Here is a 288,358-nt window from a genome sequence, read left to right on the forward strand (position 1 = left end):
GTTGAAACAGAACAATCTCAATCGTTGCTTACACGATCTTGCAAAGAATAATGTAATAATATAAGAGTGCTACACTGTTCAATCATTTCCCAACGCCGATCACCACATACAAGACACACACATTCTTAAACAAGGTAACACTACATACACTATCCGCTGAAAACACTAATATAACGATGATATTTGGTTTCATTTTGCGTACCGCAACTTCTCATTCGCTTGCCCGAAAATTTGAGTCAGAATCCCCCCGTAATACGTGAGACGTTGGACCCAGAAGAAGATAAAATGTTAGTATTTTTCATCGTAGAGTTTCAGCGTAACTTTTCCCAGAAAAGAAAAAAACTTTATTGGACGAAAGAGTGTTCAGAAACGAAGGAAGTGCTTTTTTATTATTTATCTGAGTTACATTTTTACTAAACCGCTGTTCTGGGCAATACGTGATCCTTCACTGTATAGAATGCTTTGCTTAACAGGCAATTTTAAATTAGTTTGTTTTGTGATTCCTTGAATGCATTTTCTTGCAGTATTTTATTTATGGCTGAAAATACTGGCTTGGAGTTTTTATTTAATGTTTCTTCGTAAATGTAATTTCAGTCTGGATCTTGTTACCTGGTTATCGAAAGATCGGTTGGAGTAGTAATTATCGTGGTTTTTTATATTTCTAACTGATTGCTATTTCTGGTTGTTGTTCTTACGGCCCTTTCCCGTAGTTTCAAAAATATATCGACATTTTGTGCATTTGTTCCTCTGGAATGATTTCCGTACCTAAGGACTGAGTGTATGTATGAATAGTGTGTAACTGAAAGGTATATGCCGTTAATCGCTGATTACACCGCTATAAGGGTACAACATGCTGATGACATACTTTGTGCAAGTATTTCTGCGTATACACATCACTTCATTTACAATCAGTATTCATTAGTATAAATTTTGTGTTTGTTACACTGTCTCTAGAGACATTATCTACATTTTGTTTAACGGTCTTATTTTCCCTCTTTAAACTGAAATGCATTCCATTTGTTTTCCTAGTGTTCATTGTAACTTCAATGCATGTTTACGATATCCGAGGGTTTAATCTGCTTTTTATGCATAGAGCTCTGTCACTTTGTTCAGTGACAGTAATACTGTTATCAGAAAAATAAATCCACATTTCAAACATAACTGGGAAAGTTATATTGGTCCAAAGCGTCCCTGAGGAACTCATACACTAATTCATTTCGTGGGTATGATCGGAACCATTGTAGGATGCGACGGTCTTCAACCAGTGCGAGATATCCAGTGACCACTGGCTAGGGGTACGCAAAATAAAACATGACACTAAGCTAGAAAGAATTAAAACCTCTAAACACGAATAAAGTTTCAGTGTTCCAAAACACATTTATAAAATGGGTTAATTCCAATTAACATTGACGAACAGGTTTAAGTGTGTAGACAACTAACAAACTGATGTCTTACATATGGATGCTTTAACAAAGATTATAATGGAAACGACTAGAGCTGTTGCTGGAGCGAAAAGAAAAAAAAAAAAAAATTTCATCCAGCGTGCTCAAGTCAACTGATGACGAAGTGAAAGAAAAGTAAACGACAAAAGAAATCAGATAGAATTAAATGAATTAAACAAAATTATTCAGAAGAATTCACGAAAAGACTCCGGAAAGCACAATGACAACGTTATAAGAGAAACGATCGAGAGCAACCGGAGTTAGAATAAACGAAACAGGAGCTTATTATGTATCAGTCAGAATGGCAATAGGCACTGTTACTACCAAATAGGAGATTATATTAAGATGTCTGAAGATGTTTTGAAAAATATAAAAAAATATAGTGGAAGCAAAACTTGCACATTAATTCACGGAGTATTTGCATAGGAGGGCGATACCAGATAGTACTAACTGTAAGCGCTAGGTTACTCTTAAGAAATTCATTTGACCACGGCGTAATAGCCAAGAATGTTTCAACAAGCGCGAGTGCTGTAACTGTGGTAATCCACAAGGAAGGGAGTTGGGATGAAGTCGAGAACTACATACACAATAGTGCTTTGTCAATGGTATACCAGATTTTTACAAAAATCCTTACCGATCGCCTAGAAAAAGCTGTAGACTATAACTAGAGAAACGAGTAAGCTGACCTTAGAAGTGGGTGTAGAACGAAGGGTATCGACGAAGTTATAGAAAGAAGCCACGAGTAACAGTTACCATTTTTTATGGTGTTATAAACAATGAGCAAAATTCGCGTCTGTCAAATAAAATCTGTGTTGGAAGAGTCTGAGATCAAAGTTGTTGAATAATATAGAGGCAATCAAAGGAAACAAGACAGTAATCGCCATAACTGTTAACACATTTATCCCACTGTCCTTCATGGAAAACTGTTTACGTTTGCCTGTGGAACCATGATTGTACGCAGGCGTGCATCTCTTTGTCCGAAACAAATCGACGACTATGAACCTCTTTGTTCAGTGCTCCAGTCGCATGGGATGTGATCGAAACTGTATGGAGGATGTATAAGGGCTTCACACCGAAACTTCTGCAGTGTACGACCGCCCATGTGTTTCGAGTACGGTGCAAAAGTTTCGCTGTACCGAAACAGGAACCCTGATACCGAGAAAGCATTTGATGGGACACTCAGAGTAGGGAAAGCATCAATTATAGGGTCATTACAGATTAAAAAAACCTTACTTCAGTGAAAGAGAAGGACAGTTGCGGAAAAGAGGAATTTATTTGTGAAACTTTACACTTGGAAATCGAAAAGGATTTCGGGAAATAATACGCATCATAAGAAGCAATGCTGATTACTAATATGCATTGGGTATCTATACATTAGTTTTGAATAAGAAACTGCTAGGGAATAAGCACCTGACAACATGTAAGTAATTACGTAGTCCCAAAATTTAAATATGACAAGCGTGTATGACTTTACTTAAAGCTCTAAAGTTAGCTGCTACTGAACTTTAACATGCCAGGTGTTAGAAGAAGCCATAATATGTGTTTGTTATTGAAAGAAACACCGAGTATTTTGACACGAGTGACACAGAAAACTAATATTATTAGAGTTAACTGGAAAACCCAGGATCCACAATCCCGGTCATAATCATCAAATCACATCAAGCCACTATCAGTACTGCTCCTCACCAAAGGATTCTGCAATATTCAGTCTTTGAGGTCGTCACTATATTACTCCATTGTCCTTTCATCAGTAGTCAACGACAAAGGAAAAAAGAGATTAGGTGGTTTTTAATAACCACAATTAGTCTTTGCCGGACATTTTAAAATGGTCAAAAGGGCAAATGAGGTCCAGTTGCCGTCACGTTGCCACTTTCTATGTAAATGTTATCGAAATTCGTACATCAGATAAAAAATGGCTCTAAGCACTGTGGGGCTTAACATCTGAGGTCATTAGTCCCCTAGACTTAGAACTACTTAAACCTAACTAACCTAAGGACAGCACACATCCATGCCCGAGGCGTGATTCGAACCTGCGACCGTAGCAGCAGCGCGGTTCCAGACTGAAGCGCCTAGAACCTCTCGGCCACAACGGCCGGCGTACATCAGATAAAAGTTGGTCATTTATACAAAGGGCTTTCGTTATTCAAAGCACTTAAAATTGTACGGCTCTTTAATTTGTTCGCTTCCTCCGTTTCATGTTATTTAACATTGACGTAACAGTTTAGTCGAAATCAGACTTTTTATCACACATTAATTCTGCTGTTTCTCGAATATGAAACTGATCTTTCGAAGTTAGCAACCATCTTCCAAATACATATAATCTGTTACTTGTTATAACGACAGTTTAATATACGCGGTGTACACGTGTTTACAGCGTAACACAGTGCGGCGTACCGGGAAAACGAGACGAACAATTTGATATGTGACGCTTACTAGTTATCAAGCCGGGATTCAACCTCAAATTTACCTACAAAAGCCACATAATCTACCGTGCATATGCCCGGCTCTAGATTTTCAATATTCTCTCGCTCTCTTGCGCCATTGGCTTAATCTGCTATTTCGTTAACCGTTATAATTAAAACTTTCACATGAGGGCAATGAAAGAAAAAAAGACTTTCGTAACGTTATTCACAAGCTAATCACGTCTACAATTCGATCTAAATTTAACAGTTACAAGTACAGTAGTTTAGTAGTGCGAAAGCAACACAAATAAAACGACGTAATTTTTAGTTTTATGCAATTAAAACTGGCCGGCCGCGGTGGACGAGCGGTTCTAGGCGCTACAGTCTGGAACCGAGCGACCGCTGCGGTCGCAGGTTCGAATCCTGCCTCGGGCATGCATGTGCGTGATGTCCTTAGGTTAGTTAGGTTTAAGTAGTTCGAAGTTCTAGGGGACTGATGACCTGAGCAGTTAAGTCCCATAGTGCTCAGAGCCATTTGAACCATTTGCAATTAAAACTCACAATATTTTGAGGTAAATTCACACAAACGTCGATTTTACGTTTTTAAATTGCAAGTACAAGTGGATTTTAATATTCAACAAAGATTTTAGACAAAATTTCGAGCGGCGCGTATGCTCTGTGGGTTAATCGGCTTTTGCAGGCTAACCTTAGACTGTTCTCGGCTTGAGAGACCTCAAATGTCCGTTGTCTATTTGCTCGTCTCGACTTTCCATACATACTATGGTAAGTTGTAAATAGTCATCATTTACACCCTGTATATTGAGCAGTTCCATGGTGTTCATTCGAACTTTCAGAAATGAAGGAGAAGGGCAAATGTGTCAGTTTGGGGAACGATTGGATCGAAAGATACGAAGTCAAATGTGGTGCGATACAGCTCTGGCAGTGAAGTAGCGGAACCTAAGAATGGTTACTTGTACTATGTAATAAGCGTATTTATTACGTAAGTAGTTGCCAATATTGTAGGGCAGCCAATTATATTTAACAAGCAGTACCTACTTCCTCTGAGCTTAAATATATCAGTGTACACTGTGTTTGTGATAGACATGTTTCTCATTTGGAAGAAATCCTCCTTGATCTTTGTGCACTTCTATGGTACCATCGTGATGGAGCAGTTGATCACTTTGCACACATTGTTCGTGAGTACTTGCGTTAGACGTTTCCTGAAATGTGGAGGAAGAGGTTGTTTCATAGCCATCTCGTTCACTTGATCGGGTCTTCATTTTATTTCTTCTTCTGCGGTCTCTGAAGTTTCTTCTTCTGCGGTCTCTGAAGAGGATCTGCTGACAAGAATTATCGCTGTCTGTAACGTTATTCAGTCATCATCGGGGTTGCTCAAACGGGAGCTCTGTGAGACATTATCGTCTTCAGCAGATCAACGGTAAAAATGAAATTTTCTAATATTCGTGTATCAGTCGTTTCCTTCAATTCATAAATTTTTCTCCATTATCCCTAAAAGTCTGTATCGCCTCTACGAAAACAGCCTGAATAGTTATCACACTTAACATCGAAGCCTTCTGGTATAGTTTTATCTGCTTGACGATAAGGAAGCTCTGTGAAGTGTTGTGCTTCGGAGAAATAAGGAAAAAGGTGCATCGAGCATATTCTACCAATGGTAGTTCCAAAACTCACCGTTACACATCAAAGGCAAACACGCCGATCAATCGGATGGGGCGTTCAGGCATTTACACAAGGTATGTATTTGATTCCACCGCAGATTGCTCCAAAATGCACACTTACGCTTCTAGGCATCTATCGACCGGGTGGCACGTTGAGACATTTATACGAGGTATTTGGTTACACCTGCTCATTTATCCAGCAAGCAAAGGCTACCGCGATATAGACCTATATCTCTAACGTCGATCAGTTGTAGAATTTTGGAACAAGTATTATGTTCGAGTATAATGACTTTTCTGGAGACTAGAAATCTACTCTGTAGGAATCAGCAAGGGTTTCGAAAAAGACGATCGTGTGAAACCCAGCTCGCGCTATTCGTCCACGAGACTCAGAGGGCCATAGGCACGGGTTCCCAGGTAGATGCCGTGTTTCTTGACTTCCGCAAGGCGTTGGATACAGTTCCCCACAGTCGTTTAATGAACAAAGTAAGAGCATATGGACTATCAGACCAATTGTGTGAATGGATTGAAGAGTTCCTGGATAAAAGAACACAGCATGTCATTCTCAATGGAGAGAAGTCTTCCGAAGTAAGAGTGATTTCAGGTGTACCGCAGGGGAGTGTCGTAGGACCGTTGCTATTCACAATATACATAAATGACCTTGTGTATAACATCGGAAGTTCACTGAGACTTTTTACGGATGATGCCGTAGTATGTCGAGAGTTTGTAACAATGGAAAATTGTACTGAAATGCAGGAGGATCTGCAACGAATTGACGCATGGTGCAGGGAATGGCAATTGAATCTCAATGTAGACAAGTGTAATCTGCTGCGAATACATAGAAAGAAAGATCCTTTACCATTTAACTACAATATAGCAGGTCAGCAACTGGAAGCAGTTACTTCCATAAATTATCTGGGAGTAGGCAATAGGAGTAATCTAAAATGGAATGACCGTATAAAATTAATCGTCGGTAAAGCAGGTGCCAGACTGAGATTCATTGGAAGAACCCTAAAGAAATGCAGTCCGAAAACGAAGGAAGTACGTTACACCACATTTGTTCGCCCACTGCTTGAATACTGCTCACCGGTGTGGGATCCGTACCAGATAGAGTTGATAGAAGAGATAGAGAAGATCCAACGGAGAGCAGCGCGCTTCGTTACAGGATCATTTAGTAATCGCGATAGCGTTACGGAGATGATAGATAGACTCCAATGGAAGACTCTGCAAGAGAGACGCTGAGTAGCTCGGTACGGGCTTTTGTCGAAGTTTCGAGAACATACCTTCACCGAGTAGTCGAGCAGTATATTGCTCCCTCCTACGTATATCTCGCGAAGAGACCATGAGGATAAAATCAGAGAGATTAGAGCCCACGCAGAGGCATACCGACAATCCTTCTTTCCACGAACAATACGAGACTGGAATAGAAGGGAGAACCGATAGAGGTACTCAAGGTACCCTCCTACATACACCGTCAGGTGGCTTGCGGAGTATAGATGTAGATGTAGATATTAAATCCAACGAAGCACAAAAATTTTACATCTTACTGTACTGAGGGGAAGTCTAAGACGAAAACGCAACGCCGAGTTGCAAAGACATACTGTTACTGTAGTAAAGTTTCGCACTAGAAGGTGTGTCGAACGTGGCCTGTTCGCACCCTCTGGAACTGAGTCGGCGGAGACTCGCGCCGTAAACGTCCGGACGCGGTTACGGCCCGCTATAATTCGTTTACAATTGTGTATGACGGCGAGGCTATATGAGCAGGCGCGTTATGGCGCCGCAGAACCTGTTCCTTCCGCCCGTTGTGACGCAGCGCGGGCCCAATTTACGCCGTGGCTGCGCCGTATTTCAGTCGCCAGAACGGGGAGCGACGCGTGGGCAGGCGGCATTCTCGCGGCGCTGCAGGCGAGGCCGCCCGCCCGAACACACCGCGGCACGGCGCCGAGTCACGGAACCACGCGACCGGCGTTTCTCACGATTTTCGCTGATCTAATATCAGCCCGCAGACGTTGAGTATGGCCTAGACGGCACTGACCCGGAGCCAGCACGGCAACTCGCTTGAGGTAGAAACGGGTGCCATCCATTGACGGCTGCATCATCTACACGAACCAAACGGATAAAGCGGTGCACTATCCCAGCTGCAAATTGCCTATCTATCCTGGAAGCCACCAAGGGCAAGTGTCTCATAGAGTTACTGACCAAATTTAAAATTTAAAGTTCCGTCATGATCCACTCATTAAGAGATATAATCTTACGTCGAAGTTGTAGTACAATAAATATTAATATTAGAAACTGTATACATGTGTTGAGGTAACGTAACTGACGGCACGCAAAACCCAGACAAATATACAGACTATATTAATCCAGTATTTCAGAATCCGAGAACTTAACGACTTTCAACAAACTTTAAATGTAATTTTAAACGCTTTCGAAACTTTTTGCCGCTGACACTCGCACCACCACATACACAAAACAACTTATAGAAAAAGGTTTATCATTCAAGACATTTTCGTTCTGCACGTAATAAAACTTTAGCATCAGGCATGGCGTTTTAATTTATTACTTCTTTAGTACTAACTCTGTTCGCAACACATTTTATAGATAGTATCCACATATAGCACCGAATGTACCAGAAAAATTATATTAATGTGCGAAACGTCGCTCAGGAGATACGGCATTGTATATACAGTGAATAACATTAAGATTCGGACACTGAGAGATTTTTACTTTGCTGCTTCATAACTGTATTCTGAATAAAAGAAAAATATAATATATCCACATATTACATGAAGGTGGATGTCTAGTAAATAATAGTATGAATGATGTTTACACAACGTATGCCACTTGTCAAATAATACGATTCGAGGGTCGCGTTACTTTAATATCCGGACAGATGGCAGTGCCGCACTTGTTTTCACCGTTCACACCGGGGTAAATACATTGAGTCAGAAAGAAAGTGTGTATTTGCAAGCGCGGTTGACTGTCCAGACGGTACGATGCCACGCAAAGCTAATATTAGTTTTGAGATACTACAGCTTGTGATTTTTCACAACGCGAAAGGTAAATCATATAGATCAACTGCTGCCACGCTCAACATAAGTAAGAGTACTGTGACTGAAATCATCAGGCGATTCAAAAATATGAAACCGCATCGACTCTATACCGCAAAAGGGCCATCCACCGAAGCTGGATGCACGTGGCAAGAGGCAGCTAATACGGAAAATATAAGAAGGATCCTACGCTCAGTGCACCCAGATTAGCACGTGAGCTGCTAAACGAGACTGGCAAGAAGGTACATCCTCAAACGATTCGCAGAGCATTGAATGAAAGTGGCTACAATGGAACAGTGGCCAGGAAGAAACCGTATGTGAATGAACAGAATCGAAAGGAGAGATTGTACTTTGCCAGACCGTTTATTACGAAGGATGAAATATGGTGGAAGGACGTCGCCGGCCGCTGTGACTGAGCGGTTCTAGGCGCTTCAGTCCGGAACCGTGCTGCTGCTACGGTGGCAGGTTCGAATCCTGCCTCGGGCATGGATGTGTGTGATGTCCTTAGGTTAGTTAGGTTTAAGTAGTTCTAAGTCTAGGGGACTGATGACCTCCGATGTTATGTCCCATAGTGCTCAGAGCCATTTCTGGAACGACGTCATTTTTGCCGACAAAAGTAAATTTAACGTTTTTGGGTCGGATGGACGAAGCATGGTGTGGTTGGAAGACGAACGAATAATTTACAGTCACAAATATTGACCGACTGTAAAGCATGGAGGGGGCAGCGTTCTTGTCTGAGGCTGTACGTCGATATTTGGACCGGGCGAACTGGTGTTCATCGACAGTATTATGGATAAATGTCTATTTGAACATATTACAGAACAATTTACGGAAAAGTGCTGAAACCATGGGGATATCAAACACGTTGAGATTTTACCAGGAGAATGACCAGAAACGTAAGGCTCGCATTGTGCAGGAATATTTGTTGTACAATTGCCCCCAAGTCTTACAACCACCACCTCAATCACCAGATGTCAACCTTATTGAGAATGTGTGGGGTGAACTGGAGCGACGTATCAGAAAAACGCCAGTATCGTCCAAGGAAACTCTGAAGCGTCGATTAGAAGACTAATGGGACAGTCTACATGCGGACTATTTAAAAAAGATCATTTGCAGTATACCGCAGCGCTTGAAAGAAGTGACAAAACAGAATGACTATCGGACAAGATATTGAAACATTTAATGTTCCACAAAATCTGGTCTTGAAATGATTAGTTCTGCAAAGTGTCCGAATATTAAAGTAACTTGAATATAGGCCCGAACTGTATTTAAATAGTATTATAAAAAGAAGTTATGTAAGTTATCTTAATAAAGTTTATGTTATTATTTACAAGACATCACGGAATATAATACTTGGTTGTATGTTTTGTTTGTTTGGTACGAGTAAAGTTATGATGCTACAAGGTTAACATATCATAGTGTCCGAATATTAAAATGATTTATTGTATGGTAGATCGATTATTTAAAGACTCAGAGGTGTGGGCTTCAGTGGATCTGAAATTTTCATTACTGCGAATCGAATTGATTTACATGATCAAATGTTATTAAAGTTGAGATGAAACTGGTCAGTTTCAATAGGGCTCCGGGACGAGTCTAATGATCACGGTATTTTTTTCGAGTTCGATAACAACACACAACAAAAAAGATAGGGGATAAAGTTAGAGCAGTTCTGAGTTCTCACGACAGAAATGTGTGTATGTTGTGATGCACATAGGAGTGAAGTGATCTGAACTGCGGGTAATTCGTTTCGCGTGTAACATGCATGACTCCATACACTGCTATAAGAAGTGTGATGTGATTCAACTGCAATGAAAGTTCGAATGAAAGGAAAGTATACCACTACGACAAGACGAGATCTGTCTGGAAGCAGTCCACTAAGCTATTCGACGGTAGATATCTTACAGTATGTCACTACACCTAAGCCATCTACTTGGACACCAGAAATGTCGATTTTTGGAGAATGAGTACGCTATGCACAAAAATACGGCAGAACATATGCTCAAAAGCCGGGTAGAGCATATGCACAAAAATGCCGTTAGAAGATAGTGTGCCGAAGGTCGAAAGCATGTAGAAGTTAAACATGGAAGTTTCCAGTATCAAAGAGTTTTGAGCGAATTCGTTTGGTGGACGAACGAAGTTAGCGCCAAGAAGGACTTGTACAATTTGCGAGGTTGTAGCGCCAGGCAAAATAAGTAAAACATAACACAAAAAAAGAACAGGAGATGTGCTTACGTAGCTCGGTATCACCGAATTAGAGACGCCTATGCAGTAGCAAGCAGTGTGACTATTCGTCCTGACTACTGTGGCGGTGAGAGTCATTGAAAGAATTCCAGGAGACACAGAGTACGTTGGGGAGCTATCTTTATTCCTGATTTGTCCGTGATGTACAATCGCCACTTACAACCCTACGAAAGTAGTCAGAACTGGTTTAGGGGCTCACACATCTCTCTCGATGTCGCCCAGATGTGACCTATAAAACTGACGTGGCATGTTTCTCAAACAACTCCGACACATTTCGGGAGCGACGAGCTGGTGAACTAACCAGCTCTCCCAAGTGGGGCGTAGGCGCACAACATTGGATTGTAGGTTCCTGTATAGTTTTCCAGGGAGAGACAATGACAGATGATGTATCATGTCCGCCATTTCATTCCATGTAAATATTCTCCACTCAAGGATATCTACACCTCTTTGCCGAATGGTATCTTGTTGGCAAGAGGGGTGCATAGCTAGTTTGGTTTTCGACGCATACTTACCCAGCCACCAGCATGTACCAACATGTAAAGTGACTCAGCAGTCCAGGAGACCCTTTTTCATGCTTCTAATCCTCAGTGGTTGTGTCCCTTTGGCCAAGCTAATTATTGTGGCCTGTGAGGTGCGCTGAGCAGAGGCAGACATGTGGACCGGTGGCTTCTGTACTCCACAGCGAGGAGATGATTCTCGATGGTATGGATACTCAAACGTTATTGCTATGCAGACAAGATAAAAGATATTAGTGCTGGTATGGAGCATTACAGATAGTGGTTGTTTCCGTGCTCTATTTGCGAGTGGAACAGGAAAGACTACGGTCGCAGGTTCGAATCCTGCCTCGGGCATGAGTGTGTGTGATGTCCTTAGGTTAGTTAGGTTTAAGTAGTTCTAAGTTCTACGGGACTGATGACCTCAGAAGTTAAGTCCCATAGTGCTCAGAGCCATTTGAACCATTTTTTTGAACAGGAAAGAGAATGGCTAGTAGTGGTAAAAGATGTTCTCCGCCATGCACAGTATGGAGATTTGCAGAGTGTGAATGTGCTCTGCTGCTCCTCTATCTGCTGTTAAAGTCTGCGGTAGTGTGTGACTACTCTTAACTTGCTCGGGGCATCTCACGCAGGCGTCGGCGATTTCCCGTGACTATATTCGCAGATTGATATGTGAAGACCCCAGTGCTTCACGATTTTGGATATGCAGTGTTCCAAGCGTCAAACATCCATGATGTGACCACAGATTTGTTGATACATCTTCTCTGATGACCGTATTAGGTGAAGCTCCTGTTGCATTTCGAGTTTAAAATGTTTGTTTTCAATGTACCAAAAGCATACACTGGAGCAACCCCTTACCAAGCTTGAACTGACAACAGTATACCATTAATCATCTCGTAATGAACTTTGATCAGAGAAAAATACAGCTGTTTACAACGGGACACATGCTGTCAACGATGAGTTCGGAGCACTCGTATTATTCTCTGGGAATAATAAGCGTGTTCTTTTCTCTTGGACAAGAGTCTTATAGGAGCATACACATCCTAATTACAATTTGGAAAATGTGCTACGTCGGTACCTTTCATGTAGTCGTGTAAGCCGAGGAAATACTAAACTGGAACTCCTTATGATCTGCCATATGTTGAAGAAAGTGACACATCTGTTGATTTCCACAGTTTTTGCTGTGTTGTGTGACAGGTTCCAGTTCTCTCCTTCAGTAAATTCAGTTCAACGTAGAAGACTGACTGTCTTACGAAACATGTCGAAAAAGTTGAAAACTAGAGTTCGTGACACACAAAGATTCCTGACGTAACTCTTTAATAATTCTGGTAGTCGGAAGTTTGTGCTTTTAATTTCCGCCATAAGCATGCACCAAGGCTCTCCAGGTTACTTGGGGAGAAATTCTCTTTGAACACCGTTACTACCTCAAGTACTTCCGTAGTACCCTGGACAGGGCTTTGACATATAAGCAGCAGTGCGCCTACACTAAACGGAATTCAGCGGCAGAAAATAACACTCTCTGAAACATTGTGGATTCAATTTGGGGTGTTAAAATACGTGGGGTAAAAACAAGACTACTGGGACGTTTCTCACAACCGGTTTTTAATCAAATTACGTGCCTATGGAGTATTATCTCAATTGTGTGACTGAATTCTCGATTATCTGTCAGAAAGGTCACTGTTCGTAGCAATTGACCCGAAGCCATATCTGGAGTTCTCCACGGAAGCGTTAATGATTTCGGAGATGTCGTGAGCAGCCCTCTTGGATTGTTTCTCGATGGTTCTACCGTTCACCGCCCAGTTACGTCATCTGAAGATAAAAAAGAATTGCAAAATAGTATAGACAGCGTATCTGTAGGTCGTAACTAAGTAGTGGTTGATTCGTTGATCCTAAAAAATAAAAAGTATAAGGTCGTGAGTACATGAGTACTCAAAAGGATCCGTCAGATATCGATTACCCGATGAATAACACAAATTTAATGGTCCGAGATCCAAATAAATATCTATGATTTACAGTTGAAAACAATTTAACCTGAAAACATAATACAGAAAATGTTGTAGGAAACCAAAGATTTCGTTTTATTGGCAGAACACATAGAAGATGCAGCAGTCTGTTCAAAAATGTTCAAATGTGTGTAAAATCTTATGGGACTTAACTGCTAAGGTCATCAGTCCCTAAACTTACACACTACTTAACCTAAATTATCCTAAGGACAAACACGCACACCCATGCCCGAGGGAGGACTAGAACCTCCCCCGGGACCAGCCGCACAGTCCATGACTGCAGCGCCCGAGACCGCTCGGCTAATCCCGCGCGGCGCAGCAGTCTGTAAAAGATACTCCCTACACTACGCTAGTTCACCCTCTTCTTGAGTACTGCTTATGGGTGTGACATTCTCACGGGATAGAATTGACAGAGGATACCGAAAAAGTTCAGAGAAGAACAGCTCGTTTTGTATTATCACGAAATACGGGAGAGCGGGTACGACAAGCGAAGCGGAATGGAAAGCATTAAAACAAAGACGTTTATCGTTGCAACGAGATCTTTTTACGAAATTTAAATCACCAAATTTCTCCTCCGAAAGAAAAAATATTTTGTTAATACGCAGCTGTGTAGAGAAACAGACCACGGTCATAAAATAAGACATATCAGAGCCGGCACGAAAAGATTTAAGTGTTCATTTTTTTCTACGTACGATGGGTCGGCCGAGAAGATGTAGAAATTTTTTCTAAGAGCTCTCTGTCAAACACTTAAGTGTGAACTGCAGCATAATCTTGTAAATTTACTTTGATTTATGTTATTACGCTACAAAATTTTTAGTATATTTTAAACCCTCAGTGAGTTTTCAAGGGGAACCAAAATGTTTTTAATGAATAAGTACTAGTTGGCTAAAATTGGACCGCTATTCATTCACATTGCTAAAGAGCAGTAGTACAGTAAATTTATTGTTTCCTGGTAACGTGATGCAGCCTTGTTAAACGTGAAGGATACAGCTCGCATTCTACTTCTCAGGAATTCATTGGTTTTTCGATGAAAATATGAGACACACAGCTGCTATAAAGCCCTATTACGTAACGAAATTTGACAGCACGTTGTCCAAAAACTTGTAGGAAAGTAGTTCCCTGGCTTTTACTGGTTCAGGCGTGGCTCGTTCTCTTTGCAGAGGACGGAGTAGGAAGGAAGGCAGTGTTAACACGGAAGGGTGGGCGGGGCTGTTGACCCGGGCCCTCCGCTGCGCCAGGAATGCGCCAGCGCACGCCGGGCTGTCCCGGCGACCTTGGTGCACCGCGGCCTCCGGGCCGTGACCACGGCAGATGGCGCCGCTGCGCTGCGCTGCTCGCAGCTGCCGTCCACAAAGCAGCCAACACACTCGGGGTTTGCGAAAGGAACTGAAGGATAAGGACAAAGAAGGAGGTAAATCGACTTCCGCCGTAATTGAATAAAAAGCATTTTTAACTTCGTGTCGTTGCACGGTAAATAACATAAAGCTGTACTGAGAGAAGATAAACAGTAAATTAACGTTATTATATGATTACAGCTAACAACACGTAAAGAGGAACTTTTTGTTCAGCGGTACCAAATAATACCAGAAATACGTCCCAGGCTCCCACTTTTCTTCAATAAAACCAGATATGTCACTTAAAAGGAATTATTTTGAGGCATCAAATTTCTGTGTTTGCTTCGTTTATCTATTGGCGCACTGCCATTACACTTCATGCCCGTTTGTATGGATTCATGACTTTTTTTATAATGCCACATGTAAAGCATAATGCTTTCCCAAAGACACCCATGTCACATTCTTTTGCATCGTCTCTAAAAACGCATTTCACTTTTTAGATTTTGGTACTATCACCAACTCAAAACTTATGTGCACAATTTTTATCACAGAGTTCGGCTTCTTCTTAACGTCGTCGTCTCTGAAAATGAAGTAGCGTAATAAATTCTGTCATATATTGGCTCTGCTCATCTTGTGTTTCAATGTTATTTTCATTACGTAGCATTTCGTATTTTTCTGATTTAGTTGTCACAAAGGTACAATTTAAATACTCGTAGATCAGACATCCGGCCACTCATGCGCCAGTTCCTCCCGTTCCTTCGTCGATGGCTGTCACCTATTCTGAACTCGTTCAGCTCGCTAAGACAGTCGCGACGCGTTACATAGGGGAACAAGATGTTAATACATTCCAAGGGACTGTTGTTAAATAACTGACTCCGCGATCTCACAACAGCAAACAATTACACATCTTTAGAATCATACGTAAGCTGCCATCTATCATAGACTGGATGACTTATCTGCTTCTTTTAATCTTCTGCTCGACTTTCGTTATTTTTGTACTATAGCAAAACTTTTGCCACGAACAGCTACTGACCTAATTGTTTATTTGTCCTTTTCGACAAATCAATGGACGCCAATAAATCGATTCTGACCAAAAACTGGTCGATCAGCTTTTTTGTCCTTACGACTCAAACTACTAATACTAGTTTAATAAGTCTTGCTATTGGAGGCTTCAGAGAACAACATAAAAATCGAACTTACTCATGAAGTAAAAAAATGTTAGCTCTATAAAAGTGCGTGCAATAGACACAAAAGCATTCGAGAAGTGAAATGGTGTTCTGAGAAAAGTGTGGAAACAATCACTGCAAGGGAACAGAAGCATAAAGATAACATAAGGTTTCTTTAACAATGTTGCTCATTCTTCATACACAATATATTTGCGTTATGTGCTCACCTTTATTTTCAGGCGATTATCGATACTAAGAACTCAATACGCGTTGCACAATCACGTATATTTTATTTCATCAAGATAATCAACGTGGGTTTGCGTTATCCGATTTCGATCTTCATACCGACAATTTAAGATTATCATCGTGCCTTCGTAGGTTTTCACCGAGGTAACATCAACCAGCAGTTTCACTTTTCCTTCAAGATATTCTCGGTGAAATGTTTACAGGAAATGTTGACAGGAAACCGTTATCATCGATGGAGGTTTCAAACTGCTCCCACAAAAGCGGCCAGCTTTCAACGTAATCTCAAAAGGTCAACAGTTTCAGCGGTCGTGGTTGTACAGGAGTCTTGCATGCTGTTGCAAACGTATGCGTGTGCTGTGGAAGAGACGTAGAAATTTTACTCAGTTCCCTTCGGCGTCTTCTGAAAAGCAAATTTAAATTTGTCCATACGTATATACTTCTCAAGTGACAGTTTCGCTGTCATAACTGTCCGAGAAGTAGCCATGGCCGGTTCTAGGCGCTACAATTTGGAACCGCGCGACCGCTACAGTCGCAGGTTCGAATCCTGCCTGGGGCATGGATGTGTGTGACGTCCTTTGGTTAGGTAGGTTTAAGTAGTTCTAAGTTCTAGGGGACTGATGACCTCAGAAGCTAAGTCCCATAGTACTCAGAGCCTAAAGTAGCCATGCACACTGTCATCTTGTCGCAACAGATGCAGTAACTTCTCTTACAAGCGGCTGTTACACTATTCTCTTTTTTCGAGCGGCATGTCAAAATAAAACTCATCATCCACAGCTGTAAAACGTGTGAAATCCGGCCTCTTCCTCCCTCCCTCTCTTTAAGAATGTCCAGCGTTGTTTTCGCCTGATTTGTTTTTGTCGTTCGTAGCACTTACTACCAAATACTACTGGAGAAAACAATGATCTCTATAAAGACACAGATCGTCGGAAATATACGTCGCAGTACGTGAAGGAACTCAACTACTTGATGATATTTCACCAACTTTACATACACGCGGCGGTAGCATTATAGAGTAGCAACAATGTAGCACATCTTGGAGCTGCTACAATCGATTTTAGTGCATCAAATCTTTTCACAAAGTTTCAAAATTGTACGAGTAGTCTATACGAAAGCGATTACGAGTCAGTCCACCCGAGTAACGGCGTAGTTGCGTTGGCGGACTTACCGTATCCGGCGTGCTTCCACCACAGCCACGGGCAGAAACCGTGACTGCTCACCAGCCGCGAAGATGTGCTTTCTTTAAAACTCTGGAGCCCAGATTTCAGCACCAGAATGTGAGAAATAACGTAGATTAGAACGTAACATGCACCGCTTTCTCCACTAACAACTTTACCGACAAAGAGCCTGCATATTGAATGTACGTCATGGAATAAAAACTCGGATCAAAGATAACATTAACGCGAAACCTCAGAGTAGGTACATCTATGGAATCAGTCTTTTTTGCCCTCTTCGTACACATTCATTTATTAGTAATGGCAATGGTAAAGAAGTGTTGCTGCTACGGATGCAAACAGAAACAAGCCAAAGAAGAAAAAAGTGGCATTTCATAGGGAAAGTGCCACGATTGTCTAATTATGATTATCATACTAGTTAGAGATACGTTGCGTATTGAAAAATATCGATACACGTTGTAACAAAGACTTAATGTAGGACCATCTTATGTGACTGTACGGCCAGATGTGTATGGGAGAAGTGCTAGATAAGTTCACTAGTGTTGGAGTAAGTTGCTAGTCAACCCGTTGAATGTATGCGCTATGTGCTAGGAACTGCATTACGCAATACACAGCTGTAACGGTACATTTTATTAGGATAGATTCTGGTCTACGATCAGATCATCATCGGGGGCCAAAAATCATATACGCTATACATTTGCGTAATTGGAATAACAAACAGTTATCAGGTGCACATTGCTCCATCATTGATATTAACTGTAAATATGTCCATTTCATCTATTTGTCACAAATTCGTCTTAAGGTTAAATGGACATAATGTTACGTATTTACAGTTAATATCAATGATGGAACAATGCACATCTGGTAACTGTTATTCCAATTACACAAATACACAACTCAGATGGTTTTTGGACCCGATGATGGTCTGGTCCTAGACTGAAATGGATCGTCTGTAATAAAATATACCTTTACAGCTGTGTATCGCATAATGCTGTTCTTAACATTCATTAAAGCTGTACCACAACATCTCCATAAAGTATACAGTATTCACATTTTCACCAATTTTCATGTGCAAATAAGATTTATAAAGTGTGCAAGAAAAAGTTATGGCGAGAGATTCAGGAAACATTCCTCACTCGTAGGGGGGGGGGGGGGGTTGGGAAACACACAGGAAAAGAACGTATCAGCACAGTACGAAACATTTTCCTACATGAAATGCTCAAAATGCCCTCCGTTAGCAAGGATACACGCATCAAACTGCCATCGCATTGACTCTCTGATGCGCTAGTAAAAATTTGTGGTAAGTTCTTATGGAACCAAACTGCTGAGGTCATCGGTCCCTAAGCTTTCACACTACTTAATTTAATTTAATATAACTTACGCTAAGGACAACACACACACCCATGCCCGAGGGAGGACTCGAACCTCCGACGGGGGGAGCCGTGTGATGCGCTAGTATCCCTGGAAATTGTGCATTGTTTCACAGCCTTCCACAAAACGGGCATGAAGAATTTGCGTATCACATAACGGCGTTCAGTACACAAGAGATTTCAAAAGCTCCCACAAGTAAAAAGTCTAGTGGGATTAGGTGTGTAGAGCTCCGAGGTCACGGAATCTGTTATTTATAAATCCACGAACGTTAACTCTGGAAAGAGGAGGAGCTCCATGTTCTGTAACACTCCTGAAATAACATGTTCTAGCAGAACAGATAGATTGTTCTCTAAAGAAGCATGGTAAGTTTCTCCGTCGAGTCTGAGTGGAAGAAATATGAGGCCGTAACAGTCATCAACAATGACGGCCCAAACGTTGACAGAAAATCTTTGTTGATGACATGACTGCAGAATTTCGTGAAGATTCTCTACAGCCCTTACTTGCTGACTGTGAAAAGTCGCAATCTGATCACGTTGAAACGAATCCATTTGTCAACCTAATTTGCACTACTGAGGGTTGAAACGCTGTTAAATGAACCACTCGCGAGAGTGTATCCGTTCAGGAAAACTAGATGCTGTAGTGCCTGCACACGCTGTAGATGATACTGATACAGGACGTTCTCATGTAGTATCCAATAGATAATCATCTGATCAACAGTACTTGTTGCTGGTAATTGTCTTACGTTGGCACGAGGGTTGTCTTCAACTGCACGAAGAAATTCCTCCTCCAGTTGAGGTGTACTCGTCCTTTGGGCCTCACCCACTCACGAGCAGTAGGCTTATAGGTCCCATGGCCCCTCGGTCTGCCCAGGAGGACTGGAGTACACTAAACGAGATCCGGACTGACCATGGGAGATACAGTGACCTACTATATAGGTGGGGAAAGCCAACCACGGTGAGGTGCACCTGTGGCTTTACAAGACAGACTGTCAAACATATTTTTGAAGAGTGCTCTCAAAATTCGTACCCTCGATGCTTCTCGGACCTCTTGGTCACTACAGCAGATGTGAAATATTATTAAGCACGTAAATTTGTTAGTTATGTGCATATTTTATCTCTATTTCTAATGTGATGCGTAGCTGCCATACGATTAATAATGCCGGCCGTTGTCGCGAGCGGTTCTAGGCGCTTCAGTCCGGAACCGCGCTGCTGCTACGGTCGCAGGATCGAATCCTCCCTCGGGCATGGATGTGTGTGATGTCCTTAGGTTAGTTAGGTTTAAGTAGTTCTAAGTCTAGGGGACTGATGACCTCCTCAGATGTTAAGTCCCACAGTGCTCAGTGCCATTTGAACCATTTTTTCGATTAATGATAATAATAATAAAAATAATATCCCTAAGTCGACGATCAATTGCTCTAAACATCCTCCAGTCGGGGCACCGTCCTTCTGGAAATTTCTCCCGATACAATCTTTGAGCGCCACGACCACTATCATCTGCGAATCAGTAGAGCGAATGGGCATCTGCCATCTCCGAATTTGTGTATACTTCCGTTGCACTGTACCGGAAATCAAGTCCGTGATGAACACTAAACAATTGATGCTACGAGTACATAGTTGCACAGTCCACGATGAACACCAAACAGTTGATGGTAGTAGAGCAATAATGTTAATCGCACGTCAATAAAGTAAGCCACATGTCAACATCATCTTCGTTGCATTGGAACACACAACTTCTAACCAGACGCAACCAAGAGGGTATTTTGAATATTTCATGTAAGAAAACTTTTCATGTACTGCTGGTACGCTCTGTTTTTGTGTGTTTTCCATTACTAATGTGACTATGAAGAGAAACAGAAAATGAGCTCTAACATGGAACTAAAACGTTTCCGGAGCGGTGTTCGTTTATCACATTTTATACCCTTATTAGTGAGAAATACTTCCGGAAAGTTTGGTCATAGCTCCTGGTTACATCCTGTATATGGTAGCCTGGATTATACAAACCTCCAAACCTCTGCCTTATTTTAAAGTATTCACAACAGAAAGCTGCACTCTTAGTACCTATAACGGGAGAGAAAGAGTGTGTTCGATTATTATTTTTGTTTTCCATCAGAAAGTAAAAATTGAAGAAATCCATCCCTAAAGATATTTCAGTGTGTCATAAATTAGTAACCTGCTGCATGTCATAGCTCAAAAATCGACATTTCTCGGGATACTTTCAGTCTGGCGTACTAGGAAACCATTTTGGAATGCCTCCAGCGTATAACTTATCGAAACACGGACCTGAAGGTATGATCAAATGCAATACAAAACCTAAAAAAACTGCAGTATCTATCCTTTCTTTTCCTACGACAAAAATAAATAAATAAATAGCTCTATACGAGCTATGACATTTATCGTAAAAACAAGAAATGCCCTGTTATTTACACTTCAGTGTTTTAAGACCAGTTCAGTCCCACATATCGAATGCAAGATATTAAATCCACAGTATTTTTCAGCGGGAGCTGTCTGTACTAGCGACAGAATGACATTTAGAATCTGGAGAGCGCTTAATGTACAAACCATAACGTCATACCGTAGTCACGCGCAGAGCTACGATGCTCGCGTTCGAACGAGTTCGAGATTTCCCGATACACCGCAGTACTCGATGCAATATCCGAGAGTAAGCAATCGTGATAAAATGGAAAGCTACCTGAATATGAAGCTATAGCTGGGCTCGAAATGCGACTATTTCGTGAAATGCAGGTGGAAACGGTAATAAATCCTACCACCGTAGAAACTCCTGGTCTAATTGAACTAACTTACAGTAGGAGTTCTCATACAGTATTTTTGGATTTCGTACAAAAACATTAATGTGATTTTTAAAAAGTAAAGCTAACACTCGAAAGCGAAAATATTGTGATACAAAAATGTTACTCGACTTTGAATCCAATATAATGTTTTATTTGATAATTGGAGATTATAATAGTTTGCCAAGTGAATTGCAATTTAACATTTATAATCCTATTTACATATCAGAATAGCGTGTAAAAAAGGTTCTAGTTATCAATCAGCTTTAAAACAAGATGAAACAAGGAAGAAAATTAACTGGAAATTGAATGCCTAACCAACGAAATAAACCGTATTGAATGAACTGTAACTCCGATGGCGCGAATAAATAACAGTGGCAAAGCCATTTGTGCAGATAGCAGACTACCTGCGTCATAGGTCGCAGGACGAGTTAAGGCTCGAGAAGAGACTGAAGCGCGCTTGCGATCATTTATTTATTTATTTATTAATGGCTGTGTTCACATATGATCTAGAGTCTATAAGGTACTACAGTACGTGTTATTTTTATGAATAACGTCCGTAGTATATTAATAGCGCTATGACACGTCTTGCAGAAAGTACCAATAGTAGTTATTAAATCGCTTGGCGGTCGAAAGCTCGAGTAGAGCTCGAGATTGTTGCTCTTAACTACTCTGCAATATTGGATGGCTTGTCTCATACTTCCAGGCTCTGATGTGTGTGTGTGTTTTTTTTTTTTTTTTTATCGGACGTCGAAAGTCCTACTGGCTTGTTCTGTCGCTTGACCCTTTGGAATAATTAGACTTCAAGACTAAGCTTTTATGCAAATATGCGATATTTTGAAGCAGGACCTTATTATTAGCTGTTCAACAAGTCGATAGCAAACAAATACGAGGCAGATAGGTGAAACACGAACAGGCACTGAAAAACAAGCTTGTTAACTAACGTCAGAGACTCTCCTCGCTGCTTAAGACCGCAGAGGGTGCCGCAAAGGCGTGGCGAGGCCGCCGGCGGCAGCTGCCAGCGCAGCGCCTCTGCTCTCCCGTGATAAGGCCGGGCCATTAGCGCCCTCGTTACGGAGTCATTAAGGCGCGCAAGAAAGGAGCTAGGCGGGAAGGATGTGTCGTCTCCACAGCCTGACCTTGCGGACGATCTATCGCAGGCAGACAGCGCTCGTCTTCATCTTAAGCTTCGTTTACAGTTTCAGAGGAAAGCAGCCACTCAGGCTGAGGGTTTCGTACTCAATAAAACAGCATATAGGAAGTATATATGAACAGTTCAACGGGGATTTTCCACGATTCCGGAAACTAGTGCAGACGAAAATCAGATGAGCAGAAAAAAGAAAGAAACCACGCTGATTTCCCCATTAATAGATACTGAGTCAGAGCAGTGTTGCTTTCACACAAATGTCAGAAAAATTAATATCAGTCAGATGTCTGTGACAGCCACCCACAGGCTTCTTTGCATGGCTCTCTACGCTGAAGCGCTAAAGAAACTGGTATAGAAATGCACATTCAAATAAAGAGATACGTAAACGGGAAGAATACGGATCTGCGGTCGGCAACGTCTATACAGACAACAACCGTCTGGTGCAGTTGTTAAATCGGTTACTGCTGCTAAAGTGGAAGGTTATCAGTATTTACGTTAATTTGAACGTGATGTTATAGTCGGCGCACGAGCGATGGGACACAGCTTCTCCGACGTAGTGACGAAATGGCGATTTTCGTACCACCATTTCACTAGTGCACCGTGAATCCCGTAAAACATCAAATCTCCGACCTCGCGCGGCCGGAAAAAGATCCTGCAAGAACGGGACCAACGACGACTGAACAGAATCGTTCAACGTGAAAGAAGTGCAGATTTCAATGCTGGGCCACAAGTGTCAACGTGCGAACCATTCAACGAAACATCATCGATATTTGCTTTCGTAGTCGAAGACCCACTCGTGTACCATAGATGACTGCACGACACAAAGCTTTACGCCTCACCTGGGCCCGTCAACGCCGACATTGGACTGTTGATGACTGGAACCATGTTTCCTGGTCGGACGGGTCTAGTTTCAAATTGTATCGAGCGGATGGACGTGTATGGGTATGGAGACAACCTCATGAATCCGTCAACCCTGCATGTCAGCAGGGGACTGTTCAAGCTACTGGAGGCTCTGTTAGCCGAGCGGTCTAAGGAGCTGCAGTCACGCACTGTGCGGCTGGTCCCGGCGGAGGTTCGAGTACTGCCTCGGGCATGGGTGTGTTTGTTTGTCCTTAGGATAATTTAGGTTAAGTAGTGTGTAAGCTTAGGGATTGATGACCTTAGCAGTTAAGTCCCATAAGATTTCACACACATTTGAACAGTTTGGAGGCTCTGTAATGGCGTGGAACCTGTGCCGTCGGAGTGATATGGGACCCCTGATACTTCTAGATACGACTCTGACAGGTGACACGTACGTAAGCATCCTGTCTCGTCACATGCATCAATTCATGTCCATTATGCATTCCGAAGGACTTGGGCAATTCCAACAAGACAATGCGACTCCCCAGACACCGAGAATTGCTACAGAATGGCTCAGGAACACTCTTCTGATTTTAAACACTTCCGCTGGCTACCAAACTCCCCAGAAATGACATTATTGAGTATAGCTGTTATGCCTTACAACGTGCTGTTCAGAAGAGATATCCACCCCGTCGTACTCTTACGGATTTATGGACAGACCTGCAAGTTTCATGGCGTCAGTTGCCTCCAGCACTACTTCAGACATTAATCGGGTCCACGCCACGTCGTGTTGTGGCACTTCTGCGTGGGCGCGGAGGCCCTACGCGATGTTAGGTAGGTGTATCAGTTTCTTTGGCTCCTCAGTGTATATGACTATTGTACGCCAGTAATACTTCCGTATTTCACAGATAAGCATTTATTAAAATCTTGTGCGGAGCAGACTGTGGGAGTCAGAGGTTCAATGTCAAATGTCTACGAACTCCAGCACAGGAGCAGAACAGAAACAGAACTACACCGACTTAAATCCACGTGGGGATGTTTTTCCTCCCGGGGGGAGAGGGGGCGGGGGAAGCGGTGAAGATGAGGGTGTCTCGAATAGATTGTTTAATAAATAAGGAACGATTGGATAAAACCTGCGGTGCACTCAGGGCCAAAACAAGAATCCGTCCATTAGAGACTTTTTCATTTTCGCTCAGAGTAATGTTCACAGTCAAAACTTGAAATAAACTGATCGGCAATTAGTGAGTCATATCAACGTAGCACTTTTGCGCGTAATCGACTTGTATCGTGTTAAACTGCCCTTGTCTGGTATGAGGCTGTCACGTACAGACGCCGTTTTGTGCAGATAGCATCAAGCGTCCGTTCTTGTCAGTTTTATAAATAGTATCTTGTTGCCGATCCCCGAGTGAACATTTTTCCATGTGGATGTTTTCAGCTGTGGTTTACAGACACCGAACTACATGCAAGAGCGCAATGGATTTCTCCGGGGGAGCGCAGGTAAACTGCACGATACAGGACTGAAAAAATCCTACGACCGATCGAGAACTGATATGCAACTTTTTTACATTTGTACTCCGACACATACGCACTTATCCTTACTTAGTTATCAGTGGTAGTATTACCGTTCATTGTTATTTGGATTAAGCGTCTCGCTGGCAGTCGTGACAAGTACTTAAATGTGGATTAGCCTTACTAAGTAACACGCAGTTAAATGCCGTGGAGCTACATTATTAATTCTCCTCAGACGTCTGAGTTTTTATATTTTATGATATAGAATGTTCGTATATGGAAAACAGAATCGTTGACTATCTCAGTATTTGTCACATTAAATGAGAAAGTGATGGGAATTTTTACATAAACAAGGCGTTTTCGTACTACTTACTTTAGTTACACGCGTAGAAAGAATTAATTACAACTGAAATCTGTGCAAATGCGCTGCTCACATAAACCCTACGAACAGTCAGAATATATCACAAGCATTTTCATCGAAGTATTAAAAACTGTTCTCACTGTCTGGACAGTTTTGGGTCGTACTCTTTCACTCCAATGGGCTGCAAAATGTGCAACCACATAGTGCGTATATATGGAATACGTGTGCCCAAACAGTAATCCTGTGTAGAATTACAGCAAAATGCGTCCTTCATTGTGAGGCATTGTCAGTTTTGAAACGACCCTATGTGTCGTCTTACTACGATATTAAATTATAGGATACCTTTTCTCGGCCACTGTCCATCAATCCCGTCCGCTAGCAGCTGATCGGACAGCATGTTCGACTACCATGTGGAGTCCTCTGGTTCGGGTCCTGGTACTGCCAGAGGTTTATTTTCTTGATAGTAGAACCGGGGCGGTATGCACACAGCGTCGTGACGGCAACGGCGGAGGATCTACTTGAATGAAGGGTAACAGCTCGAAGGTTTGTTCGGAAAGTTGACACCATACTCCTTCATACAGCATCCCAAAGACGCCACAGGCAGAGGAGATCACACGATTTCCATCGCGTGGTCCTCTGAGCCTAGTTGGAGAGATACCGTAGTTATTTAGTTCATGGGTCCGTCTGGAAACATAAGCTAACACCGAACTAACGACTGCCAGATTTTGCTGGCAATGAATGTTGGTTGTCCGACACTGAAAGAAATTGTCCGACATTGAAAGAAGGTATGAGTTTAATTCATTTCGGATGAATTCCACGTACAAACGTGTAAATTAATGATATATGAGAAAATTTATGAAGCACATAACAGGATTATTTACTAGAAATTGATGACACGTTACGAACATGAATGGTGAACAGTGCTGAGCGACAATAGAACTCCCCGACCCTTGAAGTACGGCATGCCTGAAATTAAATATGAAACCTGTGGGTGTGTCAGCCTTGGCTGTTTTATAGAGCGCGACCGCACTCGCTCAGCCTGTTTCGGGCAGGGCAGGCTCGGGCGGGCCCCCTGTGGAACGTCAGCGCGGCGCCGACGTGTGTATCTCGACGCCGCTCAAGAGGCCGGCTGCTGACACGACGCAGGCCGGGCTGGGGGATTCCCCTAACCTAGCCGACCGCTCAGAGGCGAGTAGAGGGTGCCCGCCGATTTCCAGCGCGACGCGGTCGTGTTCGTCAGCCGCGGGGTCGGTTATTATCTCATGTTTACTCGAGAGCCATTCGACGCAAATCTACGACACTTGATGTGGTTGTGACTCAGTGCTCTTCTAAATTCGGCCGTTGTGAGTTGAGTTGGTGCACTTGTTCCTGCTGTTTCGCACAGCTGCCCTCCGGAGTTTACCCGACGCACCCCTGCTATTAGCTCCCCTCGGTGTATACGCGCATCTGCTGCGTGCGCTCTGTATACCGGTGGGCGGTTTTGCAGCTGGACCAAGATGATCGTATGTGCTGTACCGTAGCAACAAGAATATGTGCTACGTTATTACAGCATACCAAAAGACTGTATTACCTGTGAAGCTGTAAATGCCAAGTAATAACATTCACGTACTAAGAGAAGTGGCGCTCTGATAAAATGTTGTCTGTCTGTGAATTTTCACTTTGGCATCTCATATTAATTTCTACGCGTTTGCTTTAACACGGTTTGTTGAATGTTAAGGTATTTTTTTCAACAACACTGACACCTCAGTTATAGTGAATTACGCCTGAGATAACACCTGATATAATGATTACATTACTGTACCCTGAAATGTGATCAACCAATCAGGAGTTCCGTTGTTCAGCGATTCCTCAGTGCACTGGCAGAAGCAGAGACGGAAACAAACAAGCTCACAAATTATAATCACAAATGAAAATCAGTCTTAAGTGTTAAGTATCAGAAGTAATATTCTGGTGACAGAAGTCGTGGTCATTTCGGGCTTCTCTAATACTTTCACAGGGAAAGAGTGCAAAAATAGTGACTAATAGCGTTAAAATTACTAACAAACTTTAAAGAATCGGTAGAAACGGGTCCTGAGCACCAGTAATAACGGAATCGTGTGGATAGCGCTAGATTAATTCATTTACACCAACATTTTAGGCCTATTCGTGAGTGGAAGATGTTGAACACTTACCAGAGTGGCTATGATACGGATAAAGATCCCATCGACAGCCGGTTGTATTACCGGTAGACTTTCTCAACTGCTCAACTTTATTTCTCTGGACACTGGAACGTTGGGATTCAGTAAGTACGCACCACCGCTCACAGTTTACGCAGAAGTGCAATACGGATCACGATCAACGTAAAGTGAAAGATTCGGTAACGTATGCTGGCATGTTCTCATGATGGTAATGGAGCGAAGTCAGAAGAGCAGACATGGAACAGCAAACCTGAGTGCACTTAAACGGAAAATTAATGCCCACACTGTAATAAGTAGATTCGAATGAAGACCACAACACAAAGAGGAAAACACTGGTGGTGGTGGTGGTGGTGGTGGTTAGTGTTTAACGTCCCGTCGACAACGAGGTCATTAGAGACGGAGCGCAAGCTCGGGTTAGGGAAGGATTGGGAAGGAAATCGGCTGTGCCCTTTTAAAGGAACCATCCCGGCATTTGCCTGAAACGATTTAGGGAAATCACGGAAAACCTAAATCAGGATGGCCGGAGACGGGATTGAACCGTCGTCCTCCCGAATGCGAGTCCAGTGTGCTAACCACTGCGCCACCTCGCTCGGTAGGAAAACACTGTACCAGCTTCTGTGCATGCATCTTCTACATTGCCTTGTGTTCTATTGTCGCAGTAAATAAGTGCTCATTGTTTTGCGACGCCCCTACGCTTCTAAGGTATCCGGGTTACGTTGTGATAACGGTTCCCCGTCCTGGTTATACCGTACGCTTCCAGTGACAGCCTGAAGGGTCGCCAGGTGTCGTATTCCTGACACAACACTGCCCCTCCCCTCACCAATACTCTGTCGTTACCGCTCTCTCGACACGCATGCGCGTAAAAAAGAAACGGCGCTGAGAGGAGGGTAGCTTATGTTGTAGGCGTGGCGTACATGTTCTGTTCTGTAAGGTGAGTCTCCGTTTACCGTCCGAACGATTTACATTTTAATAAGGTACACAGTCATTCATACACGGCCCGAGAGGGCCTGCTCCCTGTCCCCGCGGAAAACACTGTTTTCTCTGGGGCAGAACTAATGTGCGTATTGTTTATCCGAAATATGAAAATGCAGTCTGTAAAATCTAGTAGACATACATAATTATTCAGAGAGAGGTAATAATTACGAATATACACATTATACAAGTTACTGAACAGGTGAACGTTCAGCTACTCAAGTAAATCTAGATGTTACAGTCTATGGCTCAACAGGTGATTTGTTACAAAACGCGAGGCTGCCGAAAATGAACTCTGAAAAATGACTCCAATGTTCGAATGCAATACGAATTTTGCTGTCTGTTGGAGGCAGCTGTCTCTTCATTTGCAAACAGAAAATTGTTGGTCTTCCTAGCAGAATGCCAAATGGAACTGATGCGACCAACGTACTGCTCCGTTGGCAACCTAGGACAAAACATTACTGCACAAATACTGTTCCAAAAATAAAGATTTATTCTAGAGTTTTTCGTTCTGCCGAACAAACTGTGACCGAATTTTGATTTCCAGACAAATTAAAGCTGTTAATTATCTTCAGCATTCAGCTACGTTAATTTTCTTGTGATGTGAAGTCTTACTTCTTACTACTTGGGGGCCTAGTATCACCTGACAAGCAACATATCGGGAGTATTTTTCAGTGACAATGACTTGCTGTACCTTAAGTTACAGTACCATTTGCAGTTTTTTAAGCCGGCCGCGGTGACCGATCGGTGCTAGGCGCTTCAGTCTGGAACCGCGCGACTGCTACGGTCGCAGGTTCGAATCCTGCCTCGGGCTGATGTGTGTGATGTCCTTAGGTTGGTTAGGTTTAATTAGTTCTAAGTTACAGGGGACTGATGACCTCAGATGTAAAGTCCCATAGTGCTCAGAGCCATTTGAACAGTTTTTTACTTCTACGTTTCAGTTGCTGATCATCGAATGTTGAGACCACAAAATCACTAACGATCGGTCACTGCATACTCGAGTGATTCGAAAAAGATTGTCGATGTGAGGTAAGCATGTTGAATAGTCTGCGCTGTGAATGTCGCTGATCGTAACGCATATGCCTCTTACACTATATGTGAAACTGGATTTTTGTTGCAGATGAATCGTGTTTATCTACATTTGGGTGGGCGAAGGTAGACGTCATATTTGTATTTAATTTTTATGATTCACTTTTTCCATGATGATTTTAGATCATTAAAGCTGACATTCCACTTGTCGTTGCGTTGACGGTACCGTATACTGTTCTGTTGCAGCTAGTTTATTAAGTGCGTCCTTTATTGTCGAGATACCCTGCACACTTAATTCGCCGGTTTCTTAGTCACGGTACCTCTCCTCACATGCCAAATACCTGTCATCATTCCACATCTGCAGTAAGAGATCAGGTACGTCTAGCATCTTGGCTGTATCTTAACACAACTTCTCCATTTCTACCATCTGGCTATGGAAAAAATTATCCTGTAAGCTGCGACTTATCCAAAACCACTCTGTATTCAAGAGGAGATAAAGGTTTTAACTTTTATCAATGGCGTTGCTTCTCTCTCTATATGCCTTCTTCATCAGTTTGTATTTATGTTTGTTTTTTTTCTCATCTCGTCTGCTAAACTTACCCAATTATTTCTTAGTCTTCCTCTGACTCGTCAGCTTTTTCGACACATTGATAGCTTCTGAACTGTTGTCACGCGTTTGTGGTAGATGTGACTTTTCACATTCAGCAAGAAAGTAACGAGAAAATTTCGCAGTGTTACAATGTGACATTCTTTACATTTCAAGTATTCACTGCTGTGCATATTATTACAGACCGAGTCACTTTATTGTACCACCGCCTATGTTCGACGTCAGCGTGCAATAACTACTCACAAACGGAAGGTGACAGCCCCAGCAGTGGAGGGTACATAAAACGTGTTCAGGAAACGCGGAAAACAGTGCATTAGTTGTCGTAATGCGGAAACGGAACTTATCTGACGTCCAAAAGGGCATGATCATTGGCTTTTCAGGTCAAGGGTGGAAGCATTTCCGAAACGGCTAAGTCTGTGAACTGTTCACGTGCCGCCATTGTTAAAGTACATCCTGCATGGCAAAATGGCGCTATCCAAAACCGGCTCCAAGGCAACTGTGGTACACCACTGGAATGGATGACAAGGGTGAACGACGGCTGTGGAGATGTGTGCGGGCGAATAGACGTGCAACTGTTGAGCAACTGGCGACCGTGTCTCATCACCGACCGTTCAGCGAACGTTGCTACGCGTAGGCCTCCGCGGCAGGCGCCTGGTGCATGCGCTCATCATGACTGCTGTTCACCACTGACGAAGGTTGGAGTTTGTACGCTACTACTGCAATTGGATGTCCACTGACTGGCGGTAGGTGGTTTTACCAAATGAATCACGTTTTATACTCCCTCGGACACATCGTCATTGGCGTGTACGGCATGAAACTTCTGAAAAAGCTAGGGAGCGCTATGGTCTCGGGAATGTTCTCGTGGGATTCTCTGGACAATGTTGTCATTCAGGAAGGCACAATGAATCAATCCAAGTATGCATCTGTCATTAGGGCGCATTCCCACCCCTACATGCACTTAGTTTTTCCTCGTCACGATGGCATTTACCAGCAGAACAATGTGTAACACCTCCGTTTTTATCCTGACCTGATCTGATCGAACAGCAGCCCAACATTTATTATTGACATGACCGTGAACCTAATGGGGCTGGTAATCGGAATTGACTGGTACGGAAGTTGTTACTTTCCAGTTCGTCCTGTTCAATACTATAATACTGAATGTATGGTAATAAGGAACACCAACACAGTTTTACTAATTATGAACTTATATCCTTCTCAAAACACAAAAAGGAGACAGCCACTGCCTTCGTCATACATATCTAATTACGGCTAATCTCAGCACAGGCTTTCTTCATTTTGCCATTATCGTCACACGCTAATCCATCACTGCATCCAACACTGCAATCCAAGGTTAGGCCGGCGCGGTAGACGCGAAACTAAATATCGGCACTAGTAACGTCACTGATCACTTTTACAAAGATACTTCATGACTTTCCCGGTATTCATTTATTATTTAGGGGTCTAACCACGGCGATGGTGACACCCTTCTCGGTTAAAAACCCTGTATTCCAATAATGGCCTCCACACACACACCATTCCCGCCAACACTCTGGCGCATCTCAACACTCGCTCTCGCAACACGTCACAATCGATTGTTCGTCCTATCGACCTGTGCCGAGTGCAAAGTTATAGTAAGGGCCTATGGACCCCTTACAAATGGAACGTGTCACATAGCTCGCAGTGTACGTGTGTGGTCCGAAGGGCACCAGGATGATATTACCGTACTCCCCTGGACACCAAATTTACGAGATTTAAACACCATTGAGAGTCCATGGGACCACCTCGATCGGGCTGTTCCCGCCATGGATCCTCAATTAAGAAACTGAGCAAATTTGGCCGCGGCACTGAAGCCAACATGGCTCCATATCCCGTCGCTGCCTTCCAGAACATCACAGACTCGCTTTCTGCAAGTCCCGCAGCGGCCCGCACTGCAAAAGGTGGTTATTCGGGCTTTTGATAGGTGGTCACATTAATGTGACTACACAGTAGATTACTATTATTATTATTAAACAAAGTGTAATGTTTACTCACTGAGGAAGTCTGGTTAGATATAAGAGAGGGCCTGAAGGCCTAATGTTGCCACGTGAAAAAAATGCATTAGTAAATACGCTAGGCCGGCGACACGAGGTTCGGTATTAAAGCACGCTTTAAGCAAGCACAGCTCTGCCTATGGCGCGCTCCCGACACAGCTTTTCGCAAAGCAATGTGCGCGCTGCAGCGGACGCGCTGCAGGCTGTGCTGGCCGGGTCTGCCGCGCGCAGCGCTCGCTTTTCTCACTGCCCAGCAGGCAGATGCGAGCCGACGGCCGCGTGCCCACACCGCCGCACTGCCGCCACTGACTGAAGGCTCAATTTGCATCTTAATTGCAATTAACCTGCGGCCACTACATTGTTCAATTAAGCGCTCGTAATCAAGCGATACACGGTCGTCAGTAATTGCCGGACCCAGCGGTCCAAGCAGTAAATCTTCACACAGCGCGGGGCGGTCATTTCCGGTACGTGGGGCGAGCCTTCAACAGCTATTAATCATTTGCCGACTTCCCTCCGCTATTTTGTTAACGGACGGGTGTAAAGGATAGGACAGCAGTCGTCCGTCGGCTGTACATCGATGTTAACACTACACGATGATCCCCTACGAACTTCCCATTTGGAATTGAAAACGAAAATAATGAACTTCTGATCTAATTTCTTTGGATATAAAGATTAAAACAGTTCATCCATTGCGGAAATCGAGAATTTCGACCATTCTTGCCTGTTATCGACATTGGCACTGGCAAGATATTAGTCCCAGGGATTCCAACATTTTCGAGACTGTTTTAATTTCAATAATATTAATGTGACAAAGTCATGAGGAGGCTTGCGGCCATTATTACACGAGGGGCGTTTGAAAAATCCTTGCAAAAATAAAAACTACTTACTTGTTTGGGGTATACCTTTTTATTTTTCGACTTTTATTTTTTATTTTTTTTATTTTTAGTCATTTATTTTTTTTTATTTTTAGTCATTTATTTAGTCATTTATTTTTTTATTTTTAGACTTACACACTTCGTCCAACGCTGTTCTAATTTGTTGATCCCTTCCGAATAATAGGAATTGTCAAAGTCTGCAAAATAGCTGTTAGTTGCTGCATTCACCTCCTCGTTTGAATAAAATCTTTTTACCGCCAGCCATTTCTTCAGATTGGGGAACAAATAGTAGTCCGAGGGTGCCAAGCCTGGAGAATAGGGGGTTTTTGAAACGAGTTGGAATCCTATTTCCATTAATTTTGCGACTACAACTGCTGAGGTGTGTGTTGGTGCATTGTCATGATGGAAAAGGATTTTTTTGCCGTCCAATCGCCGGCGTTTCTCTTGCAGCTCGGCTTTCAAACGGTCCAATAACGATGAATAATATGCACCTGTAATAGTTTAAGTCTTTCCACATAGTCGATGAAGATTACCCCTTGCGAATCCCAAAAGACAGTCGCCATAACCTTTCTGGCCGAAGGACTGATCTTCGCCGTTTTTGGTGCAGATTCTCCCTTGGTAACCCATTGTTTAGATTGTTGTTTGGTCTCTGAAGTATAGTAATGCATCCATGTTTCATCCACAGTCACGAAACGACGCTTAAAGTCCTGTGGATTCTTCCTGAACAGCTACAAACCATCCTTGCAACACTTCACACGATTCCGTTTTTGGTCAAGCGTGAGGAATCGCGGAACCCATATTGCGGATAGCTTTCTCATGTCCAAATTTTTATGCAAAAAATTATGTACCCGTTCATTCGAGATGCCCACAGCACTAGCAACCTCACGCATCTTAACTCTTCTGTCATCCATCACCATATCATGGATTTTATCAATGATTTCTGGTGTCGTAACCTCCACAGGGCGTCCAGAATGTTCAGCATCACTTGTGCCCATATGGCCACTCCGAAAATTTTGAAACCACTTATAAACTGTTGTAATCGAAGGTGCAGAGTCACCGTAATGTTTATCAAGCTTCTGTTTAGTCTCCTGAGGCGTTTTGTTTTTCATAAAGTAATGTTTAATCACCACACGAAATTATTTTTCGTCCATTCTTTGACAATCACTCGACTTCCTTGATTCACACGAATGGCAAACACAAAGAAACAGACCAATATGGCTGAAACTTGGTGTGGGTTCTTTCCAAAGATGCTACTAACTAAACGTGACCTCGATACGCGCCCGCGGTGCCACTTCTCGGACTTTGCACGGACTTTTCAAACGCTCCTCATAGTAGTCAGTTGTTCTGCATTCACGTTGACTGGGTCGCATTGGTAAAAGTAAAAAACCAGGCAAGGAATGACTTTAGTGCTCATATAATGCGTTTCGGATTTTATCCACCATCAGGTATACATTATTACTGCACGTAGAGATGGCAGTCACCGAATGTTTGTTCGACAAACAGCTTGAAAAGCTATATCTACGCGCTGTAATCATTACTGGATACCTGGTGATGGATCATTTCCGAAACGCGCTATATGAGCAATAAACTTATTCCTTGCCTGATGTTTAACTTTTAAAATTGCGACCCAGTCAGACTCAATGCAGTACTACTGATCGTTTTAATTGCAAGTTTGACGTCGGATAACAAACGACAAAAGAAATATTTTTTCATGTGATATTATTACAAATTTACAGTTTTCGGATTTTTTCCTTTGGTTTTAATGTGAAACATTGCTTCCTGACAAATTTCATGACGCTAGTACAACGAAAAGTACCCTATAAGTTTTGATGAGTGGGTCTGCGAGTGTTAACGTATGTGTGATGAATGTTCGTATCTTTTGATTGCTTTGACTTAGAAGCTTCAACGTTTTACACCACCAACGGACCGTAGATGTTAATATGTGACATAAATTTCAGCTTGATAGTCTACCCGCCCACGAGAAAAAGGGTTTTATACAGCTGCACAGACAGACTGGCAGGGGACAACAAAGTCATCCTATAAGAGTTCCGTTTTTACCGATTGAGGTTGGAACCCCAAAAACTGTGGAGGCTGATGAATAGATTGTAATAAGGCAACAGCAAACCAGTATCTCTTCGGACGCAAGTCTCATAGTGATCAAATTACCTCTCCAACGCTACGGTCGCAGGTTCGAATCCTGCCTCGGGCATGGATGTGTGTGATGTCCTTAGGTTAGTTAGGTTTAAGTAGTTCTACGTTCTAGGGGACTGATGACCTCAGATGTTAAGTCCCACAGTGCTCAGAGCCATTTGAACCATTTGAACCTCCCCAAGGGGTGACTTTTTAATAACAGATGTGTGAGGCAAACTAGAACGAAAATTTGTCTCACTGCTTCTCTCTTTTATTCAGTTTTTTGTTAAGAACTATTTTCTGCATCTGCTTGACGAGATTCAAAACTGAAATACACACTTTTATATTATTAGAACTAATATTCCACCAGAAGCTACAAAAACCTATCGCATTGATTCGAAATGAAGAGAATTCCAACATTTAAGTGCAAGACATTTCACTATTGATTTGCGTCCTCGTAGCTGATCCAATATTTGAAGGTAGCCACCTGTCTTAATTACTTTCAGTGTGGATTCTCACAGTAATCAGCTGCCCCTTCTCAATTATTTTCCCTTGAGACTGTCCCATTATCGATCAAAACGTAGTTTCTGTTTTGTCTAGTTACTGTTTAACGTGAAGAATGCTGTTTGTAGTTATAACGATGTCGACGAGAAGCGCAAACAGTAGCTCAAATGTTCCCTCCATTTATCGGGCAATTATGGTAACAGAATACGCGTAAAGTCTTTTCCTGCCTCTAGATTTCGTGCAAAAGTTTGATGTTTTGCCCGATCAGGGAAATTCTAGGAGAGACTTACCTTGTGAGCTATGATGGCTGTTTCCAATGTATGGTAGAGACCAGACAGTAACATTTTCTTTCTTAACGTGTTCTCTTCTAGGTGCTCGAAAGAAAGATCCTCACACGAAGTTTCTAAAGTCATCCTGGCTTTGGATTATCTGATATAAGTTATTCCCGACCACAGAAGTTTTTTCTTTTTCTTCATCATCCATATCTACAACTACATGACTACTCTGCAAATCACACTTAAGTCCCTACAGAGGGTTCATCGAACCACCTTCACGCTAGTTTTCTATTATTCCAATCTCTAACAGCGCGCAGAAAAAACTAACACCGTAATGTGTCCAATCGGTCAAATTCAGTTTTTCTAATTTATAAATTAATAAGAAATGATGGAAGTACGAAAGGGTAGAATTCAACATGCCGTCGCTGGCTTAGTAGCATTAAATGTTTCCGAATCCTCCAGAAATTATTCAGACACCCAACGAAAACTAAAAGCAATACTGTCACCAGCCGTTTGTACCCCACAACTCCCGAAGCAGAATCCAACGGCTCAGACACTGAGCTTCATGTTTAGATTGGGTGTGAAATGGAGTAAAGTAGGGGAGGGGGCAGAGGGGGATGAGAGTCTTATGTAACATTTCTTTGTATCTTAAAATTTTTGAATAAAGCTTTGTGTCACTACGAATGTTACTGTTTCAGGCTACTGAACGCTGTCAGCTATTCAACTACGTGGATCCTGCAGTTTAGCACAGAATCCGAAGACCCTCCCCTTGTGTTCTATCCCAAAATAGAGTTTCTAAAGCAGGTGATTTGCATGTGTTGCTCGACCTCAAAAATGATTCATCTTCTGCGTTTCTTTGTTATTTCTACTCATAAAGTTGCTAATCAACATTTAGAAGGTTGAATCCAGCTGAGAGAATGAATTTAGTACTAGTCGTCAATCTTTTTGGCCACCGAGTTTCTTCATCCTAACCCAAATTCTTGCTTCAGAAAGACTGAAATGATCAAGAGAGTTCAACACAATAAAGACTAATTCATTACGTTGTTTATTTTTTACTTTTCTCAGTCGCTCGATTACTCTTTCAGTTAATGGGAGAAATACAGCACAAACTCCTCGAAAATAGTACTGGGCAATTAATGACAGGTTTTTACCGTTAAAGAGTGACGTGAAGATTAAATAGTCAGTCGTTGCCAAGATCAGAATGCAGATGTAAATTACTCACATACACTCATCGGCGACGATTTCAAAAATGGCTCTGAGCACTATGGGGCTTAACATCTGTGGTCATCAGTCCCCTAGGACTTAGAACTACTTAAACTTAACTAACCTAAGGACATCACACACATCCATGCCCGAGGTAGGATTCGAACCTGCGACCGTAGCGGTCGCGCGGTTCCGGACTGAAGCGCCTAGAACCGCACGGCCACACCGGAGCGACGATTTCTATGTTTTTTATTTATGCATAAATAATATTTTTTTATTTAAGGGTAAAAAACACAAATTGCGATTCTTCTCCTACTATGTATTTTGTTAGGAGTCGGTTGGGTTTTTCCTTCTTGAAGTATCGGAGGGTAACAAGGGATGGTGCGAACTGACACGGCAGGACTATATCTACCGATTATGTTTTGATGTGTTACCTAATAAAATATCACAAACAAACATGGTGTCATATTGATAGTCCAGTCGGGATACAGTTTCTTGAAATTATTGGTGTACCAGTACAGCGTTTCTGATGTAAGATACAAAAAACAACTGCCCTCTCATAAACAGCGTATTTCCCTAGTTAGGCACCCAAATCACATACTACGCCTCGCTCTCTCTGTTCCTCCTCAGTGAATGAGGACATCCGCTGTCGCCGGCCTACATTTGCTTGTCTATTCAGCTGGCGGTTCCCTTTGATCATGCGCCGTAACCTAACAGCTCTTGTTCCAGCCCTCGTGTCCGTTAAGTGATAGAGGTACATTATTCAGGCGGCCACTTGAGTCGTTGAACTCATCCTGCTATTTTATTTACGCGTCCTTTGATGAGTATCGCAGTCTCGAAGTATACCCGGACCAGTGAACTGCGTGTGTGTGTGTGTGTGTGTGTGTGTGTGTGTGTGTGTGTGTGTGTGTGTGTGAACGCGCGCGGGCGCGGGCGCGTGCGCTTGTTTCATGCAGTTAAAAAGGCTTTCGACATTTAACTTTTGGAATGTCGTTGAGACCGCTGTTTCAATATATTTAAATAAACTGTACAACAATTTTGTGAACAGTATTCCACTCCTTGCATTGGCTGCCACGTAGGCCAATATATAATCAGTAGCCCTATATGATTGATAAATGCGAGAGTGCACGTAAATTGTAATATATGTTCGTTGCTGCTGATGGTGAAATTAGGGTGGTTGCACGACAACCTGGTGTTTTGTGTGCATCGAAACACACACACACATTATATATATATATATATATATATATATATATATATATATATATATATGGAGAGAGAGAGAGAGAGAGAGAGAGAGAGCGAGAGAGAGAGAGAGAGAGAGAGAGAGAGAGAGAGATAAGCGTAATGAAACGAGTAAAATAACTTTCCTTAAGAAAGTGTGCTAATGCTACATCGGTCAGACTCATATAATAAAGTAAAACTTGAATAATCACTGTATAGCATCAGAGTGGAGCGAGGTGGCGCAGTCGTTAAGGCACTAGAGTCGCATACGAAAGAGAGCGGTTCCCGTATGGGAAACTGATCTACTTTTTTTGCGTGGCTTACCTAAATGTCAGGATACAGGCGATTTATTTCGGAACCCTTGCTCATTCCGAGCTTATGCTGCACGTCTACTGAGCACAGCTTCGACGTTCTTTAAACACCAATCTTTCTCCTTATCAAGACGACCATCTACAAGTGATTGTATGAAACGTTTGTTTCCATAGAAACAATACACTTCATTCAAAACTATCTATTTCGTTTTGTCCATAATAAGATTCTCCATGAAGGTATTAGTTCCAGAATGTAACACGGGGCTACCGCTGAAAAGTCACTCACGCTTAAGGCTGAAGTGTAATGAAATCCCACCCCTTCCATAGAGGCCGCCCGCGAGGGAAAAAGTAATAGAATTTTCACGCAGACATCAGGTACTTCAAACAGATGGATCACTGAACTCTTCTTAAAAATAACGAAACTACTGAGAACATTCGCCTTTGTTCTGCGTCCCGCTGAACGTCATAATTTGCCCTCTCAACTTCTTGAAGTTCCAAGTCTGAAGTTTTCATCAAGCAGTGTTACGACTGCAGTTAACTGACTCTTGTCTCAGTAACGGGTGTTCCTTTTACTCCTCTACCAAATGCTTCAATACGATAATGCTACAGTGACATAATACCGAATTTGCAGGAGCAGCTGCCCAAGTATTGTTAAGTACATAATAGATAACAACATGGCAACCTGATTGCTTTGTTAGGTTAAGATAACATTAGATTTACTGCATAAATATATTTTATGACAAATTTATGTATAATGTGGTATCAGATGATGGACAAAAATCCGAAGAGTTTCGTGGAGTGCGTTTATAACAAACTGAAGTATAACAAAATATTGCCGAATACATTCCAGACGCAACCATTTCTCTTTGCTGACGACATTGTAGTGTTTGGTTCGACTGCAGATAAACAACAAACGAGAAGAAAGTGTACTACGGGAAGCTTGATAGCTTGCCAAAAAATCTATAGTCAACTTCTCGGAAAGAAAGTATAACAAATTAATGTAGCACAAATTGAATCAATTTACGATTTATCAATTTCCGCTGAAAACAATGACAGAAGGGATAACTGAAGGCACCAACCAAATATTAAAAATAAACTAAGTATGAGTTTTCACAATGGAAGGTCCAGTTGGGTGATGCGGAAAAACTACAATCCCTCGTTTACATTGTTTCATGAGGTGGTTTGTGAAACGGAAGAGACCAGTGTTTTTCGAGAAGATGGATAGGAAGGTGTAGTGAAAGTTAGCGTGTTCATGATCAGAGGCAGAAACTAAAAGCAGCAACGTTTGCGATAGTAATATCGTCCACCATTATCCCCTCAGATAGACTTAAGGCTGCTTAATTTGAACGCTGTAATTCACTGAAGTTACAAGGTGAGTGAGAAAGGTAATGTGACTGACTTTTTATTCAGCAAAGCTTAATTTTTTCCAAACAACAACATTGTCCCCTTCAAAGTAGTTCCCTTTGGCAGCTATTCATCGACGGAGTCGTTGCTCCCAGCCTTGGTAGCAGCGTTGAAAGGCTTCAACTGGTAGGGCCTTTAACATGTCGGTCACATTCATCTGATGTTCCCCAGAGTCTCAAACGGAGTCCTTCTAAAACATTTTTCAATTTTGGGAAAAGAAAAAAAGTTGCAAGGACTTAGGGGAATAGGGGAGCTGTAGAACAACAATAATGATTTTCGAGGTCGAAAATTATGTGATGTAAGTGTCCATGTAACATGGGGCTTCGTCATGACGCAGCATTCACTTGTGCACACTGTGCAAAAAAATTGATAGGCGGTGAAGTGTTACAAAAATCAAATGGCTCTGAGCACTATGGGACTTAACTGCTGAGGTCATCAGTCCCCTAGAACTTAGAACTACTTAAACCTAACGAACCTAAAGACATCACACACATCCATGCCCGAGGCAGGATTCGAACCTGCGACCGTTGCGGTCGCACGGTTCCAGACTGTAATGCCTAGAACCGCTCGGCCACCCCGGCCGGCGAATGTGTTCAACAGGCCATTATCATCCTTACTGTTAAACGTCCATCTGATCTCACAAGAGCACGCACACGATTAGCGTTTCCGTCGGATTTTGAAATTGGAAGATCTTCCGGAGCGAGGTTCATCTTCAACGTGTTCTCGACTTTCCAAAAACTATTTGTGCCGGCGAAAGAGTTCTGCTCTTGCTAAGGAATGCTCTCCATAGGCCTGTTCCAACTTCTCAGTGGTCACACTCGCAGACTGCCTGCGCAAGTTTAACACAAAAATGGATAGCATAACGTTGCTCTAAATTGCGCTGGTTCATTTTCGTAACACGCAAGAAAAACACAACTTCACTGGCAGCGCTCTCAAAAATCACGTGACAGCCGCACGGAGCTGGAATTCGGACTGGGCATTTGGAAGGGTGGAACACTCCGGTCTACACAAGTAGAACTGACTACACAGCGTGGCCAGATCGCTCGCAGTGTTGTCAGTCTCGTTACTTTCCTCAGACACCTCGTATGTTGATGGCTGCCTTGCTGTTACGGGTGATAAAAGAGACAAACACTTACAAGGGGAGGCTACGACGTTTGGAACGCGGATTTACTTCAAACTTCGTACACTCTTAGAACTCCATTAGGACAACAAAATGTGTAAGCAGTAGCGCGTACTTCTCAAGCGTTATTAAGAAAATCGCAAGATAATTTCGGTCGTCAAATATGTACCTGTGCGCGGCCGTTTTTACCATGAAGCGGCGGCAGCCGACTATCCGGCACGATAGCTCAGCGTGTTCGGTCAGAGAGCTGGTTGGCGTCTGTAATAAAAAACTGACTGAAAGGATCAACAAACGAACTTTAACGGATGTCATGTGACGTCCGCAACGACCAAACACACACACAAAAAAGTGGGTAGCGTTCAAGTCCCGTAATCGCTGGGTCGCTGGATCGAATCCCGCTCGTCAGTTTTTTTTATTTCTAACACAGTCATTTTCTTTACTATTTATATTACAGTTGATATAATGGTAAAAATACGTATAATGGGATGAACTTTTATTAAATTTACAATGTTATTTGACAGTCTACAAATTTTTATTGTTGTTGTTGTTGTTGTTGTTGTTGTGGTCTTCAGTCCTGAGACTGGTTTGATGCAGCTCTCCATGCTACTCTATCCTGTGCAAGCTTTTTCATCTCCCAGTACCTACTGCAACCTACATCCTTCTGAATCTGCTTAGTGTATTCATCTCTTGGTCTCCCTCTACGATTTTTACCCTCCACGCTCCCCTCCAATACTAAATTGGTGATCCCTTGATGCCTCAGAACATGTCCTACCAACCGATCCCTTCTTCTGGTCAAGTTGCGCCACAAACTTCTCTTCTCCCCAATCCTATTCAATACTTCCTCATTAGTTATGTGCTCTACCCATCTAATCTTCAGCATTCTTCTGTGGCACCACATTTCGAAAGCTTCTATTCTCTTCTTGTCCAAACTATTTATCGTCCATGTTTCACTTCCATACATGGCTACACTCCATACGAATACTTTCAGAAACGACTTCCTGACACTTAAATCTATACTCGATGTTAACAAATTTCTCTTCTTCAGAAACGCTTTCCTTGCCATTGCCAGCCTACATTTTATATCCTCTCTACTTCGACCATCATCAGTTATTTTGCTCCCCAAATAGCAAAACTCCTTTACTACTTTAAGTGCCTCATTTCCTAATCTAATTCCCTCAGCATCACCCGACTTAATTAGACTACATTCCATTATCCTTGTTTTGCTTTTGTTGATGTTCATCTTATATCCTCCTTTCAAGACACTGTCCATTCCATTCAACTGCTCTTCCAAGTCCTTTGCTGTCTCTGACAGAATTACAATGTCATCGGCGAACCTCAAAGTTTTTATTTCTTCTCCATGAATTTTAATACCTACTCCGAATTTTTCTTTTGTTTCCTTTACTGCTTGCTCAATATACAGATTGAACAACATCGGGGAGAGGCTACAACCCTGTCTTACTCCCTTCCCAACCACTGCTTCCCTTTCATGTCCCTCGACTCTTATAACTGCCATCTGGTTTCTGTACAAATTGTAAATAGCCTTTCGCTCCCTGTATTTTACCCCTGCCACCTTCAGAATTTGAAAGAAAGTATTCCAGTCAACATTGTCAAAAGCTTTCTCTAAGTCTACAAATGCTAGAAACGTAGGTTTGCCTTTCCTTAATCTTTCTTCTAAGATAAGTCGTAAGGTCAGTATTGCCTCACGTGTTCCAGTGTTTTTTATTATTACAAATAATATAATATTCATAACTATCGACTAGTAATCGACCAAACACATAAAGTGATACCGAAAATGTATGATTGTCTGTGTCTTCAAAATTTTTTGTATTAATTCGAAAAAGAACGAGAAATTGCTTCTCGTGAAGACGCTATTAAAATACACTCGATACTGCATGATCAATTATCAGCGCCGATATTTGAGGAAATGCTGCGTTATGCTTGGTCTGCTTCCAAATTATCGGCTGAAAGAGAGGTTTTTGAAAATGTTAACGACGTTTGTTTTTCCACGGAAAATCTCAAAAGACCTTGCGTATGCGGAAACAGCATTTATTCAATGCAGCTGGTACCGTTTAACTTTATGTTTTCTATGTTTTTACGAAAAATACCATCCTGACATTGTACTGGTTATGTCGACAGCGACGATTAATTGTACATCTTTCGAAAGCCGTCTGTGTCGGTCAAAACCTGGAGGTAACAAGTTGTTTCGGGCTCCTTTCAGGTATAAGGGATTTCTCAAATCACGGACATGCACACATTTTCAGTATCACTTTATGCGTTCGGCCGTTTACTAGTCGATAGTTATGAATATTATATTATTTGTGATAATAAAAATTTGGAGACTGCCAAATAACATTGTAAATTTAATAAAAGTTAATCCAATTACACGTATTTTTCCAATTATATGAATTGTAATATAAATAGTAAAGAAAATGACTGTGTTAAAAATAAAAAAAACTGAGGAACGGGATTTGATCCACCGATCCAGCGGTTACGGGGGCTTGAACGCTACCCACTCGGCTGCCGCCGCTTCCTGGTAAAAACGGCCACGCACAGGTATATATTTGACGACCGAAATTATCTTGCGATTTTCTCAATAACGCTTGAGAAGTACGCACTACTGCTTACACATTTTGTTGCCCTAATGGAGTACTACGAGTGTACGAAGTTTGAAATAAATCCGCGTTCCAAACGTCGGGCCTCCCCTTGTTAAGGCTACACACAAAATACGGCCTCTGTCATTACTTCTGCAAGTACTTTTCAAAAAATGATGACAAGCGAAAACGGCATCCCCATATGTAGCGTGACCCAGTGCTGCCGGATCCTAGGAGAGAGCAGATGAAGCATGCGATGTGGGACTAAGAGAGCAAGAAAGATACGAGGCAGACGGTATCAACAATGTATCCTCTCCCCTTTCTTCCCCCCCTTCTCTCTCTCTCTCTCTCTCTCTCTCTCTCTCTCTCTCTCTCTCTCTCTCGACGCAAAAAGCAATATTCATTCGCCTTAATATGTGCACACCACCACAGGTTCTTTGTCACACATGTCAGGATTTCTCTTGTGCTGCAAATACTTAGCTATAAATGTAAGCACTGATTATGTCTTTCTTGCAGAGAATGTTTCCGGAAATGAATAAGACGCGACGTAGCTGTAGCCGCCGCATTCACACGTGGGGCACAACGGAGAAAGCAAAGAACTCTTCGGCCAGCACTCGGGGCCAGACGCCGCACGCCACTTGCTGGCATACTTCCCGCTGCAGCCGCCTAAATAGTGATGCGGCCCTAAAGCAGAGTAGGCCGCGGCGGCGGGGGCGGCAGCGGCAGTGATTCATCGGCGCAGTCGATACGGCCGCCTGACGCCTGCCGCCGAGCCGCCCACCGCGCGTCAATGGCTAATGCGCGCCCGGAATAGACGAGCAGCCGCGGGCGCGGCGCGGGCACGGCCGCAGCCGGCCTGGCCTGCCCCGCGCAGGTCATCTGCCGGCCGCCTCCCCCTCCCCTCCCCTCCCTCTCCAACTTCTGTAACCTCAGGGGGCATCGGAACTAACACCGCGCCGCACACGCTTGAACCCACGGATTATGCGCAGCGGTAACCGCGTGGATCGACGATCGATTCAGTACTGCTCCGACATCTTCTGACGAAAATATACGGGCTGACTCCTTGACAGGCGCAAGGTAGCACGCTATCCTGGATGAACACACAGGTGTAATAGGAGGTGCGCCTCAGGATAGTGTGTTAATATCACCCGCATTGAGATAACATTTCTTTCAAACTCCGATCGGTCGTGAAATGGAAATAACAGCGAAAACAAAAAATAAATAGTATGTTACATTTCCAACTCTCTTTCAAATTCTGAAGGAGGCAGGAGAAAAATACAGGGAGCGAAAGGCTATTTACAATTTGTACAGAAACAGAGGTAGTTATAAGAGTCGAGGGACATGAAAGGGATGCAGTGGTTGGGAAGGGAGTGAGACAGGGTTTTAGCCTCTCCCCGATGTTATTCAATCTGTATATTGAGCAAGCAGTAAAGGAAACAAAAGAAAAATTCGGAGTAGGTATTAAGATCCATGGAGAAGAAATAAAAACTTTGAGGTTCGCCGATGACATTATAATTCTGTCAGAGACAGCAAAGGACTTGGAAAAGCAGTTGAAAGGAATGGACAATGTCTTGAAAGGAGGATATAAAATGAACATCAACAAAAGCAAAACGAGAATAATGGAATGTAGTCAAATTAAGTCGGGTGATGCTGAGGGAATTAGATTAGGAAATGAGACACTTACAGCAGTAAAGGAGTTTTGCTATTTGGGGAGCAAAATAACTAATGATGGTCGAAGTAGAGAGGATATAAAATGTAGACTGGCAATGGCAAGGAAAGCATTTCCGAAGAAGAGAAACTTGTTAACATCGAGTATAGATTTAAGTGTCATGATGTCGTTTCTGAAAGTATTTGTATGGAGTGTAGCCTTGTATGGAAGTGAAACATGGACGATAAATAGTTTGGACAAGAAGAGAATAGAAGCTTTCGAAATGTGGTGCTACAGAAGAATGCTGAAGATTAGATGGGTAGAGCACATAATTAATGAGGAGGTATTGAATACGATTGGGGAGAAGAGGAGTTTGTGGCACAACTTGACTAGAAGAAGGCATCGATTGGTAGGACATGTTCTGAGGCATCAAGGGATCACCAATTTAGAATTGGAGGGCAGCGCGGAGGGTAAAAACTGTAGAGGGAGACCAAGAAATGAATACACTAAGCATACTCAGAATGATGTAGGTTGCACTACGTGCGGGGAGATGAAGCAGCTTGCACAGGATAGAGTAGCATGGAGAGCTGCATCAAACCAGTCCCAGGACTGAAGGCCACAACAACGACAACATTTCCAACATTCTCCAACACCTTCCAGCTACTTCTCTACATAATAGATGCTCCGGCTTAGACATTTGTCATAGCTTTCGTTACCCTCGTCATAGGAGTTTCCTGTGACTTCCGCCAGTACATAACACTGGTTTGCAGCTCGCTGTCTGTGCCAAAGTGCTGTCCTTGTAGCCAGCGGCTTGTGTCAGCGAAGAGATGAAAATGAGAGGGAGCCAAGTATGGGCTGTAAGATGGGTGATGAAACACGTCCCACCGAAAACGCCGTAGGAGCGTCTTCGTTGCACCTGTAGTGTGCAGAGGAGGATGGTCATCAACACAACTCATGATAGCTACGTTATGCGGACCGCATGCAATCAGGCGAAACCCCTCAGCAGGCACTTCACACTTGGCGGGAGACAGTCCTAATCATCTTTACATGCTCTCTCTGTGCTCAGAACTGCAAGTGCAACATGAAGCGATAGATGTGCATTATAGAGAGAAGGCGCAACACATCTGCGCAAAGCGTCACCACATTGTCATTGTCGTTTTACCTTCGCGACCGATCGGAGGCTCGCATAAAAATAGCCCTTGTATTAATTTACAACTCTTATCTGATATACGCTGCGGTAATATGCACTCAGATTTTGCCAAATTAACTAGTACCTAGAAACGGAGGAGCAGGTAGAGAATGAGTGACTGAAATCCAATTGAAACTTCCTGGCACATAAAAACTGTGTGCTTGACGGAGACTCGAACTCGGGACCTTTGCCTTTCGCCTTACTGGCAGGAGTAAGGCTGTGAGGACGGGGTGTGAGTCGTGCTTGGGTAGCTCAGATGGTAGAGCGCTTGCCCGCGAAAGGCAAAGGTCCCGAGTTCGAGTCTCGGTCCGGCATACAGTTTTGATCTGCCAGGAACTTTCATATCAGCGCACACTCCGCTGCAGAGTGAAAATCTCATTCTGAAATCCAATTGAATATTTGCTGAAGCTCAACACACAATTGTACCAAACAGAAGAGTTACATTCCGTGACACATCACATGACAGACAATTAACATTAGGAAGCTCCTTAAGACTGCAATGTACGCAATAGATACATAGCTCACGGGTGAGATTGCGATACTAACTTGATTGAAACAGGAGCCACGAACAATGAACCGTATGAATTTACCCTCATCGTATTTTTGAATGATTACGCTCTATCGCCTAGTGAACAAAAGAAACCGAATATCGGAGCAGCGTTGTGATTTGATTGAAGACTTTCTTGCAACGAAACTTAGCACATCGTTCAAACGAGGGAAATCGACAAAACTCCAACCTAGTGTTACAGGGCAATACTCTTCACAATACAAACAAATTATCTAATGGATGGCGCTGGAAGCTCCAGTAGGCTTCTCATAAAATGATACTGTCACCACGTTAGAGGGTTGTAGCCAGGTGCAGAAATACCTACAGACGATTGGCGCATACTAAGAGAGTGGCAATTTTTTCTCAACCTAAACAAATTAAGTATATTACTCGAATACAATCGCAAAAGACCCAGTATTACATGAGTGGAAAAAATCGCAAGATTTAAACATACAGGACATTATGCCTAGAATAATATAAAGTGGAGCGAGTGCTTAAGACTAGGGACATTAAATACATATCCATTGGAAGAATCCTAAAAAAACACAACGTAGGAAGGAAGTACTTTGCGCGTTTCGACACGTCTTTGTTTAGTAAGCATGAGAACGTCAGGAAGATGCTCATTCATCTCGAGCGAAAGACGCTACAAAGAAGGTCAAAGCCTTCTAGGATTTTTAGGAGATTTTTTGCTAGGCTATGACTGAGGATATTAATATAACCTTCACGACTAATCGTTCTTACAGATGTACCATTTCCTACTACGTTTTCTGTATCTGTTTCCCACTTTCTGATCTGTACCATGACAGAATTCTCTCTATTTTCACTATATTATTATAATTTTATCATCTCGCCTTTTATGACTTTACTTGGCACGTATTTATCTAGGTAAGATTTTATGATGTCTTTAAGCTTTAACTATAGCTCTAATGCATTTGTCAGATTTCAACTAAAAGTTTTCCGTTAATTTTTCGACGATCAGTTCTACCATACACAAAGAAATCCCTAGTTTTATTTATTTATTTTCGTTTTATGATCGTTGACTCTGAAATAGCATCGTGGGAAGGTTACACGATAAAAATCCTAACAGAATTCTATTATAGCTTGACAAAATACCAGCATGCTCGTACATTTTGATGAGCTGAAATGTGGAACTATACACTTAGCGAAAAGTAACGATGTGGAAGTGTTTGACGAGATGACTAGCGTGTTACAATAACAGCACGTAATGCCCCATAAACACCTAAGAATAACATTGTTTCCGGATTAGAAATGAAATTAAAACAAACCGTTATATATTACTGAAGAAAGAAATCGTCTGGTAGGAAACTGAAAGATTCGACGACGAAGAGATTCCACACTGAACACAGTATTATTCAAGAATGTGAGCCCCATATCAGGTAAGGCTAACATGGTAGATCAGCGCAAAGAAAGCGCAGTGTGAATCGTCACAGCACGCTTTGTTTCCTGTGTGTCTTTAAAATATAAAAATAGAGAAGTATCTAATTCCGCTCGAAAAATTATTTAGGAAAATTCACGAAACGGTTTTTTAGGGCAGATAAAAATTCTCTATCGTTGTATAATACTCCCGTCGAGATAGTGGAGAAAAACTTAGACTTATATCAACTTGGTCATAGAAATATATAATGCATGTTTGACCATCAGATGCTTTGGATCCTGTCTTCAGTATTGCTCTGTGTACACTTGTTATTAGTATGTTTGCTTCTAAATGCCCTGTTTCGTAAATTGATACTCATGACATGCTCTACACGTTGTTTATGTAATGACAAATGTAATCTTCTGGCTTACTCCGTTTTAACCCTTATCCGTGAAGATGGCCCACGACTGAAACTGGTCGATATTTCGGTTTTAAAATAGAAGCGGCTGACGAACAAACATGTATTTTATACTTATACATTACTGTGACGGCTACTGATAGTCACCTTCCAAAACTGTTCGGAAATATATAAGTAGTCTTCCTTCTCACACTTTATTCGCGAACGGAACGGGACGAAAATTAACACAAATTTCACAATAAATAAATTTCCTGTTGCAACGATTTGGCAGACCATAGGCGAATTAAAATGCGGACCATCGATTTTCTTGAAGTAAGGTACTCCCCTGCAACATATATTTCTCGTAAGATACCTATCATTACATACACAAATATGAACCTGAACCTAATAATAGATTTTTGTTGTTTTTCCACATAAATGGAAATGTCGTGTGGCTAGGGCCTCCCGTCGGGTAGACCGTTCGCGACGAGTGGTAAGACACGTGAAACGCAAATGATCACAGTTTTACGCTTGTCTCGAATTAATTCTCCTCATAATTTTCCGGTACAGTGAAACAATTCTGTGCTAGTTTTGTTATGCTGGCGGTAAAAATTATTCTTCTTGAAATGGTAATTCGTTTTGCAAACGAGTTTTCACTTTCTCTGTCCGTATAGATTAGGTTTTGCAGTGAACCGTCTAGAAATTAAATCAGATGCTATGAGATCCGGGTAGTACTGCAATGCTGTTTCATAAGGAATTCACATTATTGTGCAGCAATGCAAAGCTATAACCGAATAATAATATTCGCACTTATAACGTGCGTTTTTCTAGGCGGTTGGTTTGATATCTTCGAATTTCCTACCATCGTATTGGTCATTACAGTAAATTGGTCTTCAAAAATGTATAAATGCCATCCTAAGAAATCTGAAGGAACATTTTTTCAGCCAATATTTCAAAATTTTTTCGACAGGATACTCTCATTCTACACGACTTTTTCCATTGAACCTTAACAATGGCTTAATTTTTGGTCATTTTTCATTCCTAATTGCTACTTGTAAAATCGAGCTAATAGCGTTATGTTTTACAATATTTTAGTAACAAATAACGAACTACATTATTTTAAGAAAAATCGTTCTCCATTCATAACTCACCCGTCTTTGCGACTAAGTTTGCCTGCGTAGCATTCGAGTGGCGAATTTAAACCACCAAATAGTTACTGGGTGTCAAGATATAAGGTACGCTTTATCGGCTTATGAATGGATCAACTTATTCTCTAATTCTCGTCCCCCCCTGGGACCCCACGAGCCCCCGCAACACACACACACACACACACACACACACACACACACACACACACACACATATATATATATATATATATATATATATATATATATATATATATATATGCCATGGAGAAAGGGGAGGGGAGAATGAGAAAGAGACTGAGAGCGAGAGAGAGAAAGAGAAAGAGAGAGAAAGAGAAAGAGACCCAGCGGGAATCAGACTACACTGCTACCTCCTCCTGAGAAGCTGGGAGACTTGACCATTGAACGCACATCTTACTAAACTTAAGCTTTTTAACGTGGTTAAAATGTGATAAAACTCTTATACGCTGGAACATTGGTCAGCCAGCCGTAAGAATTTCCGCCTCCTAGAATTCTGTCATAATATTTTACACTTTCTGCGTTTTGCTATTCTAAAAAACAGTGTTATGTTTTATTTATGGCGAACATTCGCTTTTATTTACTTATTTTTTATTCCTCACTAGCGTAGTATCACAGTACAAGCCATAACGTTCTCGAACTATCTAAAATAATGATAAAAATTTCGACACAATGACACTATAAAATGCTTGTAAGTGGCAGGAGACATACAGCACATGATCTTCCTTCAAGTTTCAATAAGTATTAATGGATAAGAAAAATGGACGGTCTCGGCCATACCTTAAGAGTGGCCACCATCGTTGACAAAGAAATGACAACAGTCAGAGCGTGGTTAATCATATCTAATTTATTTAGTTCAATCGCAGTACTTTGTAATGCGGAGTGGGTCAGAACACTATGGCTTGTTAGTGTGCCAGACGACGATGTCTTCCCAGATCACTGTCTACAATATTTTGCAGTAGAGCCGTCCATAATTTCTCAGACGTACAGTATCTGAACGAAAGTGTCCGTGCACCTAGTCGTGTTAGTGGTCATTTAACATCAGGTGTGTCCTTGAACTCTGCTGGGGACACTCGCAACGAGGTGTCTGAATGTCTGTTGAGGAATGGCAGCCCATTCCTTCTCAAGAGCCGAAACGAGAGAAGATAGTGATGTTGGACGCTGGGGTCTGTAGCGAACTCTGCGTTTTAATTCATGCCCAAGGAGCTCCATTTGGTTTAGATCAGGACTCTGGACATGTCAATCCATTTCAGGAATGTTTTTTCTCTACAAACCATTGCATCACAGATGCTATTTGATGACAAATCATTCTCGTCTCCGAACTGTTCCTCTACTGTACGCAATGAACGACGCTATAAAACGTGTTCAGAGCCTTCCGCATTTACCGTTTTCTTAAGCGTACGAAGGGAACGACACCGTGATACCGTAACTCCACCTCCTCCGCACTTCACTATTGGCACTGCGCATGACGGCAGATAACGTTCTCCAGGCATCGCCAAATCTGGATAGACAGAGGACATGCCGCGATTCATTACTCCAAATCGCTCGTTTCCAGTCAACTACTGTCCAGTGACGTCGCTCTTCACATCACCTAACTATAGAAATGTGTTCAAAAAATGGCTCTGAGCACTATGGGACTTAACATCTGAGGTCATCAGTCCCCTAGAACTTAGAACTACTTAAACCTAACTAACCTAAGGACATCACATACATCCATGCTCGAGGCAGGATTCGAACCTGCGACCGTAGCGATCGCGCGGTTCCAGACTGAAGCGCCCAGAACCGCACGGCCACACAGGCCGGCTAGAAATGTGTGGCTTGTGAGGTTACAATCAACCACTGTACTCTATTCTTTTTAATTCCCTACACACATAGTGTTAGCTGGACTGCTGGTAGCACTCTGGAAGTCACGAGTGATTCCTCCCGCTGATTTCGTGCGATTCTCCAAAATGCTTCACTGTTCCTGACAGTCACTACAAGAGGTCCGCCTAGTCTTAATTTAGCTATGATTGTTCTAGAGCGTTTCTACTTCACAGTCACATCGCCAACAGCCGACTTGGGCAGCTTTAGAAACGTTGAAATGTCCCTGATGAATTGTTTTACCCAAGTGATATCCAATGACTCGACCGCTTTCGAAGTCACTGAACTCTCTGACTCATTTTGCTTCTCTGCGACAACATATTATTTCCCACCTCCTTTTATACTGGCGGGTCAGCCTTCGTGACATCTAGTGGTCTATTCTAGTGGTCTATTCCGCATTACGTCGGAGTGCCCCCTCACTTTTGATCAAATTATATCACTCAGCAACCACCATCTTAAGACACACGAACGATGCTTTATGTCGCAGACTGGCCAGGTAAAGGTCTCTGTATTTGCGCCTCAGTAGGCGATATCTTCATGTGAGCTGCTCCAATGATGATGATCTGCAGATGGCTCCACGCTGCGAGCGATACTGGTATCATCTCCACCCGCTAAGTTGTGATGAACAGATAGCAGTCAGAAGCAGACCTGAGCGGTGGATCTATCCGTTTACAACCGGCTGTTATGATTAAATATTGGACGCCTGAATAGTCTGTTCCCGTCAGTTAGTCTCGGACCTCATTGGACACGGACTGCCACAGAGAACAGAGCTTCCTGCCATTTTACAATTCTACTAAATAGAGCAATGAAATTCATAAGCAAACACTATGATTTTATCATGCTTAAGCTATAATTGTACTCCCTCAAAAATGATTCTAATGGTTCTGAGCACTATGGGACTTAACTGCTGTGGTCATCAGTCCCCTAGAACTTAAAACTACTTAAACCTAACTGAGGACATCACACACATCCATGCCCGAGGCAGAATTCGAACCTGCGACCGTAGCGGCCGCGCGGTTCCAAACTGTAGCGCATAGAACCGCTTGGCCACTCCGGCCAGCAATTGTAGTCCCTGAGTAGTCTCCTCAAAGCGCCGTTAACCGCTCAATCTGTCCACCGGTATTATAGCATCCTGACTTACGGCCTTTACCTTTTTTACTCAACTTAATCGCTGTTCAGTAATTTCGTTCTTTACTAACTTCCGTATGATGCGGCCCCGAAGTTGCCACCTTCGTGATTCAAATTGCTTCCTCAGGGTCGATTACGTGATTCCCAAAATGTTGCACCTTTTTATATGAATATCTTTAACTGTAAAAATAAAAATCAGAAGCCACAGATATTGTTAGTGCCCACACTCAAAGCCAACATATTTCGCAAGTAAAATGTAGTTTCTGTGTTAACTCCGCCCCGATTCGCAGTCGCTATAGAGCCCATCCTCTCGGCCTCTTCCCTTTACCCCGAAATGTCGTCGGGAATGTGCCTGCCCACCATCTCCAGCGGCTCCTAATTCAGTTTCCGAGAGCTTTCGTCTTTCATGGCAGTGAACAATGGGGAAAGAGCCACCCTCCCTACCCGCGCTCCCAGCAGCGAGGCTGATGCTCTGCGCAAACCGTGCCGGTCTAACGACTCCCCGGCACATCTCTCCCTGCCTTTTCGCGGCGAATCTTGGTAATACAACTTTAGAGCTGAATAAATGATTGAAAAGAAGCAAAATTCTGCAGAGTTACTGCGCGTCATCATCCACGTTTCATACTGCCACAAAGTTGACTTTTTCAAAATTTTTTAAAATTCTTTCGCGGTAACGTCGTGGAACTGCACTTCCTTCGCTGGGAAGACATAGACGAGATATTTTATACTCCTTTAATAAAATAAGTCATCAAATGAATTGCCCGCGATGCAGATGGTCGTCAACAACCTCAGTGTCGCAACACGGAACACATTCATAATGCTTACAGACGTCTTCCTGAAGATATTCCTGCTATTGCTGTAATTCTATTTTTTTTTTTTTCAGTGGATACAGAATTAATCTTTTTTTGTTGTTGCTATAAACCGCACATTTCCAAGCAGTGTTAAAATTTTCGCTCCAAGTCTGTATCACTTTGTGAAGATGAATACTTGCACGTGTGTAGCCATAAACTGAAGTGAAAATGTAGCCTGACGTCAGAAAAATATTTTGCAAATAAGTTGTTTTTTCGTCTCGTATTCTGTTTTGCCCACTGGAACATCAGCTTAAACTTAAATATAACCTCTTTTCTACATGCACGCCACAAATAATGATTGATATTTGTCGTCACGTTTCTTAGTATGGCCACAGGAAATGTCGTATAAATGTTTTCGTATGCCGCCTTGCTACTAGCAGAAATGCGACAAGTCAAAAGTTGGAGAATATATGTTATGAAAACCAATTTAAAGCCATACCAACAAAGCTAAAAAAAAAAACAGTCTCTTATCACTCTCTTCGTTTCCATATTGTCCTTCACAGGTCTAGTACCCAATTCTCCATTTATGGTACTGTATTTGCCGGTAGCTTCATTTGAAGCCACGTAGAATGTGTGGAAATGGAAAAGGTTACCATTATTCTCACGCGTGTCCATAGCTTACATTTCAGCAAACTAGTGCCCGCCCGCACACGACTAGAGTTTCTACTACTTGTCTTCGTGCATGCCGAACCCTACCTTTTGCAAGCAAGGTGACTGGATCCTTAGAGCATTATGGGCAGGGGCCTCCAACCAGCTCGGGATAAAGACGATTTAATGCGCCAGTTGGACAGAATTCGACACGATATCTCTCAAGAGGACATCCAACAACTCCATCAATCAATGCAGAGCCAAATAACTGCTGCTCATGTGACAGGAATGATATCACGACATTATGGGCACAGTAGTGGATTTGTGTACCGTTTAGTATTATTCTTAATAGCTACGGTCAGTTCTCCAGTCGTGCTTAACACCTTCCGGTTTTTGTAGTGCTTCGTTGGACGTCTATTGTCCGTTTATGCCCGCTGCCCTAACAGTTTGGCAGGCCGGGGTGGCAGAGCGGTTCTAGGCACTTCAGTCTGGAACCGCGCGACCACTACGGTCGCAGGTTCGAATCCTGCCTCGGGCATGGATGTGTGTGATGTCCTTAGGTTAGTTAGGTTTAAGTAGTTCTAAGTTCCAGGGGACTGATGACCTCAGAAGTTAGGTCCCGTAGAGCTCAGAACCGTTTGAACCTAACAGTTTGTTTAGTCGAGAAAGTTATGCATTGACGGTGCATACGCAGCTGAAAGCAGAAGTGATTTTGAGTTGTTCTGTCTGCTCCCACATTATTTGTTCACTTATTTTTTATGTAGAGGTACTGTGTGGCCTTGGTTAGCTTCTTCCAGCATCAGATTACAGTTGTTGCCTATGGCTGGCAACTCACATGCAATCATCGGTGTGGTTTGGTAGGAAGCGTACAAGGATTACGTGTTCTTGGTCTATTTTGTGTAGTGCGTACGGGAATGGAGTATAGCTGTTTGGGCAGCGGTTCCGCTGTGACTTGCGAGCGGAGAATAATTACACTTGTCAGGTATGCTTTGATAGTCCAACAGATTCATCCTGTGATCGGCACTCACAAGCTGTTGGCAGAGCCAGTTTTCAGTGTTATTGGCTTCTAGGTGCTCGTTTGATGAGATCGCATGTTCGGGAATAGGTTATAGCTCTACTACGAGTGGTCCCACAGTTATGTGTGATCCGTGGAGAGGCACACACGTGTCATGTGTGTTTCCTAGTTCAGCCAAGACAGTACCGTATAATTTGGCTGTCTATTGTACAGTATAAGCTTAAGACCTTGTTCCTACAGTTTAAAGTTTGGTTGATTCAGTCTCTTACTGATAGGACACGAGTAGTGTTTACTGACGACAAAACAATTTGCACGTTCCCTGGAGGATGGCCGGAAAGTATCGCATATGTGCACCAAGCGCAATACCAGTCACTAAATTGAGACTGGAGGTACCATTGTTCGTTATATGTTCAAAAAGCGTCGTGACCTCGGAATATGTTGTTTGCGAGAACTGTGGCTGACACAGTATTACATTTATTTGGTTGGACTGTTGTTTGCTAGGATCTCGTTGTTCCTACATACAGTTACAGTGGCGTGATCAAGGGTGTCGCCGTTGTGTTTCCTTGTATTGGTTTTGTGTGTTCCGGTTGTATGAACATGTTTTATGCTTGCCCATGTCGTTTGTTATGGGCGTCTCCACAGTGTTGACTAAGTAACGACGGACGTGTGTTGGTTGTCGCCATCGTCCTCGTCTCTCACAAGGGAACTATCTTGACTCGCACAGGAATTTGATGTTCCTATTACATTTAGAAGCTTTACGTATGATTGTGATTAGGATGGTGAGTTCATTCGATTGCGTTATTCCTACTTGGCCCACTATCAGAATTTAATAATGTACATGGTGTTCCCCAACAAAATGCTTCGATCAATATGCAGAATCACAATAGGCACCTTTGGCGAAATCAGTGTCTGTACAGTTCTCAGAATCATATTCTTGAGATGCAAATTCAGACATTCAGCAATATGTGCGGGAGTATTGTAATCAGCGCTTGCCAGTAATATTGAAGCGTAGGCTGATACACTGGAGTAGACTAGATAGTTATGATTAATAGAATGCATTTTCATTATGTAAATTCTATTTCGTAATTTAGTGTTGAAATCAAAGCAGAGAGTCCTTATAGAATCTGTTGTCCTTCTTGCATTGGTTTTATATTGCTGGAAGAAACTGAAGGGAGCTGCCATGTCGATTTTCCAGAAGCTCTGCTCACAAATGTGAATGAAGTTGTGAATTTGATAAACGTACTCAACATCCGTAGTATAGATATAACTATATTCTTTGTAAGTGTGTTTCTGAGACCACAGATCTTAGTCAGAGAGGTTAATCTTACACTGTCAGAGTAGCAGTCAGTGTGTGTTGGACAATCTGGCTATGCACTTGCTTTGAGAAGGATAGAAGCTGGTCTGCCGTGTAGTGAAGGCATCATTATTTGAAATGATTTTGTATTAATTTATTCAGAGGAAAAATTTTTTGGGACTGAGATGATATGCATGCAAGAAGTCAGAAGGGGAGTTTTCTAAGGTAATCTAATTTTTTTATGTATATTCGGAATTGTGTAGTTTCTCATTGTTAGAACATTGTGTATGTTTAAAGTTAACTGTAAGAAGTTTCATAGTGAAGCACGTGGGTTTGTGTTATTATTGAAATAAGTGTCAAGGAAAGTAATTGTACACAGGAAAATTATTAAGAAAGATTTTTGCTGATTTTAGTTGTGAGAACTTTATGAAAGGGTGAATTGTTGTTAATGAAGCATAGTTTAACATCGAGTTAAACCATATCATTTCAGAGGTTTCAAATCAATAAGATTTCAGAAAGGGCTGTCTCGTAAGTTTTCAACCAGTTTGTCATAAAGTCAGATGTGTTAATTTATACGTTCATTTTCTGTGTAATCACAATAACAAATCCGGTGCAGTGATTGTTTACAAGATTAAGATAAAGATTAATAAAATTCAGGGCCAACATATTAATCTGAGTCATTTGTTTTTCAGTCAAACAGCATATGGAAATTTCATTGAAAACTAATTTCTTCTCACAGGCGAATTGTTTGATGAACTGGCTAGCCTGGACTTCACAGACTTTCGTTCAAGATTTAATTTTAACGGAGTTCTGTTGCCCTACATTGAGATTTGCGTATTTCAGTATCAGAATAAGTCTTATACATTCATCAGTTACCAACCAGATGCAAACACAAGTCTAAATAGAAATGTTACAGATAACGTTTCACAATATACGCCCAAAAGCTGTACATATTTTGTTATTTTTGGCGAAATGGTCATGTATTCAATATCTTTAGCCGAATCATGTATTATTGTTGTGTCACTTTGTGCACTACGAAAATCACAAAGTAGGGTTCACTTACTATTATTTGCGACATAGTCATCAACAACATTCACGAAAAGGGATTGTAAATGGTCTTTTGAGATTTTCCGACTTGTGTTAGCCTGCAAATTTATGTTTGGTGACAGATTGTCTTCAGTACCCTTTTTAACTTTCGGGGCTGTAAGTTTTCTCCTGAAGAGAAATATAAAGTTTTTTTTGTTAGGTGTCCACTCACTACAAGTCTAACATCTATTGTATAACTGTGAGTTGTATTGTGTGCAGACTGAACGAAGTCAGCAGTTGATTTTTCTCCTTTTTAGAAAGTGTGGCACCAGAAGTTATTTCATAATCAAATTCAGTTTGATCAGTGTTCCAAAAGCAGTGTGATTGTATCTCGAAACTTACAGTTTCCTGGTTTACTTCTACAAAACGGGCCCCGACTGGCAAATATCTCGGACTTCCTGTACGTATCTGGCTGTCATGATAGCAGTGATGTGTCTATGGCACATTCTGTAATCTTTCATGAGACGTTCTATGAAGGACGTAGAATATTTATAAATTTGTCTGCCCAACTTCTCTTGCTTTTTGCGTTGTCCAAAATTTCAAATGCCAGTAATAGACACATTTTCCTTCATTCCTTGCTATGATAAACATGAACAAAATGTGTTTTTATGTCCAGTTCCTTAATTGCTTTGTTCCCTTGAAATGGATGTTCATTACGTCATTCTTTCTCCACATAAGCAAATATTACTTTTATCTTCGATGTGATTTTTATAGGCGGCCGGTGTGACCGTGCGGTTCTAGGCGCTTCAGTCTGGAACCGCGTGACCGCTGCGTTCGCAGGTTGGAATCCTTCCTCGGGCATGGATGTGTGTGATGTCCTTAGGTTAGTTAGGTTTAATTAGTTCTAAGTTCTAGGCGACTGATGACCTCAAGTGAAGTCGCATAGTGCTCAGAGCCATTTGATTTTTATAGACCGATCTCTCTTCAGTAACAAGCTGTAGTCGCATCATAAAAACGTTAAAATAGTAACAGTATTGGATTTGTTTACTGTTAAAGGTTCAAAGTCACTAGAACTATTAGCTTCTCTTTACGGAGTACTGTTCCGACCACTGCCACTAGCACTACTGTCCTTGACACTATTGATGGTGTAATCGTCTACAATGTCGTTTTCTTCGTCCACTATCCTATCCATTGTAAGTTCAGCTGAGTAGTCGAATGAATATTCATATTTCTGAATAATCAGATCCACCAAAAACATTGCGGAAGTGTCGTCATCCTGTCCTGCACCATCTGCCGTTGGATAATCCATTCCTAACTTGAATGCAACAATACTTAAAACGTTCGAAACATTATGATTTCGTTCATTTTTGTTGTATTTGTATGACAATACTGACACGCGTATACTAAACAACAAGTCAACCATTTGCTGTGGTACCTGACTGACTGGCGTGTTCCCCCCCCCCCCCCCCCCCCCCCCCCCCTCCCTATCCTCCTCCTCCAACACAGCAAGCGCTGTTGTGTACAAACCAAGAGAAACACAATCACATGCCGTCGCTAGCATGGTTAGAAACGTGAGATGAGTATGTGTACAAATGTTTAAATACAAGTTTCTGCTCGAGCCGAGAGTCGTCCCTTGTGAGTGACGGCCCTCATATTTCTTTTCTGAAGTGTTACACCAGGAAGTATAGTCACTTGGTAGTGCTTTAATAGCCTAGGGTGCACCTTATTATTATAGTGCATTTGATTTTAAGTTATGGCTAGTGCCTGTGTAAAGGGGCTAGATCACCGCGTTGAACTGAAGCCTGATTTTGAGCTATGGCTACTGTCTGTAATAGCAGACGTAGTTTGTTATACCGGTTTATTGACTTAGTGCCAACCTAATTGAGGTACTAATTGTGAGTTCACTAGTTGGAGTAAGCTTGGGTGTGGCTTTGAGCGGCCGCTGTTGTTTGTTACGTATACTACTTTGAATTACTACCTGGGCATGTAAAGAAACGTTAGCTATATTAGTGTTTGGCGGTGTATGCTCGTTTCCGTCAATTCTTTCCGTTTTTATTTTCGTTTCTTATTTTTTTAAGTTCAAAATTTAATGTGACCTGATTTTCATTAATGTGTTCCCGGTTTACTTTATTGCCATTGCCGGCCGGCGTGGCCGAGCGGTTCTCGGCGCTTCAGTCAGGAACCGCGCGACCGCTACGGTCGCAGCTTCGAATCCTGCCTCGGGCATGGATGTGTGTGATGTCCTTAGGTTAGTTAGGTTTAAGTAGTTCTAAGTTATAGGGGACTGATGTCCCATAGTGCTCAGAGCCATTTGAACCATTTTATTGGCATTGCGTAACACAACGCTCAATAAGAAATATTAAGTCAGTACTTATTTAGGTTTTACGACTAAATTTTATGGCAATGCTTACTCAATGTTTTGCTCTCTTTTCTTTCTTTCTTTAATGTCTTCGAACAATGGTACTGTGCCTTGCAGTGTGGCATAGTCACTTCTTCGGCACCTGATGGGGTGCGTGCCATTGTTGCCAACGATGCAATATCAGTGCTGGCAGTACGGGTCCTTGCTTCCAGTACCTGTGTAAATGAGGGAACATTGGGCGTCTGCATGCCTGCTGCAGCCAGCCAGCCGTTTATGCGCTTAAGTAAAAATAGGAAGGAATAAAAGAAGCAAAATATTTTACAATAACAATAAAAATTTGTGTTAGCCTAGAATATCCTCAGTCGTAAACACCCGGCTCGCCACTCCCCATTTTACCAGGCTCTCTGCGCGTTTCACCTCTTACTTGGGGCAGAACAGTACGATATCCAGATCTGTGGGACATCCGAATGTGATAGTGGCACGATGGTGGACTGATTGTGAATGTGAGGACATGCGTACTGTCGTCAAGTTTCCGGTCAAGCACGTCTGACCACAAGAAAGAGAGGATCGGAGTATTGTGCACCAAGCACACCTTGATCTCTTCACACATGCGCCTGGCAGCTGGAACCAACTAATGGACTCCCATGCCGCACCGTTGGCAGGAAACCACCAGCAGCCGGACTAAGGAATTACCGTCCCGCGCCTTGGCTACCGTTAACATCAGAAAAAAAAACGACTGCGTTTGGAATGGCATGGAGTGCTAATGATGGCGACACACCGTGCTCAACAGTGAATCGCGGCTCTGCACTAACCCGGATGGTCATCTTCGGCGAGAATGGCGGGCACCTGGGACAGGTCCCTTTCTTCCAATGATTTCGAGAGATTCAACGGGGTTACCTCTGGCGTCATGGTATAGGGAGTCTTCTTTCATGGCTTCAAGTCATGGCTGGTAGTGATTGAGGACGCTCTGTCACCGTAAAAAACACTTAGGTTTGTGGCTGTCAAGAGATAATTCGTTACTGTAAAAAAATATGTTTTCTAAGGGCTTCCATAACTTGAGAATTTTGAAAATAGTAAGACAGAGAGGTACACAACGTCTAACTGGGTTCACGGTTTCTAGCGACACTCGAATTACGCTTCATCTTCTTTCTCAAGTATTTTTTCTATATTATTCTTCCTTATGGCGATCTGCCATTTAAATGCGCCTTGTAACTGTCCGCCCCCGGTAGCTGAGTGGTCAGCGCGACAGCATGTCAATCCTAAGGGCCCGGGTTCGATTCCGGGCTGGGTCGGAGATTTTCTCCGCTCAGGGACTGGGTGTTGTCTCGTCCTAATCATCATCATTTCATCCCCATCGACGCGCAAGTCGCCGAAGTGGCCTCAAATCGAAAGACTTGCACCCGGCGAACGAGCAAACCTTGTAACTCCATGCCCTCTTCACTCGCTTCCCTACGTTCAGACGGCAGAAAGGTTGCCAGGTTTTATGTATTTGACACATTCCTTAACGTTGCCACTATCTGACAACAGCGAAGCCATATAAACTGTTTAATTCAACGAAACAATGTAGTCCTTCACCAGTGAAACATATATTTGGTATATTTATTAACGATGATGCTTCTTTATAAAATAGCTCCTCATATACATAGCCATGTTCTTAGATGTTACTCTGATACAATCAGTCAACCCACCGAAAACTATCTTGTCTAAGCCTCCGAATCGCCTCTGGCAATATCAACATGCATACAGTTTTGATAGCGCTCATCGCGTAACTGTAGAAGGAGCGAGAAGGTACCGGTTGGCTAATGTGTTCGTTCACTTTGGTTTGCAAAAAACGTGATATCGTTCAAGTGAAGAACTTACATCGTTTACGACACAGTACTGACTATCAGATAATATGACATAGAGTTTCTGAACATCTTGCTAATTCATTTAAAAAACGCTGCTACAATATGTTCCGACAGTCTGTCAATCAAAAGCATCCTTCAATTCCTTCAGCGTCTACTGTCATACCCACTTCAAAAGGTCTCCAAATACTGAAACAGTGCTCTAGAATTAGTCACAATAATGTCTTATACACGATTCATTTCTCCTCCGAATCTCTGTACAAAAAAATTTAAAAAAAATTAAATGTTTTCTTTTCGCCTTCACTTTTACTGATTTTACGTGTTCATACCATTTCATGTCGTGTTATAATATAGCTCTAGACATTTAAATAATGTTACCTGACCCAGAAGTTTATAAAAGCTTTTGCGGTCGCATATTGTCGAGTTGTTCAGTCAAGCCATTTGCAATGAATAGGTGTAATCCGTCCTTGTCTAACTAGTCTAGTGCGCTGTCTCTCCTGCGGTGTTGAAGTATGTGATCCAACCCCCGCCCCCACCCCAGTCATCATCCCACATACGCCCCTTATGAAAAGAAATGTAGCTGAAAAGCCAACTATCACTGGTATTGCGAACAGATCTCTGTGTAATCAAGTTTTTTGTTGAGTTACTTTCCAAGGTTTAAAAATGAACAGGACCATAGCAGAGAAATCGTTGCGAGGGAGATAGCTGCAGCCGACATCGCGTAGGGACCACTTGGACGGCACTCCTGTACGTATAAGGAAGGCAAGGCTAACAGCATACGGGCACCCACAAGCAGCAAGGCTTCCAAATGAGGCCACGGGAAATTTCGTAAATAAATAACACTGTACTCAGATGCGACGTCCACCACAAATCAAACGAAATGAGACCAAACAAGGAACTCGGAAGATGAGGGGCGTCATGATCACCTTGAAGATAACAGCGATCCCGTGTTTGACAATACTGGAAACAATAGCAGTGTATGGTCGCAAATATTTGTTTTATCTATTATTGAACTTAGTTCCAGCTTTGCGCACCAGGTTCAAATTTGGGGACGTACACTATTCATGTGACGGTATTATATACGCGCTGTTATTTGACACGCCGTAACGTGGGTGAACACTATGGCTAAGGAAGAGAGATCGTGCGCTGTTAAGTGAAACAGTTTTACGTGACTGACAGCAATTACAACTCTGCATTGAGGGAGTATCGCTGGCTGAAAAGTCTGAGCAGAGGTCCGAAGTAACTCAATAGTTTAAAAAAGATAATGACATTCGTGAACATTGACAAGCTTGGTGTGACATCTGGAAGAGGAAGGCGTCCTCTCCGGGTGGCGGTTATTGACCAGGTTGCTGTTGCTGTAACTGACCATGCAGTAGGTCCCCTAGGTAGTACTCGTATTAGTGGTCGTGCAGTGTCGCGAAGACTGCCCATCTCATGGTCAACAGCGTGGGAAGTTTTGCGGAGAAGCAGGTGAAACTTTAGGATCCGCAGCAACATTCCGAATTTCTTGTCAGTTTCTGACACGGATCGAAATATATGGCGCCCGGCTGGCAATATTCTACAGCGCAGTGAATAAGCACAGCTCTCAATTTGGGATACTGTTAAAATCGTGTTGTGCACGAAGAACCATTGCACTCGCCTTATGTGACGGTGTCGTATGGAATCACGAACACCTTTATTCTAGGTGCGTTCTTCTTTGACGAGGATACACCCAGGTGCCCTATCAGATGTACCGTGACGTCTGCGTGTTATCGAGACCTCCTCCTACAGCATGTGATTCCTGCTTTAGATGAACGCAACAGGGTGGAAACCACTGTTATCAAGCAAGATGCGGCAACACCTCATGTCTCACGCTCAGTGAAATATCTTACTTAATGCAACCTTCCACGAGTGTGTTACCTCCAGAAGTTTTCCGATGCATGGCCTGCAAAAGCACCCGACCTGAATCCATGCGACTTTTGGCTCTGGGGATATCTAACTGAACGCGTTTACCAAGGACATCTAGGTGCGCAGTCCGGAACCGCGCGGCTGCTACGATCGCAGGTTCGAATCCTGCCTCGGGCATGGATGTGTGTGATGTCCTAGGTTTAAGTAGTTCTAAGTTCTAGGGGGCTGATGACCACAGCTGTTAAGTCCCATAGTGCTCAGAGCCATTTGATTTTACCAAGGACACATTCGGTCTCTACCTGATCTGAAAACAGTGTACAGGATCACATTACTCAGACTCGACCGGAATTTTGCGAGCAACTGTTGATCACGTCGACATCTTCGGTGGTCACACTGAACAAATTGTGTAAGCGGCGATTAATAATAAAATCAACATTATATCTTTCTAACTTCTTTGACTTTTTCTCTCCACGTCCCGTTCCTAATTCACTACACATGTAAAAAGTAATCAGTGCAAACCGTGATATCAAGATTCTGATAATGGTAATATATTGTTCGTTTTTATTTGTTTAATGACATATTGTCTCATGATAGGCACATTGCGGGATAATAAGCAGAGTCAATTTAAAAAGCGACAAATGAACTTTGTCATTGGAAACTATTGGCAAGAAACTTTTAAAAAAATCTTCGTCGACACTGAGCGATAGACGTTCATTTAGGAAGCAAATCTTATATGCTGTCGCGCTTTCCACATCCGACATCTTAAGTCGTTACTGTGCAGCCTAGCTATGATAAAATTTTCAGAATATGTATCTTGTACAAAAATTACAGTGGTGAGTCTGGCGAGGAGTTAATTATCACGTTGGCCGACCCGACTTATTTAGCTTGAAGTCTACTGTCGAGTGTCAGAGCTGATGATATTGCTCTCGCCGTCCTTATGAATGCAAGCTATTCACCGGTCGAATATCAGATAGCTGGTCCGACACATTTTTCATCTACGGAAGGAGCGCCGTTAGCTCGTACCACGTTTTGGGTTACACGGAGAGCGCGTTTGACTGGTGCAGGAGTAAGCGTGCACTAAAAACACGCTGAGCCGCACTGCCGCGGCAAGCGGCATCGCCAGCTCATTAGCTCAGTGCCCTGAGGCACGCGTTATGCGTGATTGAACCGAGACATTTACGTGTGTTGTTATGTTGCGGCGGTACTCAGATCTCAGCATGCCCATAAACAACCCGCAAGGCTTGAATACACTTTTGATCTCTAATGGAAGAAACACTATGGTAAGACCTGAGGGTTCGGTGTTGTCGGTGCCGGACACTGTCAGGCGGAAGTCTCACGTGGTTTGCCGTCTACATGTCATCATGTTGCAGCTTTGAAAGCTTCCTGGAAGAGCGCTTTAATTGTTCAAATGGTTCAAATGGCTCTGAGCACTATGGGGCTTAACCTCTGAGGTCATCAGTCCCCTAGAACTTAGAACTACTTAAACCTAACTAACCTAAGGACATCACACACACCCATGCCCGAGGCAGGATTCGAACCTGCGCCCGCAGCAGCCACGTGGTTCCAGTATGAAGCACCCAGAAGCGTTCGGCCACCGCGGTTGGCTTTAATTGTTCGTTTTTTCTCGAGTGTCACAAGTGAAATTTAATGACTCTGCTTACATATTTCCGCAATACACCTTCTAATTGGAATTTAATGTAATACACTCTAAAAACAAAAAAAAAAAAAGGCACACCAGGAAGGAATTATCCAAATGGGACGGAAATCGGGAAATGTGATGTGCGTGAACAAACAAACAAATGACAACTATTTCAGAAAGAACAGGATGATTTATTCATGAGAAAGTTCTACACAAATTGAGCAAGTCAGTAATGCATTGGTCCGCAGACACTAAGACAATTCTGCACCAGCAGTTAGACAGGTCAGTTCAATGTCTGCAGTAAGCTCAGTGAGTATACTGAAGACTACCTACCATCCGCCTCAGCAGTCACTGTTTGCAGGGAACTTGGATCATTAACAGAGTGTCTGCTCAATTACATTCAGTCCGTTATCATATATTGCCAAGAGAGAGAGAGAGCTTATTGATATATAACTGTATTAGATTTAGGATATCAAGTGCCATGCATCAAATTGTAGCAAAGTTAGCCGGCCGGGGTGGCCGAGCGGTTCTAGGCGCTAAAGTCTGGAACCGCGCGACCGCTACGGTCGCAGGTTCGAATCCTGCCTCGGGCATGGATGTGTGTGGTGTTCTTAGGTTAGTTACCTTTAAATAGTTCTAAGTTCTAGGGGACTGATGACCTCAAAAGTTAAGTCCCATAGTGCTCAGAGCCATTTTGTAGCAAAGTTAAGTCCATTTGCAACATACTCTTATTAATGTTACTTGTTGTTTCTTTTTTTCACTTTATTTAACAGGTCCGTCTTGATCACACAGACTTTTACGCTTCACTATTACCGATTTCGGCTACTGCCATCTTCAGATCTGTTACAGACAAAAACAGTGTGTAATCAACTAAGTTCAGTTTAACAGAATCTTCCGTCGGTTCTTGGTAGAACAACATTATAATAATAAATGAAAAGCATCAGTTTGCTTTTGTTCTACAGTATTATTTTTATTGCTAACCGGTTTTCGGCTTACAAGGCCATCTTCAGACATTTACTGAGTATTATCACCAAAGAAGTTAAATGTTAGCAGACAACATTGGAAGAGAAGTAACACATCTAGAGTGAAGTAGAAACATTTTATTAGTTTTGTTTATTAATAGAAACTGTTATGTAGGCATGCTATTCCTATTTTGTGCTAAAGGTTTTCCTGTCAACTACATTGTTATTTATGTACTGTTCAGTTTTTACTATTTCATTGCAAAGATGTTACTCACTGTATGTTTCTACTTCACTCTAGATGTGTTACTTCTCTTCCAATGTTGTCTGCTAACGTTTAACTTCTTTGGTGATAATACTCAGTAAATGTCTGAAGATGGCCTTGTAAGCCGAAAACCGGTTAGCAATAAAAATAATATTGTAGAACAAAAGCAAACTGGTGCTTTTCATTTATTATTAAGTTCAGTTTGCTGACGCTAAATCTATAAAAGTCCTTGGTGCTATATAAGAAAGATAAAACATGTTTACATGATTAACAGCCATGATACTAGCCATACATACATACATAAAATATTGTGAGGTAGTATCAATGTCGAACTAAACATGTAGGTACATAGTAAGTGCTGGTGATGATAAGAATGCGTCTGGTATTTATACAAGGAAACTGAGGCCAGCAGAGGGCACTATAGTTGGGGTACATGATTAACCAGCATCGCAAATGTAATGGTTAAAATGCGGTATGCGTAGTCGTTAGTTAAAATTACTTCACATAGCAAAACCAGCGTCTGACAATAAAACGTGTACTGACATACTATACGTGGAATTGGATCCATACATAAAATACAAATAAAAAGTGGAAATATTAATAATGAGAAGCTCCTAGCTTGGCAAGGTAAAACATACGATTGTATAAAAGCCAGTATAAAAAGTATGAGATTAAAAACATCTATGAAATAAAATCTTCCAGCCTGACGCATCAGTTACCGTAAACGTAGTTGTAAGGTAATTAACGAAGCCGTGATTATTAAATAAAAGTTAAAAAATCGAAAGTCGATAATACATCTGGAGTGTGGTTTCAATGGCGGCACCTCTTGACTTCTCTGTATGACGTTCTTGTTCTCCTGCGGCGGAACTTGAGGAGGAAGGCCGGCGATGAGGAGCCATGTACCTACATGTTTAGTTTGATGTGGATACTATATCAGAATTTTTTATGATATGTGAGGCTGGTATACATGGTTGTTAATCATGTAAACACTTTTTATCGTTCTTATGTAGCACCAAGACTTTTATAGATTTAGTGTCAGCAAAGACGGACCTGTTACATAAAGTGCCAAGAATATGATCACAGACTCATTTTCAGACTTTATGTCTTCAATTGATAAATTTCTTATTGTGTTGCCACGTTACTGTTATAGGTGACACTCTGTTTAATAATTACGATGTGCAATGGCTGCCTGTAAGGAACTATTGCGGGGAAACATTTTTCTGTTACTGTGGATATTGGGGCTGAACTAATAATAGCAATCAGCGACTACATTCACAAATGCACGATTCAAGCAAACGGCCAAATGGAGCACCCCGACGCCGATAACGCACTTTTCGTATCTTCCACAGCGCTCGCTCAACATCTCCCTGCCAGGCCTGGGATCAACACCAAATACAAACAGCACTAATTCACTCTGGTGGTCGTTCTGCTTGTCACAGAGAACTGCACGTCTAATCAGTTACGTTCCCGCACGTAGTACTGTATGTGCATTTACGAAGTGACAATGACATCTGACCATGTCTTCCAGATGCTTAGCTTTTTTCTGTGACAGTATATATCAGAATTTCAAGGCCGTGGGAAACTGGAAAATCATTGGGACACCACAACACACGCATACGAACATGTGCACCGTACACCAATGGGCACTGATTAGGTAATGGAAGTCCCGCTGGGAAAGGTCAACCCCTCCTCCACAACAGCGGTACTGGTTCAGATTTTCCTTGCTTTCCTTCTATCATTGGGGATCTGGCTAAGTCTCTTCCCATAATCTTTATTTAACTGGGCCTCTACACGGCCACTTAGATGTAAAACGAGCGCTCTGAGAGAGGCCGAAGTGGATAGTATAGACATACGACATGTACGATTGCGCATGCATATTATACGATGTTGGCTGCTAAGAATGAATGTAACCCTATTTAGAACCAAGGGTAATGAGGCGGAGTGGGGGATGAGCTTGTAGAGCGCTAAACCGAAGATTAAAGCATTTGTTAGGGCAGAGTGTGGTTTCCTCCGTGCAACAGACGCGGAGACCAATTACTGCAATGCGCTGCTCTCGCGCTACCGAGGGTCAGAAATATGCGCAGCGACGCAGTCTGCCGCCCGCCGCTATATCTGGGACAGATAGCGCCACAGCGTTTTTAGCGGCGGACGCGCATTGTCGACCTGCGAGCAAAAAGGGAAATACGAGCTCAATTCGGGCGTTCCCGAGGAAGGCGGCGCGGATGGACGCTCCGGACAATGGGGTAAATGGATTGAAGCGCCCGCTCCGGCAGAGAGGCTTTTAAAAACAGGACGCGTCGAATGGAATCGCCGGCCCGTGGCGCGCAGCCGTTCACAATCCATCACTGTAAACAAATATGTGGCTGCCACACTGGCAAAGAACTAAACCGGTAAACTGCCAAAGTCCAAGTCGAAGGCACAATGTGATAAATTTACGATTTCCTCATATATCTCGCCGACAAAAGGAAATTCCAACCACTTTGACTGACGCGTGGAAGATCATCAACTGTGCAGTCCCATGACATTACGACTCTATAGCTTTTTGATCCTCGCTAAACCACAATACCTGAAGTCAAAGAGGAGGCTTAAGGAAGGCATCTGAACGTGAAACACGAAATTCAACAGGAGAGAGAGGCATGAGAAGAAACTGATCATTATGCGCGGAAAAATAGTCTTTTTCCAGTAATTTGTAACAGTGAGATGTCTTATCAGATGACAGTGGCAATAGGTGAACTTTTCTCAAAAGTTTTTAGTGCGAAAAGGAATATTTTGAACGGAACCTACCACTACAAACAATCTAGAACGGAAGATTCCTCTGAAGTTGTCCTTTAAATTGTTTCATGTGGTGGTTTGTGAAATGGAAGAGATCAGAGTTTTTCGATAAAAGATTGATAGAAAGATCTAATGAAACGTAGCGCATTCATGACAAGCGGCAAAAACTAAACGCAGCAACGTTTGCTATAGTAATATCGTCCACCATTATCACCTCAGATAGACTTCAGGCGATTTACTTCGAACGCTTCAGTTCACTGAAGATACGAGATCAGTGAGAAAAGTAATGTGACTGATTTTTCGTCTACCAAAGTTCTTTTTCCAAACAACAATTTTGTCCCCTTCAAAGTACTTCCCTTCGGTGGCTATACACCGGCGGAGCCGTTGTTCTGTCTTGGCAGCAATGCTGAAAGGCTTCAACTGATAGGGCCTTTAAGATGTCGGTCACATTCTCTTGCTTCTTCTCCAGGGTCCCAAAATGACGTCCTTGTAAGACATTTTTTAATTTCGGGAAAAGAAAAAGGTCAAAAGGACTTAGATTATGCGAACAGGGGGGGGGAGGGGGAGGGGGGGGGGGAACAACAGGAATGACTTTTAAGGTCAAAAATTCCATGATGGTAGTGGCCGTGTGACATGGGGCGTTGTCATAATGAAGCATCCACTTGTCTGCAATCTCTGGTCTCACTCGATTGACTTTTTTCCTGTGCCTTTCAGGGACATCTTTGTAAAGCGCTGGATTGAGTTTGTCCTGGAGGAACAAATTCTTTAACCATAATACTCTTACTATCAAAACAGCAAATCAGTATAGTTTTCATCTTTGATTTTATAATTAGAGCTCCTTTCAGTCGAAGAGATGTGTCAGTGTGCCACTCCTCAGCTGCCACATTGTCTCAGGATCGTACACAACAATCCATAATTCATCACCTGTGATCGCACGACGTTCACCATTCGTAGTCACTGGCAATCCTCTCAATCAATACACATGTTTCTTCGATTGTCCTTCTGCTCAGTTGTGAGGGTTTTCGCCACTATTTTGGCACAAATCTTTCGTGTGTGCAAATATTCGGCCGTAATTTAATGTACGGTAAAAGTGTTTAACAGATCACCTATCGTTCTTGTTGTTGAAGGTTCGTCAGTTTTTGAAGCTGAAGGTCCCTCTGCGAAATTCAACTTCAACGTGTTCTCGGCCTTTCAAAAACTATTTGTGCCTGCGAAAGGTTCAAAATGGTTCAAATGGCTCTGAGCACTATGGGACTTAACATCTCTGAGGTCATCTGTCCCCTCGAAATTAGAACTACTTAAACCTAACTAACCTAAGGACACCACACACATTATTGCCCGAGGCAGAATTCGAACCTGCGATCGTAGCGGTCGCGCGGTTCCAGACTGAAGCGCCTTGAACGGCTTGGTCACAGCGGCCGGCTCCTGGGAAAGGCTTTATTCTTTTAAGTAATGTTTCCCCCAGGCCTATTTTAACTTTTCACAGGTCACGCTCGCAGATTCCATAAGTTTAACACAAAACTTGACTGCATAACGTTTCTCTAAATTCCGCTATTCCATTGTCGTAACACACAGCAAAAACACAACTTCACTGATGGTGCTCTCAAAAATCATGTGATGGCCGTACGGAGCTGAAACTTGGACTGAGCGCTGGAAGGGATGAACACACCGGTCTACTCAAACAGAAAACAACAGTCGCCAGATCGCTTTCAGTGTTGCAGTATCATCGTTTTTCTCACATACATCGTACACTGAGGTGACAAAAGTCATGGGATGACTCCTAATATCGTGTCGAACCTCCTTTTGCCCGGCGTAGTCCAGTAAGTCGACATGGCATGTAATCAACAAGTCGTTGAAAGCCTCCTGCACAAACACTAAGCTGTCCAAAAATTCGGAACTGTTGCTGGTGCCGGACTTTGTGCAGGAACTGACCTCTAGATTGTGTCTCATAAATGTTCGATGGGATCCATGTCGGGCGATCTGGATGGCCAATTCATTCGGCCGAATTGTCCAGAATGTTCTTCATACCAGTCGCAAACAATTATGGCTCTGTGAGATGGCGCACTGTCATGCTAATATGAAGTCCATGAATGGCTGGTCTCCAAGAAGCCTAACATAATCATTTCCCGTCAATGATCGGGTCAGCTGGACCACAGGACCCAGCCTATTACAGTTTATACCATTATGCACCCAGCTTGCGCAGTGCCTCTTTGACAACTTGGCCCACTGCTTCGTGGGGTCTGCGCCACACTCGAACCCCACCGTCAGCTCTTACCAACTCAAATACTGACTCATCTGACCAGGTCACTGTTTTCCAGTCGAGGGTCCAACCAATATGGTTACGAGTCCAGGAGATGCGCCGCAGGCGATGTCGTGCTGTTAGCAAAGGCACTCGTGTTGGCCGTCTGCTGCCATCGCCCATTAACACCAAACTTCGCCGCACTGTCCGAACGGATACGTTCATCGTACGGCCCACGTAGATTTCTGTAGTTATTTGACGCAGGAGCGTCAGTCAGCACTGGTAACTTTAAGCGAACGCTGCTGCCCTCGGTCGTTAAGGTCGTTAAGTGAAGGCCGTCAGTCACTGCGGTGTCCGTGATGAGAGGTAATGCCTGAAATTTGGTATTCTCGGTACACTCTTGGCACTGTGAATCGCGGAATGTTGAATTCCCTAACAATTTCCGAAATGAAAATTCCTTTGACATCAGCTGTATTAGATATGGTAATTTACCCGTTGGTAACATACGAAAATTTGTGCCTGACCGAGTTTCGAATGCATTTCCAGCTTATCACTAGCGGTAGTCTTAATAATCTCGTCTATCCATGACGCTTCCCGGACCGATCCAGACCTCCATGTGCCACACTATCCACTCCATTGCTCGCAACAGTACTTGGAGTCTCACAACAGAGGTGATGAGACAAACGTTCTCATCCTTAGTATTATTATCATCGTCTTTCCCCTATAGGCTTGTAATGTTTACTTTACAATGTCTACATGCATATCTGAAGGAACAGATACTGTAAAATTCCTAAACGGTATCATCATCGTCATATGTGATGTTAATTTACTCTTGGGTGTCTCTGTTTAACGTCCTGTAAAATGTTACACTGACATAGTGTCACCTTTGTTCTTTCAAGACACTTACTGTCCCCAATATGTAACTGTTTGAAACGAAAATCAGAAACTGAATGTTTTCAAACCAAAGTAGTTGGCTTATCTCTTGAACTCCTTGTGCTACCTTGAATCCATTTAAATCTAATTGTTGTCATTGTAATTTCCTTACTGAACGACATTTAGGAAATATTGTAACTATAAAGGCCTGACGCAGTCTTCATGATTTCGACAGCTCGTGATAGTGCGAAAACATTACAACTAAATACAATTGATAATTCTGGACGACTGTCTATGGTCGTCGCCTTATCTGTTCCGTATCCATTATGATTAACTGCACATTATTACCTCACACAGACGCTTTCTTATTGTTATTATTAGTTTGTTGTTGTTATGGTCTTCAGTCTAGAGACTGGTTTGATGCATCTCTCCATGCTTCCTTATCCTGTGCAAGGTTCTTCATCTCTGAGTAACTACTGCAAACTACGTCCTTGTGAATCTGCTTGGTGTATTCATCCCTTGGTCTCCCTCAACGAATTTTGCCCTCAACTCTTCCCTCCAATACTAAATTGGTGATCCCTTGATGCCTCAGAACGTGTCTTACCAACCGACCCCTTCTTCTAGTCACGTTGTGCCACAAATTCCTCTTCTCCCCAATTCTATTCAGTACTTCCTCATTAGTTACGTGATCTACCCACCTAAGCTTCAGCATTCTTCTGTAGCACCACATTTCGAAAGCTTCTATTCTCTTCTTGTCTAAACTGTTTATCGTCCATGTTTCACTTCCATACATGGCCACACTCCATACAAATACTTTCAAAAAGACTTCCTGACACTTAAATCTAGACTCGATGTTAACAAATTTCTCTTCTTCAGAAACGCTTTCCTTACCATTGCTAGTTTACATTTTATATCCTCTCTACTTCAACCATCACCAGTTATTTTGCTCCCAGTTTCACTTCCTAATCTAATTCCCTCGGCACTACCTGATTTAATTCGGCTATATTACACTACCCTCGTTTTGCTTTTGTTGATGTTCATCTTATATCCTCCTTTCAAGACACTGTCCATTCCGTTCAACTGCTCTTCCAGGTCCTTCGCTGTCTCTGTGAGACTTACAATGTCATCGGCAAACCTCAAAGTTTTTTATTTCTTCTCCGTGGATTTTATTTCCTACTCCGAATTTTTCTTTGGTTTCCTTCAGTGCTCGCTCAATATACAGATTGAATAACGCCGGGGAAAGGCTATAACCCCCTTCTCAATCACTGCTTCCCTTTCATGACCCTCGACTCTTATAACTGCCATATGGTTTCTGTACAAATCGTAAACAGCTTTTCGCTCCCTGTATTTCACCCCAGCCACCTTCAGAATTTGAACGAGAGTATTCCAGTCAACAATGTCAAAAGCTTTCTCTAAGTCTACAAATGCCTTTCCTTAATTTATCGTCGTAGGGTCAGTATTGCATCGCGTGTTCCAAGATTTCGACGGAATCCAAACTGATCTTCCCCGAGGTTAGCTTCTACCAGGTTTTCCATTCGTCTGTACAGAATTCGTGTCAGTATTTTGCAGCCGTGACTAATTAAACTGATAGTTCGGTAATTTTCACACCTGTCAACACCTGCTGTCTTTGGGGTTCGAATTATTATATTTTTCTTGAAGTCTGAGGGTATTTCACCTGTCTCATACATCTTGCTCACCAGTTGGTAGAGTTGTGTCATGGTTGGCTCTCCCAAGGCTATCAGTAGTTGTAATGGAATGTTGTCTACTCCCGGGGCCTTGTTTCGACTTAGATCTTTCAGTGCTCTGTCAAATTCTTCAAGCAGTATCATATCTCCCATGTCGTCTTCATCTATGTCCTCTTCCATTTCCATAATATGAACCTCAGGAACATCGCCCTTGTATAGAACCTCTATATACTCCTTCCACCTTTCTGCTTTCTCTTCTTTGCTTAGAACTGGGTTTCCATCTGAGCTCTTGATATTCATACAAATAGTTCTCTTTTGTCCAAAGGTCTCTAATTCTCCTGTAGGCTGTATCTATCTTACCCCTAGTGATATATGCCTCTACATTCTTACACTTGTCCTCCAGCCATCCCTGCTTAGCCATTGTGCACTTCTTGTCCATCTCATTTTTGAGGCGTTTGTATTCCTTTGCGCCTGCTTCATTTACTGCATTTTTATATTTTCTCCTTTTATCAGTTAAATTCAATATCTCTTCTGTTACCCAAGGATTTCTACTAGCCCTCGTCTTTTTACCTACATGATCCTCTGCTGCCTTCACTATTTCATCTCTCAAAGCTACCCATTCTTCTTCTAGTGTATTTGCTTCCTCCGTTCTTGTCAATCGTTCCCTATCATTCTCTCTTAAATTCTCTACAACATTAGGTTCTTTCAGATTATCCACGGCTCATCTCCTTAAAATGCCACCTTTTTGCAGTTTCCTAAGTTTTAATCTATAGTTCATAACCAATAAATAGTGGTCAGATTTCACATCTGCCCCTGGATATGTCTTATAATTTAAAACTTGGTTCCTAAATCTCTGTCTAACCATTATATATCTATCTGAAATATTCCATTGTCTCCAGATCTCTTCCAAGTATACAACCTTCTTTCACGATTCTTAAACCAAGTGTTAGCTATGATTAAGTTATGCTCTGTGCGCAATTCTACCAGGCGGCTTCCTCTTTCATTCCTTAACCCCATTCCATATTCTCCTACTACCTTTCCTTCTCTTCATTTTCCTACTATCGAATTCCAGTCGCCCATGACTATTAAATTTTCGTCCCCCCACACTATCTGAATAATTTCTTTTATAGCATCATAGATTTCTTCAATTTCTTCATCATCTGCGGAGCTAGTTGCCATATAAACTTGCACTGCTGTGGTAGGCGTGGCTTTTCGTATCTATCTTGTCGACAGTAATGCGTTCACAATGCTGTTCGTAGTAGCTTACCCGCGCTCCTATTTTTTTCATTCATTATTAAACCTATTCCTGCATTACCCCTAACCGAGTTTGTATTTATAACCCTGTATTTACCTGACCAGAAGTCTTGTTCCTGCTGCTACTGAACTTCACTTATTCCCACTATATCTAACTTTAACATATCCATTTCCCTTTTTAAATTTTTCAACCTACCTGCCCGATTAAGGGATCTGACAATCCACGCTCTGATCCGTAGAACGCCAGTTTTCTTTCTCCTGATAACGACGTCCTCCACTTGTCCCCGGGGGACTATTTTACCTCCGGAATATTTTACCCAAGAAGATGCCATCATCATTTAACCATACAGTAATGCTGCATGCCCTCGGGAAAAATTACAGCTGTAGTTTCCCCTTGCTTTCAGCTGTTCGCAGTACCAGCACAGCAAGGCAATTTTGGTCAATGTTACAAGGCCAGATCGGTCAATCATCCCGACTGTTGCCCCTGAAACAACTGACAGGCTACAGCCTCTTTTCATCAACCACAAGTTTGTCTGGCCACTCAAGAGATATCCCTCCATTGTGATTGAACCTATGGTACGGTTATATGTATCGCTGAGGCACGCAAGCCTCCCCGCCAACGACATGGTTCACGGTTATTATTAGTACGTAATAAATTACTGAACTGTTAAGCATTTAACCTTTTCGGTGTATTTGTCCACTATAGTGGACGAGTTTATTTTCAGTCCATATACATGTACTACAATATTGTAGGCGTTCGGGAAAGTATACTTTGCTGTGGACATTTTCTTCTACATGTCTGCATTACAGTGTCATCTTTTGACAGGTGTTGGAACTTCCAAGGCATGCACAAAGTGTCTGCCAGGCTAAGATTGTGGCTGAGTGTGACCATTTAGTCAAAGAGCTTCTAATAGTAGCTACAATATACACTAACCAGTGCAACCATAACCAACAAACTTCAAAAATTAAAATTTTAGAGATTAAAAGAGCAGAATGAAAAATTCCGAAAACTTGTACCGTAACGTCACAGTGGCCTCTGTAGTGGACGATCTATAACTTGTTATTGGTTAGTCTAACTTTGATATGTGCTACATAAAAAAGGTCTAAAAATAAGTTCTGGTTAAAATTACAAAATTTTCATCCCAGAAAAGAAAAACAGTGACTGAAAGAGTAAGTTCATGTTCCGAGATTGTGCGTCGATGTTCGTGTGGTCTTTTTGAGTAAAAAGTAAAATAAATAACTCGCCAATTGTAGCGGTACGCACGTGGCCGGCAGATAAAGATTCAGTAGGAAAAAAATGACGTGGCTGAGCTATTGCTCCACAGCTTCGCAGAAACGAGCTGTTCTTGTTTAAGTGCCGTGTCGCGTCGTGTCGACGCTGCCTGTCGCGGTCAGGTGTGCAGTGGCGGAAGTGCGGTACTGCGGTGCGTGTGGGAGGGGCCGCACCGGGCGCACGCACGTGCGTAGCTGCATTAACAGCGAGTCACACACCCCTCACAGCTGTGTAGCGCCGCGGCTGAGCGTTTGCGCGCGGAACCGCTGCTTTCGATTGGTGCGGCGGCCCCTGTGTAGCAGTCGAACGGTAAGCACGCGCGACTGTGGCGACCATGTACTACTGGGACGTTCTGCGGCGGAATGCTGCCTCGCAGTAAAGCGGCTGTGCTCCGTGTGTGGGCCTAATGGCTACTGCTGCTGCTGCTGCTCGCCTCGTGTTCCGCATGCTGCTTGACCCCACACCACTCGCAACTGTTAATACGAAAGTGGAACTGAATATTTTGAACTACAGACATATGACCGCTGGTTATACGCTAGAATACTTGGTGTCACGAATGATGGCTGTCAGTTTTATGCTTGTTCTGCGCACCTACGTGATTCATTCTGCGACAGCCAATGAGAGTTCAGTAGTGCTCTGAGCTCTCTGCTGTCAATGTCGTACCCAATGCGAGCATTAAGCGTGATCGTAGCGAGTTATTTAGTGAATTTTTATTCTGCTTGTTGCGAGTTGTCGTGGTTGATAGTGGCGATAAGCGAGAAACTCTACACAAGCAAGTGAGAGAGATAATTTGCGGGAAACACGATTATATCAAGTGCGAAGCACGCGTGTGCGAGTACCGCAACTGTCGCAAAATGCCATCTACATCTACATCCATACTCTGCAAGCCACCTGACGGTGTGTGGCGGAGGGTACCTTGAGTACCTCTATCGGTTCTCCCTTCTATTCCAGTCTCGTATTGTTCGTGGGAAGAAGGATTGTCGGTAAGCCTCTGTGTGCGCTCTAATCTCTCTGATTTTATCCTCATGGTCTCTTCGCGAGATATACGTAGGAGGGAGCAATATACTGCTTGACTCCTCGGTGAAGGTATGAGCTTGAAACTTCAACAAAAGCCCGTACCGAGCTACTGAGCGTCTCTCCTGCAGAGTCTTCCACTGGAGTTTATCTATCATCTCCGTAACGCTTTCGCGATTACTAAATGATCCTGTAACGAAGCGTGCTGCTCTCCGTTGGATCTTCTCTATCTCTTCTATCAATGCTATCTGGTACGGATCCCACACTGCTGAGCAGTATTCAAGCAGTGGGCGAACAAGCGTACTGTAACCTACTTCCTTTGTTTTCGGATTGCATTTCCTTAGGATTCTTCCAATGAATCTCAGTCTGGCATCTGCTTTACGGACGATCAACTTTATATGATCATTCCATTTTAAATCACTCCTAATGCGTACTCCCAGATAATTTATGGAATTAACTGCTTCCAGTTGCTGACTTGCTATATTGTAGCTAAATGATAAGGGATCGTTCGTGGATCGGACTATAGCCATAAAAAATGTAACACCAGGAAGGAAATCAAATACGGAAATTTTTGTTTATTGTCGTTATACACTACAGCAGGAAGAATGTATGATTGCATTTGTAGGTGATTTGGGGTATACAGCAAGTGAATAAGCCTCTGACAGCGACATCAGCTCTAATCAGCAGAGCATCAAGTAAAAATGAACAGGAATAACAGATACTCAACCGCCATTTTATGCCACTTCAGCTTGTTGCCGGAGTTAATCAGTTGTGATCAATGGTAAGTGGTGGCACGCCAGTCTCTCGGCAACCCATGATCAAATGTTTTCAGTGGGTGAGACAACCGCAGGATATGCTGGTCAGGACAATAGTCGAGCACCCTCTGTATCGAGGTAGGACAGTACAGCTGGGTTATCATTTCACTGTGATCTTGGAGATAACACTTTGTAACCAGCCTTAAAATGTCAAAAATTTAATACCTGCTGTCCAAAATACCGCTATGAGATCCAGAGTTGATGGTGTTGTGTAACCAGTGTCTGGCAGTGTTAGATCTCCTCAGAACTCTGCACACAGTGATACGTCCATCGTGATGCTGTACGAAAATCGCAATTCATTTGAAAAGAAGGCCTGGTGCCACTCGTGTGTCCAGTGTTGTAGCTGGGAGCAGTAGTAGGATAAAGTTCCTTCTGACCCACTTTGTGTGGATTGCATACTTTCAGGGCAACCATACACTCAGAGGCAAACTTGATTGATTCATGGTTCCTCCCCCACCCCTTAACCTATTGCTATGCTGATTGATTTATTACATTCTGGGAGTTGATTTACGACCTCCTGGGGATAATCCATCCTTCTGAGTAACCCAACTCCCCCACCCTTCTCACTCCTCCTCCTACACCCTCTGGGAAATCCCCAACCCTTTCCTCTTCCCATAGCCAACATATATTAATTGACTAGATAATTAAAGCGATTAATTAAGTACCCCATCCCCTCCTGGGATATCCCCAGCCCCCTCCTTTACTCCCCTTTCCCACTTAGAAACAAATTGGTGGGAAAATACCTCAGCCTGTGCAGAACTGTTGGTATATAAGGAACAATTACTACCCAATCCAGCAATTACATGTCCTAACTATGTAATTACATTGCTGCAGACTGGAAGTGTTGTCTTGTTGGAAAATTTTCACATGTGTGCTCGCCTTGCTATGCAGAGATTGACTCAGCTAGTGCACAACGCCACCATGAGAGGATGTTCCACATCCTCACTCCCACTCCCTCCTTCCCCACATCTCACAGCAAAAATTGGTGGGAAACAGACGCAATCTGTGCTGGAGAGGAAGAATCTCAAGACACAACAAATCAATGTCAGTAATATACTGATGCACATTCTTTTTCTAATCAGTTTGCAAGAGACAGGGTTTCTCCTCTTGGGTAGAGCTCGTGTCAGCTTCCCACACTACTGCTTCCCATTACATAATAAGTGTACACACTGGGGAATGAGGGATGGAATGAAGTGCAGTATATTAGCCGCCATTTGGGATCTCCCAAATGTGCGTCTATTGTCTGGGGTCAAAAACCGCCCAATGTCCTTATTACAGATCACCACAGCAAATACCACTGACCAATGACTGGATTTTGGCCTCCTTTGATCTCGCAGTCACAAACCAACCATTAACTTGCCATATTCTGTTGATCATGAAATTCCAGAATCGCTTACTGTCGCTGCCTCTTTCAAGAGGCTACTTCCCGTTTGTGTCTATGAACCAATCTCTCCAAACACTCAGATGGAGATTTTCATTTCTCCTCGGAACACTGTGGGTCTATTGGCTAAACCTAGGGACAAAGGGAGAGCTGATGCACTTTCGATATCAAAAGTAGAGTCAAATTGTCCATTTGCACTACCCTATCAGATTAATCGTTTAACAATTTACAGATGTCAATTAGATCACTTAAAACTCTCACCACCATCTTACAATATTACTTCTTCATATTAAAAACGTATTTTCAACATTTGAGAATCACACAAAAATATTTTGCAAATCAAGTAATTAAAATAGATTGTAGTGCTAAATATATCCTATGTCTTGTATGTACCGACGTTTGACAACACAAGCACCTCTTCCACCACAATGTTTCCACTATACACATCTGGTGAAAAAATCCTACCCATCACACACACTCATGAACGCACCATCCGCCAACTGCAGAGTGTCCGAGCCATGCTCCCGGCACAGGTCTGGAGAGACCCAAACACACGCATCAGCAACTGCACACCCATCCCCTCGCATCCATACACCAGCCCTATCTACCGCTCAGAGGTTGGAGACTGTCACCAAGCAGTCAATCGATCAATTTACATGGGAGAAATAATGGTCCAGTGAAAACACTCATCATACTGAGTCATACAACACACATGTCCACTTCTGTTGCTGCTCACCCAGCATACTGTCACTTCAGTAGCCAGACATCAAGAGAGCGCTGGAGTGGGGACTTGTCCCAGCAGCTGTAGGCAAGAGCTGACAGGTCAGAGCATTCTTTGTCACTAACCACCCGACACTAGCTAAACCTTGACTTCTGGTCGACTGAAGCCTCAGGCCCTCTCGTACTGCAGGCCGCAGCGCACTGCAAGACAACCAGGCAAGGCTTTGACTTATAGTTTTAATTGAAATCCCACCCAAACGTAGACTCTCCCCACTTTCAAAATCCTACATAACCCAATCCGAGTCAGGCATGTTGTTGACCATACGCCTCGAATTTCTCATGCAAAATGTAGACTTATCCCTTTTGCACGAGTTATTTTCGAAGACAAAAGAAATCGGTGCATTCATCGATAAAGTATCATTACTTGTTGTGAGAATCCTGTAACAGTATGGCATAGGCTTTCAGTAGTCTCTCACAAAAAAAACTGTTCTGCTCAGCTTAATATCTGTTACATCCTGTGTCACAGGACTAGAATATTAAACACATTTTTGTCTCATGACAAACTGCTAAGATCTACCTCTGTCACAGGATGCTTCCTCACTCTTGAAGTAATAAAATGTTTCATCACATATGAAGTCTCTTAAGGTAACAGTACAGAGAAGTTGTAAATATTCCAGCGGCCTAGTGGCATGTCGTTGATATCAAATTGATAAACTAATTAATTATCTTGATCGTGAAGGTCACTTTGCATGACGAGCAATTTTTTTCCAGCAGTCGAATTACATTCGCCAGGTAGCTGAAATGGTAAACATTGGAGGGAAGAAGATGTTCTTTTAGAAGAACGCTATTGAGAACAGACATTTGAAGCTGATCACAGAAGTATTCACCACCACCAACATACATTTCCCATAAGAACCACAGAGATAAGGTCAGAGAAATTAGCACTCATAAGAAAGCATATAGGTAGTCTTTTTCCATCGCTCTAATTGCGAGTGGAATAGGAATGTAGTGGTACAGAGCACCCTCCTCTAAACTCCATACAATGCCTTGTGAAGTCAGCATATAGATGTAAATGTAAATTTACGAGTAGTCCACCTATTAAGATGTCACTCCATCTATTTATAGCCGCACAAAACTCACAGAAGAATGTTGGGAAGAACATTGTCTCTTATTTATTGAGAAAACAAAGATGGAATTTCTGCTGCTGATTGTCTGTCGGTAAAAATCTTCATAATAGTTCCTATTTTTCTCATAACCAGGAAACTACACACGCCACCCGAGGTGGCCGAGAGGTTCTAGGCGCTACAGTCTGGAACCGCGCGACCACTACGGTCGCAGGTTCGAATTCTGCCTCGGCATGGATGTGTGTGATGTCCTTAGGTTAGTTAGGTTTAAGTTGTTCTAAGTTCTAGGGGACTCATGACCTCAGAAGTTAAGTCCCATAGCGCTCAGAGCCATTTGAACCAAACTACGCACAGGAACTAAACATAATCAAACAAATTGCTGTTGAAAACGACTACAAAGCAGACATAAACAAACTCAACAACAAGGTAAAACGGAAACATGCAGCACACACAGACAACACAGCAGACCACAAAACTTCAGAAAAAAGAGACAGGTGGTACACACTAACATACAATAACAAAATATCACATAGAATAGGAAACATCTTAAAAAAGCAAGGGATCCCAATAACATTCAGAACAAACAATACAGTTCAGGAAAGACTAAGACCAGTCAGAAAAACCCCAGACAAATTCAGCAACGCTGGAATATATCAACTCACTTGCAACTCTTGTCAGGCCCACTACATTGGACAAACAAGCAGAAATTTCCGAACGAGGTACACAGAGCACATGAGAGCTCCAAGAAGCGACAGCACACATTCAATTTTTGCAGAACATCTAATGAACAAAAACCATAACCCCACTAATATCGAAAACGATCTACGCTAGGGTGTCCATTTCATTTTAATTGAAAAAGGGGACATTTAAAATAAATTAGAGAGAAACCTGGGACAATGAAGAAAAAAAAAACGGGACATAAATATTGTATTGACTAAATTTAATACACATGCAAGTTTACCTTTACAACGTGCACTCAGATGATCCCAAATCACTTTTTACAATTATTCTGCCACACTATCACCGTACTTTTCACTTTTATGTAATTTATTAACAAGTGCATTTTCGTTTGAAATTGTATCATAAAAGTCAGTACACGATACACCATTAAAGTGTGTCTTGACAATGAGCAAGGCCCTCACTGTTTCAACTGTCATTCTGTTTTTTTCATCTGTCACTAACGAAAACATACGTTCCACAAGCAGCATTTGACCCAGGAATTGCCAGACAAAACTCCACTAAATGAATCACGTTTTTCATGTTAATGTTTTTACTTTTGAAATAAGCAAGTATTTTACACCACGTTTCACTAGCACTTTCTTTGTCTCCTTCTTCACTTTTTATGAAGTTCTGTGCACATGACAATTCATCGAACAGTTCGTCTTCATCATCAGGAAAATTTGGTACAGTACTTTTAACAAAAACACAACAGTCCTGAATATCCTTCCACTGTAGCTGCTTGTTTTCAGTATTAACCCAGTCAAATGCTTTAAAAGGTGTGAGAAATGGTAAACACCATTCTTTAATATACTCAGTGCAAGAGTCATAGAAGATGTCAGCATAAATATGAAATTGTTCTACAGTAATTTCACCCTCTTCTTCCAGCTTTCTTAGAGTCCCATGTACAAAGAATGTGAGAAATCTTTCAGATTTTCTACATTGTAATTTGCCCAATAATTTGTTTATTTCTTGATAGACTTACGCTATTGTGATTTCTCGTTTCTCAATACATTTAATTGTTGTGGAGAAAGGTTTTAGCTGGCTAACAAGAAAATGTAGAAGAACAATAGACACAGGGTTATCAAAGAATTGTTTATGGATAACAGGACACTTATCAAGGGAAATGAAATGTGATTTCAAAGCAGGAAATATCTCTATAATTCTTTCCAATGCTAGTAGCAGAGATAGCCACCTTGTCTTGCTGTGCCCAGGTATAGTTTTGTATTCAGTTTCAGCAAACTTACAGAATGACTTCAGAGATTCAACCCTTACTGTATATATGTGGAAATGCTGGTATATTTTGTTTACAATTAATTGGCAGTCGATGGGTAGGCAATCTGAGCCAGTTTTTAAGGAATTGTGCACCACATTTGCTGGACAGCCAACACCTACTATATTATACACTGTGTTCTGTTGCAGTTTACAGAACAAATCGTTTTTTTCCTTTCCTCTGCTTACCACCAAAATTGGCGTTAGTGTTGTCTGCAGAAACTGCAATCACCTTTCCCTCAAGATCATATTTCTTTAAAACCTCCAGCACATAATTCTGAAGTAAATCTGAAGTTTCTCCAGCTAAATTAACCAATTCGAGCACTTTCACCGTGATGCCATTGTCAGGGTGAAAATACCTGCCTGATAAGGAGAGGAACCAACTTGAAATCCAGATGATTCGATGTATCAATCATTACAGAAATGAATCGAGCACTCTTCAGTTCATTTAATATCTGCTGAGCTGCATACGGTGCAATAACATTTGAAATGAATGCATTACATTTTGTGTGTCCACATGTGAATTTAGGATTGAAAAGTTTTTTAACAACTGCTGTAGTACAGTCCATTGACTTAAAGCTATGGTTATGCATTGGACTGTGGTATGCAAATGTAGCTTCTTGTGCTGCCAACTGTCTATCCATTTCTGTTACTGATTTTAGGTTTACATAGTAGTCACTCACGCATTTATTTGCTCTTTTCGTTTGATCACTCATGCGATGTTTCTTCGTCTTAATGTGATTCACAATGTCAGACCTTCCACCATGACCAATAGCAAATTTTGATTTGCACAACGTACATTCTACAGTTTCTCCACTACCAGTGACAAAAGGAAACTCGCTATTTATATTGCTGTTAAAATTACACTCTCGTTTTAGCATAATGAAACAGTGATTGCACAGTGCAAAACATTAACAGTGTGGTGACGAAAGCCAGAGAGTGTAGAGTATCTCTGGACCGAAAGGACGGATTCAGTGCATCGATTTAGAAGAGAAGAATCTTCGTTGTTATTCGTAGCCTATAGTGCGTTTAAAATTACTTGCGATTTTTGACAGTTCGGTACATGTCAAGGGTATGCTGAAAGTCATCACACGCTTCCTAGCGTAAATATTTGCGCAGTTAATAGCAAGTCAAACAACCCGTAGTGTAAAATACTCTAGCCAAGCGGAATCATAAAAAAACGGGACATTCGAGCGTCCCCAAAAAAACTTTCGGGACAGTGGGACATTTTGGTAAAAAAACGGGACTGTCCCGCGAAAAACGGGACGAATGGACACCCTAATCTACGCATTCTGAGAAACAGCAACAGTCTATATCGACAACTAACAATAGAAGAAAATTACCACATACAAAAGGCTATAGTCAAAGGGAAAAATGTAATAAATGAAAACACAACACTCTGCAACAACACACTCTTTACCGCTCTGAGAGAACTGACCAAGGACACAGAACACAAAGCACACACACGCAGAAGAACCACTTCGCCATCACACACAGTGACATAAATAATGAACAGAAGTCGTCGTAATTCGCGCTACAGTTTTTCATAGCCTTTCTCGCCACGTGCGATACGCCTCTCGCGACACACGCGAACAGCAAGCTGGCGTAATATTCTGGATCAGAAACAAAGTGCAAAAGTTTTGTTTTTCTGTGTAAAAATCAGCCACACACCATCTAACGAACGTGAGTACACGAATAGCTAAGCAACAGCTAAATACACACCAAAATAACTGGTTTCCACAACACTACCACAACCCCAAGTACATACTGCTGACATACGAACTTCAACTTTGAGTATTTGTTTACTAACAGCCGCTCACATGGTTGCAGATGACATGATGTTCACTAAGTAAAAAGACGGTAACAGAAAAAAAGAACACAGAAAATATGTCACGAACAGCGCCAATAATTGCTTAAAACATGCTGTAGCATACAATAAATAAGGTAGTATGAAAGTATCAATATAAAACTATATTTCAAAAGACTATCTGTAAAAATATAATAATGTTTTACTGTGTTTGTACAACAATACCATTTTCTGCATGTTTTAGATTAAAAAATCCCACTGATGATGGTGATATTTGTCGCTGAAACTAGTTTGGGATAATAAAGAAATAAACGAATAACAAGGTGTTTTGCGTCAAGGCGGACACAATTTCTGACATTAGTGTTTTTCTATGCAAACACGGACCAAATGGAAGAGTTCCAAGATAATATTATTGTTCGAGGTCCTTATGTGAAATGAATATTGGTGGCCTTAGAATCCTTCTGTGGTCTGCTTGAAATGTTGGTTCTCAATAATGTTCCATGAAAAGCACACTGTCTTCCCTCCAGGCATTTCAGTTTCAGCTGCCTTACGAGTGTAATATGACTGCTCAAAGAAAAACTGCTCGGCATGCAAAATGACTCTCATAATTAATTTAAGGTATCATCCTATCAATCTGATATCAATGACATGCCGCCAGGCGGGTGGAAGTATGGCTAGAGTACCAGGGATATGATTCAGGAGTTTTAATGGTGATCAGCCGTTTTTTAGTTGCGACGGTATCTTTTAACTAAATTTCAATCGCCCACCTACACAGCAAGAGATGTCCATTGTCATTAAATCAGATTTATCACCGAATTTATAAAGTGATACATAATACAAACATGATATTTGCAACTTCTCTGTAATGTTACCTTAAGAGACTCCTTACGTGATGAAGCATTTTGTTACTTTAAGAGAGTTCAAAAGTGAGGAAGCATCCTGTGACAGAGGAATATCTCAACAAACCGTCATGAACCAAAAAAAAGTTTAATCATATACCCCTGTGACACTGGATGTAACGGATATTAAGCTGAGTTGAACAGATTTTTTACCTGATGTAAGAATGCTGAGAAGAAATATAGCATATGCCATACTGTTACAGGATTTTCACAAGTAACAATACTTCAGCGATGTGAAAATGCAGGTGTACCCTGATTTCTTGTCTTCGAAAATACCTTGTATAAAATGGTGAAATTACATTTTGCATAAGAAATTCGAGGTGTATAGTCCCTGTCTTGGATTGGGTTAAGTGGATGGGGAAAGTCTATGTCAGGGCGGATCTACAATTAGAATTTTTCTTCCAAGCTGCACCTGCCTGTATTGCAGTGAACCCCACCCTGTGGCATGAATGGGCATGAGGCTTCGATCGACCATGTCACGGATTATACTACTTATATGTTTTCCATTTGTAAGTTAAGCAAATCGCTATTCTCCTTTCTGCTACTCTTCGTCACCTTTATCTTTGCTCTGGTTATTCTTAGGCCACATTCTGTACTGAGAAGGCTGGCCAATCCTTTTAGCAGGTCTTCTCAATATTTATAATTGCTAACAACATTAATTCATATACTTCGAGTTACGATGATAAAGTTCTGACAGCTACGTCATCTTCGAATCTTTGATTGATATTCAGCTTTGTAGACCGGTGTGGCCTAGCGGTTCTAGGCGCTTCAGTCTGGAACTGCGCGCCTGCTACGGTCGCAGGTTCGAATCCTGCCTCTGGCATGGATGCGTGTGATGTCCTTAGGTTAGTTAGGTTTAAGTAGTTGTAAGCTATAGGGGACTGATGACCTGAGATGTTAAGTCCCATAGTACTCCTTTCAGGTACAAGTTGAACAACAATGGTGATAGGTTGTACCCTGCCATACACCCTTTTTAACATCAATTTGTCTTTGGTGACCTCCCACTTTCATTTGCGCATACCATGCCGTGTAGAGCAGAGAGATCCTACGTCATTACTTTTGTAGTTACCAGGAACATCCACGAAAATCGACTACGACACGCATGCTCGAGCTGAAGAGTGTACTGATAATTAGCTCGCCTGCTGCGGTAGGTGTGTGGCCTGGCGGAATGCGAGGGAGCCGTGGGAAAGCTGGCGAGGAATGCGGCGGTGCCGCTCTGGCGCCCCTTGACTGAGGCCTCCGATAAGCATCATCTCCAGTCCGCAGGCAGAGCCGGCGCCCTGACGAGCCGGGGTGACAGCCCATTTGGTCGCGCCTGGGGGACACCCGTCACCTTTGTTAACAGTTTATCTCTTCTGGCGTTTCGGCCCCTATCTCAGAGTTTCCTTGAGGCCGCCCCTCCTTCAGAATACAGCTCATAAATGAGGTTCTTGTCCTCCATTGTGGGACTTAGATCGCCGGACGTGACCTGGAGACCCTGTGGAGAAAACTGGTTTAGCCTTACTGCTGACCTCCCCCACAGACCCTCCGCAGCTCACCTGGTCACTCTGGGCAGCAGCTCCAGCTTTCGTCAGCTATGTTTCCACACACTGCTGGTCTAAAAGAAAGGCACTTTCTCTGGTACTTAAAAGTTCACATACTGGGATCACATGATTGGCTTCGTTTCTTCCACTATTTTCCCGCCGTCTCCTATAGCATTTTACTGAAGGTACGACTTCATAATGAGTTAACTGTCCGCAGCTCGTGGTCTTGCGGTAGCGTTCTCGCTTCCCGCGCACGGGGTCCCGGGTTCGATTCCCGGCGGGGCCAGGGGTTTTCTCTGCCTCGTAATGACTGGGTGTTGCGTGTCTTTCATCATCATTTCATCCCCATCGACACGCAAGTCGCCGACTCGAAAGACTTGCACCAGGCGAACGGTCTACCCGACGGGAGGCCCTAGCCACACGGCATTTACATTTATTTACTGAGTTAACTGCCTTTTTCTCTGGCACGAATTCAGTCCCATACTTACACGTCGAACAACTTCTTTGTTACCAACGAAGGTTCTGCTCTGCTGTTTGAAGTCTGCTTATTAAACAGAGATTAGTAGCATCAACTTTCAGGAATGTGAAGGAGATATCACTGGTTATTGCATAGTTTCGTCTGTGACAGTGAAGACTAAATCTCGGACAATACAAATTCATTTGCTTCGCATTTGATAACGAAAAAAGATGCTTCACTGGAATGTGGCAACGTTCAGTTACTGCTAGAATCAGTGACGGCCTAGGACGCTGTTGATAATGACTCGTCAGTCACGACAGCTTGCACTTCATCTCCAAATAGTCATTTTCAAATGGCTCAGGACTTATCCATAATTCTTAATCTGATTAGTTGAGTGGTCAGCGCGTAGGACTACTGCGCAGAGAATCCGGAATCAATTCCTGGATGACATGTAGCGGCTGTAAGATATGGAAAGCCGACAAAGGCTAGGAGAGTGATCTACATTTATTCTGGATCCGTTCATTCATTATTCGTCCTGACCGCCATGCAGAAATCCTGGGCTGATCTTCGTAACTGTGTGTCACTCTTCGTCCTACGTGAAATCACCACTGCAGTCGCGGAACAAAGACGTAATGTTAGGTGCACTTTCATGCGAGAGATCGCTTTGTAATGAGCCTGTTCTTTTTTTATACGGTACGTCATTGTTGACATTAGCTATTTACCGCAATGTGGACATACCATACGTGATAAGATGGAATGTATTTGCAATTGCGAATATAGACAGCCATCAGCTGTATATTGGAATGACGACAATGAAAACTTGTGCCGGGACTCGAACCCAGATTTCCCACGAGCGGTCGCCTTACCATTAGGCTATCCGAGTACGCTTTACGGCCAGACCAGAACTTCCATATGTCGTCAATCATTTGTCTACAACGTGCACTCGTACATCCATAATGTATACTCGCGAGTAAGGCAGAAATTTTATTTGAAATTCGCTTGCCCCGTGTCGGTAGATAAATACGATATTGCGGTGCCTGTGTTGTTCTGAAGTACGATGCAATATTCCTTCGAACATGCATGTACTTCTGAACAACACACGGACTGCAGTATCATCATAACTCACGTGGCCGAAAGTCCCCTACTATCTCACTGAAAAGGTCTGTGTTAAGTCAAGCTACGAGGCATACGAGAATATACGAGTACATATGTGTCAGTTTCATGAACGTGTGTTCTTTGAAATTGTTTCAACAAACAAAATTTGGTGAGTGTGAATAGGGTCTTTTTCCAGCGTCTACAAATTATAGAAATTGCACAGATGAACCATGTGCTCCTGCCCATCTTCCAGATGTTATAGAGGAAACATCAGAAAAGCAAGACACACACCGAGCGCACTGGCAAAATTAAAAAGAAAAAAGTGACAGGGAATAGGAGCCGCAGAACGCTGAAGTGTACCTATCAAACCAGTTATTGTCTTATTTCAACTACCGATATGACTCTCGTTATAGGTGAAGCACAAATGTCAGTGACAGAACTATCTGTCAAGAGATGCTATGATTCTTTTACCGTGTTCGCGCTGTTGACTGAAATGTTCTGCTCACGACAAAGATTTCATGAAATCATGGAGTGGTACAATCACCGCCTTGACTGGTTTGTGAAGCAGTGCAAGAATGTATTGTGAAGAGAGTGGCACTCAGTTGGGTGTGAGTTGAATGAGAAGCGCTCGCATTCACCAAATGTGTTGAGCCGACAGTGAAACGAGAGATGGTTTAAAGAGATAGAGACTTTTTCCTGCCTCAGACATTTACGACTAATTTTGACCGATGGCAAAAAGAACGTAGTAACTGTTTCTAGTGAACTTCAGGCCACGTCGTATTTCCACACAATATGTACTGTTTTCAATCGGAGTTTTCCTATGGCATCGTAATATTCACCCTATCCACTAAGGGGAGAAGTAAATTAGATCTGTTGGATTGGCCTGCTTGAAACGTCGATTTGATCTCTGTCGGACTTCAATGGGGAAAAAAAATCAAGTGTTCGTCACACGAGAGATTATTTCTGTCAGGTAACCAGAAAAAGTGTTTCACCGTATAGCACAAAAAGGTAGGGGAAAGGGTCTCTCGCAGATAAAACTCTCTAATATATATTTAAGGAGGAACACCTCGCGCTGTTAGTTAGAATGCTGATGCTTGGAACGAACAGCAATAAGTGTCCAGAAACCTTTAGTCACGAAGTCTTCTACGCATTTAATACTTTTCGATGGAAAGTTGTTCTACTCTTGTGCAGGTAAATTTATAATACATCGTCGTAATTACTGTCGTCATTCAACTTTTCATCATAAGAGAAGTTAACTTGCTGCACCAAGACAATGACTGCGTACGTTCATATGCAACAATCACCCAAGATAGAATTTTATACAGATTTTAACCAATAGTCATTTTTAATTTTTTGCAAACCGATCATATGCCTCCGTTTTTCTGTTGAAACGGCTCCTTTTAATCTGAATATATTCGGAACTGTGTTCTGCAGAGGCCGCTGACAGCAACACCAGCGCATACGTAATGACGATTCTCCGAATTCATGGAAAGAAAAGTCGCGTACTGTTGTTAGCTGATAGATACGATACAGATGACTGGAGATCGATTTGCGACGCGGACTGTGTACACTGGACTGCTTGCGAAGACTGTAGAGGACTACTCGGGAAGATAGAGCTGTGTAAATGTAGCTCCCCGGGACGGCAAGTGGATTGTCTTGCGCGGGCACCGCACTGAGGTATCTTCAAAGGCGTCGCCGCGCCTGGGGCGGGCTGCGGCCGGCCCCTGGCGGCTCACCTGCAGACAACCCGTGGCCCGTGGCTCGCCCTAATTAATCCCCGTAATGGCTGCCCGCAGCAGGCAGCAGATGGGAGGGCGGCAAAGTGCGCCTAGAAGCCGGCGCCCCCTGCCGTGCGCCAGCCGTTCCTCTCAGTCGTGTAAACACACAAGCTGCGCTGCGCCAAGTCACTGTCATTACCACCAGCCATTCTCATAAACACTGCCATCAGCCAATAATGAGTATCCAGTCGTGCAATCGTCACCACATGTTACGATCTTCAGCTTCATAAATATAAATATTTCCTTGCGTCTTCGGCATGCCCTCTACTAAGTTGATGTCAAAGTATTTTCATATCACGAAGCGTCCAGCAAAGAAGTACGTACATGATCTCCCTAGAGCTCTACACATAATATGCCTCGTCCATCTCTATTTCAGTTTCATAGCATCGTTAAAATTCTCAACTATCGACCTTCCTCTTACTCTCTCAAGCTTCCTCTGGACCTTCCATTTCCTCAGTTTTCGGATGGTGCTTCTTTCATTGCCCTACTTTGAAATACGCAGCAAAAATCAATTGCATACAGAAGCAATATCCTTTACAGCCTTTACTATGCACGTTTCTGCAGGGTGGTTTGAGCAGAAAAACACTGTCATTTATTTCGTAAATGGAAGTCCAGCAATGCCAATACTGCGTGGGCCAACAGCATGAGGAGGCAACGGTTAAAACGTTAGAATGACGGGCCTTGACACACTGACACACTGTCTGATTCACGTGCAGGGAACTGTCTAGCACGGAATCTCAACCGGCAGCTACACTACTATCAGCATGGCTTTCAGCGTCGAGCAAACACGTAAGTCACTCCACGAGCACTATGGGCAGTACTACGTTTAGGTCATATTCCTTGCAGAGAAGACTCCAAGCACGAACCCAATATTTGTTTAAATGTGATTCTTGATTTTGTAATTGCCTTTTCCCCTATAGTACTTTATTTCCTCCTTGTAGGGACTATATTTTTAAAACTGCAGAGAGAAACATGCGATACTCTTCTTTTGTGGTCTTCAGTCTGAAGACTAGTTTAATGCAGCTCTCCAAGCTACCCTGTGCAAGCCTCTTCAACTCCAAATAACTGCTGCAACCTATATCCATTTGATCCTGCTAAGTGTATACACCTTTTGGTCTCCCTCTACAATTTTTACCCCTACATTTTCCGCCAGTACTAAATTGGTGACCCCTTGATGTCGCAGAATGCTACCCATCAACGGATCCTTTCTTCTAGTCAAGCTATGCCACAAATTTATTTTCTTCCCAATTCTGTTCAGTACCTCCTCATTGGGTAAATGATCTATCCATTTCATAGTCAGCAATCTTCTGTACCACATTTCAAAAGCTTCTCTTCTTGTGTCAAATGCTTATCGTCCATATCTCTCTTCGATACAAGGCTACATTTCAGAAGAATACTTTCACAAAAAGAGTAGTAACTCTTAAATTTATATTCGATTTCAACAAATTTCTCTTCTTCAAATACATGATTTTCTGCCATTGCCTGTCTACATTTTATATCCTTCCTGTTTCGGCCATCATCTGTTATTTTACTGTTCAAATAGCAAAATTCATCTACTATTTTTAGTCTCTCCTTTCCTAATCTGGTTCCCAGATTTCAGTTGACTGCATTCCATTACCTTTGTCTTACTTTTTTTGATCTTTCTCTTATATCCTCCTTCCAAGACGCTACTCTTATTCTTCAAATGGTTCAAATGGCTCTGAGCACTAAGGGACTTAACATCTATGGTCATCAGTTCCCTAGAACTTAGAACTACTTAAACCTAACTAACCTAAGGACATCACACAACACCCAGTCATCACGAGGCAGAGAAAATCCGTGACCCCGCCGGGAATCGAACCCGGGAACCCGGGCGCGGGAAGCGAGAACGCTACCGCACGACCACGAGCTGCGGACTCTTATTCTTCCACGTCCTTTGCTGTCTCTGGCAGAATAACAGTTTCATTGGGAAACCTCAGAGTTCTTTTCCTTCTTCCTGAACTTTAATTCCTACTCTAGATTTTTCTTTAGTTTCCTTTATTATTTCCCCAATGTCCAGACTGAATATAACTGCCGTCTGGTTTCTGTAGAAAATGTAAAATGCTTTTCGCTCCCTATATTTTACCCCTGCTATCTTTAGAATTTCAAAGAGTGTATTCCAGTCAAGATTGCTTTTTTTAAGTCTACAAATGCTATAAACATAGATTTGCTTTTCCTTAATCTGCCTTCTGAGAGACGTCGTAGGGTCAGTACTGCATCGAGTGTTCCTACATTTCTCCGGAACACAAAACGATATTCCCCGCGCTCGTCTTCTACCAGTCTTTCCATTCTTTTTTAAAGAATTCGTATTAGTATTTTTCAACATGACTTATTAAACTGATTGTTTAATATATTCACATCTGTTCGCATCTATTTTCTTTGGAATTGGACTTATTATATTCCTCTTGAAGTGTGAGGGTATTTTCCTTCTCTCATACACAGGGCGGTTCAGGAGGAATGTCACATAATTTGTGATATGATTCCACATGTGAAAACAAACCGAAAAAGTCCTGTGAACATGTGTCCGATTTTCAGTCGTTATGGAACTGGAGCTGGATGAAGATTACACACGTCCATGAATGACTGTGAAGACAATTGTGATTATTACTTACCGAAATGCTATTTAGGCACTGTGGTGATAGAATAATGGTGAAACAGATGACTGATCCACGCTTCAGGAGATGTTCAAAAAGTCCCCAACCCATCGCAGTGCAACTGACAACGCGTTGGAAGTTGTGTTGTGTTGCACATCGAACATCATCTCAGAGGAATTAGTACGGGTAACAGTGTCGGTGATGCAAGCGACAAGTTCTTCATGTATATCCATCTTCGTAGCGTACACATCTCCCTTTAACCAGCTCCATAAACAGAAGTCTAATGGGATTAAGTCGGGTGATCTGGCAGGCCAATTAATGGGTCCACTACGGTCACTACACCATTGAGTAAATGTGTTATTCAGATACTGGGATACTTGTCTGATACAGTGAATCGGTGATCCATCATGTTGCAGGTACATCTGCTATCGTTCCCCTAATGTCACGTCTTCCCAAAGTGAAGGTAGGTCTCCTATCAGGAAATGTGAGTATGCTTGGCTGTCAAGCGATTTGGCAGGAACAGAGGCCCAATCACCAGGTCATCAACCATAACACAACAGATTTTCACTGAGAACCTAACTCGGAATCTTGTTAACCTAATATCATGTGGGTTCTCCACTGCCCATGTATGAGAATTGCGGGTGTTCACGATACCATTGCGTATAAATGTAGTTTCATTTGTAAATAAAGTGTATTGTACGACGTCTATGGTTACAGCCAACCAGCCACAAAATTGTTGTCTGCTTACTGGATGCAGAAGTACCACGGGCTGCACATGGAATGGGTAAAAGCCCTCGGAATGTAACGTACATCACACTCGCATTCGTAGAATATCGAGCTGACGGCTAATGTGTTGTGTACTGGTGGTGGGACTCCGTTGTACCACCGAGCGAGGTGGCGCAGTGGTTAGCACACTGGACTCGCATTCGGGAGGGCGACGGTTCAATCCCGTCTCCGGCCATCCTGATTTAGGTTTTCCGTGATTTCCCTAAATCGCTTCAGGCAAATGCCGGGATGGTTCCTTTGAAAGGGCACAGCCGATTTCCTTCCCCATCCTTCCCTCACCCGAGCTTGCGCTCCGTCTCTAATGACCTCGTTGTCGACGGGACGTTAAACACTAATCTCCTCCTCCTCCTCCTCCGTTGTACCATCGCAATAATGTCTTCCCTTTCCTCAGCAGACAGGACAGCCTCAAGTTCTGATGTTCGTGTGCACTGACCAGTGTTCCGGATTCGTATAATGTTTGAAAAACACTCCAGGGGCCTTTTTTCGAGTCAGGTCTTTCAGCGCTCCGTAAAATTCTTCTCGCAGTATCATATCTCCCATCTCACCTTCATATCTGTCGTCTTTCCTTTCTATAATATTGCCTTCAAGTTCATTTACCATGTATAGTCCCCCTGTATAACCCATACGACTATCAGCTTTGGCTTCTTTGCTTCTGTTTTTACCACGTGAGTTTTCGATAGACAGCTGCTTGTCTTTTCTGCAAAGACCAGTTTAATTTTCCTATAGGCGGTACCTATCCTTCCTCTTGTGATGTATACTTTTATGTCCTTTTATATCCTTACATTTGTCCTCTAGCCATTCCTGCTTAGCCATTTTGCACTTTCCGTCAATTTCATTTTTTAGACGTATGTATTCCCTTTTGTCTGCTTCATTTGCTGCAATTTTATATATTCTCCTTTCAACGCTTTATTTTAATATGTCCTGCGATATCCAAGGATTTCTCAAAGGTCGTGCCCTTTACCTATTCGATCCTCTGCTGCCTTCACTACTTCATCTCCCGAAGCTACAAATTCATTTTCTGTGTATTCGTTTCTCCTGTTCCAATCTAACTCTCAACAACCCCTGGTTCCTTAAACTTACCGATGTCTTATCTGGTTAATTTCGCATCTTATTTTACAATTTCTTCAGTTTTTCTCTATAGTTCAAACCAATACATTGTGGTCAGATACCACATGTCCCTCTGGAAATGTCTTAAAACGTCGTTGTATATGAATTACAAAAAAGAAAAGGAAATCACTTGACGCCCAAATTTTTGTGACTGCGAAACCTTTAGCCCTTTCAACCTTCGACATCTATGTAAATGCGAATACAGTGGAATAACTAAACATTTTAGACTGTTGACGCCGAATAAAACACTTTGCGAGGAACCTATACAGTCGTTGTACTTCGGAAGAAAGAAACGTTACAGACTCAGGTCTGCGTGAAACAACCGTGTCGCACGATCATCTGGGTTACGTCAAAAACCGATAAAGAGATGAGAAATAAAGTGAGTGGACCCTGAAATGCCCACAAAAACTTGCCATGATGAAAATGCTGTTTTTTTTATGGATACTGGTACATGAAAATACTGTTATAACGCAATCTGAATTCATGAATAATCTAACATAAACAAACTTACTTAGCGGAACGGTTCAGTTTGGCATCTGTACTGATAATCTCTCGGAAATAACTAAATCTGGTATCAAGAAACTAACACCTGATCCGACAAGATTTATATATTCCACTTAACAGAGAAAACATGTGCCATGAACATGCTTGGCTCACAAAAAAATTGAATATTAGTGGAAGATTGCATGGAACAACGCATAGTAAGCGCTGGTCCGAATCCCGAAGAGAACTTACCTTCAGGAACTTGGAAGAAATTTACTAATAATGTAGCAAGGGATCTCACGCTGACGAGAACTCTGTGCTACGTGTAAAGTATTTCTGATTGAAGTGATTATCGTGCTGAAGGCACAAGATTGCAGTCAGTTAACATTACTGGCAATGAACCTCTTTAGTGCTAGGTCGCAAGTTCAATCTTTAGTAAGGCTCATTTGAAAGTGTTGTGTTAACAGTTATGACAGGAGAAACAGTAGCTGCTAATGACTCACCAAATGAATCAGGAGGCCGACAGAAAACGAGTGTCCGGGAAGTGCAGATATCATCGTTCTATGGGATGTATACATATATTGCTCTTCCCACAGAGGACATTGTCGGCATTCAAGAAATCTTGACCACACATTCCACTGACTCATTTGCAGAAACGCTGACATTCCATCTGCCACTCCTTTCTCGATCTGCGAAATTCCTTCGGTTCCTTTCTGGCGAAATGTCAACTTCGGCAATTGTTGTTGCAGATATAATGCAAAGTGTGCATTGTCTATCATTGCCATTGCTCTGCTTTGTACCAACATCACTTGCACTGTAGCACTGTTGTAGGTTACTCGCCGACTAAGCATTTCAGTTGCTCTCCGTAGCCTTATGCTGTGCTTACCACTGGACACCTCCATCCTGCGCCCTGTCGACATTAGTAGCCAACATTGTGGCTGCTTGCTAGACAATATGTGGGACACCGAATGCCGTAAACAGCATTGGCCTTTTGCGATATCGCACTCAGGGGGTTCCTTCTGAGCAATGTGTAAGTGCATAGCCTCATAGCTCGTCAAAGAGACGCGTTATAGTGTTACAAGAACTACGTGGTGCTCATATGAGAGCAAGACGAACATTTCATTTACAATTTATTCTGGAAACCATCGAAAATGCCATAAACTGCAAAGTAAATGAGAACGTCTTTACTCAGCTCGGCTTCGAATCAAATATATCGTATAGAGGACACAAGAACTGTATCACACGAATCGGAACTGCAAGTCTCACCTTGTTACACATAGTGATTCCATTCAGACAAGAACACCTTATTACAATATGACGCGGCAAGCGCGTTGCAACAGATATTTTCTTGTGTACCTCCGTTCGTCCACAGAGAAAATAGTGTTTGCAATTCTCGTAATATTATCACAGCGACAAACCTGGCTCAAGCCACAGATCACTGTGCTTCCTTCTCCATATATTTCTGAACAGCCACTTTTTCTTACCACACCACATCGCACACAAGAACTGAACACCACCAGTGCCAGAAAAAGAGTACGAGTCTTTGTTTTTCTTCTAAACTTCTGACCATGTCGTCTATATAGCCGCTTCGATTTCTCAATGGCTGAGCCACTGCTCGCCTCAATGACCTTAGTTAAGACAGACCATCCACACAGCGTCAGTAGTAACCACAGAATATCGACGAGTGAGCAAAGATATCATAGCACAGAGTGCTTGACAGAGGACGACACTTAGAACGCGATAACTATGAAAATGACAATAATAACAGCCAACTTTCACCCGTACAGCACTTTTTCACATAAAAAAAGAAAACTGTTCCTTACTGGCGATTCAGTTCCACATCTCATGCAATAGCCACAGATTTTGACACTGGCGAGGGGCTCACGATTTATTCATCAAAAGTAGTACGTTTAGCGTCCACAGATAAATTTGCTTCTTCTAAATATGAATAATCAATAATGATTCTAATAATCCCTTTTTTGTGATGTTTAACCAATCTCAGCTCCTATACGATATGCTGTTATCCGCTTATGGACGAATCCATCAACGTGAATTGAGTTGTATTGGGACTGCACGCCCCCAGTCTGTCGGTGACTCACGAAAGCAAAAATTTAGTTTGAGTTTCTTATGTGTTCCTGCGTACTGCTATAGTTCAACTGCATCTTCATGTAATATGTGTCTTGAAATTCTTCTTTCCAAGCATGTTCTCAGAATTCCTGTGTAAGCTCTTGTTGGATCTAAGACGCATTTCTGTGATAAACTACACCACCACATGATTCTGAGCCAATCAACAATTTCCAAATTAAACATCTGCTCCGTTAAAGATGTGTTCGGCTCCGACCTGGAGGTTTAACCCTGATCTATGCAAATACTGAGATCTTTCCTCCGTGGAAGTATTGTTCAAATGTGTGTGAAATCTTATGGGACTTAACTGCTAAGGTCATCAGTCCCTAAGCTTACACACTACTTAATCTAAATTATCCTAAGGACAAACACAAACATCCATGCCCGAGGGAGGACTCTAACCTCCGCCGGGACCAGCCGCACAGTCCATGACTCGGCTAATCCCGCGCGGCGAGGAAGTATTGTCTTGCGAAGTTTCAAAAATGTCTTTACCAACTGAAATTCGGAAGGTGATTTGGAAGACAACACACGTTTTACGCACGATCACCTAGTGTAACTTATGTTGACCAAAAACTAACTCGTTCTCAATCAGCGTGCTTGAAAGCAGCATTTGACTCAAGTATTGCAAAAAACATAGCAAATGCTAGACAATGTGAAATAGATTATACTCTTCTAATGATCAGATACATGACAACCTGTACCAAAATGTGCGTAAATCGCTTAGTAATTTATAAGGGCCGGCCGGTGTGGTCGTGCGGTTAAAGGCGCTTCAGTCTGGAACCGCGTGACCGCTAGGTCGTAGGTTCGAATCCTGCCTCGGGCATGGATGTGTGTGATGTCCTTAGGTTAGTTAGGTTTAAGTAGTTCTAAGTTCTAGGGGACTGATGACCACAGCAGTTAAGTCCCATAGTGCTCAGAGCCATTTGAACCATTTTTTTAATTTATAAGGAGGTCTCATACAATTCTGTATATGTAATTAAGGTAGCTCAGTTACGTCCCGTTGTAACGGCCCATCACTGTCGCTGTGAGAAAGCCACTAAACCGCCTGCCGGCGATCGTAAAAGGTGCAGCGTTGGGCATAGGTACAGTAAATTGGGTCGTGTAACTAAGCTAGGGCGACAGACGGCTACCTGTGGTAAACGCGCGCGTGTTCAGAGCGCTTTGGCCAGCAGAGGACTGCCAGCAGCGCTAAGCCTCGCCGGCGGCCACGTGCCACAAGGCGGGGCGTGGGCCGGCGCTCCATTCACAAACGCGCCGCCCGCGTGGGAGGCGCCGCCCCACGCGCCGGCCGCTCATTCACGAGGCCAGGCCAGGCCAGGCCGGGGCACGCCAGCCTGCCTGAATATTCATTGCGCACCTCGCCTCACCTCATTCTGGCCGCTCCGCTCCGTGACCCGGTTGTCCGCACGCCTTCTACCGCATCGAACCTTCCTCTCCTCTGTCCAAGATACTTTACTTGATCCCTGTCAGCACCACCTAGGAAACGCCACGGTTAGACACCTATTTAAAACAGTGTAATCAGGAGTACCCTGCAATAAATCAGACCTCAATTCAAATCTGAAAATACCAACAGCCCGATTACGAAATTTCTAGACCAGTCACAGAGAATAAATACAGTGTGTTCGGAAACTCCCGTTACAAACTTCTAGGACTTGTAGAGGTTCAGTGAGTACATCGTATTTTGAATTGGAACCGATCTCCGAAAACGTACCATTTCCTTCCAATTACGTATTGAATTCAGATGAGTAACTCTTCCATTTTTGCTCGAGAAATTGAATTAGGCGTGACGCAGTAGAATTATTAGGTAACAATTCGATAGGAAACATCGATTTATCACTGAAGCACATTTTTCTGCATGAGCACTTAAACATTTCGTGTTTGCATTATTCCAAAACAAAAAAGAACTCACCATGCGGTACGTACAGAACAGTACTGATGCATTACACCAGTGCCCGCATCTCGTGGTCGTGCGGTAGCGTTCTCGCTTCCCACGCCCGGGTTCCCGGGTTCGATTCCCGGCGGGGTCAGGGATTTTCTCTACCTCGTGATGGCTGGGTGTTGTGTGCTGTCCTTAGGTTAGTTAGGTTTCAGTAGTTCTAAGTTCTAGGGGACTTATGACCACAGCAGTTGAGTCCCATAGTGCTCAGAGCCATTTGAACCATTTGAACCATTACACCAGCGGCTCGATATGGCGACCAACAACGTTGCTACAGACATTGTACCTAGGAAGCACGTTCTGGTACACACTCTCCTTCCCAACTGGCTCGTCCTCAATTTCTAATGCAGCGGCCAGAGCTCGTGCCAACAGATCTTCCTCTGCGTCTTCAGGAGTTTCGTAAATTAGACCCTGCAAGACAGACGTTAAATGACACCTGGTGACTTACTGACTCAGTACACCTCATCCTGCCTGCCCTACTGCGTACCAGGACACGCAACGCTGAGACTCTTCCCTTCCTTCAGCAGACGCGGAGGCGTTACACGTTTGCACTGAAACCGCCGTAGAACGGAAACGGTACCTTTCCCGACGTGGGTTCCTATTCAAACTATTATGTACTCATTCCCCTCTACAAGTCCTAGAAGTTTGTAACTGGAATTTTCGAACACCCTGTATAAATATCTGTAACATTGCCGACTTTCGATTTGTGGATTACGGCTCCGAAACATGTACAGATCTCTACTCCGATAGAATGGGTTTTAAACATCATCGAAAAGATAGGGACGAGGAGGTTCCTTGGACCTTCTACAAACGTAGGAAAGTGGGAACAAGCTACAAAAATGGAAGAAAGTTATACGGGCCAACATCAGCAAAAGAAACATCGTGCAGAGCAAGCAGGTGTTGTGCGCAAGTCATTTCGCACAGATGCTGAAACGGCAGTATATAGAAATATAATGAGGGGAAAAACCTCAAAAAGTCTACCCGTTTGCATAATAAGACTGTCTCAGTCGACCGAGACTTATAACGTGTGGTTTTGAGACTAGAAGTAGTTATTAGATCGAGGAAGATGGAGAAAGTTTGTTAAGGCAGCGCTCGGTCTTTCAGAGTCTGAACCCTGGGAGATAATGATCACGTTAGCTACTACGTGGTAGATCGACTGAGGCGCAAGAGCTCCTAGAACTTGGTTTAGAGCGTCACCACCATTACCGGAGCCAGTTAATAACAGTCTTGGCAGTGCTGCAGCTGTCTCGCTCCCTTCAGAGAAAGAGAGGGCACACGGGACCAGCAGGAATTGAGTTCAGGGGCAGCGCACTTGACATTCCACGGGAACTTTTTTGATTACGTGAACGACCTCACTTTGCGCAGTTTTTAGTCTGAGCGAGAGCCGTATTCTCTTTAAAAGCCATTTGTAAGGTATAACTTACAGAATAAAAACGCCATTCTAAGATCTTGAAGAATGATCCTTTCCAAAAACAGTAGATAGCCAGTTTATCTGAACGCGTATTTAATAATTCAAACACCAGTTTAAATGGTGAAATCATGGCCAGATAGCACTACGTAGTGACATGAAAGATCTGCTGTATTTTGCAGTGCTTTTTTATATGGACTGAATATCCTTCATAATATTGTATTCGTTCTTGGCTTTTCTTATTGCTTACAAAGTTCCTCAACTGGTCAGACATGAAATTAATACTTTTAGAAAGTTAGATGCGATCATCTCAACACATTTACAATTCTATGTATTGCATTTTTCTTCAGGGAAACCTGAACTACCGTACTTGTCTTAGACTTCTGTTGATGTTTTATTTTTGAAATGGTTCAAATGGCTCTGAGCACTATGGGACTTAACTACTGTGGTCATCAGTCCCCTAGAACTTAGAACTACTTAAACCTAACTAACCTAAGGACATCACACACATCCATGCCCGAGGCAGGATTCGAACCTGCGATCGTAGCAGTCGCGCGGTTCCGGACTGCGCGCCTTGAACCGCTAGACCACCGCGGTCGGCTATTTTTGAAATAATCCGTGAACTAAAATGTAATAGCTACATCCGTAAATATAATGGAACAACTGTCATAAACTTGAATAACAGGTACAAAGAACCAATAACAATATTGAGGAGTGAGTGTTTCCATTCCATACTCGTACATAGAACTTTTAATACAAGGAAACCACCACCACATTGAAACAAAACACACATATTTAAGAAAAATAATAATAAACTTACAAGTAAAAAAAGAAATAGTGTTTCTGATTTATGAAATGTCCCTCGTAGTTTCCCTAAAGAACACCAGACTAACACCAGCAATGTTTCTTCTTGAAGTCAACAATAAATTTCTCCCATAACCATTTTTTCCCTTCAAAACGAACATTTTCCGTCTCTACTAAGCTTGAAGCCGATGAGACAACATTCTCTATATAAATGAGACGTAATGAACTCAGTAAAACTAAACCGTATTTTTCTGGGACTGTTCGGAAGTTGGCATATACTAAGCGCTGCATCTGCGTGTGTTGTTACATCATCGTGAGTGTAGAAGAGTCTGAAGAGAACACTTGGTGTAACCTTGGTTTAACTGGTGGCATCAACTACGGTTCGGTAGTTTCGATACACTACATAAATGATGTGGCAAGTGGAATAATTACCAGTTGTGCAGGTAGAATTGGTAGGAAAATAAACAGAAATGAATGAGTAAGAGAGAAAATGAGAGCCGACGGTTTCTCTTTGCGTTTTTTGTTTATTTGGTTGTTTGTTTTGCACACAATTATAGCCGCACATCATTCAGTGTTAGCCCATTGTGTTTTTTATATCCTTACAGAATATGAATTGTATTTTTTAAGTAATAAAAATTAATTTATTACTTAACTTCTATGCTTTTGTGTAGCCAAAGCAATTACTTCTGACGGAAATACAGTTTACATGCACAAACATAAAAAATAGATATAATTCTTGTTGTTATCTTGTACTCAGTAGAAAGTTCTTGGTCAAGATCAAAGACAAGAGTTTCCTGATATTATCGATAAACGCGAAAGCTGTTTACGAATGACAGAAGCGTGTTTTAGATAAATTCGATGAAGAATTGGAGCAATGTTTGATATATCTGTGTTTTGTGGTTGTAGCTTTTGTTGAGGAAATTGCGTGTTCTAAATATTCAAATGTATGTGAATTCCTAAGGGATCAAACTGCTGACGTTGTCGGTCCCTAGACTTACACACTGCTTAAACTAACTTATGCTAAGAACAACAGACACACCCATGCCCGACGGAGGACTGGAACCTCCGGCGGGAGGGGCCGCGCAGTCCGTGACATGGCGTCTTAACCTGCGCAGCCACTCAGCACGGCTGTATTTTCTAGCACTGTATGATAAATCTACATTGTTTTCTTTATTTTTACTACACCTTAAAAATCAACAATTTTCGAATAAAACCTAAATTAAACATTGTCAGTTTCAGTTTTGCTATATATACTGTTTATTCTTAAGTAATATTGTTTATTCTTAAGTCACAGACACTAGGCTAACTACGCAGAACAAAAATGTTCCAAGTTTCCCGGCCGTCTATATATCCTCACACAGTTTCTAGGCGGTTCGCCGTTTCCGGCTTTTAGGGGAATCTAGCTTACTTATGGTAATTTTGCGACTCTAGTGGCACCGTGTAAAAACATTCGCAATTTCCTATAGAGAATTCGCTGTTTCATATAGAGCAACGAATGACAAACGAAAAGAATGGAGACCTGCTCCACACTCCTATTAATAAAATAAAGACTGTAAATCATCTAATGTGATCACAATACTACTTACTATGAAGCCTTCTCAGTCACAGAGAAACTACCAGTCAGAATGCTTGGTTTTGTCCCCTGGCTGATACTACTAAAGCCCGTTAATACCTTAGTTCTTGTACTGTTGAGTCAACGCCACATGTAGCAAGAGCGTCTGCAACAGGAAGAAGGAAGGTTAGCGCGTAACGTCATGTTGATGACGTAGGCATTACAAATGGAATACAAGCTCGGGTTGAAGAGGGGCAGGGAAGGAAATGGGCCACGTCCTTTCCAGCGATCGCTTCCCGACAGTTGCCTTAAGCGATTTAGGGGAACTATGGAAAATGTCAATCTAGATATGTGAGTTGGGGTTTGAACCATCGTCCTCGTGAATGCGGGTCCTGCGTCTTCACATATCGCTGCGCGGGCGTATGTGACCGGAATTCGTACGTTTTTGGCGTTGTGCGTATCGGAAATTGTCTGCTACACTTCTTCCATATTCGTGGCGTTTGACATAGCTTTTGCCCAACTGCCTAATTTCCGAGCCAAGGTAATGTTTGGAATATAAGTTGAATTTTAGATTCTCCCGTTCCTCTGTTAGTCCGTAATTTGTCGGATGCATTACTTCTCATACAGGGGACGTGGAAACCTAGCTTCGGGGTGTTGAAGCCATCCTTCGGTTGATGACTGTTTTCGTAAATCAAGAAGGATTGATCCCTTACATATTTTGAGCTACGAAACTAGCTTTAAGAGCCGAGTGGAAGAGAGTAAATGAGATAATAAAGTAAATAAATAGAGGAACTATTCGGTTAGCTGTCCGCAGCTCATGGTCTAGTACCTAGCGTTGCTACCTCTCGAAGACGAGGTCCCGAGTTCGATTACCAGTCGGGTTGGGGATTTTCTCTGCCTGAGGACTGGGTGTTTGTGTTGTCCTCATAATTTCATCGTCATCCTCATCATTCGTGACAGAGGCTAGACTGGACTGTGCAAATATTGGACTGTGAGAAAATTTGGACTTTGTACGGGCGCTGATGACCGCGCAGTTAAGCGCCCCACAAACCAAACATCATCTTTCGGTTAGCAGTGTGACTTGATATTTAGGAGAGAGTACACGAACTTAATCCTTGCCGGCCGAAGTGGCCGTGCGGTTAAAGGCGCTGCAGTCTGGAACCGCAAGACCGCTACGGTCGCAGGTTCGAATCCTGCCTCGGGCATGGATGTTTGTGGTGTCCTTAGGTTAGTTAGGTTTAACTAGTTCTAAGTTCTAGGGGACTAATGACCTCAGAAGTTGAGTCCCATAGTGCTCAGAGCCATTTGAACCATTTGAACTTAATCCTTAGGAAAAAATTGCAATTAGCAAATCGATTCACATACAAGTTCCATTACAGCTGTTTACCATTCATTGGTTTGTTCGACAAGGGGTATTCAAACGCTGTGCCATGGCATCAGCAGTGCCGCTGTGAGCAAACACTCCAACTGTCCTCGCCTGTGGAGGGCGACTCTGACACGCCCGTCGCTTGTTACAGAACGATGATTGACACATTTTTCACGGTTCAACTCGAAAACATTTTTTGCGCGCTTTCACACGCTCTCGCACCGGCGAGTAATCTTCTATTTGATGCGAGCGCTATCGCGCCAGAAAAAAGTGCGAAACCGTGACGCCTGTTTCGATTCCTTTCACCGATGATGGAATAGGCGCACACGTTCCGCGACGTCAATAACACATCAAAGAGGGCTGGGGACGGATTTTTTTATAGAGACCGATGAGCCGTCGCAGTTTATTAAATTGACAGAGAGCACTTGGTGGCTCGCAGGGCGGGGTGCGGCAGATGGAGCCTCTGTACAGTCTGGACTCTGGAGCGTCACAGCACTACTGCTGCGGCACAGCGCTTGAAGGCAGCCGAGAGCCGTCGCGCCATCCGAGGCGGCCGCGAAGCCAAGCCAGTCTAGTGCGGAGGCAAAGAGCGAAAATGAGCGTAAGGAGAGCGATGAGAGAAGCATTCAATGACATTAAAAGTGAAGTTTTGTCAACCGTTATGAGTAAAAACCCTAATAGGTTTTTGTGTCACGTAAATCATGTGTTCATTCACTCAGAGAACATACTGTATCGAAACGGAAGACAAGAGAGATAAGGTCCAAATACAGTTTTGGTTTTCCGCAACTGTTTCATCGCAGAAGATCGTAACACAGTCTCTCCTTCCAATCGTTGTACGAACATCGAGAAGGCAGATAATGAGATATCCGATCGCGGAATAGGAAAGCAACTACAGAATCACTTAGTAGTGGAAAGGCATTATATGAAGAAATTTGCTCCCCTTCTAGCAGCAGTTTATTGTAGATTGCTTGAGCAACGAAAGGTATCTATCGACTGGAAAAAAAGTGCAGGTCATTCCCGTTTCCAAGTGCGGTTAAAGGCGCTTCAGTCTGGAACCGCGTGACCGCTGCGGTCGCAGGTTCGAATCCTGCCTCGGGCATGGATGTGTGTGATGTCCTTAGGTTAGTTAGGTTTAATTAGTTCTAAGTTCTAGGCGACTGATGACCTCAGAAGTTAAGTCGCATAGTGCTCAGAGTCATTTGAACCATTTGAACCCGTTTCCAAAAAAAAGTTCAAATGGCTCTGAACGCTATGGGACTTAACATCTGAGGTCATCAGTTCCCTAGAACTTAGAACTACTTAGACCTAACTGACCTAAGTACATCACACACATCCATACCCGAAGCAGGATTCGAACCTGCCACCGTAGCGGGCGTGCGGTTCCAGACTGAAACGCTTAGAACCACTCGGTCACATCGGCCGGCTTCCCGTTTTCAAGCAGGACAGCTAGACTGACGCACTCGTTTATATACCTATACTGTTGATAATTTGTTGTAGATTTCTGGAACATGTTTAACGCTAAAATCTTATGACGCTATTGTTAGACGAAAACCTCCTCTATAAAAATCAAGATAGATTCCGCAAATAGAGATCTTCCGAAACTCAGCTCACTCTGTTCCTCCATAAGACCACAGCGCTGTAAACACCGGCGTTCAGGTTGAAGGCGTGTTCCTTGACTTCACGAAGGTATTTGACGCCCTTCTCCAGTACTGTTTAGTGAGAAAAATACGGGTTTATCGAGTATCGGACCAGATTTACGAGTGGATTCAAAACTTCCATGCAAACAGAACTCAAAACGTCGCTCGTAACGGACAAAATCGACAGATGAGATGATAATTTCCGGAGTACTCCAAGGCAGAGTGGTAGGACTGTTATTGTTTACAATGTATATAAATGATTCAGTAAAATGTGTCGGAGACACTTTAGAAGTGTTCGAAGATGAAGCGGTTGTCTATAACAAAGAAGGAATCCCAGACGACAGCATAGAGGATTGACCAATGGTGCAGGCTCTGACAGCTGACCACTAAATAAATGTAAAATACCGCGTTAACATAGGAAGAGAAAGCCACTACTAGGCAACTACGCTATTGATGAGAAACTACTGGAAACATTATCTACCGTAAAATATCTAGGAGTAACTATCCACACCGACCTTAAGTCAAATGACCACGTAAAACAAATAGTAGCAAAAGTATATGCCAGGCTGAGATTCGTTGGAAGAATCTTAAGGAAATGTAACTCAGCTACGAAAGAAGATGCTTATAAGGCGCTTGTTCGAACGATTCTGGAGTATTGCTCATCGATATGGAATCCTTACCAGGTGGGACTGATGGAACAGATAGAGAAGATCCAACAAAGAGCGGCGCGTTTAGTCACGGGATCATGAGACTTACCGAGATACTCAACAAGCTCCACTGGCTGCGCTACAAGACAGGCGTTGTGCACCACGGGGAGGTTACTATTGAAACTCCAGGAGACCTCTTTCCAGGAAGAGTCTGACTACATAGAGTACGGCGGGGTTTTCTGAACCATGGCTCTATATGGACTGAAACAAGAAAATATTCTACTGCTCAGCCCGTGTGCGCAGCTCGAACGCCATTATTTTACAGGATCGTTGGCAGAAAAGTCGTGCACAAGCAGCAAGAAGCTTTTCCCAAGTGTATTTAATCCAGATGGCAGTCACCCAGAAAGAAACAGACGAGATAAAGCAGTACTGCTTATAACAATCCGCTATGCAATGTTGTCTATTTAAGCTAAGGTCCATTGTTGAAATACATTAATGCTAGCTATAAATTTTTCTGCTACCGATTTCATTGGATCCACAAGGTCGGTTAGCAAAACAACTAAATTCGAGAAAAAGATTACATTTAAAAAAATAATAAGGGAATGGGACTATATGAGTCAGTCTTCGTGGGGCTTTCTGAATGGGAATATAATATGTATTACTGTATTTCTTCTTCATTAAAATATTCGTGTAGCCTAATTATGCACAACAGTCACCCAGCCTCCATTACAAAATTTGTTTTTGACATAATTTTCGACGTCGTGTAGAGACGTGGAACTAATATAGGAAATGCTCTAAAGGCATCTCTGTGGACGGAAATTTTCCCTTTCAATCCCAAGAAAATATCATCAACGAAATTCCTTCCTTTGTCCACATTCCTGAATGATGGCTTCCACTCGTTTACTATAGAACCAAAAGTAAAACCAGGCCCTGCATTTTCTTTTAGTCCTCCAAGAAATTCGAAAAGTTAGAGCTCAGCAACACCATCTTCATCATTTTCTTCAGTTTTGCTAATCCCACCAAAAACCACCGTTACCACACGTGCGAGGAGAGAGAAAAATTCAGCATGCCATCTGACTTCACTAGTTCATTTCAATCTTACAAGAGGGAAGAAATAACTGCATTTTGACAACTCACAATAAAAATAGGTCATACGCTGGATGTTCAAGCGAAACCTTCAAATTCATAAGAGGATTAGTTGTCATCACCACCTAAGGGTGCGTCGGTAAAATAAAACATATGTTGTGGTTTCTGCAGTATTAAATACTATGACCCTAGATCTGTGAAGAAAGGGGAATGGACCAGTGTGATAAATGTAAGGTGTGGTTTCAAGAAATTTATGTGAAGGCTGCTGGTTAGACACAATTCCGCTGTGGAAAGTGTATGTAACAACTACTGGAAAAGTTAAAAAGCGTAATCTTCCATGTTGTGTATAACTGTATGACAGTTTACAATTCAACAATTCAAATAGCCCAACAATTTTTTTTAATTTTTCCGTTCTTACAACATCAAATGTTGCTGTTTATAGTGAAGAAGAATAGATCTTGAAGCAATGTATCTTTATCATAAAAACATGACTATGATCTATTCACCATTACAGTTTAACATATGTAGAAAAATCTTCACTCTATCTTTGAAGATCAAAAAACTGAAATGATTAATTCCTTACTCTCCCACATACGTCTCATGTAAAGGCCACGACGAGAAAATTCGGGAAGTTAGAGGAAAGACAGAGGCTTACCGACAAGCATTCTTCCTACGTGTCATTCGCGAATGGAACAGGATAGAGGGGATCAGTTAGAGGTACCAGAAATAACCTCCGCCACACACCATTAGGTAACGTTCGGCGTTCGGAGTATGACGCAGATGCAGAGGCAGCAGAACCACAGTCCAGAAAAAAGCGTTAGTTCAGAACGAGCCTTAATGTTTAATTTAATTTAGACAGAGTAGTGTGGCCTTCCCCGTACAGCGTCTCACCTGTGATCTAGAGGTAGCGCCGATCCTAGCAGCTGCTTAGAATTTTAATACATACAGTCAGCTATGGCTGCTTAAGACTTACATTATATGAAGCTCTGACTATTTCCTTCTGACAATGGACTTGTCCAAAAAGTGCGTAAGGAGCAGGTAGAGGTTCAGGAAGCCCTCTGAAATTATCAATCGTATGAGAATGAAAAAGGCAATGGAAATCACTAATTTCAAGACATACAAAGTGTATCCACAAAACATGCAGTTTTCTCGTGATGAACACTTCCTTGGCATAAAAAATAAACAAAAGAGAAATAACCTACTCTCTCTTTTGGATCTCCGGGTGCGAAGTCCTCAGGACAACGAAGAACGAGGCCAACTCTCTACTAATAGGAGCACGGAATGTTTTAGGGAAGCTTGAAAACCTCAAAATAAATATGAGACGAAAAGGATAGATTCCTGGTCGGGTGATAACAATGTAATAACGTAAGCATCAATGAAAGGTGGAAAAGGAGCAGCAATCGTTATGAATGAAAAGGCTGATAACAAGACAAATTACTATGAATGACAGAGTGACCGAAGCACTCTTCTGAGTCTTTGAAGTAAGCCAGTACGTATCACCAATGTACAAGTGTACATGCACACATCATGAGCTGCAGAAGAGGAAAAAGACCAGGTCGCAGGTTCGAATCCTGCCTCGGGCATGAATGTGTGTGATGTCCTTAGGTTAGTTAGGTTTCAGTAGTTCTAAGTTCTAGGGGACTGATGACCTCAGATGTTAAGTCCCATAGTGCTCAGAGCCATTTGAACCATTTGAAAAAGACTATGTGAGGTTAAGGATTCATTAAGTATGTGAAGTGGCATGGCATGAAAACTTCACAGCCCCATGTGACTGGAAAAATATTGTATGGGAGCGAATTGACGGAAAGGTAGGCTAACTGAAAAATATGAACTGTGGCTGTCAAATTTTAATTGGTTGCACTGAATATCATCCCCCAAAATCAAATGACAGGAAGGGATACTGGGATAAGACTAGAGGACACAGGGTCACATCAAGAGGGCTGCATCATAGTTGGACAATGATTTAGAAATCAAATTCTGGACTACACAGCATTCACAGAAGCAGAAACAAACTTACACCATAATCCAGAAGTGATGAACGGCAGGTTGATATACTAGAAGACAAGAAAAAGGCTTAGTACAGCATATTTATGACAGATTGAGAGGGAGTGGAAGTACGCTGAAGTAGTGGCTAATGGTCTAAGTGAAAGGGTCGAGAGTACTCCAATAGAAGGGGAATATAACAAAAACGGATACAATTAACGCAGGCCAGAACACCATACGCCTAGCGAAAGCAGAGGCGAAGAAGCCATGAATAGCTCAGGAAATACTCGAACTTATAAATGAAAGGCGAGAAAGAAAGACTATTATCAATGACGTATGTATCTGCGAATACATTGAATAGGAGAGGAAAGCAAGCTAAATCAGACTGAATGAGAACAACATATAAAGCCATTGAGTAAATATGACAGTAGGAGAAACTGGTACGGAACACTGGGAGATTTAGCGTACCAGGAGGCTTCTTATATACTTCCAATCTCATGCTCGCGGCCCTTTCTACCTAGGGTTTAAATTTTAATCAAGAAAAAGACATCGAAATGTTCAGAAAAAATGTTCTTTAATAATATTGTATTATGGAACAGTTTTCCCGGGACCATTCCGTACCCTAATTCAGTCTAATACGAAGATTATATTAAAGCTAATCCCAAGTAACACATGAGAGTATTGGTATAAAGTAAATAGCAGTGGTTGCAAAAATAATTAGTACTTCTTATTTCATTTCTTCTGCGGTTAGAGGAAATGTGTAATTTTTCTGTTGAGTTGAGTTCGCTTGTAGACTGTGGGAACACGAAGGGCCGCAGGGAAAAAACGGAAAATGTGTCGTAAAAGTTTTGTAAGCCAGGGCCCATAGCAGAAATGCAGTGTGCTTGCGCCCACTGTTTTGTGCTAGCGTTCTGTGCCACGGTGTCGTAGTCAGCGAGGGCCAGGGAGCGAAATCTGCAGGTTGTAAAACTGAAATCGGAAAAGCAATTGAAACGACACTTTTCAAAAGATGAAGTCTCTAAGGGATTAGGCGACACGCTACACTCCGAGAAACTCACTTTTTGCATCAGTGTCCCTCCAAGCGTTTAATTAATGCCTAAAAATTTTGTAAGAACACACCAGGTTGGTTTATGAAAATAAGAAAGGACTGGGACAATGAGAGGGGGAAAGGAGAGGGAGTAATTTTCTTGCTGCTTCTCAACTCCATCTGAAAATGTATGTGGGAGAGAGGATGCTGGCCCATTAAGATAGATCTGCTTGGTCGGTGCACGCAAGATCTCTTACTATTTCGTAATATAAAGCATACTTAGGCAAAAAAGGGGTAAAACGAAGATAAAAGAGAAGAAGTGTTTTAGCCAGGAGCAGCAAGAGGGAAGACCTCTTCTTGGGTTCTGGGAGAAAACGCTTCCTTCCAGGGCTGTAGCGTCATGCTCACAGATGATGAGCTGCACTCAGGTTTTCAACTAACACTGCAGTCATTCTCTGCCTCTGACTGTGCAAAGTATGGTAAGCGTGTGCAGCATTGCTGAACGAGGCTCTGAGGTGGCCACAAAGTCCAGTGATTCAAGTTATGTTTTGGCATTCTAAATTCATTCACGCACTCAGCAAGTTCAACTCAGTACGCATTTAGATGAAGGAACTGGCGGATATATGTTATTTTCTGGGTCTGCTCCTTCATTCTCAGAGTCAATTCAGTAATGACGGTTTACGTGGACAAAATGAATCTTCCTCCTGATCATCACTTCTATTCAAAGTTTATCCAACTTTGCCAAGATATGACGTATATTGACACAATTCATGTGTAAACTTATGAACCTAATAGTTTATTGTGATCTCTTGTGTCACTCCGTAGCTGCCCATCATATCTTTCTGAAGCATCACAACGACATTTCTTGTATGACTGGGTCACCCTTGTTCAACTTAATATGTCTGACATAATTATGCGTTGCGCAATTTTTGTTTAATAACGGGGAGCTATTTGTTCACAGCAAAGGTCACTGCAGTCTTAACAGCTCAGGGGTATACTTAAAACTCAAATGTAGCCTCACAATCGTATCATCACACACTTCTTGCAGGGGGAACCATGCGCATACATAGATAATCTGTCTCTTAAACAGCATTTCACTAATACTGCTGTAGCTCATAGTTGATAATCTCTTATAAATATGGATATTTGAATAATAAAGCCAAAAATCGCCATGAGACATCTAGCATCTCATCATCGAATTTTGTATTGTGGCCTAACCATATTGTCTATGACGTCCTGATTAGACGTCGGTCTTAAGCTTGGATTGGACAAAGGTAGGTAAGGAAATAATACTTTTCCATAGTCTCATTAGCCTGAAATTATTCAAGGAAACAACTCAGATGACGACATATTGATGAGTTGTGACATTTCGTGATCAGGATACAGCAACGCAGATTGCTTGAAATTATATCATAAAAACCAATCTTTGACAGCAAGAGTTTTGGTTTTATTTGATGATCAGTTTCAGTCAGCTGTGGTGACGTCCAGATTAATCCAGAAGACAAAAAACAATGCAGGTAGCAGATAGCACTTCATTATGAGTATAAATTATAAGCATAACATCCACCTACAAGGTAGAAAGACTACGGAATAAGAAACAATATGTCAACGCAAGGCAACATACGTACGTTATTCGGGTAGTATTTCTAGTTTTTGTGGTGTCCAGTCCGCATACTGGTTTGATGCAGCTCGTCACGCTAGTCTATCCCGTGCAGGCCTCTCCATCTCTTTCATCTCTGTATGACTACTGGCAACTTATTTCCATACGAAGCTGCTTACTGTGGTCAAGGGTTGGTATCCCATCACAGTCTTTACCCTTCACATACTTCCTCCACTACTGAATTAACGATTTCTTGATGCTACAGGCTATACCCTATTAGCCTAGCCATTGTTTTAGTTAAGTTCTGCCATGCATGTCTTCTTTGCCCATTTCTATTCAGTTCATCACTTATCCGATCTACCCAAATAATCTTCAGTGCTCTTCTGCGGAAAACATTTCAAATGCTTCTGTTCTTTCCCTTTCTTTACTGTTTGTGGATAACGTTTCACACCTGGAAAAAAAACACTTCCAAACAGAGAAGACTTCCTAACAGTTACATTTATATTAGATGTTAACAAATTTATCCGTTTCAGAAATGCTTTTCTTCCTGGTTGCTAGTCTACATTTTGTGTTCTCTCTACATTGGCCACCTAAGTTGTCTTGCTGCACGAATAAGAAAAGTAATGTGTCACTTTTAGTTTCTTATTTCCTAATCTAATTCATTCAGAATCGCCTGATATGGTTCGAGTTCATTCCATTAACCTTGCATTACGTCTGTTGGTATTCAAGTTGTAGCCTCTTTTCAAGACACTACCCATTCCTGTACTAACAGAATTACGCTAAGAACGTTTTTTGATAAGATTCTATAAACACAAGTACCGGGTGATCAAAAAGTCAGTATAAATTTGAAAACTGAATAAATCACGGAATAATGTAGATAGAGAGATACAAATTGACACACATACTTGGAATGAATGGGGTTTTATTAGAAGCAAAAAAATACAAACGTTCAAAAAATGTCCGACAGATGGCTCTTCATCTGATCAGAATAGCAATAATTAGCATAACAAAGTAAGACAAAGCAAAGATGATGTTCTTTACAGGAAGTGCTCAATATGTCCACCATCATTCCTCAACAATAGCTGTAGTCGAGGAATAATGTTGGAACAGCACTGTAAAGCATGTCCGGAGTTACGATGAGGCATTGGCGTCGGATGTTGTCTTTCAGCATCCCTAAAGATGTCGGTCGATCACGATACACTTACGACTTCAGGTAACCCCAAAGCCAATAGTCGCACGAACTGAGATCTGTGGACCTGGGAGGCCAAGTATGACGACGCGCGCAGATAAACGACGCGCGCAAGAGATCTTCCACGCGTCTACGAATATGGTGTGGAGCACAATCCTGCATAAACATCGTACGTTTCAGCAGGTGTTTATCTGCCAGGCTGGGGATGATGCGATTCTGTAACATATCGGCGTACCTCTCACCCGTCACGGTAGCAGTTTCGCTGTGCAGCGCCATCTGTTGGACATTTTGTGACCTTTGTTTTTTTTTGTTCTAATAAAACCCCATGTCATTCCAAGCATGTGTGTAATTTTTACCTCTTTATCTACATTATTCCGTGGTTTATTACGTTTTAAAATTTAAACTGACTTTTTAATCACCCGGTATACTGCCCTAGGACAATGTTATTCTGTTTCTCATGTCGTGGTCTTTACACACAGTCACGTGGAAGCTGCTCACAGAGCACTGCTCTTATTTATTCTTTTTTCCTTCTAGATGAATCTGAAAATCATTACTGACCGAAACAGACCATTAAGTACAATAATAAAGATTAAAGGCTGGTAAGATTATTACGACGTTATGTGGAGAGTTAAAGAGTGATATGTCATGCAAAATGTGTTTTGCGTGTTCTGAACAGGACGTCGTCGACTTCGGCGGAAGAGGCGGCCCCAGCTCCTTCCTGCCCCCGCTGGGAGGTCAGCGTCGACGAGCCGGCGGCGCCCACGCGGGCTGCGCCTTCGAGGCGTCGCGTGCCACCGTGATTGAGCTCAGCAATTAGCCCATCCGTCATCCGTGCCGGCAACATTCCGCACCGCAACAGCTTAATTGTGTGTCGTAGGCCGGCGGCCTTGGCGCCGAGCGGCGTAACGCGCGCACGGCCGGAACTCGGGCCGTCGGCCGAACCAGCCTCACAGGCTGCGATAGAGAGAGAGCGCACCACTAGTGTGATCTGTTTGCAGACCGCGGTGACACTGTGGAACTCCCCACTGTTCTCTTGCCAAGTATGCAATCAAGGTCGATCGCTAGTGTCATCTTCTCGCCTGTGGATCGCGTGTCAATTGTGTAGCTCTGAACGACTATAAAGAGCACTGGTGTAGTAAAGTGTTGCGATTTTGTGTCATGGATTGGTATGAAATTGAAAGGGAGACAGTATGAGACTGGCGTCCATCTCATGGTTTAAGCTTTTAAATATTAATAGGGCTGCTGAGCGTAACATCTACATCTACATTTATACTCCGCAAGCCACCCAACGGCGTGTAGCGGAGGGCACTTTTATAAGTGCCACTGCCATTGCCTCCCTTTCCTGTTCCAGTCGCGTATGGTTCGCAGGAAGAACGTCGTTACCTCATCCAGAAACGCACCGTCTCGAAACCTGGACAGCAAGCTACACCGCGATGCAGAGCGCCTCTCTTGCAGAGTCTGCCACTTGAGTTTGCTAAACATCTCCGTAACGCTATCACGCTTACCAAATAACCCTGTGACGAAACGCGCCGCTCTTCTTTGGATCTTCTCTATCTCCTCTGTCAACCCGACCTGGTACGGATCCCACACTGATGAGCAATACTCAAGTATAGGTCGAACGAGTGTTTTGTAAGCCACCTCCTTTGTTGATGGACTACATTTTCTAAGCACTCTCCCAATGAATCTCAACCTGGTACCCGCCTTACCAACACCTGCCACACAGATTACATCAATCCTAAAGGTACAGAGGCGAAGATTAGAAGTTAATAAACAACAAAGGCACCGCCTTTGCTGATAAAGAATTGTACGGCAACATCTTCCCTCTCCTCTCATCTCTTTTGCTACCGGATCATTTGTAACGATGATGTCTTTTTCCACTTTGATGGTTCCATCAACAAACTTGCACATGTTAACGTCTTTGGCTATGCATGTGTGATGCTTCTTCCATTGGCGTTGGCTGCGTTGCAAAGCTTGTTTTCGAGCGAAGCGGGAACAGACTTTCTTGATAGTAAATATTCACACTGGAAAGTGATTTTAAGTACAGGAGACACTATAGCAGTTGCAAAATAATTTTACTAGTTCTGAATGTTATAGGACGTGTGTGAATGTCCTTTAGAGAAGATATTGGCGCAGTTTCAGTGATAATCATCTAGTTCGACGGCGTACGACAAGTGAATCGGTTGATTTGACTAATCTGCATAGTTTCACGGCTCTGTGTGTATTTTCGCAGTTGTTGATGGACCAGTAATCTGCTCAGATGATATACTTGAGGATTTGCTGTACATCGATTTCCGTATTTTCTGCTTGAAGATGCAGTCTTCTTGTTCCGAAATCGATAGCATGTATTACAAAAACTAAGAAGAGTGTAAGACAAGGATACAGTCTTTCACCCCTAATGTTCTATCTATACATTGGAAATGCAATGACGGAAATAAAAGAAAGGTTCAAGAATGGGATTAAATTCAGGAGGAAATCAATGATAAGATTCGCTGATCACACTGATCGCTACGGTCGCAGGTTCAATCCTGCCTCGGGCATGTATGTATGTGATGTTCTTAGGTTAGTTAAGTTTAAGTAGTTCTTAGTTCTAGGGGCTGATGACCTCAGATGTTAAGTCCCATAGTGCTCAGAGCCATTTGAACCATGACTGATATCCTCAGTTAATGTGAAGAAGAACTGCGGCATCGGATGAGTGGAACGAACAGTCTACTCAGTACAGTGTTATAAAGTGAGAATAACCTGAAGAACGACGAACGTAATGAGAAGTAGGAGAAATGAGAATAGCTAGAAACTTATCAGAATTGGGGATCACAAGGCAGACGAAGTTAAGGCTTTATGCAACCTAGGCAGCGTGATAACCCACGACGACGGAGCAAGTAGGAGATAAAAAAAGAGGCTAGAGTTGGTAATAAGGGCATTCCTGGCCAAGAGAAGCCTGCTAGTACCAAACATAGGCCTTAATTTGAGAAAGAAATTTCTGAGAATGTACATTTGGAGCACAACATTGTATGATACTGAAACGTGGACTGTGGAAAAACCGGAACAGAAAAGAATCGAAGGCTTTGAGAAGTGGTGCTACGGAAGAATGTTGACAATTAAGTGGACTGATAAGGTAAATAACGAGGAGGTTCTCCGCAGAAATGGCGAGGAAAGGAATGTATGGAAAACACTGACAAGAAGAGGGGAGGGGATGGTACTACATCTGTTAAGACATCATGGCATAACAACCATGATACTAGAGAGAGCTGTAGAGGGTAAAAACTGTAGAGGAAGAAAGAGCTTGGAAAGCATCCAGCAAATAATTGAGGACGGAAGTTGCAAGTGCAGTCCTGAGATGAGAAGGTAAGCACAGGATAGGAATGCGTGGCGTCCCGCATCAAACCAGTCAGAAGACTGATGACTCAAAAATAAATAAATAAATAGACAAGAATTTTACCACAATGCTATCCCGCTTCGTGGTTCGATCGTTGTTCATAGTTCACGGTCCACGTTGCAGCGCTAATCTGCAGTGGCAGAAGCTGAAATTTGTAGGTGGCAGAAGCTTAAGGCTAAAGCGTCTAGAAGAAACTACTCAGAGATATATCGATTATCGTAATCATGCTGGTATGAAGACAGTGATGCAGTACAGGAACATGTGATGGAGAATATCATTTCGCGGGCTTGGGACTAGAATAGAAAAAAAACTGGTAAAATTAATCTAAAAATAAAAAGGAAAAAATAAAAAATCGGGCATAGGCATCTTGAGTCTGTTCCTCGAGGCATTGCGCTCAGTGACGAGGATAAGTGGGTGGACAGTTAGCAGCCGTCTACCTGAAGCTTACAGGTGTTTACGCGATGTGGACGGTAAACACGGAGCGAGGGCGGCTGAGCTACGGCCTGGGATCAGCTGCAGGCTACGAGCCTGAGCCGCCGTTGCGTAAGGGACATTAAATTTTACTGCGCGCTGCTGCACGCCAATTGATCAGTTATAACGCGGTCAGACAGCCACTGGGGAGGCGTGGTATCAAACACGAACCATCCATTTCGCTTTAATGATGACAAACACCACCCAGTCCTTCGCCGCAAACAAAACAAAGCATGCATTCCTCTTTCAGTTTATCGCTTGTCACACAAATAGTACATCTTCGCCTCCATAATTCTGCTGTACGTAGCCAAAGTTTTACGGTGTAAGCCGTGGATAAGTGATGCACTACAATTTTGCATGATGCTGTTAAAGACTGTCCGTACATGGGTTTTTACAACTTTTTGTTTAACAGTTTGTAATAAAACATATTAACTGTTGATAATGTGTCGTAGCTAGCCACCAACTGAGTGAGTCACTGCTGCGAACCGTGTAGCATGGCGGAGAACGTGGTTGGAAGCTTACGTTATGATGACGAGTAAGGAGACCTCAAGTCAATACCAATTAACAACGCCAACATTGTCTCAAAAACAACACACTCAAGCAGTGTTACAATTCAAGATCCACGTTCAGAAAGCGATGTAACTTCTGTGTTTGAGGGTCGGCGTGCAATATATTCCACAACAAGATACGAGCTGCCTATCCAACCGGCAGGAAAAGATATTTCATTCCTGCAGGGGGGCCAACGGTCACCCCCATGTAATGTGTGTGTCGCTACCCTGGGATTGATGGCCACTGAAAGCAGAGCTGTCTGCAGCACAGATATGAAACAGCGAGAGCTGAAGGCAACAAGGCTTGTTGCCTTAAGGGAGCCAACATGCCACGGCACCATGGCCGTCTAAGACCCCCACTTTGGTGTCACCCTCGGTGCCACCCATGTGTCCTTGTTGACTTTAAGAAGTCGGTGTACAGGCACACTCATCAATGATTCCAAGTCGCCAGTGGTACAGGCAATCCTTCCGATACTACCCAGATTTCACAAGCTGGCAGGAGCCTCTAGTGCAGTGGCGCAGTGACACTCACCTGGACGCTGTCTAAAGGGTTGCTTATCCCGCCGGCGCATTGGAGTCATTGAATGAGCGTGTGTGTACAGCGCCATTTTTAAAGTGTTGAACAACAGGGGATTTTAGACGAACCCTTTGCCATTTATTCACGTGTGTGTCAATGTCGCAATGCCCCTCCCCCATTCCAAAAGGGTGATATCACGTTCAATGGGATTGCAGATCGGCAGTGTCTTAGAGGAGAGCTGAATCGTCTGGGTGGCGTCTCTAGAGTAAAAGGTTGTCAGGGACGTATCCCGTTGCACGTCGCACTGCAACGTGTCGTTTTCGACCACGAAATGTGTGAAAATGAGCGCTCCATGAGAAGGGGTGGTTTCATTCATGCCCTTTATAACAATTCTCGATACCTTTTCGTGTAGTTTCCGAGCAGCGGTGTGTCCAAAATATTTTCGTCAGCCACCCGTAAGAAAACCGCGTGATTTCAATGCTGGGAGTCTTACCTCCGTCGCAGAGATGTCAAGAAAAAGGGGTGAGATGTGAATATAGCGAGCTGTGACAACCTTCCCATGGTGTGACACGCACGTGGAGACGTTGGGCAGAATTGTGCCGAAATGTAGTGTCAATGTGACATCAGTAACTACTTTACACGTCATGAACTTCTGTGCTCTCGCTATGTCGCAATTAGAAAAAATGAAATGGTTTTTAAAAAAGTGGCCCTTTAATTTTGTTGCCCAGTGTACTTGAAATGATGCAACTTTCATAACTACATATCGCATGAAATCAGCACCAAAGTGTCTCAGCTAGTGCCTTGGTTGACTAGGTATTCAAACTCATTACTAAGCACAAGGAACACTATTACTGCCAACATTTACTTGAAATGGAAAAGAACTGTCACAGGATGCTGGGAACCTTATGAGGTACCGGGCCTTCTCAAACATCCTGTATAGTAGCGAATGAATCCTTCACTGTATTGCAAATGGTTCAAATGGCTCTAAGCACTATGGGACTTAACATCTGAGGCCATCAGTCCTCTAGACTTAGAACTACTTGGACCTAACTACCCTAAGGACATCTCACACATCCATGCCCGAGGCAGGATTCGAACCTGCGACCGTAGCAGCAGCGCGGTTCCGGACTGAAGCGCCTGGACTGTATTGCAGACATGGACTTTAACCTGAACCTTTGCCTTCATCGGACAACTTTCTTACTAGTGTGCGACAGCCCCTAGTCGGCGACTATGTTTTGATTTGCTAGGAAATTGCATCACAGTGAACACTCCATGTGAAAGTGAAAAACTAATTTTGGTGATGAAGAGATGGCTGCTGTTCAGTTGTTTTCCGTTTTAGACCTCGTTCCAAGGATGGTAGTCCAATAACGAAGAAGAGCTTCTGCGAAATCTCATGGAGTAACAGAAAATATACGAGGAAAGTCTTTTGCGACCGGAGCCCATTTCAGTAAAGTTCTTCTACGTACCGCATTACGATGTGATGACACTATAAACGTTTGTTCTACTACTGCAGGCAGCCTCCACTGCCATGAGCTTTTAAATGAAACAAAATAACGGTTTTCTCACAATGAAATTTTGGGTTCGACCGTTAGGTGCTCAGATGGTTCAGTAACAGTAGCGTTGTTTACGACACGGACAGGTCCAAGTTCCGAGTCCCTTGCTCGCAAATAGTTTTAATCGGTCAGTAAGTATGCACGTACCCTATATGAAAAATTACAGGTCAAACGGCTTTGGAGTTTTTTCTAAAGCTTGTGAACGAGGTTTCAACGTGACGATTTGTTCGACAAGGAAATTTTTTCCAAAAGGTCCAAAATAACCGCAGTGAGTAACGGAATGAGTGATGAAGTGAGAGGTCTCGATGAACATGTCAGTTAACCAGACGAGGCGTAATCGCAGTCCCTGGAACTGAGCGGCGCGCCGCGGCGAGCCGACAGTGAGACAGACACAGGCACAGACACAGACATACACACGCGCACAGCAGGCCGGCGTGTTTCACAACGCGGCGCTCGCCACAATCAGACACATCCTGGGCGGAGGCCGGCCTGCGCACACCCACTCCACCTGCTCTCCTGCTCTCCCCGGCACGGCCCAGACCCGCCAGCGGCCGTCTGCACTCAGCATTCCTGCTTGTACTGCGTGGCTCTACACAGACGTATACTTGCCAAGGTATTGCAAAGTGAGTGGCGGAGAGTACTTCGTACCAATATTAGCGATTTTCTGTGCCGCTCCATTCGCGTACTTGACGAGGGGAAATGACTGTCTATATGCCTTTGCATGCGCCATACTCTCTTTCATTTATTATCATTACCCCTACTCCAAGTTTACGATGGTGGTAGCAGAAAAGACGCACAGTCGCCCTCGGTTACCCGTTCACTAAATTTACCAAACACGGTTTTGCGGGAACACATCGTCTTTTACTCAGTGATTCCCATTTACCTTCCATCGAACTTGCATTGTGAATCACTTGTTACAGAGAGGACTAACATGTTCTCGTTTTTCCCCTTCCTCTACCACAAGCCGGCGGGAATGTAAGTACATCATCGTCAAACATAACGGGAAGTAACAATGTTCATAACTCGACTTCGATCACGCATCCTCGAAACTTTTAGCTTTTTCTTTATTGGTACTGCCTTTTCGGTAGCTTATCTTATTGATGTTCTGTGATACCTCTGGCGTCTATACACGCAAAAATGACCTAAAGAAGGTCTAGAGTTTGCTGGGAAGCCCCAAAAGGGCACTCTTCATAGGCCAAATACTGCTACCATTCAACAGGAAATCACTTCACCGGTTTTCCTTTAGGCTAACCACAAATTTTTACTGTTTCAGTTGACGAAACGCAGATAGATAAAAAACTGTGTAGCAGATCTCGACTGCTGGGACAGCCGAAATCGTTCCAGCAATTGAGGCCGAATATAATGTTTTGCAAAACGAAAGTCTGTTTGTGTTTACCCGGGGATGGAGGCACAAAAAAAAAAAAAAAAAAAAAAGAAAAAGGTTCAAATGGCTCTGAGCACTATGCGACTTCTGAGGTCATCAGTCGCCTAGAACTTAGAACTAATTAAACCTAACTAACCCAAGGACATCACACACATCCATGCCCGAGGCAGGATTCGAACCTGCGACCGTAGCGGTCGCGCGGTTCCAGACTGTAGTGCCTAGAACCTCTCGGCCACCCCGGTCGGCGGTGCCTCAGGTATTCACGCACACACATTAAGAGGTTAAACGGAAGGAAGGCTGCTGGTGCTGATGGAATTCATTCACCAGTGCTTCAGGATATCGCACCGTAAATCACCCCATAACTGACGGAATTCCTTATCGAGGTCCTACGGCTGGGGCAAGTGCTTGCAGCCTGGAACATATGCTAATATAGTTATAATTAAAAAACCAATGCACGACATTCCGTCGGAATCCACATCTTGTCTATTGATGTGTCTTCTTAATTCCATGGCTAAGGTCAAGGAGCGAGACTTTTGTGATTGCCTTCAGACGCACAGGGCGCTCAATGACTAGATCAGTTCGGATTTACGCCTGGAAAATCGATAGACGACGCGGTAACCAGACTATTCGATAGTAAAAAGAACAAAGCAGTACCAATAGATACAGTATTAGTATTCGACCGTTTATTGTGGCCTGCGAAGTTTGCAAGCCTTAGAGACCTGTGTCTCCCGGAGGCTCTATTCGGTGGTCTTTTTGACAATTGCAAAAACAGAGGCGCCGAGTGGCGAGAGAGGAATCGCAAGGCGATCGAGAATAACCTTAGCAGATGACCGCAGGGGTAGATTTGCGGGCCCCTTTTCCTTGAACATTAATGATGAATCTATGCTAACGTTAATGAATGGGGACGACCGCACAAGAGGGGGAGGCGCATACACTTCCGATCTCTTCCTTGTGAAAGCGGAGAACTCGAGGGAGCATCTTAAAAGGAAAACATTAGCAGTACTATACACCATGAGCAATTCCTGAGCGACAAATAAACTCACTATTTCGGCAAATAAAGCCATCTATAGGGTGACTCGAAAAGAAAGAAAAGATTACATTTGTTTATTACAGAGACATCGTGAAAGATAGAAACACATTGCGCATGTTACTGGACAGAGGAAGGTTCAGCATTTTATGTTCGCACAGACACTACACCACACACTCAAAATGAGCACCCTGCGTTGCTCGAGAGACATCGAAACGGTAGTCCGTTTCGTTCCACACACTAATCAACGGGTTCCTATTTACTGAAGCGAAAGCCTCAACAATTTGATTTCTAACCCTTGAAGAGTAGCTGTTATAGCTGGGACAAAGACTCTGTCTTTTGTGTACCCCCACATAAAACGCAACCGCCGGCTGGAGTGGCCGTGCGGTTCTAGGCGCTACAGTCTGGAACCGAGCGACCGCTACGGTCGCAGGTTCGAATCCTGCCTCAGGCATGGATGTGTGTGATGTCCTTAGGTTAGTTAGGTTTAATTAGTTCCAAGTTCTAGGCGACTGATGACCTCCGAAGTTATGTCGCATAGTGCTCAGAGCCATTTGAACCATTTAAAACGAAACCCTGTTGTTTGAGGAAGTTGAAGTTCCTTGCCTGCCTGTCTTGTGGACTTCCGAGAGCGCCGTGTGAATGCATCTCGGACATGCTCGACATTTTCATCAGACGTGCGTGGCGGAGCAGTGCTCTTCCCTTTGCATATGCAACCATCTTTCAAGAATTTTGTATGCCAGTAATAATTCTGTTTGTGCAGGGCCGCTTCTTGCTGAACTGACGGTGGAATGCACGTTGCACTTGAACAGTTAATTGACTTCGCGCAAAAATCCAACACACAAAATGATTTCTCTTGCGATATAGTCGCTAAGTTGCTACAAACAAACAACTGCGGAGGTGCCTCCAAACTTAGACTCTTCCTCTATCCAATGACATGCGCTATGTGTTTCTATCTTTTATAATTTGTCTGTAATAAACAAAAAACTCTTCTTTCTCTTTGAATCACCGGGTACATTATGTTGAAAGGAAACTTAAAAGGAATCCTACAATTAAATAAGATGGAAATAGAATAAAAACCTGCCATAATGGCCACATTACTCATGAGTAAAATACGAACATAATACTTCGCTCATTCCAGTTATAGCATGTGTTTCTGTCAGCGTGTAAGCACATTGTCTCTGCATCGCGGTTAATACACGGTAGTGAGGTGCGGACAGAGCAGTATGCTCCTGCGACTATTGGGGCCTTTCAGCACCACGACACTGAGAACACCAAGCATAGTGTTGAGGATACACCCGATAAAGCATTGCGTGGCAATGTATTGGCTAAAAAGGGGCAGACAAGACACAGTGAGAGACCTATTGGCAGAGGAAATGCAGACCTTGAGAGAGCACAAAACCTGAAGAGTGAATTCATAGCAAAGAGAGTGGGACAACCGTGTGAAGGCCCCAACATAACTGAGCGACTAAGGACATGTGATATCCAGCTGGAGCATAGTTTATTCCTTAACTGGCCAAGAGCCATACCCCTCGCATTTCTTACGGGTAAACCTCATTCAAAATGCTTATTGCGCCTGTGGAGGAATGGGCATCCTAAAACGCGTACTTCTATACTGTTACCACTGGGAGCAGGAAAGACGACTAATATATTGTCACAATGACATAATACAATGACTTGGAGATCACACCTTATGGACCGGTCTCAATGACTGTGCAGACAGAAAATCTAGAGCGCTGCATAAGGAGTACTTGCAGCGACGAGAGTACTGGCAGTAACGAGCGCAGGCAACAAATGACTCCTCAGACGATATAAGTTCGAAAGCTGACAGAGGCAGAGGTAGCGTCATTAGACAACAGCGGCACAAGCGAAGACAGGGAAACATAGAACAAGGACTAAATGTATAGTCACTAGAGTGTCACGGGCACAAGTGTTCATAAGACATTAATATTAGACTGTAAGAGAAATGTAGAAATGGAGAACAGCACACGCTGTCATGCAAAGTAACTTAACCCAGATGTAGAATCACCCAGTCTGAGGCAGAGAGGCTCAAAATATTGCTGAGATCCTCGCCCTCACATGGGGAGTAGTAGTAGATTGGGTGGCGACTGCTCAGGAGCGGAGGTTCAATGTCTTTCTGAGGTACTCCCTTCCGGACATCATCGGTGGTGGCATTTCATAAATCTAAACTTCTTAAAAAAAATGGTACAAATGGCTCTAAGCACTATGGGACTCAACATCTGAGGTCATCAGTCCCCTAGAACTTAGAACTACTTAAACCTAACTAACCTAAGGACATCACACACATCCATGCCAGAGGCAGGATTCGAACCTGCGATCGTAGCAGCAGCGCGGTTCCGGACTGAAGCGCCTAGAACCGCTCGGCCACAGCGGCCGGCTTAACTTCTTCCTCTCTTTCAAATTTCCTATCTTCTCAACATTTATATTGCGGAGACCAGAATTTACATTGTGCATTGGTGTAGACTCGGTATTAGGTATAAGTTCCACAACTTGAGGCACCAGTTGTGTCGTGGAGGTACAACAGTATAATGTTGCCAGTTTATGTCCCACAAGTAACAGCTCGTAGATCATTCAAATATTTAGCTTACGGACGATGTGGAATGTCACACGCACGATCCACAAATCTGTTTTCATTACAAACGCGTTGGCACATTAATTGCACGAAATTATACTATTACAGTGAGTCAACCGACGGCATGATGTACGGTAAGGATATTGCAAATTGGAGGTTGAAACGAGAAGCGGATTTCCAGCCTGCAGAGTCAGTGCGTGAGAGCTAAGCGTTATTCTGACACATCCGGTGGCAGGCCGTGCGCGAACAAAGAAGGGCGTTCTGCAACGAGACGAGCCCCATCCGCCATCCGGCAAGTGTTTCCGACACCGCCAGGCCGGGCAGCCGGCGTGCAGGAATGTCCGCACGTGGGCCGCCGTGCCGGCAGCTCGGCAGGTCCGCGTTGCCGGCTCACGGAGAGTACAGTATGCAAATCGTGGCCCGCCCGGTCGGCCGTGGGGTCTAAAGCACGGTGCGCCTGGTCCCCGGCACGAATCCGCCCGGCGGATTTGTGTCGAGGTCTGGTGAACCGGCCAGTCTGTGGATGATTTTCAGGCGGTTTTCCATCTGCCTCGGCGAATGTGGGCTGGTACCCCTTATTCCGCCTCAGTTACACTATGTTGGCGATTGCTGCGCAAACAAGTTCTCCACGTACGCGTACACCACCGTTACTCTACCACGCAAACATAGGGGTTACACTCGTCTGGTGTGAGACGTTCCCTTGGTGTGAGACGTTCCCTGGGGGGTCCACCGGGGGCCGAACCGCACAATAACCCTGGATTCGGTGTGGGGCGGCGGAGGGGTGAAGTGGACTGCGGTAGTCGTCGTGGGGTTGTGGACCACTGCGGCTGCGGCGGAGACAGAGCCTCTTCGTCGTTTCTGGGTCCCCGGTTAACATACAATACAATGCAAATCGTACGGCATGGGATCTAACTTATTTGCTCCCTTCTGATTAGAGGGACAATATTTCCCCAACTAATCTACCTGTCATACCCATCGCAATCCTAACGTATCACATAGAAAAATATTGTAGCTACGAGGTACACTGATCATTTGCAGGCTTTCCATGAAAACGTGGTAGACGAGAGCCACGTTTTACCTTGTTGGCATAACAACGGAAACTGCATTGAACGACGTGGCGCAGTGGTTGGCATACTGAACACGTATTCGGGAGGACGAAACGTCATACACTTGTCCGGCCATCTAGATTTAGGTTTTCCATCGTTTCCCTAAATGGAATAAGGCTAAAGCCGTAATGGTCCCTTTGAAGAACAATAGAAAAAAGATCGAGTTCTTTCCCCATCCAATCCGAACATTTAATCCCGTCTCCAACTCCATCGTCACACACGGTAGGTTAAATCTTCCATGAAAAGCTGCACTGTTTATTACATCTTCGTTATTTTCGCAAAGTATTTTGAATATCCGAGCCCTTACAGTCTTGAATCTATTAAAGTGTTAGAACGTTGGGGGAACAACTATACAGTATGTCACTGGTTGCTTGAGGAACTCTATGAGAAGGCAGTAATACTGATACACACTTCACGAGACCACTCCTGTTACAAAAGAAAGAGAAGAAAATAACATCTGTCATCACAAAGCTCTATGAATAATCTTTAGTTTTTAGCACATTTTGTGGAAGAATATACAAGGAATTTCAAAAAAAAGCGCGGAATCATACAGTCTAGCACTTCTTTAACATTCACTTGGAAATGAAATAGGAAAAGATGGAAGCCTGATGAAATCGAAGCTATACTTCCCGAAACTTAGGTCCAACGTGGCTCCAGTAACATAAAATATCACTCGATAAAACAGTAAAACAAATTCCAGTGCATTTTTAGAAACATCAGGTTATCTCAGGTACGAGTATTCACGAATTTCAGACGCAAGCAACGTTCAGATAGAACATAAAGCTGAACGCTTAAGGACAATTAATCATGAGCCACAATTTAACACATTTTTCTCTGAATGTCTTTTACTATTGTCTACAGTCAAGCTAACAGATGTGACATGCGCCAACACTATTAAAACCAGCAATGATGCAGAAGGAGAAGTAGCTGCAATGGAAATTGCTGCTGTTCGTCAAAAAGTGAACGGCGACGATTTGTTGCAAGGAATCAACTACCAGTTTACTCAACTTATCGGTTCCAGACTTACCTCAAAGAATTAACTCTGCGGCGCACGGTTATAACACTTGATAAAAAACAAGAACCGCTTCATACTCATATTCTATGTCACATGAACAATGAAATGAAAAGCACGACTTAAGCAGCTTCATTGCATTAATCGAAGATGGCAGCATGATATAACTTTAAACATGGGTTGGCCAGACTGCTGGAAATTCAAGAACGTACACATGGTATACAGTAACGTAAAAACACGAACTACATTATAAATACACCGAAATGCGTACTCAATGCCTACCATTATAATAAACTGACAGTTTTCGTCTAGCTTTTCAAATCTTGGCCACTCAGAAACAGATTTCCTCAGTACTCAGTATACTATTATTTAAGTCAGTCACATTTCGGAACGCCTCAGCCGGAAGCAACAAGGATATTGATAAAATATCACAATGCAAACTGCAGAGCCAGCAGAAAAATACTCTTAACTGCGCTCCTCGAAAACCCAGAAGTTAATTGCTCTCGGAAGTTACTGGTCCGCAGGAACGCAGTGGGACATCTCACAGTTGAACTCGCAATAAATTCCGGATTATGTCGGCTGATGAACGGAGTTTCAGAAAGGAAGGCCTGCAGTCTGATAGAAATAACAGACCTCCACGCAATGGAGAGCACCGCTGCGACAATGGGCTCGTTTCGCAAGGAATTCAATTTCTTTTCCTAAATATTTATAACTACTGCTTGCAATTTTAACAATGTACTAAATATTTAATCAATGATTGCTTTGAGATAACAGTTTTCTACTCTTCAGCAGAAGAAAATAAGTGACTTTTGAATCCGTTGGTGAGGCTTACACGGATAATGTAGCTTTGCAGTCCACTGGCCTTGCATGCAGCTACTATTTTGCTTGTTGACCGAGCCGTTGCTTTAGTGCCTTGTTGACCGAGCCGTTGCTTTAGTGCTAAAATTATGTTCAATGATTTTTACGCTCTGGGTACGACCATGTTATCTTAGATATTTGAAGACATGTACGTCACGTGATAATGCCACTCTAATTTTTTTTCGAAAGTATCTGAAGTTTGACTGTAATTTCACTGGATTTCATATTCTGTTTTGGTGTTTCATTGCTTTTTCTTCTGTTTTGTCGTTTGTACAGTAGCACGAGGATGATCAATGAGCGAAGCCGGTCGTAAACAAATAATTATAAAACAGCATTGTGTCATTGATATCGCCAACTAAAGATAATCTAAACGACAGAGATCGGTGGAACGTGCAGATCACGAACTGGTCGTCCCCTATCTATCCATCTGCCATACCAGGTATCTTCCAGTGCATCTCCAGCAGTGGAACGATAAGTGCTGCACAAATCACTTGCAACCTCTTATTTTCAGAAGCTCATCCTATAGGACGTTTGGAAGAATGTTTTGAACAAAGAGCACCTGTATGATGAGGTGTAAGGAAGTGTAGATCTACATGGAAGTTAACTGCAATTCCAACCCAAGCATTAATCATAAACTGCTGGTGTCTACCTGAAATTGTAATACGATGTTCATCTCTCAAAAAATTTGTCTGTGAGAGTTTGCTGTTGCATCTCTTCCAAATGTGCCCCATATGTAAACGTGATTGAAGATAGAAAAAACGGATTTTCAGTTTGAGGAACATACAACGGCATCATTGGTGAAAGTTCTCTTATAGTTGATTATTGGCACAAGAAAACGCGTGCGCACGTTGAAGATGATGCATGTACGTATGCTGTCTGTGAAGTACGCTGGATGTTGTACTAACATATACATCAAACGTATGGCGACGTGTCGTTGCCGATTCCTGGTTCTTCTTCAACAGCCTGCGCAATGTGTACTTGTGGTCAGCTGTACGAGCAACTAACGGTCTTCTCTGACCTACCATTTCTCGTGCTTCGGAGCCTGTCTCAGGAATGTGATGATAAACAGCAAAACAGCAGCAAAGGTTGGATACTTGCCTGTCTGTAGTCTGGGTTGTGTTGATATAGCTTCCATTATTGCTACATTTTCCTGCTCACAGAATGGTTATTTTGGGTTAATTAACATCTATAAGAAAACTCGTTACTACCAATACTGCAAAGAAAGTAAAAGGTCAGGGCAAACTGACCCGTACACAAGAGAAACATTCGTGACAGACCTACCTCAAATGTGGGTCTTTCTTGTCTTTTTGTTTCATTTCTCAGTGAAACACAGTTTCTGTATAGCCTTGTCCCGCATTCTGCCATGAAACCGAATGAAAGTAACCGGCGTACAACGCCTGGAAGCTGATCCCGGATACTGCTGCCGGCGGTGGTGTCTCGTGCGGTCAGCCGGGCAATCGCTAGTCGCTGGTCGGTAGCACCTCGCAGCGGCAACGGCGGCGGCCGCTTAAACGCCTGGCTGCGGTGGGGCGTGGCGCATGCGCGCTTCCTCCCATTACTGGCTATCTGCAGTCGGCTGACCCTTCACAATCAACCGTGTAGCCGCGTAGCCCAGCAGTTAAAGGGACCTGCACCGAGGGGAGCGCGCCGGCGAGCCCTGCGCGCCGCTGCTCGCCCCCGTGCCAGCGGCTCGGCTGCAACTGCCCACACAACGCGTGCTCACACACTACATTCAGTCCTCCCTATACACTGGCATTAAGTGCAAATAGCCTGCCCCTTTCGTTTACACTAAAAATTTGTTGTGTGGGTCTCATAACTGATAGCATTAAACATCCCGATAAGTGGCCGATATTTCTACAGTTACATTTATAACCCACAATCAACCTTACGGTGTGTGCCGGATGTTACTTTGGGTACCACTATCATACTCCTGTTGCTTATGCAGGTGGTGAGCCCACCTGTGTGCTCGATCTTCTCTGATTTTATTGGCGTGGACATTTCATGGCATATAGAGTAGGGAAAATAATATGTTGTATGACTCGTCTTAAACCGCGCATTTTCAGAATTTGAAATGTACAACTCTCCGTGATGCGCAACGACACTCTCCTAGCCTGTGAGGCTGGGGTCTGGATGCCCATCTCTGTGACGCTCTTACTAAACGAATCCACAGCGAAACGTGCCGCACGTCTTTGGATCTTATGCATCTCTTTAATTAAACTGACGAGCAGTACTCAGAAATAGTACCATCCAATCAGTGAACGCCAGTACGGTCAGACTGTCTTCCTAACGACTGTTTTTGTATGGATTTCCATTTAGGAAAGGTCTGGCCGTATTACGGACATTTTATGGATGTGACTATCTCCAGTGATCAGTCGCCAATAGTGTAATGGAACAATAAAATATCTTTCCGTCTGTGTATAGGCAATACGTTACGTTGTTTGTGTCGAGGGTAGCGTCACCCATCCAAACTAGTTCCTGTCAGAAACGAAATTAAATGAAAGCCACTTTCCAATCGTTCTTCAAAAATCCTACGTCGTAGGTGTCCTTGACGCGCTGCAACTGTATCGTGACTTCACTCATAAGAACAAAATCGCAGATCTCCTTTTCAATGAAACCATAAATTGGGTGCGTTACTGTCTCGTAAACGAATTTTGGCCTACTCAGCTATAGTTGAACATACATTCTTCTTAATGCCACTTGCAGCAAGTGGACGTTCTCCTCCAGCTTCAATTCCAGTTAAAACGGCGCAAATTTATAAACAACAGTGTCACAAAAACACTGTTTTGTTTACTGTCCCAGTATGCGTCTGTTCCGTTCACGTGATAACCAAATGTATTATTTGCAGAATTCAGAAATATTTTTACGACATGATATTTTATGTTGAATATTTTATGTTGTAAAAACTTACTATTTTTCTGTTCCGTTAATCCACAACACGTTCTCGGCCATCACTGTCACATCCTCGGGCTGGTTAATGAGTTAACGAGTAAATGACCATACCTGTAAAACAGAGAATTTATGTCAAGATTGCAGATATATTTACCACTCTCACATAAACTGCCAAATGTTTATATGTTTATTATTAAATAATCATGAAAAACCGTAAACACACACACACACACACACACACACACACACACACACACACACACACACACACACACACACACAGAGGCCTCAGCTACGGGCATGCGAGATCTCAGGTATTTAAATCATTTATTGAAATGAAATGACAGAGCAGGTATTGAAATAATGTGTTCGACTCATTGCCATCTGCATCTGCAAAAGCAAGCAGTTAAAAAAAAACAGTGTGTCACTGTTTCAGTCAGTACTGAGATAATCAGTTTGTTGTGCTGCTGTCTGAGAATAGATTCCTAGACCCTGTGTCTAGAAATCATATTAAAAGCACAGGACGGAAGTACAACCAGATTCGCCACATCCATTTTATTCAGATTATGTTGCGGAGTATCAGTGGAGTATCACTGCTTCATGGATGTCGAATCACAGACCTTGCGATGATAAAACAATCTCTATGTTATATGTTAGTTCTGTGCTTTCCTTTTTCTTTAAATGACATTTCTAGTCCATTCTATTGAAATTTACGATTGAAGTGTTGGATAAGTGATGATGTTGTGGTCTTCATCGCACGCACGAGACGGATGACGTCAACATACTTCACTGTAAAATGACGGATTAGCGCTTGCTTTGGAGATAAAATGTTACGTCTTTTTTCCGATCTACAGTTTTAGTTTGGGGGTAATTTTGCTTTTGGAGTTGTCACCCCTGTTAAATAAGAAAACATAACGTTCTTCAGCTGTTTGTAAGTTATAAACTTAATTATTGTTGATGTGACCGTGAGTAACTTATTGTTCGTGTTGTAATTAGTGTAGAATTTCTGGTTTTCGAGACCTTTTGAAGCATAAAATATGTTAAATCAAAATGCCACAAAAATATGTAAATTCATTGAATAATATTTGTTAGATTTGTGGTGAAATAACATTTTCGTCACAGAACGAAATCTAGCGCCTCTTGTGAAGATTGCCTATCAGCTATATGATGGAGTTTAGAAAATGTAATTGACTCCGCGTATATGTTGCAACCCGTGTTCAGATATAGCGCAAAAATGGCCGAAAAATACAGGAAAATACCCGTGGCTTTTGCTGTGCCTGTTTTCGAGGGAGCCTACAAACTCTGTCTATTGAGACACGATTGTCAATGAAGAACGGTTCGGGCCCAATCTTCCACCTGCTATTCGACCTACTAAGCATTCAGAGAATTAATTAGTTCCTATTATTTCATGAAATTACGATCTTGAAGTAGAAAATGAAGACAGTGTGGTAAAGGAGAATCGTCTTCGGCCGACTTTTGGAGGGGAAAGAAAAGAAAGCTTGGAAAAACTTAAAGAGAGTCGTTCATGGACGTGTAGGCAGCAAAAGAGATGAAGAGTACCATCAGTTGGTGGCACTACCTCCGCAAAAATACCATCAACTTGGATGCAATATATCTCTTACAATCCACTCGTACCTAGAATCTTTCCCTAATGATCGTGGAGCTGTTAGTGATAAACTCGGAGAAAGATTTCATCAGGATATTTCTGTAAGGAAACAAAGATAACGGGGTCGTTCGAACGAAGCAATGCGGACTACTGTTGGTCTGCGTGAAGGGACGCCCCGGAACTCACTCACAAGAGGAAGGTCAAGAGAAAACCGTCTCATCAAGCCCTTCAGTCCCAACCAGCTGCCAGGTATTCTTCCATAGATTTAGAGCTGTTTGACTGTATATGTCCTCTGGAAAAAGTGGTCCTCTGGAAAAAGTGGTTCAAATGGCTCTGAGCACTATGGGACGTAACTTCTGAGGTCATCAGTCCTCTAGACTTAGAACTACTTGGACCTAACTACCCTAAGGACATCTCACACATCCATGCCTGAGGCAGGATTCGAACCTGAGACAGTAGCGGTAGCACGGTTCCAGACTGTAGCGCCTAGAACCGCTCGGCCAGCCGTTAAATGGACTTAAGCTGCTGTTGGCATATGTAATAAAACTCTTAAACCGTAAAAATAAAATACCTCTAATTATTATATATCATAGAATTCTTAGCTAACAAAAATTTTTCTTTGTCATATTCATTTCTCTCAACCCAAAATTACTGACATTTGACTCATGAAGAGAAGGAAACATTAAAAAAAATTGAGGGAAAGTGTTATTTGCAAATTGACACAGAACATCAAAATAAAAAAATGATCGACAGATTAGAGTTGTATCGATTTCCAACAGTCGGAATTGAAGTATGTCCACCGCACTATTTTTATTATAGTTAGAATAGGTAGCATTTCATACTATAAGGTACAATAGTCGATAAGCTGAGTAACCATTTCCATTCAGATATTTAGGAGCTGCTTCGAAAGAATTTCATCGCCTCAGGGGAGACAGATATGGGAACATTATTTCTTCCATCTCCTGTACAGACTAACATACGTTTGATTCCTCTAGGATTTCCACCTTTTAAAAAGGCAAAGACCCTTCAAGACGTGTTGCTGTAACAATGTCTGCAGGCGACAGTTCAGAGCCAGTTACGTAGAGTTTGTAATCATAAACTGCCGTTTTCTTCATCTGACCAATATTCTTGGCGCGATGTAACAGATCTTTGCGTAGTATACAGTACATCATGTGCATTTGCATGCTGTCTATTGAGCTATGTTATTCGCTTGCTTCAGTTACGTTTTCAAGATCACGTGGTTGCAAATGATTCAACCTACAGCCATATGTCCCATATGTACAACGGAACTCTATGAGTGAAAGGAGATTTGGCTGAAGAGCGGTTGCCTGCAGCACTGCTCCCGCTAACAGGTGGTGCTTTGCCGTGAAGCCACACGGGACAGATACAGAAAGCACGGCGAAGCCGCAAAACTGACGCCTCGCAGAAACAGTGCGTGCCGCGCGCTGTCAGACTAAGCCAGCGGTCAGCAAGGCGGGCACCGCCCCAGCTCCTTGCGGTGCACCAACATACGGCATCCGCGAGAAATGATTGCAGGCGCCTTCTCGGCAGTAGATCTCACCTCCAGTGTACTTATTTTCATTAACGTGGAAAATAAATCTATAGAGAACCGAGAAGGAGGTATAGTTCGTACCTCGTTACAATGTCAATAAGAAACTATGGTGTAGTATCACTGCCACAGATACTACTACAACGCCGCGCCAACACAAGTTTGGCAGCCCGTCGTCTGCTGAGCACAACGCACTCTAGCGGGCTGTGCAGCTCGACGGAACTGGAGTGTGCCTCGTTCACTTCTTAGCTAGATTTCAACCTAGGCAGACGCACTTTCATAATCAGCCCTCAGCCAGTCCTGTTTGCATTGATACTCTGAGGAGGGCCCATCAGGCTCAGTCACTGAGAATATGTTGGATTAGTTCATAGCCGCAGCAGCAGTCCTACAAACTACTGAAGATAAGTAATTTTCATTGTACTATGTGTTTCTTGAATAATAATCCTTCTCTCTAACAGTGTGCCGTACCGCATATTATTGCAACCGGGACTCCTTCAGCTCCTATCACCTTAGCCTCCTACTTATTTGCTTTTAGTAACGACCTGAAAACACACGCGTTTTGTGCCTCTAAACAGTGAGACACAATAGATGGAAACATTAAAAATGAAACTTTTGAAAAAAATATTTTAACAGAAAGTGCAATATCCCTTATAAAAAGCTTAACACGCTAATAATAAAAGCTTAACACGCTAATATTTTTTGTTGTGTGTACTTTTTTGTTGTGTTTAAACGGGTACCAATGATAGTTCATACCATATACTAGGACCTGTGCGCAGCTTTGTCATTATATTTTTATGATCTGCGAATAACTTCTGATGTCCTCCAATATCTTTAGTTATCGATGTCTAATCTTCTTTTAGGAAGCTTATATACCGAAGTTGATTCCCCTCATATACGCATGGAGGCTCCATAAGGCCTTCTCGTCCCGTTTAATGTCTTCCGAAAGTTAATGCAAGAGACACCCCAGCGTTTGCATATGGCCACATTTGTTAGCACTAACGCATGGTCGGTTGTTTGTCACCGCAAAGATTACGACCTTAGCCTATGTAAATTTTCCATCATATGTACCGATCTCTGTATAGACGGCCAGAGATTAATTTTTTTTATCTACCATTCTCCATTCCCGTGCGATAACTTGAATATAGTAGTACAAGTAATAAAACAGGATCCGCAGTATAACTCCCACTAAGCTGATTCCTTATTTTGAAAAGCAACACAGAAACTTAAAATGAAACAGCTTCTCGATGCAATAAGTATGTTGCTTCATTCATTTCTAACTGAAGTGTGGATATTTTGCAAATCAACACATTCTTATTTTATGTGGTAAGTTATAAGAACACAAAAATACTCCATACTCTGGCCTATAGAAAGGCAGAAAGGAAGTTAAAACTGTAATCAAAACTACTGGCTGCATTTTAAATGAATGAAAATCAAATTTATGACGAAACTATCGGAAGAAACAGTTGACCTGTCCCTAATACATAGTGTTTCTCCTAAGAGTCATCAGGTGTATATTCTCTGGTGTCTCGGCATATATATATCTACAATTGTGTGTTCAACCCAACGAAACACCCCTCACCACGTCTTTCGCGTGATGCCCAGCATCAGTTTGTTTCCTGGTACAAACACAATTATTTTTGAAGGGGAATTTTACGTGCTCATCGATAGAGAGGCCGCACATCAGTCAAGTTCGATGTTTGTTTCATCGATATGTATTATCAGGGACAGTAAAACACGAAGTACTCCAGCAGCAACTGAGCAGTGCTGCTCTATGGCGGTAGCAGTAGGCGCGGGCCGGAGCGGTGCTGGAGTACTGGTTGTTCTTCCTGTTTTACTTTGCTTGTTAGGACATACCGACAAAACAAATACCGCGCTAGACCAGTTTGGGACCGTCCTGTCAAATGAGCACGTATAGTTGCGACAAAAGAAAAAAGTGTAACGGGACATAAACCGACGCTTTACGTCGACATAGGGCGTCGCATGAAAGACATGATGAGCAGTATTTGTCTGGGCAGACTACAACTACACGCTGAACAAGCGAAATTGCAGATATCTCCCGAAACACCAGAGAAAAACTGCCTGACAACAAATTTCCACTGACCTTATTTCTAATAAATAAATAATTATAGTTTCCAGAAAGACAGAGGCCGAAGAATAGGTCTCTTTTCTTTTTTTTCTTAGGCAGCTTCAAAAGCCATAAATCTAAAACCTATAAGTAATCCGAGACAAACATCAATGGGGATACAGATCATCCAGTTTATGTAAATATGATTAGAGTGGCACTGAAGCCTAAATTACATGTAGTGGAGGTTTTCTGTGGCGTATGACGGCAGTTTTGGGTGTGTGTGTATACAAGTGAATCCGTTTGAGGTATACTTAACTAAATATGAAACTAATAAACATTTATGCATGACTTCCATCAGTCTATAATGTAAAAAAGAAATTCAGCCAAACGGAAAGCTGGTTACGAATCATTCACTGTTTATAAAATATTCTTTAATTTGTATTCCACAGCTTTAATAAGACAATTTTTCTATGTAGCATCAAAAAGCTGCTATGAAACTTTATTTCGCAGCAACTAATTTCGACTATTTCGCTATCATGTGGCAGAGTTTAAAGCTTAAAATGGTGCACACCACACGTTCGCTACAGCTGCCATCAGAAGCCTTAACGTCGGCCAGATGTATAGTCTAAATTACTTACCGTAAAATTAAGTCTTATTGCAGTCTGCTAGTGGCACACACAAAAATACCTTCCGTTCTTTAATTAAATGTGAAAAAACGACATCCGTAATGAAACACCACAGATACTTCAAGTTACCGGCTGCTCATCCATGTGAATCCTGTTCACTAAGTTCGAGCAGCAGGAACAGCATATGCGTGCTTAGAGACGCTGATCTACGACTTAAACATTGTAACAGATAAGTCTTTATTTAAGCTAAATAAAATACGAGTATTACGGTAAAAGGTAATAGACTATGCCCAACACACAAAGCTACAACAAAAAGAAACGTCAAACAGTAAAGTACACAAGACGCACTCAAGCGAAAATTTAGGAATGACGGCTGAGTAACTGTAGTGAAGGCTGGGAGGATGCATTACGCAGTCACGTGAAATAAATGACAACAAAAATCTGTAATCAGAATTAACGTGTCTTAAAGTGCAGTACTTGCTTATGGGCAGTTATGCGTCCTAACCTTTGAACCATTTGAGGCAACAAGTTTGGTAACCTTGATATCCACTGTGTAAAGCTACGCCGCCACACACATTTAAGCGCTGCATAAAGCTGCCCAGTTTCTACCTTGTGTCGTTTTTACAAAAATCTAGCACCTAACGCACAACGTGGACCTACTTACGGAAATATTTACAACTGCTCCAGGTTTTAATACTGTAAAATGTGTCTGAAATAGCACACACTTTCCTGTCAAGTGTTTCACCAGAAGCTAAAACAAGTGCTCGCTTACTTATCTGCTTGTCACTTGCGTTTTTACCACCACTGAAATTAGCAGAGCAGTTAATGCCCAGTGGCTGAGTTCCGCTCTATGTCCAGCACTAGAGCCATTTCTCTAATTGAGAAAAGCACCTTCAGTGTACTGGAGACATTTGATTTACTTTTCATGTGAACTTTCTCATTTTAAAAATCTATTTGAAAGGCATCATCTTCAGGACTTTAAACTCAAAAGAAAAATTCTGCGATCGTTTCGGAAAATAAACGTAAATTTTCTGCATCGAAAGACCGAAAAAAATTTTGTTACGTTTTCTTACGGCAGCTAATTTCTGTAGCTGTACTATTATTGAAGAATGTGGATTACTTTTTAATGAAGATTACGACCATCACCCCCCATATATGGTAGAGAGTATCAAACACATGATGCGTGGCATTTCTTTCTGCGGACTCAATCTATACACAACAAAGCCCAAGCCTGACAAAAGATTAAGAAATATATCTGACGACTTTTAAGATCAAGACACTGCATACTATACGAAACAATTTACAAATTTCAGTCCTCAAGAACGTTAATTAACAGTTCATACCAACCTAAAATTATATTCTCGAAGACTTTTATTCATATCTGACAATAAGGATACAGTTATTAGTTAGAATACTACGATATTACAATTGGGTAAACAGGAAACTTGTAGTGTCCAGCAGGTAAGTGAGCTGGAATTTAAAGTTGAAGTATTAAGTATGAGTGCGCAGTGTCTTTGCCTGAAAATCTTTGTAGACTGTCTCTTGAGCTGATAAAGTTAAATTTCTTGCCTGCGTATTCCTATTCTTATAGCGAGCCACGAAACTCGTAGCGTCAACTACGCAGTAGTGCTTCAAGTTCATTTATAAACGTACATGTAACACATACATAACTAATCAGAACGCCGCAGGCAACGGCGTCAAGAGTGATATCGTTTTTCTTTACTTTCGGAAGGCGGTTGATACGGTTTCGCACTGCCGTTTAATGAAGAAGGTAAGAACTTACCGACTGCAGAAACAAATTTTTGAACAGATTCCTGGCAACAGAACTCAAGACGTCGTTCTTAAGGGGAACGACATCGTATGATTTAAAAGTAATTTCGAGAGTACACGAAGAAAGTACTATGAGGTCGTTACTGTTTACAGTCGGTGTGCATGCGACAGCATGCGTACGTAATTTGTTCCAAAATGTCTGTCATAGAAACGGGATTTTCCTGTACTCATATCTAGGGTTCAATTAGTGATAAATGTGTAGGGTTATGTGGTTTCGATAGCCCTTGGGCTAGGGACAATTTGTATACCCAACAGAGGGATCGTCTTAGTGTCACTATCTTACACTACAGGGCCAAAGTATGAATATTACACATTCCTTCTGCTTAGGCAAATGGAGAAAATCGCATGGTGCTTTTCGCACTAGATGTGGTCTACGGTGTGCTTGATGGGATTTTTGGAGGCACCGGTTCCTCGGAAAACCCACAAGAAACTCTTTTTTTACTATATTTTCACCGTCATCAGCGGACCAAAATCCAGCCGAGGATTTCAAGACGTCTATGCACAGCAAATGGTTGTAATATTTACGATATATTCCTAAGATCCAGATCTCGAACAACCTTGAAAATTTTCTTCGTATCTTTATCCGTTTCCGTGATACAGAGCTTCAAAGTTTCCTTACTTGTATATGTAAAATGCGCACCAAAAATTCGTCGCCGGGTGAAAACGTAGTTCATAAAGTGACGTAGCAAGGTGAAATACGCTGTAAAGTGTCTCCGTTATCATCTGAGAACCCCATGCTGTAGTAATGAAGAACATTCGAAATATTTTAACACGTAAAATCCAGTCTGAGGTTAAAATTAGTTTTGTTTTATTTCAATTTCACGTAAGTGAACTATCTGAATTTTACTAACCAAAACATTTCTCTTAATATGAGTTGCAGGCCCAACTGCAGCAAGGAAAAGAAGGGAAACAACGGTAAAACGCTCCTATTGGAGCACAAAAAATGCAAATACGTTCTTGCTTATTTAAAAGACTCTGATTGAAAAGTGGGATACCAGCTGCTTCATTCCACCTTCTTCGGCAACTTTCAAAATTTTCCCAAAACTTTGGCGCGGGAACGTATTCGCGCTTTTTCTATGGTGAGAGAGAAGAAAGTGACAGTGGCAAAGAGACGGAAAAATAATGATACTGGCAGATCGTAGAGACAGTGACAGAACAGTGCTAGGAAAAGAGGGAAGGAGACAGTGCCACGGGGTGGGGGGTGGGGGGGGGGGGCGGTGAATAAAGAGCAAGAAAAAAAGAGAAAGTGGAAGTGTGTGGGAGCTAGTCATACTGAGAGAGAGTATGTGACAGTGACAACAAAGAAGAGAGAGAGAGATAATGACAATGAGAAGAGACAGCAGCAGCAGGAAGGAAGGAAGGAAGGGATGAGATAGTAGCAGTAAGAGAGAGCAAGATTGAGACAATGACAGTGAGTCGAGACAGTAGTAGCGGGACAGAACAAAGAAGATCGTGGCTGTGACACAGGAGACAATAACAGAGAGATACAAAGAGATAATGAGAATGAGCTAGGCTGAATGAGTGAATGAGAAAGGGCAAGTGGGACTGGGTAGGTACGAGCGATTTGTACAGCGATGGACTAGTGGGTCTGAGAGAGTTACAGTTAGGTGAGCTTGTGGGAGTCTGAGGTGAGTTGCATGTTAAAAAGAAAAAGCAAATATGTTCGTATGCCAGCATTTTTGGGAAAATTTTTAAAGATGGTGAGAAAGGCAGACTGAGGCAGCTCGTACCCCGCTTTTGAAGTTAGTTTTTTAAATAAACAAGAACAAATTCGCATTTTCTGTTCTCCGATACGAGCATTTTTCCATTAGTGTATAAGATCTAGCTGGTAACGTTGGGAAGCTCCGTGATATTGTTCGCAATCGATGCTATTGACAGTAGAGATGTTGCAAAGCCACAAGACTGTAGTCAATTCCAGGAAGGTCTCCAGAGGATAGACAGTTCTAGCACGAAATGACGGTTGACGCTAATCGTAAATAAGTGTAACGGATGCCGCTTTAACGAGCGAAGGGATCCATTACTCCTCGATTACACTACTGAAGATTAATCAATGGGAACAATAATAACCTAGGAGTAACCATCAGGGGTGACGAAATGGAATGATTGTACAAAACTAGTCATAGGAAAAGTACGCGCCAAGCTAGGATTCGTTAGGAGAATCTTAAGGAAGTGCAGTTCATCCACGAAAGGGGGAGCTTATCAAACACTCGTTCGACCGGGTCTCGAAATTGTTCATCCGTTTTGGACCCTTACTTACCATGCAGGATTGGTAGAAGAAATAAAGAACATACAACTAAGAGCGATGCGTTTCGAAACGGGAGTATAACGGATATACTCGTTACTCGACACAGTCCTGTGGCAGATGCTACAAGAGAGGCGTTGTGCATCACGGAGAGGTTTAGTGTTAAGTCCTAAGATGTGTCAGGCACCGTATTACTTCCTCTTACATACATCTCACAAAATTACCTCGACGAGAAAATCTGAGAAATTACAGTTCATACTGACTGCAGAGCGTCCCACACATCATTCACGTACGGGGCAAAACAGAGGGGAAGGTGTTAGAAGTACCCCTCACCATAAATCGTAAGCTAGCTTGCAGAGTGTCTCACATCATAGAGGTTTCTGAAATTCAAATCTACAAAGAAAGAAAGGAAAAAAGAGCGGAGAGTGAAAGTATATATAAGGGAAGTAAATGGTTTAACATCGCATCGATAATGTAATCAGAGACGAATGACAAGCCCGGGAAGGAGAAGAATGAGAGAAGAAATCAATCGTGGCATTTCCAGAGGAACAATCCCATCATCTGCCTGGAGTGAATTAGGGAAATCACGGAAAACCTAAATCTGGATGGCCGGACGGGAATTCGAGCCGCCGTCCTCCAGAATGCGAGTGCAGTGTGCTAAAAACTGCGCCAGCTCCCTCTCTGAGAATTTTAGCACATATTACTAAACTAATGGTTGATAAACAAAGTAAGTATCGTGCTTTCACTTTCATTCTTCATGTTATTGCTATTATTACTGACAATAAATTAAATTTAAATACCCATTTAAAAATAATACGGGTATTAAGACCACTGTTTTTAATTGGTTCATTTGAATATGAACGTGGAAAAAGTGAAATTGAGTATTTGCTGTTGCGAGGGATGTGAAGAGTGCTAACTCAAGCATCCAAGGATGGGTATGATAATATCACCACACTCAGTACAATGATCATCATGGATTGAGTAAATTTAGTGAGTGTAGCAAATAAGAGAAGGGGGCAGCAGGTTTGAGTTAAATACTGTACGACTGTAAGACAAACTCCTCTATGTACAGGGGTACAGTGAAGGTATATGCAGGTATGTGATAGCTATTTGACATGTTAATCGATCTGGTGAACCTCAACCGCGTTTCATAGGTCTCTATAATGTGTCTCGTGTGTGAACAATTTTCCACTTGTAGGAACAGAGTTTTGTGAACATTATTTTCCAAACCAATATCATCAAATTTCACAACGCATAGTTCGTTCTAAATGCTGTGCGTACTGTTTTTCCTATAGGCAATCTTGTGCCGTAAAATTTATTTGTGCTAAGACTAGTAATTATTCCATAACGCAACAAAAAAAAAATGGTTCAAATGGCTCTAAGCATCGTGGAACTTCCGAGGTCATCAGTCCCCTAGGCTTAGAACTACTGAAACGTACCTAACCTAAGGACAGCACACACATCCATGCCCGAGGCAGGATTCGAACCTGCGACCGTAGCAGCAGCGCGGTTCCGGACTGAAGCGCCTAGAACATCTCGGCCACAACGGCCGGCTCATAACGCAACACTAATCCTTGGAGCGCTCTTGTTCTGACTTCCATAACGCTGGGGGCACCCTTGACAATTCTACATGGTGTTTGTATACGTCTGTTAATGCCTTCGTTGTCGACAGGAAGTTAAACCCTAATCTGTCTTCAGTTTCTTCACTTGGTAGCTCATTTGGAAGCAGAGTAACAGTTACGTATACATGTTAGAACTACAGAGGTGTGTCACTATGAAGCTTAAATGATAACAAGTAGCCTGATCAATCAGAGAATCTAGCAGCACCGTAAGTATTTATGCGGTATCCAAGTGAGAGCGTTTGTTGACGCGAGTACTAATTTCTGGTATTGCACGCTCGTGCTAAGATTACCAGTACTTCCGGTACTGTTGTTACACGTGCTATTCCCATGGGACGTCAACAGCAGTTGCAGTTGTAGCAATCAAGCAGTCATTAATCCGAAGACTGGTTTGAGGCAGCTCTCCATGCTAGTCTGTCCTATGCGAGCCATTTAATATATGCATAACTTCTGTCCCTGCATCTATTTGAAACAGCTTACTGTACAAATCTTCGTGTCCTTTTGCAATTTCTCCCCTCCACGCTTCCGTCCATCACCAGATTAACTGTTTATTGATGCCCCGGGATGTACGCTATAGCTTATCCATTCTTGTAGTCAACTTATGCCATAAAGCTCTTTCCTGCACACTAATTGCTGCATTCTTATTTAGCGCCACACTTCCAAAACTTCTGTGCCTTTCCCGCATGCGCTGTTCATTATTAGGGCCTCTTACAATATACGCTCTGGGACGCAGCTGTAATATTGAAGACTGCACTACTACATAGCATTAAAGCACACATAAGCGCCTGAGACCGCGAACACGCTATCGTCTGCAAATACGCAATTTCAGTTTAACCTGCCTCTAATGTTTCACCAATCGTCAGCCAATTAAGTGCTTTTCTACTGATTCTCCCTCGGCCTTTAGCACCCTCGGAAGGCTCTTCTTCCTCCATCCGTAACTCGAGGCCAGACAGAGGCAACGAAATACGTCAGCTCGCAGGCAGCCTCTGCTCGGTAGTGAACTGGCAAAAGCGGCTTTGTCGATTAGACATGCAAGTCCACCGTGAGTGCGACCGAAGGCGTGGTAGCCGCTGCGGCAAAGCCAGAGCAATTTGCCCCGCCTCATTAACGGCAAGCGATAGCCATTAAAGACAACCGGCCGGGTGGGCACACTTGTCGTGAACGCAGGCTTCTACAAGGGCGAGCATCGGAGCCCAGCAAACAGCGCCGGGTAAACGCGGTCTGCACGTGGCCCGTGCGACGCCGCCATTAGCTGCGCCGCGTGTCGATCCGCCTCTGTCCGCCAAGCCTCGGCAAACACCGCAGCCACCTCTGTATGCGCCCTGTGTACAGCCTGCCGCCGCAGCTAATGGGCTGCGTCTTCAGACTCCGTAGCGGCCGCCAGCCGCAGGTGCAGTGCCTCAGGCGCAAGTGCATCTCACAGCACCGTGCTCTCCGAACACGAGTCTCCCATCGAGCGCGAACGTTGACTGAATACTACTGTACTTCGCTGTATTTGTTTGTTTTCCTTTCTCAAACCTAAACGCATTCCCAGCTACCACGACGACTGGCCAGCTGCACGGGAATACACGACGTCTTTCAAGTCAAATCTAAACGCGCCCACGTGTGGGCCGGCCTCTCTGTCGGTTTCAATGCATTATATGCGCTGCTGGCAGCAAATGGATTACCGGACCGATAGCCACGAAAGCAGAAACGAGAAAAAGAAGAAAAGACGGTACTGGTTAGATTGTGACAGTCGACAAAATACGACCACACGCTAAGCCTTCTACACTAATGGGCATTAAAATTGCTACACCACGACCATGACGTGGCTACAGACGCGAAATTTAACCGAAGGAAAGTAGATGCTGTGATATGCAAATGATTAGCTTTTCAGAGCATTCACACAAGGTTGGCGCCGGTCGCGACACCTACAACGTGCTGACATGAGGAAAGTTTCCAATCAATTTCTCACACACAAACAGCGGTTGACCGGCGTTGCCTGGTGAAACGTTGTCGTCATGCCTCGTGTAAGGAGGAGAAATGCGTACCATCACGTTTCCGACTTTGATAAACGTCGGATTGTAGCCTATCGCGATTGCGGTTTATCGTATCGCGACATTGCTGCTCGCGTTGGTCGAGATCCAATGACTGTTAGCAGAATATGGAATCGGTGGGTTCAGGAGGGCAATACGGAACGCCGTGCTGGAACCCAACGGCCTCGTATTGCTAGCAATCGAGATGATAGGCATCTTATTCGCATGGCTGTAACGGATCGTGAAGCCACGTCTCGATCCCTGAGTCGACAGATGGGGACGTTTGCAAGACAACAACCATCTGCACGAACAGTTCGACGAAGTTTGCAGCAGCATGGGCTATCAGCTCGGAGACCATGGCTGCGGTTACCCTTGACGATGCATCACAGACAGGAGCGCCTGCGATAGTGTATTCAACGACGAACCTGGGTGCACGAATGCCAAAACGTCATTTTTTCTAATGAATCCAAGTTCTGTTTACAGCATCATGATGGTCGCATCCGTGTTTGGCGATATCACGGTGAACGCACATTGGAAGCGTGTATTCGTCATCGCCATACTGGCGTATCACCCGGCGTGATGGTATTGGGTGCCATTGGTTACACGTCTCGGTCACCTCTTGTTCGCATTGACGGCACTTTGAACAGTGGACGTTACATTTCAGATGTGTTACGACCCGTGGCTCTACCTTTCATTCGATCCCTGCTAAACCCTACATTTCAACAGGATAATGCACGACCGCACGTTGCAGGTCCTGTACGGGCCATTCTGGATACAGAAAATGTTCGACTGCTGCCCTGGCCAGCACATTCTCCAGATCTCCCACCAATTGAAAACGTCTGGTCAAAGGTGGCCGAGCAACTGGCTCGTCACAATACACCAGTCACTACTCTTGATGAACTGTGGTATCGTGTTGAAGCTGCATGGGTAGCTCTACCTGTACAGGCCATCCAAGCTCTGTTTGACTCAATGCCCAGGCGTATCAAGGCCGTTATTACGGCCAGAGGTGGTTGTTCTGGGCACTGAATTCTCAGGATCTATGCAACCAAAGTGTGTGAAAATGTAATCACATGTCAGTTCTAGTATAATATATTTGTCGAATGAATACCCGTATATCATCTGCATTTCTTCTTGGTGTAGCAATTTTAATGGCCAGTAGTGTAGGACTCCTTGAATGATTCTCCTCGTAATTTCGTCTGTGTTAGTTTTCCACGTTTCCGTTCTGACAGTATTAGATACATAAAGAGCAGGCCAAAGCACAGTCGACATGAGAGATCTCTAGACATTTCACGTGCCGTCATGCTGTTCGGATAGGTTCGGGCAGCACGTGCGGCTGACATTGGTTACGCAAGTTGGTGGACTCGTAACGCTCGTTAAAACCTCGCGCGCTGTGATTATTTTATTCAGTGAACCGTGATGCGTATTGCTCTCGAACGTGTAGTGACGCAATGTGAAAGCAGTCACGTTTGTTGAAGTTACGAAGTTAATGCTCTATGTTCATAATCTACACTGAGGACCATTGCATTTATTTCTGTAACTAGCTGACAAAGCTGGCTTTGCACGGGTGGTCATTTTACCAATTTTCTATCAGAAACCGAAACAAAAACTGAACTGTGTTTTAGTGTAATATCGAAAAAATTTCATTTTCATGTTTTCCTGGAAGCACCTTTGAAATTATGGCACATCCGTACAAAAAAATATTTATAACGTATGAATGTATAGGCATAGCTGCTTTGCGAGTTTACAACGCGATTTTATAGGCCTCTCTATGGCAACGTCTCTTCACAGCCCTATAGACGGCTAATATTTTCACCTGGAGCAATTTGCGCTTCGCAGTTGGAAGCTGTCAAATGCGCTGGCAAGTTGGGAATTTCCTGGACTTGACCGCGCTGTAGGAGCGTCTTAGTAGTACAGAATAAAATGTATTAAAACTTCAAGCACGATGCGATATTTTTCGACGCACCTCAGTGAGTAGGACGCCATATCTCCTGATCTGTGTGTCATACAATGACATATTTATGTATGTACGTTCAGTAGCATATGTTGATATTGTCTGCGAAATATGTTGCGAATAGAGCTGTAGCAAATACGTAATAAATTTAAATGTCGTCATAATGTAGCAGTTTTTCACGCATCTCAATGTTTATGACGTAATATCCCCTGATCTATGAGCATGTGTGGATACTGTCTGCAAAATGCGTTGCGAATAGAGTTTGTAGCAAAGAAGTAGTAAATTTAAACGTCGCGTCGCACACAATGCGGCAGTTTTCCGTGAGCGCGCGCGCGCGCGCACACACACACACACACACACACACACACACACACACACACACACACATCCATTTTTATAATATGTATGGATCACTATCTGCAAAATGTGCAAGTTACGTTACGACATCGTAAATGAAAGATAGTAGTTTTTGTTTGTACTCTCTCTTCAGTCGCATGAAATTATTCAATAAGAAACGTCAGGAATGATGCGGTAGTACAAAAGCACAGAGAACTATGACTCTCATTTGAGGAACAAGTTGGTCTAAATCAAACAAGAACAGTCAAACTCATGCAAATAGTAAGAAATTTTGAAACTTTGTAATTTCTTTATCCTTGTACGTCACTCTGAGCTGTTATTGCAGTGCTAGATCCGGAACATCAGATACTAACATCGTCCATAAATGACGAGCGCAGGACAGGAGACCCGATCGAAAATGAAATTCCAGTAGGTACTGCACTCAACATAATTACGTGTGAAATAAATCTCTGAGAGAGAAAGTTATGTTGTTCTAATACGGTTAACTTAATATTGCCTTCTAGATATCTGCTAAACAGTCCGGAAAGGACGATTCAGAAGAGACTTTGGAAATGTCCACTAAAGCAGAACCAAATGACGAATCTGAACATATTACTCATCTGTCACCATTTAAAACAATATGCTTTGTTAAGATCAAGAAACTACCGATCAAAGTGTTGTCTGCTTAAAAATACCTGTTGTGTCGTCGCCTTCTGTTAAGTTACTGAGAATGGAGCAGTCCCTTCTGAAATCACGCCGGGAGCCTTTGGTTTTAGGTTCCAAGTTAGACGGAGATTGACAGAGTGCTACTGGGCCGTGTGTGCCCCACGAAGACGACTGTGCCTGTCAATATAGACTGTCTTGCATCCACATGTCCACACGTCAACAGCTGACCTGCTGCCCTGCATAACGAAAAAGGAGTAAAGCACCCAGAAGAGGAGGAAAAAAAAAGGAAATTGAAACCTCACACACTGAGAGGGTATTTGACGCTGTTTTAGTGCCTTCGAAAATGAGTCATATTTTCAAAGAACTTGACTATATGAAGCCATTTATCAGAGTGATGGCCTGGATGTATACACTGTTGTTGTTCGGAAAGCTGTCATAACGCCGTTGTATCTTCTCCTGTGGTATGCTGACCCACAGTTGTACCTGGGTTCGATTCCCGGCGGGGTCAGGGATTTTCTCTGCCTCGTGATGACTGGGTGTTGTGTGATGTCCTTAGGTTAGTTAGGTTTAAGTAGTTCTAAGTTCTAGGGGACTGATGACCATAGATATTAAGTCCCATAGTGCTCAGAGCCATTTGAACCATTTTGAACCCACAGTTGTAGCTGGTCTTGGGTACTGGCGATGGGTCGCAGCTGGTCCAACACTACTTCTATCGGGAACAGAACTGGAGGATTTTGCTGGCCACGGGACTACCTGAGCATTATACAGTATCCCCAGGAGATTTGCCAAGAACGCCCCTTCTTCTGCATCAGAGCGGTAATATTACCCTATGGCTATGGCCCACCAATGGTAGCTATATGAATTCTAACCAATACTATCACTTCTCCAGCAAGAACGCGAGAAAACTCCCCTTTATAAGAGGACGCGACACTCGTCTCTGACTTGGTTCTAGCAGTAGTGGACACCACTGGGGAAGATCCCAGCAGAGGGGTCGAAACGTCGATCATTTTAGTGGAAATATGGCGCGGTCTAATAACCCATTTTATGTTCTTGTCCAGAACGACTTTATGAGGTGTGTTTGCCGTAGGACGCGTAATACGCGTCGGTACAGTCATTCACAGATTCACTACTGCAGTTGCGCTGTTTAGAGTGTAGTATATCTATCATTGTATGTTCACAACACCGCTTCCTAATTCGATAATTACCCTTTCTGTAGTTAGATACGTGCTGAGATTTCTTAAAAGCAAGATTTATTCTTGTGTTCAGCAAGCTTAGGGTTAATTTTTCGAGGTAAAAAAGAACATAACCACGAGCGCCAATCGTGTAAACAGCGCCTTTTGCCGTAGCCATGGAGGGAACAGCTCCCCATTGACTGAGGCATATTTTCCCGCGAGAGAGAGAGAGAGAGAGAGAGAGAGAGAGAGACCGCTGCACGGTGGTGGGCCACGTCGGTGTTGCAGCGCCGGCCGTATTATTAGCTGACGACGAGGGCGGCAGGCGACAGGCGAGAGCCGCGGCGACGGACAAATGGTGCGCCGAGGCGTACGGCCGTCGCGCGGTGACATCTCCCCGTGGCGGCCGGCGTTCTCAATGTGCAGCAGTTTCCTGTCGCTTGCGGCTGCTCCTATGAATGAATGCCGCTGTTGAGTCTTGGGACTATTCTGGAACCTACCGTTTGTCTACGTACGACCGGACAGTTTCTGGGCACTCAGTCCGCCTTGACATCGTCATCTGCATATCCCGCGAGCTTTGTTGACGAGAGCATCAAGTTCGTGGTCTCGCGTCCGAATCAGTAGCTCCTAGGAGAGAGGATGACGCGGCGCCAAGTAACAAATAGAACAGATGTTATCGTTCTCTGGTTTAAGGCTACGCTATCTACGTATAGTGCTTTCGTCAGAGCTGTTTACCCACTGCGTAAGTTACGTACTGTTTAAATTTATTGGATTCTGGCTCAACAGACCGTCAGCCATCAATTCAATGTTTTCATTCGTTCCTAAACACGCAAATATACGTATCTCACCATTGTACTTGCATTTCATCTAGCTTACACACAAAATAACGCAACATTCATGACCAGGCAGAACTCGAACAAAAGTGACATCCGCTTAACGGCTCCGCAGTGTCACCAAGAGACCACAGTGGGCGGCAAGATACATCTTTGCTTCTACATCGAATGCGCCACAATTTTTTATACATACGAATCCATCTCTTATCAGTAAAGGTCTTTAGTATTTATGTAATGTAATGTTCTTTAAAAATTTTGTTGTGTAATGTTCTTTAAAAATTAATGAAATTCTTAAATAATTGCCTGATCTGGGAATGCATACAAAACTGGAGTTATCGTGTTGCGTGTTGTAAGTGCAAGTGGTGTGCTTACTCTGTGTTATTGTTAGCGAAACTTTACACGAATCTATTGGGCAATGCAACTCCCAATAACAATAAAGAAATAGCGTCACTGCGAAATACATTCAGCCCCTTACGTACTGAATCCTCTAGCCCTGTTCAGAACTGATAACTTTGGTCCCTATGCACATAACAAATAAATAAAATTGTCTTACCTTTAAAGCAGCAACGGTGGATCGCTTTATATTCTGCTCTCTCATGAAGGAGAGTAAAATATACTAGCTGCAGCCTCAGAGTGTGCAAGGCTGGCCGTAATACCTTGAAATATACATGAAATTCTTTTGGATGTTAAATGACAAGCCGGCCGCTGTGGCCGAGCGGTTCTAGGCGCTACAGTCTGGAACCGCGCCATCGCTATGGTCGCAGGTTCGAATCTTGCCTCGGGCATGGGTGTGTGTGATGTCCTTAGGTTAGCTAGGTTTAAGTAGTTCTAAGTTCTAGGGGACTGATGACCTCTGATGTTAAGGCCGATAATGCTCAGAGCCATGTGATAAATGAAAACATTTAAGAAAAATTAAATGTCTTTAAAAAACATGACGTGGTCAGGCAGGCTGTAGTGATATGGATGAATTACTAACACTGGCTTTTTCAATAGTGAAGTTGTATTCGAACATAAGCTTGGCTTTTCAAAACCTCTGACAACTGATATTACATTACTCAGAAAAATTACATCCCTTTTACTAAATGAAAACCTATCTTTGCTGACGTAGCCGCAAACAATGAGATTTATACAGCAAATATTATCGAACATCACTAAAGAGCATAAAGTCAAATCATCAAATGACATGTACTTGCCTTAGCAAATCTTAGAAACATTACAAAAGGGAAATATCTAACTAGCCTAAACATCAGATCTGTTCACGTACATTCTGGATTACTCAACAAAGAATTCACTGTTACCAATTATCAGCCAAGTCATTTATTATCGCTCTGACATAGGGAAAGTAATCAAAAATTAATTTCTTTACCTTAACTAAGAGAAGGCTTCCGCTTCCACATTTCTATTTCCAGTAATACGTACTCGTAAAGTTTCTTTGTAATATCAGTCCAGTAATGCTTTCTTGTCATAGTTAAATTTACATTTCAACATTTAACTTTACATTCTATTATAAAATCACTCATCATTTTTAACAAACTATTTTACGTGCGATGTAATATAAAATATTGGTATGAGAAAATTCCCACATTACAATGTAACACTTGGTGGCTTTACAGAGCACATCACAAAAAACTGCCTACTGCATCCTCTTTCGCTCACAGACTGAGACACACTCACTGCTCTGCGCCAAGCGCTCTCTTACTCCAACATTAAAACCTCAAGCCAGAAGCAGTATCTCTGGCTCTACGGTCGTGCAAAGTCAGCGATCCGCTTTATAGAGCCCATTAGAGACGTACATCGTTTACAACATAATAGTTTCACTTTAGTTTACATTAGTACTACAACAACATGTGGGTGCCAGATATAAGTGTGCCCCAGTAGACTCCTTTCAATATCAATGCTATTCACTTTATCAGATGTTAGCTATCAGTTGTTATTTATTACCAGGATTCAACCATACATTACACAAAAGAGCATGAAATGAATGTAGAAATTGGAAGGGCTGCTAGAGTGGGTCATAACAAGCATATTTCACATAGAAAGCCGTGTCCGCACCCCTTAGCATACTGTGCTAGGCGTCACTGAATAGCGTCCCCGGCCACCAGAAGGGTACGCATTCAACATGGTAGCATGTCCGCAGGGCAACGTTTCCAATGGATTTGTGGCATAGAGATAAATGATAAGTCGGGGTGAAATTTTATAACCTTTATTTGAAAACAGTTACCAAAAGTGGTCGAAATCACGCCCACCTGCTTGAAGGGACGCCACGCGACGACGTTCGTGTGACTATCGTACTCTTTCAAACATTTCTGTCAACGCGGAAATTGCATCAGAGGCTGCCATAATGCGCGCTATCAGCTCTTCATCAGTGTAAATGGGTGTTTCGTCGACAACAGAAGAATAAAATCAGTCGGTATCTAGTCTAGGGAATGTGTAGGCCATGACACGGGCCCACCGCGCCCAATCTAGTTATCACCAACGGTTTCATCCAAATGCATTCGCCCTGCAGCTGCGAAGTGCGCAGGTGCACCATCGTGTTGGTACATTCGCTATCGCACTTTGAATGTAACGTGTTCCAACAACTGTGGCAGAGTTTTTCATAAAGAGATTAAATATTTGTTTGCTTTCATTCGCCGGGGGAACAGGTATGGACCGACCAAATTATCGTTTATCAAGCTGGCCTAAATGTTGACAGCGAAGCGATCTTGGTGACCACGAACAAAGGCGTTGTACGGCTTTTACCGTGCTCACATGTGTTGACTGTGGTTGTTGAACATACGTTCTCGTGTGAAGGATGCCTCATCCGTAAAAAGTACAGGGTTTGTAAAGTCCGGTTGAATAGCACACCTTTGCAAAACAACTGTCAGAATTCAAAAAATGGTTCAAATGGCTCTGAGCGCTATGGGACTTAACCTATGATGTCATGAGCCCCCTAGAACTTAGAACTACTTAAACCTAATTAACCTAAGGACATCACACACATCCATGCCCGAGGCAGGATTCGAACCTGCGACCGTAGCGGTCGCGCGGTTCCGGACTGTAGCGCCTAGAACCGCTCGGCCACTTCGGCCGGCGTCAGAATTCAATTCGAAGTGGAAAATCGTCTGGGTTAAGGGCAAGAACCTGCTGAAGGCAGTACTGATGCAAATCGTCTTCCTGTCATACACGCCAAATTGTGGAATGCCTTACACCCATTTCCCGTGCAGCACGCCACGAACATATTAACAATGTCTTTTTCCAGCAATGCTAAAGTTACCTCTTCAGGCCCTTGTCTAATAATGTGAAACACGCTTGTTATGACCCACTCTACATGCCCTCTCATTTTCTACATTCATTTGAGATACACCCTATATTTCACATAGCAGCCCATGTCCGCATCCCTTAGCGTAAGGTGCTAGGCGACGTTGAACAGCGTGGCACGCCGCCAAGAGGGTAGGCACACAACGTGCTATGCGAGCCATCGTAGTAGCAGATCTGCAGGGCAACGATTTCAATGTACTTGTGACACCAAGGTAAAAGAGACGTCGGGTTAAAGTTTTATAATTTTTATTTGCAAATGCTGAAGTCGACATAACTGCGGATATTCTAAATGGATCAACACTACGGGTTTTCCGTCTCTTGCTGGGACGTGAAAACGTTGCAAATGCCTGTTTGATAGGTGTTGCATAGAGGGCAGCACCTGTGCACACTGCGTCAGTTTGTCACCAAACGGGAACACTCTTGTGTTTGTTACTGTGTGGAGTGGACAGGAAATCAACGCTATTCTTGTAAGGGAAGGGTATAATGCAGCCTGCTGTATGTGTGTTATGTATCTTTGGGATCTCCTCATAATCTGGTGGATCCATTTCATCCCAATTTTCAGCACAAACGACTATCTTCATAGATATCAAATTGTGGAGTTTGTAAACTCCTAACTCCAACATGAACAGCAATACGTATAGAAACGTGTTTTTCTGCCCCTTCCACATATGCTGCCTCAGCCAACAGGTTTGTTGTATGGGAAATTATCAGCCTACGTTACGTATCTCCTTTGCAGGGCAGTTTACACGTCAGTTTTCCAGCCTGTGACGTAGGTGCGATGAAAACAGGAGGGTGTGAACAGACAGGAGTAGGGAAGGAGCATGTGGGCACAGACAAGGTAAATGGACTTACTGGAGGTGAGGAGCTACGAGTACACAGTGGAGGGGCAAATGTACAGCAACACGCGTGGAACAGACGGGCACACACTTGGTGAGGATTGGAAGAGGGGGCAGGAGATTACGTGATTGAGATAAATACAGGAGGAGAGGGACAGAGAGAAGGGGAGGAGGAGATGGATAGCGTGATGAGGAGGAGAAGATGCATAGGGTTATGAGGTGAGGAGATGCAAAGGATTATGAGGGGAGGATAAGACTGATGCGGCGACAGGGGCAGGAAGAGAATGACAGAGAGAGGAGGGATGATAAGCTGGACAGAGAGATGGAGGTATGACGAGATGGACATGTGGAGAAGGGGAGGCGATGGGCAGAGAGAGGAGAGGAGGAGGATATGGAGACAAACGGGGAGGGGAGGATAATGACAGTGGGAGAGGAGGGAGAAATTGTCAGAGTGAGTGGGTAGAGGAGATTAACAAAGAAAGAGGGGAGGACGAGATGAAGGGACAACGAGAGGAGCGTAGAGCAGATGAAGAAACAGAGAGAATGGGGAGGAAGAAATGGAGACATTAAGGTGGAGTAGGAGATCGGTGCAGTATACGTGTTGAATGCATATCCGAGCGAAACTGTCGGGAAGAGACTAGTACACGTATAATCACTCCAAGAAGGAGAAAAAAAGGCGACGCAAAATTATCCGAGTGCGACGGAAATACGTAGATGTTATGTATATGTACAGACAAATAAATGATTACAATTTCGAAAAAATTGGGTGATACATTCAAGAGAAAGAGCTTCACATATTGTGCAACTCAATAACGCGTTGCTCCACTTCTGGCCTTTATGAAAACAGTTATTCGGCCTGACACTGATTGATAGAGTTGTTGGATATCCTCCTGGGAGATATCGCGTCAAAGTGTATTCACTGGTGCTTTAGATCGTGAAAGTCACGAGCTGGTTGGACGGTCCTGCTCTAAATGTTCTCAACTGCGGAGGGATCCGGCGACTTTGTTGCCGAGGTAGGATTTGGGAAGCAAGTAGACAGGCAGTAGAAACGTTGATATTGGCAAGGTGCTTTTTTTTACTGATGTAAAGCAAATATCGTACAAGACGCTAGTGCGACCCCATGATCAAGATGGCGCCGTGGTGAGTCTCCGGACTCACTCTCGGGAGAATGTTGGTTCAAGTCCCCGTCCAGACATCCAAGTTCAGGTTTCCCATGATTCGTCTAAATGATTTAAAGCAAAGACCGAGTTGCTTTCTTTAAATGGGAAACGACCGGTTTCCTTCCCCAATCCGAGCTTGTTCTGCGTCTGTAATGACTCGTCATCAACGGCACTTTAAAGCCTCCTCGTCTTGTTTCTTTTGCTAGTCTGCCAGTTATGGAGAGCCCCTCAAACGGTTGGCGTTCTTATTAAGTAAACATGGCATCGGACATCGAACCAGTTCGCGACGCTCGGGGAGCTCAGAAGCGATTCACTGCAAGAAAGGAGGCGTTGTCCCCACGAAACGCTATTTGGCAAATTTAAGGAGCTGGTATTCAAAGAAGACGGTGGCATAATTCTGCTGCCACCGTAGTACAATTCGCCTAAGTATCGCGAAAATAAGCTGAGCGTCATTAGGGCCATATAGATGCTTAGCCGGCCGCGGTGGTCTCGCGGTTCTAGGCGCGCAGTCCGGAACCGCGCGACTGCTACGGTCGCAGGTTCGAATCCTGCCTCGGGCATGGATGTGTGTGATGTCCTTAGGTTCGTTAGGTTTAAGTAGTTCTAAGTTCTAGGGGACTGATGACCACAGCTGTTAAGTCCCATAGTGCTCAGAGCCATATAGATGCTTATGTACAATCTCTCTCTCGTTACGAAAGAAACTAAAGTGTCCCTATAGAGAACAGTCATTAATAACGCATGATAATTCAAAAGTAACTGTAGCGTGCGTAGAATAGAATTATTATACCTACTTTAGAACATTAAAGTGTGACTTATGAAGCCTTAACAGTATTTGATTATTTGTGGGATGAATTAAAAACGCTGATTAATCGTGAAAACAATTTTTAGTATAACAAAAAATAGTTTTCGTAGACAACTACTTGACTAGAGAGCAGGAGCTTACGAAAGTTGGAGTTCCACGCGAACTATTTTGTTTTGGTTCAAATGGCTCTGAGCACTATGGGACTCAACTGCTGTGGCCATTAGTCCCCTAGAAGTTAGAACTAGTTAAACCTAACTAACCTAAGGACATCACACACATCCATGCCCGAGGCAGGATTCGAACCTGCGACCGTAGCGTTCTCGCGGTTCCAGACTGCAGAACCGCGCTGTTTTGTTTTACATATAGTTAACTGCTCTGAGGTACTGCTAGCACTTTGGCTTCTTGTTTCAGTACGTCATAACATACTTCATCGATTCAAAGAGTAGAATGGAATCTTGTCGACATGAATAGTCGGAAAGCCCTTTTTCTTCCCGTGCTTAACAGCAGAAAAAGTGAAAATGACTTTGTCTTCTTTGAGAATAAGTATCACTGAAGGCATGGCTTAGTAAACGACAAATTCCACCTTAGCCTATTCTCTTTTCTATTAGAGAACATTACATAAGCGCGGAATCAGTGTATTGTGGTTAGATTTAGAGGAACCAGAATATTAATCTCCCACTTCAGGGTTTCAATCTAACGGAAACATTTTTTTAAATGAAAGTTTCGCCATTTGACTGTTTAGGTCGTTTATTCTGCTGTACGATCATGATATCACCCTTTGGCCATTTTCAAGTGGCACTACATAACTTCATGGGAATACGATGTAGGAAAGAAAAAGTTGTATAAAATATTTTTAATTTAAAAAAATAAATAAAATTTCTAAATAACTTTTTCGATCATACATCGTATTGACAGAATGTTACACATTTTCTGGTAGACTCAAGTTGACCGGTGTGGTTCTTTAAAACGGCCATGGGCCAAAAAATCTGGATTATACATTGGAATAAATGCTTTGTACATTGAAATGGCGTAACTGCCTACGGCCCCAAACCACGTTAAAACAATTAATAGAAATCAATTGTGATCCAAGGAATAGTCAGTTCAAGCCGTAGAATTTAACGTAACTATTAAGCCAATGTTCAGAGTTAAAGCCAAAGACCAGCTTTTTTTATTTAGTAAGGTCCAGTTTTGGCAGAATTAGGTCATCGTCAGCGGCACCAGCTTACGCACGTCATCAAAACCAAGTTTTGTGTCTGTTATTATGGGAAAATTGGCAAACTGAAGAAAATCGAGCCGATCAACAAACACCCACAGTAGATTCCGCAGAACGTTTGGTGAGAGACCCTTCTTGTGTTGGACAATCCTCTGCAGAACAAGAGAATTCAAACGACACTTGTAAGGGCCCCGTAGCGGTGACCGAGGTATTTTTCCTTCGAGCCTCATAAACAGACTAAATAGGTAAGAGCAGGTATCGGTTAGGCCTCTCGATTCATTTTGGAACGACTTGCGCATCGCAAGCGTGGAAGCAGAGGCTGTGGGAATCAAACAACGCCAAAGTGCATCGGTTTGGGCCCGGGGCGACCCGCCGCGGCTGTTTGTGCAGCTGCTGTTGGCTCAGCGGCGCCTAATGTGTGTGCACGTCGCGGCAGCGCTGTGTGCTGGTCCCATCCCATCCCATCCCATGCAGACGGCCCACGCAACAAGGCGACGCCGCCTCCCGTTTCCCGGGCTCCCAACCTCACTCCTAGCATGGCAACAGCACTTCAGCCGCGGGAGCAAGGCAAAGTTTGCGCTGTTTCTGCGGCAAGGTGCCGGCGGTTAAGTAAACAAATTTATCACGATGTACGGTCTCTTACGTTTTTTTAGCATTCTTTATTTTTTTATTGTTTCTGTTGGATTAATAGTACCCACGATGGCAGTGATTATTATGACACACCTGTGCACGGACTCGTACTACAGTTTCCTTTGGCAGCGAGGACTAGCAAGGAAAACTACCATTTAACGTTCTTCAAGTTCTGGTAAACACTTCGCTTAATTTGAAATTTGAAGCTCATCGTTTGTTTTGCCACTTCAGTTGCACATTTATTTTTCAGATGACTAATTTTCATCAAAGTTGACCATTTTCAGACCTATGTAGTTCCCAAGCAACATGTCGAATCTATGTGGAACTACACGTGAGAATGCGTTTGAATGACATAAATATCGTTACGACCGTTCAGAGCGAGTGCGGCAAGTTCGACGTCGAAAAGAAAGGTGCACCTCGTCAATAAAAGGACATTTCATAGATGAGTACGCAATTGGGAATGTAAACTCATCATCCAGATTAAGATCCGGCTCCATTTCATGCTCCAATTCCTCTTTTAGGACTTACATAATTTTCGATGAGCGGAAGACTCGAAATATAAAAAGAAGGAATACGCGTTGTGTCTCGGCGCTTGTTTTCGAGGGCCGTGGCACCGAAAGGTTCACTTGCTGAGTAGAGCATTTAAGTAGTTTCTCAGCCAGATTGCAAAGGGAGTCCCTACAATGAATCTCATCAAAATGGTTCAAATGGCTCTGAGCACTATGGGACTTAATTTCTAGGGTCATAAGTCCCCTAGAACTTAGAACTACTTAAACCTAACTAACCTAAGGACATCACACACATCCATGCCCGAGGCAGGATTCGAACCTGCGACCGTAGCGGTCGCGCGGTTCCAGACTGTAGCGCCTACAACCACTCGGCCACCCCGGCCGGCTGAATCTCATCAACTCTGTTCGCAAGAAGATAGAAATACACTGTCGGGAAAAAAATGTAACATCCAAAAGGACAAGTGATCCGACGGTCAGTTCGTTATTGTAGGAGTACATGATAAATTCATACCAAGAGAAATAACACATGTCATCGTAAATTGTGGCCAAACACTTGCATCGATAGACAGTGTAATACCCCTGGCGCCAATGCAGGCTTTTACTCTCACATAAAAACAATCGTAAAGGTGACGAATGGCTTTCTGCGACGACTGTTCCAAGCACCTTGCACCTTTCGTTGCAATAGGGTAAGGGTTCTTGCCGGCTCTGGAAAGCGAGAAAGTTCTCAATTCACCGTGTCCCATACGTGTTAAATTTGGGAGAGATCTGGTGACCTTGCAAGCCAGAGCAGTTTTACACCATGAAGAGTTGTTGCGTCGCAGCAGCCATACGTGGATGTGCATTGCCCAGTTGAAGAAGCGCATCACCTCTTTATCCAAGAAATGGCAGTCCCTCAAATATAACAACCTGCGCAGTGAAGCGGGTACTGACCACTTTACCGTGCAGAAACATCAAATGTGACATGGCCCCACACACCACGTAGCTTCGGGGTCTGTGTGTTATGACTGAATGCACTCCGGAGTACGCCGCTCACCATGTCCACGCTGTACACTTGAACGTCCATTACTCGCATACAGACATAACCTACTCTCATCACCTCGTACTCTTAAGGCTTCAGTGACAGCCTAGGTTAGTCTTACTACAAGCAGACGGTTCCCAATGGTCCTTGGTGACACACCAGTGCAGCATGTGCTCAGATTTCTTCCCTGTATGATGTTCGGTCGGCAGCTGCTGCACTCACAATGCGTAGAGCATTGCGCCTGTACTACGTGGGCGTCCAGAACCCGTTCTAGGGGTGTCAGATTGTTCCACAAAACACTGCTGAAAGCAGCGACACATAACCGATGCTTTTTGCCCGATACGTGCAGCAATACGTCAATATGTCCTGTCCATGTATCCCGTTCAAATGGATAAATCTGTTCAACATGACTACTGTACAAGGGAGTACCCACCCTCCCCCCCCCCCCCCCGCCCCCCCAAAAAAACTGAATAACATTGCCGTGGGCAGAGCTCGTGTAGTACGCATTTCTGCCGCTAGGCGCCATAGTGCAACTCGTTGCCAATTCAGAGCCGCCTGTTTTGGCCGGCCGGAGTGGCCGTGCGGTTCTAGGCGCTACAGTCTGGAGCCGAGCGACCGCTACGGTCGCAGGTTCGAATCCTGCCTCGGGCATGGATGTGTGTGATGTCCTTAGGTTAGTTAGGTTTAATTAGTTCTAAGTTCTAGGCGACTGATGACCTCAGAAGTTAAGCCGCATAGTACTCAGAGCCATTTTGAACCGCCTGTTTTGTCGACCTGGCTTGTTCTGTTCATCTGCAGTGATTGTTTTTGCTAGCGCTGTTTTGTTCTTGTTTCGTTTTTTTATGATGCCATGTGTAAGTGAACAACACGCAGCTATGAAATTTTATTTTCTACTCGGTAAAAATGCTGTTGAAACTGTTTTAATGTTGAAAACAGCTTACGAGGATGACGCTGTGGGAAAACTCAAGTGTACGAGCGTTTTGCTAGATTTAAAAATGGCGACATGTTGATTGATGACAAAGCTCGTTCTGGACCTCTATCAACTGCCAGAATCGACGAAAATGTTGAAAAAATTGGAGAGCTTGTGCTCAAAGACCGTGTTCGGTCGGCAGCTACTGCACTCACAATGCGTAGAGCATTGCGTCTGTACTACGTGGGCGTCCAGAACCCGTTCTAGGGGTGTCAGATTGTTCCACAAAACATTCAGCGAATTTTAACGGAAGATTTGGGAATGAAAAGGGTTGTTTCTCGGATTCTCACTGACAATTAAAAGGAACGTCAAGTTGAGACATGTCGTGCTTTGAAACAAAAGATTGAAATTGATCCGGATTTTCTGTCAAAGGTCATTACTGGCGATGAGCCATGGTGCTATGGTTATGACCCAGAAACAGCAACGGCCAAGCGAATAGAAGACGTCATCATCACCCCGTGTAAAAAAAGTCAAGTCACACCAAACATCAAAACAATGCTGACTTGCTTTTTTGATGCCAAGGGCGAAGTTCATTCAGAATTTGCCCCCCCCCCCCCCACAGTCTGACAGTCACTCAAATATTATATTTTGAAGTTTTAAGAAGACTGTGCGACAGTGTCCGTCAAGAAGGACCACCCGATTTATGAGAGACAGGAGACTGGTTCTTCCACCACGACAACGCACCTGCACACACAGCCACCTCCGCCGAACAGTTTTTGGCTAAAAATGGCATGGTTCCGCTGCCCAACCCACCTTACTCGCCTGACCTGCCTCCGTGTGGCTTTTTCTTATTCCCACGCATAAAAAGGAGCATGGAAGGACACCCATTTGATAACACTGAACAAATCAAGAAAAAAACGATGGAGGAGCAGTCAGCCATTTCTAAAGATGACTACAAAGAAGTTTCGAACAGCCGAAGCACCGGTGGGACAAATGTATTAGTTTGCAGAGGGACGTATTTTGTGAGGGAAAACATTGTTTCGTAAACAATTTGGAAATATATAGATTTTAAAAAAATAATTCCGGTTTTTTGGGTACCCCCTCGTTCATTGATAGAGCATGGTTGTACTCTAGAATGAATGCTTCAAACAGTGTTCACCTCTAAACTCTGCACAGTTATGGCTACAGATTTAAAACAGAGGGCACACGGACAGGCCTACACAGCGCCATCTGGTCGCCGATGGCCGCGACAAATGAATCCCTAACACCACAGCCCCTTAGTATGAACATACTCTTATTATAACTTGGTGGCAATGAACACAGTGCTGGATGGCGTTGAATTTTTTCGGCAGTTTATTACCTATATTTTAGTACATTTACAAGAATTTGCTCTACAGAAATGCTCTTCCGTATTCAACGTGTTTTTGCCTCAAAGGACACAGGCCAGGTTCTCGGGAATTTGGGTTTTGAGCCGGCCAGGGTGGCCGAGCGGTTCTAAGCACTACAGTCTGGAACCGCAGGACCGCTACGGCCGCAGGTTCGAATCCTGCCTCGGGCATGGATGTGTGTGATGTCCTTAGGTTAGTTAGGTTTAAGTAGTTCTACGTTCTAGGGGACTGATGACCTTAGAAGTTAAGTTCCATAGTGCTCCGAGCCATTTGAACCATTTTTGGGTTTTGATCCGCGTCCGGTAATATTAAATTTTAAGTTGCTCCTCCAGATCAGGTACTACCGTGGATTCTACAACAATCTCACAGCCGGTTTCACCCTAGCATCATCAAGTTCGTTAGTGATCGGTCCCTAACAACTGCGGCGCGACCAATCTCTTGGCTCCTTCTTGCGCATAATGCACAGCTTATGCACAGATGGGATGTATATAACAGGCTGAGATTTATTGGAAGAATATTGAGAAAATATACGAAGGTTGACTGAAAAGTAATCCCTACATCTTCGTAACTCTTCAACAGTTGGCAACATTGGAATATTACTGGCTCCTTCCGTAGCTTCTTCTCTACAGCTCCAGTTGGCGGGAAGACTTAGCATTGAACGGTTGTGTTGTTACAGTGTAAAGTATGGAACCCTGCGCAGACGGTCGGTCAGTGTGATTTAAGCAACGTGCAGTCATTGAATTCTTGACAGCAAAAGGTGTCACCACAAAGGAGATCCACCAGAGAATGAAAGCAGTTTATGGTGAGAGTGTTGATATTGAGTACTGTGCGTCGTTGGGTGAATAAGTTTAAAGATGTTGCGGGAACATCTGACCTGCGGGACAAACGAAGAGTTGGACGTCCTGTGACAGCAACCATCGAGTTTCACAAGCAGAATGTTGACAGGCTGATTCAGTCGCATCACCCAGGGAGAAACTGCAAGCACAATCGACATTTAACAGCAACATGTGGGTCACATTATTGCTCTGCTTGGCTATCGGAAGACCTGTGCACGATGGGTACCCCGGATGCTCACTCCTGAAATGAAAGCGCACAGACTCGAAATTTGCCAGGAACTCCTCTCGAGTCACGAGAATGAAGGTGACACCTTTCTCCATTCAACTGTGACAGGAGACGAAGCGTGGCTACACTGTTACGATCCGGAGACGAAACGTCAGTCTATGGAATACCGACACAAAGACTCACCCCAGAAAAAGATATTCACGACGCAACCCTCAGCTGGAAAAATCGTGGCCACTGTGTTCTGGGACGCAGATAGTGTCATCCATGTTGATTTCCTTGGTCGTGGATCAACAATAAATTAAGAGAGTTACATGACAACGCTGCGAACTCTGAAACGACGGCTAACAAGAGTCCGAAAGAAAAAGGGAAATGTTTTCCTGCACCATGACAACGCCAAACCACACACTTCACGTGCCACTACAGCAGAACTTCAGAGACTGAATCTCACCACCATACGGCATCCTCCATACAATCCGGATTACCACCGTTTGAGTTCCATCTGTTCCCGATATTGAAAGACGATCTGCGGGAACATCATTGTGCTTCTGATGAAAACGTTGAGAGAACTGTGTGACTGTGGTTGCGGAAACAGTGTGTTGACTTCTTCCGTGACGGCTTCAGAAAGCTTGTTCGTCGTTGGCAGAAATGTATCCAATTGGCTGGTGATTATGTGGAAAAGTGAAAATTGGTAATTAAAGATCACAAATTAAGGATTATTTCTACGTTTGATTTATTAAAACATTCCCTCCAATCCCAATTAACGAAGGTGGAGGCATTACTTTTCATACAACCGTCGAAATATATCTACGAAATAAGCAGCTTGCAAAATCCTTGTAAGACTCATTTTTAAGTGTTGCTGATCAGTCTGGGATGATTACCAGGTTAGTTTAATAGACGGGAAAGAGAACATCCAACGACGTGCTGGACGCTGCTTCAAGGATTCGTTTAGTCGACGCTAGAGCGTTGTGGGAATGTCCAACGGACTCCAGTAGCAGGTACCACGCGGTGTAGTACTTCACGTGAAGGTATACTGTTGACATTCCAACAACGTACGTTCTAACACGATTCGGTCAACAATTAATTCCTTGCACAGGGATACTGGAGGTACTACGGAGGTTTACCAGTAGTCGTTCTTCCATTTCAAACAGAACACGTGTGATAACGATATCAGAAGTACCCCCTACCACACACCGTAAGGTTGCTCGCGGAGAACACATATAGATCTAAGAAATACACTTTTCAGGTTGGTACGTTAAAACCGATTATACTTCCCACATCTGGAAGTCTGTAGATGCTGATTTACGATACAAAGATTTGACATTAAACTGTTTGAAACAAAAGGAAAAATGCAGGTTTTAGCGATATTTTTGTATCAGCCAAAACGTAAGTAATTTATATCAAAGAACGTTCTGGAAGCCAAAGCATTTCCGGAGATATAGTGTTTCTTTTTATATTTTGGTTCACTGCGCGTTTCGTTTTCGTCAGAAAGGCACGCCACTACCTATTACCGACAGCAATCTTCCTCGGGTCAGGTCTTGTGCACGAGTCGCGTGTAAGGCGCTATCAGCCCACGTCCACTCCAGCTTCTCATGACATCACCTCTCCAGATTTTCGTTTCAATTTACTGCTACGTTAAGAGCATGACGCAATAGTCCTCGATAAGCCGACATTAATTAATTACGGCAACCGCACGAGCTGCGGAAGAGGTCCCTCGAGAGCCACAAATCGTTCTCACCACATACAGGACGACGACAGAAATACATTGATGTAGTGTGTATAATCTTATTTCGACATGTGAATCCTGACGTGTAGGCAGTTTTCGACAAATGAAAAAACTATCTTTTTTACAGGCTTTTGTTGGTGTATTTAAAATACTTTATCTACAAATAATGGTAGATTTTGTTGGTTTCGTGGAGCCATGGCACTCGTCCTCGATGGGTGTTCTGCTTAGGTATCACTGCGGAGAATTCATAGAGAACACAACTCTCCCTCCCACCTACGTTAAATTGAGTTGAATCCAGAAATACTAAGGGACCTACAATTATTTATGATTTTACATGATTCCTTTACAGCGCTGTTTGACATGTAGTACCACATGGCCTGTCAGTATGTCTAAGATCCTATCGGCCCTCGGGGACACAACCAAGATGTTAATGTGCAGATAATTCGGGAAAAAGATCGTTTAAGGCATCTGCAGCTGAATGAATCAGAAGATACAAACATCAAAAAAAGTTACGCGTCACTTCGGTTCCGAGAGTTCCGGAAAATTGGAATAGAGATGAACATAAACATCATTTTCACCCTTTTTATTGCTCATGAAAACCACACATTGCATGTTATACCACCTCTCAGAGGTGGTGGTCCAGACTGCTGTACACACTGGTAACTCTAATACCCAATAGCACGTCCTCTTGCATTGATGTATGCCTGTATTCGTCGTGGGATGCTATCCACAATTTCATCAAGCCACTGTTGGTCCAGATTGTCCCACTCCTCAACGGCGATTTGGCGTAGATCCCTCAGAGTGGTTGATGGGTCACGTCGTCCATAAAGAGCCCTTTTCAATCTATCCCAAGCATGTTCGATAGGTTTCATGTCTGGAGAACATGCTGGCCACTCTAGTCGAGCGATGTCGTTATCCTGAAGGAAGTCATTCAAAAGATGTGGGCGATGGGGGCGTGAATTGTCGTCCACGAAGACGAATGTCTCGCCAAAATGCTGCCTATATGGTTGCACTATCGGTAGGAGGATGGCACTCACGTATCGTACAGCCATTACAGCGCCTTCCACGACCACCAGCGGCGTTCGTCGGCCCCAAATAAGGCCACTGCAAAACAGCAGCGAACGTCCACCTTGCTGCACTCGCTGGACAGTGTGTCAAAGGCGTTCAGCCCGACGGGGTTGGCTCCAAACACGTCTCCGACGATTGCTGCTTGAAGGGATATGCGACACTCATCAGTGAAGAGAACGTGATGCCAATCCTCAGCAGTCCGTTCGGCATATTCTTGGGCCCATCTGTATCGCGCTGCATGGTGTCGTGGTTGCAAAGACGGACATGGCCATGGATGTCGGGAGTGAAGTTGTGCATCACGGAGCCTATTGTGTGCATCAGTCTGAGTCGTAACACGACGTCCTTTGGCTGCACGAAAAGCATTATTCAACATGGTGGCGTTGCTGTCAGGGTTCCTCCGAGCCATAATCCGTAGGTAGCGATCACCCACTACAGTAGTAGCCTTTGGGCTGTCTGAGCGAAGCATGTCTCTCTGTATTTCCACCATGTCCGAACAACTTCGCTTTAGTTCACTTCGAGACGCCTGGACACTTCCCTTGTTGAGAGCCCCGCCTGGCACAAAGTAACAATGCGGACGCGATCGAACCGCGGTATTGACCGTCTAGGTATAGTTGAACTACGTACAACACGAGCCGTATACCTCCTTCCTGGCCGGCCACTGTGGCCGAGCGGTCCTAGGGGCTTCAGTCCGGAACCGCACTGCTGCTATGGGCGCAGGTTCGAATCCTGCCTCCGGCATGGATGTGTGTGATGTCATTAGGTTAGTTAGGTTTAAGTAGTTCTAAGTCTAGGGGACTGATGACCTCAGATGTTAAATCCCACAGTGCTTATAGCCATCTGTACCTCCTTCCTGGTGGAATGACTGGAACTGATCGCCTGTTGGACGCACTTCGTTTAATAGGTGCTGCTCATGCATGGTTGTTTACATCTTTGGGTGGGTTTAGTAACATCTCTGAACAGTAAAAGGGACTGTGTATGTGATACAATATCCACAGTCAACGTCGATCTTCAGGCGTTCTGGGAACTGGGGTGATGCACAACTTTTTTTGATGTGTGTGGGGCTGCCCTACGGCAAAATCCTTTCGTCAGCCATTATATGTACGTTTTTAACAACGCTATTCAAGCGGTAATCTTTCCCTTAGGTGCACTTATATTGATACAAAAGCGGTTTTGTTTAGCTCGGTACAGCAAACCCACGTTGCATTCTTGTGCACGACGCGTGTCTGGTAGTTCTTTGGTACTTTTGCACCTTCGCATTCCATATCACCACCGTCTGCAGTTGTGATGCGAATGTGGACCCTTCTCCTGCCGCCTGTGAGACTGGAGCAGCTGGCTCAGTGATGTCGAGCGATGTGCCGCAGTGCTGAACACTGCACTCCTATTCGGGAGGGCGGCAATTCAGACTACCATCGCCATCCAGAGTTTGAGTTTCTGTGATTTCCCTAAATGACTCAAGGCGAATACTGGAATGGTTTCTTTCAAAGGGTTCGGCTTACTTCCGTTCCACTCACGAGATGATAAACCATAAGGTTTTGTACTTGATTCGAACATGTTGTTAGCGTGGGAGCAGCAGGACCTCATATGAGGGAGGCACGCAGCAGTATATACACTCTACGACAAAAAGAAAAGGCGCACCACGACGCAGTTATACGAATGGAAAGCATTTCGGTAGATGTGGTGTACATGTACAGAAAAATAAATAATTACGCTTTTAGAAAAATTGCATGATTTATTCGAGAGAAAGAGATTCACACACTGAGAAAGTCAATAACGCGTTGGCCACATCTGGCTCTTATGCAAGCAGTTGTTGGCTTGGCATTTATTGACTGATAGAGTTTCTGGCATATCCTCCTGAGCGGTATGGCGCCACATTCTGTCCAAATGCTGCGTTAGATCGTCAAAATACTGAGCTGGTTGGTGGGCCCTCTCCATAAAGCTCCAAGCGTTCTCAATGGGGGAGAGGTCCAGCGAATCGGGCACTATCTCGCTGGAATGGAAGCCCAGGATGACTTGCCCTGAAGGACAACAAAACGAGGCATAGAATATCGTAGGCGTACCGCTGTGCTGTAAGAGTGCAAGCGACGACAATCAAAGTGGTTCTGCTATGGAAAGAAATGGCGTGGACCATTACTTTGTCCAGGCCGTCTCCAGGCAAGTCTTCGGCCTTGAATCTCGTTGACTGGAGCAGAACTGCCTTCAGTGATCAGTCCCGCCTCGAAATGAATCCCGATGACCAGTGAAGAAGTGTCTGGAGATACCCCATATAGCTGTACGATACCAACCTAATCGTCGCCCGCCATTCGTCCCGAACACCAGAAGTTATGGTCTGGGGTGCCGCTTCGTTTCGTTTCACGGCAAAAGAACAGTGTTATAAAATCGTCAGCGGATGGAGTAAACAGAACATGTGCACCGAAACTCCTCAACGAAGAACGGAAATATTCCACTAATCTGTGTCTGAAGATTGGATATTTGTCTTCTGACATAAAAAGAGCGTTAAAACTGGTATGTAAGTATCATGCTGATGTTCAACCATACATGATATCCAAGGTTTTCCTACCACTCGTTAAAGACTTTACTGACTATTCAAAAACATCTTGAAGAAACGGAATACCACCATAGTCTACACACATTGTGCATCTGCAGCTGCTGTCCACAAACACGTAATGGACTCCCTGCAACATTCTATGTCCTCCTGCAGCAACCGGACTAGAGAATTACCGCTCCATGCGTTGGCTGCACCACAACACAAACAGCTGAGTTCGGAGTAATGCCGCGAAAGGGAACCATGGACCACTGATGATTGGTGTCGCATCATGTTCAGCTATGAATCGTGGCTCTGCTCTACCCCTGGTTGCCATTGTCGGCGAGTATGGCGACGGCCTAGGGACAGGTCCCATTCTTTGAATGTTTTCGAGGGCAGAGAGCTGTCACTCCCCGTTTCATTGTGTGGGGAGCCAACACGTATGGCTTCAGGTCACAGATGGTAGTGACAGAGAGAACTCTGACGGCATAATGGTATGTCATGGACATCCTACGTCCTCATGTGTTACTTCTAAAGCGACAGCACTGTGCTGCCAGTTTTCAACAGGACAATCTCGTGCACACATGGCACATGCATCCATGAGCTGTCCGTGTATTGTCGAGGTACTCTCGTGACCAGAAAGTTGCCCATATCTGTCCCCGATAGAACATGTGTCGGACCAGCAAAGGCGTCAACTCCGCCCCAGGGCCGTTATTTAAGATATTAAGTACCAGTAACAACAGTTGTGGGCCAGTTTCCCTCAGAGTTTAGGTCAGAAGGGGTGCAATGTCATACTGGTAAGTGGGCCCATACTGCCAAGTTGTTTGTACATTTGACTCCATTTGTAATCGCCATAATAACCTCAGTAATGTTCTCTAGCTGTGAAATATCAATTCGTTTCCTCTAGCCCCTTCTGTGTGCCTCAAGGTTTTTTGTCAGGCAATTAGATGAGTATGGGATAACTACTGCACTCTTCTATCGTTACAATTCTTCTTCTTCTCCTTCTTCACTTTCTCCTTCTATACCAATATTAAAAATGTACAAGTGTTTGTTAGAACACACGGATCTCCAGAACTACAAGACAAGTTTTCATACAATTTTCACAGGTAAATTGAGCGTAAATTAAGGCAACGTATAGGCTTTATTTCATCAGAATCGGAACACACAAAAAAGTGTCGTAATTTAAAGTTTTATCTAAAATCCTCTGCTCAACTTAGTAGTTTCGATGCTTAGTCATGGCGTAGTTGACTAAAGAACCAATAGATGGTGCTGTGAGTTTCGTAGTATACCAAAGAACCAACAAATGACGCTGTTAGGTTTTTATAGCCCTGCAGCAGTTATATTGTCAGTGGTTTACGTCAGTCATAGAATTAAGCGCCACAGTCTTATCTTTGCGAATACAATATAACAGCAAATATACTTGGCTAGGATGTAAAGATTTACTGATTGACTGTGTGTATTAAAAACTTAAAGACATAGCTTTGATTCATTCGATAGGTATTATTTGTATTCTTTGGTACGAAAAACGAGTTTATTAAGTTTGTTTTGTGATTTGGGTGCTTATGATGGCGTTATGATTTCGTTTTGTTTATGAATAGGTCGAGTCCTGAATACACCAAAATGTCTAAAAGGCTGAGGACTATGCGGTCTCAAGAATCCAATGAAGATTGTGTGTCGAAACATGCTGCGGCTCGATAACGTCAGGCTTTAACACGCTCTTTGGGAACTTCTTCTCAAAACGAGGCGCGATGTGACTCTGATCGAGAGCATCATGCATTATCTCGCTCCTCAGAACCCTTCACTCATAGATGCTTAAAGTTACTTCTCTCCAACGTAACATCACAGAAGCGGAAATTATCATGGGAAGTGGTACAGGCGAGTGTGTTTTTCTATCCCAAATCTCACTTCTTCCTAAGAATTTACCATTTCGCTTTAAATGTGTAAAATTCTTTGTGAGCTTATGTAATGTCATGATCATAAACAAAACCCAAGGCCAGAAGCTGTGTTTTGCAGGCGTAGACCTTAGTGTGAGTTGCTTTCTGCACTGCCAGCTCTACAAAGCTCTCTCCCATGTTAGTGAATCAAACAAGGTCTTCATTCACGTCACTGTCATACTAGTCCAACCTTCGCATAAAAAGAAGCTTTACAAGTCAAAAATAAATTTCAGAGGTACAAAGTACCGGACACAGCTATAAATAAATACCCAGCCACTAGTTTAACATCATATTGCAAAAGGGAATCACTAAATCATATAATAATAACTCATTCTGATTTAACTCTCAGCGCTTCGACCAGATGTATATCTGCACTGAAGAACTCTTGCTATTATGTGGTAATGGGAATGTCGAAGACAAAATTTTTGATTTTTGTTTCACTCTAACAACATAATATAACCTATACAAAAATATCGCTATGGTCACATCCTATCTACAACCCAGAGTTAAAAACAATTTAGCGGTCCTCATGCGATAAAATTCTTCACTTCATCAATCACACAACTCTTGAGGTACGATCTCCAAAAATACACTCCGCAATTCAGAAACGAACTTCCTCTGGCGACAACAGCCGCCACGTTTAAAAAAGAAAATCTAAAACGCAAGCTTAAATCATTCGTCGGCTGGCGTCGGCTGCAGGAATTTCTGTTCCATTAGCATTTGTTTATGTGGCTGGGGAGCGTCGTTCGTCGGAAACGCCGAGACACACGGACGGCCGTCAGCTTTTTGTGCGAAGAAGAACGCTGCTCAAGTTACTCTGGCGCTGTGGGGAAACTCCATAAATCCTCCCTGTATATTATACAACTTGGTACCAAAGCGAATGTTTACTTATTCATGTATTTATATGTATTCAGCTTAATAAAAAGGTCTTTACGTGGTGTTACAAGAAGAGACATAGGGTGTCCTGGAGCTGTCTTCGTATGGGCTAGGCCACTTTCCCTTTGGATGAGTGTTAGTATTTCAATAGACCCAGAATACTCTAACAGTCGTGCAAATTGTATAAAAGAACTGCTTCACAATAAATTTAAACTGGAAAAAGGGATTCTAAACATTACCAACGAATGTGTCAGTCTTAACAGATGCTACACACGATTATCAAAGTATGCCGCACTGCCTTGCATGTCCCTTCAGGAAAGAGGTGTATAATATTCTTCTTATCTCATTTTCCAAACAAATTGTCTTCACCTTAGGTGCAACAACAACGGAGGTGTATCTGTTAGTAGGTCAGACAAACATGTGGTTCCTGATGAGGGACAGCAGCCTCTACAGTAGTTGCAGAGGAAACAGTCTAATGATGGAGTAATGAGGCTGTGCTGGTACTGCGAGCGGCTGAAAGCAAGGGGAAACTACACCCGTAATTTTTCCCGAGGGCACGCAGCTTTACTGCATGGTTAAATGACGATGGCGTCGTCTTGGATAAAATATTCCGGATGTAAAATAGTCCCCCAGTCGGATTTCCGGGTGGGGACTACTAAGGAGAACGTCTTTATCAGGAGAAACAAAACGGATCGGAGAATATAAAATCAGATCTCTTGATCAGGCAGGTAGGTTAGAACACTTAAAAAGAGAAATGGATAGGTTAGAGTTAGATATAGTGGGAATTAGTGAAGTTCCGTGGCAGGAGGAACAGGACTTCTGGTCAGGTGAATACAGGGCTATAAATACAAAATCAAATAGGGATAATGCGGGAGTAGGTTTAATAATGAATAAAAAGACACGAACGCGGATATACTACTACGAACAGCATAGCGAACGCATTATTTTAGCCAAGGTAGACACGAAGCCCACGCCTACCACAGTAATACAAGTTTATATGTCAATTAGTTCTGCAGATGATAAAGAGACTGTAGAAATGTATGATGAGATAAAAGAAATTAATCAAATATTTAAGGGAGACGAAAAGTTAATAGTCATGGAGGACTAGAATTCAATAGTAGGAAAACGAAGAGAAGGAAAAGTAGTGGGTGAATGTAGACAGGGGATAAGGAACTAAAGAGGAAACCGCTTGATAGAATTTTTCACACAGCTCCATCTAGTGAGCAAGATGTATGAGACAGGCGAAATACCCTCAGACTTCAAGAATAATACAATAATTCCAATTCCAATGAAAGCAGGTGCTGAAAGGTGTGAAAATTACCGAACTATCAGGTTAATAAGTCACAGCTGCAAAATACTAACACGAGTTTTTTACGGACGAATGGAAAACTAGCAGAAGCCGACCTCAGGGAAGATCTATTTGGATTTCGCAGAAATGTAGGAACACACGAGGAAATATTGACCCTACGACTTCTCATAGAGGATAGGGTAAGAAAAGGCAACCTACGTTTACAGCATTTGTAAACTTAGAGAAAGCTTTTGACTGGAATACTGTCTTTCAAATTTTGAAGGTGGCAGGGGTCAAATAAAGGTAGCGAAAGGCTATTTACAATTTGTACAGAAACCAGAAGGTAGTTGAGTGGCACGAAAGAGAAGCAATGGTTGAGAAGGGAGTGAGACAGGGTTGTAGCCTTTCCCTGATGTTATTTTATCTGTACATTTAACAAGCAGTAAAGGAAACAAAAGAAAAATTTGGAGCAGCAATTAAAATCTAGGGAGAAGAAATAAAAGCCTTGAGGTTTATCAATGACACTGTAAATCTGTCCAAGACAGCTAAGAACCTGGAAGACCAGTTGAACGGGATGGACAGAGCCTTGAAGGGAGGATATAAGATGAACATCAACAAAAGCAAAACGAGGATAATGGAATGTAGTCGAAATAAATCGGGTGATCCTGAGTGTATTAGATTAGTAAATGAGTTTTGCTATTTGGGGAGCAAAATAATTGATGATGGTCGAAGTAGAGAGGATATAAAATGTGGACTGGCGACGTTAAGGAAAGCGTTTCTGAAGCAGAGAAATTTGTTGACATCGAGTGTAGATTTAAGTGTCAGGAAGTCTTTTCTGAAAGTATTTGTATGGAGTGTAGCCATGTATGGATGTGAAACATGGACGATAAACAGTTTAGACAGAAAGAGATTGGAAGGTTTTGAACTGTGGTGCTACAGAAGAATGCTGAAGACTGGATGGGTAATCAGGTAATTAATGAGGAGGTACTGAATAGAATGGGGGAGAAGAGGAATTTGTGGCACAACTTGACTAGAAGAAGGCATCATGGGATCACCAATTTAGTACTGGAGGGAAGCGTGGAGGGTAAAAATCGTAGAAGGAGACCAAGAGACGAATATACTAAGCAGACTCAGAAGGATGTAAGTTGCAGTAGGTACCGGGAGATGAAGAAGCTTGCACAGGATAGAGTAGCATAGAGAGCTGCATCAAACGAGTCTTTGGACTGAAGACCACAACAACAACATTACTTTTTATTGGTGTCATTTTTGACAGTAAGTACTCATGATGGAAGTGTACTCAAACACAAACGATCAGTTCACGCTATCGGTGTTTAAATTAATATGCGACTACTTGCGTGAATGTGTGCGCTGAATGCTACATCAAAATAACTAGCTCTTTGGGAATCGAAAGGTGAACACTGATTAGAAGAAGCATTGCATAAGTGTGTTTAATATCAAGTGGACATTTCAGACGTTCAGATCGATTTATTTAATTGGAGGTTGCACTTTGTCGCTTAACATTGCTCCTGTGTATATCTTACACCATTTATCTAAGAGTTGCCACTACCAGGTGTACCGGTATGGTTCAAATGGCTCTGAGCATTAACATCTGAGGTCATCAGTCCCCTAGAACTTAGAACTACTTAAACCTAACTAACCTAAGGACAGCATACACATCCATACCCGAGGCAGGATTCGAACCTGCCACCCTAGCGGTCGCGCAGTTTCAGACTGAAGCGCCTAGAACCGGTATGAAATGAGCGTTAAGATACAGATGTGTCGATAGGGAACATTTGTTGTGAACGAGTCTTAATTTTTTTTTGTGTGGTTGGCATGACATCTGTCAAAGATATTTGGTATACATCATGTCATGGAACAAACAACATCGTATGTTTTCATCGTGTTAACAATGTCGAATTTTGTACCAGAAAGTGATGATTTGCGGAAAGCATTAATTTTTCGTGTTCATTTGAAAAAAAAGTGCTGCAGAGTCGCATCGAATGCTTGTCGAGGCATATGGTGATCATGCTCTAGCAGAAGCAACATGCAAAAGATGGTTTCAACGGTTCATAAATAATGATTCTGATGTAAGAAATGATGAACGTGGAAGACCACCAAAAAAGTTCGAAGACGCCAAACTGCAAGCAATATTGGATGAAGATGATACTTTGAGTCAGAAGCGAATGGCAGCAATGCTAAATGTTGCACAACAAACAATTTCTGGCCGTTTGAAAGCTATGGGAATGATCCAAAAGTGTGGAAAATAGGTGCCACATGAATTGAATGAAAGACAGATGGAAAACCGAAAAGCCATTTGTCAAATTTTGCTTCAAAGACATGAAAGAAAATCAATTTTGCATCGAATTGTTACTGGCGATGAAAAATGGATTTATTTTAAGAACCCTAAACGGGAAAAATCATGGGTTAATCCGGGACAACCATCAACATCGATTGCAAACCTAGATCGATTCGGCAAGAACACAATGCTCTGTGTTTGGTGGGATCAGAAAGGTGTCGTGTATCATGAGCTTCTAAAACCCGGTGAAACTGTGAATACTAATCGCTACAGACAACAAATGATCAATTTGAACTATGCATTGATCGAAAAAAGACCAGAATGGGCCAGAAGACATGGTAAAGTAATTTTTTTACACGACAGTGCACTTTCACACAAAGCAAAACTGGTTCTGGATACAATCAAAAACTTGTCTGGGAGCTGCTACCCCACCCGCCGTATTCACCAGACTTGGCCCCTTCTGACTACCATTTGTTTTCATCAATGGGACACGCATTGGCTGAGGAACATTTCGATTCCTACGAAGAAGTCGAAAATTGGATGTCTGATTGGTTTGCTTCAAAAGGCGAACATTTCTATTGGCGTGGTGTCCACAAATTGCCAGAAAGGTGGTCAAATTGTATAGAAAGCAATGGTCAGTACTTTGAATAAAACGTTTTTACTTTTGAATTGAAAATCATTTTCACAAAAAAACGCTCATTTCATATCGGTACACCTGGTATTCACGTACTCTGTTCATATCGCCATAACAACACAAAAAATTGACAAGGTGTGAGTAAGACTCGCGCACTGAGGGTTGCTTACAAACTTAATTATTTACTTACTGTAGACAGTTAATCTATTCCGAGAATCAAGGATCTCGACGATTTTCGCCTGTTATCGATAGTTATACATCTACATCATGCTCTGCAAGCCACCTAATGGTGTGTGGTGGAGGATACTTTCGGTACCACTATCTGATCCCTTCAACCCTATTCCACTCGCGAATAGTGTGTGGGAAGAATGATTGACGGTAAGCCTCTGTATTGGTTCCAATTTCTCGAATTTTCTCCTCGTGGTCAATACGCGAGATGTATGTGGGGAGAAGTAATACGTGGTCCGACTCCCCCTGAAAAGCGTTGTACCGAAATTTCAATAGTAAATCTCTCCGTGATGCACAACGCCTCTCTTGTAACTTCTGTCAGTGGAATTTGTTTAGAATATCCGTTACGCTGTCTCGCCAGCTAAACGATATCGGTCCCAAGAATTCCAAGACTATCTGGAATGTTTTAATTTCTCAAGTCTGAAGTTAGATAACAAATGACAGAACTAATATTTTTTCGTGTGATACGATTGCAAATTAACAATTTTCTGATTATATTCCTTACTTGTACTGTGGAACCTTTGTTACTGCCAAATTTCATTATTCTACGTCAAAGGGAAGTATCTTACAGGTGCAATGAGTTTCCGAGTATCAGAATATGTGACATACATAGACGTATGCTTTGAGTGCATTGATTTAGAAGCTACCATTTATTATATTGACAAGGGACCATAGACCTTAGGATGCGACATAAATTTCAACTTGATACTTCTGTCCGTTCCTGAGATAAAGGGTTCTCAACAATCGGACAGACAGACAACATAGTGGTCTTATAGGGGTACTGTTCTTACCGACTGACGTACAGAAACCTAAATAAGAAATGAAGCAGTAGCTCGCTAACTTCTGAGAATTTCTGAAACAAGATTTCTTAATTTCCTAACTAGAGTTGGTAATTATAATACTATCTTTGTCATATTTGATCTCTGCTATTTATACACCGTCAAAGCCTTCGTTTGTAATATGAGTTTAATGACCTGAATTAGAACTAACTTTTATGTCAGATATTTGTGAGAATTTTTGTATGATTGTTTTGTTTCTTAGACATGAATTAGTATCCGAACGTTTCTCCTGCTACAAGTCATAGATATTTCTCCTAAAGGGTATTGATGTAATGAATGACGGCAGGTTTTTGTGATAATGAATTTGAAATGTTACTTGCGTGTAACAGATGTTGATTTTTGTACCGACGAAACTGAATGACTCATTTCAGTAATGACAAAAAAATCAAATGGAATAGGTAAAAAAATATTTATAAACGACCACATATGGCAGGTTTTCAATCACTTTTGACGACAGATGTTTTAAACAACATGTGTTACAAATACTGTAATACTCTGTTGGTTTGTTGCGTTGTTTACCTGTGAGGCTCATTTTCTGGTTCATGGGATCGCAATAAAAACAGTAAGAGTTTTAGGTCGTGAGTGACCCTTGTCAGGTTATCTAACGTCAGTTGCATTGTATTGGTAACTGTCTATTTGAAAATAATGTAGAAAAATATTTCGCTCAAGTTGAAGTATAGGATGAAAACGCCAAATCCTGTAAATACATAGATTAAAGGATAGGCATAATATAAGTTGGGAATGAATGGACATCTTCTTGGGCGGTACTCGAAGATTTTGTGGACTAGTTCTCTCTCTCTCTCTCTCTCTCTCTCTCTCTCTCTCTCTCTCTCTGTGTGTGTGTGTGTGTGTGTGTGTGTGTGTGTGTGTGTGTGTGTGTGTGTGAGTCCGTAGGGCGAGAGGAATTAGGTATTATTGAGATGGGAGCTGCAGGGGTTGTAGTTCCTTTCCTTTATAAAGGTTATATGGCATCAAATGATCAAGTAACAATATTGCAGACAAACTACTTCATTTTGTTTTACTGACGGCAGTAAATGTAAGGACAGAGAGGATGCGACATCCATCAGTCTTCAACGCCTGCGTCCTAATCCTGTAAGGTAACGTAGGCCACACTCTCGGCACAAGACAGTCACAGAGGGCTGAAAGCGGCGAGTAGTTGGTGATCAGTATTCAGTGCGAGCCACCACGACGTCGCTGGACCGCGGAAGCGTCTGGTAAGCAAGGGAAGCCCCCTACCCCTCTCATCCCGGCTTACCTCGCCGTTTTACATAGCGGCCGCTCATGTTTATTAATGGCTGCCCCGACCCTGAAACAACACGCACAGGCAGCAGAGGTTATATCGCGCCGGGCTTTGGCACGAGCGGGCGATACCTGTACAAGAGGCCGGTGGTAGCGTAATGAACGTCTGGCGCGTGTCTTTCCGCCCGAGGAACGAAGCGAGGCGGAGGACTCGCTCGTTCCAAACGAGGCTGCCTGCCACCTGGTTATAACGAGTAGAAGAAAATAAGAACAGAGAAGCGCTTTCGCGAAGTCGAGCGCTCAGTGCGAGACTAACGGGACGCTGCAGGGCCCGGGACGTAATGGGCCGCTACAATTCTCGGAGTCTAATTGGCGCGCGGCATCGCCAACAGGTATAAATCTCGGGCCCGCGCCGCGTTATTAGCGCTGTGAAAGGGGCGAGCCGTAAACAAATCAATAAGCGGCCAATAAAGGCGCCAGAGTCGTGGTTTTAGTGTGGTGGCCGGCCGGCTGTCCGGTGGGGGTCTGCTTCCAGCTGCGGAAAGCGGAGTCGGCATTTGACGCCGCGACAGCATCCGAGACAGCAGCGGAGGTGAACGTCCTCGGCTGTAGGTGGCTGCTTTCACTGCGGAGCAAGCAGCACGTGGCGCAACTTTAGTCAACAACAACATCAGATCTCTGTAATTTTATAGCTTTCGCAGTCACAATCGAAAGATGGTGCGGAAGCGTCTCGTTTCGCCGACGCAATTTACTTTCACACCTGAAACACTCCTTATATGTTTTCTTTTCTCTGTGATAATTTCAATGTCCCGTCTTAAGATCATCTGATGCACAGGACTAGCATGAAGTACTTACCTTGATTACAAAAATTGATTTCTGAAGAACTGGTGGGGCCGCGCGGGATTAGCCGAGCGGTCTGAGGCGCTGCAGTCGTGGACTGAGCGGCTGATCCCGGCTGAGGTTCGAGTCCTCCCTCGGCCATGGGTGTGAGTGTTTGTCCTTAGGATAATTTAGGTTCACACACATTTGAACATTTTTGAACTGGTGGGTAGTGTTTCCATCAAGGCCACCACGCTCACAGGACATAATCCCTCTTCACTATATTTGTGGGGCTGCGTTAAGAATAAAATGTTCAGTTCGGCAGCTCCTGAAGTGCAGACTTTTAAGGCACGAACACAAGATGGTGCAGAGGTGCTGGTGGAAGAGAGTATCGCCTAGAGGTTCTACGGCCAATAAGCAGAGCACAGGCAGGAGCGTATCCATAAAAGCTTTGTGTGCTAAGCTCTCATTTGCAACGAAACCCGTAGCTGTATCTAAGAGGAATGTGTGTGAAATCTTATGGGACTTAACTGCTAAGGTCATCAGTACCTAAGCTTACACGCTACCTAACCTAAATTATCCTAAGGACAAACACACACCCATGCCCGAGGGAGGCCTCGAACCTCCGCCGGGATCAGCCGCACAGTCCATGACTGCAGCGCCTGAGACCGCTTGGCTAATCCCGCGCGGCTAGCTATATCTAGCATGGCTCCTTACGCACTATAAGAAAAGAAAAAAAGCAACGCACAACGAAGGTATTACCCGAATGATGGGACGGAAATCGGTAGATGTGCTGTATATGTGTAAAACGAATGATTACAATTTCAGAAAAAAATGGATGATTTATTCAGGAGAGAGCGTTTCACAGACTAAGCAATTCAATAACGCGTTGGTCCACCTCTGCTCCTTATGCAAACAGTTATTCGGCTTTGCATTGATTGACAAAGTCGTTGGATGTCTTCCTACCAAAGGGGTCCTGATGTGGAAAGAAATGGCTCGCCATACCATCACTCCGGGTTGTCGGGCCGAATGGCGGGCGACAACTAGTTTGGTATCCCACCGCTCTCCGGAGCGTCTCCAACGCCTTCGGTCCGGAATCTCATTGACGGAAGAACAACTGTCGTGAGTGATGAGTCCCGCTTCTCACTGAGCCCCGACGACCAGCGTAGACGGGGGACGCCCTGGACGGAGGTGGGATACTACCAACCCAAATGTCGCCCTCCATACGACTTGAGAACGGAATACACCTAGTCTACCTAACACAGTCAGCGACTAGCTATTATACGAGGGTGAGTCAAATGAAAACCTTAAATTTGTAGTAACATATCGAAATTTCACGCCGTTATCCTGTAAGTTGGTAAGCGTGCTACAAACAGCGTGCAGAATAGCCTGTAGGTGGCCATGCACACATACCGTCGCAGTATCAGTAAAAGATAGCCGCCCCACTTGCGACTTGAACCAGAGAAGAACAGCGTTCTGTTATTCGGTTTTTGCGTAGTGAAGGTGTAAAATTCATCGACGAATGAAGGTTCAGTACGATGATGCACGTGTGTCACAGCAGCAAGTCTACGAATGGAGTGGGAAGTTCGCAAATGGTGTGACTTCAGTGGAAAATGTTCCTCGTACAGGTCAGGCACAACGAGTTGTGACTCCACAGAACATTGCAGCAGTTGAAGCCATAGTGAAGGAAAACCGCCGAGTGACACTGAATGACATTGCAGCATGGTTACAGGTCAGCACAGCACATTGTGCATGATGTGCTCCAGTCTCACAAAGTGTGTGTAAGATGGGTGCCACGGCAGCTGACTCCTGAAATGAGGGAACGACTTGTTGATGCTTGTGGAGAGATTCTTCGGTGCTTTGAACGAGAAGGTGATGGCTTCCTTGCAAGAACCGTTACTGGGGACGAAACATGGGTTCACTTCCACCAACCAGGGAAGGTTATGCTGACTCTCTTTTGGGACGAAAAAGGCGTCATTTTGGAGCATTACATGCCTAGAGAGACCACTGTCACCAGTGCATCATACGCAGATCTCCTAAAAAATCATCTGCAGCCTTCAATGAAATCAAAGCGACTTGGATTGCTGTCAGCAGTTGTCCTTTTGCAACATGACAATCCAAGGCCCCACACTGCTCGTACAACGGTTGCAACAATCACAGACCTGCATTTTGAGTGTCTTCCTCATCCACCATACTCGCCGGCCGCGGTGGTCGTGCGGTTCTAGGCGCTCCAGTCCGGAGCCGCGCTGCTGCTACGGTCGCAGGTTCGAATCCTGCCTCGGGCGTGGGTGTGTGTGATGTCCTTAGGTTAGTTAGGTTTAAGTAGTTCTACGTTCTAGGGGACTGATGACCTCAGCTGTTAAGTCCCATAGTGCTTAGAGCCATTTGAACCACCATACTCACCAGACCTTGCCCCAAGTGATTTCCATATATTTGGACCACTCAAAGACGCAATGGGAGGGAAGAAGTTCCGTTCTGATGAAGAGGTACGCCACGCGGTGCATGAGTGGTTGCGCGGACTACGAAAGGAATTTTTTCTAAAGGAATTTATGCACTTTGTAAACGCTGGAGGACTTACATTGAGCGTGGGGGAGATTATGTTGAAAAGTGATACAGCTTTGTACCACTTCTGCACAATAAATAACATTTAAAAAAATATTTAAGGTTTTCATTTGACTCACCCTCGTAATCAGCAAAAATATTATGTTTGTAAGCGCTGTGAAGTACACGCTAGTCATAACATAAAAGGTGTCGATGCACCCTGCATACTGTTCAAACTGTATTCACTATTAAGATACAAGAAGAGAAAAGGGGGTGCCACATTGGTGGTATCAAGGGCAATGTTGTGAAGCAACTCGTCTCGAGCATTGACCAAATATTTTGGAGAGTTACATTACAACAAATTACAGTATAGCCGAAGGATGATCATTGTAAATATATGTAATGGCAAAGTATTAGTCATAGAGTACTACTACTACAATAAGTCGTAGCATTATGATGATTCGCACAATCGAGACATTATTCAAATTCAGAGATTACTCTCCAGCTGACAATGTGAGGTGACCGTAGAAAAATAGATGCTAGGGCTATTATGACGGGGTGTACATTGCTACGATGTGGTTGTCTTTTCCTTGGTGCGTACTAACGTGGGTTCCATTTCATGGATAACGCCAGATTACAGAGGCTCGTCTGGTGATTCATGTGGGGAGCATGACAACATCACGTGTTTGGGGTGGTCAGCTCGCTCCCTACATGTGTGGGACGTTGCAGGTAGGGTACTGCTGACTTTTAGACGGAGCTTGTCCAACAACAATGGGATGCGTTACCACAAGCCGTACTGGACGTCCTGGTCCACTGTGGTGTGGGCAGCGGTCATATGAAGTGCGAGCCACGACATTCTAATAATTTTCCATGTGTTCTAGAGTTGACTAATACATTATTAAGGTGCCAAGTGAAGGATCGAGCTTACGGAATATCGGACAGGATTTGTGAGTTTAATGAAGAGTCTCTGGCTTATTAAATTCAACACATCTTTCAAGAAGAGCAACTGTCAGATGTGAAAGTAGCTTCGGGCGTACCCTAAGGGAGAGTTACGACACTGTTGATACGATGGATTAACTTAAATGCATGCAAGGTTCATACTAGGTGCAAGGAATGGCACTTGACCTACAGTGAAAAGAAATGTAACGTAGGTAACGTATTGCGCATAAATAGAAGAAAAGACTCATCACTGTTTTATTGCATTTTAGGCCATCTGTCACAGCACAAGCGTCAGAGAACCCTCCTGATCCCCCACCCTCACCTCGCCTCACCCAACTTGTTCGGGTGTCTCAACTTTAGAAGGCGAATTAAATTACCAATCTTTTCATGTGAGCAGTATCGTAACCGGAAATTCACTTTGAGCATAAGACTAAACTAGTTGAAATACCATTTTCTCACACTTTCAAAACTGTCGTAGAGTAAAAAAATGCATTGACTTACAGAATTATGGTGGACTTTTTAAATGATTGTAGCTTACACATATAGCTGGGTGTATATTCGTAAGAAGGTTTTCTTAATTCTGTCAGGATATAGTGTCATACCTACATACCGTATAATGGTTACCTTATGGAATCCGCTTTTACAACCAGAGGTAGCAATCTCTTTACAGGACTAATTAGTGAATGTCTACTAATATGCACCTTTTTTCTCGATAATCACAACTGTATTTACTGCCAGTTATCGAAATTTGTTAGTAAGATCTGCCGCCAAAAATTACTAAGTGCTCTCTACGTCCTGAGAAAAATGTTCTATCACCACATGAATCATCTACCTAATAATGGCCGTATGGAATGCACATCGACTGCGAAAAAATACTAACACATAACATTACTGGAAACAGTTACGATAGTTCACTATCTTCGGGTATGCGACCAGAGTGACATAAATTTGAAAACGTAGAGAAAATTACCTGCGGGAAAAGCAGATGTAAGACTGGGATTCCTTGGAAGCATCCTAAGAAAATGAAATCCCCGATGAAGATAGTAGTTTTTAAAACCTTCGTCTGACGATTCATAATTTCTCGGTGAATTTCGATTATTACCAAATAGAATTAAAAGAGCAGACAGAGAAAATCTAAAGAAGAGGGAGCATGTTTTGTTCGGAGTGTCACGGAGCTGCTGCTCATTCTCCAGTGGCAAACGCGAAGCGAGTGGCGCCGTGCGTTAGAGAGGAGTCCACTGAGAGCGTTGCCATCCAAGAAGGAAGAGTCAAGCAACACATTACTCCCTCCCGCATATCATTCGCAAAATGACCATGACGTTGAGATTACAGAATTTGGAGCTCAGACAGAGGCTTACGACTGTCGTTTTCCGCAACGCGCCATTATTAAATGGAACACGAAACGGGACGTGACAGTTGTACACTCAAATTATTTTCCGCCAAACTCAGTGAAGAATTAACTTGTTGGTTGTAGATGAGATTCAGAAGTAGCAATGTGGGTTTGCTGAGGGACTTTCTGGAAATCTGAATCAATAGCGCGTTCGATCAATTTAAGCCTTGTACGCATGTTTTAAAAAAGTGTAACTTATCGTTAAAGTATTTTTGAATGTCTTTGTATTCATGTGTTTTTTCTTCTAAGAACGTCTGTGACAAGAGAATAAATGCGTCCTCGCTTTCGGGGAAAGCGTTCCACCTATCCTGTCTCAGAGGCGCCAGTCGTTTAGCACAAGACAGCTGCAGTGCGTCGTGTGAGATGAATATCTCAGCTCGGCAGCAGCTCTTGTTTGCTCGACGGGGCTGGGCGGCCGCTGCCAGCGGACACGTTCCCAGAATACCGCTGGAGAAACGCCGCGCAGGTAACGAAGACATCTCGTCACTTGTATGACAGCTCAGGAAAACAAGCAGCGCTTCTGGAGGAAAGCTTCCAAGTAGCTGTTCATGATGTTAAACGGCGAAGAAGCGAGACATCTGGTACGTTTTACGACAATTAAATGAATGCCACGTTACAAATCCGAGGCGTCTGCATAAATCATTCTGCAGTGGTACTTTTATTTCACACTAGAGAAACAACTTGTCGTTACAGAAGGGAAGCTACAGATGTGCTTCGGAATTTTCAGCAGCTGTTAACCACAAAAAAATGGTTCAAATGGCTCTGAGCACTCTGGGACTTAACCTCTCAGGTCATCAGTCGCCTAGAACTTAGAACTAATTAAACCTAACTAACCTAAGGACATCACACACATCCATGCCCGAGGCAGGATTCGAACCTGCGACCGTAGCGGTCACGCGGTTCCAGACTGAAGCGCCTAGAACCGCACGGCCACACCGGCCGGCTTATTTTTACATATGAATATGATTATAAAAATGATTCCTTCCAAAAACTGTAAATTTTCATACTGATATCGTAAAAAGTTTGACCTTCAAAAAAATCCCATTAGACTAAATCACACATCTGGCGAGAATTAACATTTGCAGCTGAAGCCGCCAGATAAAGTATGGGAATTGCTGGGGCCTTATTTTGTTGCTAAATGAACCCTCGTTCCCCCTTCTCCGCAATGAGCTGTGACATCGTGTTCGATAACATTCAGCTCTTAATGGTGTGTGATAGTTCTTATAGCGAAGAAAACAAATGACATACATACCTCGCTTAGAAACGGCACAAACACGTCAATTTCGCGCTGTCACGTTCGAAGTCGACAACAGCGCAAGGGTTTCTTATAATTCCATATTCGTTCACTGTGCCTGTTAACTTTTTTAGAGAAATGAATTTGTTGCGTATTGGCTAAAGTGATTTGCCCCTGAAAATTCATGCTGTAAAATTTTCAATAAACCGCTACCCTGCCTACTTCCGGGGTCTTTAGACTGTATTTTGTACTAGATACACTCTTTATCCACTACGATCTGTTTTTCAAAATCTTGTTCGCTGTTTACTATAACAGCTAGCTCACTCTTTGCACTAATTTCCGTAGGATACGTGGGACATTTTAATGAGAGGAATTGTCGACAGTATCTTTACTTACATTTGGCCTTCCAGAGCCTCCTTTTCCTGTATGCAGACGGTTTACAGTCTGTTAAGTAAGATCGTGATCGGGTTAATCAGTAGAAAAACGTATCTGACAACAGACTAAAACATATTGTTGGATGTAAGGTCCGTCAGTTACGCAAAAAACAGTTTTTCCAACTTTCTGAACATGTTTCAGCACCTCTGTGCCATCATCAGTGGGTTTCTGTTTTATTTGATCTGTAATGTGAACATTTTTACTAAATGATTACAAAATTACGGGAATATTTAGTTCAAACAATAATTTGTAACTTTTACGTAGTACCTTTACACTCGGTTTGGTGGTTTTCCGGGACCACTTGTGTAATATTTATTACAGGTAGCTTGGCATCTGCAGCCAGCCGGCCGCGGTTGCCGTGCTGTTCTGGCGCTGCAGTCCGGAACCGCAGGATTGCTACGGTCGCAGGTTCGAATCCTGCCTCGGGCATGGCTGTGTGTGATGTCCTTAGGTTAGTTAGGTTTAAGTAGTTCTAAGTTCTAGGGGACTTATGACCTAAGATGTTGAGTCCCATAGTGCTCAGCCATTTTGTTGGGAGATAACCTATCTTCTTCTTTCTTCTTCGCGGATGGATCACTTAGGACCACGCGTAATCAACATTTGTTGGCCTTCCTTTTCGCCCAGTATTCCTTCATAAACACCGAATGGGCTAGCTTTCGTTGCGTAGATCATGTATGTCGGTTAGTTTTTCTCTCTTCTTCCTCAAAACCCCGTGTGTTTGTGATTTTTCTGATTTCATTTCTATCATGTAGATTTGGAGACCCTAATTCTCTCAGGTCTTTTTCCGTCTGTTTGTACCAGTTTGGTCTTGTAGTTTTGTTCTTTAAAAATGTATGGATTTTGTGCGTTAACCTGTTTGAGTCCATTCTTTCTAAGTGCCCCATGAATTGGATTCTTCTCATGCGCATTGTGTCTGCTATTTTGGAGATATTTTTATATATTTCTGCATTGGGTTTTGGATAATGTACCCCATCTTTAGTTCTTGGTCCTAGGATTTTCCTCATTATCTTACATTCTTTCACTTCTAATTCCTCTTTTAGTGTTCTGTGTTGAAGGTTTAGTGTCTCAGATGCGTAGAGAGCTTCGGGTCTAATTACTGTTGTGTAGTGTCGTATTTTGTAGTTCCACGAGAGACTCTTTTTGTTGCAAATGTTTTTTGTTAACTGAAACCCCGTCTCCATTTTTTGGACTCTTGATCTGACAGATTTCTTTTCATTACAATTTTCTGCAATCCATTCACCTAAATATTTAAATTCTTTTACTCGAGAGATGTAGTTATTACCAATTTTGAGATCAGAAGGTGCATCTTTGACGTCAGTCACAAATTTTGTTTTTTCAAATGAAATTTGTAATCCTATTTTAGCTGCCTGTTCTTGTAATAATTCTAGCTGTTTCTGTGCATCGGTAATGTCTTGTGCGATCAGTGCCATGTCATCAGCAAATGCTAAACAGTGTAATTCTATGCCCCTATGTCTTGGTCCCAGTCTGTGTGCTGGTGCACCTGCTTTTTTCCATTCTCTAACAACTTTTTCAAGAGCACAATTGAAGAGCACTGGGAACAGTACATCCCCTTGTCGTACTCCTGTGTCTATTTCAAATTCTGTGCTCAATTCTCCCATAAATTTTACTTTGGATTTGGTCTCCGTGAGTGTTTCTTTTATGATGTTTGTTGTCTTTTGATCTAGTCCAAATTCTGCTAATACTTCAAAAAGGGATTCTCGGTCTATACTGTCATATGCTTTTTTAAAGTCGACAAACGTGATGACATAACTTTTGTTTGAAGTACTATGTAAATATTTCATTGAGTTTTTCAAGTTAAGGATTTGTTCTATGCAAGATCGACCTTTTCTGAACCCACCTTGGTATTCGCCTAGTTTTGAATCCAGCTGAGGTTCTGCGCGGTTTAGTAGGGCTTTAGACAGAATTTTGTATGTTATTGACAATAAAGAGATTCCACGATAGTTGTTGGGGTCTGTTTTACTTCCTTTTTTGTACAGAGGATGTATGATTGCAGTCTTCCAATCCGTGGGGATTTTTTCAGTTTTCCAGATTTCATGTATAATTTCTTTGAGTTTTGCAATAAGATTTTCTCCTGCATTTTTCCATAATTCTGCGATGATTTGGTCTTCTCCTGATGCTTTGTTATTTTTCAGTGACTGAAGTGACTGAATTATCTCTTTAATCTCTTGTAAACTTGGTGGCTTTGAGTCTGGGTTGCGTTGTGTACGATGGAACTCAAATTTTTCTGCAGGCTCTTCACAATTCAGTAATTTAGAAAAGTATTTTGCAAGAATTTCACAGTTTTCCGTGTTGGTATGAGCAATTTCCCCATGGTCATTTTTGAACTGGAGTGATGGAGGAGAGTACTTTGTTAATTTTTGTTTGAATACTCTGTAGAAATTTCGAGAATTGTTTTTCTTGAAATCATTTTCTATGTCTTGCAATTTTTTGTCTTCGTGTTGTTTACGGACTGTTCGTATTGCTTTTGTGACTGTTTTCCTGGTATGTTTGAGATCTTCCAGGGTCTTTTGATTTTTGTTGCACAACCAATTTTGCCACGCCTGTTGTCTGAGGTTTATCAGTTGGTCACACCCATCTGTCCACCATGGGTGTTTACATGTTCTTGTTTGCGGTGCTACAGTTTCAGCTGCATTTAAAAGTCCTGCTTGCAGTTGTTGCCAATTTTGTGGTTTTAAATTTTGCGTTTCTTTTGTAAATTGTTCATTGCCATTTATCTTTTGTACATCATATTTACGGTGTGGAGATTTCTTAGTGAATTTTCTTTTTTCTGGAATGACATCTAGGGAGAATTTTGTTGGGTAATGGTCGGAATCTAGGTCTAGTCCATTAAGGACTTTAAGTTTCATGATTTCTACTGTATTTACGCGGGAGATCATTACATGATCCAACTGATATTCCCCTAGTAATGGATTAGGTGAGATCCAAGTTTTCGTTTTCGAGGCTCTTTTCTTGAAAAATGTTGATTTGAAAAATAGGTCATGGTTTTTGCAGGTTTCAATGAGTCGCATGCCATTCCGGTTGGTCTGTGTATGCCCTGACCATTTACCTACTCAATATCGATATTTCTTTTCTTTACCGATTTGTGCATTGAAATCGCCCATAAGGATTTTGACATGGTTATTTGGAATTTTTTGGAGAATATTATCTAATTGGTTCCAGAATTCTTCTACTTCTTCTATTTTGTTTTTGTTAGTGATGTTAGTTGGTGCATGTCCGTTGATTAGGGTGTATATCTTATTAGCTGATTTTATTGTCATCGTGGAGAGCCGACCCGAGTAAGATTTGAAAGTTGCGACTGAATCAAGTATTGATGTATCTACTATAAATCCAGTTCCAAATTGTGGACAATTTGCCATGGCTCGTTTTCCAGGTTTTCCTTTGTATATCCTGTATCCTTCCGAATCAAAAGGATTTTCATCTGTATATCGTGATTTCTGAAATGCAATAATTTTGATTTTACGTTCTCTGGATTTCTCCAGGATGTTTTTTAGTTTTCCCATTTTTAAGAGAGAATTTACATTAAATGTCATTAGCCAAATTCTAGATTTTGGTTTGATTTTGTTATTACGGGGTTTTGAGGTACTCCGATTTACCTCCATGCACACTTCTGTGGTCTCCCCAGAATCCGAATAGACCACTTGCGGTGTTTCAACCGTGGGATTTGACCCACTGGGGTAATTTGTCTTTGAAGGTGCTGTATCCATGTTGATTTAATTGGACTGGGTTTGTGACTGAAATTGAGATTTCAGTCTGGTTAAGCTCACAGTTCCACTTCTGAGTTTTATAGATCAGCCGCCACTAACATGTGGAACAGACGCTGTAGGGTTACCGCCACTAACCTGTGGAACCGTCGTGCCCTTTGTCAAAATAACCTTGGACGATAGCTTTTATAGTATCCCAAAAAACAAGGTTGCCTCTTCCGCCAGTTCCGCCGTACCGGTGATCTTCATCTCCGCCTTCACTGCCGTTGAGGTCTTCACCGTGTCCCTGGCAAGGGGCCCTCACGAGGTACTATCACCCGGGCCAGGTGAACCAAGGTTTTTTTATGAGGTGTTACTCCTCCCCCTCTACCTTTTTCAACCGGGCTTGGGACCGGCTATGGCGGAGTAGATAACCTATCATTTTATGCTCTAAATGTAATTTAGTTCGTCGCGACAAGCTACCTGCAATAAGTAATACACAAGTGGTCCTGAAAAACCATGCAAACCGAGTGTGAAGGTACTAACTAAAAGAAACAATTTGTTGTTTGAACTAAATATTCCAGTAATTTTGTAATCATTTAGTAAAAATGTTCACATTACAGATGATATAAAACAGTAACCCTTGATGATGGCACGGAGATGTTGAAACATGTTTGGGAACTTGTAAATAACTGTGTTTTGCAAAACTGGCGGACCGCACATCCAACAATTTTAACTGCAAACACGGTAAACAAGGGGAGCCGCAAATGCAAATGATGAATATCTAAAACATATTTATGTTTCATATATGAACAAGAGAATAACGCAATTACAATTAATACGTCCAGTCACCCACAACGTCGGTAGTTGCTTTGGCATCTCCGAGGCTTGCTTGAAACCAAGTTTTCCGAGTATTCACGTGGAAGAGACCTCTACATGCGTTTAATTTGCGTTCACAGTTGTTCCAAAGCGAAGATATTCTCTCCTTGCAACTTCTTTTCGATGTAATATCATACATTTTCAGAAGGATTAGCGGCAGGTGACTGTGAGGACCCATCCAGTACCTGTACACGTTTCTCGCTTTCCCAGTCACTGCAAAGCCTGCTGCGATACTTCGGATCATTGTCCTCCAGCAGTATCCAATCTTCATTTTTGTCGATGAACCAACGTTTGGTAGTCGGCATCAAACATCTCTGATAAATTTGTAACGTCTTCTGTGCGTTTAAATTGTCGGTAATCACGTGCAAATTTCCGAAACCAAATTGTGAGAAACACCCCCGAATATGGTTTATGGACATTGCATGAAGGACGACGATTCCTTCTATTGAGTTGTGAAATAACTAAGGCGATATCTTTTACCGTCCGTGCGTAATGTCGACCACGCTCTTACTTAACAGACTGTACATATCAACTTGCACTGACATCGCAGAAGCTGAACTACCTCCAAATTTGCTTCTAGATGCATCGTGCAAGTGTTCTGCAAGTGGTCGGCCATTAGCCATCCCAATAATTGACATTATATCGCCATTTTGTTCCATGTCGTTTCACAATGCTGCACCTAAATATTAAAGAGACGTGATTGGGTCAAGTAGTATACCATTAACACTATATTCTAAGAATATAGGGAACCACGTGACCTTAAGTGTAACCAGCACAGAGTTGTACGGTCACGGTGAGGGAAATGAGCAGTTAGGGCGGGTTGTATCAGTGCTGAGCTCTAACATGGGGTCAGGGCGAGATGCGGACTAACAGTGGAGCACCTGCGCTGAGGACGAAGTGCCGGCGGCCCGCACGTGTCCTCAGCCGCTGAGCCGGCATTCCTGCGCCGTCGGGCCGCCGCTGGCACGCGGCCACACCGCCACGCCGGCACACGGACGGCCGGCCAGCGCTGCGTCTCTGACGCCTCAGGCGAGAACCACATACGGCGGCTAAGGTTTCGCCAAATTCGTCGTCCTCAAAACCAGCGAGGAATTACTTTGAAGAAACGAACTCGGTCATACCAGCAAATGCCAAAACAGCTTCAGGAAAGATGGCCCCAAATGGGAAAGAATAACGACAGTTTGTTGTCAATTGTATCGATCAGCAGTTGAATTACTAACTTCTAACTAGTACCTTTTATATTTTTATTCCATTTGCGGACGACAATCTTATACAAAAGGTCATTAATTTCGGTCCGCGATCACTGATGACCATCTTCGAATCCTGAGAAAAATGCAAAACAAAAAAAATGGTTCAAATGGCTCTGAGCACTATGGGACTTAACTTCTAAGGTCATCAGTCCCCTAGAACTTAGAACTACTTAAACCTAACTAACCTAAGGACATCACACACATCCATGGCCGAGGCAGGATTCGAACCTGCGACCGTAGCGGTCTCGCGGTTCCAGACTGTAGTGCCTAGAACCGCTCGGCCACCCAGGCTGGCACGGTGAGTCATCTATTACCGCACGGCTCACCAGTTCTCTCCACCACACAGTGTCCTATGAAACACCTAACGATTGCGGCCTCGGAGTATTAATACCCCTGCCGAAAGTACAGGTGAGATTATTGTCATCAAATGTATTTACATCACTTTTCTTTTACATTCTGTCCATCGCTGTCAATCAGAACGGTCAGAAAGTCCGTAGACAGTCAATTAATGTAAAGTGCATAGAAAAGTCTTCTTCGTGGAAGAGAGAGAGGCTTTGCTGAAATGCTGATCACCGAGCAGAGCGTGGAAGTTACTATGTGGCACCGTAGAGCTGTTAAGCGGTTTCATTTGCTTTTTTTCCGCGATCCATTTGCAACTAGTCATCTCAATTAAAGAAGAACCATACTTTTGAAACTTCCTGGCAGATTAAAACTGTGTGCCGGACCGAGACTCGAACTCGGGACCTTTGCCTTTCGCGGGCAAGCGCTCTACCAACTGAGCTACCCGTCCTCACAGCTTTAATCCCGCCAGTACCTTGTCTCCTACCTCTATTATATAGCCATACTTTTTTTACTAACTGTTGTGACATTACATGTATCATGTGTAATTTTGTGAATTTACGTACAATAAAACATACTTATCAAAAGTTTTATCAGTAGAGAAAAAGATTAGGATTTAACCCCCGTCAATGAAGCGGTCATTGGGGCTGGAACACTGACTGGCTAGGAAAGGATAGCTAAGAAAATTGGCAGTGCCCATTTCCATGGAACCATTTGGGTGATTGGACGAGCATCTGAACCGCCGTCCTCTCCATTCTGAGTTCAGCGTTTCACCACTGCGCCACCTCGCTTGGTTTTGTGTCAATAGTGCGGGGGGGGGAGTCATGATTGCGAAGAAGCAAAAAGACACAGCGGAGAAGTGAATATTACACAACAGAGACGTGAGTTGTAGGCTCAGAGCGTGTAAGTGTATATCTTCTGAAAACTGCCCTGCGTAGAGCAAAATGAATCAAGACCAGTACCGCAGGCGTCAGTGTCAAAGTAAAACACCAGAAGCAAATTTAACCCGACTAAGTGATCTAGTGATCGTGAAGCGACGAATGAACATTATCAGAGTGTGCGTCGACTTCAACCCAGGAAATTAACTAGAACAACACCGGCGTAAATATGCTCCTATCGGAGCACAATAAATGCGAATATGTTCCTGTTTAATTAAAAGACTCTGACTGAAAAGTGGAGTACCAGCTGCGCCATTCTACCTTCCTCAGCACCTTTAAAAATGTTCCCAAAAAGTAGAGAAAATACCGTTTAAGTTGAACAATTTTCTGCCGGTATCTATTATTTAGATTTCAGCTCATACCGGATTTACTTACGCACTTTACATGTACAGGAAGGGTAAATTAAAACGTCTGGTCTCGGAAACGGATAAAGATAATAAGAAAATTTTCAAACTTTCGATATTGGGTTCTTAGAAATATATCGTAAAAATTCAGGTATTTGCTTTGTGTAGCCGTCTTAGAATCCGTGACTCGGTTTTGGTACCGAAAACTATGTTTTTCGGATTTTCTCAGCACCGCCTATGAACTAAATGCCTCCATAAGCCCCTTAAGGCGCACCACAGACCAACCTATTTGCTCCATTAGCCTAAGCCGGAGGAAGTGTGTAATTCTCAATCTGTGACTACTGTGGATAGTTACAGTAAGACGATTCTTCTGTGGGTATACAAATGGTCTCTAACCCAAGGGCTATCCAGTTAGCTCGAACTGAACAGCTATTTTTCATGCTGAACTTAGAACGCACGAGAGAACGTCAAGGCGATAGTACTTCGAAGAATTATCGAACTATTCGTCTCCATGGGACGTTTCAAGCAAAGCTAATTATACTGAATTAAGTCACTAGACCCCGAAGACTCTCAAGAAGCTGTGAGTCCTTATCGGCAGGGAAAAGTTTCCCCGGAAGATCACACCGACGTGACTGCCATTATATGCAAATCCTCCAAGGCAGCAGGCGGCGCTGTGCGGAAGGGAGGGAAGGCGATCGTAGGGGGGAGGGGCTCCGCTCTAGGGGACTCATTCCGCCTCGTTAATAATGGAGCTCGTGGGGCGCGAGGCGGCCTCCTACGTCGAGGGTGCATCAGTTTATTCAAGCAATTCCAGCGCCCGCGCGACGCGATTGTGCGAGGTGAAAGCGCAGTGATAAGGCAACTGGTGTGCCATTCCAGCTTCTTTGCCACACAGCACTCCGATATGGGTTGGAAGAAATCAATTTCGAGTGTCAGTTAAACGCACTTGCTACGAATATCAGCAGAAAACCTATGCACCAGGAGGCTCTCGCAGACTTGTAAGAACTAACTGATGTATGCTTTCACATCTGTACCCCCCCCCCCCCAACACACACACACACAAACACAAACGCGCGCGCAGTGAAGCCAATAGTTCGAGTGGCTCTACAAAGTTCTGTTTTCCCTGTTGAGCACGTATGAACCGTGGACCTTGCCGTCATTGGAGTGGCTTGCATGCCTCAGCGACACAGACAGACGTTCCTTGGTGTAACCACTACGGGTTGAGAGAATAGACAAACATGTGATTCCTGAATAGCGGCACCAGTCTTTTCAGTAGTTTCAGGGGCAACAGTCTGAATGATTGACTGATCTGGCCTTGTAACATCAAACAAAACGGCCTTGCTGTGCTGGTATTGCGAACGGCTGAAAGCAAGGGGAATTACAGCAGTAATTTTTGTAGAGGGCATGCAGCTCTATTGTATGATTAGCGTGGATACTGAAGACAATGAGGGCTGCCCTTGTGTAAATCTATAGTAAAATGTTTAAGGTACTTATGGAAGTACGTCCTCATCGCTCTACCATATTCAGACACTTCAAACAGTTTCAGTCGGCTAGTGGCAGTCTCAAGAACGATAAGTTCGACTTTATACGTAAGAGACTGTTGGTGCAGAACGAGAACTAGAAGCGAAAACGACCACTGCGCATCGTACCACGGGTCAGTGGAATGTAAACTGCGTATTCCAGCAGATCACAGCGATGTGCAGGGACGTATGTGGTTGGAAAGACTGTCATTTTCAGCTACTGCTCTCCATTTCACGTTGTGGTGCAAAGAAATAGTCATCATCAGACACTAAAGTCAACGCATTATTGCTACAGTTGTCCTATGTTTCTCGACATCCATATCATACCGATGTGCTGCGTCATCCCATTACATTGATTCTCACTGTACACTACAGCGGTTCTAGATTCGTCTCTCAATTTTCTTCCCATCAATTTCCTTTCCAGAGACTGTTCCACATTAATTGTTTTTATTTTCTTGATAGTGTAAATCGAAATCTTTTCGTTAATTTTTTTGTACTTGTTCAATAGCTATATATGAAACGTGTTCGCCGTTGCGTTGGACAACCATCAGCTGTATATAGCAACGACGGCAATGAAACTTTGTGCCGGACCGGGACTGGAACCTGCATTTCCCGCTTATCGCGAATGGTCGCCTGGTTCCCTTACTTGGTTTTCCCGGTCATAAATTATTTCAATAAATGTTTTTCAGTGGTTTATTAACAAATTAAATTTTCTGGAGGCTTTAGTGCTCATTGTGTTTCTTCTTTTACTGTCCGTCACACTTCTGCTATCATCAGTTGGTGTAGAGTCACAACGCCTGAATTCTGTCTATTGTTTTTGACTTTTGTCTGCTGCCTTTATGTTTACTCTCAGCTGTCTGTCCATCCCGCCATTGTTTTGCTTGTGTTTATCCGTAGCTTACGGCTGACCGAGATATAACTCAGAACTGCTTACATATAAGTTACATCTCTTCTTGAAGCTGTTTTTATATCAACAATATGATTAATTATCATCCATTTCGTACTATTTTCATTGTTTACACAGCATTTTCTATGAAAAAATTAAATGAACAGGGTCGTCGAACGTCTCTTCTTTCTTTAAACAAAGGAAAAGAATTGGGCAATGTTACAGTTCATCGCTAATGTATTTGCTAGTTAACGTGTGTCATGTGCCGTCGAAATTACCGGGAGAATCATGTCGATTTTGTACTTTGTAATTCATCTAATAACGTACACTGTTTCGATGGCAGTACACATTGCACCGCTGAAGGTGTCTGAACTGACAGGAACTAGTCACTGTGTTTCGAATGGGAGAGGCTAGGTGGCAGCCTCCTGCTGTCAAGGTGGACAGCAGATAGCGTGTGGACGCGCGTGCCATGTATCACTTGTTGCGATTGAAGAAGTGATTCTTCTGGAAATTCCACCATCACAGTTTTTCAGAATACTCAACTGGTGTTTCATTATCAGGACTTGGCATAAGCGTCACCGGTTGCGTACTTATCCGGTTCAAGAACGCGTGTTTGTCTTCGGGGCAGAGTTCGTTAGTTTTCTGCTATTGACAGTGCGCCGGCCGGAGTGGCCGAGCGGTTCTAGGCGCTACAGTCTGGAACAGCGCGACCGCTACGGTCGCAGGTTCGAATCCTGCCTCGGGCATGGATGTGAGTGATGTCCTTAGGTTAGTTAGGTTTAAGTAGTTCTAAGTTCTAGGGGACTGAGGGCCACAGCAGTTAAGTCCAATAGTGCTCAGAGCCATTTGAACCATTGACTGTGCCCAGGCTACTTAATCGAACACGTTGTTTACTTCCTCTTGCGCCGTAGGTGACGAGTAATATAACACTGATTTATTATTTTCTTGACAAGAGGGTAACGGGTTTATAAATTACGACCGACAGAAACGGATTTTCGTTTGGGTCGCAGCAGCATCTGAATAGGGGCAAAAGCAATTGTTGCCAGCGACATCAAAACAGTTGTAATGTTGGTTATCACCAATGATATAAAAATCTCCTATGATTGCGTGTAATCATCTACAAAATAGGAGAGGAACGATAACGTAGCAACTGGCAACTGGATTTACGTCTCAAAAAAACTGATATTTTGTAAGATAAGTATTAGAAGGGTCTGTATGAAAAAACAAACCTGAGTGAAGGTGCTTTTAACAGATGGTGAGTGGTAGTGGCGCAGTACAAAATAAGAGTGATCTGAGTAATATATTAGCAGCATTGCTGAAGGAGACACACAGTCTAAAGACGACGTATTTTAAGAGTCACAGGAGAACTAATGGTCTCGCCCGATGTAGCATCTGTTAAATGGAACAGCACCATCAGTATCCACTAGTGTCAACAGAGCGGCGACGCATCTTCATTACCCCTAGCGCATTTAAGAGACAACGGGACAACTGTTACACAACCATAACTGGCGCGGTATTCAATTTTTGGTTTACGCTCTGGAGATGTCTGCAATATGTTCGAACAACTACACTTGCGTCTCTCAGTGATTGCAGAGAGTCAACGACGTAATGCAGCGTGACGTCGGCAATGAGGAGGATCGCGCTGTGAATCTGGATGGACAAGGGAGAGGGGGGGGGGGGGAGGCGGTGTATCCAGGGAACGCGAGAGCTCTTGGTGTCACGACAGAAAACTGATGGCTCCATACAGGCTGTTAAGCGCAGCCTTCGTGTACCTCGAGACGCTGCTATTTATTGTTCACGAGGGGACGGCAGCAATTCATTACGGGGCCCGGGCACCTTTTCCTCCAGGTCGTACATATGAAAGAAACACGGTGTCAGGTGATAAAAGCGCAGTACAAAACGAGCTATCATTTACTCATTTAATTTTACACTGTCTCAGCAGTAATAATGTTTCCATGGAAGTGTACCGTTAACCACAAACATTACACTTCTTTTTATTTATTTACTTTTTAAAGAAGACAAAACAGATAGAGAGGTTAAGCTAGGTACTGATCCGAGACTCTTCTTTTCCATTCATGTACGCTGTGAAGGGGTCAAGGCTCGCCATTTGCTGCCGGGAAAACCGGGGTGAACCTCAAATCTATGACTACAATTTACAATGATTTCCTAAATTGATTTAGCTGAATTCATGCACTATCCCTGGCGATGCCCGACTCTCCCACGCCGCCCTCCTCCACGTCTTGTAAAAACAGTTAATTTTCGTATGTTTACTCAGAAATTAGTAGTTATGTTTAGTCTTTTTGACATTTAGGTCCTCAGATACTAGTAATACTAGACGGATGATTTCATCATGTTTGTAGTGAAGTATGATTGACACTTGGAAGATTTTCGTTCTAGGGTTTCTTCTGTGTTTCAGTTGGTTTCAGTAATGCTCACGATAGTTTGTGAAGAACGTTTGATTTGATGTGACTGCGTAAATTACAGGGCCGCAAGAAAGAGCACTGAGAATATCACGAGAACCATTGACATTTTTGATCAACTTTAGAATATGATATCGCACCTTATTTCGGCCATGTTAAGACTTTCTATTGGTATCTGTGACTTTTTGTGTTACAAGACAAAATATTTCTTTCGTCAGTCAGTTTTTTTAAACCACCTCGACGTGTTTCGAGGGTTTTGATCCTCATCGTCAAGTGTATACGTTGGTTTACATGCGTATTTTGGCTTTCTGTTGCCAGTTCCCTACTTTGTGTTTAATTTTGCTATAAAGAATATGGCATTGACTCGTACGTTATAAACAACAACGTAACTGAAGCTTCCTGACAGATCAAAACTGTGTGCCAGTCTGTAAATCGACCGGGAAGAGCACTTAGTGACTTGCAATAGACTCCGCACATAATTTCAAACGTTTTCTCGCTGACAACCGCCACAAAATGATGAAAGGAAAAAAAGTTTATCGCTTGCTACATTTTCGCGGTTCATCCAGTAAAACTGCCAGATCAGGCAAGACTTTTTAATTCATTACATTTTTACTACTAAATTTATTCACGGCACATTTTGCATACAGTATTCACAAATACCCCTAGATGTACTTGCAAAATTATGTCATTGTACGACACATCCTTTAGGAGTTACTAAGTCATAAACATTGAGATGTGTGAAAAACTGGCGCGACAAGCATGACGTTCTGATTTATTACGACTTGACTACCAACTCCTTTTTTTAAAAAAAAATCTTATGGGACTTAACTGCTGAGATCATCAGTCCCTAAGTTTACACATACTTAACCTAAATTATCCTAAGGAGAAACGCACCCATGCCCGAGGGAGGACTCGAACCTCCGCCGGGATGAGCCGCATAGTCCAAGACCGCAGCGCCTTAGGCCCTACCAACTCTATTCGCAAGAAATTTTGCAGACGGTATCTAACTTGCTACTGAAAATCATGTCATTGTACAACACGTTGTTAAAGAAGTATGACATAAACATTGAGCTTCGTGAAAACGAAACTGTTGGGCGAAATTGGCTAGAGATACAAGCGAAACATATGTACAAATATGTATGACATAAGCGTGAGATGTGCGTACTCTGGCAAAGTCCTGAACCCTTGGATCGATTTCAAGTAAAGTTGGTACATGTATTACTTACTATATGGGAAGAAATACTGTGGTGGTAAGAAGTACCAGTTTGCTGTTGTGGTAATGGCGATAACTTGGTGCTGGTATGAGAAGGTGGGGAGGAGGACATGGACAGAGAGGCGGAAGGACGAGACGGACACCGATAGGGTGGAGGAGGAGCTGGAAGGAGAAAGGGAGAGGAGGAAATGAAGAGGTTGAGATGAAGGGGAGAGGAGGGACGAGTAGATGCACAGAGAGAGAGAGAGAGAGAGAGAGAGAGAGAGGAGGAGGAGGAGGAAATGGAAAGGAGAAGGGCAGAAGAGGTGAACAGAGAGTGGGGGGAGGGTTAGATGGACTTACAGAAGATAGGAATGATTACATACACCAGCAATGCCAGGTATTACTTTATGTTATATAGTAACGGGCGTGGCGAAGGAAGACCGCGGAATTCTCGAGCGCAGACACGCAGTCTCACTGTATAGGTTTTTGCCTCTGCTGGAGCGGCGAGTGCTGCCTGTGGCGGCGCGAGTGGGCGTGTAAAGCCCGAGTTCCGGATTAGGAGGCAGCGCCGAAGCCGCCAAGCTGCCTGCCGGGGGCATTTAAAACTTGTTTGGCGGCGCTGCGCTGGGGACGCGAGGCGAGAAGCGGCGAGGCGTGCGCACGTGTACCGCGGCCCGGGCCAAGCCGGACAATGCGGCAGATAAGCGACGCCCGCCGGCCATTGTGGCTGCGGCCGCGGTATGCCGCCGCTCAGCGCTGCACTCCAGCCCCAGCTAAGTAAGCGCACCGTTTATTCTGAGTGGGTGTCACACCGACGTCTAATACCAGAGATACCGTCATACGGAGTATAAAGTCTCAGATAAGCGACTGATTCGATGAATATTACAATAGTAGAACTCATAATGAGCGACGAATATTCGACTGAAATGAAAGTAACATCGGGGGTGTCCCAAGAAAAGGTAATAAGACCTCTAACGTTTCCAATATACGAGGGTAAGTCAATCATTATCCGCAAAGTAGTTATAAAATTTTATTGTAATCAAATAGGAAACTTACAAGAACATCATTTTTCGACATAGTCTCCTTGCGTTTCAGCGCACTTGGGCCATCGTTGTACAAGCTTCCTGATGCCCTCGTAAAAGAATGTTCTCGGTTGAGCTGCGAGCCAGGAATGTCCCGCTTCTTTCCCAACTTCTTTCCCCGCTTCTTTCTTTTCCGAGGCAAATCGACGGCCCCTTAATGCCTGTTCGAGTGGACCAAACAGGTGACAGTCAGAATGGGCAAATTCGGGACTACATGGACGATGATCCAGTACTTCATATTTGAGTTTCTCGAGCGTTTCAGCAGTGTGGGCAGCAGTATGCGGACGGGCATTGTCGTGCAACAACACAACACTTTTTGACAGCAATCCTCAGCGTCGGTAAAGCAGGTGCCAGACTGGGAGTCATTGGAAGAATCCTAAGGAAATGCAATCCGAAAACAAAGGAAGTGGGTTACAGTACACTTGTCAGCCCACTGCTTGAATACTGCTCACCGGTGTGGGATCCGTACCAGGTAGGGTTGATAGAAGAAATAGCGAACATCCAACGGAGAGCAGCGCGCTTCGTTACAGGATCATTTAGTAATCGCGATGGCGTTACGGAGACAATAAACTCCAGTGGAAGACTCAACAAGACAGACGCTCAGTAGCTCGGTACGGACTTTTGTTAAAGTTTTGAGAACATACCTTCACCAAGGAGTCAAGCAGTATATTGCTCCCTCATACGTATATCTCGCGAAGAGACCATGAGGATCAAATCAGAGACATTAGAGCCCACACAGAGGCATACCGACAATCTTTCTTTCCACGAACAATACGAGACTGGAATAGAAGGGAGAACCGATAGAGGTACTCAAGGATCCTCCGCCACACACCGTCAGGTGGCTTGCCGAGTATGGATGTAGGTGTAGAATTGCAGGCTTTAGCCTGGCAGTAAGCATCTCACTGTAACGTACACTGTTTATTGTTGTGCCCCTTTCCCCATAATGTTCCAGTACTGGACTTTGTGCGTCCCAGAAAACCGTAAGCATCAGTTTTCCTGCGGACGGTTGGGTCTTGAACTTTTTGTTGCACGACAAATTTGGATTTTTCCATTCCATACTCCGCCGTTTACTCTCCGGCTCGTAATGATGGATCCATGTTTAAACACCAGTAATGACCATGTCTAAGAAGTTGTCCCCGGCCCCTGATACGCCTTCCGACCACAAAAAACGGATCACTGAACGTTGCTCTTCTTTGGTGCAAATAGACAGCGGAACAGCCATGATTAACAGCTATAATGAAGCTATAATGAAACTAACCTAGCAGCTTGAAAATTGCAGATATAACAACAAATAAACAAAGCATGCGTCATCAACGTAAAACGACAGTACTACCAAAGTAAACAAAAATACAACTAAATTGCGAATAATAATTGACTTACCCTCGTATATAAGCAATTTATCATATCAGTAGCGGTCTACATCTACATCTTCATGGATACTCTGCAAATCACATTAAAGTGCCTGGCAGAGGGTTCATCGAACCATCTTCACAATTATCTATTATTCCAATCTCGTATAGCGCGCGGAAATAACGAGCACCTATATCTTGCCGTACGAGCTCTGATTTCCCTTATTTTATCGTGGTGGTCGTTTCTCCCTATGTAGGTCGGCGTCAACAAAATATCTTCGCATTCGGAGGAGAAAGTTGGTGATTGGAATTTCGTGAGAAGATTCCATCGCAACGAAAAACGCCTTTGTTTTAATGATGTCCAGCCCAAATCCTGTATCATTTCAGTGACACACTCTCTCATATTTCGAGATAATACAAAACGTGCTGCCCTTCTTCGAACTTTTTCTATGTACTCCGTCAGTCCTATCTGGTAAGGTGTTACGTTATTCGCTGTAAATACTGTTGTCTTCAGGAGAATATCGACTTTGGACGCCTGTAAATAATAATGGAGAGGCCATGGTCAAATTTTCAACTTGGCTTAAGGAATGACTACTCTCTTTAAACATGGAAAGATGCAATAGAACGCCTGTAACAAACAGAAAGAGTGCAGCAATATCGACTTACAAGATTAGTGGCGAGCATATGGAGCGTGGCGCATCGGTTAAATATTTGGCGGTAATATGAAGAAGCGATACGAAATGGATCGAACACATAAATTTAGTAGTAAGTACGCGAATGGAACAATTAGATATGTCGTAACAGTTCTGCGAATGTGTGATGTATCTGTAGAGGCAATGTCATATACGACGCTACTCTGACAAACTATTGGATACTGCTGGAACGTTTGTAGTACTTACGAGTCTGTTGGTATGACAGCAGGCATCGAACGTACCTGGAAGACGCGCTCCCAGGCTCGTCAGGATGTGGCCACACCAAAGTTGCTGCGAGACTTTAATGGGAATCTTTTGAAGAGAGACGACATTACCTCGGTTGAGTGAATTTAGAAAAACAGATTCGAGAGCGACTGTGATTCGTGTATCTCTGGACAAAGGTGAGCATTTCTGGGCGCCTACAGCGGCATATAAACTGTCAACTCTATGCAAACAGAAAAGGAGGGAAAATCTCTAATATTGATATGAAATACCCTCCTCCACGCACTGTACAGTAGCTTACGAAGTAAATGCTATGCCGTCTCGAGCAATACTACATCGCCCATCGATCGGAAGGCTTGTCCGAACATCAAAGCGTTTACTGTACTTCGTCTTGTTGGAGTCGGTACACTCCCACCGAGCATTAAACCAACTTATCGAGCAGCCTATGGTAACCACAGCTGAACATGAAATCCGAAACACGGTGCAGCTGAGATTTTTAATTTTACGCAAGGTATATTATCAAAGCTTGCATTACAAGACAAACAAATTACTAATCAATCGACTATACCACTCTTGGAAGTTAGTCTTGCTAAGTTAAGCCGGAGGTTAGATTCTTATTTCGTCCTAGGAGTCTTTCTCCTTTCTGTTAACTCGATTTTCCCCTTTGCAAATGCTGCAAATGAAAAATGTCATTAGCTCTGATTGCACATGAAGCACAAAGCCATCAAAGATGCGACGCACCTTCCCCTAAACAACAGCAGTTCCATATGAATTCAAAAGTTCAAATTTACGTAAACCTTTTAACAAAAACAAAGATATTGCTGAACCATTCAAATCTCTGTACTCAGGAATCACGAGCGCAGGCTGGATTCAGTTTCCGTAAGCTTCTGGTTTATACAAAGCAGCTTAGTACTCGTATAAAATGGTGAAACAAGGTTTCGACTATTATTTTTGCCAATATCAGGATATGATGCAACAGTGAGCGCCAGTAGTGGTGAGCAGGGCGTTCGTTCATCATTTTACAAAATCAGAATATACATATTTACTGAACTGATATTAATTCGCAGGTTCATATGGGATATTGGAAGTTATATTTAAAAGTAAAGTCTTCTTGGGACAAAAATTAAAAGTGTATAAACGGTACGAACTGCAGACGGTACACATGCAGACGTTTGAACGTTAAATCCACCAAATATCCACATAACGTTAGTCCAGCAGAAAGTAGCATGTTGGGTAAAAGAGAGAAGGATAGGAGGAAAAGATGGCAAGAGCTGAAGATATTATCCAGATAGTTGTGCATCTTAAGTGGAAATGGCCTGGGCCTACCACAATGACGGAAAAAAATCCAACCACCAAGAAGGAGCTGTGAGAGATAAACTAAATTTGCTAGGCATGTTTCTACCTCTTGACGAGGACATCTGTTCAAATTCCGCGCCAAAATGTTCAAATGGCTCTGAGCACTATGGGACTCAACTGCTGCGGTCATCAGTCCCCTAGAACTTAGAACCACTTAAACCTAACTAACCTAAGGACATCACACACACCCATGCCCGAGACAGAATTCGAACCTGCGACCGTAGCAGCAGAGCGGCTCCGGACTGGAGTGCCTAGAACCGCACGGCCACCGCGGCCGGCTAATTCCGCGCCATACCTTTGAGATTGGACATGGCGAGGTGATGTAAGTCCAGAAAACCTTTAAGGCGTCAAGGACGCCATCAACATACTCACTCAAATTGTAGGAAGTCGTGTAATAGGGCTACGAGAAGCTGGATGTTTCTTCAGCAATATTGCAGAAAGACTTGGCAGAAATGTAAGAGCTGTACACGATTGTTGGCAGTGGTGGTCACGGGAAAGTACAGTCGCAAGAAGGGCGGACTAGAGACGACCACGTGGAACTACTGAAAGGGAAGACCATCTTGTTTAGTGTGTGACTGGCACGTCACTACATCTGCAACAGCAATTTGAGCACCAGTTGGCGCTCTAGTGACTCGACGAACTGTTGCAAACCGGTTACAGCTCTGAGCTAGCGTACATTCCACTGATCCCAAACCAGTGCCATTTGGGCCTTCAGTGATGTCAAGCGAGAGCTCATTCGAGGGCGGGCTGGAGGACTGTTGTGTTTTCTGATGAAAGTTGCTTCTGCCTTATCGCCAGTGATGACCGTCTGTTAGTTAGGAGGCGGCCAGGTAAGCCCCTGCAACTAACTTGTATACATTCTAGACACACTGGACCTACACCACAAGTTATGGTACAGGGTGCGATTTCGTATGACAGCAGGAGCACTCTCGCGGTTACCTCACACAACTTGACTGCAAATTTGTACGACAGTCTGGTGGTTCGACCGGTTTGTTGCCATTCATGAATAACATTCGCTGGTGTGTTTTCCAATAGGATAACACTCTCCCACATACGACTGTTATTATCCAACAAGCTCTACAGAGTGTCGATACGTTGCTTTGGCCTGACCGATCACCAGATCTGCCTCCAGCCGAGCACCTATCGCTACATAAATGACCATTTCTATTGAACATTCGACTATGTCGCGAACAAATACGTGGCAATCACACAACCAATCGACAATTACACAACATAGTTGACTATTACACAGTCTCTTCAGAAATGTTGGCAGATCATTAGACTCCACTGTCATCCACAACCATCATTGACCAACCGTCCCTGAAGTGGCCGATCAAGTGCAACAAGCTTGGAAATCCATCCTACAAACTGACATTCGACACCAGCACGGTACAATGCATGCACGTTTGCATGCTTGCATTCAACATTTGGGAGGTTACATCGGTCATTAATGAACTACCATTTTACATTTTCAATGGCTTTTGTTGCACTTACATTAAGCTGTAATCGTGCCACGTTAATCATTTACATATGTTACCTAGACGAATGTATTCCCGAAATTCTGTAGTAGATATTTTGGTGGAAGGCGGATAAAGTCCACAAGTGACACCTTCGATAAATAATGACATAGTGGCAAATTGGTAGATGATGTCAGGAAACAAACAAGACATCCTTTAATGGGTACAGCTGAAGATCATAGAGCATTAAGAAATCTGTAGCAAGCCCATATCCTTCAGTGGGTTTGAGACGGCTCATTTTATATTGGAACAGACATTTCTTTTATTCATAGAACGATTGGAAACTCATTGCAAGTTCAGTAACTTCGTCCTGATTACAGGGATGGAAGGACTATTTGCCAAGATAACTTCAGCATCACACTACGCGAAGCTTTGAAAACTGAGAGCATATTGAGTGGGCCCGAATTAAGAATGTCGAATTTTTATCCGTAGGGAATATGTGTGGCAAAAAGGTAAGCTGGCGTGGTTAGAGCTTCTTGACTACACACAAGAGCAAAGGTGAGGTACTAGGAGACATCCAGTGCGTTTTAGCTGGCTTTCTCAGCCAACTACAACGATGAATTCTTCTCGGGAAATCAACCCGGTAGTATGTCCTTTCTAGAACGACGGTTCGTCAAATTTTTACTTATCATCTCCACCGAAAAATTCATCGATCAAAGAAGTTTGACATTCACACAGATTTCGACGAGAGTATGTATCTCGCAGATATTGTGTAATACAGTACTACATAAAATCATCTGCGAAATGAATAACAATGAGAAAGATACTAATCATAATGGAAATATACTTTTGTTACCATAGAATGCTACCGTCGCAAGCCATGGTAGGATCGGAATCTGAGATGGTAGAGACAGTGAAGAACGAACCCAAAACGCAAGCAAAGCTGTTCTGAAAATCAACGCTGAGGAGAGGAAAGTGATGGTGCTACCCAGACCTCCGATGCAGGAAATCCCACTGCAAGCTGGAGATCAGAGTTTGAGTAAAGTAGCATCCGTGGTCTGGGGGTTGATTAGTAATCTAAACGTCCTCAGTGCCGGGTTGGAAACCGCCACTGCTTAACTGTTGATTAACAATTAGCACTGGCGGCCGAATACTTCCGGCATAAGAAGTCACCCTCATTCTGTCAACGGCCTTGTCAAAGAGGATGGAGGAGCTGGATTTACAGAGAAATATCCCCAACAGAAAAATAACACTAAGAGTTAATCAGATTGTTGACATGGATAAAATTTACGACTATATACACTGATGTGGAAAACTTATGGACGAGATAGATAAAGTACATAACATATTAATTACTCGGTGGAAATGAATGAGTGTGATGAAGCATGTTTCCAGAGGATACCCGGTTGGGCACAGAAAGTTGGGAGTCACTTGGTGTGAGGTCAGCGTGACTATAACGCCAAATGGGGCTGGCCTCTCAACGCGTTGCAGAGAATGCACTGCCCCCTGTGGTGATCACACATCCTATTAAGGACGACGTGTCGCCTTTTGTAACGTACAGGGACCCATCATAAATCGCGGTCACTTCAGTGAAATTACTGTCTTTAAATAAAAGTTTCATTTCTTTTCGTCTCAGTGCGTGTTTCTTTCAGTTATCCTCCTTACTATACCGTAGCACTTCTTTATATGCCCGGTCCAAATTCATCGATCTGTGTTACTTGCAAGTGACACATCATGCGACAGTTAATTTCGTCCTAAGTTTTGCACATCAGTGTACTTATAAGAGAAAAGTGACACAAAACACAAATTTCCGTGTAATATATTCTACGGAGAAGAGACATAGATATGATGTTGGCAACAGAGAAGGAAGAGGAACACGTCTTTTCCCGTCAGGCTGACAAGGTGCTCCTTAATGCTTCCAGACATACCATGCACGCAGATGTGGAGCTCATTGACATCCTCTTGGTGATTTTCTTATCTTCATTGTCTCCTGTTCTCCTATTTTCTACTTTCAATTGGTTATCTTATGATAAATGAAGGACACACTTATCGTTTTCTTCAGTATATCCGACGGAAACCGCTCTCCAGTTAACGGCCTGTCCCATACTCAACCTTATCTGTGGAGTCGATGTTCTCCACCGGATGTTGTCCGCTTGTCAAGCTTTCTGATTAGCCAGACAGTGCTAAGAGAGGTGTGCAGCAGCTGACGCTTTTACCCGAAACTCCCTCACCTAATCATTGCTGCTGCTCCTTCGCTGACAACATAAAGAGTTATGTGATTCTCGAGAAATATCCTACTACTTTTCGCCAGGGATATGGCAGATGCTACTGTTCAGTGTAATTGACTTTCAAGTCACTTCGATAATAACTAGGCAAATACTCACTTTTCTGTCTGCATTTTTCGTGTCGTTCTCTTGTTAGACAGTTCAAGGTCGCCACATGATATCCAGGTCGTCTAGCCTCCCTATCAGCAGCTGTAGCCATTAGGCGCTGTCTATCTTCCGTGAGCAGGAGGTATGTGGTGTCTGAGGCAAACACTTAAGAGCTCCCCGTCTACACTAGAAAACGTAAAACAGATCCAGAATTTTCGGCACTGAGGAGACAGTCGTAGCGTAATTCTGAACTGTTTTCACATATTCGCAAGGTAATATACAAATTTTCATGTCCACAGCATGTATTAGATTTTTAGAGTTCCTGTAAAGACGCATTCCCAGGCATTATTCTTTTTCCTCGTTGAGTATGCGAGAATTAAGCTAAAATTTGTCACCGGGGTCTCTGAACGACGTGACTGTTACATGGATACGTCTGCCTGTCGTTTGAATTACATCGTCGATGTTGGAACATCCATTTCTGCGAAGGTTGTATATTTATTTATTCACAAGAGTAGAGTCGGAAAGAAAGTTAAGAATTTAACGTATCTTCGAGGTCAGTCGGGACGAAGCACAGGGTCAGCCACTGGCCGACGAATGAAATAACCCGTGTGGCCTCTTCGACGGAACCATCCTGGAATTGGCCTCATGTGCTTTTGTGGAGACTAGGTGTAGGCTAAACCGTGCTGGTCAGACGGGAACATACACCCTGATCCTTCTGAATGTGAGTCCAGCCTCTTCAGCACTGCGCCACCTCCCTCGGCGTGATGTTATGGTACTAAAAGCTGGATTTAAATTGCTCGTCGTAGACGTATTCTCTACTGCTAAGAAAAATTAAATCAACAATATGCTGCTATTAATGTAGAATTTTAAATAAGGATGCACCCGGTTACCTGAGATTCAAGTAATATCTGTGCTCTAATCCAGTTCTTCTCTCGGTAATGTTTGTAAGCAGAAACTAGGCCTATATGTCAAAAAATTAACACTTATCAGCAACACAACATTTTATCACTCTTCTTTCGTCTACCAGCAGGCATTGGTTAAGAAAATCTGTCTCAGCTTGGCACTCTACTCGCATTCTTAGTGCGTTACTGGAATTAGTTTAAGCCAGCTCAGAGTACACTTTTAATGTCTCGTTTCCTGTTCTAATTCCCTCAGCATCGCCAGATATTGCATTATCCATTCTTTGTCTTCATTTACTGCTTGCTCAATGTGCACAGTAAATAACGTCGGAGATAAGCTACATCCTTGTCTCACTCCATTCACAAACACTGCTTCCCTTTAATGCCGTCTGATTTCTACGCAAGTCTTAATAACCTTTCGCTCCTGTATTTTACCCCTGTTACCTTCAAAATTTCAAACAAAGTATTGCAGTCAACTTTGTCAAAAGCTTCCTCTAAGTCTACAAATGCTGTAAACGTAGGTTTGCCTTCCCTTAACCTGTCTTCTAAGAGAACACCTGGGAACCGTGCTTTCTCGCGTATTCCTACATTTCTCCGGAATCTAAATTGATCTTCCCCGAGGTCGGCTTCTACTATTTTTTTCTATTCTTCTGTAAAGAAAACGTGTCAGTATCTTGCAACTTTGACTTAGTAAACTGACAGTCCGGTAATACAGGTATTCACATCTGCCAGCGCTTTGTCTTACGTATATGTAATTTCTTCAGGCGAAAAGCGAAACAGTTTCCAGCGGTAGAGTAAATGTATCTTCGCGTAACCTATAGTTAATTGCCTTCCTTCCGCTACAGTCATCCAAAAGATGATAATCACACAAAGAAATATTCTCGCTAACTGTCCTTTTCCCACTAATTCTTTTTATTTCCCTGCGATCAAAGAGCTAATTGCAACATTTTCTGTGTTACTGTATGACGAGAACTTCTTAATTCTAACGAAGAACGGCTACCACACACGGGATGGCTGTATGCGAAATACGCCCGTCGTTCTCAGCATGCAGACGTACCATCGGGGAGGCACCGTATTTATAGCGAGCAGACGTCAGAAATACAGACGTTCGTGTAAATATTTATGACGGCGGATCTGATACGGGAGTTGTCTAACAAGATATACGACGTGCTGTCAGGACAGGGCACCTCATACATAGTGCAGCCGCTATTTCCGGAGCCCACGGCGACTGCCAGGGTGTGATTTCGGCGCCGGGGTGGATGTCGCAGTGCGAAGCCCAGCCAGTAAATGTCTGGGTGCGTCGCCACGCTGAAGACGCCAGTTGTTCTCTTGCTTTATGACTCGCGCGGGCGCTAGCGGCGAGAATGATTTAAGACGCGCGGGGCCACGTAGCTCGCAGTACAATACGTCGCGGAATGGCTCTACTTGATGGCTTTCTCAAGGACAGAAGGCAAATCGCTCTGCCGGGGAAACATACCACTAACACAGACAACGAAAGTATAGGAATGGCACATACTCCTACACACCCCAGTCTCTTCGTTAGCATTCATTTTCTCTGCTTCCAGACAGTTCCCACACCTATGACAGTCAGTTCCTTCCTTGATCTGTCTGTCACGAACATTTGAATTTTTGCCTCCCTCAAGTCTTTTCCTCTATTATTTATACAGAATCCTTACCAAAACGGCTGTTTAGGTTTTTATGTTGGTAACGCTATGTAGCGCTCTATATGAAAATCACTGACTGTGCTGTGTGCAGTCTGTGGCTGGTTTGCATTGTTGGAATAGTCGCCACTGTAGTGTAGGGCAGTTCGATGTTAACAGCGCGTAGCGCTGCGCAGTTGGAGTTAGTGCCTTCAGTAGTTAGAATCTTTTATTTAGCTGGCAGTTTTGGCGCTCGCTGTATTGCAGTATTTCGAGTAATAAAGGTTTTTGTGAGGTAAGTGATTTGTGAAAGGTATAGGTTAATGTTAGTCACGGCCATTCTTTAGTAGGGATTATTGAAAGTCAGATTGCGTTGCGCTAAAAATATTGTGTGTCAGTTTAGTATAGGTAGTATAGAATAGGTAAAGAGCGAAATGTCTGAGTACGTTCAGTTCTGCTCAGCTGTTTGAAAATCAAATAATGTAAGAGGTTTATCAGCACAGTAATCTATTAATTTTTCTAAGTGGACGTATCTCTTTGTTTTGCGCGGTTCATCACATTTCATTCTTGCGATGAAATTTGTCCATAATTAATTATGTCTCATCAAGTAGATAACATTCTAATTTAATATCTCATGTTTGAAACACTAAAATAGCATTCTCAAATTTTTGTTTGTTTCAGGCGTCATAATTTAGCTAACGCGATAATTTTCTTTAAAAGTAATTTGGATAATCTAAATGCTCTCATGAGTATAGATGTGCTACAGCTGAAATGGACAATAAATAATAACAAGCCTGTGATCACAAGCCTGAAGCTAAACGCTGTTGAGGGAAATCTTATTGACACTGGATTACTTGCAAACGTAGCACCAGTTGAGTTGAACAAGGGAACGACTCCAGACCGTTCAAGGGGATATTCCAGCATTGATCTGTGATAATTTAAGAAAACAGCGAAAGCCTATACCAGCGTAACCGGGAGCTTACTTGAACGACGCTCATCAGGAATACGAATTTAATTAGCTCTTTCATAGCGTCAGAACATATTTTGGAATCAGCTGGCCGCGGTGGCCGTGCGGTTCTGGCGCTGCAGTCCGGAACCGCGGGACTGCTACGGTCGCAGGTTCGAATCCTGCCTCGGGCATGGGTGTGTGTGATGTCCTTAGGTTAGTTAGGTTTAAGTAGTTCTAAGTTCTAGGGGACTTATGACCTAAGATGTTGAGTCCCATAGTGCTCAGAGCCATTTGAACCATTTTTTTGAATCAGCTGTGTGAGGTCTACAGTGCTCTAGCCGAAGAGGCTATTAACAACAATGGTTAGTTTCAAGCCGTCTTTCCTGACTTCTACAGGAGCCGAGAAACAAATATAAAATAGTGCTTACTCAATAAATCCACGCTTACGGAATACCTAATCGGACATTCAGCGGGATCTCAACCTCCCTCACGATAGTGTACTCCCACTCATGCTGTATAACATCTGCACAGACGACCAACCAGTTAACCACGCAACAAGAAAATTTATTTATCCAGGTTAAACAGCAGCTGCAGTTCAAGGCAAAACCTTTCAGGGAGTGGAGATGAAGCTGAGAGCAGCTCTTGAAGACCACGGCAAGTATTATGATGATAACCACCTAAAGCCAAATCCCAGAAAGACGTAGGTCTTTGCCTTTTATCTCAGAGCCAAGGAAGCCAGGAGGAAGTTAAATGTTATCTCGAGTGGGCAACTGCTATGCCACTACGATACTCTTAAGGCGAAATGCCAAACAGTTGGCTATGGGGTTGATTGAGACTGGACGCATTTGAACTGGCTGCCTACTACCAACTCCTGTCACCAAAATTTGTCAAATTATGGATATAGCACCACCTGACAGCTGTAGAAGACTAGTGGCAACAATGGAGAAAAGGAGCAGGAAATAGATCCCAGGCACCTCCTGTCTGTATATTATGAAACACAAAAACTCATGCTGAGGCCAAGGAGAAGCTTTATGCACGCAAAACCAGCAGTTCCATCAGCGCCTGGAACTCGTCGAACAGAGCTATGGCAAAATTCATAAACCGAAAGAGTTGGAGAGAACATCAAAGACGAATCTGCTGTATGCTTTCATCTGCCGTATGTGACATGGAAGGCACTAAACCGATCGAAGGCTGGAGTGTCACGAGGTAAGGCGAACCTCAGGAAGTGCGGCTTCATGTATGAAGACGACTCCTGTGAGTGTGGTGACCTGCAAGACAACATCTCCTGGTCTGCAGAAACCTGGCCGCTCCTTGCACAACTGAAGATTTATATGCAGAAAGTGATAAAGCCATCAAGGCAGCGGAATTCTGGCAGAATGTAATATTGGTGTGCTATTCACAGAAAATCCTGTTATTTGAAGAGGAGTTAATTTCGTGAAAACTAGAGGAATGTTACAGGTTCATAGAAAGACGACTGGAGATGCGATACAAGCTGTGTCGGCGAATGTTCAGGGAAAACATCGACAGATCCATTCCCGCATTCGCTAAGATGAAAATTTGTGAAAAATCTAATCAGTTTAATTGGAACAGTTTTCTACCCCGCTTCTTCTGCAGAAAATTCAATGTTTTAGTCACTGAAAGAGCAAGCTGATTGATTTGCGTAAAACTATCTATCAAATAAAAAACTTTTACTATTATCTCTCTTAAAGCTTCACCGTTCCGCTTGACGACTACTGTACCAACTTCAAACATCTACTATAGACAACTTCTAATAGTTGTTTCCTAAAAATTGTAGATCATTAGAAAAAGAAACAGAAACAGTAATGGACCGATGCTCGAACCCTGCAAACGCCAATTGTAATTTCTCGCGTTGTAGTTGATGGTGCGTCCATCCGTGAATACTTGAACGTCCAAGTATAGTTCTCTGCATGATTTTCATTAAAAGGGAACTAAACCAAACCTAAGTTTAGCTGTGTATTCCATAAAAATTTTCCTAGCGGAATGTATGATGACGTAATCGAACCTATCATTCTGAAAGTTTGGTAGTTTTCCCTTATTTCGCATGGGAATGTAAGAGAATTGCTTAGTGATGTTATTTTCCTTCGAAAGAAATAGCATCCAGGACATTAGTGTGGAATATTTGTTTATATCGCTCATATTTCCTAGAATCAACATGAAGTTTGAATGACAGAACAGGTCACGACAGTTCAAAGAAAAGACACACGACGACAGGTGCAAAAGTATTTACGGAGATAATCGACAGACTTCAGTGGGCAGCCTTGAGTGTAAGCCACCAAGCGTCTTCAGAAGAACGGTGTTTTTACTACAAAGAACGTGTCTCGGGAGACCCACTTTCGGAGAACGTGTTAACGCAGAATATTTTAAGGAGGTACTTGTTTACAAGAACTTGTCTATTCATTTTATAAGTGCATACCTCTTTACTAAGGACGAGAAAAACCAAATTATAGAGATAAGATGGATTAAATTAAAGATGAAGCAGGTGTCTCTCCAGCATGCGCGTATATAACAAGACGATGAGAAATAACACTCGTATCAAGTACATCCCACCGTGCACCATACGATTGTTCTTATACTGCAGAAATAGATGTAAGATACTAAAAACCTTAATTAACTACTTGGAGAGCAGTTTCAAAATATATGCAGATGTAAGACCCTCTGTGGTCCGCGTTGATTCAAAGGAAAGAAGGAAGGTTACTGTGTATAGTCCCGTCGACAATCAGGTCATAAAAGACGGAGTACAAGTTCAGACTAGGGTAGCATGAGGAAAGTAATCGGTCACTCCCTTTCAAAGGAATCATCCCGGCACTTGTCCTTTACCTAAATCTGAATATGAAACTCCCTGCCAGATCAAAGCTGTGTGTCAGATCGGGACTCGAACTCGGGACCTCTGCCTTTTACAGGCAAGTGCTCTGCCAACTGAGCTACACGGGCACCACTCGCGATCCATCCTCACAGTTCTACCGTCGCCAGTGCCTCTCCTTCTATCCTCTATACATCACAGAAGGACATCTGTGTAACACGCGCGACTAGCACTCCTGAAAGGAAGGGCATTGCGGAAACATGTCCTAGCCATAGCCTGGGGGAGGTTTCCGGAATCAATTTTCACTCTACAGCAGAGTGTGAATTGTGTGTGTGTGTGTGTGTGTGTGTGTGTGTGTGTGTGTGTGTGTGTGGAACTTATGGGACTTAACTGCCAAGGTCATCAGTCCCTAAGCTTACACACTACTTAACCTAAATTATCCTAAGGACAAACACACACACCCAAGCCCGAGGGAGGACTCGAACCTTCGCCGGGACCAGCCGCACAGTCCATGACTGCAGCGCCTGAGACCGCTCGGCTAATCCCGCGTGGCGGAGTGTGAATTGATTTGAAACTTTCTGGCGGATCAGGGCTTGACAGGTAGGTGAGGCACTGACGGGGATAGAGCTGTGAGAACGGACCGTGAGTAATGTTCGGGTAGCTCAGTCGATAGAGCATTTGCACGCGAAAGGCGAAGATTCCGAGTTCGAGGGCACGTCCGCACACAGTCTGATCTGTCTGGAAGTAAAAATTCCTTCCGTAATTCATGATGGTCCTATGGGGATTTGAATCGTCCTTCCGAATGCGAGTCAATTGTGCTTATTACTGAGCCACCTCGTTCGGCCGCAGTGATACACTGAGGGCTGCAGCATTACTGGTACTCGGGGACAGTCACCTTGGGAGCGCGCGGCACACATCGCACCGGAGGCGGGTCACCACCCCAGTGGTACGATGCGGTCCGAGGGCGGCGCTGCTGGGAGATAGCACGGCCGTTGTCCCGCCAGCCACCTGCCGCGAGCGTGTAAACAGTCTGGGCGCCTCTGGCTACGGGCCCATCGACGGCGAGCGCGCGCTTAATTAAACACGGCGTGCACTAATTAGCACACTGCATAAATCTGGCTGCAGCGCCCCTCTGCAGATAAGAAACACAAAGCGGTGGATCATGAATGTCCCTGTGGTAAGTCGTTACCTAAGTAATTAGGGAATCTTGCTCAATATCTTATTCCACCCGCGGCGTTCAGCTGTTGCAGCCGCAAATCATGCGCCTTACTTATCTACTTAATTAACGAAGAATTATGATCGTGATACAGTTTATTACGATAATTCGCAAGTAACGTGAAATATTATGACAGGTTTCTACATGTTGTAGCAGTCATCTTCAGATAAATTTTGTTATTACATACGATTTTCAAAATCTTTCGAGTCCTTGTGCGCCCATCTTGCCGCAAACATCGTCGAACAGTTTTTCTAAGAACCAATATCCTGTCGTAACTGGAAAGCAGGGATGGTAGTTTGAGAAACCATGCTGGAGCGCATTACAGGGTGAAAAGTATTTAAACCGACAAACTCTGAGAGGTTGTTGGGGACATCAAAACAAATATTTTTCCCTAATGACATTTTTTCCTATGAGGATTATTTAAACCGGTGGAGGCCGTATTACGCTCTTCAGTTGTTAGAGGTCGTATTACGATCTTCAGTTGTTAGAGGGCATATTACGCTCTTCAGTTGTAGGCAACTGCTGTCCACTAGTGTAGTAGTGCATTGTCACCGGGAGTGAGTACACTGATATGGTTGGTGCGTACTACGTAGCGCGCCACAACGGACGAACTGCACAGCGGGTTTATCAACAACAATATCCTAATCGCCGTATCCCGCATCATACGACCTTTGCTGCTGTGTACCAACGTCTGCGTGAGACCGGGTCATTTAGCAGATTACCTGGACAGAGACGCCGCCGCACGGTAAGGACGCTGCAATTTGAGGAAGCTGCCTTGCAACACGTGGAGCGGGAGCCTTCAATCAGCATTCGTAAAATTGCACGTAACATGGGGACGAATCAGACGAATGTAAGAACAGTCCTTAGAGAGCAATTGTTACGTCCATTTCACTTACAGCGTGCCCACAACCGGGAACCAGTTGATTACCCACCCAGAACACAGTTTTCGCAGTGGTACCTGGAACAGTGTGAAATGCTTCCTACATTTCCATCCTCTGTGTTGTTTATCGATGAAGCAACGTTCGGGTGTGATGGGGTCTTCAACATTCACAATTCGCATGTTTGGAGTGGGGATAACCCGCATGCCACAGTTACTAGCGCTCATCAAGTGCGGTTCTTCGTTAATGTGTGGGTCGGTGTTGCTGGGGACTGTTTAATTGGACCGTATCTGCTACCTAGGCCATTAAATGGCAGGCACTATTACAATTTTCTCGCCAGAGCATTGCCAGAATTTCTGGAAGACGTCCCGCTCCCTACAAGACAACGCATGTGGTTCCAACATGACGGGGCGCCGGCACATTTCAGCCGCCGTGTGCGTCGATTGCTGGACCGACGGTTCACAGAAACGTGGACTGTGCAGAGGTGGTCCTGTACCATGGCCTGCTCGATCCCCAGATATGTCCCCTCAGGACTTTTTTGTGTGGGGAGAGATGCGCAACCTTGTTTCTGCAACTCCTGTTGCATCAGAACAGGATCTGGTTGCCCGGATAGTAGCAGCAGCAGGAACAATTCAGGATACTCCTGGGGTTTTTGCCCGTGTCATACAGAACATGATCCGACGGTGTAACCTTTGTTTACGTGTCAATGGAGGCATTTTTGAAAATCTACAGTAATTGAAACTGGGTTGTGTTAATCTGTTGTCTCTTGGTCATAAAAAAAATGGAAAAGTGTTTGTTGGTTTAATTGATTTGCCGACAGAGAAATCTTCCTCTACTGGTTTAAATACTCCTCATAGGAAAAAATGACATTAAGGAAAAATATTTGTTTTGATGTCCCCTACAACCTCCCAGAGTTTGTCGGTTTAAATGCTTTTCACCCTGTATAAGGATTGCAAGATCTTGAAAAACATTATAAATCATAGTGAATTCAAAGCTCGTTTTTAAAAGACTTAAAGATTAACAATGAAAGCTGTAAGAGAACTTTTTTTGTTGTTGCATCCTTCCAGATGATGCTTACCAGGTCATTCCTCCTCCCACCTCTCCCCCCCGCCCCCCTCTCTCCATCAAGTGCGCGCGCACGCCATTGCCTTCCGCATATTATTCCTTTCCTTTACAAACTATACTCTTTGTTTGCTGTTTACAGCTTGCAGGTTGACGAAATATTTTTTTAATATTTTCCTTTCTTCTGTCTAGAGAATTTGCTACTATCATGATTAAAGAATTGCATTTCTCCTATTTTCTGGGTTCTGGGTGAGATTTGACGATCCCTGGTGAAGCTCCTCTCACCGTAGCGGAGACCGTCTGGTACAGAATATGTTAGCTCGCTCTGGGACTAGCTTGCTACATATTGACGGAAACGGGAAACTGTATGCCCTATTTGAATAACAAAAAATACATGAAAGAGGTGTTTACGTATGGACTTGAGAATGTAGCTTTGGCATATTGGCGGAAGGAAGAAGCTGTTCCAAGTTTCCTGCAGAAACAGTTCTCCCGCCGTATTGATGACAGGGGCATCACAGGGTGCGCGTCAAATGGTGCGGCAATTAGGAACGCACATCCAAAGTTGAGGTACGCGGGACAGTACAATTCGTGTGCCAAAACGTCTAAATTGCACAGATATTCACCGTGAAATTCTAGCGGTGTGTGGGGATACAATGTCGCGTCCAGTTGCAGTCAAATAATGTCGACAGTTTGGCCAACGTTACACGCACGTTAGTGATGTTAATCCACCATACAGTCCGATGATTTCCATGTTTCCGGCAAGCTCAAAGAACAATTGGGGATAAGAAATATTCCGTCGATGAGGATGTTCACACAGCGGTTCTCGAATGGCTCCGTGATCAAGGAACGAATTTATGTCGTCGAGGATTTGAGCGATTGGTAGAATGTTCTGACTTGTTTACAGGAACTTGGAGATCGTGTTGAAAAATAGTGTCGCATATCTGTGTTACTTTGAAGTGTAGACGGCATGCAATAAAAGTTACTTGGCCTGCTATGAAAATGTGTAACTTACTTTTTGAAGTTCCTTCGTAGCTATAAATGGCAAATACGCGTTTCTGTGGTTAGTGATCAGGTAATTCTGTATTCTGGAACGAGACGCAAACACGGACCCTATCCTCCGAAGTTTAGTGCTCCTCCGAGTTGAGCAAGTGGGAGTCGAGCTGAGGCAGTGGCAAACTGATGATGTGAGTCGGGCGATTTGACTTGCTCTTGCGAATGGTTAAGAAGTAAGTACACTTCGGTCGGACTGTCCTGTTCTGAAATATAAGTGAATTTTTACATTAATGTCACATCTAGTTTTTAAATATAGAATGTAAAGGCCTATCAGAAATGACTTGCAAATGTCATTCTGCGGAAAGTGAATGAATAAAATGGCTCTGAGCACAATGGGACTTAACTGCTGAGGTCATCAGTCCATTAGAACTTAGGTTAGTTAGGTTTAAGTAGTTCTAAGGACATCACACACATCCATGCCCGAGGCAGGATTCGAACCTGCGACGTAGCGGTCGTGCGGTTCCAGACTGAAGCGCCTAGTACCGCTCGGCCACACCGGCCGGCGCGAATGTATAGTTCCCGTAACAAAGGAACTTGAGCCAACAGTAATAATGACATGATACGCAAGTGTTACTTGCTCCTGAGTTAACGGAATATGTAGCGTTCCTATGATTTGGGGCTGTCCGCCTCCATAGCTGAGTGGTCAGCGCGGCAAAATGCCATTCCCTGGGGCCCGGGTTCGATTCACCGCTGGGTCGGAGATTTTCTCCGCTCGGGAGACTGGGTGTTGTTTTGTCTTCATCATCTTATCATCCTCACAGACGTGCAAGTCGCCGAAGTGGCGTCAACGAAGAAGACTTGCACCAGGCGATCTGTCTACCCAACGGGAGGGCGTAGCCACACGACATTTCATTTCATCAAGTAGGACTAATGAATAACATCAACGTGAATCTCTTGTGCACAGTTGTTTACATTTTCGATTACTAGTTAAAGTGTCAACGACAAGAAGTTGCCCAATGGAGTTACAAACAGCTATTCTGTGGGGGTAAAAGAAGGAAAAAGAACATTGCTAGCTGTAGTAGTAAAACTTTGAATATCTCACTTTTGTTTTTTGATATTTAATTTTTACGCATAAGAAATAAGAAAGTATTTGGAGATCGTTCTGCCAAGGAAAGGGAGTAATTGTAGTAAAATTTATGAGTGCCTTCTGCCTTAAGAACACGGGCAATGTAAAACGCACTTATACAGATGGCGATAGTACCGTGTATACGAAGTAAAGGGCAGTGCATTGGCGAAGCTTTCATTTGTAGTCAGGTGAATCATGTGAGAGGGTTTCCGAGGCAATTGTGGCCTCACGACGGGAATTAAAAGACTTTGAACACGGGAAGGTAGACGGAGCTAGATGCATATAACGGGCCATTTCGAAAGTCATGTGAGAATTCAATATACAGAGATCCGCAGTGTCAAGAGTATGCCAAAAATAGCTAATTTCAGGCACTATCTCTCACCGCAGTGGCTGACGGCCTTCACTTGGCGACTGCGAGCAGCGGCGTTTGAGTAGAGTTGTCAGTGCTAACAAACAAGTAACATTGCATTAAATAACTGCAGAAATCAATGTGGGACGTACGACGAACGTATCCGTTAGGACAGTGCGCCGAAATCTGGCGTTAATGGGCTATGGCAGCAGACGACAAGAGCCTTTGCTAACACGCGACATCGCCTGCAGCATCTCTCCTGGACTCGTGACCATATCAGTAGGAACCTACACGACCGGAAAACCATGGCCTGGTCAGATGACTCCCGATTTAAGTTCCTAACAGCTGATGGTAGGGATCGAGTGTGGCGCCGGTCCTACGGAACCATGGACAAAAGTTGTCAATAAGGCACTGTGCAAGCCAGTGATGGCTCCATAATGGTGTGGACTGTGTTTACCTGAACTGGACTGGGTCCTCTGGCCCACTTGAAGCGATCACTGACTAGAAATTGTTATGTTTAGCGACGCGGAGATCACCTGCAACCAATCATGGACTTCGTGTTCATAAAGAACAATGTCATGTCACCGGGCCACAACTGTTCGTGAATGGTTTGAAGAACGTTTTGGATAGTTTGAGTGAATGACTTGACTCCCCAGACTGCGCAGCATGAACCCCGTCGAACATTTGTGCGACATAATCGAGAGATAATTTCATGCACGAACTCCTGTACCGACAACACTTTCGCAATTGTGGACGGCTGTATAGGCAGTATAGCTCACTATTTCTGCAGGGGACTTCCAGCATCTTGTTGGGTCCATGTCACGTCGAGTTTCTGCACTACGCCGGGCAAAAGGAGCTGTGTGCAGTCGTGACAGACGGAGAGACAGACAGGACACGGCGGAATGCGACTGCCGCGCCGCCTATCCGCAGTCAAGGACGCCGCCGCCTCTCTGTCGAGTCCTCTCCAGCCCTCACGGGTAACTACTTACTAACTGTCTGCTCTAACGACGCGACGAACGAAGTTACACAATTCTGCAAGCACTGTGTTCGTCTAGCGAGAAATACGCCTCAGAAATCAAGTACTGATACTTTTGTAGCTTTTTTCTTCTTGTAGTACCGGTAATTCAGAAATAGAATGAGATTTCCACTCTGCAGCGGAGTGTGCGCTGATACGAAACTTCCTGGCAGATTAAAACTGTGTGCCCGACCGAGACTCGAACTCGGGACCTTTGCCTTTCGCGGGCAAGTGCTCCACCAACTGAGCTACCGAAGCACGACTCACGCCCGGTACTCACAGCTTTACTTCTGCCAGTACCTCGTCTCCTACCTTCCAGGAGAGCTTCTGTTAAGTTTGGAAGGTAGGAGACGAGGTACTGGCAGAAGTAAAGCTGTGAGCACCGGGCGTGAGTCGTGCTTCGGTAGCTCAGTTGGTAGAGCTCTTGCCCGCGAACGGCAAAGGTCCTGAGTTCGAGTCTCGGTCGGGCACACAGTTTTAATCTGCCAGGAAGTTTCAATTCAGAAATAGTTACAGTACAGTGATGAGAGTCAACGAAGAAGTGAGACCTGTAAGGAAAGTAGAAAGCATTACCAATTAAAAAGTTAGGCACTGATTAGAAATACTTCATTTAAGATACATACTTCTACTGACTACCGTGCGTGCATATCCATTCGTCTCTCTGTTAACACAACCCTACTGCAAGAAGGTGGTTTTGGGTCTTGATTCATCATACAGAGTGCGAAACGAGCATGATACCTTAGCGTGGCAACGGAACTGAGAAAATAAACCTGCTTAATAGCTTTCTGGATGATGTTCCTTATGACAGTGGCGATAGGTCAGCCTGGGTTACGTTGCCGAGACACACTATTTTCTTGTGCTCGTTCCACAAGCTATTTAGTCCATCAGCTAGTCATCTCCATCAACTGAGCACACTGGTCTACGCAGAAACTATGGTGTTTCTTAAAATACACTTTATTATCGTTTTTTCTTTCGGAACCATACCCAGGCGCAGGCCGATGTTGAAGCTATGATGTGAGACAGCAACGTTATTCACGCTCTTCGCACGTCCGATGTCGGGCCGCCCGGGTACTTTTGCCAAAATTACCAGCAAGTTGTGGGTGAACAGCAGGTAAGTCTTGCAGTCGTCTAAAGTCAGCACGACAGAGTAGCGAGCTGCAGTTTTCGTCACATTTATGGTATGCTCTTACTGTGGGCAAGTAACTGTAGCTAAGGTTCATTCAGTAAGGGCGAAACCACCACGGAGATGCTGATCCAACTTCAGTGACAGACACTACAAGAGAGGCGCTGAGCATCACTGTGTGTGTGTGTGTGTGTGTGTGTGTGTGTGTGTGTGTGTGTGTGTGTGTGTGTTGACTAATAAAATTCCCAGAGGGTACATTATACGCGTATACCGCGAAAAGACCTTGTAGGTAAAATTACAGGGACTGGAGATCACAAGGACGTTTATAGACGTCGGTTCTTCTCGCACATCATTCGCGACCGGAAAGGAAAGGAGGAAGCGACTGTGGCACGCAGAGTACACTCCGCCACACATCGTAACGTGGTTGCGGAGTGTACACGTAGATGTAAGAAAAATGTCTATTCGAAATTATTTGAAACTTATAGGGATTTACTTGTTTGTGGAAAGCAATAACGAATTTTACACAAACTGAAATAGCTTAGAGGATGTGGATTTTTAAATTTGCTAAACAAATTGGAATTAATTCTAGTGACGGCTGACAATCTGGTGACGCTAAGGAAATTCACTTCCGTTAGATTTTCGTGGCACAAAAAAGTCTTCAAAACATGTTTTTAGTGTGCGAGAGAAATACGAGTCAAATATTTGACACTTTGAAAATTCGGGCTTCGCCAGTTTGAGGTCTTCGGTCACTCAATTATTAACAGTACCGGATAAATCAGGAAGATAATTTTTTATATCTACACTACTGGCCATTAAAATTGCTACACCAGGAAGATGACGTGCTACAGACGCGAAATTTAACGGACAGGAAGAAGATGCTGTGATATGCAAATGATTAGCTTTTCAGAGCATTCACACAAGGTTGGCGCCGGTGGCGACACCTACAACGTGCTGACATGAGGAAAGTTTCCAACCGATTTCTCATACACAAACAGCAGTTGCCGGCGTTGCCTGGTGAAACGTTGTTGTGATGCCTCGTGTAAGGAGGAGAAATGCGTACCATCACGTTTCCGACTTTGATAAAGGTCGGATTGTAGTCTATCACGATTGCGGTTTATCGTATCGCGACGTTACTGCTCGCGTTGGTCGAGATCCAATGACTGTTAGCAGAATATCGAATCGATGGGTTCAGGAGGGTAATATGGAACGCCGTGCTGGATCCCAACGGCCTCGTATCACTAGCGGTCGAGATGACAGGCATCTTATCCGCATGGCTGTAACGGATCGTGCAGCCACGTCTCGATCTCTCAGTCAGCAGATGGGGACGTTTGCAAGACAACAACCATCTGCACGAACAGGGTTACACGTCTCGGTCACCTCTTGTTCACATTGACGGCACTTTGAACAGTGGACGTTACGTTTCAGATGTGTTACGACCCGTGGCTCTACCCTTCATTCGATCCCTGCGAAACCCTACATTTCAGCAGGATAATGCACGACCGCATGTTGTAGGTGCTGTACGGGCCCTTCTGTATACAGAAAATGTTCGACTGCTGCCCTGACCAGCACATTCTCCAGATCTCTCACTAACTGAAAAGGTCTGGTCAATGGTGGCCGAGCAACTGGCTCGTCACAATACGCCAGTCACTACTCATGATTAACTGTGATATCGTGTTGAAGTTGCATGGGCAGCTGTACCCGTACACGCCATCCAAGCTCTGTTTGACTCTATGCCCAGGCGTATCAAGGCCGTTATTACGGCCAGCGGTGGTTGTTCTCGGTACTGATTTCACAGGATCTATGCACCCAAATTGCGTGAAAATGTTATCACATGTCAGTTCTAGTATAATACATTTGTCCAATGAAAACACGTTTATCTTCTGCATTTTTTCTTGGTGTAGCAATTTTATTGGCCAGTAGTGTAGAATTCAGCTTGACGTTAAGTTGCCAAACACAGATTTACTGCAGCATGTAATTAAGACCTATAGAAGGAATGAAAAATAAAGTGACTGCCATCAAATGTAGATAACAAGTTTACGCACTAAAGTTTGTGCACGACATTCCTCTAAAACCCGGTTACGTAAGTACTCAACAAGCTTACGTGACACCATTTCCATTTTACACACGATTTATGTATTAGTACAAGCAGAATTTAAATGCCATTCCCGATAAACGAAATATTTAATAATTGGATCTCTCAGGATAGTGACTAAAGAAGTGTTTTCGCGTGTTCATCTGAGTTCATGCATTTCACGCATAATATTTCGACGGTCGGTCCTGTCATTGGAGTCGAGACAGCGAATACATGTAACACAGATCGCAATAACTGAACAACACGACCGGGTCGGTCGTCGGAGTATTGTGCATACAAGGGAATCAACAACTCAGCTCAACACCGGAAAGTATTGCATTGTTCTACAATCTCATAAAGTCTGTGGTTAACACTAAATATCGAGTAATAGTTTGGAAATATAAAATTTGTCACTGATTTCTACTATGAGCACTAATCTCGGAACTTTGCTGCTTTGACAGTGTTTTTAACATTATTGCCGATCACGTATTAAAGACTTCGAATTAAGTGCTGTTACTCTTTTATAAATGCTTTGACTCGTTTATTTTAAACAACATTTTAGATAAACGTTATTATACTACAATTTCGTGATTGTATGAAGTCGTTCTACCGAAGCTTGAACAAATAAATAAAAACTTTGAGCTTTGCGTCCGATGTGACTGGGCCGTTACATGGTTCGCTAACTTATTTATTTGATTTCCTCATTTTGCCGGCCGAAGTGGCCGTGCGGTTAAAGGCGCTGCAGTCTGGAACCGCAAAACCGCTACGGTCGCAGGTTCGAATCCTGCCTCGGGCATGGATGTTTGTGATGTCCTTAGGTTAGTTAGGTTTAACTAGTTCTAAGTTCTAGGGGACTCATGACCTCAGCAGTTGAGTCCCATAGTGCTCAGAGCCATTTCCTCATTTTCTTGAACATTTGTTAAAATTTTTATTTCAGCCACATTCCTGTCGTGAAACAGAGGTAGAAAGATTAAGGTCGACAACGAGATCATTAGAGGTGGAGAACTCGAGGAGGATGGGGCAGGAAACAGGCCAATGCTTTTTAAAGGGGCTGTCCCGGTATCTTCCTCAAACAATTTAGAGAAACCACGGAGTATCTAACATGCACTTCATTTACTGACATTTAAATATCTGTGAAAGTTAAGGATTAAAATTTCAAGATGAAGCAACAAAGAAATGCATGAGCTGCTCTATAGGGCACGGCAGATACAGTTTGATAGCAACACAAATTGGAATCATATCTTCTTCAAGTACAGAGTAATTTTTGACTCCAAACTGACCGTTTCCTTTTAAACCAAAACTAAATCATAAACAGCCTCGGAATTCTTCTCGTATTTTGCGCGGTAGTTTTCCGCAGATTTTCAATATTTTCAGCTCTTTGCACAAAAGAAGGTCACACTTCATCTCTTCTACAAATTCTTTAAAAAGGTGGATCTGCGAGGGGCGTTTGAAAAGCCCGTGCAACGTCCGGGAGATAGCACCACCGGCGCGTATCAAAATCAAGTTTAGTTGGTAGCATCTTTGGAAAGAACGCATACCAAATTTCAGCCATATTGGTCTATTTCTTTGTGTTTGGCATTCGCGTGAATGAAGGGAGTCGAGTGATTGTCAAAAAATGGACGAAGAAGAATTTGGTGTGGTGATTAAATATTACTTTATGAAAGGCAAAACGCCTCAAGAGACGAAAGAGAAGCTTAATAAACATTACGGTGACTCTGCACCTTCGATTACAACAGTTTATAAGTGGTTTCAAAATTTTCGGAGTGGCCATATGGGCACAAGTGATGTTGAACGTTCTGGACGCCCTGTGGAGGTTACGACTCCAGAAATCATTGATAAAATCCATGATATGGTGGTGGATGACAGAAGAGTTAAGGTGCGTGAGATTGCTAGTTCTGTGGACATCTCGAATAAACGGGTATATAATATTTTTCATAAACATTTGGACATGGGAAAGCTATCCACAAGATGGGTCCCGCGATTGCTCACGCTTGACCAAAAACGGAATCGTGTGAAGTGTTGCAAGGATGGTTTGCAGCGGTTCAGGAAGAATCCGCAGGAATTTAAGCGTCGTTTCCTCACTGTGGGTGAAACATGGATACATTACTATACTCCTGAGACCAAACAACACTCAAACAATGGGTTACCAAGGTAGAATCTTCATCAAAAAAGGCGAAGACCAGTCCTTCGGCCGAAAAGGTTATGGCGACAGTCTTTTGGGATTTGCAAGGTATAATCCTCATCGACTATCTGGAAGAGGGTAAAATTATTACAGGTGCGTATTATTCATCGTTATTGGACCGTTTGAAAACAGAGCTGCAAGAAAAACGCTGGCGACGGGACCGCAAACAAAAGTCATTTTCCAGCAGGAAAACGCACCAGCACACACCTCAGCAGTTGTGGTCGCAAAATTTAATGGAAATAGGATTCCAACTCGTTTCACAAACCCCCTGTTCTCGAGACTTGGCTTCCTCGGACTACTATTTGTTCCTCAATTTGAAGAAATGGCTGTCGGGACAAAGATTTTATTCAAACGAGGAGGTCATTGCAGCAACTAATTGGTATTTTGCAGACTTGGACAGTTCCTATTATTCGGAAGGGATCAACAAAATTAGAACAGCGTTGGACGAAGTGTATAAGTCTAAAAGGAGACTACCTTGAAAAATAAAAAAGGTTTACCCCAAACACGTAGGTAGTTTTTAATTTTGCACGGACTTTTCAAACGCCCCTCGTATGTCCTTTTTGCTAATTTACAGTGAATCTTTGACACCATTCTTTGTTTCACGGTACACTTCACTCAGTACTATCCATTTTCTTAGGATTGTTGATTCGCTCAATCTGACTTCTTTTGTGTGGTTGGTAACAGCACAATTCAAGTCAAATTGTTAGCACACTCGGTTCTTGTCATAATTTAGCAAGCGCTCTACGTAAACATATAAGCACGAGTATTTTATTTTTGTTTTTAAAAGGGTCTCTGCGCGGTACCGCTGATGTTCCTTAACGACCGCACACAGAATTCTCGTGGAATGATTAATGAAGACGCCACGGAGCAAGTGTCACGGGGAAGACGGAGTGTGGCGGTGCAGGAGAGCGGCCAGGGTCCGGGACGGGGCCAGCTGCCGGCGGCTGCCTCAGCAGTGCTCACATGCAGGTTCCGCCGACGCCTCCTTCACCTCTGTTCCCACCTCATTGTTCAAATCGAGACCCGTGTTAAGTGTAACAGCGATAAATGTAACTTGTGGCTGTCTACGGTATAAAGTGAACCGACTAGTTGGGTATTGGTGTGTTGTTGTTGTTGTGGTATTCAGTCCTGAGAGTGGTTTGATGCAGGTCTCCATGCTACTCTATCCTGTGCAAGCTTCTTCATCTCCCAGTACCTACTGCAACCTACATCCTTCTGAATCTGCTTAGTGTATTCATCTCTTGGTCTCCCTCTACGATTTTTACCCTCCATACTGCCCTCCAGTGCTAAATTTGTGATCCCTTGATGCCTCAGAACATGTCCTACCAACTGATCCCTTCTTCTACTCAAGTTGTGCCACAAACTCCTCTTCTCCCCAATTCTATTCAATACCTCCTCATTAGTTATGTGATCTACCCATCTAATCTTCAGCATTCTTCTGTAGCAGCCAAGATCGCATAAATATTCCTTTATTTTCAGCAACCAGTTATGACAGATTTCCCCGTCATCTTCAGGTCTTCAAAACTTCTGCTTCACAGAGTGTTCATTTTAGGATCTGGAGATCGCAAAGTCTGTTGAAACCAGCTGTAATATTTCAGCCGCCCGGAGTGGCCGTGCGGTTCTAGGCGCTGCAGTCTGGAACCGAGCGACCGCTACGGTCGCAGGTTCGAATCCTGCCTTGGGCTTGGATGTGTGTAATGTCCTTAGGTTACTTACGTGTAATTAGTTCTAAGTTCTAGGCGACTGACGGCCTCAGAAGTTAAGTCGCATAGTGCTCAGAGCCATTTGAACCATTTTTTGTAATATTTCATAAATATGTATGCCATCTTGACCTTATGTAGTTTTTCAGCAAATAAAAGAGATAGTTCCTTCTCATCTCTCGAAATTCGAAAATTCAATCTACGAGGGTAATCCCAAAATTAAGGTCTCCTATCTTTTTATAAGTACATAGACCTGTTTATTTCTACAATGGTTTACATCAGTTTACAGCTTGAACCTTTACCTATTTTTCGACATAATCACCATTTCTGTCGATGCATTTTTGTAGACGCTGTGGCAGTTTTTGTATGCCCATGTCATAGCAGCTCGCCGCCATGCTGTTCAGAAAGTTATGAACCTCTTCTTTCACCTCGTCGTCGGAGCTACATCGCTTTCCGGCCAAATGTTCTTTTAACCTAGGGAATAGATGATAGTAATTGGGCACAAAGTCAGGACTATAGGGTGGGTCGGTGATTATGTTCCACTGAAACTGTTGCAGGAGAGCAACGGTTTGCCGAGCGATGGGTGGGCGAGCGTTGTCATGGAGAATGTGTACGCTGTTGCTCAACATTCCTCTTCTCCGATTCTGAATTGCCCGTTTCAGTTTTTTCAGAGTCTCACTGTACCTGTCAGTGTTAACTGTGGTCCCAGCGATTCAGCTCCGACGACGAGTTGAAAAAAGAGATTCATAACATTTTGAACAGAACGGCGGCGAGCTGGTATGAGACGGGCTTACAAATACTGCCACAGCGTCTACAAAAATGCATCGACAGAAATAGTGATTATGTCGAAAAATAGTAAATGTTCAAACTGTAAACTGATGTAAAACGTTGTAGAAATAGATAGATATATGTACTTATAAAAAAATAGAAGACCTAACTTTTGGGATTACCCTCGTAATAGGATATTGTGATTTTGAACGCGAAATATTTTAAAATTAATACATTGCTGTGTAAAACTTAAGCACGAAATTAACGTCCGCATAATATATCACTGCCAAGTAATAAAGCTTGATGAAACTCGGAAAATACGTGTTCACACCTTTTGCCATACGACGGTACGTGTATATAATGCACCTAGCATTGTCGAACACGATCGTTTTGCTGGTCCAGGTGTTACGGTGTGGGTAGGCATACTCTTCCATGAGCGCACTAACTTTGAACACCCTAGACCCACAGGTCAACGTTATTGTGAAACCGTATGCCTTCCCCATGTACTTCTCTTTACGTGTGAAATTAGCGCTAATTTCATTTTTTTTTTTTTATTATGATAACGCATGACCGTATCGAGCAGCGCAGGTAGAAGAGCTCGTGGTACGACACGATATTCGGCAAACGGGCTGGCCTGCCCTTTCCCGCGCTTTAAATCCCATGGAGCACGTGTGCGATGCGTTGGGGAGAGATATTACAAGACATCCACTCGTACCAACGACCATCCAGCAGCAGTTAACCGCGCTGGTGAAGGAACGGAACGCCTTACCACAAGGACTCCTTACCAAACTTGCGGCCAGCATGCGTGCACCTTGCAGAGCATGCATTGCCGTCGTGACGATCACACACCCTATAAAGAACCGTGTTCCACCTACTGCAGTGTCCACGGGACCAATACAAGTCACGGTGTTTTCATGGTACTTATTGTCTTCGAATAAAAGTGTAATTTCTGTTGGCCTCACAGCCTATTTATTTCTGTTACCTTCTGTGTTATATTGTAGCAGTTCTTTCCGTGTTTGGTCCAAGTTTCATCGAGCTATGTTACTTGGCAGTGCCACATCATGCGAAAGTTATTTTTGTCCTTAAGTTTGCACATCTGTGTAAAAATATTCGCCTTTTTCGAAATATTGGTGAATCGCTTCATTTATTCGTTATTATATTAAACTTGTGAATAACACAAAATGAACACAATCTCGGGACTATTGCCACGTTCTGGTATGGTATGTAGAAGTGCAACTAAGTTCACTTCACTCATGCGTCTGTAAGAGGTTTGATGGGTATACAAAGAAATAGTGGCTCGGTTTTCACCTTAACGACCGGAATCTCTACGTTCGTAGACTGTTTCCTTGATCAATACTTCAGCCATTTTATTACTAGGAGTAAAATGCTCACTGCCCCTGAAGACTTGGCAAAGATGAGGCATCAGTTCGTGAGAAAGGGAAGTCACGTCGTATAGCTACGTAAATACAGAACGCTGGGATTTGGCACACAATATGCGAGAGATCAATGGCTGCGATGCTTACATCTCATTTGGCACATTCCGGCGCTCCCTGCAGCCGTCCTTCACGGCGAAATGAAAATACACGGCCCAGCTGCCCGGCCAGCGCAGTTTCGGGCTGGTCGACGGCGCGTGTCGTTGTATACAGCACGGCCCGGGAGCGCCGCGGCCGTTTATCTCGCGGAACGCGCGCCCGCGAACGGCGGCTTGCCACTGTCACAGGGCCGGGTCGCGGTGATTTGTGGAATATTCGCGCCAGCGAGCCGTGCAAATGCTGTGGGGGAAACCTCTCCTGAGAAGCCATCGCTGCTGGAAGGAGTTGTCACGCACCGCTTCTGCTGCTTTCGGGCAAGCCACTGTGCCAGTGACTTAGGCCGCAAAGCAAAACAGCGAGCGTAGCTGTTGTGGTCCATATGGGGGGGGGGGGGGGTGGGGGGGGGTGTCATCGTGGTTACGACACTGGACTAATATTCATGAGGAGAGAGATTCTGGTCTCTATCCAACTGGATGTAAATTTTTAGGTGTTTCTCTAAATCACAAAGGCGAATCCTGGGATGGGTCGCTGAAACAGACCGAAGTCGATTTCTGTCCCCCTTCTCAGCCATTACAAGTTTGAGACCTCTCTAATCACAAAAACGGAAAGTTAAATCTAATTGTCCACCTGAACCAACCGTCTTTCGTGTCAAAGGACTTTTCCATACTCAGTACCTCTAATAAATGATTTGTGGAATACTTGCGCCAACCAGCCGTCCAAATGCTGCGGGGAAACGCTGTAATACAGAAGTACCGTTTCAAGAACGACTTCTTGTGGGCAATGTTAATTATTCTTCTTCTTCTTCTTCGCTACTACAGCCATTGATGGGCCTTTGATTCCTCAGCAATCTGTCTCTGTGCATCTGTGTTCTCTGATTTTATCTTCCATCCTCGGATTACCAACTGGGTAAGGTCAGAAGAAGAGATCTTAGTCGCCGTTCCTTCTGCTGGAATACAATTAGCCTTTCATTATTCATTTGGGCATCCTCTCACCGGCTGTCCTCTCTAAATGAGCTAACTGCCGTATTCTTTGAGATTGAATAAATTATACTGCGTCTTTCCTTTGTATAATCTGTTGTAGCTCATGGTCGTTACTCGCTCTCCAGCCCTACGCCTCTCTCACAGGCCCATACATTTTTCGCATGATATTTCTTTCAGATATCCTTAGGATGTTTATATTTGCTTCTGTCACCGCCTACATTTCTGATCCCATATGAACAACTAATCGTAAAAGACATTAGTACACTCTTAACTTGGTTGTTCTCGTGGGCTTCAGAAAGGGCGTCCGGCCACCAACTACCACTAACATTTGCCTCAACCCACATAACAATGCTGACCCCGTAGAAGAAGTAGGAACAGACATAAGAAGAAGAAGGAAAAGAAAAAGAAGAACTTGGTTGTTCTTGTAATTGTAGAATCTTAAATACCTGTAATTTTGCATAATAGGCTATTTCCTGCGTGTATCCTCTCGGTAACATGTTCTCTCATATTGCTATTGCTACTTGAAAGGGCACCTGCATAATGGAAGCAGCTGACAGTTTTGAAACATTTATTAGACGCTTCGGTTCATGTGGTGTTATTTTAGCCTCAGAATTCATCTTGTTTTCATTTACAGTAAGTCCAGTTTTTGCTGCTCCTGCTTCCATTATTTCGTACATTTCTTTAAGACGGTTTATATCTCTTGCAACAATTACAATGTCATCTCTAAGTGCACGTATCTCAATAGATTTTATCATTACTGTACCTCTCTTGTATATTTTTTGTATCATATTTATGCAGTTCTAAGTTAAAGAGGATTGCATGGAGACCAACACCCTATTCCATTTCATCTGTAAAGTTAAAGGTATAGGTCATTTCGCAGTTCACATTGCATCCATAAACAGGCAGCATACAGATTACTGCTACATAGGGCAACTAAAAATCTACGAACCAACAAAACATGCAACAAGAAGTAAATGTAGTGAAACAGATTGCAGTTGCTAATGATTATAACGCTTCCATGGTTGACACAGTCCTAAACAAAGTGCACCACAAAAGGAAAAGACAAAAAGATATGTGTATCTAGCATCCCATACATTGGCAATATATCGGTGAAGATAACAAATATTTTCAAAAATCACAAAGTAAAAGTTGGCTTTTCTATATCAAATAAACTACATCAAAAACTAATACACAATATAAAGTGTAATCATGACCCATACGGTTCTCTGGAATATACAAAGTAGCATGCCAGGAATGCCCCATGTTCTGCCTAGGACAAACAGGCCGAAATTTCAACACCAGGTACATAGAGCACATTAAGGCCTACACACACACACACACACACACACACACACACACACAAAATACAGGACACCCACTTGGAAATGTAGAGCAAATATTAAAGTACTCCACCGACTAAATAAAGGGCAGGAAATGGATGTGTTAGAAGAATTAAAGATACATACACATTACAGAAAATACGAAGACAAATTACTAAACGAAAAACTTGAAAGTGAATCGGTGAATTACTTCAGATGCCTCGACAATATGCCTAAATAAAAGTAGTAGCACATAGAAAGAAAGAGCATTGTAAAATAAATGTAAGCAAATCCATATTGTTAAGATAAATACCTTCTGTACAAAAACGTATCTGTGGAGGACCCCTGTCACCTATAGCTAAAAGCATCTTTGTAACTGTTCATTTATGTACGTTATTCTCGAAGTGTACCGTGCACTGAAACATGTGTGAGATTCTGCACAAATGGATCATTAGAAAACTGTAAGTACTGGATCTTCCAAATTTCGCCACTAACTACATATAAAAATCGATAACTAACTAAAAAAACTGCGTGATTTTTATATACTGCAGTAAAATCAACAAAACAAAGCAGAACCTCACACATCGAAAACACTACAAAAAAAAAAGCGAAGTACAAAGAAATACACACTAGAAAATGGGAATCAGTTCCCGAAACGCGTCGAGTAAAACGCAAATAAAATAAAATCGTGACTAGTAGCAGAACGTTATTTAAAAATAAACACATTGTTTTCACAGTCGCAGGCTTTCAGGAAAACCATTTACAATAGACAAAATCAGATTAGTATGATCTGTTGATGAACGTTTCTTCGGTAACGGAAATGTGCTTCCGGTTTCGTCTTGCATTCCATCAAGTTGTGCAATCATAATAAACAACAGAATTTTGCAACTATTTCTCCGTGAATTGGCACAGATGAACCAACAGAGTAAAATTTGCCAACTTTTATTTCGGATCACGATATCACAAGAATTAGACAGATGACAGAGCATTAGGGATTACGTATTTTGTTGAATAAGTCATACTCGCAATTCCTTATTTGACAAGATATTGAAGTAATTATTTAGTTATTGAAGCAATGCATTTCTTATCGTAATTCGATATCTCTGGAAAAGTTGAAAATAAAATCATTTATTTGTTAATTTTCATTTCGTGAAAATTATCTCGAAATATGTTAAAGGTGAAGTAGTGGGCCGTTTTCGCGGAGCAGTTTTATCTGCGTTGTTACGTTGACATGACATTATTGATATCATACCTACGGCAAGAGCAGTGCACGCAAATCATCAATATTGGTTATTGATACTGATATATTTACTGTTCCCTTATTGCAAATAGAGTAACTAATATATGAAATTACGCCGGGACCATACGAATGTCAAACAAATCATCAGACTGAAATAGCAATTGTCGAACATATGCGTTGAAAAAAGTATTCTTAACGCATGTCTGAACGACAGACAGCTTTAGAAGTAGGAACAGAATACAAAAAATTACCGGATTACCAACATGAAGTAAGAACACAGAAAAATCTCGAACTAAGAGTCATCATTATTTTATAGCACATCGTAAGGAATATGGAGCACTGGTCTACTAAGGACTGAAATGGAACTCAAACACACACACACACACACACACACACACACACACACACACACACACACACACAGAGAGAGAGAGAGAGAGAGAGAAAGGGGGGTGGGGGAAGGGAGAGAGGGAGGGAGAGAAGAGAGGGGAGAGGAAGATAGGGATAAAAGAAAGCGATAAAATAACTAATACGTCTCTACCCGTAACGGGAATGGAATTTCGTAATCAAACGTCATGCAGATGACAGTTTTGAAATAGAAATTCTGGGCTTTTTAATGCTTACGATACATTTAGATAATAATGACAGAGCTGATCAGTGAAAAGGGAATTAACAGTTGCACATCATAATCGCCTGCCGACGTATTCATCTGCATACTGTAAAAGAAAGGTTCCCAATGAAAAGCGTTTATTTTGTTCAACCGTCTGCTGCTGGAACATTTAAAACATTCACATTTATCGAGACTATCAGAATAAAACCGTTTTTTGTTACTGTCACTACAGCAAAGGCAAGATTTGATTGAGGGAGTGTGGCTGCTGAGAGGAAAGTCAAAGTTGCAGAATGGAAATGGGTCCCGGTCAGTAGAGATGGGGCATTTTTCAAGATAACCTTCCTGGTATTGAACTTTAGTAAGGGTATCAGCTTCACGTTAAACGGGACTCTTAAATCAGATTAACTAAGTGATTGTTTGATGCCCCAGTCACTAGCTCTACTTCGACCACCGGAATACGACTACAGTGTCCCAATGAATGTGTGGTATGAATCGTAGATAAAGATCTTTTAACTATTCGCCAGGTCTAACATATCTTTTCCATGCTGACAGGAACGGGTGGTCGGAAAAGGAATCATCCAATGCGTATTTCAATCTGGAGAATTCTCTTAAGTGGTTTAAGTACCGTCGTAGTCGCTGAGGCAAGCGCAAGCAAACTATGGAGTTCTTGGAAGCTGTGCACGACCTGGAACACTTTCTATGCTTGCATTAGAGGGATGGTAGACAGGGACAACTTTCTCCGCATCGGAGCATAGTATATTACTCGAGAAACCTTTGACCGTACCAGTCTTGAAAGGATATCGTGGATGTCAAGGAAACTTTTCTGCTCTTCAGTTTCGTACAATTAAGTTACGAATGATTCTACCATGGGGCAACTACAGCTGCAGAATAAATATTAACTGAGGTGGGGGCCAATCACTGAGAATGTCCGTGAGCTAGAAACAAGTCAATAATTCTGCAGTCACAGCAACTGACTGGTTAAAAGGCCAAAATATTAACGAAAAAGAAAAAAAAGGGAAGTTACTCAGAATTCCCAAAATCTGGGAGTCTGCTGTGGTTCCTCGAAGAGGCAGATCCAGTGGGAGCAGCACGTTTAGTTTTCCTGCCGACTACAAGTTTCGCAGCGTGCGTGATTTTAAGACAGGAATATTGTTGTAGTAATAGTTGATTGGCCTTTTTGAGTTTCGGAGTCGAGTGCACGGTGACTTAGCTCGAGCGAGAAGTATTATTTGACGATACGCTTGTGTTGTATCAGATCAGGAAAACAAATAACTATCTGAAGAAGATGTTTATCGAAGAAACGAACTAGGCGAGATTTGTTGCGAAGTGGAGAACAAATCGTAGTGTTTCCGTGGGTACTGATGTGTGATTCTGGTGTGACTTTCTGATTTTTGTAGAGTCTAAATCGCACCGCGAGACTTCTTATTTGCAAATATTGTAGTGGGGGTTGCAAGGAGTCTGTCTGGAGGTATGGACACTGTTAGCGTCGTGTGATTGCGATTCTAATCGGTGTCCGTAGCTTCCCTGATAACAGTCGGATCAGTGTCCGAGTGATGATTTGTCCCACGAGTTAAATCCAGTCTGGCGACCTTCCACTAATACAAGTAATTCGGTAAAGGGAGTTGATAAGGACCAGCCCATCGGTAGTCCCTTAGCCGACAGTAGCGGGACCGCGTGCATCGGAAAGACCTGGAGCGTATGCGCCACGGTGCGGGCGTGATTTCACGACATCACGTAGTTAAGAAGAGCGAGGACGAGTCGTTAGAAATGTAGCACAAGGTCAGATTGAAGAAGGATGGAGAAAATGATAGTCCGTCCCTTTTCCAAAGGCATCATTTGGCTTAAGCTACTTATGGAAATCCAAATATGGATGTCCAGGGTGTGAACTGAACCTCGGTCTTTCTGAATGCTATTGTCTTAACGATTGCGGTTAAAAAAAGGACAAATTGTATGTTACAAGATGAAATTTACAGATTTCAAGCAGGAGAATTGTTATCCAGTCTTTTAATTTTTCAGTCGAGAATCTTGGTTTTCTTTTAAAAAATGTGTTTGCCTGACTTTCCAGGTCAGCAGATTTAGCATATTGATCTTCGAACTCGGTGAGAAATTTAAAGATTTATCCTCTGTGGGAAGAGTAGCACAGAGCGACAACTACAGACTTGCTTCTAGAATTAGCGTCTCCAGTATATAAAAGTAAATTAACTGGAACTTCCTGGCAGATTAAAACTGTGTGCCGGACCGAGACTCGAACTCGGGACCTTTGCCTTTCGCGGGCAAGTGCTCTACCAACTGAGGTACCCAAGCACTACTCACGACCCATCCTCACATCTTTACTTGCGCCAGTAACTCGTCTCCTACCTTTCAAACTTCCTTCCCAGTGATATTAATTGTCGGTGAAGTAATGTACTAACGAGCCGGCCGAAGTTGCCGAGCGGTTCTAGGCGCTACAGTCTGGAACCGCGCGACCGCTACGGCCGCAGGTTCGAACCCTGCCTCGGGCATGGATGTGTGTGATGTCCGTAGGTTAGTTAGCTTTAAGTAGTTCTAAGTTCTAGGGGACTGATGACCACAGAAGTTAAGTCTCATAGTGCTCAGAACCATTTGAACCATTTTTAATGTACTAACGTACTATGTACTAACGTACTATGTACTAACGATACGCCCCTCAAAAATCACCATCGCATGATTTTGTTCGTTTTAGATACGTTTACCATGAATGCCACTAATTACGTATTTCCAAAACATATTTTAATCATCATCACTTATCAGTAAGAAATATCGAGAGAAATTCCTTATTTCTTCTTCGCCAGTATTGATTCAAAGTTAGAGAAGATCAGATTTCAATGGCATAAAAATTAATGTAGCCAGAAAGACAGAAAAATGGTATCACTTCACCACGCAGGTTTTAGGCGTGCCTCACTGGAATGGGACGTGTAGCTAATAGCTACTTACAAGATGTCAGACTTATCGTCCGAGTTCAGCAGACTGCCAGCGTCGCGCGAATGACATAGGAACTACTGTGCTTCACTTGCTGGTAATGCGTCATGAGCTTCCACATCACACGCGACGACGAAACATTAGATACTTCCTAATTAAGGACATAGAACCGAGAACTCTGTCACTAGCTGTAGCGCGCAACACGCCTGGTCGTGCTGGCGCAACAGCATGCCGACTCGGAGGTTTGCGTAAATTCCATACCTTTGTGTTCTCGACACAGAAAACAGAACTACAGGCGGCGCCGCATCTCTTGCGGCGCGTGCTGTCTGAGAAACCGTGAAAGCGGCGCGCCTGCGACACTTATCTGCCGCCTTCCAGTCCCCTGGGCAGCATCATGAGTGAGGAATGAGCATTTATGCCCACCCCAGATGGCACTTAAGATTGTGCCGCCAGATATATCGGACCGTGTAGTCCTAGACGCCGGGGCATGAGGAGCATCTTTTCACTCATGCGAGATTGTTGCGACGTCTAGATAAACGCCGCTCTATCCCATGAACTCAATTTCCAGAAACAGCTTCCGTCTCACAAGCGAAGATTTCTTTCTGAGTTAGGGGTAGTCTGGTAGCGACATTTTTTCTCTTTTATTGTTGTTTCACTCTTCTCGCTTTACATGAGTCGCGATTGGGTATCAGAGGCAAAAAAGTTCTCTCTATTCAAACAAATGGTATTAAAATTCATAAAATGAAACAATACAATTAAACAGATGAAAAATTTACATGGACTTTTAGAATCATTTACAACGACCTTTGCTGTTGATATACAGGGTGAGGCAAAAGTCTGGATGCGCCTATATAAAAGTCTAACGGTGTGAGGAATCATAATGGTGCCTGGTATGAGGTGTCTGTAGGTGGGAGCGCAACTTACAGGAGCTATGGCGACAGGGGCGGCCATGTTGAAATTCGCATCTTGGATGTGGGTTACTTGTTTCAAATGAAAAGCGAGTCACGTGAGTGTTTTCATGTGGGTATTTCCAGACTTTTGCCTAATCTTGTACAAAAGAAACAGCTGTTCATTTTTCCTCGATTTTAAAATTTAAAAAATGATAAATTGTATGTAAAGAAGATATCGCAAAAAATGGGAAGACACTGAGGAGAAGCGCTGTGTATTCACAAAACGTTTGTTGACTTGCACTGTCAAAGGATGGTCAGGAGAGGGGAACCTCCTGTCATGCAAGTTATTTTTTGTTATTTATTGTTATTTATCTGATATTTACATCCGCCCTCACATTCTCCTAATGTGGCAGGCTCAAAGCGGCAATGATGCCAGTCTTCAGCTTGAATAAAACAATTAAATACAGATACATTATAGGAACTATAATGTTGATTTCATCTTGATGAAACCTACAATAACGATGGTGCTGTAGGCTCTTGGTAATATTTCCTGGGTTGAGTGACTTGGATGCAGATGGGACTGGAGAGGAAATGCTATGAGAAGCGGTGTAGGATGAGTATAGTGAATCGATCAAGTGAAGGAAGTAGGTAGTGAGATGCGGGTAGGATCGCTGTTATGCAAGGAAATTATGACGTATCAGTAAATAACTCGATAAAATATGGTACATACAAAGCAAAGGAGATTTTACTCTCTCAAGTTGGAGAAAGCATACGGACGCTTTCACAGAAGAAGCGAGAGCTGCCGGGCAAGAGGACTGGTCAGACTGTAGCTTACGAACTTATTTATAATGGAACCGTAGCGGGGATAAGGCTTGCTTGCACCAGGCGAGGTCACCCACCAAGAGGAAACAGTGGATGCAAATGACTACAGGACGAGGCTGTGACCAGAGGTAACGTCTCCATTAATTAAATGGATAAGATGCTATAGAGAAAAGACACAGTGTAGTTCCTGCATGCTCAACTCAGAAGTCAACAAAAGTATTTAAATTTTATTGTGAAAACTTTAACAACATACGAGGTATGGATAGAAAGATAGTTTATTGATGGAAATGATTCCCCTTGACTGACCAGTCTGTACTTCATTTCTGGAAAGACAGAAAAAGAGATTCGAGCGGTATGGAAAACGAACTGGCTAACCCATCTAGGAGGAAAAGAAAGTGTTCATGATTGAGCACGCTTGGACTTTAACATTTTAGCAGTCAAAGCTGAAGGGTTTGTACGCTGTTCTGTGGTTTCATGGATTTAATTACCATATTAATAGTTATAATGGTTAAGATGATTAAATATATCAATAATTTAGTTTAAGAACATGTTTTATTCCATCCGTGACGACTTATTCTATTGTGACTTACTGCCCAACCCTTATTTAATGAGTATGGAAGCAATAACCACAACTTTGTTATCAGACGATGTTCTTAATTTTAGGTATACCGCTGTGGCGAACATGCAAAGAACCCTAAAAGAATGAAACTTCATGACAGATTAAAACTGTGTGCCGGACCGAGACTCGATCTCGGCACTTTTGCCTTTCGCGGACATGTGCTCTGCCAACTGAGCTACCCAAGCACGACTCACGACCCGTCCTCACAGCTTCAATTCTACCAGTACCTCGTCTCCTACCTTCGAGTCTCGGTCAGGCAGACTGTTTTAATCTGTCAGGAAGTTTCATATCAGCGCAGACTCCGCTGCAGAGTGAAAACCTCATTCTGAAACCGTAAAAGAATGTCTAAATTGTTCCTGAAGCATTTGACAGAATCGCACCCACATCCCTATTTTCCAAGAAAAGTCGGGGTGGAGCCTATCCGTCTGAGCCACCGAGGACACAGAGGATAGTGCGCCTGCAGGGACTTGTCCCTGGCACGCTCCCTGTGAGACCCACATTCTAAACTTACTGTCCACACACTAAATTTGTAGTGCCCCCGACCACTATACTCAATACTCGCGGCAGTCACTCTACCGATTCCCGTAAGGGTTCGGGCATTGTGAGTGCATCCGCACTGAAGAAGATCATTGGCCGGCTAGCGTTATCTATATGAAGATGGTGTCTGTTATTTCGGACAGGTCTGAACGAACAGACCCATTGGTGACATTGCAGCTCTCGAAGAATCCCCGTTAATATTAACACCTGTAAGCAGCTAAAGGTCTGGATTTCATTGTAATTTCAATCACGTAATACTTTCACGAGGCTCAACCCATAAGCCATGGCAACTACGGTATATATGTTGCGATAACATGAAAACTCCACGATGTGCATTAAACCGGTCGGGCAGTGTGTATCTGAAAGCCAACATAATACAAGGTTCGAGTGGAGGAGATCAAGGAAAGGACTGAAATGAAACACCTCTATTGGAACTCCGTGTAAATTTATCGTGCACGAGCACAAAATGGAACAAAAATGAATAAAAATCGACCAATATGCTTCAAAATAGTCTCCCAGTGCATACACACAGTGTTACCAACGTTTGGGAAGGCGCTGAAGGCCATTGGCTCGCCATGAATGTGTGACACATGTCGCCGAAATGCCGTGAGGACATTCGCATTGTTTGCAGAGCGCTTCTCACGCAGTTGTGGAACGAGTTCGAAGCAGCGTGGACTGAGGTCTGGTGAACAGGGTGGGTGGAGGAGGATTCACCTTGTAGCAAGGCCTACCTCACTCTGAATGTTTCTGACGCTGGTAGCGAGCGACTCTAGTGCGCGGACGCAATGTGTCGGTCGATTTCGGTAATGTTTGCCGCGAGCTTTCGAATGTATCTACTGCGATTACGACGATGCCACACGTTCGCGCGATATACCATAATTGCCGTGAATTACGGAATGACACTCTTATCTTAAGGAAGATTGAATGGGTCAATGCAGCCATGTTTGTGAACGTATCGATGTGATAGAAAACGGCTCAAACTGTCGCTTAATTTATAATTTTTGAGATAATTTGGACATAATTGTAACTTCGAGTTGTAACTCAAACAAATAAAGGCAGATGTTGTACTTACGCACTCTGTCATTACTATGAAATGACAACCAAAAATTATTTTAATTGTTCATTTTATTATGTACAGGGTGTTTTTAAATGAATTCGGGTTTTTTTACGTTTTATAGTATTTATTGTATTAAACTTACAGTTATAAATGATATGTCAAATGGAAGAACAACTCAAACAGTTTTACCAAGAACCTTATACATTTTCAATGTGAGCACCATTTGTCATATGGCACTCATCAAGTCTATAGCCGAGTTCTTCCCAAACGTTGATAAGTGTGACTTCAGTGATTGTAGCAACAGCTGCTTCAATCCGATTTCTTAATTCAGGGAGGTCTGCTGGCAGCGGAGGCACGATCCTTGATGAAGCCCCAAAGGAAAAATCACATGGCGTCATGTCGGGTGAACGTGGAGGCCATGCAAAGCAAGCCCTGTCATTGGGCCCCTTGCGGCCTATTCAGCGCTTGGGTACAGTGAAGTTCAACCAATCGTGTACTTCGCTATGCCAGCGCCCACATTGAACATTTATAAGGTTCTTGGTAAAACTGTTCGTGTTGATCTTTCATTTGACATATCATTTATAACTGTAAGTTTAATGTAGTAAATACAGGGTGAGTCAAAAGTCCTTGGACACCTTCATAAGTTGGAAGATTAAAGGGAAAATTGAAATGTGATGATGGGAACATAGGTTTGATGTGGGTCCGCAACTTTTGGAGTGAATGCCATTCGTGCCCGCTATCTTGAAATCCGCCATTTTGGATTCAAGTCACTTTTTTTTAAATGGGAAGGGGAGTGTACGACACATCAAATAACACTCGCTTGAGCTCTGGAATTTAGTGGTGTAATTTGTTTTGGTCTATCTTGTACAGTTTAAAGGTTATTAATGTTCAAATTTGGGAAATTATCTTCATGCCGACTGCTACAACACATGTTCTACGTGTTGTCCATCCCGGTATCAAGGTAACTTTGAACATTAATAACTTCTAAACTGTACAAGATAGAACAAATTACACCACTAAATTCCAGAGCTCAAGCGAGTGTTATTTGATATGTTGTACGCCTCCCTTCCCATTTAAAAAAAAATGACATGAATCCAAAATGGTGGATTTCAAGATGGCGACCACGAATGGCATTCACTCCAAAAGTTGCGGCCCCACATCAAACCTATGTTCCCATCATCACATTTCAATTTTCATTTTAATCGTCCAACTTATGAAGGTGTCCAAGGACTTTTGACTCGCACTGTATTATAAAGCGTTAAAACCCCGGTATTCATTTATAAACACCCTGTACTATAATAATACATAAAGTACTAACTCGAAATAAGAGCCTGATGGAAACGAAATCCTTCCTCAAAAATATCGAGGTTTTGGTAATCATCAAGAGTAAGTTCATCAAAGAGATTTAGAACTTGGACAGCCCATCAGCGGATGAGTTAAAACGCACTTTATTGCGAGGGATGTCAGTCATCCTGATTTCCTTAAATCAGCTACCGCGGATGTCGAAACGATTCCTTCCAGTCATGGTAGAAATTCCCCCATTCTTGTCCAATTATAGTTACTGGTCAGTCTTTGAAAGCTTCTACGTGAGTGGGGCGCCCATTTTCCCTGTGTGCCGGCGCGGCCGGTGTGGGAGGCGCCAGTGTTCGACCACAGGCGTCGGCCGCAGCCGCTCTCGGCGTAACGCGCAGGTAGGAGGCCAGGCAGCCAGCCAGCCAGCCGGTCGGCAGTGTCCGGCAACGTCGCCGCCGTCGCCGCCGCCGCCACAGCGGGCCACCCACTCGCCTTTCAAACAAACCGGATATTTTCTGGCGTCGCCCGTGACACCTTGGCCGTCCCAGTGCCGTGTCCCCAGCACAGGACTCCGGGGAAATGGGAGCGGGCTCCCACCGGGGTGGTCCGGCGCTGCCGCTCTCTCCGGTCCTGTCTCAAAGACAGCCAGCGCGCTACTCTCCCATTCATCGCCGAGAGCGCCACTTGACTGCGTGGGAATCCCGTTACAGGCCATTTCCACAGCAGCAATGGTTCTAAAGGGTCAAACACACCAGCGACCAATCGCTTCGAAAATAGCACGCGTGCGAGCAAACAGCAGCGATCGGTCGCTGATCATTGGTCGCATGGAAATCCCAGGCAATCTGATGGATCGCATGGGATACGTGCATGCAATATGGCTGCCTGCCTCGTTAGCAGTGTTGTGTGGCAATATGGGGGCGACTCGTTTCCCTACTTGTTTTGTTTCGCTTTGTCCATATTCAGTAAGAAATTTACGTTAAAATTTACAGTTATCCAGAACCACGAACTACTCTGAAAAGTGGAGTGCAGCCGGAATTGCCCTTCATATTAAGAAATGATACAAAAGGCACGCTCCGATTTTGCAGTTTTGAAGCTTGTCCTATAGAAGTAGAATTGATGGGATGTTTATAGGAATAGTCGCCATAGAGTGGACTCCATCTTATGATTCTGAGTTATTTATAAAATATTTACACTCATTATTAAAGCTTATTACTAAATACTTACTATAATGTTAAGAGGACATTTTAATTCAAATGTCCAGGGCAAGTCTGTTATACCCTTACACTAAAGTCCCTCGTCATTTCATATACACACATCAAAAAAAGTTTTGCGTCACCTCGGTTCCGAGAGTTCCGGAACCTGTATAGAAAATTGGAACAGAGATCAACATAAACATCATTTCAGCCCTTTCTATTGCTCATGGAAACCACACACTGAATGTTGTACCACCATACAGCGAGACCTTCAGAGGTGGGGGTCTAGATAGCTGTACACACTGGGTCCGCAGCTCGTGGTCGTGCGGTAGCGTTCTCGCTTCCCACGCCCGGGTTCCCGGGTTCGATTCCCGGCGGGGTCAGGGATTTTCTCTGCCTCGTGATGACTGGGTGTTGGGTGATGTCCTCAGGTTTAAGTAGTTCTAAGTTCTAGGGGACTGATGACCATAGATATTAAGTCCCATAGTGCTCAGAGCCATTTGAACCTCTAGTACCCAGTAGCACGTCCTCTTACATTGATGCTTGCCTGTATTCGTCGTGGCATACTATCCACAAGTTTATCAAGGCACTGTTGGTCAATATTGTTCCACTCCTCAACGGCAATTCGTCGTAGATCCCTCAGAGTGGTTGGTGGGTCACCTCGTCCATAAACAGCCCTTTTCAATCTGTCCCAGTCACGTCGGTATGGTTCGTGTCTGGATAACATGGTGGCCACTCTAGTCGACCGATGTCGTTATCCTGAAGGAAGTCATTCACGAGATGTGCACGATTGGCGGTGAATTGTGATCCATGAAGACGAATGCCTCGCCAATATACTGCTGATGTGGTTGCACTACCAGTCGAAGGATGAGTGAAGAGATTCTTGAATAGACTTCTTTATTGCCAAATTCTACTCCATTGTCTTTGGTCGCCCAAATGACAATGTTAGTGTATTATTATTATCTCTTTCCTGTCTCAGACGTTATGTCTGGTTAAAAATGGAAGGTGACGCGGACCTTGATCAAGCGTGACTTCCTTTTAACTGTACGGTATATGTTACATTGCATTTAGGAACTTTCGGGTAATTGAACAAGTATCAATAATTACAGATTTCTGTAGTTGTATATATACGTTTGGATGTAGTTGTATTGCGTTGATGTATTGGTGGATATTGTGTGGTATGACTCCTGTAGTTGACAGTATAATCGGTATAATGTCAACTTTATCCTGATGCCACATGTCCTTGACTCCCTCAGCCAGTTGGATGTATTTTTGTATATTTGTTGTTTTGGGTATGGATATTTCGATTAGTTGCGTTAATTTCTTTTTATTGGTGAGTATGATGTCAGGTTTGTTATGTGGTGTTGTTGTATCTGTTATAATGGTTGTGTTCCAGTATAATTTGTATTCATCATTCTCCAGTACATTTTGTGGTGCATACTTGTATGTGGGAACGTGTTGTTTTATTAGTTTATGTTGTATGGCAAGTTGTTGATGTATTATTTTTGCTACATTGTCATGTCTTCTGGGGTATTCTGTATTTGCTAGTATTGTACATCCGCTTGTGATGTGATCAACTGTTTCTATTTGTTGTTTGCAAAGTCTGCATTTATCTGTTGTGGTATTGGGATCTTTAATAATATGCTTGCTGTAATATCTGGTGTTTATTGTTTGTGATCCTGTATTGCAATCATGAATCCTTCCGTCTCACTGTATATATTCCCTTTTCTTAGCCATGTGTTGGATACGTCTTGATCTATGTGTGGCTGTGTTAGATGATACGGGTGCTTGCCATGTAGTGTATTCTTTCTCCAATTTACTTTCTTCGTATCTGTTGATGTTACGTGATCTAAAGGGTTGTAGAGGTGGTTATGAAATTGTAGTGGTGTAGCCGATGTATTTATATGAGTGATTGCTCTGTGTATTTTGCTAGTTTCTGCTCGTTCTATAAAAAATTTTCTTAAATTGTCTACCTGTCCATAATGTAGGTTTTTTATGTCGATAAATCCCCTTCCTCCTTCCTTTCTTCTTAATGTGAATCTTTCTGTTGCTGAATGTATGTGATGTATTCTATATTTGTGGCATTGTGATCGTGTAAGTGTATTGAGTGCTTCTAGGTCTGTGTTACTCCATTTCACTACTCCAAATGAGTAGGTCAATATTGGTATAGCTTAAGTATTTATGGCTTTTGTCTTGTTTCTTGCTGTCAATTCTGTTTTCAGTATTTTTGTTAGTCTTTCTCTATATTTTTCTTTTAGTCCTTCTTTAATATTTGTATTATCTATTCCTATTTTTTGTCTGTATCCTAGATATTTATAGGCATCTGTTTTTTCCATCGCTTCTATGCAGTCGCTGTGGTTATCCAATATGTAATCTTCTTGTTTAGTGTGTTTTCCCTTGACTATGCTATTTTTCTTACATTTGTCTGTTCCAAAAGCCATATTTATATCATTGCTGAATACTTCTGTTATCTTTATTAATTGGTTGAGTTGTTGATTTGTTGCTGCCAGTAGTTTTAGATCATCCATGTATAGCAAATGTGTGATTTTGTGTTGGTATGTTCCAGTAATATTGTATCCATAATTTGTATTATTTAGCATGTTGGATAGTGGGTTCAGAGCAACGCAGAACCAGAAAGGACTTAATGAGTCTCCTTGGTATATTCCACGCTTAATCTGCCTTGGCTGTGATGTGATATTATTTGAATTTGTTTGGATATTAAGTGTGGTTTTCCAGTTTTTCATCACTATGTTTAGGAACTGTATCAATTTAGGATCTACTTTGTATATTTCCAATAATTGTAGTAACCATGAGTGGGGTACACTATCAAAAGCTTTTTGGTAATCAATGTATGCATAGTGTAGCGACCTTTGTTTAGTTTTAGCTCGATATGTCACCTCTGCATCTATTATCAGTTGCTTTTTACATCCTCGTGCTCCTTTGCAACAACCTTTTTGTTCTTCATTTATAATTTTGTTCTGTGTTGTATGTGTCATTAATTTCTGTGTAATGACTAAAGTTAAAATTTTGTATATTGTTGTTAGGCATGTTATGGGGCGATATTTAGCTGGGTTTGCTGTGTCTGCCTGATCTTTAGGTCTCAGATAAGTTATTCCATGTGTAAGTGTATCAGGGAATGTGTATGGGTCTGCAATGTAACTGTTAAATAATTTAGTTAGATGTGAATGTGTTGAGGTGAACTTAAAGAAATTTGCTATTTTATCTTTACCAGGGGCTTTCCAATTGTGAGTAGAATTAATTGCTTGGGTGACTTCATGTTGCAAAATTATCACTTCAGGCATTTGTGGTATCATCTTGTATGTGTCTGTTTCTGCTTGTATCCACCGTGCATGCCTGTTATGCTGTACCAGGTTTGACCATATGTTGCTCCAGAAGTGTTCCATGTCTGTTATGTTTGGTGGATTGTCTATTTTAATGTGTGTGTTATCTATTGTCTGGTAAAATTTCTTTTGGGTTGTGTTGAATTTTTGGTTTTGTTTCCGTCTATTTTCACTTTTCTTGTATCTTCCAAGTCGTTTGGCCAATGCTTGTAATTTCTGCTTCTTTTCATCTAACTGCTCTATCGCTTCTTGTTGTGAGATTTTACCTAACCTTTTTCGTTTTTTGTCTGATATTTCATTTCTTATAAATTGTGTTAGCTGTCCGATGTCTTTTCTCAGTTTTTCTATTCTGATCTGTAGCCTCTGTTGCCATGCTGGTTTTGTGGGTTTCTTCTGTGTCTTGGTTGGTTCTGATCTCTGCCTAGTGTGTATATTTAGTGTAGTGAGTGCTCCTATATAAATCAGTAGTTGTAACTCTTCCATAGTTGTATTTTCATTTATTTTGTTGTGTATGATTGTGTTGATAGTTGTTATTGTTGTTTCGACTTGTGGGTTATTTGGTGGTCTATGCAAGAATGGTCTAATGTCTGTATTTGTGTCTTTGTATTCTATATATGTCAGCTGAAATTTTTCTTCTATATCTAACATGTGTGTCACTTCATGTTTTGTTTGTGCTTGTTCTGGTGGCTGTCTTAAGATTTCGTTTTCCTCTGATTGTTTAATTGATGCGTGTTGTTCTTTGTTTGTTTGCTCTGAGATGTTTGAGTCCATTACTGTATTTTCTTCTTCTTCTGATTGCACATTATTTTGTTCTAGTATTTGTTGTACCTGTTGTTTGATGTTTTCTAATTCTGACTGGGGTATCCTGTTATTTTTGATTATTACACGGATCTGATCAGCTAGTCGTTGTTCTGTTAAAAATTTTAATTCTGGGTATCTGGTAATAAATGTTGTGTATACTTGTGATCTGTATCCAGTTGTGTTTGTTCCTAAGTTTGTTGCTTAGTAATAACAGAACATGAGGTGTCGGTTAACTTCATCTGACCATCTCATCCTCTGTCTTTGTTTTCCTTCTAGAGTCGTTGCAGGAAGCATATCTTGCAAAACACCTCTATTTGGATTTAAATCATTTTCCGTGTGGCTAGCAGTGTCGTTACCATTGTGGACGGGCATAGGGTTCAAGCGTCGTCCCCAACCATGACAGCGCTTGTCCGAGGCTTCATTAGTTCTGTCCTGAACCAACTAATCACACTAAAAAAGGGGTTAGTCCTATTAGTGGTTTGTTCTTTTCGTCGCCTTTTACGACTGGCAGAACATACCGAAGGCCTATTCTTTTCCCGGGCCTCCACGGGGTTTGTTATTATTATTATTATTATTATTATTATTACAGGGGACAGAATATGAACCAACACCAACGACAATACCGATTCGCACCCGCTAAAAGAGTCAGCCCGTTTAGTGTTCAAATGTTCAAATGTGTGTGAAATTTTATGGGGCTTAACTGCTAAGGTCATCAGTCCCTAAGCTTACACACTACTTACCCTAATTATCCCAAGGACAAACACACACTCCCATGCCCGAGGGAGGACTCGAACCTCCGCCGGGACCAGCAGCACAGCCCATGACTGCAGCGCCCCAGACCGCACGGCTAATCCCGCGCGGCCCCTGTTTAGTGGTGGGACTGTATTTCGCTTTATACAATATATACTTAAAAGTCCAAGATAGACGCAGATCATGATATGACTTCTTTTTCCAAGCTACTTGCATGTACGTCGAAATCCACTTCATGACAGATTCCATAACATTCACTTGGGAAAGACCCTGACAACTAAGAGACTATTTTGGCAGTTACTTTTCTAATCTTCATTTACGCACCCACAAAAGAAATAATTTCGTGTTATATTCAATTTGCGAACAAACGTGAAGCTGGAATGTACTTCACAATTTTACAGGCGTCCGGGAGTACATTAAGACAATTCGTGACGCAATGTCTTTATGCTAAGACCTTCTATGAAGACAGCAAGAAGTAATTGAATATGATATGTAACGTGAGTATAGTTAGTACATACTCGAAGTACGATATCATTAGAGCAGTAAATCACCATCTACGGTCGGAAGATGCGCTGAAACTCCTGAATTATGCAATATTAGCAAAACGTGTAGCAACATTTCCCCTTTTGGCGGCTGATAACAAATGACTGAAAAAGCGACATGATAAGAGTACAGATCTGCCGAGGATTGACTGTTCTGCCGGCCGTTGTGGCTGAGCGGTTCTAGGCGCTTCAGTCTGGAACCGCGCGACCGCTAAGGTCGCAGGTTCGAATCCTGCCTCGGGCATGGGTGTGTTTGATGCCCTTAGGTTGGTTATGTTTAAGTAGTTCTAAGTTCTAGGGGACTTATGACCTCAGATGTTGAGTCCCATACTGCTCAGAGCCATTTGAACCATTTGATCGACTGTTCTGCTTTGCATTTGTGTGATACTAGTCCTCCGGGATAAGTTCATGTCTTTTGTGCGACCTATTAATGTAAACGTTTCCTTGTTAGCTTTTTCAGATATTTTTGAAGGTGAGTGAATTTTCCATCACGTTGAATTAACGACAGATAAGGTAAACTGGCAAAAGTGTGTGAATGACGTTAAAATGCCACAGTCAGAAGTTTACTTTTAATAAGACCACCTAGTGTGGTGCTGTATTCAGCGAAATACATACACTCAAGCGCCCAAGAAACTGATGCAGGCATGAACATTCAAACGCAGAGATATGTAAATAGGCAGAATACGGCCTGCTGTCGGCAGCGCCAATATAAGACAACAAGTGTCTGGTGAAATTGTCAGATAGGTTACTGCTGCTACAATGGCAGGTTATCAAGAATTAAGTGAGTCTGAACGTGATGTTATAGTCTGCGCACGAGTGATGGGACGCAGCATCTCCGAGATCGCGATGAAGTGGGGATTTTCACGAACGACTCTTTCACGAGTGTACCGTGAATATCAGGAATCTGGTAAAATTTCAAGTAAAAGATCCTGAAAGAACGGGGTAACGACGACTGAAGAGACTCGTTCAACGAGACAGAAGTGCAACCTTTCCGCAAATTCCTGCAGATTTCAATGCTGCGCCCTTAACAAGTGTCAGCGTGCGAACCATTCAACGAAACATTATCGATATGGGCTTTCGGAGTCGAAGGCTCACTCGTGTACCCTTGATGACTATACGACACAAAGCTGGGTCCGTCAACACCGACATTGGACTGTTGATGACTGGAAACATGTTGCCTGGTCAGACGAATCTCGTTTCAAATTGTATCGAGCGGATGGACGTGTACAGATATGGAGGAAGTCTCATGAATTCATGGAACCTGCATGTCAGCAGATGACTGTTCAAACTGGTGGAGGCTGTATAATGGTGTGGGGCGTGTGCAGTTGGAGTGATAAGGGACTCACGATGCATTTAGAAACGACTCTGACAGGTGACACGTACGTATGTACCCTGTCTGATCACATCAGCTTCAGATGTATTCACAAGAAATTTTGCCAGATTTGACGTTAGATCAGTGGTTGGTTCAAATAGCTCTGAGCACTATGGGACTTAACAGCTGAGGTCATCAGTCCCCTAGAACTTACAACTACTTAAACCTAACTAACCTAAGGACATCACACACATCCATGCCCGAGGCAGGATTCGAACCTGCGATCGTACCGGTCCCACGGTTCCAGACTGTAGCGCCTAGAACCGCTCGGCCACCACGGCCGGCCGTTAGATCAGTCACCAAAGATGTCCTAGCAGTGACTAATGAATTCTATTTGGGGATAGACAATGTCTTAGAAATGGAAGAAGCACATGAGGAAGAGGAAATTTCCAACGTCTCCTTCTCGGTTTCGTCCAGCTGCTAATTCAAAAGTAACAGGAATATTGCCTTTAGAGCTCTTCTACTACTTTCACAAACTTCTTTGAAATCAAGGAGCCTGGACTGAAAAAACATCCTGTCAGCATCATCTGCTGATGACTGCGGGAATATTTCGTTTCATTAAGTTCTTTTTAAATTTCCAGCTAGTCGGCAAATGCTTTCTCGGCATCAGTCTTGAGCTACAGCTTTTCTTTTCGGATGGGGGAGGAGGGGGGGGGGGGGGGAGGTGGTTATGCTACCACGTCACTTTCAACCACTAACTTGTCTCTTCCGACGTTTGACGACTTTTTCACTTCCTGAACGTCCGTGGGAGACAATATTGCGTTAAAACTGCAATACAGTCTCCATTTTCCTCTAGTAGAGGTACGTGCCCAGGAAAGGAAGATCCCTTCATGTACGGGTGAATGAATGAGAGACGGGGCTTTTTACTGTGGGCAAATTTTAATCGACGCTGCATGTTTAAATGTACTAAAACCTTTACTTGCTCCATTTGTATACCTGCAATTAATGTTTTCAAAACCTTAAATAAGGATTCCTCCATTTCAGTTTCGTATGAAATAGTTTTTGGACTACAATTAACGTATCACAATCACAGACCAAAGTCGTAGGTATGTAATCTGAATAAAAAACTTCAACAACGAAAATATGGAGGTAGAAACAATGTTACGTTGTAGATGTCACAGGAAGTTCTTACCTGTACATCTGATTTCGGTTGCTATTTTCCTCCACGGCAGGTTAGTCCATCTGCCTTCGAATACTATCTCCTTGTATAAACCCATAGGCAACGGCCTTGCCGCAGTGGTTACACCGGTTCCTGTGAGGTCACCGAAGTTAAGCGCTGTCGAGCGTGGCCTGCACTTGGATGGTCACCATCCAGCCGCCATTCGCTGTTGCCATTTTTCGGGGTGCACTCAGCCTCGTGATGCCAATTGAGGAGCTACTCGACCGAATAGTAGCGGCTCCGGTCAAAGAAAACCATCATAACGACTGGGAGAGCGCTGTGCTGACAACACGCCCCTCCTATCCGCATCCTCAACTGAGGATGATACGGCGGTCGGATGGTCCCGATGGACCACTTGTGACCTGAAGACGGAGTGCTGCTGCTGCTGCTGTGTAAATCCATAGGTAAGGGCTTTTTCCAGCAAGCTGGAGCAGAAGGATCATCTTCGAACAATCCTCCTATGTGAACGACATGCTGACTACACGCAGCACAGAAAGAAATGCACATGTCAATATGTACTTCCAATTTGAGAGAATTATTCGAGACTAGACAAAGTACAGCTCTCCTTCCAGTGTTACGACACAATTGCGATTTGTTAGTTGCATTTCATATGCAGCAGTAGATGCCCTAAAATGCACCAAATGTAAACTTGCCTGCGACTATATTCCTCACAGCAAACTTTTCAGAACATGCACGGTGTTTTATCACTTTACTTCGAAGTATCGTAACAACTATGGGCAATAGTAAAAAAGAAAACCAGTTCATTATCAAGCCGTGATATCAGACTAAGATGTGCAAAAATATTTTTATTCCGAATAGTTGCCTCAAAATCGAAAAAAAAGATTGCATTGCGGAGAACACAAGCCAAACCCAAAACAGTGATTTTTAATTATCTTAGTGAAAAGTAAAATTTTTATTCGGAACTTAACTACATGTAGGATATAGCTTTGCTTCATCTACAAAAAACATTTTTTTAGGCACACTGGATGATCTGAAATTCCCCTCCCCGTGTATCGTACTATACGAATCGCGTGGACCGCCAAGCACGTCCTGTTGCACATGGCAATGCGACAGAGTACACGAGGTGGACGAAATAATATGAACACCGAAATACACACAATATTTATTTATTAACAAGGAGTTGGCCGGGCAATGGCTTTGAGAACAGCTGCAGTGCTTCGCAGAATAGATTTTCAGAATGTGTGAATAATTTCCAACGGAATTTTCTCCCACTCTTGTACCAAAATATTGACCAACTGCTTCAACGATGTTGGAGCTGGAAATCTGCTCCTCACTCTCTGCTCTAAAACCCCCGATAACGTTTCAGTAATGTCGAGGTATGGCGCTTGTGCTGGCCAGGGAAGGTGTTTGATGATATTTTGATGTTCCGCAAACCACGCCTGAACCTTTTTGGCTGTGTGCATGGGTGCATTATCTTGGAATATGGCAGTGTTTGGCAACAATATGCTAGTCATATTAAGCACTTCAGTGTCGAGGATGTCGAAATATTCATTCGCAAAATTCCGGCTAGGGAAGGCAGTGATAGGACCAGCTGGGTACCACAATATAGCCGCCAGCAGGCAAGCTGGATCGTAGGCCTCTTTAGCGGTTCTCCATACATAAATCCGACCGTTTGTAGGAAACAACGTAAACGATGATTCATCGGACGAAAGCACATTCTTCTTGTCATCAAGTGTCCAGGTTTTATTACTGTGGCATCACTACTTACGTAGCTTTGTGTTGGTTTCCATTATTAAGGAATTCGCAATTGCAGCCCTTCCATGAATGTTAGCCATGTGAAATTCACATCGTACTGTTTTTGTCGACAACTCTCAAGTGAGTGTTGAGTTCTGCAGTCACTTCTACGGCGGTAGTTTTATAGTTTTGTGTTGTCTGGCCACTGTCCTCTTTAATGTTCGCCGATCTTGGTCAGTTAATTCCCCCTTTCACCAACTATTCATCTTCGCCGATGAAGTTGTAACAGGTTTTGTGCGTGCTGTCATTACCGTGGATATTGCCGCTCGTGAAACGTTAAGCAGTTTAGCCGTTTCCGTTACGGATTCTCCCGGTAACCGCGTACCAGAGAGTTATCCTGAGTCAACAGATGGGGACGTTTGCAAGACAACAACCATCTGCACGAACAGGTCCACGACGTTTGCAGCACCATGGACTATCAGCTCGGAGGCCATGGCTGCGATTACTCTTGACGCTGCATCACAGACAGGAGCGCCTGCTATGGTGTACTCAACGACGAACCTGGCTGCACGAATGGCAAAACGTCATTTTTTCGGATGAATCCAGGTTCTGATTACAGCATCATGGTGGTCGCATCCGTGTTTGGCGACATCGCGGTGAACGCACATTGGAAGCGTGGATTCGTCGTCGCCATACTGGCGTATCACCCGGCGTGATGGTATGGGGTGCTATTGATTACACGTCTCGGTCACCTCTTGTTCGCATTGATGGCACTTTGAACAGTGGACGTTATATTTCAGATGTGTTACGACCCGTGGCTCTACCCTTCATGCGATTCCTGCGAAACCCTACATTTCAGCAGGATAATGCACGACCGCATGTTGCAGGTCCTGTACGGGCCTTTCTGGATACAGAAAATGTTCGACTGCTGCGCTGGCCAGCACATTCTCCAGATCTCTCACCAACTGAAAACGTCTGGTCAATGGTGGTCGAGCAACTGGCTCGTCACAATACGCCAGTCACTACTCTTGATGAACTGTGGTATCGTGTTGAAGCTGCATGGGCAGTTGTACCTCTACACGCCATCCAAGCTCTGTTTGACTCAATACCCAGGCGTATCAAGGCCGTTATTACTGGGTACTGATTTCTCACGATCTATGCACCCAAATTGCTTGAAAATGTAATCACATGTCAGTTCTAGTATAATATATTTGTCCAATAAATACTCGTTTATCATCTGCATTTCTTCTTGTTGTAGCAATTGTAATGGCCAGTAGTGTATTTTAGCGATTTACAATTGTAATAACACAATCAAACTACCTAAATCTATATCTACGTGAGAAGAGGGTGCGTATCTTAGAGACAGCAGAAAAAAATTCCCACGTTAGCGGTTTGTTTCGTTATAGGGAAGGTTCCCGCAACAGCTCGAATGGATCGTATTGTTGAAGGAAAATCGACTGTTACACAATAACGCTTCGAATGGTTTCCCCTGGAGTTTCCAACGAAAACGGCACAAAAAAGATCCACAACTCGGGGGGAAAGGCGGCTTAGCCCCAACGGGATAAAGGTGATTTCCCCGCTGCTGCTGGCTGTGGCGGAGGCGAGATACCGCTGCGCTGCACTGCAGGTTAGGGCAGCGGAGCGTGAAGTGCGGCTGGGGTGCCCAAGCCCCTGCCAAGGACGCCAAACAAACAAACAAACGCGCCTCAGCCGCGGAATGGACCGCCACCAGCTACCGGCCGCCGGCTCTTATTAGCCTCCTGCGCCAGCCCGCTCCTCTCCTCACCGAAGAGATTCGTCACCTCTGACCTCACCATGGCGCCTTCCTCTGGGATATCGACGAAGCTTTAATTTAGCGAACGAATCTTTCCTTCAGTAGAAGTGTTTACGCAGTAATGTTCTTACGTCAGCCCTGGACACGAATTTAAGTAAGAAAGTGTTCTAGCGTTAAGATTCAGGATAAGTCAAAACAACGATATAGCACCGTTCTCTCAAGTGGTTGTGACAAACAGTCATAAATGAATCAGTGATCACTAAAAGTGAAAGTGTTTTACTCTCGCAAAATGCATTTATGTTGCCCAGTGTCAGACTGGGCCCACATTTACTGTGGCTGTGTTTCGGGAACCTCGAGCCGAAAAAGTTGGGCGAAAAAGGATATTCCATTACTCCTGATTAGGTTTCTCTTGCCCCTCATTTTTCACGTGCAGTACGGAACTTTGGTTGCTACCACCATGTGATTCTTACACTACAGATGACTCGCGCAGGTGAAAGTCTCTGTTGAGAGGACCTCCATACCACTGGAATAAAGATCTTTTACTCTCCGAACGTACCGATGATAAATTACAATATATTAGGCACTATTATGAACCGATCTATACAGCAACAGATCAGCAATCAAACATTATTCATTAAAGTCAGCCACATTGGCTAGCAGCACGCCATAAATTTTAGCTTTTCCTGTGTATGGAGGCAGCGTGCTGTCTCTTTCGGCCCCTTATTTCGGCAGAAGACTTATAAAAGCGACACACCTGTTTATGGCTATTTCCTGGGGCAACCTGATATTTAGTCACGTGCAGTTTGTGGTGTTCTGATGGGCTTCGCTCACACATCCCATTCACCAGCCGTACATAATGGTATTCGCATGTCTTCAACTACCTGCCTTGTGCCACAAACAATCGGTGGCACTATTCCCCCATTAACAAAGAATGTGCCTAACGAACTCTCTGACAACGAACCAATAAAGGCTAAGCGAGGATGAAAGCGACGCGACCGTAGCACTTCACTTATCTGACATATATTAGACGGTAAAGTCTACAACCTAGCCGGTGGTAACTATTTTCATGAAGACGATTGTGATAAGCATTGTTTGCATACGTGACGGTGACGAATGTGAACACTTTGGAAGTACATAGAGTGAGTTCTAATTTCACTTTATCGTTGCTCATTTCTGTTGTTAACAAACGGTAGATTTCATCATCAAGATAACATTCAGAAAATGCTTGGTGTACGAACTGATGTCGGCAGAACTCAGTATGCTTAACACGTAGGCTCGACATATGAATCCAATGGCCATAGTTCTGTACTGGAAAACTTCATGCTGCAGTGCGTAATGTACATGAAAATTGTGTTTGAATGAGGATAGTGGGGAAATTACCAGGCAAAAAACCAAATTTTTGTACACTAACTGTTTTTCGTATGCGCTTCTTGACTCTAGCACGCTACCGTTGATTTTATTATTTAATATGTCACATTAATTGGTAAAATACCTACAATATAGTCAGCTAGATAATTCGTTCGCCTTGACCTACTGACTTCATTTCCGAGTCATCTGGTGTTAGTAGAGACGGTAGTATCTCACTTGCTTGGCATTATGATTTATAAAAGATGAACTGGTGACTACGCAGGTGCCGGCCGGAGTGGCCGTGCAGTTCTAGGCGCTACAGTGTGGAACCGCGCGACCGCTATGGTCGCAGGATCGAATCCTGCCTCAGGCATGGATGTGTGTGATATCCTTAGGTTAGTTAGGTTTAAGTAGTTCTAAGTTCTAGGGGACTGATGAAAATGGCTCTGAGCACTATGGTCGCGCACTTCCAGACTGAAGCGCCTAGAACCGCTCGGTCACAACGCCCGGCTACAAAATGGAGACCCATTTGCGGTCAACAAAGTGATGTTTACAATGAGGTCATCTAAAAAGATCACTTTGCTGAGTAATCTGTGTCATTCATGCGGTATGGGTATTTTTCTGACCTTTCAGCTATTAAGATGGCAGTCTTTGTATAGGAACAACTAGTTAGTCACGTTGTATCAGAATATATCGTTCACACTAACAAAAAAAAAACAAAAGGCTTCCTTAGGAACTTGACCAGCGCAGGCGGGATCGGAGAACCGTAAGATATAATGAACTTAACACTAGACCTATGGGAAACGGTCTTCACTAACTACGCAGGCATCAGCAACAAAGACAATGACGACGACAACATACATACTACTACCACAGCTACTACTAATACTAATGGTAATATTTATAGTTATTATAATTTATTGGCTCGCCCATTTTACATCGTATTATGACCACCAGCTTTAATAGCTTGTTTGTCCGTCTTTGGAATGAAAAACATCACTGATTCTGCGTATCTGGAATCCGACAGGTTCTTGGTACGTTTGTGGAGGTATCTGGCATTAGATGTCTACGCACAGATCATGTAATTCGCGTAAATAACGGGCCGCTAATGGTGCCCAATAGCGATCCAGATGGGTTCCACAGGATTAACATCAGGCGAATTTGATCACCTAGACATCAACATGAGTTCACTATAATGCTAGTCAAATCACTGTAGTATGGCTCTGGCTCCGACACACGGACAATTATGCTGCTGAAAGACGATATCGCCACAGCGGAAGACGTTAAGCATGAAGGGATGCAGGTGGTTCGTAGCCGTCAGCGTGTCTTCGATTACTATCACAGGTCTCATGCAAGCGCAAGAGAATGTCTCCTACAGCATAACACTGCTCCCACCAGCCTGCGTCCGCAGCGTGTTGCACGTTTCGACGCGCCGTTCACCTCGATGACGGCGTTTGTGGAGGCGACCAACGACCTATTGTAGCAAAAATGTGATTCAACCGAAGAGCCGAAATGTTTCCATTGAGAGGCGGTCGTATCACTATGGTCCCGTGTCCATTGTAACCTCAACTGATGACGTCATTGGGTCAACATGTGAACACGTAAGGGTGGTCTGCTGCGGAGATCCATGTTCAACAATGTACGATGAACAGTGTGCTCCGAAACACTTGTGCGGGCACCAGCATTGTGCTCTTTCGGCAGAGAAGCCCCAGATCACCGTCTGTCCTACTTTGCAGAGCAGACAAGCCTTTGAATACCACGTTCTGTGAAGAGTCGTCCAACTAGTGGTAGTTTCACTGTCCTTTGGCCTCTTTCCGTAGATGCTCACCACAGTATCACGTGAATATTCGACCAGCTTCGCCGTTTTCGAGATACTCGTTCACAGGCTCTTCGTAATAATAACTGCTCTTTGCCAAAGTCGTTATCTCAATGGATTTCCCCATTTGCAGCCCATATCTTCGCTAGGGCGACCCCGTCCATGTCTGCTCCACTTACATACTTCTGTTACCGCGTCACGTGCGCGACACGCCACCAATCGGCATTCAGCGTCGCGGTGAGCAGTGTATAATGGTAATAGTTTGAAAAAGTTATCACTAAGTTAACAACGTTCTCCAAAAACCTGACGAAGTACATTCTAAGACAAAAAAAGACGAAGTATAAAGGAGTTACCTGAATGACAAGGAAATCGACAGATGTTATGTACCATACAAAAAACAAATGATTACAAAACCAGAAAAATTGTCGATTTATTCAAGAGAAAGAGCTTCACAAATTGAGCGAGTGGTTAACGCGTTAGTACATCTCTGGTCAATGTGCGAGAAGTTATTTGGCTTGGCATTGATTGATAGTTGCTGAACGTCCTCCTGAAGGACAAATTCTGCCCAATCGTCAAAATTGCGAGCTGGTTGGAGGGCCCATCCCTAATGCTCCAAATGCTCTCAACTGGGTAGACATCCGGCGATCTTGGTGGCCTAGGTAGGGTTTGGCAAGCACGAGGGCAAACAGTAGAAACTCTCGCCATGTACAGGTGGGCGTTATATTGCTGAAGTGTAAGTCCAGGATGCTTGCAATGAAGCGCAACAAAACGGGGCGTAGAAAAACGTCGACGTGCCGGTACCGCTGTGCATCTGCTGATTTCCGTCTCATTCGGATAATTCCTTCGTGGTGCGTCGTCTTTTTGTCTTAGAGTGTATTCCATAAGTGTTCAGCACGACTGGTTTCTGCTGTTGAAAGAGAGTGAAGGACGGAGGTTTAGTTTCTGTAGGCTATTTAGAGGGCGTTTTGAGGTAAAATTTGTGTTCACTTTTGTGTCAGCGACGATTCACACAGACTTATGTTTCCATATGGATTTTTTATCATCTGGCAGATCCCTGTATTTGACCAGTCTCTCATTGCAGATGGTTTGCAAATAATTGGTGTTGGCGGCGGCAGTGGCCGAGCGGTTCTAGGTGCTTCAGTTCGGATCCACGCGACCGCTACGGTTGCAGGTTCGAATCCTGCCTCGGGCATGGATGTGTGTGATATCCTTACGTTAGTTAGGTTGAAGTAGTTCTAAGTTCCAGGGGACTGATGACCTCGGATGTTAAGTCCCATAGTGCTCAGAGCCATTTGAACCATTTTAATTGGTGTTGCGTATAGCGGTGTCTATGAGGAATGAGTCTGGCTCCGCTTTATTGATCATTGTTATATCAGGTCGACTACGTCGCATTGGTTTATCGGTTGTTATGGTGCAGTTCCAACAAATTTTGAATTTTTCGTTTATTGCAACAGTGAGAAGCGTATATCTAGTATTGAGGAACATCTTTCGTATTGATGTCTCATCTTCTTGTGGATTATTTTGGCTACCTCATTACGCCAGCATAAAAGTTCTGGTGCCAGATTTTCACATCTAGATGTAATGTGTGATAGAGTCTCGTGATCCCCATAGTTCCTGCTACTTACATTTCACCTTTAGAGACCCCTTCTGCTCTCAGGCCTGTGTACGCCAGTCAGTTATTGCAATTTTTCAGTCGGCAGAATCCTGACTATGGTCGTCCGCGTGTTTCCCGTGCAGTTATTTTCTGAACACTCTATCGTGATATAAAATCATTTCTTCCTTAGACCTTGGGGCTGTTCGGGATGTTTCTCCCAGTTTGGATTATGTCTAATTTAATTAACAGATTATGTGCAACAGAAATATTAGAACAGAAATAGTACTCGTTTTTCTTGAGCTTGGGTCCACAGCCAACATATCAAACAGAAGCCATGTCTGTTAAGACCGTCTGTTATTCCAATAAAATATTTTATTCGTCACCGTTGGGCCAGTTAACACACTGGATATATGTCTGACTGGTAAAATATTGTAACCAAGTAACAGTGTCTAAGCAGGACCATTACTTTTTGCAGTTGAAACTTTATCAGGGAAGTAGATGTGGATTTGTAGTAGTCCTATAGTCAGACGCTGTTTAGAAAGGAAAAACCGCTATTACACGATCACTGGAGGGCGGTCGAAAGTCCGCATTGGAGGGAGGATGTAGCAGGCAGCTTTTCAAAGGAAGCTTGCCGGCGATAAAATTAGATGGTTCAGAAAAACCACTGGGAACCTCAACCTGCATGGCTAGCCGGAAATCTGAACTGCCGTCTACCCGTGTCTTTACCCCAGTCCAATTTGCTCGGTAACTGAACACGGATTCCTGCAATATTTATCATAACATACACTGAAGATTTTTTTCGGACTGATAAACTCTTGCTACTGAAATAGCCTTAAGCCAGCCAGAGGTTCCATCGATTCTGCGACGATATCGGCTGCAGATATTTTGACCTGTGTTGTCGGGTGACCCTTAATATCAGGTGTGCGCAATACGCCGGAAGCATATACGTGGTAGCACAGTAAGTGTAGTGCGTACATAATGATTTATTTCCCTGGATATCGGATGAGCAGTTAGATTTTTCACACTACAGAGCCATGAACAGTATACCTGTACATGCTATTGAGGGTAATATACATCATTAAAGGCTATAAAAATAAAATTTAAATCTAATGTTAACAAAGTGTTTAAGCGCTCAGTGTAACATCCCAGAAATATTCTCGTTCACTGACAGTAACAACGTGCACTCAATACTTCGAACAGAAATATGATTGAAATCAGAAATGACTATAAATGAAATTTCATACTGACTAGAATATACCGGAAGGACAGATTGGACACTAAAGATGACGGCGTATTTCTTACTGCAAAAAGAAAAATGTCTCATAAGATACATACAGTCAAAATGCGCAATAAAAGTGGGTAAAGACAAGTGTCATATGTGGGTTTGAAGTGGTATGCACATCAAATAACAAAGTCACCGAATTCTCCAAAAAGAATGGTTCAAATGACTCTGAGCACTATGGGACTTAACATCTGAGGTCATCCGTCCCCTAGAACTTAGAACTACTTAAACCTAACTATCCTAAGGGCATCACACACATCCATGACCGAGGCAGGATTCGAACCTGCGACCGTAGCGGTCGCGCGGTTCCGGACTGAAGCGCCTAGAACCGCCGAATTCTCCAGATAAAGTCTGAAAATACTGGGCGTAACTTTCTCGACTATGCCACTGTGGAAGGGAGAGATTTCAGTCTGTCAACTATCAACTATTTAAGAGAGACGCAGGGTTAAAGACTTGTATTAATTTTCCGATTATTAACAATTGGGGAGATAGACCAACCGCGAAGGAAATGAATTGGATCTGCTGGCAACAAATAGGGCTGCATTTTCAAATTCAGTGAACGTGCAGATAGCAATCAGACACTAAAAGACTGTTATATCATCACTGATGCGAAAGTTACCGCAAGTATCAAGATACTTTGATTATCAAGTACGCAAGGGAACGATTAGATTCCACCTATGCACTCAAAAGTGGTCCAAATGGCTTTGAGCACTATGGGACTTACTTCTGAGGCCATCAGTTCCCTAGAACTTAGAACTACTTAAATCTAACTAACCTAAGGACATCACACACCTCCATGCTCGAGGCAGGATTCGTACCTGCGACCGTAGCGGTCGCGTGGTTCCAGACTGTAGCGCCTAGAACCGCTCGGCCACCGAGGCCGGCCTCAAGCAGTTAGCAACAATTACTCTTCGCAAGCCACTATACATTTAGCTCTGGTAAGGTGAATGTGGAAGAGCTGTAGCACAAATTCTGATGCGTTGATAGCAATGTGCCAGATACAGTAGCGTCATAGTAGATACTGAAGCATGGAAAAGATTCACCACGGTTCAGCGACAATATTAGAAAGTTACTAAGAAAACAGAGAAATGAAACAGAAACCTGGTTAACAAATAAATATCTTCTAAAATTGGTTCACTTAAGAAGATTACAACGCAGTTCCATCTTTCGATCGTTACAGAGATTCGTAAACGGCAGATATAAACTGAACGTGGCATTCAAAATGAACGCGCGTCACTCAGCAGAGGGAAGGCAGCCGAACTGGATGGGGTGTCTGCTGTATATATCAAAACGTTATACAAATATGGAACATACACTCCTGGAAATGGAAAAAAGAACACATTGACACCGGTGTGTCAGACCCACCATACTTGCTCCGGACACTGCGAGAGGGCTGTACAAGCAATGATCACACGCACGGCACAGCGGACACACCAGGAACCGCGGTGTTGGCCGTCGAATGGCGCTAGCTGCGCAGCATTTGTGCACCGCCGCCGTCAGTGTCAGCCAGTTTGCCGTGGCATACGGAGCTCCATCGCAGTCTTTAACACTGGTAGCATGCCGCGACAGCGTGGACGTGAACCGTATGTGCAGTTGACGGACTTTGAGCGAGGGCGTATAGTGGGCATGCGGGAGGCCGGGTGGACGTACCGCCGAATTGCTCAACACATGGGGCGTGAGGTCTCCACAGTACATCGATGTTGTCGCCAGTGGTCGGCGGAAGGTGCACGTGCCCGTCGACCTGGGACCGGACCGCAGCGACGCACGGATGCACGTCAAGACCGTAGGATCCTACGCAGTGCCGTAGGGGGACCGCACCGCCACTTCCCAGCAAATTAGGGACACTGTTGCTCCTGCGGTATCGGCGAGGACCATTCGCAACCGTCTCCATGAAGCTGGGCTACGGTCCCGCACACCGTTAGGCCGTCTTCCGCTCACGCCCCAACATCGTGCAGCCCGCCTCCAGTGGTGTCGCGACAGGCGTGAATGGAGGGACGAATGGAGACGTGTCGTCTTCAGCGATGAGAGTCGCTTCTGCCTTGGTGCCAATGATGGTCGTATGCGTGTTTGGCGCCGTGCAGGTGAGCGCCACAATCAGGACTGCATACGACCGAGGCACGCAGGGCCAACACCCGGCATCATGGTGTGGGGAGCGATCTCCTACACTGGCCGTACACCACTGGTGATCGTCGAGGGGACACTGAATAGTGCACGGTACATCCAAACCGTCATCGAACCCATCGTTCTACCATTCCTAGACCGGCAAGGGAACTTGCTGTTCCAACAGGACAATGCACGTCCGCATGTATCCCGTGCCACCCAACGTGCTCTAGAAGGTGTAAGTCAATTACCCTGGCCAGAAAGATCTCCGGATCTGTCCCCCATTGAGCATGTTTGGGACTGGATGAAGCGTCGTCTCACGCGGTCTGCACGTCCAGCACGAACGCTGGTCCAACTGAGGCGCCAGGTGGAAATGGCATGGCAAGCCGTTCCACAGGACTACATCCAGCATCTCTACGATCTTCTCCATGGGAGAATAGCAGCCTGCATTGCTGCGAAAGGTGGATATACACTGTACTAGTGCCGACATTGTGCATGCTCTGTTGCCTGTGTCTATGTGCCTGTGGTTCTGTCAGTGTGATCATGTGATTTATCTGACCCCAGGAATGTGTCAATAAAGTTTCCCCTTCCTGGGACAATGAATTCACGGTGTTCTTATTTCAATTTCCAGGAGTGTATTTTCTGCTCCTGTTTAATGACTTTCCTGGAGACCGGCAAAGTCTTCTGGATATATGGCCGTGGTACTCCACAACTACCGATCTTGTGAAACCCAGTTTTCTCTGGTCGTGTATGCGATCCACGAAGCAATTGCAGTGGAGCTCGGTTCTATATAGTATATCTTAGCTTCTGGACAGCCTCCGATTCTGTTCCGAAAGAAACATTCACATATTACCCGAACAGATATGTGACTGTACTAAAGACTTCCTAGTTAACAGTTACTATTGCATCCTTCTTAATGGGGAAACATCGTCAGATGTAATGACGCGCAAAGCGAATTGAGGATAATTAACACAAAATGTAGTTATGGGAAGGCAAATGTGAGATTCGTATTTATTGGGAAAAGCCTAAAGATTTGTAACTCGCGCACGGAAGCAACCGCTTACACAACTTTGGCCAATTCTTGGGTATGATTCAGCTGTTTGAAACTCTTACAAACTACAATTAACGAAGACAGAGAGGATTCAATCAGTGTTTGCGCTCTACGCTACCTGTTAGTTTAATCTGTATGTAATTGTCACAACTCTGGTCTAAGAAATACAGTGGGAGACACAACAAGATATCGTGGAGAGTCTTATTCTCAAAGTCTTAGATTTCAATTATGAAACAAGCCCAGAAGTACGTTACCCCAGCCAACGTACGCGACTGGGAAGCGCGACTGTGTAAGCAGTGGGCCTTCGACAGTCCCTTCCCACCTACCATCCGCGAGTGGCACCGGAGGAGGGGAGATGTTCTGATACATTATGTACCCTCTGCCTCACACCGTGCAGTGGCTTGCGGAGTACAGATGTCGATGCAGGAGCGTGAGCCAAACTGCCAATCGAATCCGCGCCACGAGTTCACGGAAGATGGTCAGTGTCAGAGGCAGTACGGGTCTGTTTTGTAATCCGTTTTCAACAGGCAATTCTATTTCGATTTCCAATATAACCCAAACAATTTGAACTCGTTTAATATGGCCACGTAGTTATCAGAATCGTGTATCAAAATCGAGAATGGTGACAACCAACACTTAACATTGGGACCAGGTCTATTACACAAACACAAGGAATGTACTGACACAGATGAATTGGTACCTGCATTGTGGGTGGCCCCAGTTCTACGAAAAATTTAAGTGTGTACAATAAATCAACATTTTATTATTCAGAAGGTGCTAGAAGTTTTCTTATCGGCAGGAGATGGGAATCAAATTCGACATGCGTGTCGCTTGACAACGACTGCAACCGCCGTACCAAGCAGGAAGTCAATATAAACTGTTGTTTATAGGGTCACAGACAGACAGTAGTTTTTATGGACAACATTTAAGTAAATGTTGTAGTTTCAAGAAAAGCATTTAACCACGCAAACTGAATACGCAGAACAGGCAAGTTTCGTACTCTAATTGGTACAAAGTCTCGCATATAATTTATGTAATCTGGCAAATTTCTGAACCTATAGGAAATTAGGTTTGCAGCCGTAACATCATCTACTGCCCACATTGTTCTTTCTTGATTTATATGTTCGTTTCTTCAGAGATATGAAAGTGCTACTGCAATTTTAACGAAAGAATCTCTGTGGTCGGACTCATTTTCATTTTTAACAAAAAAAACCGTGGCGTTACTGTATACACTAAGTGTCCCATTAAAAGCAAATTAAATGCAACACTGCAGCGTAGAAAGCCAGTTTACGCAGTAAATAAGTTCTCATATCGTTTATGTTAATATCGCAAATATCTCAGAACAGTAACTACTAAGAATGACTCTCGTTTCTGACATAGTTTGCATGCAACCCTTTGATGTTGCTCAGAATCATTAAGGCACCAGCAATGAATAAAATACAGCTTTTTACTAACAAAACAATGCTTAACATTTCATTTGCTGGAATGGAGCGAATGAAACAACTTTAAATATTTCATCGATTTTGATTTAATAAAAGGGGGAGAACAAACTAGGATAAGGGAGCAAAGAGCCGTGTCCTTCCTATAGGACCACTGACCCCTAACCTCTGTTGCTTTTCCTGATGGAATTTCTTTGTAAGTAAGCTTTTTCCTCTTGTATCTAGGTACGGTCAAATCAGCATCTACTGACGACATCGTATGGAGCACATCATCACCGTACCACCAGACTGCGGAGAGAAGAACGTGGCTTTGAGCTTAAGACAATATTAACAGATAACAAGTCCCCCTCACAGGGTTAACATAATATTTGCAGGCTTGTCAAACACGTACGTCGAAGACAGTAAACCCAAGGCGACACAGTGGATCAGCTGGCAAAGCTAAGTTTACCCAGACCCGTTAGCCGCTCGTAGACATTCTGTCCACAGAGCTACTAAACAAAAGCTGCTTCAGTGCTGGCCAACTGTAAGTACAGCAACGTCACTCTGTTTAGCGGCGGTGGTCTAGACCTCGAATCTGTGACAGACATCATCCCCGAGCGCTATACTCACAATGCCTGAGCTGACGTACGTATTAGCTTAGAGTTGACGCACGTGATGATAAGGAATGTTGGTGCTATCATTTTCCTCAGACATCCTGTAGGATGAACTTTCATGGCTTATTTACCGTTTCTTAGACGTTGGCACTGCCAAATTATAACCCATCACACATGAAGTGTCAGTTTATACTCTTGCGAAATTGGTGCTATAAGAGCTTTGTTGCTATTTACTTGTGCCAATTTTAATGTTCTCTGTTCCCATCAGAACACACGTTAATTCTCAAGAAAACATTTCGCAAACACGAATTCCTTAAGAAATTACGAACTGTTGTCCCTTAATTTCATTTTAGATTCATTAGTGATTCTGGCGTTCTACGGATCGGAGCGTGGAATGTCAGATCCCTTAATCGGGTAGGTAGGTTAGAAAATTTAAAAAGGGAAATGGATAGGTTAAAGTTAGATATTGTGGGAATTAGTGAAGTTCGGTGGCAGGAGGAACAAGACTTTTGGTCAGGTGACTACAGGGTTATAAACACAAAATCAAATAGGGGTAATGCAGGAGTAGGTTTAATAATGAATAGGAAAATAGGAATTCGGGTAAGCTACTACAAACAGCATAGTGAACGCATAATTGTGGCCAAGATAGATACGAAGCCCACACCTACTACAGTAGTACAAGTTTACATGCCAACTAGCTCTGCAGATGACGAAGAAATTGAAGAAATGTATGATGAAATAAAAGAAATTATTCAGATAGTGAAGGGAGACGAAAATTTAATAGTCATGGGTGACTGGAATTCGAGTGTAGGAAAAGGGAGAGAAGGAAACGTAGTAGGTGAATATGGATTGGGGCTAAGAAATGAAAGAGGAAGCCGCCTGATAGAATTTTGCACAGAGCACAACTTAATCATAGCCAACACTTGGTTTAAGAATCATGATAGAAGGTTGTATACATGGAAGAACCCTGGAGATACTAAAAGGTATCAGATAGATTATATAATGGTAAGACAGAGATTTAGGAACCAGGTTTTAAATTGTAAGACATTTCCAGGGGCAGATGTGGACTCTGACCACAATCTATTGGTTATGACCTGTAGATTAAAACTGAAGAAACTGCAAAAAGGTGGGAATTTAAGGAGATGGGACCTGGATAAACTGAAAGAACCAGAGGTTGTACAGAGTTTCAGGGAGAGCATAAGGGAACAATTGAAAGGAATGGGGGAAAGAAATACAGTAGAAGAAGAATGGGTAGCTCTGAGGGATGAAGTAGTGAAGGCAGCAGACGATCAAGTAGGTAAAAAGAAGAGGGTTAGTAGAAATCCTTGGGTAACAGAAGAAATATTGAATTTAATTGATGAAAGGAGAAAATATAAAAATGCAGTAAATGAAGCAGGCAAAAAGGAATACAAACGTCTCAAAAATGAGATCGACAGGAAGTGCAAAATGGCTAAGCAGGGATGGCTAGAGGACAAATGTAAGGATGTAGAGGCCTATCTCACTAGGGGTAAGATAGATACCGCCTATAGGAAAATTAAAGAGACCTTTGGAGATAAGAGAACGACTTGTATGAATATCAAGAGCTCAGATGGAAACCCAGTTCTAAGCAAAGAAGGGAAAGCAGAAAGGTGGAAGGAGTATATAGAGGGTCTATACAAGGGCGATGTACTTGAGGACAATATTATGGAAAGGGAAGAGGATGTAGATGAAGATGAAATGGGAGATACGATACTGCGTGAAGAGTTTGACAGAGCACTGAAGGACCTGAGTCGAAACAAGGCCCCCGGAGTAGACAACATTCCATTGGAACTACTGACGGCCTTGGGAGAGCCAGTCCTGACAAAACTCTACCATCTGGTGAGCAAGATGTATGAAACAGGCGAAATACCCTCAGACTTCAAGAAGAATATAATAATTCCAATCCCAAAGAAAGCAGGTGTTGACAGATGTGAAAATTACCGAACAATCAGTTTAATAAGCCACAGCTGCAAAGTACTAACACGAATTCTTTACAGACGAATAGAAAAACTAGTAGAAGCTGACCTCGGGGAAGATCAGTTTGGATTCCGTAGAAATACTGGAACACGTGAGGCAATACTGACCTTACGACTTATCTTAGAAGAAAGATTAAGGAAAGGCAAACCTACGTTTCTAGCATTTGTAGACTTAGAGAAAGCTTTTGACAATGTTGACTGGAATACTCTCTTTCAAATTCTAAAGGTGGCAGGGGTAAAATACAGGGAGCGAAAGGCTATTTACAACTTGTACAAAAACCAGATGGCAGTTATAAGAGTTGAGGGACATGAAAGGGAAGCTGTGGTTGGGAAGGGAGTAAGACAGGGTTGTAGCCTCTCCCCGATGTTATTCAATCTCTATATTGAGCAAGCAGTAAAGGAAACAAAAGAAAAATTTGGAGTAGGTATTAAAATCCATGGAGAAGAAATAAAAACTTTGAGGTTCGCCGATGACATTGTAATTCTGTCAGAGACAGCAAAGGACTTGGAAGAGCAGTTGAACGGAATGGATGGTGTCTTGAAGGGAGGATATAAAATGAACATCAACAAAAGCAAAACGAGGATAATGGAATGTAGTCGAGTTAAGTCGGGTGATGCTGAGGGTATTAGATTAGGAAATGAGACACTTAAAGTAGTAAAGGAGTTTTGCTATTTGGGGAGCAAAATAACTGATGATGGACGAAGTAGAGAGGATATAAAATGTAGACTGGCAATGGCAAGGAAAGCGTTTCTGAAGAAGAGAAATTTGTTAACATCGAGTATAGATTTAAGTGTCAGGAAGTCATTTCTGAAAGTATTTGTATGGAGTGTAGCCATGTATGGAAGTGAAACATGGACGGTAAATAGTTTGGACAAGAAGAGAATAGAAGCTTTTGAAATGTGGTGCTACAGAAGAATGCTGAAGATTAGATGGGTAGATCACATAACTAATGAGGAAGTATTGAATAGGATTGGGGAGAAGAGAAGTTTGTGGCACAACTTGACCAGAAGAAGGGATCGGTTGGTAGGACATGTTCTGAGGCATCAAGGGATCACCAATTTAGTATTTGAGGGCAGCGTGGAGGGTAAAAATCATAGGGGGAGACCAAGAGATGAATACACTAAGCAGATTCAGAAGGATGTAGGTTGCAGTAGGTACTGGGAGATGAAGAAGCTTGCACAGGATAGAGTAGCATGGAGAGCTGCATCAAACCAGTCTCAGGACTGAAGACCACAACAACAACAACAGTGATTCTTTTGATTTATATGCTCAATTGCTATAATCGTCCAATCATATAATTAAAAAAAAACTGCGAGTAATACAAATCCGTTTTCAAGCTTTTAACTGTCGTATGTGAAAATACGTATCATCTGAATAGGTAGTTGAAAGGACAGTTGTTTCCAGAAAAACTTCTGAGTGAACTGCACCGTATCATCTTTAAGAAATGAACAATCTACGACGAATTTGTCGTTTGGCTGTAACAACGTGAGTCAGAAAACTATTTCAGCAATAGATTCTGAAAAATGAAGCTGTGAGGACGTACAGAACACCTACTTCCGAACTGCAATGCATTCTCTTGTGTGAAATGTTTCCTTACGTGGTTCATAATAGCTCAAGTAGAAGCCTTAAGATCGCTGCGACTCGCACTGGAGAAGAGCGGGCGGAACTTTCTGTTCCGCCTGGTTGCAGGTTTTTTGGTTTCTTGCTTTTCTCCTAAATGGGTTGAGAAGTATGTTTGGATAGGGAAACACGCTCCCACTTTCCTTACGATATTGTGCTTAGTCTCAAATTAACTCGCTGTCGATAGGACACTAGGTCTGATTTTCCTTCTTCTTTGAACATAAAAAATAGAGTTATTGAGCGTAATCTATACGCATAGTGTACACAAGATATCAATTATATCTTGTATAAAATACACTGACAAAGCAGAGCAAGGAATAAGTTGAACAAATAAATAGACAACGAGAAACATTGACGAAAAAGCGTCTGTGGTGAGATATTCTGACGGCTGTCTCCACTCCAGCGTACAGATAAATTTGGTAACACAATAAATTTTCACTCCGCAGCGGAGTGTGCGCTGATTTTAAACTACCTGGCAGATTAAAATAATTTGCCGGACCGGGACTCGAACCTGGAACCTTTGCTTTCCGCGAGAAAGTGTTCAACCAACTGAACTCTCCAACAACGACACACGACCCGCCCTCATAGCTGCAAATGTGCAGGAGAATTTCTGTCAAGTCTGGAACATAGGAGATGAGGTACTGGCGGAAGTAGTGTTGCGGGCCGGTCGTGAGGAATGCTTAGATAGCTCAGTTAGTTGAGCACGTGCTCGCGAAAGACAAAGGTCTCAGGGTCGCGTCCAGGTCCGCCACACAGTTTTAATCTGCCAGGAAGTTTAAAACTTGAAACATCCACACGAAGCAGCGATACTGCACCCGAGCAGCAGTGATGTAAGTCAGTGAGCTAAAAGGCAGTTTGCATGCGAATCCTTCGAGCTATAACAATCTAGAGTTCTATAGCCTATTTTCAGACCTCACACTTGCTACAACGTCCCTCCACGAACTTGCCGATAAAGGTAGGCAGTGTACAGGAGCAAGAAATTTATCTTCGTACTCCTAAGAAGGAATGAGCCCTGCTAAGCTGAAGGCATCGCTGCTCTTATCGCCAAAGAAACTGTGGCGATAAGTAGAAGAGAACGAGGCAAATAGCCCTCCCTCCACCTCCTCTTTTTTTTTTTTTCAATTCACTAAAATTCGAATACGAAGGCGTAGCGCTACGCGACTTAGCATCTCATCTCAAACTCGACGCAACATTTGATTTTACTGGCTATTTATCAAAGTGTAGGATTTCTGCACCCACTTAAGTAGTGTTTCAAACAACTGAAGTGCAGTGTCTAAAACACTGGAGAGGTATAAGACGTTGGAATCCAACAGTAGTAAGCATAGAGGGGAAATTACAAAGACCTAACAATTGGTATGAGGGCTGTTCGGAAAGTAGGCTTCGATTGGGCGCGAAATGAAAACCACAGTGAAAATCTGTGTTGAGCAGTGTCTCTTGCAGACCTGTCGATCGCAGCATGTCGCTTTTTTTAGAATGTGAAGATGGCTAGAAAGTAGTGTCTCCCGCCAAGTATGGCGCCCTGATGAAAGATTTCGACTGAAACTATGCAACCCACATAACATACCTGTCATGCGTTTCGTTCTACACACTCTCGGCCACACTCTACAGGGGCAATGACGATGCTCCTGCAGCGTTTCCGATTGGAAGTGTTTGATCACCCACAATACAGCCCACAATTGGCTCCTCTCAGGTTCATCTCTGTTCACAAGACCCGCTGGCTGCGAAGACAACCTTTTGGCACAGACACCGAGCTATAGATCAGCGTAGAGTGTTGGTGGAAAGTACAGGCGGCTGGTCTCTAAAGAGGACGGCAGTGGAAAATTGTACAATGCTACGACAGATGACTAAGTTGGAACGACGAATATGTAGATAAGTAGTTGGAAGTTGTAGAAAACTGTCACAAATAAAACATTTTTGATTTTTACAGTGGTTTCCATTTCGCGACCGATGGGACCTTACTTTCCGAAAATAGCCCTCGTATCATTCTTCCTGGATCCTCCGATGCTGAATATACAGTGTGTGAAGGGTATAGATACAGATTTTTGATAGTTGATACCCTAATATGTAATCACTACAGTGCGCTGGTTCTTTTTTCTCTGTGTCTGACAAACTCACATCGAAAACATTACTTAATTTACTGCTTGATGTTTCCTGCACAGTCGTAACTGTGCCACAAAGTGGATTACGCCTGTCAATATAGACTTCCCATTTTGTGACTACGTGACCACACCTCAATACCTGACTTGCTGTCCAGGGGAAAATAAAAATTAATCACCTGCTTGTGCAGCACGTACATGGAGGTACTAGCTAACCGAAAAACATACTACTCATAGTATGAAGGCTTTCACGACCGGATGACATATCTTCTGGTAAACCTTGCGGGATGTAAGGTCGTGGTCCATGAAACTCTTCAGCTCCTAACGTTTCGTCCAGTGCTTCGCTGGACATCTTCAGAGGTGTGTTTCTCCTCCGGTGAGTCTTGCCGACTCATATATGCTGTAATTACTAGTTTGCAAATACTGATGTGGCGTTGTTCTGTCAACTGTCCTCAGTCACCAATAGAAATATATCCAGTTATGTTCCTAAAACACTGAATATGTGCCAGTGCGAACGGAAATGCGAATAAATAAGTATTATTGGGAAGGCACATTCTCGATCCAACGCCAGAGCAAGACTTGTGTTGGAAACGTGCAAACATCGTTGACGCTGAAGAAATTTCCGATGCGATTGTCTGAAGTAGCTTTGGACGTTGCAGCTCGATGCCAAAGGGCACACGCTACCCTTGCGGAACACTGCTTCACTATGGTTGCCAGCCTCACGGCCTAAATCTGATTTGTTGCAAATACTTTATGTGTAGGTATCTGAAAGTAAGTGACGACAACTTTCTAACGTACGATACGAATATTGCAGTGCCTGTGTTATTCCGAATTACGATACAATGTTCTTTGGGACATGCATGCATGAATATCGTATTTATCCGCCGACACCGGGAAAGCGATTTTCAATTAAAATGTCTATCCTGTACGGGAATATACGAAATTCACATATTGTAGACACATGGTTGACGACATACGGAAGTTTGGGTCTGGCCTGAGTCGTGTTCGGATAGGCAAATGGTAAGACGACCGCTGGCGATAAGCGGGAACTCCGGGTTTGAGCCCCGGTCCGGCACGAATTTTCATTGTCGTCATTCCATTCTACAGCTGATGGTAGTCCATCTTCGCAACTGTGAATACATTTCATGACTTTATAACGTTGTTAATTAGGTTTTTTGGATATACAATATAGCTGATTCTCTGCTGAATGTATTCTGTGGCTGGAGATGAAGTGAATGAAAGAGCGAGGTGTCGCAGTGGTTAGCACACTGGACTCGCATTCGGGAGGACGATGCTTCAAACACTTTTCCGGCCATCCAGATTCACGTTTTCTGTGATTTCCCTAAATCGCTCCAGGAAATGCCGGGATGGTTCCTTTGAAAACGCTGCCCCGATTTCTTTTCCGATCCGTAACACACTCCGAGCTTGTGCTTCGTCTCTAATGACGATGTCGACTGGACGATGAACCCAATCTTCCGTTCCTTTCTGTGATGTGAATCAAGTGTAGGTAACTTGCTCAGCGTGCTTCATAACGGGATCAGTACAGTAGAGTGAGAGGAGTAGTTTGCTGCTGATTGGAAATTAGTTTAAATGTGTGGTGCAGTAATTGTCCAGCGCCCGATAACTATTTGATACTCTGTTCATCTAGGTGTACGTTCGAAACTGTTAACACGTAAGAGATGTCATCAATATCTTTACAGCGCGATTTCTGTAACTAGCGTAACCCCACTGTGTAGAGTCAAGAATCCCTAATGTGAAATCATTTTATGCCCCCTAGCTGGGTCCCTCCACAAGTTAATCAACTCCCGAGGGTTTGATGCTGACCGCCGGGTCTTGTGCGCTGTGAGGACGATCTCCCCCCGACACTCGATTGTCACATACCAGCGGGCAGCTGGACAGCCCTACCGGAACAGACGTGGAAGATGCATCGAGAGGGCGCCGGCCGGAGTTCCTGTGGCTACGCATGTAGACAAGTAACGAGGGACACAATGGCGCGCGCCCGGCCCCGGGTTAACGAGCGCGCGCTTCGCTTTGTACAGGGCGCCGCGGCCGGCGCTGATTACGCCGCCCACCTCATGCTGCCATGCCGAGTGTCGCCAGTCAGCTCTTCTCATCCGATATTAAAACCCCTCTCCCCAATGGCGCACACACACACACACACACACACACACACACGCGTATGTGCAGGCACGTGTTCCCGCGGCTGAAACCTTCTAGACGTGTACGTGTATAGCAGGCATGGACAAATGGACCACCTTTGATGACCCGTGGGCCTCATTCACATACTTATTAAACTCACGGGTCGCTTACGCACGACGTGACAGGAACACTGCCAGCGCAAAAAGTTAAAACTAAAGCATCCGTCGCTGTAATATTTATGGGAAATGTTTTGAGAAGACATTCATTTTATGTGAATCCACTCGAATACTTGTAGCGATCTGGGATGTAGCATAAATCACGCAAATCCGAAGACTGTCAGTTCAACTAAATACCTAGGCATTACAGTAACGAACAACTTACACTGGAACAATCATACAGAAAAATTTGCGGAAAACGCGTTTTATTGGAAGAACACTTAGAATATGCAACAGATATACTAAAGTAGCTACCTAAACTACACTTGTCTGTCCTCATCTGGGTTATAGCTGTGAGGTATGCGATCCTTACCGGACAGGATTGGCAGAGGACGTCTAAAAGGTTCAAAGAAGGACAGCTAGCTAGTTTTTTGTCACCACGAAATAGGGAGGGTATGTCACGGGAATGATACACGAGTTGTAGTGCAAATGATTCAAACAAAGCCGTTTCTTGTTACAGCGAGAGCTGTTCATGCAATTTCAATCACCAACGTTCTCCTAGGATACGAAAATACACTCCTGGAAATTGAAATAAGAACACCGTGAATTCATTGTCCCAGGAAGGGGAAACTTTATTGACACATTCCTGGGGTCAGATACATCACATGATCACACTGACAGAACCACAGGCACATAGACACAGGCAACAGAGCATGCATAATGTCGGCATTAGTACAGTGTATATCCACCTTTCGCAGCAATGCAGGCTGCTATTCTCCCATGGAGACGATCGTAGAGATGCTGGATGTAGTCCTGTGGAACGGCTTGCCATGCCATTTCCACCTGGCGCCTCAGTTGGACCAGCGTTCGTGCTGGACGTGCAGACCGCGTGAGACGACGCTTCATCCAGTCCCAAACATGCTCAATGGGGGACAGATCCGAAGATCTTGCTGGCCAGGGTAGTTGACTTACACCTTCTAGAGCACGTTGGGTGGCACGGGATACATGCGGACGTGCATTGTCCTGTTGGAACAGCAAGTTCCCTTGCCGGTCTAGGAATGGTAGAACGATGGGTTCGATGACGGTTTGGATGTACCGTGCACTATTCAGTGTCCCCTCGACGATCACCAGTGGTGTACGGCCAGTGTAGGAGATCGCTCCCCACACCATGATGCCGGGTAGGATCCTACGGTCTTGGCGTGCATCCGTGCGTCGCTGCGGTCCGGTCCCAGGTCGACGGGCACGTGCACCTTCCGCCGACCACTGGCGACAACATCGGTGTACTGTGGAGACCTCACGCCCCACGTCTTGAGCAATTCGGCGGTACGTCCACCCGGCCTCCCGCATGCCCACTATACGCCCTCGCTCAAAGTCCGTCAACTGCACATACGGTTCACGTCCACGCTGTCGCGGCATGCTACCAGTGTTAAAGACTGCGATGGAGCTCCGTATGCCACGGCAAACTGGCTGACACTGACGGCGGCGGTGCACAAATGCTGCGCAGCTAGCGCCATTCGACGGCCAACACCGCGGTTCCTAGTGTGTCCGCTGTGCCGTGCGTGTGATCATTGCTTGTACAGCCCTCTCGCAGTGTCCGGAGCAAGTATGGTGGGTCTGACACACCGGTGACAATGTGTTCTTTTTTCCATTTCCAGGAGTGTATTTTAGTCGACGCCTTCCTACGGCGTGGTTACGAAAATATTTTGTTGACGCCTCCCTACAGCGTGAGAAATGACCATCGAAATAAATCGAGAGAAATAAGAGCGCGCAGAAAGACTTATGTGACCGTTTTTCTAGGGCGCTGTTCGAGAGTGGCAGGGTAGAGAAACAGTCTGAAGGTGATTCGACGACCGCTCTGCCAAGCACTTAAGCGTGAGTTTCCGAGTAGTCACGTACATGTAGATGGAGGGCAGTGAGCACATTTTCAAGCTTAAAATGTCGACGCCATACATACATGTTTTTAGAGCTGATCAGAGTAGCTTAAGACAATTCTTCAGTGGATTTGTTCCATCTTTTCAGTTCCCTGGCAGTGAAATGCAAACTTTGGTACGCCTCTCATTTGATATATGATCATTTCTGACTGTGATTCCTAGATTTTTTGCTGAATTAGCCACCTCTAAATTGTGTCCTCTTTCATGTAACAGAAATTTAATGGAGTTCTCTTAGTACTCAAATTGACAATTTCATGCTTTTCATTGTTCACGATCAAAGAGCATATTTCATATCATTCAGATGTCTTGCCCAACGACGACATTATCTACAAACAGTGTAAGAAGACTTCTGATATTGTCTCATAAACTGTTTATATAGAAGACGGACAGCAAAGAGCTTATCGCACTCACTTGGAGAACGGCAGATATACGAGGTGGAATCTAAAAATTTCGGGACTGGTGCTGCCATCCGGAAAGCAGGAGTAGTACATCTTTACACCGCTAGGTGGCGAGAGCTGCATATTTGATGCGTCAGTGTGCGGAGTGGCAATTAGCTGGGACATGTTGCGTGTCCACAGTGATTTCCGTAATATCCTGTGTTTGGTGTGTGGCGATCCGCGAACAGAACAGCGTGTGTATCAAATTCTGCACGAATCTCGGCAAAAGTGCTACGGAGATCCTTGCAATGATTCAACAAGTGATTGGCGGACAGAGCATGAGCCGTACGAGTGTGTTTGAGTCGCATCCTCGGTTCGGGGCCGGCCGTACAGACGTCGAAGATGATGCTCACAATGGAAGGCACGTTAGCCGCACAACGCCAGACATTGTTGCCAAACTTCTACAATTGTTTCGTGCGGATCGATGTCGAACCATTGAAGACGTTGCGGATGAAGTGAGTATTGTTATGGGACATGCCAACGAATGTTGGCTGATGAAATGGTCATGCATCGCTTCGCCGCAAAATTTGTGCCAAGGATCTTGACTGCCGATCAGAAGGCACAGCATGTTGAAGTGTGCACGGACCTTCATCAGACCGCATCTGATGCTCCAACCTTCTTGTCACGGGTTATCACCGGCGACGAGAGCTGGATTTACGGTTATGACCCAGAGGCAAAGCAACAGTCGTCCCAATGGAAGAGCCCGGGCTCTCCAAGACCCAAAAAAGCGAGACAGATGAAAAGCAAAGTGAAAAGCATGATCATCGTTTTCTTTGATACCTAGGGAACTGTGCACAAGGAATTAGTCCCACCCAACCAAATTGTGAATTCCGCATACTACTGTGACGTTTTGCGACGGCTCCGTAACAACGTGCAGCGACTACGGCTCGAATTTTGTCGTCAAGGGAACTGGCTGCTGCATCACGACAACGCGCCCTGTCACACGTCCTTGCTCACCAAGACTTCTTTGGCCAAAAACAACATGGCGGTTGTACCCCACCCACCGTACTCACCATATTTGGCACCTTGCGACTTCGCGCTATTCCCAAAACTGAAACTCAGGTTGAAAGGCCGTCAGTTCGACACTCTAGAGAGGATTCACGAAGCATCGTTTCCGGTGATAAACACCCTCAAAGAACAAGACTTGCAGAAAACCTTTAACCAGTGGCAGAAGCGCTAAGACTGGGGTGTATGTGCGGATGGGAACTACTTTGAGGGTGATGGTGACCATTAGTCCAAAGGTAAGGTTTTCAACAGATGGCAGCACCATTCCCGAAAGTTTTGGATAGCACCTCGTAACATCGGTTTCACTAAATGTAATCACCTTACTTATTAAGTTCTCTGAAGTTTCTGACAGGAAATTACCTATCCAGAAGCACAAGTAAGGCGACATTCTACAGGAACCCTATTTGAGTAGAGGCCACTTGTAAGAAACAGTCTCAAAAGCATTTTGTAACACTGGGAACATGGAATCAACTTGCAATCCCCTCTTAATAATACTCATTACATCTTTCGATTAGAGAGACAGTGGTATTTTACAAGAAACGTATTTTTTTATCCGTGCTGGTTAGATGTCAATAGTCTGTTTCCTTTGAGTTATCTCACAATGGTTGAACCCATAATACATTGTACCAAAATTCTGCAGATTGCTTCAGTTTCCTGTTTCGTATGATGTTGTGACCTGTGTAACTTTTCCGTCCTTAGGCACGGATCTTTCGTTGAGCAACGGTTACATATGGTTGCTAAATGTTCTTCTGTCAGGCCAGCATGTTATGAAAGGATTTTAATTGGTATACAATTTGGACCAAAAGAATTTCTTTTATTTATGACTAAGTTTATTCGATATATCAAAGAAATCCACTTTTAGAAATTCATGTTGTCATCGATCTTGCTTCGAATCCGCGAGAATTTATTGCGTCTTCTTTGGTGAAAGAATGTCGGAAAACTATGTGTAATAATACTGTTTTACTGGCGTTGTCCTCTGTAACATTACTACGCACTGAAGCTGCTGATTTCTCTTGCGAATCATATACTGTACAATACACATAAATTAGCCGGCCGAAGTGGCCGTGCGGTTAAAGGCGCTGCAGTCTGGAACCGCAAGACCGCTACGGTCGCAGGTTCGAATCCTGCCTCGGGCATGGATGTTTGTGCTGTCCTTAGGTTAGTTAGGTTTAACTGGTTCTAAGTTCTAGGGGACTAATAACCTCAGCAGTTGAGTCCCATAGTGCTCAGAGCCATTTACACATAAATTAGAACAGAACTGGGCTTTTGCTAGACTTCGAGACAGGGGTCTAGCCACATCTTTTTAATCGAAGTAGGCAATACACCTAGTAGCAAGTGCGGAGATGATCGCGGGCCTTAAGAACGTATTTGTGCCCTGTCTGAGTAGTGGCTTCCGCGCTGAAAGAGAGAAAGAAACAGAAATGGAGGTACTCATAAGAAACGATACGTTTTGATGGTATAAGGAAATCACATCTAATTCAGGAGAATAAGACATCAGCGTCTTCGTCAAAGTGTTTGAAACAAAATCAGAACATAACGTTTGCGACGGAAGAGAGACAGTGCTGAAGTCAGTTGCGTCGTTATGATGTAGGCCTAATACCACGTTACATGGTGTGAGTTTCTGGTTGCATCAAACTGCCAGCATAGCCAACAAAAGCCAGTTTCGTCTCCATTATCCAATGAATGTGAAAGAAACTGATGAAGGCGCGATATAATGATTCACTTAAATTGGCTGCAGCAAAACGGGCACCTAATTTGCAACCCGCCTAAGAAGAACTTCCCACACTATGCTCTATTCAAAAATTTATCTGAAGTGTAAAGCAGCATTATTGCTGTAAGTGGTTCGGCATGAGTAGGTGCATTGCTTGCCCGAATTATCGAGCTATGTAAGTAGCACCAAAAAGTCGGAAAAAGCATTATTAAAAAAATGTTGTAGTGTGAAATGATGACCGACACAAACATTTTGAATTATGGTTTTCATTAAACACTAAAAGAGTGTACTATGAGAAGTGATTATCGATTTTCTCTCGATCCTATGCATGCGCACGTGTTTGTGTTATATTGGACCCATTATAGCTTACAAGTCATAAAGCACATCGCTTTCATGCTCAATTCCGACCTGTTCATCTGCGGCGGATCCAAAATTATAGTTACCAAATCAAAGGGCGTAATACATTCAGGTTACGCAAAACTAACAATTTGCGTCTTGCAAGTGACTATAACGTTTGGATGCTGGTAACTGAACATACAAGCAGACAAAGCGTGACTTATTGGTTCACGTTGTTAATTCACTACGCTGGGACATTACCTTTATATCACGCCAACCTCATAGTCCTTACAGACGGATAGAAGATCAGATGAAACAGAAGACTGACGGCGAATATTTTCTTTCAAATACGGTATTAGCTCCTTGGTCGTTGCGTCACCTCGTTCGATGTTGGACGTAGTGGCAGCCGTTCCGACTCACTGTAATGAGAAAATAGAATCGCCGCACGAATCTCACTCCAAAAGGGAACAGAGGAACAATGTTCAGATCAGCAGCATCCTGCGCACCCAAGTCTTGCATTAAAACACGCCCTTACGTGTAATGCGTAGTGGAGTTAAAGGATAAAGTACTGTTCATATCGATTCATTTCGTCGGCTAGATAGTTCATTTATTTCTTTCATTATGTAATCAGCCACAGTAAAACAAAAATAATATTGCTCTCTACAATTACACATTATCGTCGCCCACAAATCGGGACTATGACCCACACGGCAGAGTAAGGAAATGCAAACAACCTTCTCGAAAGTATTGCTCTAGCTAACAATGCGCGGTGCTTGCGTTGTGCAAAGCCTTGGAGAGGGTTTTACGTCTGTGAAGAATAGAAGAATATCAACGAAAGCGGTGCTTCGGACTTCACGTCGTTCTCACACGGCTGAACAAGGCGCGTAACCAATGGTTAAGACAAAGGATTTGCAGTGAGTAAGACTTCAGTTGAAGTCACCATCTCATCTGGTTGATTTAAGCCTTCGGTGCTTTTCCTAAAATCACTGCCATCGTTGTCATCGAGAATCTTCATACGAGTTTCATTCCTACTCAGGTGTCACAGTCCGGAGGAAGGACGGATGAGTCAACCCCAGAAAATCATCCAGAGTAACTCCTTTCAGTACTAACTTGAGGCTGCCTTACTTCATTCCAATTGCGTGAATTTACTGCGTTACGGTCGGGCTTAGCGGTGTAGACCAATTTACTGCGCCACTATCGAGCTTGGTAGTCTAGTGGTAGAGCGCGTGCGGCATCGAATCTTGGGGAGGACGTGGCATATTTCAGTCTGCTTTTATCCGAGCCATCATCTCTTTATTATGTGAAGATATACCAGGAACGACAGGTGGTTCGAACTCAACGTTAAACAGTAGATCCCCTGGTGGCTGAACATCACTTTTGAGGGATTCCCAACCGATTATGTCATACGACTTAACTGCGTGATTATTAATGCGAGAGAGTGGACAAGAAAATTTACTCCTTCCATGCTTGTAGCAAATCTCACGTACGTGCAAGCAATTTCTGCCTCATCTAGCAAAATACCACAAAATGAAGTTCCTATAATGCCAGTGCGAGCATCGTAAATACTACCGTTCATTGTACACCGCGGAGCTTCTTTCAACAAAATTGTAGCACATAGCCGAAGATTGTCATCAGTTCAAGCCTACTTTCGTCCGTTACAGAATATAATAATTTTGCTTTTTACAAGTCCATTTTCCGAAAACCCAACTTGTCATCCTCCCTGGACAGCTGATATCAGATCCTCAGCAGAGAAGTAAAATATTAAACGTATTACACGTTATAAGGCAAGCTGCCTACGACAGAAAAGAGGAGCGGTACATTTAAAAGTCTTGCCGACATATGAGGCATTAGAGACCGAGTTCATATCAGAAGAAGCATATTACGATGGAGAAATACACTACTGGCCTTTAAAGGTGCTACACCACAAAGAGGTCGTGCTACAGACGCGAAATTTAACCGACAGGAAAAAGGTGCAGTGATATGCAAATGATTAACTTTTCAGAGCATTCACATAGGGATGGCGCCGGTGGCGACACCTACAACGTGCTGACATGGGGAAAATTTCCAACCGATTTCTCATACACAAATAGCAGTTGACCGTCGTTGCCTGATGAAACGTTGATGTGATGCCTCTTGTAAGGAGGAGAAATGCGTACCATCACGTTTCCGCTTTGATAAAGGTCGGTTTGTAGCGTATCGCGATTGCGGTTTATCGTATCGCGACATTGCTGCTCGTGTTGGTCGAGATCCAATAACTGTTAACAGAATATGGAATCGGTGGGTTCATGAGGGTAATACGGAACGCCGTGCTGGATCCCAACGGCCTCGTGTCACTAGCAGTCGAGATGACAGGCATCTTAACCGTATGGCTGTAACGGATCGTGTAGCCACGTCTCGATCCCTGAGTCAACGGATGGCAACGTTGGCAAGACAACAACCATCTGCACGAACAGTTCGACGACGTTTGCAGCAACATGGATTATTAGCTCGGAGACCATGGCTGCGATTACCCTTGACGCTGCATCACAGACAGGAGTGAATGCGATGGTGTACTCAACGACGAACCTGGCTGCACGAATGGCAAAACGTCATTTTTCCGGATGAATCCAGGTTCTGTTTACAGCATCATGATGGTCGCATTCGTGTTTGGCGACATCGCGGTGAACGCACATTGGAAGGGTGTATTCGTCATCGCCATATTGACGTATCACCCGGCGTGATGGTATGGGGTGCCATTGGTTACACTTCTCGGTCACCTCTTGTTCGCATTCACGACACTTTGAACAGTGGATGTTACATTTCAGATGTGTTACGACCCGTGGCTCTACCCTTCATTCGATCCCTGCGAAAACCTACATTTCAGCAGGATAATGCACGACCACATGTTGCATGTCCTGTACGGGCCGACTGTTCGACTGCTGGCTGCCCTGGCCAGCACATTCTCCAGATCTCTCACGAATTGAAAGCGTCTGGTCGATGGTGGCCGAGTAACTGGCTCGTCACAATACGCCAGTCACTACTCTTGATGAACTGTGGTATCGTGTTGAAGCTGTATGGGCACCAGTACCTGTATACGTCATCCAAGCTCTGTTTGACTCAATGCCCAGGCGCATCAAGGCCGTTATTACGGCCAGAGGTGGTTGTTCTGGGTCCTGATTTCTTAGGATCTATGCACCCAAATTGCGTGAAAATGTAATCACATGTCAGTTCTAGTATAATATATTTGTCCAATGAATACCCGTTTATCATCTGCATTTCTTCTTGGTGTAGCAATTTTAATGGCCAGTAGTGTACGATGGAGAAATAAATGGGGCCGGCCATGTTCAAGCAACCATTACCTCAAATTGCCTCACCTGCCAATGACCGATATGTGGGTTAGTGGACTGCTATTTGAGCCCTCGTTCCCTCGAAAAGGAATCTCGACTTTAGTGTATAAACGCTGCGCCACCCCGCTCGGTACTTGCAGCTGCGTGTCGCTTGTTGTGCGGCACGTAGGAGAAAGTGGAGGGCGCGGGCGAGGGCGCCAGCAGCGCCGGCCTAGCTTGCCGGACCTGCCGCGCCGTGCCGCGCCGCGCCGCGCCGCTCAGGCCGGCCGGATTTATGGCTGCTGACCTGCGGTGTTCCGGTACACTACAGACTACGGAGCAGCTCCCCCCCGCCGGCCGCCGGCCACCGCGCTGCACCGCTGCAACACTCGCCACGCCGCGCTGGCCGCAGCCGAACGTTGACGCAGTCTGCTTCGGTAAGCCGCGCCAGTGTCAGCCACACGGAAACCCTCCAGTCCGTCATCAGCCGCCAATCTCACCCTCTCTGCTGTCTGTAAGACGCGAGCCACATCTAGGAACGTAGTTGTTTCATTCAAACTTCGCTAATATACACTACTGGCCATTAAAATTGCTGCACCAAGAAGAAATGCAGATGATAAACAGGTATTCATTGGACAAATATATTATACTAGAACTGACATGTGATTACACTTTCACGCAATTTGGGTGCATAGGTCCTGAGAAATCAGTGCCCAGAACAATCACCTCTGGCCGTAATAACGGCCCTGACACGCCTGGGCACTGTGGCAAATAGAGCTTGGATGGCGTGTACAGGTACGGCTGCCCATGCAGCTTCAACACGATACCACAGTTCATCAAGAGTAGTGACTGCCGCATTCTCAGGAGCCAGTTGCTCGACCACCATTGAACAGACGTTTTCAATTGGTGGGAGATCTGGAGAATGTGCTGGCCAGGGCAGCAGTCGAACATTTCCTGTATTCAGAAAGGCCCGTACAGGACCTGCAACATGTGGTCGTGCATTATCCTGCTGAAATGTAGGGTTTCGCAGGGATCGAATGAAATGTAACATCCGCTGTTCAAAGTGGCGTCAATGCGAACAAGAGGTGAACGAGAAGTGTAACCAATGGCACCACACACTATCACGCCAGGTGATACGCCAGTATGGCTGATGACGAACACACGCTTCCAATGTGCGTTCACCTCGATGTCGCCAAACAAGGATGCGACCATCATGATGCTGTAAACAGGACCTGGATTAATCCGAAAAAATGACGTTTTGCCATTCGTGCACCCAGGTTCGTTGTTGAGTGCACCATCGCAGGCGCTCCTGTCTGTGATGCAGCGTCAAGAGTAACCGCAACCATGGTCTCCGAGCTGATAGCCCATGCTGCTGCAAACGTCGTCGAACTGTTCGTGCAGATGGTTGTTGTTTTGAAAACGTCCCCATCTGTTGACTCAGGGATCGAGACGTGGCTGCACGATCCGTTACAGCCATGCGGATAAGATGCCTGTCATCTCGACTGCTAGTGATACGAGGCCGTTGGGATCCAACACGGCGTTCCGTATTACCCTCCTGAACCCACCGATTCCATATCTCGACCAACGCGAGCAGCAATGTCCGGATACGATAAACGGCAATCGCGATAGGCTACAATCCGACCTTTATCAAAGTCGGAAACGTGATGGTACGATTTTGGGACTGTTGATGATTGGAAACATGTTGCCTGGTCAGACGAGTCTCGTTTCAAATTGTATCGAGTGGATGGACGTGTACAGGTATGGAGACAACCTCACGAATCCATGGTCCCTGCACGTCAGCAGGGGACTGTTTGAGCTGGTGGAGGCTCTGTAATGGTGTAGAGCGAGTTTAGTTGAAGTGATATGCGACCCCTGATACGTCTCGATAGACTGACAGGTGATACGTACGTAAGCATCCTGTCTCATCACCTGCATTCCGACGGACTAGGGCAATTCCAGAGTTGCTACACAGTGGCTCCAGGAACACTCTTCTGTGTTTAAACACGCCCGCTGGCTGCCAAACTCCCCAGACCTGAATATTATTGAGTATATCTGGGACGCCTTGCAATGTGTACTCCCTCGTACTCTTACGGATTTATGGACAGGTCTGCAGGATTCATGGTGTCAATTCCCTCCAGCACTACTTCAGACATTAGTCGAGTCCATGTCACGCCGTGTTGCGGCACTTTTGCGTGCTTGCAGGGCCCTGCACTATAGTAGGCAGGTGTACCAGTTTCTTTGGCTCTTCAGTTTCAGTAAACTAAGGGAGCAATTTCGGTCTTCCGATCCGATGCAGTTCGCATAGTTCACAGTTGCGAGTTCAAAATTTCGGACGCTTAGGCCTTGGCTGTAACCAGTACCAAGGGAGGGGAGATCCGTGCATGCGCATTCTAATTTCCTGCAGGTAGGCGAATTGAGGGGTAAAAAAAACGATAATTTAATAAAGGAAAAACTGCTCCCAAGAGTTCCTTTCCCGAAACCACTCGTTTGAACTAGTCCTTCACTATACAGCTCTAATTTTAATGAATTACCAAGGACGCCGAGAGCTTGCTCGCTGGTAAACTACTATATGTGAACCGATTTCATTCTCACAGAATATAAATCAATAGTTTTTCTTTTCCTGGTAGTTGTGATCAAACACTTACGTTGCAAAGTTGTGTCGAAGACCATATCGTTAGACATACTGTTTCAACTTAAAACGTAACTGGTGATGTCGGGTGTGACATACCCCGCTAAGAGTTTGATACACGACTGCTACCAGAGCGTTGTGAGTGCGTCATTGTCCGTTCCTATACTTTGAAGTCAGTTCGTTGCGAGCCGGCTTCAGTGCAATACTCATCAGTGTGGTGAATTGTTCGATCTTATTTGTGAATGTTATAAATTCTGAGTATTCCTCCCCCAACTGCATCAGTTGCGAAACTTTTTTTTGTGATATTCTCGTTTCCTGTTTTACAGGTAGTGTGACATATAGCAGGTGGTTATCTGTGGAACCTAGTAACCTTGGGTGCAGTTCTCATCAACGTGGTGACTTTTTTTGTGTAATTCGTTACTGTCAAAAATTTTGCATGTCCATAACGATACCATCTACCTATCTATTTTCTGACACTGTATTTCCCAATTTTCAGGTAGCATGGCATCTAGAAGGTGGTCTACGAAACGCAGTAACTCTGGGTTTCGTGAGTAGGCAACATCCGTACTAGAAAGCGAATGTAGCGCGGATGAAAACGTTAGATAAGCTTGGTTCGAGAGTGCTCATGGAATTAAATCAGAACAAGAAGCATGTGATGCTGAGAACGAAGTGAGTGGTATACTTAATCCTACAATTCCTGTATCATCACCAAGTTCACTACAACCACCACATTCATTATGAACGCTACAGTTACTATGGCAAGGACCGTTGAGTATGATACGAAAAACTCCCAGCTTCAAATGTTCGCACAATAAAACATAATCTGATCTCACATTTACAGGAGATAACTGATCCTGCTAAAGCCCTTGGCCAGATTTGTAGAGCCCAGTCCGTTTGGTCGCTACTTTTCAGTAAGAAAATTCTGAACAAAATAATTCTACAAACCACTAAAAATTGGTCATCTTGAGGGAAAAGTTGCCTGGCGATAAAGAACTGACTGCAAGGACATGGATCTGATAAAGTTGAAATCTTTTTTGGGTATTCTCATGTTCACCGTTATCTTCAAATCTAATAATGAAGATCTTCAAACTATGTTTGCAATCGATGGTAGTGACCGCGACATTTTACATTGTACTATGTCACTGGAGAGGGTGTTAGTACTACTACCGCCCAGTATATTTTTTTATGATGTATCAGGCAGAGATATGAGAAATACGATGCAACACTTCCTATTATACGGGTTTTCCGTAAGTTTATGAAAAACTGTATGGATAGCTACTCAAGTGGAATGTATGCTTGCGCTAACGAAACGCTGGTGGGTTTTCGTGCTCGACGGCGTTTAAAGTGTATATCTCCAGCAAGCCAAGAAAATATGGACTGAAAGTAATGGCTTTGGCAGATGCGAAACCCACTACTTGCTAAACGTCTGCCTTTATCGGGAAAGGATGGTGATGGCAGAACACCCTCTGATGACGACAGGAAATTTTTCAGACCAGCTCAGGCAGTGTTGCAACTGGCCAACCAAGTAGACGGAACGTCACAGTTGGTAACTGATTTTCGTCCATAGCCCTCTAAAGTAACTGAGTGAAGGAGCTCGACGTAAGTAGGAACGTTGAGGAAAAAAAAGAAAGAAATTCTAAACGATTTTTTACCTCTAAGAAAAGAGAAGTAGAAGAAGCCACTCATGGCTTCACGAAGAAGACAATATTACTCGCTTATGTACCAAAGCAAGCCATGGCTGTCCTACTCGTATCATCAATCCACCATACCCATTCGCTCCAATCCTCCATACCCATTCGCTCGAACCAGAAACCCAAAAAACTGGAAATCATTGCTTTTTACAACAGCACAAAGAGTGAGATCGACGCATTAGATGAGAAGTGCACAGTATAATAACCAACTCGACGCTCAGAGTGATGGCCATTAGCCATATTTTTCACTCTTGAACATTACACTAGTTAATGCCTGTGTAATCTACCGTAGACTCCCTGGGAATCCAGAACCAACAAGGTTGGGAGACAACAGAAAGTTTGCCAAACAACTTGTAGAGTTTCATCTTAAACGCTGACTTCTGAACATCCGGTTGCCCCGTGAGCCGCGGCTAAAGATCAGTAGACTACTTCAGATATCAGTTTCGCCTGTAGTCAGACAGGACTTAGGCAAACAATTGATGTGCAAGAAGTATTCACGAGGTTCTGACAGAAAAACAAAAAAGATCTGCAACAGATGCAGATTTGCAAATTTATATGTACGTAACATCTTGTCAGAGCTAAATGTGTCACTCTAAAGGTTCGTCGTTAAGTTCTCTTACGAGGGTTGGATCTTAAATAGTGGCAACTATTTATTCGCAGCCGATACAAAAGAGTTACATGTTTGCACCTGTTACTGTCTTTCAAAGTTGTCACTAGTGTTGTGTAGAAACTGTTATCGACGATGTGGAAGGTGTAGTATACCGTTAGCAGAGCCTGTTCTGTTGATGGTGCGAATGGAGCGGTCTACTGCCTGTCGAATCTCTGGAACAGTTCTGAAGCGAATGCCACGAAGTGGTTCCTTCATCTTCGGAATCAAATCAAAGTCACAAGGCCTTAAGTCCGGGGAGTATGGTAGATGGTACAGTACTTCCCAGTCCCATCTACCGAACAGAGAAGACACAGCTTGCACTGTATGCGGCCACGCATTGTCGTACAAAACGATGGGTGAGTTGCGCAAAAAGTGTCGCCGCTTCTTTCGCAAAGCTAGTCGCAGGTGATGCTCCAAAAACGAACAGTACTACTGTGCATTGACGGTCTGCCGTGGAGGAACGTAATGCGTTCGGATAACACCATCACTGTCGTACACGAGAATCACCATAACTTTAGACAGCTCTGTTCGCACCATCAACAGAACAGGCTCTGCCAGCTATATACTACGCCTTCCACATCGCTGGCAACGGGTTTTACACAACGCTGGTGACTACTTTGAAGGACAGTAACAGGTGCAAACATGTAACTCTTTTGTATCGGTTGTGAATAAATAGTTGCCACTATTTAAGTCCCAACCCTCGTATAACGTAATGTTGGTTTTTTTTAACTTGTTTATAA

The sequence above is a fragment of the Schistocerca serialis genome, chromosome 1 (assembly GCF_023864345.2).
Source record: "Schistocerca serialis cubense isolate TAMUIC-IGC-003099 chromosome 1, iqSchSeri2.2, whole genome shotgun sequence".
NCBI classification, from domain to species: domain Eukaryota; kingdom Metazoa; phylum Arthropoda; class Insecta; order Orthoptera; family Acrididae; genus Schistocerca; species Schistocerca serialis.